This window comes from Lagopus muta, chromosome 3 (assembly GCF_023343835.1).
Source record: "Lagopus muta isolate bLagMut1 chromosome 3, bLagMut1 primary, whole genome shotgun sequence".
Lineage (NCBI taxonomy): Eukaryota > Metazoa > Chordata > Aves > Galliformes > Phasianidae > Lagopus > Lagopus muta.
The window spans coordinates 58,431,772-58,668,116 of NC_064435.1; the positions used below are offsets into that span (position 1 = coordinate 58,431,772).

The 236,345-nt window shown below is 40.6% G+C and overlaps 2 protein-coding genes and 1 long non-coding RNA gene across 10 annotated transcripts; all 3 read left to right on the forward strand.

Moving 5' to 3' along the window:
- Positions 1-6,408: 6,408 nt before the first annotated feature.
- CARMIL1 (capping protein regulator and myosin 1 linker 1) lies at positions 6,409-179,683 on the forward strand. 6 transcript variants are annotated; one of them, XM_048938948.1, is made up of 40 exons: positions 6,409-6,509; positions 6,793-6,933; positions 9,955-10,052; positions 75,534-75,584; positions 79,145-79,204; positions 81,459-81,580; positions 83,998-84,095; positions 84,457-84,527; positions 84,655-84,728; positions 89,525-89,600; positions 92,137-92,225; positions 96,123-96,217; positions 100,272-100,358; positions 103,794-103,897; positions 105,764-105,841; positions 105,943-106,019; positions 106,971-107,075; positions 111,824-111,893; positions 116,317-116,398; positions 117,639-117,738; positions 117,825-117,879; positions 123,575-123,747; positions 126,006-126,074; positions 130,496-130,589; positions 132,713-132,811; positions 135,124-135,252; positions 135,491-135,622; positions 139,141-139,316; positions 141,357-141,444; positions 145,079-145,228; positions 155,362-155,379; positions 160,000-160,066; positions 160,392-160,588; positions 162,907-163,013; positions 164,777-165,209; positions 168,719-168,797; positions 171,198-171,425; positions 173,758-173,892; positions 176,053-176,199; positions 178,636-179,682. In XM_048938948.1, exons 2-40 carry the CDS (start codon positions 6,894-6,896, stop codon positions 178,770-178,772), a joined length of 4,290 nt encoding a protein of 1,429 aa, XP_048794905.1. In that variant the 5' UTR covers positions 6,409-6,509; positions 6,793-6,893; the 3' UTR covers positions 178,773-179,682. The 6 variants fall into 6 exon arrangements, with proteins under 6 accessions (XP_048794905.1, XP_048794907.1, XP_048794904.1 ...); XM_048938950.1 differs by lacking the exon at positions 6,409-6,509 and having other exon boundaries at positions 6,652-6,933; positions 171,219-171,425; positions 178,636-179,683; XM_048938947.1 differs by lacking the exon at positions 6,409-6,509 and having other exon boundaries at positions 6,653-6,933.
- A 4,587-nt stretch (positions 179,684-184,270) lies between these two features.
- On the forward strand, positions 184,271-206,645 carry SCGN (secretagogin, EF-hand calcium binding protein). 3 transcript variants are annotated; one of them, XM_048939418.1, is made up of 12 exons: positions 184,271-184,456; positions 184,749-184,819; positions 192,158-192,250; positions 192,651-192,740; positions 193,464-193,520; positions 194,055-194,132; positions 202,768-202,823; positions 203,489-203,534; positions 203,642-203,701; positions 204,263-204,331; positions 205,960-206,120; positions 206,447-206,645. In XM_048939418.1, exons 1-11 carry the CDS (start codon positions 184,384-184,386, stop codon positions 206,086-206,088), a joined length of 822 nt encoding a protein of 273 aa, XP_048795375.1. In that variant the 5' UTR covers positions 184,271-184,383; the 3' UTR covers positions 206,089-206,120; positions 206,447-206,645. The 3 variants fall into 3 exon arrangements, with proteins under 3 accessions (XP_048795375.1, XP_048795374.1, XP_048795376.1); XM_048939417.1 differs by having other exon boundaries at positions 205,960-206,645; XM_048939419.1 differs by lacking the exons at positions 184,271-184,456; positions 184,749-184,819 and adding an exon at positions 188,880-188,937 and having other exon boundaries at positions 205,960-206,645.
- Positions 206,646-219,735: 13,090 nt separating this feature from the next.
- On the forward strand, positions 219,736-226,380 carry LOC125690764 (uncharacterized). Its single transcript, XR_007375785.1, has 3 exons — positions 219,736-219,846; positions 224,202-224,424; positions 224,713-226,380. It is a non-coding gene; the product is annotated as an uncharacterized LOC125690764 (long non-coding RNA).
- The last annotated feature ends 9,965 nt before the right edge of the window (positions 226,381-236,345 follow it).

The following is a 236,345-nucleotide window of genomic DNA, read 5'->3' on the forward strand; positions in this document are numbered from 1 at the left end:
CAGCCAGAGTTCTGTAGATGGGTTACTGACATAAATGGCAAAACGTTCTCAGAATGTGCTCTGTAGGCTCCTCCACAAAGTAGAAATACCATACAAGACGTTACTTTCACAACCCGTGTCAGAGTTCAGAGAACTTCTGTTTGAAAGGAGGAAACTCTTGCAGTCACACATTCTAGCCATATCCCAGTCTTTCCCTAAATGTAGCTGAAACACAAAAGGTTGTTAGCTCAGTACAGCTAGAAAGCTTTTTGGTACTTAAAATTTAACGTTTTCTGCTCCCAGGGCAATACAGTCCATGGTGACTATTAATCCACACTTCTCAACCTCTCTTTTCCTCTCCCCAGGGCTTGTTGTGAGATGGAAGGTTATTTGTCTACCCAGATAGGCTTAGTGTACTTTCTTTAAGGCTCTTGCTGACGGCTTGCATGGTCAATGACCTCTCCAGAACATACTGCTTAGAGCTGAAGAACACATTTTTTTGCAGCAGAGGTTTTTAGGTTGAATGAAGGATATTGGTAATGATAGAAAAGCTGTTAGTAGTTTCCGTGGGGGAAGGGGTAAGAATAGTAAAGGCAGAGAATGAAGCTCAAACTTTTAAAAGGGAGAGAAGGAATCATGTTCAGTTTGAAATTTAGGTCAGAACTGCTCCAGATTTATTTTTGTACAAGTTCATTTTCATCCACTTCCCTGGCCAGGAAGAAAAACTGCCTTCTCTTTCAGTTATTTTGGGCAATACAAATAATGTGTACAGAGCATGTTTCACCACCTCGATTCCAGGGAACAGTTAATCTCGCAGGGTTGATGGAAACCCAATCAAGGCATTCTGTTTGATTAAGTCGGAGTCAACAGCAAGAAAAAGGGACTTGCTGAGACGTGGAGAGTAATGAAAGTCTGTACAGGGGAGAAATGGGATTTCACAAAAATGGGGCACTTTGCCTTAGTGACAGATGAGACAGTCTGAAGATCTGCAACACTTGCAGACCTGTTTTAAATGATTTTAAATGTTATATTTCCATTCAGTATCTTGCTAAGCATATCCCACATGTCACTAGTAATAACCGGTACAGAACAGCTAGGATCCCAAATTAAGCGCTGTGTTTAAGAGTCATTTGCTTTTGCTCTCCACTTCCACATCTGAAGTCATAGAAATTGTAACAGTTTCTAACTAAATGTGATGGGATATTCAAAGGATTATGCTTTCACGTGAGAGCTAAGTAGCAGAAGCAGATGAGCTCTTAAGAAACAATGATCCTGGTTTTATGCAAATATGCCTGCTAAAAGCAAACGAGGGAAGAGGAATATGGAAATAGATGATAATAATAATACAGTGGAGTAACCAGAATTATTCTGAATAGATTTCTTCTATTAAGATTTTCATGAAGCGTCAGCTGCTCTTTGTAATTCTTTTCTTAACATTACCATCAAAGTATGCCTTATCAAAATATGCATCTTTGCTGCTGCATTTATAGTCATTCCATTTAAAATTGAGACAAAATGTTATTTTGTACAGGGTACTGAAATAATTGTAAGAGCATACAGCAGCCCAGAGTAAAGGGTTTGAAAAGATTCAGTCACAGATAACAAGAGGATACTCACAAGTATGTCATTTCCTTTGCTGAGCTCATGATAGATGAAGGATGTGCATTTTTTCCCTATCAAGTTTGTCACAACTGGTGAAATGAAAAGCAAGTATCCAATCACTCAGCAATCTATGACATATTTATTGTTTTACAATTAGCTAGCTAGTTGTTTTCTGCTTTCATTTATTTATTTATTTATTTATTTATTTATTTATTTATTTACAGGTTTACAGGAAAATTAAAATGAATTATCTGGAGTAATCCTCAAACTGAAAGTGTTACATAGCATTTTTAACCTGAGTGGAAGTTGAAATGGCATGGATGGATAGAATTTCTGAGCTCAGGCATAATTGGAAGTATGTGACTTCACTGCACTGCGCGTACTGCTACAGGTTAGCTGGCCTTTGGTCTTTAAAATGCCCATAATAATTCCAGTGATTAAAAACCAACACTTCCTTAAGCCTGACTAGCTAGTGCAGTGGCATGTGAGAGAGTATGGCCCAAATCTGTCTGCAGTTAATCACTGCAGTAAGTAATATCCATGAAGTTGCAAAGGCATAGATGGGAGAAGAATCCACTCCTTTCAATTTATTCTTATGAATAAAGCCTTGCAACTAGCAAGGCAGGATCATCTATATCTCTAGTTGTTTTCTGTCCTGTCTTTCATTGAGACATTTTAGGCTTTTGCTGCACACTGCACGGCAGCTTTGCAAATCAGATTTGATCATTTGATTTCTCCTACCATGATGCTGCTCTGCAACAGGATGACTCCATGGTGTGACTTGAATGTCAGTCTGACACCTGCTGTCAGCAACAGAAATCTTTCCACCGGCTTCAGCAGGAGTAGGAACGTGCTGTAGATCACATCATCACATTGATTATATTGTGCTATTGCTCCTATGGAAAAGGACAAAGATTCTTTAGTGTTAAAGCCACAGTCCGAGTGGCAGAAAGGTTAGCACGGAGGACATTCACCTGGTGAGACTACACCTTCTGGCAGTGTGTGTGGCTGGCACCAGCTCACATTGACACCTGCCAGATCTGCAGGAGAACCCAGGATTTAGGCTGAGGAGGATGTAGGCAACAGAAAGGCTGAAAAACAGGAGTGTGGAATAGTGTATGGCTATACAGGTTGGGAGGTACAATTGTAATACAGAGACCTGGGAAAGGTACAGTCAGAAGTTCTTGGCAAGCTGCTTTGTGTAATTTATGGTTAATACAATGCATGAATGCCACAGTTCTGAGGACATTCCCCCACACCTTTCTCTGTCTCAAATGTCTCCCTGATCAGTGTCTCCTGAAGTCCTTCGGTTCCCTCCTGCTCTGTTATTGTCAGTTAAGAATGAGCTGTGCATGCTGCTGAGCTCCCTGCAGCAAACAAACTCACACACGATCCAGCCCACTGCTCTCATCAGAATTTTAATCATGCCAGAAGCTACAGTAATCTGAGCAGTCTTTAGAGAAAGAATGTCTGCAACAAAACCACCCATTTCTGTGGCAGGCAAACTGGTTATTCTTTGAATGACTTTTTAAAAAGTCAGGGTGAGGGAGGTGATTATCCCTCTCTACTCTGCCCTCATGAGGCCCCATCTGGAGTGCTGTGTCCACGTCTCAGCATCCAGCACAGGAAGGGTGCAGAGCTGTTGGAGCAGATCTGAAGGAAGCCATAAAGATGATCAGAGGGCTGAAGCACCTCTCTGCTGAAGAAAGGCTGAGTGAGCTGGGCCTGTTCAACCTGGAGAAGAGAGAGCAGTGGGGAGACCCCATTGCAGACTTCCAGGACTTGAGGGGAGCTTATAAACAGGAGAAAGGCTGACTTTTTAGATGGTCTTATAGTGATAGGACAAAGGTGAATGGCTTTAAACTAAAGAGAGGAGATATAGGTTAGATGTCAGGAAGAAATTCTTTACTCAGTGAGGCGCTGGCACAGCTGCCCAGAGAAGCTGTGGTGCCCCATTCCTGGAGGTGCTCAAGGCCACGTTGGATGGGGCCCTGGGCAGCTGAGCTGGTGGGGGGCAGCCCTGCCCACAGCATGGGGTGGGCTTTAAGATCCCTTCCAACCTAAGCCATTCTGTGATTCTGGGAAAATGACTTCCTAGATCTGTTCTGGTAGCAGAAAATGGAACCTCTTCCCCTTTCAGAGGCCTGCTGTATATGTAATATGCAAATGCTACATGACCTCTGTAGTGTGATCCTAGCCAGGGCACCCATGCTGTGATCATTTTCACCATTGTAGGTAACATGAGATCAGGAGGCCCCAATGACAGACGCAGCAGTGACAGCTCAGGAGTACCTTGGAATAGGAATGCTGCTGAGGGTGGACAGAAACCTAGCTCAGCCTGCCTCAGTTTAACTTGGGAATGTGTTTTTCCCAGCTGTGCTGATGTGCCTCTAATGGAGATGGTGGCTGGAAGAAAGATAAGGAAGGATGGAAGATAAAACTGAAATTTAGTTGCTGAAATTGCTGTAGCTGACAAAAATTCCCCTTAGGAAAACCTTCACTGATTGAGGTTGTCACATGGTATTGTGATCTCTCACATTGGCACAACACAGAAAGCGGTAAATAGCCTTGAGGAGCAAGGACGATTTTCTGCAGGGGGGCAGAGCGTGTACAGTGGATTTCTTGCTGGGGAAGATACCTATGGCAACAGCATCCTTACTGAACTGAATAGAGGAGAGTATGGAAAAGTGAGAAAGGGCAAAAAGTACGCCTTCTTACAAAGCCTTCATGGTGTGGCTTTCCCTTTAAGATGTTGAGAAGAACCTCCACTTGGGACTCTCTGGGAGACAAATGTTTGGGATCCCTGGAAAGGTGGTCCAGGCTTCTCTGCTCTGGGAGATGCTGAAGTAGAGCCGATATCTCGGTGTTAGCACAGCTGCAGGAGAAAGAAGCAGCAGCCTGTCTGAACAACTATTTCCTGTCTCCTCTCTGGGGAATAAGGAATAGGAAACAACGCATTCTGCTGATTGCATCTGCCCTTGGGGGCACTGATCCTCCTAAATTTAGTTCTTACTTTCCCTACCTTGAACCAGGTCCAGTCTCCTAGATGCCCAAAAAGGAATTATACAGTAGCTTTGGCAGTGCTTCTTCACTGGCTTGTTACACTGATGATTAAAAAACAAAACAGAACAAAAAACCTCCCTTCATTTTTTATTATTAATATTTTTTTTCCTGTACATATCCTGGCTTTACTATGCTGGCTGGTTTGCATGGTAGGAAGAAGGGGTGGAGAAAAACTTGCAGCACCCAGCAGCATGCTGAAGGCCTGAAGGAACACATTGCTGCTGCAGCTGGTGTATGCTGAGTGCCCTGTGGTTGCCTGGCAGGAGCCAAGGGAAGCAAGGCCTATGCTTCAAATACTGTATCAGATAGAAATGAGACACAGAAACTGCTCGTGCTTTGTTTGTGAGCAGCTGTAGGTCCAAAAATACACATTTCTCTTCCAGCAATGGAAGAGAAAATACCTTTCTGGAAGTTTCAGACAAACACAAGGCTCCATACAGAAGTAATTGCGTGAATGCAGTTTTATACAACCACTGAATCCTTTGAGCTGGAAGGAATCTTTAAAGGTCATTTAGTCAACTCCCCTGCAATAAGCAGGGACACCTATAGTTACATCAGGTTGCTCAGAGCCCCATCCACCCTGACCTCAATTGTCTCCAGGGATGGGGCATTCACCACCTCTCTGGGCAACCTGATCTGTGGGAATGCATGGTCAGCAGAAAGAGGTCAACAAGTATTGTGCAAAGAGAAAAGGATGTGGACACAGTGAGGAAAGGGGAACTGAGGACCACCAGCAGAATATGAGCACAGAGCTTTCTCTCTGTATATCCAGATAAATTTTGATTGGCAGTGCAATATGTTAAAAGCACACAGGCTCTTCACCAGGGAAGTCTTTTTCTCAGATTTTTGCTGTTGCTCTCACTGAATACATTTCAGGTGCCTTAAGCAGACATTAATGACTTTGATCTTCCAGATCTGCTTGTGGAGTGCTGAAAGGTGAGGCTGGTGCAGCCACCCACCTCTCAGGATGCAGGACGACCAGGGGCAGTCATGCTGCATTGAAAGCCGTCCTCTCTGAAACTGTGCAGCACTGCCAGAGCATTCCAAAGCTGTTTCACCTCTTCCCTCCCTCTCCTCCAGTGAGCATCCTCGTCTCCTCATTTTATAGGTGCAATTAGGCAGCCCACGTGCCGCGTTTCTGTAATGCGGCTGTTACGCCAAGTGCAACAAGCAGAACGCTGCGATTGGTGGATATTTCTATGGCCCTGGGAAAGGAGGCATACTTCTGGCTCCCTGCAGTGTAGTATAAGCCCAGGAACTCGCCTTTCCTTTCGCGTCGGGGGTGCCAAGCCACCTGTAACTAGGGCATTGCCTGGAACAGGTGCTTCGGCGGCTGCTGTCCCTATGGAGACGCAGCGGCGGAGTGCGGAAGGGGCAGAGGAGCTCTGGATCAAAGGTTGTCCTCTCGGGGCTTGAAGGGAGCCGGGTGACGAGGGCATACTCGTTGGCGGCCACTCCCCGCGCTGCATCAGTGTTTTTTTAAAGGAACGCATTACAAGGGGGAATTCCTGGGAGGCGAAGCCCGTGAGGGCTGCAGAACAACACAAACGCCGCAGGGGCACCGCAGAGACAAACCCTCCCCCCCCCCGCCCCCGCTCAGTCGGAGACCCCTCGGCTTAAAATCGAGAGTGGGAAACCACCATCAGAACGGGGTCTTGTGGCCGGGAAGGGCAGACCGGTCCCTGGGGACGGTGGGATCTGCCGGGACGGCCGGCAGATGGCCCCCGTGGCCGCCGGGCTCTCCGCAGCGCCGGGGCCGGGGGGAAGGAGGGGCCGGCCCGGATCGCAGTGCCCTGGCGGGGGCGGGCGCCATGGCTCCGTGAGGGCGATGCTCCCGGCGGGCGCGGGCGGGCGGCTCTCGCGAGGTGAGCGGGGAGGGCCGGGGTGAGGGCTCCCGCCCTGCTGCCCGCTCCTCCGCCGCTGGGGCCGGGCGGGGGGAGGCGGGCGGCGCGGAGAGACCGGCAAGGGGGAAGGAGGGAGCCTCGGGGCGGGGGCCGCCCGCTCTCCCGCCCTCCCTCCCGCCTCGGGGCTGGCCGCGGGCGATTCCTCCCCTGGAAATGCCCCTCCCGGCCGCCGGGGCGGTCGTGCGGCGCGGAGGGAGCGGGCGGTGAATTGCCCCCTTCCCTCCGTCGGCGCGCACACACACAGGCGCAGGGCCGGCCCTCCTCCCCCGCCCCGCGGATTTCATGCTTGCCTGGCTCTGCGGAGGGACGGCGCGCCGCTGAACGGCCCCGCCGGGCAGCGCCAGCATGGCCGAGGAGAGCGCCGAGCTCCCCCGCGAGCTCATCGGTAAGGGCCGGGGCCCGGCGGCGGGGCGGGGGGAGAGCCGGGGGCGGCCGGGCTGCGCGGAGGCGGCTGGCGGGGGCTGCGGGGAGGCCGGGCTGCGGCCCTCCAGGGGTCCCCACGGGCGGGGCGGGGGTCCTGCGGGCAGCGACACGCGTGGGAGATCTCAGCCGGGGGGAGCCGCGCTGGCATCGGATCCCGGAGCCTCGCAGCAGCTCTTTACAACGCTATGGAGGCTTTACGTTTCTTGTTTAATTCCCCCTGGGCATTGGCTAGTTCAAAACTCCTTTTTTTTGTATTTTTTTTTCCTGCATATGTGCGCATACGAGAGGCTATTTGTTATTAAAGTTTCATGGCCGCATGCAAACAGCCCTCCCGTGCTCCATGGTGTATGCTGAAGCAACCGTAGCTGCTGATGGGGATCTCCTGGAAATGCTGTCATCGCTGCTGGGAGCTCTCAGCACACGGATGGTTGGCAACCGGTGTCATACGGGGATAACGGGTCTGCTGCGGCTTCAGGACCTGATGTCACCCTGTTCGAGTGTCTTTTGGTTTTAGAAATTGGGTTGCCTCTTGAAGTGCAAACTGAGAGTCTCACCTGGGGGGGGGGGGGATGAATAACTTCAAGTGTTGCCTTTATGGCAGATGGAAACAAATTTATCAGGCAAGGAGGTACATGTTGCATTGAATACAGTTTTTACAAGCATCTCCTCCTTCATTGACTGTGTTGCTTTGACATCCATGGCTTCAGTCAGAGAGTGCTTTTGCTGGGATACAGTTGTAACACTGACAAAACACTGGTGAAAATCCACTTGCAAAGTTACAGTTGTGACATGGTAGTACTCGTGGGTTTGTACTGTGCCCCTGTGCACCACAGGCAGGGTGCAGTGTGTATTACAGAAAAAAGCAAATCGGAAGCATCCTTGAGCATTGTAACACATTCCATCCTCTGATGGCCTTGGGCAGTGGTAAAAAATGCCCCCTCACCTTGATCCTGATGCCCTGTGTTCACCCACCACGTTGTCTGCATGCTATGGGGTGTGTGGATCTGTTTGTGTGAGCAAGTTTGATTTCCTGTAGCATTTTGGTATGCACGTGTTAAAAGGCAACTTTATAAATAGGCTTTTGGAAATAACTCTGCTATGAGAGCAGGACAGAGGCTACACCTTAAGCCTTAGTGATAATGTGTGCAGAGGGGGGGGAAGGACAATGCGTGTTTAACTGGGAGCAGGAATGTCTGAGCTGCAGCTTTTGTTGTTACTCACTTCCTGTGTGACCTTTGTCAAGTAACGTTGGTCATAGTCTTTTAAAAATAAAAGAAAATAATTTAAAAAGAATCCCCCTGTTCCCATTGGCTTGCCCAGATCTGCTCCTGCGAGGTGCTGGAGTCTGAAAGTAGTCACTGGTGTAGAAAATGAGTGAGCACTTGAAACTGAGAGCCTTGACTTTGTATCTCTAGCACCTGATCTGACAAAGTACTTTGCAAGTCCACCTACCTCCAGTGTGTACAAAATAGTTTGCAGCCACATGGGAAAAAAACTGTGAAACTTAAATCTCAGAAACTTCTTCAGCCCTTTCAAACAGGTACAGCCTGGCACCTGGCTGAGCCCCAGACCTTTCCTCTCCCCATCACTGCTTGAAATAACCACAGAACCAGGCGAGAGGAAGTCTCAGAACACAGCTCCCACTGTCGGGAGGGAGGATAGGGTCGGACTTTCCCCTGGCCCTGCTACCTGACTGCCTGGGAAGCTGGCTGCCCAGCTCCCTACCAAGCCTGAGAACGCTGGCAGCCTGCCATGGGCTGCCTTCCTGAGCTGGCTGCTACTGAGGAGCTCTTGTTTCCTGATAGGAAAATTAAAATTCTTGGGGAAAACATTTTGATTTGGCAGAAAAAAAAGTTCCTTCTGGTGGACAGTCACACCGAACAGGCTTATTTCTGACCTGTGCACCCTTCTGCCCTGCAGGCAGGGCTTCTAGACTTGATGTTTGGATGAATGCAGTCAGGCTATCAGAAGGAAATTGTGCAGGAAAGCTGGAATGCTGTAATTAAAAGCCCCAGGAAGAGCCTGCAGTCTTCAATTTTAGCTTTTCAACTTTAGCCTGTCCAAGGGCGAAGTGTGTGCACCTGGGAGGGTGAAGAGTTGCCTTTGAGTATTTTCCTGTGGCAAATAGGTTAATGTGTTTAAAAGATTTCTTGCCTTGTATGAGGGTGCTGGGTAGCAAAACATATGAAAGGTGCCAAATTGGCTCTTCCAGACAAACTCCTCTGTTTATCTGCTACTTATATCAGTGTTAGTCATTTCTGACATGATTCCATGTGTATGAGTTCCCTTCAGACCAGGGTTCAAGTCTTTAGGGGAAAGGCTTGTTCATTTGGTACTTGGCACAAACGGTCTGTGTGTGTGTATGTCTATGCGTGTGAAAAATTATGGCAATTAATGTAAGTTTGTTGGCATCGTTGTCATTAGGAGTTGGGCTGAGACCAGGGCTGCCTTGCACAGCACCCATTGCATAGCTGTCAGATGTTGGTGGCTGGGAATTGAATCTTGAATGTGCAATGCACAGAATGTGCCAACGCTTGGTTTTCCATCAGCTGACCCATTTAGCTCCCTGATAGTAACAATAAAGGGTAGTATTTCAGTAATACAAGAAGTTAATTGGCTTCAGCAAGCTTTTCAGGTATGAATAATAGCAAGTGAGGAATTTGCTGTATTTTCTCTAGGCAGAGCTAAGCAATGCTGGGGCTTGTCTTGGGAATGCTTTTGATGTGTAGAGCTGGAAAGAAATACAGAATTGTGTTTAGAATACTGGCATATGAAATATCAAATCCTTCCATAATAGATGTGAATTACTGTGTGGATGATGTACTTCTTAATAAAAGTTGTACTTGCTTGGTGGTGGTTCATACCGTTGCACAGGCGTAAGTGCAAGAAACATAGCTGTGGGTCTTCCTGAAAATGTGACTATGAAATCAGTTTCCTTCTTACGTTGACATGGAAAATATTTAATTAATGTATTTTCTTTCAGAAAGCATCAGGGATGTTATTGGAAGGAAAATCAAAATTTCAGTCAAGAAGAAAGTAAAGCTGGAAACCAAGGGAGACAAAGTGGATAACAAAATATTGGTGAGTACAGTAGATTGGTTCAACTTGTGGAGTAAAATCCAGCATCTTTCCAGAAGGCATTAATATTTCTCTTGAAAGATTCTTTGATTTTTTTGTGTACTGTTAGATACACAACGTCACTTCTTTTTTACTAGTTTGTGAAGCAAGTTGGTGTGCAGGCTGCATGTTTATCGCTGGTTTATCCTTCATAGTTAGAGCGTGGTGTGGATTTATGTGAAGATTAGGTGTTACTAGAACCTGATCTAAAATCATCTGCTGCCTTTGCTGGTGAGGTTTCTTGTTTACATCAGTAAGAGTTTTGAGTGGACAAGAAATGGGAAAGGAAGTATATGGAATTACTAATCTTGTGAGACTTTCTTGAAGTTGTTATGCAATGAAGAATGACTGTAAAGTTGTTGTGCTTCTAAAACTCAAATGGCTATTTATACTTTTCTAGTATTAAGTCACTATCTGCATTTTAAAAGAAATGCTTACTGTGTGGGATCCTCCATTGTCATTCCTAAAACTAGTGGGGGAAAGTGTCTAATTAATCTCACTTAAGTATGCTTTCCTGTTTCATCAAGAATAGTTTTGCTGTCCTCTTTTGATAAGGAGAAAGCTGCAATAATGAGCTGGTTTGCGTGCATACTGTCTCAGATACTTGGATATGCAAAAGGAGATAGAACTTCATTTCTTCTTTCTTCTGAAACTGCTCTATCAGGAGAATAACAAATGCAAATAACTACAATACTTTTTTTGTTTTGTCATTGGACCTTTGTTAGAGATTTTAGATACCTGCTCCATGTTGATAGTTTGGTTTTTAACAAGAAAACAACATATTAATCAGTTCTAAATTATCTTCGTAAAGTATGAATTTCTTATTCAGGGTTGATAACCGTCTGTATTTCAGTGAGAGTAGCTACTAAAGGAATTTAAAATATTTTCTGCTTGGTGTCTACCCATATTATTTATAGCTCCTGAGTTAAGTTTGCTTCTGTACCGGAAATAGTTGAGGATGTGAATGTTGATTGTTCATCTTTATTTACTTGAAAGCCGTGTTTACAGGGAAGGCTGACAGTTTCACTGAAGCAGTAACACTTGATTGACTTCTTGATTTACACAGAATCATTATTGATATCAATAGTGAAATACATTGTGGCAGTACGGTAGTACTGTTTTGACCTAATGGGACCAAAAGAATGTCAAGCTTTGAATCCTCAGTGTAGCATCTGAGGTATGTGCTATTCAGTGGTGAAATGCCTAAATGTGATGAGTCAGATCATTTTTTTCCCTGTGATCTCCTAAACTCTCAGGTGGGAGACTTTAATCTTTTATGGCTAGAAAGGTACTGAAAGGGAAGGAACCTCTTTAAGGGGTTCTCAGCTTTCTCGAGTAGCTCTTGTGTGCTTGCATGCTACCTTCAGCGCACAGGATAAGCCTTTCAAGGATATGAAAGAGGGTGTTGTCTGGTAGAAACATTTATTCTTTGATGCAGCCATGCAGAGGACTTGTATTGCAAGAAAGGAGAGAATGCTTTCATGGTTAGAGAAACTGACTGTTGACTGCTGGGGGTGGATTTCATTTTCTTCTGCTATGGAGTCCCTGTGTGAAGCAGTACAAATCACTCTTTTTTTTTTTTTTTTTTTTTTTACAACATTTCTTTACCTATGTATGGTTACTTTTATTTTATGTGGTTTTCTTTTCAGAAATGCTGAGTGTCCTCTGCAGTGGCTGAAGCCAGTGGAGACTGTGGTTTCTTTTTAGTACAGAATGTTCTCTGAGATGCAGGGTGATCTGAAAAAACGATACCAGCTACACCTTGAGTGTCTTACATTAGTGGAGACTTTGGTGTTACTGTGTCTAGATATTGTAATTTCTTGTCTGTGACAGAGGAGATGAACCTTCCTCTCCTCAAAAGATTCTGAAAATAAACAACCTTGCTTAAGAAACATGGAGGTGCTTTATGATAAACACCACGGAAAACCACACAACAAAATGAAGAATTCTTGCACTCCAAGCTAGGATTTAATGGTATTTGGCAAAAAATACATATGGCAGCACATTGTCCAATGCAGATGAAAGTGAATACTGAGTAGCTGTGCCTTGAGTGAGCGTGTCAAGCTGAATTAAGTGTTGGTGGCAAAAGCAATTCACTAATTAAACTCTATATCCTTAAGTGCATGCATCAGGCTGCTCAAACATGACTGTGTGGACAACCTTCACGCCAGTGCTTCTTGACTCCTGAAAGCTTAGCTTTGAGATGTTTGTGCTCTTCTTAGCAAGGCCTCTTGAGTTCATGTGTAGCAATTAATTGTTTTGAGATTTAGATTTAAATTTTAATAGTAGTTGAGTGTTTAGAAGCAAATTAACCAGCATGCAATGGATTCCACACTTAATAAGTAGAAAATCCTGTTGCAGTTGGTCTAGTCAACGCCAGCACCGTGGTGGTATGCACTCAAGTCTTTAGAGGAGGTTGATCACAGAGGCTCAGTGATCTCTCATCCTTCCTTCATAAGTAAATCCAGCAACATCAGTGACACTTCAAGAAAAGGAGATTATTTTTAAAAGCCTGTGCTTTGCATGTAGCTGTAAGAACACTTGACCTCTTGCCCTGTTCACGATGTATTCAAGATATAAAGTACTAGAATATGGATATAATCATACACTTCAGTCAAGTAGACCTGCTCTAGCAAATTCCTCTTAATTAAGATGAAAATTGGAATCTGAGACCAAAGAAAAAAAGTGAGAAAAAAAAAAAAAAAAAAGAATGCTGCTAAAGATGAAGACTGTTAAGATGGTGAAATAGGTGAATGAAGTCCATGCCTACCTTAAGATAGCTTTAGAAACTTTAGGATCTCAGATGTAGGTGCCAGAGATTTGAAATTATGACTTGGGTGTTTTGAAACAAGACATATTTCTCACTCTGCATAACCACTTTGCTGCCTCAGTAATCTCATTTTGCACTTATTTGGTTTTTCAGTTAGTCATAATGATACAAACCAGCAAGACTCTGAACTAACTCTGATCTGTGATGTTGTCTGGCCACGGAGATGGAGGCTACAAACTGGTGTCTAACACTGAAAAAACAATAACCAACTTGAAAAACCAATGGCCAGCTTCACTGGGCTTCTGATGAGTCCCCAAGCAAATAGGGTGAAACCACAGCCCTACCCAAGTTGACTTTCTATTACCGGAGCAGCGAGCTCCTGCTCCAGGTCAAGGCTTTAGCCAGCCATTTGCTAGCAGCTAGAGCCTACCTGTGCCACCTCAGGGTATGCACAGCAGCCAAACCCCAGCAGAGCTCCTCGCACACAGCAGTAGTGGGCTCTGTGTTTTTCCTGCCCAAGGAGAATGCTGCTGCAAGACTGGTCTGGTTTAAGCCACAGCTGATGGGTGTGTAGAGGTCTAAGTTGTAATCTGAACACTGTTGGTTCTGTTTTGGCGCCATAAGGAATCATGCATGATGCCCTGTCCATGAGAAAAATGTGTTTATGATGTTGCTTTTTAAGCCTCTGTGATTATCGGATTACTACCTGCAGACAATCTCCAGTAGGAAATTGGGCTTCCTGCTTCCAGTGTGCGTGGTGCTACTCTTTTCCTCTCAAAATCCAAGGTATCTGTAGTGTTTTGATGAATACTTCCCACTGCAGTTTCTTCCTATCAGCAAGTCATTGAAAAGTGGAAATTGTAAGGCAATATAGTATGTCTGATCAGCTTGTTATAAAATACTTCTGTTTTTAGGAGTGATTCGTGATGGACAAATATTCCAAGGTACTTCTTATTTTTATTCTGCCTTATTAAAAATAAAACGGAATAATTATGGCCTAGTTTCTTGTAGATTAGTTGTGCTTTCCCAAATGAATCTCATACATACAGCAAACAGTTACATTCTCTGTATGGCTGCTCTGTTGTGATTTTGTTTTTGTTTTAACGTTTCCCTAACCTTAAGGTCAGGAGAGTGTGATGTGATATAGTAACTGAGAGCACTTTATTAGGAAATCCTGTTGAGGAATCTCAGTTACATTGCTGCCCTCAGGTCATTCATGTTCTCCTTGTTAAAATATTGCGGTGCTACTTCTGGAACCCTGACAGTTGCTTTGGCAGGTGGCTCTCCTTGAAATACTCTGTATGCTCAACATGGGTTTACTGAGAGTAATTCATACGTCCTTGTCACTTTTTTGGGGGACGTATGTTGCCAAAGACTTTGGAAACAAAATTCCTGCTTTACTTTTTCAAACAGGTTTATATTTATTGTGTGCACATGGTGAGATTTCATGGTCTACATTTGAAGATTTGCTGCTAAAGAGTGAAAAATTATTATTATTATTATTTTTAAATATATATATATATATATATATCTGTATTTACTTTTAAAGGATCAGTTATGGCCCTCTTGAGCACTGTCCATGTGGCGGTGCAAAGAACCTGGCTGAATTTATTGAAGCAGCTGAATAAAGCTGAGCTGCTGTGCCTGTTCAACTATAGGGATAGCAGTCTCAGAGTGGAGGCAGTAATATTCTGCAGAGCCAAAACTATTTTGGGATTAAAAGCTCTGGCGCTTGTTTCCCGTTGCTTATCTTTTGTCGTGATCCATCTATAGTTTTCAGTCTGAATAGAGATGAAATTCAGTATCCAAGTAGGAGCAAGAGTAAAAAAATATTCACTTCTATTGAATCACTAAGATGTGAAGCTTACAGGGTAGTCCAAGGTTGGTTTTACATAAAACGTGTGTTATCTTGTGCTTTATGTCATGACAGCTGGTGTGTGAATATGATCTGCTGTATGGACATTCCTGTAGAATAATGAAGTTTCCTCTTCCAAGCCCACAACACTGAGTGTTATGACATATATCTTAAGTGTGTATTTATAAATATGAAAGGAAGTAGGTGTTGGTACATCCCTCATGTCAGGAAATGTAAATAAAGCAAGAGAGAGTAATAAAAAAAAAAAAAGTGAAAATTTATTTTAATTGGTTTATAAGATGAGTCTTAAAACAATTGAACTGTGACTGATTGCTGCAGAAAACTGAAATAATAAGAATGCTACTGGAAAGAGAACGTACGAATCCAGTTGCATTATTATGCAGTTAATTTATTAATGCAGTTGTATATAAATTTGTTATACTTAGTCCCAAAATAAGAATTTTTTAATAAACTTGCCCAGAAATGAATTTTTAAAATAAATCTACATACAAATCGTACACTGATCCATAATGCCTGGGAGGTTTTACACACTTAACATTCTGATGTGCTGATAGAACACGCAAAAGTTAAAATCATCCTTGCTGAGAAGCTTCCACTTCTAGGAACAGAATCCAGAATCAACCAAGTGGAGAGAAATGGTACCCTTCCCTGTGGGTTACTGGGGCTGGCAATTGCAGTTTCTTCTTCGGTTTCTCCTGATGGCTGCTACTTGCAGTTTTCCTTCTCTTCCCCTTCCTTATTTGTAACCTCTCCCCCACTGAAAACACATACTGCAGGAAGAACCGTGTGTCTTGCGTTTAAATCAGTGTTGACACACTTGAATAGGTTTTTAGCATTATAATAGGAATAAACTGTGAGGTAGTGCTTGGGCATTCTGCTCCTTTCCCTCAGGTTTGTCTGCCTTAAGGGTAAGCAGTAATCTACTCTCTAATTAAATTGGCCTTTGACCAAAGCGGAACAGTCCTTTTTCTCTGGCTACCCAAGCAAAAATGCAGATTTTCCACAGCCCTGGCTCTTCTGTGTCCTTTTGAGTGCAGCTCTGCCCCGAGCTGTATGCTTTCTTTGACACTTGATTCAGGCATGGAAGATTTCTTGCACTTTGAGAGTATAGTGCATTCTTATATTCTCTGTAATGTGTGCTTTGGGAAGGTAGAATTATGACTTTATCAGAAGATCAGCTTGCTTGCACTTGACTTCTTTAATTCTGGACAATTGGCACACCTAGAAAAAGGTAAGAAAAGGTGACTCTGCTTCCATTGCCGGGAAAGCAGCTGCCTTTGTTCTGTCTCAGGTACTCAGCACCCACCTACACACAGTGTGTAGTATCCTTATCTGTGCTCTGCAAGGAGGGAATATAAACACTGCCTCAATCTTAGTGGCTTCTGGTTTTCTGTTCACTGCTCTCAGGAAGACAGGACTGGTAGGAAGGACTCCGCTGTGGCTCTGAATGACACACAGGATCTTTCCTTCTATCAATTTTTCATAACCCAATAAAATAATCTATTTTTTTTTTAAACCATCATACTCTTTCTATTTCTTTTGCTGAATATATAATGTACCAAAGTGGTTTGCTAATGTACTTTTGTTTCCAGAGTGCCTGACTCCCTGCCACTGTAATTTATGAAATGCAACCTTCCTAAGTGAGGATTTGCATTGAAATCTATGAATAAAAGTGGCAGAAGAGCGAATATTACGCATAATTTCCAAAAGCTTGAAATGAAAAATATAAAATGAGCATTAGGGTCAAGTTCTTGTCTTTGTCGCTCTTCACCAATGATGGCTGTTTTTTTCAAGAAAGAAGGCTTTGGGGAGCTGGGGGGAAGAAATAGAGTATGTGTTATTTGGTGGACCAGTGTAAATTCAAAAATCTTGTCTATGTTGTTTTTTCTCTCATGGCTTGCTTTGTCTGCCTTGTCTGGAGATTCTTACTCAAAGAAAAGATTTCTTGCCCATGAAATGTGGCTCACTTTATTGTAAGCAATGTGGGGGATGCAGTGAGCTTAAAAAAAAGACCACAAGGTCTGCTAATTGAAAAGCCAGTGCCATGCATGGTGAAAAATGCTGTCTGTTGCTTGAGAGCCCCTCTCTTTGGCCGTTGTTGTGGTGGAGGATTTGGGAACATGCCCAATTTGTCTGATGATTAAAATATTTACTTGGGATCACCTACAGTTCTACTGCTTTTTTTTTTTTTTTTCTCTTTTCTCCTGGCAGAAGTAATTTAAATCCGTGTAAGATAATTACAGGCCAAGTATGTAAAATTATTTGTGAAATGTAATTGCTGCTAAATGTGCTTTGTATTGCTACCGCAGTCCCCAAGCTGATTCTTGCCCTCGTTCGTGTCTAATAGCTCCCTATTTCCAAAACACCCCCTCTGCCACAACTCATGATTGATAGCTTTTTGGTTAATGATGGATTCCTTAATTTGAACATTTAAGATGATGAAGTATAACTATGAAAATTTAATTACAAAAGGCAGGGTCTGATAACTTTGCATTCCTGAAACAGCCTTACTGAAATTAATTGGTTTGCTCAGGTTAGGGGGAGCCAGGGGAGCAGAACAGGGTCCAGCTATGTGCAACTTGGGGCTTTAACGTTAGTGTATTGCAACAAGTTTCTGCTGGTTGCTGTAAAATGAGGAGAAAAGGGCGCAGCTGAAATGCCTGCAAGATAGAAACCGAAAGCAAGTGAGGAGCAGTTTGTACTCGGACAGGTGATGTTCCTGGTTCTTCTTTGCACAGTGACTCTTATAAAAGTTGAAAATCGTGGACGTTTCTTATGGCGGTTGAATGTTCTGCAGCTTATTCCCTGGGCTGATAGATGGCATTTGAATCCCTGCATATTGTAGAAGACCTCTGTGACAGGACAATAGGCTTAAGTGTGTATGAGGGGATGGAAAACAATTGGGTAGAGGCTGGGCCTGGGTCTATTTTCCCTTTAAGAGTTCTCTCCTGCATTGCTTTTTTCATGGGGTGGCTGTAGTTGTTTCTTTGCTTTTTGGATAGGCCAGTGGGTACATTTAACTCTTTCCCCTTTCTTCAGTTAAAGCAATGGTTAGCAAGAAACACGCAGCCTGTAAAGTAGGCAGCAGTGCTTTTGGGCTCATTGAAAGCTCTCTTAATAGCCACTGCTTAGGAAGCTGAGGCCACTTGAAGCAAGCCATTTCTATTTCATGAATGTTTGGAAGAAGCATGCCAGAGACACGTGTTTATGAAATATGCACTTCAGGCAGGTGCCTCTTCCTCTTGACACATCCTCAGTTCTCTGACTGAACTGCATCCTCTGCTTGTACATTAAACTTTGACAATCGATCATATTTGTAACCCTTTGTGAACTTTTGTGGATTTGAGCTAAGCTATCAATATCTACTTAGGGTTGGAGTGGAAAACAAGAGGGTAATGTAGTTGCTACAGAGAGGTTTCTAGGTAGATCTGATTAGGGGAAATGAATGGCTGTTGACCCTGATCTGAATTGGGAGATGGGGCATTGCTATGTTTGTTTAGGGCTGACCTTTGAATAAAATGGCTTCTATCTCTGCCTTCGAGGCTACTAGCAACTATTCATACAAAGGGGAAAGCTTACAAAGGCTCATCTCCAAACAAGAGCTTGAGCCTGGTGCTTAAGAATAGTACTGTCCTTTACCCCGAGATGCAGCTGGAGGAGCCTTAGTGAAGGTAGGCAAAGGTAGGTTGATGTTTGGGCTTGTGGTGCAGCAAGTTTCAGCTGAAGATCTTCTTTTCTGGTTTTTATAGTGTAGCTAGTAAGCATTTGAGGAAATGCTAACTTTGTTAGGCATTACTGCATTAATGAGAAATAATTACTAATATCTCCACAAGGTTATTCATATTGCAAATCTAAACTAGATTTTGTTGAAGCATGTTGCTGTGTGCTGTGTACACTTGTTGCATGCTTTCTGGGTATCTTTATTTTCCCTTTCCCATCTCCCTCCTTGCTGTTCTTCATCTTCTCTTCAGGAGATTCCAGGAAACTTTCCTGTATGTGGATTGCTCGTAGAACTCATGCTTGCTCTTCAGCTTGCCCCTGTTCTTACACTAGCATCCCATTTTCTCAGAAGTGCATTTCTTTTCTTCTACTTCCTTTCCTCACCGAGATAATGCCGATGTATTTGGAGGCATGTGTATTCCCACAAATACAAGAATGATGGACATAAATTAGTGTTACTGTGCTAAAGAAAGATAAATGACTGTTATCAGTTTCTTCTTTGTTTTGTATATGATTGCACATGATACTACTCATATAGAAGGAACATTCTCTGCTTGGTTGTTCCCAGGTTTCATCGATGTTAGATCTATGTTACTTATGTCGTGGGAGCAGTTTGGTTCATACCTGGCATTATGGGCTGTTGATATAATTTGGCTTTAGGCTCTTCCTACATTTGGCAAAGTAGCTTTCTTTGATTTGAAAAGGAATAAACACATTGTTAGCATCTCAACAGGTTATTACATAGAATATGCAAGTCCTGAGGGGACAAAAGGCAGTATGATGGCTACAAGTCATGCTTGGCACTGCTCTTTCCATCTCTCTAGGTAGATGAACTGACGTGTTTAAGAAAAAATAACACCAATAAATAGGGCTGTAGTATAGCATGGCAATTTAAATGCGATTAGCTGATGATGTGGATAGTTCCACAGCAGTCTGATATCTTATAAAAAAAAAAAAAAGCTTTAAAATTATTTTGTCTGTGAATAGAATGCTGAGTTGCCCAATTTTTACAGTTCTCTCTTAGCTTTGGGAAGACATTTTCTAAAATATTTGGTAATGCCAAGTGATTTAACTGCTTGTGCAATCTGTACCATTTCCTTCACAAAGGATTTCACAGCCGCTCTTCTGCCATTTATATGCTTACCCCACGCAGGCAAATACGCAAACTGCAAAGCAAAGCTGAATGCCAAGTGTTTGCAGGTTTCTGTATAGGTATGTCAACTCCAGATTTGAAAAACAGCTTATCTGGAGAAGAGCAGTGGTCAGTCTTTAGCCAAATCCTAAGAGAAGTCTTCAGAAATAGCCTAATCCAATAGGCATATATGTTTCAGTTGGAAACTGCTGCTGGTTTTTGCCTGCTCAATACTGTTAAAAATGCACAGGTCTCAACTCTTCAAATTTACATATTCAGATTAGATTTTAGGTGGCAGTAGGATTAATGCCAGCACTGAAAACACCTTGCTTTTTTGCTGCCTTAACTGTGATCTTTTATCAGTAGACAGATTTATTAAACTTAGTAAATGCTTTTTGTAAGCCTTTGAAATATGTTTTTGCCCCCTTAAATAATGTGAAAACAGCTCCCAACACAAAAGCTGAGGATTGAGTTTGTTTCATGTGCTGTATCTAATGTAATGCTATCCTGTTGAAGTCCTTCCTGTAACACGATTAGATCAATGTGCTGTTGTTTGTATGTGCGTGAAATTGTGTGAAATTAAAATCCTGCAGGTTTTTGTATGGTATTCATTTATCACAAATGTAGCCTTAATGCAATTTCAGTAGGTCTTTGTTCAACCTGAATAGTTAACAAGTTTGCCTAAAATAGATTATTATTCTATTTCCCTGTATTTTTTCTGGTCCTTTTTTGGGGGAGGGATGGGGGAGTGAGGAAGTATGCATCTTATTTTTCCTTCCTGGGGGTCTGTATGCTCTTGCTATACGGAAGAAGTTGCAGACAATTGTTTGAAATCAAGACTGTACTTAAGAATATTTGCATGATTTAAGGAAGCCATTCTGCCTGGTTCCAGCCTTCCACTGCTCCCCAGGACCTGATTTGTATGTTGCTGACAGTGCTTCTCTCTTTAACCATTAGCCAGCAGTAAGCTTGAATGGAGGTTATTGCACTTGTGTTTGATGCAGAACTTTAGGTAGGGACCTCATTTCCTTGCCTTCCCAGGTGCTGCTAGCGTGGATACCAGAGCTGCATGCTGCTGCTGTTCTCTGGCTGAGTAGATAACAGTGTGTCAAGCCAGGTGCATGAATCTGCTTGGTGGTGCTTGACTTCAGGACTGGATGGGAACAAGGCATTTGCTAGCTGTGCTGCTCTCAGAGCACCAAAAAAGTGAAGTTGGAGAGTTCTATCAGAGGGAATGCGTTTTCTTACCATCCAGTTACCATATACACACCCTGTGAGAAGCCAATACTGGAAACATTTTTCCAAGCAATCTTCTGAAATAATTTCTAAATAATTTCTAAAATAAATAATAATAATAAAATATTTCTGATTGTGCAAAAGGGGATATACAGTCTGAGGGAATGGCAAAAAGGAGTAACTTTTTCTGCCTTCCTGTGTCACAGGTTCTGAAGTGGTAATAGCAGCTTTTTCTGGAACATGGAAGAAGTGTTGGCACAGACATCAGACTTTCAGCCTGGCAGGAATTAAGCAAACTGCTTTATTGTTCTTGTGCTTTTGTGTTCTCTTGAAATAAGTTTTTTCCATGGATTGAGCAAAGGGTTTGAGTCCAAGTAACCTACCATTCTCACAGGGCTTTAGTTCTCAGTAATTTCAGACCTGATAAAAGGCTGTAATTTCAATACAGTTTTTTGTTTACACCATTACAGTTAAGTTTTTGTGGGTTTCACAAACTGCATGGGCTTTGTTTCTGTAGGAATACCACTGTGATAAGCTAAGCAAGTTGAGAGAGAATTACAGAAGAATATATAGGACACCTGTGGCAGAGAACAGGCAGTGCTCCTCCCTCTCACAAAACCGTGTTTGAAGCTGTTCTTTACCTTTGAGATCCTGTACTCTGCACTAATCTTAAAATAATGAAGTATGCTGACAAAATCCCTGAAACGTGTGGGATCTAGATGTGTCTTTGGAAGGCTGACTGATTTGGCAGAGCACGGATTTTACCATCTCGTGTCTTGAAGGACACCGAGCTCTGTACCTATTGGTATCAGATGGCACTTCTTGGGGTAGCAGAGAGTTTTCATAATTGACCTTCGGATAATCTGATTGCTTCGTCTAGTAGAACAAAGAAACAAACAAACAAAAGTCATAGAATATCCTGAGTTGGAAGGGAGCTGTAAGAATCATTAAGTACAAGTCCTGGTTCCAAGTTAGGAACATCCAAAATCTAAACTCTATGAGAGCAGTATCCAAACGCTCCTTGAACTCCAGCACTCGGGGCTGTGCCCACCACCCTGTGCTGCAGACCCTTTCCCTGACCCCCAGCTGCCCTCCCCTGACGCAGCTCCATGCCATTCCTGTCGCTGTCACACAGAGCAGAGCTCAGCGCTGCCCCTCTGCTCCCTGTGAGGAGCTGCAGCTGCCATCAGGTTTCCCCTCAGCTCCTCTGCTCTGCTGAACAAACACAGGGACTTCAGCTGCTGCTCATGCATCTTGTCCTCCAGACCATTCGACATCTTTGTAGCCCTACTTTGGACATTCTTCAAAAGTTTTATGTCTTTATGTGGCCACGTTGAATCTGTCCTGCCATCTTTTTAATTTAGCCTGTGGAAATCCATTGAATACGGATCTGCCATGCTTCTGCAGTTTCTGAATAACCCAGCTGCTCTGTTACATTGAACTGTGTCTGCTTAAGGTGTGACCAAAACCCGATTCTGGTTTCTTAGCTCAAAGTCTCTCAGAGTGCTCTCAGGTGACGTCTGGAGCTAGGTGTTGCAAGGTGAGGAGTGGATTGGATTGGACTGGATTGCTCTGTTTAGGGCTTTGTGCCCTGCCTGAAGGTTAGTGGGTCTGCTGCAGTGTGATGGATCCAGGCAGTGAGACTGGACATTTGGTTAATTCTTAAGGCAGTGTGCATGCACTGACATGAGGAAACTTAGTATCTTGGATATGGTAGCCTCTGGCAGTAGCATTAAGCTCCTCTATTTGTTTTTTCTTCTTTTTTAAAATTTGTGTCTAATGGAAAATCTGTTCTGAGCTGATTTTAGTATTACATGGAGGTAAAAATTCCCAGCGGTTTTCAGTTATCAGTATACCACTGTGTGGCAAGATTGCTTTCAAGCATCTGAAATGGGGATATTGATGTTTTCCTCTCCTGTAGGCAGAGTTCATGCGTAAAATTAATGTCGAGCTTCTGAGGGTGTTTAATAACGACCCCTCCCATGAATGTATACCGATGCACATGATGTTATACCTATTGGTGCTTAGATTGTACTGTGTCTTAAAGAGCCACTTTATTACATGTTACTCAATAAATGCACATATATATATATTTCAAAGTTAGTTACAGTCTTATTTTATTTTAAGGTCAGTAGAGTAACCAAAATGAGAGGCAATAAAATCACCTGAGCTCAGCATGTTGTCTCTTGCACTGAGGTGATGTTCAGCTGCTAGGTGGTTTCTGCAGACAGTGTGTCTGCAGGTTCTGCATTGCCTGTTTGTTTCAGCCAGAGAACACCCCTCTGCCAACACATGCTGTGAAAAGCCTGAGCCCTGGCCCATCTTCTGTGCTGCTTGTAGCTTTATCTGCTTCGTTATTCATTATTAAATGCATACTTGACAAGTGCTATAAAATCCCTTTTGCTCTGGTTGAACCCAAGAACTGTCACTGAGAGTCTGAAGAGGTCATTAATTTTTGTTTAATGCAAATGCTGTGTATTTCTGCTTTCCACTAAGTGCTCTTCACAACAGCACACTTAAAAGACTGATAGATTCTCCCTGAACGGTCCTCTAAGCAGTGGATTAATGTAAGAATGAACTCCTAAATTTTTCCAGATTTCTATTTAACACAGAAACATGAATACCTTATGTTTGAAAATGTTCCTGAAGGTCTGGTAATAAATTAGGTCCATGTAAAAATGAGTGTTCGTGCTATGCACTGTGTGTGTTGATATAAGTCCTGCTGTATTAAAACACATTGAAAGCATTCTCCATTAACACAGGCATTGAATAAAACTAAAGGGCATGTTTCACTAACACAAACCACAGGGGTTCAAGTTTTCCAAAATTTTAATCTTGAAGTACTTGGTTTAAACATGTTCTGCAGTTTTTTTGGTTTGTTTTAAACTTTGTGATTAAGTAAACAAACAAATGCAGGCTTTGTTTTTCCTTCTTAAACTCTGTCTTATGTAAGCACTGACTTGTCTTTCTGCTTTTATTAAGCGTGTTCTGACGCATTTTTATTATGTTAGAGAGAGTCCTTTTATTTATTCTTTCTTGTAGCAACATTCAAATATTTTGGAGCTATGACTCTACCTGGTACTAACCCAAGGCACCAGCTTTTCCTCTAAAGGGAGAAGAACAGAGATTACAATTTGATAAGAAAATAACTTTTTAAATGCAGACTTTTTGGTGATGAATTTATCCTGGCTAAAGCTTCCAAGAAAATGTATGTATGTATATATTTGTTTTTAAAACATCAATTTTGAGACTGGTTTTTTTTTTTTTGTAAGAATTTTCTCTTGGGTCAAGAGATGTAGCCTCGGGACTCCTCATGTGATTGGATATAACAGCAGCAGTGGCCTGGAGACATCATTTTTACTGTCAGAATATCTAAGTGGGGGAGAGCTGACCCTTCCTTCTGAAAAGAGCAAAGAAGCAGACAGGAGGCTGCTTGGAGAGTATTTGAAAACAAGGCCAAGGAAAGGGAGATCAAGGCCAGAGGAATTACTCGCTGCACAGGGAGTTGCCCTCTTGTTTTCTGTACTAAACCGACTTCAGCTGTGAGCCATGTCCTTCTCCACACAGCAGAAGGCCTTGGATGGAAAGGCACATCTCCTTTTCTCATCAGGGGTCAACTTGTGTCTCTGTAATTGGGCAAGCAGAAGCTGAACAGAAAGTGATGGAACTCAAGTGACTTTGGAGGACTTGGTTAGGGTACACACTGTGTGTTTTTATGGCCCTTATTAGTGAAGACATCCAAGGAATTAAGTCTACCCATGCCTCAGACCCTTGGGTTTTATCCAGTCTTAACTGTGACCATCTTAGCTGTTTCTTAGTTTCATTTTACTTGGCCGAGTCCTGGTTAAATAGCTGCTGAAATAGCTGTAGGATGGCAGGTGGTGCGCAGATCTCCTTAAAATGCTGTAGACTAGGTGAGGCTCCAGGAAACAATTTATTCTTCTGAGTGATAGACTCTTAGTCCCCTGCCCATCTTGCAGCTGTGGGGCGATTCCTTCTGGGCCGTACTATCTCTTCAAAGAAGAGATGCTTGGTTTCTGGGTAAGCATGTAACTGAGAATCCTGGCTCTTGGTAAGCATGTGGCTGGTGCTGGTTTGGCACAAATGTAAGGAGTACTACCTTTTTATTTCAGTGTGGCAAAACTCACGTGAGTTTTGGGAGATCCAACTGGATCCATGCATGCCATCTGCAAGAAATAACCAATTGGATAAACTTTGTAGTCTTACTTCCTCCAGCTGGCTGAGTGTTTACAAAAATGCCACAGTGTTTTTTTTCTAGGTGGATTTGACACCTCTTCCTTGGAAATCTCAGACACACATGCAGAACCTACTGTTCAGATGCTTGTGTGTGGCTTGATGGATAATTGTTTGAACTTCTTTCCTACACCCAAACTTGCTGTTGCTGGTGTAAATATTAGCGTTTTTCTCCTGCAAAGGTTCACATAGGCAAGGCCCTGCTGTTATTTGTGCCAGTGCTCTTTCAGTAAGTGCTGTCTCTCAAAGATTTCTGGAAGGAGTGTGGGCTTGTGTGAGAATACCAGCCTGTGTTGCTCAGGATGGCATGCAGTTTGTTGGCTTAGCCTTGCTCTCTGAAAATCAGGCTTTGCTGAGATTTTTCTGCTTCCCTTCTGTTCTCCCTGCCATTTTGGTTTCTTTTGTTTGGTTGGTTGTTTTTTTGGGGGGGAGGGAAGGGTTGGGAGAGTTGGGGTGTGGGAAGATGATTGTTAACACATCGAAACTCAAAAATAAAATTTTAGTGTATTTAGTTTAGTGTTTGCTTCAGGTGTTGTTGTATCAGAGTACACGAGGATGGCATTAACTGTTGTTCATGAGTGAAGATTTAGAAATTTGGGACTGTCATGCAATCATTTATAATGGCTGTTTCTAGTGACAGAAAGCCAGAAGGATAATCTGTTACCTCAGGTCATATTGGCAGTCATGTCTGCTGTTGCATTCATTTCTTTGGATTTAGCAGTAATAAAAACGTCTGAACATAAGCTCTGAGAAGTATACTGATAACAGAGTGAATGATAAGTATGATTATTTAATAGCATTAAATACTTATGTGGAGATACATAAAAATCTCTAACGAGCAGCATCCAATAACAAAAAAGAATTGTCAGTTTAAAGTCGCCATCACATAAATCATCTTACACCCATTCACACTGGGCATGGACCTTGAGTCTTCCCCCATACTCTCAAACCAAATAAATGTTTTGTTGTTGGTATGTTGTTTTTTGTTGTTGGGTTTTTTTGTTTTTTTTTTTTTTTTTTTCCTCACCAGTTTCAAAATGTGATTACTTGGATTGAATGAGGAGGATGATTTAGTGACAAGGGGATAAGATCTTGAATCCTGGAGTCATAAATGATAGTGGGAGCTTTCAGCAGCTGTTTATTTTCATAAGAAGGCAGACTCTTTTGGAAAGACTCCACTTACTGTGCAGCTGGGAAAACACATAGCAAGCAAAAACGCAGTTTGAGTTGGGCTTGACAAGCCAACTTTCTTTTTTTTTTTTTTTTTTTTTAATTCTTCTCTTCCAACATGAAGTCTGTGCTTTCATGTAGGTGATTTTGGTGTAGTTCAGTGCCTTCCAGTTTGTGCTTCCCCAGTGAAGCTCTTTCGGTAAGCTCTCCTGCACAAGTGTTCTGTCTTTGAAGGGAAACTCAGTGTCTGTGTGCTGCCCTGATGAGCTGTGATTTCCTGGGGAGTTTAAGGCAGACATGAAGGGAGAGTGCAAATGGGAGGGGGAACAGCTGTTTACAAGGGTGGATAGTGATAGGTCAAGGGGAAATGGCTTTAAACTGAGACAGGGGAGGTTTATGTTAGATATTAGGAGGAAGTTTTTCACACAGAGGTGGTTACACACTGGAACAGGTTGCCCAAGGAGGCTGTGGATGCCCCATCCCTGGAGGCATTCAAGGCCAGGCTGGATGTGGCTCTGCGCAGCCTTGTCTGGTGGTTGGAGACCCTGCACATAGCAGGGGGTTAGAACTAGGTGGTCATTGTGGTCCTTTTCAACACAGGCCATTCTGTGTTTTTGTGATACCCACTGACTAGGACAAATAAAAAGCACTCTGTAGTTAAAATTTTCTCTCTTACACTAATGTAGGATTTTCCTCTTTTTAAAATGCTAATATATCTTAGAAGATCTGTATGATTTGTTTGCACTTAATAGCAAAGTACTTATTTTGCAATGTATTTGTTAAAGAAAGAATGAAGAGAGTTTAACAGATTTTAATAAATAAACGGTATGCAAAGACAAGAGAAAAATATTTGTAGTACTACAGGTCTGCTACTATTTCAAAGGACCTTGAAAATATTGGCGTGTAGCTGTTCTTGTTAAACTAATGTTAGAGGATCTTTCCTTTGAAAAATGTGCAAGTAAAGTCCTGAAAATAATGACTGGAGACGTTAGCATCTGGCTGGACTGAGGTGGAAAGATCTACAGATTCAAGGCAGGCCATAGGAAGATGTTTTATGCTTTGGTAACTGTCTGTGAGTATTTATCCGGTTTTGACTGATCAGTCTGGGATGGGTTTTTAGTGCCAAAAATGCAGCGTGAAAACAACACAGCTTCTGCAGAGGCAGCCCTTGCTCTGTCTTAGTTAAGTAATGGGTGCAAGCTAATGAAACTGTTGTTGGATGAAACTGGAGATTTTCTAACTTGTTAACCACACTATGGTTTGGGGGTTGATTGCTGAAATGGAAGAGGTCTAGGATAAAAGCAACTTTGTGTAATTTAATAGAAGGCAATTTTTATAGAAAGCATATTTATGTGCCCAGGGTGAGCCTTGTCATAGGATGAGAGAAGATGGGCCTTACTGAACGGGCACGAGTGTTGAAGTATTTCATTTCTTTGCGCTTCTTGGTTGTCTGTGTGTGCACTGAATAATCTGACTGACTTTGACTCTTATGAGTGATTATGTAAGAGATTGTTCAGTTATGACTTGTTGAGTACTGGACAGTTTTCCTTGGCCTGGAAACTTTTCCTATATGTGGAGGAATAATAATGTGGTATAATTCTTCACAAAGCTTCCATTTAAAAGGTCACTAATGTTTAAAAATACTTTCAGAAAGTTGTTTGCAACTAACCTTGGGGCTGCTGTCAGAATTATTCTGCTGAGTGACATGAGCAGCACGATCAAGTTCTGTGGGCTCTGTGATAGTTTTCTTTTCAGTGTGATACTGTGCATACACAGCCTCACTTGGTTTGTTCTCTTCTGTAGGGGAATCCATTGATCTCCTGAAAAACTGATGCTTTACTGGGAGGAAAAAACCTATGGTATCTATGATGATGTGGATGTTCTTCTGACTGAGAAAGTGTGACCTAATGTCAAAGTCCTGCCTGGCTTTTGTGGCTTTTCACTTACCTGTTTAAAAAGTAAAAAGTGCTAATGTCTTTGAAATCCCCCCATGTGGGAGAGAAAGGGGGAGAGAGAAGCAACAACCTGTTTATGTTTCTTAAAGAATAAAACCACAGAATAAAACCATAAAAACTTTGAACCATTTCCCTACCCAGGAAGTTCCTTTTTGTTATTTCCAGCCCTATGTGAGAGAGCAGGCTGCTTGCAGTGTGAGGTTTGTCTTTCACTGGTCCTCAGGGGTAAAAGGCTTTGCAGCTAGAAAGTGACTGCACAGTCCTATTGCCTGCTCTGCTTTGCTGAGGTATCACAATGGCAGGAGGGATGGACACTGGAGCAAGCTGAATGGACTGAGGCTGCTGCAGGACACTTTGCCTTGCTAATGTCAACTAAAGCCAGGTATCAAACCACAGTGTGGTGGAATAGCTCTTGGAAGCTGGAACTAATCAGCTTTGTAGTGCCAAGAAGGGAAAAACTGATTGAAATGTCCAGTGCATTTCCTCTCTCTCTCCATCCCTGTCTCTTGGATCTTTTATTTTGTTAGCAGTTGAAGCCTGTGTGCTGAGTATTGAATGAATGGATTATGCTGCACTAGTGTTAGGTGGCTAATGAGCCTCATTTTTAAAAGACTTTGCAGACTGCCTTGGTTAACCCAGCTGCTTTTTTTTTGGAAATTCTTGCCTTGGCAGAAGGTTTTCCACATGTATGAAGAATGAACAAATAAACCATTGCACAATTTGCAATTAAAAAGGAGGATGTAAGGAATGGGAGGTTTTGCAGGAGATCAGAAATTGCAGAGCCAAGGGAAACAATTGCTCAACATCACTGAGGCCCCGGTGATGCTTCCTGACTTTCCTTTGTGTAGAGGTCTTGAACAGAGTATGCTTCTGTTTTAAATATCATTTTTCTTCTAGAAGCATCTGGGATGTCAAAACATAAGGACAGGTTAAAAATGCCAGCCAAAGACCACCCAAATGACTGCCTAAGTTGCAGGAGTTGAGATTTCTAGCATGTTTGCTGCAGCTGGTGTCTGCCTGCAGGCCTGCTCTTACCTCTGGGAAGCCCTGGGCAACTCACCCAGTCCTGTGCAGTGCTGCTGCATGCTTTATAAGCTTCTATTTCAGCTTGCTGAAGAGACCACAGCTCAGCCTTTGCTAGTCCCTTGGACAAGATGAAACCTGTGAGATGTTTAGCTGGCTGAAAGCAAAGGTGTCGTGGGGGATCGCTAAGTCACTGGAGAGCAGTTCTGAGACAGGTGAGAGGAATCATCCTTTGCATACAGAGGGATCAAAGGAGGTACCTAGGCTAAATGCCTGTCTTTTAGGTGACTCAAGTTGAACAAAATGATTTTTTTTTGCTTCAGCTCTCTGTGCTTTGCTTTTATGTTTGTGGAAATGGAAGAACTGCTCTGCATCAGCTCACAGATTGATTCTTCTGCTTCAAATGATGCATCCTGTTTCTCCCAGGACATCTTTGTTGCCAGAGATTTCCATGGCTGTACAATAGTTGGTTGTACTGTTGCTCTCTCTATTTGTCTTGCTGTGGCATGTTGTAATTGTGGCTTCTGGTCTTCCAGTGGAGCCTGTAATGGTGTGCAGGGAGGCCTGCTGTGGTCTGTGTACATGTGCTTAGCAATTCTTTGTGGAGTCTACTGAACACCCCTTCCACTTCATCATGATTTCTGAAGTGTGTCCAGCTCTGCCTTTCTCTCTCTGTACCTTCGAGGCAAGCAGGTGAGGACGAAGTTGGTCACGCAAGTTAAACATGTTCAGAGGTATAGTATAGGTGTAGGATGGTACTAGAGTACTGCAGGACAGATAGCAGCCTGGATAAAGTGAGGGATGCCTCACATACTGGTTGTGAGGGAAACAAATGTGGTTGGAAATATGTTGAGATTGCTGTAGGAGCAACCTTGTAAAACACAGATTTGATAAAGAGTGAGTTCTATGGGTTACAGCTGATGATGCTCTCTGCAGCTGTCTTGATGGAGGTCTTCAGTGCCCTCCTGCCCTGGGTGAGTGGGAAAAGCAGTTAGTGTTGCAGAGTTGTCTTGTCAAAAGGCATTTTAAGAATCTTGTGGAAGAGATGAGTGGCCATGCAGCATGGCTCACGGCAAGAAGCAAGAGGCTGGATGAGAGTTTGTACACAGCCTTTAAGCTGCTTTTAGAAGAGCTAGGATAAATGGTTTTAAATTAAAAATGCACAGAATAAGATGTTGCCTAATTCATCACTAATAAAGAATTTAACTAGATAGCACTGGTTGTGAGGGGAAAACCTCATATGAGCAATTGAGTCAATGCAGGCAACAGCCCAAGTTTGTTGTCTTTCCCTTGTGACGTCGTTTCTTGTGCTGGTGTCGGGCAACACTCTCAAAATGCAGCTTCTGAACTGACAACTTGCTCTGAGTATTATCTTGGCAGTTTTTGAAAGTCCAACTGTGAGCCTACTTTATTCTGTTTACTAGGGGATCCTATTTTGTATTCACAGAATGTTTGCTTAAATGTAATATCCTGGGAAGGCTAATAATCCATTGTGAATATGATACAGCTATTGAATGCCTTGCTTAATGGAGTTCCTAGTCTTTTTCCCTTCCCCCCAAGAACTTTAATTATTTTTCTGGGCTCTTCATGCAGTTACTGTCTGTAAATGTGGATTTATTTCTGTATTCCCTCCTTCCTTTTGCAGTTCCTGCTGTTTGTTGCGCTGTAGCGTCCACTCTGAGATGCTGCAAGCTTTGGGAGGTGGTGCTGATATTCAAGTAGGACAATGGGCTCTCAGCCCTAGAAGGGTTTTATAGGCAGTGTTTAAGTGGAAATAATAAAATGATGTGCTCTTGGCATTATCTTTAGTTTGAGGTATAAAAGAGAAAGAATTTCAATGAATAACTATTAAAAAAAGCCTAACATGCTCTTGCAAAAACTTAAAATGTCTGGAATCCAGAACATTTTTCCTTGCACGTGACGCTTGTGGCTTGTATTTCATCAGCATCCAAAAATGGACCTTAAGCTTCGTTGTTGTATGAGGCAGCTGACAGATGTGGTGGTGCCAACCAGAATGTCACAGCCTTCTGGTGAATGAGCAAATTAGTCATTTGTCACATGGGCAAACACGTCTCAGGGACCAGGCAGTGCTAAGTACATAAGGTACACAATGCTTGGGGTGGTGAAGCAAGCCAGAGAGACTGCAGCGAGAGGCAACTGAGCAAGGGTCCCTCTTGCACAGTTGGATCTGATCTGCAAGGTTGCCACTTATGTAGGGCATTTACATGTTTGATTGCTTCTCCTGAGTGCTTCAGATGTTTTTTCCTCTGGAAGTAGAAAGATAAGTAGATTGCAAATGTTTTGTTGAATGTATGCCTTGCTCACAGAAAAGTTTATTGTTGTATTAATAGGCTAACTAAGAAATGTTTGTTGCTTTTTTTCCTTTGCACTCAGATGACAGGCAGCGCTGTTCCTTTCTCAGCAATTTCATGTATAACTCAAATGTCGTTCCTCATTGAGTGATGTTCCAACACTTCATCTCACTTTTTGGAGGATTTGGGTTAGAATAAGCAGGTATCAAAATGACAACAACAAAACAAAAACCAAAACTCATCCCCAGACCAACTGACCAAAACCTTACAAGCTCCCCTGCAGCTGCCTTGAGGCCTCCCCTTAGCTCTTCTGCTCTGGGCTGAATCAACCCAGGGACAGCCAAAAGGTAAAAGGGAAACCAGGGAATTTGCTCCTTTTGCCCCGAAGTCTTCCATATCACACCTCTCTGCTCTATGTGCCCACCCCTTGTCCTCGTTCCCAGGAGGAAGGGTGGAGCTGCCAGAGGACAGGATCCCCGTAGAAGACCAGCAGCCAGTTGCCAGCTGAGTTGCAGTGTAAGAGCAGAGCTGGAGTGAGATTAACAGAGCTGCCTTGTGCTGTTACACAACAGAATTGCTGATTAATATGGGAGCAAGAGATCAGCCTGGAAGGCTTGTGGGAAATAGAAGTGCTGCTCACTGTAGCAAATGGCAAAGGGAGCTTTCACTAAAGTCTCCGTCAAGCACGTTGAGTGTCCATTGGCTCTATAACAGTTAGACCCAACATGGTCCAAGTAAGCTAGGGTCTGTAGCACAGTATTGGAATCTATGATGAGGATTATTACAAATTGTTATACATATATTTTTAAGTATGTGTGCAGTGTTCAGCCCCATGTCTAGTTTAGCGTAGCACACTGAAATGAATGGCCGCTTCCTGTTGGCTTCACTGATGGAAAACTTCATCTTTCAAAGTTGTATACAAAATTGCTGTTTATAAACTTAGGCTCTAAATGCAGTGCATACCTGCCGTTTTGTTTTAATTCTGGTATATCTCATAGGAAGAAAACTGTCAGGAACAGAATGCGCCTGTGTCCTTGGAAAGGCACAGCTAGGAGCTCAATAATAGAGAAATCATTTAATGATACATCTTCCATTAAATTGTCAATGACTTTACAGTGTTTTTTTTTTGTTTGTCACTTTACCTCAGATTGATACTGAGCTCTACCTTTCTAATTGTTGAGATATTTCCAAGAGGTACATTAGATTTACTATGTACCATGGTGCAGCAAACAAAGATTACTTTCTTTTTTTGTAGAAAACAAAGGGCTGCTAATTAACTGGCATTTGGTAGGTGTGGATATGGCTTGGATAACAATTCCTGTTTCTTTAATTATTTTTGACTACAGGAATGGAATTTTCAGACTTCTAAAGGAAAGCACATTGTAGACCAAACTTACCTAGGCCTTTTGAAAATTTACCTTTGTTCATGGCTGAATTTGTAAGATTCTCAATACCTTTGGGTTCATACTTGATAGTTGATACCTGCCTGATAACTAGAAATTTAGAGAAGAAAAGCCATTTATTGCTATTATTTGTGAGAGACAATAATGTGAAAAGTTTTTTTAAGTGGGAATCATGAAAGTGTGCTTGCAGTTAGTAGTTTTGTAGCCAGTATGGTGGAATGAAGTCCTGATAGCCAAAACTTTTTATCATCAATTAATTGTGTATTGCTTCTTGACTTCTTATGTATACTGAAAACCTCAATACATCTTTCTGAAAATATTGTAAATGCAGAAGCAAAGCTGCTAAAGCCATAACCTGAAGCGTAGTATCCAAAGTGACTGTGATAACCAAAAATGAGAAGAGAAAATTAATGTACTTGCGACAGAAGGCTGGAGCAGAAGGTGTAAATAAAGCCACTTAGCTTTGATCTCTGTTATCATTGTTAAGTGGGTTTCTGCCGACAGTGATGCGGAGGATGCAGATTAAGTTCCCCTTCTCAACCTTGATGTGGAGATTGCTTATCTTTCTGTTGACGATGATTTACTTGTAAATTTAGACACTTAGTTACCTAGATGCTCCTCAGCCACACGATTATCCTCTACTTGTTATGACCTGGAAAGCAGTGACTGGAGAGGGCTGATGTGGCTTGGGAGGGGATATGCCAAATGCACTTTTTTACCACCACAGAGGTTCAGGGTTTCAGTATAGAATAAGCGTGAGGATTAGTGTCAAATGTGGGGCTTTAAACTTGCCTTGGAATGTTTTGCCTTGGGAGTTCCTTAGTTTTATTGCTCCTGGTTTGGCAGGAGCCCAGGCAGTGCAATATCACATCTGTGCGGATAATGAAAACGCCATGTATTACTATTAGAATAAAAAGCTATCAGTGTAATTTAAATGGTGTTACCAGTAAGTGTGGTTCTTGATCTCAGAAACTGCTTGGTGGATCTGCATTAGCTTTTCCATTAAGTCTTTACAGAAGTGCTTCTTTTGCACTTTGTAGAATAGTTGGGCCAGTATATTGCATCACTTGTATGTCCTGCGTGCTACCTTAGCAGTACTGCAAGGCTGAAGGGGAGAGCCCTGCAAAAGCAGTGTCTTGGAAAGAGTTGTATCACAGTCCAGAAGTATGAGAGGGGTTTTCTGGCTGTACTTTAAGACAAAATTTGTTGAAGCACTCTAGGCAGCTCAGCTGTGACAGAGACCAGAGCTGGAACAGGCCCTCAGTTTCCAGAAGCAGTTCTCTACAGTCTCCTTAATCCAGGTGTTTTTACGAAGCTTCACTATAGGATGAAGGGTATTTTTCATCCCTGGGGGTCCCAGGGTTTTCCTGCCTGTACAGCAATGTGAGCGTGGCTTATGGCATGAATTCTGGACTGGGTGGTTTATGTGCTGTTCCATCTTCTTCTCCTGGGGGCTTTGTGCAGGGTAGCGTTATGCTGGGTTCCTACAGTGGATGTTGCAGATAAGCAATCCACTGCTTCCCAGACCTTATTTAAGGGTTGGCAGTGGAGGCAAGAGTATCTTGCTGGAGATCCTTGCCTACCTGAGGCCTTTCAAAGGTAAGTAAATTTTCTTCCTTTGTTTTTGTGTCCACAGCTGCTGCATTTGGGCTCGTTCTCAGTTGCTGCAGCCACTGGTTTTGCCACCCTGCTATTACTGCTATATTTTCCATCACAGTATAGCATTACAGTATCAAGGCCAACACAGATGCTGAATACCTGAAGCTTGCACGCTACTGTCAACCTGCAAAGGGAATGTTTAATGCCCCAGTCATATACTTATAGGACTCATTTGCGTTTTATGGGGTTGCTGGCTTGTATTCAGCAGGAGGTAGGTTGCTCTTGTGCTATGTCATTACTATAAAACATCTGGAGAAGATGTTTGTTCAAAAATTTGCATGTGTTATGTTGGTAGTGCTTGTAAGTTTGGGCTCTAGAGTTGTATGGTGTCAGGTGCCATGTCATTATATGTGTGCAGGGATGTGAAAGATTCCTATTTTGGAAGAGCTGTGCAGGTGTGGATTATACATTTCAACAGGCCTGACTTCTCTGTTGCTGCTAATGAAAACGACTGAATTGGTTACTCTTAAAGCTTTTGTTTTTGAGTGGAAATAATCCCTGAAATCACCCAAAATCATGTCTGCTCTGGTTTGTTTGCCTCTCTCTGTAGAAGAAATGTAGTCTCTGCTGCAGCAAGCTAATGGCCAGGAAGTGACACAGGTCTGTGATCAGTGGCGGGCAGCCAGAACAGGACGTTCAGATCACACAGGAGCACTGACTTGCCCATTTTTATTGCTTTTTTGTTTTTATCTTCTATTGTTGAAACCTGACCTATTACTTTATTAGTTGATGTCATTTTTTTAGAGGAATGGGAATTCTGTGATTGTTCCCTTGCATCAAAGAAATGATTCTAACAGTTTCCTAATGAGGAATCTAAACGTTTTTGTTCAGGTGAGGAATTTTACCCCAACAAGTGTGCAAAAATGTGTCAGTAAGGTGGATGCTACTTTTCTATTCACTGTCAGATGACTCAGTTGAAAGCAAGTCTCTGTGCTGCATGTTGCTGAATTGGCTCCTGATTTCCTACCATTTTCTCATAAGTATGTTAAGTCAGTGAAGCCTACTCTTTCTTTGTCACTTAACATCTCATTTTCCATCCTTGTAGAATATGGATGCCCATAGTGCTCTTTCAAAAAGCCTACTTTAAGGTTATTTGAAGTATTTTGAATTTCTTAATGAACATTGCAGTGAAAATCACTACTTACTTATCTGCAACTGCTATTCAACAGTAGGCACTACTTTCCTCTTAGAAAGTAATGCATATTTTTATGGCTTTTCACTTTGTATGTTTGCAGTTGCCTCATTTCTGCTGGAATACAAATAAAAGTCACAAAGTGAAAAGAATCTTGTGTTTGTTTTGTAATGCTCATTGTCTTTGTATTTAGGATGGGACTCACCCAGCAATTCATTTTTGCTCTGTTTCAGCACTAACAGTATCATTTTCAAGTAGCTAATATAGCTAGACTAAATTGATAGCATTGCTTTAATTCTAAGAAACTGCTGTCATTTGACAATAAATTTATAAAGTGAAAGTGATACGTTTATGAGCTTCTTAAATCACAGTTTGGAGCTGAAACTAAAGGCATAACCTAAAGTAGTGCAGCCTACCCCTTCTTTGCTTTGCACTTCATGATTTCTTTGCCCATTTTAAGTTGTATGGGCATCTAATTCACACAGTGATTTGCCATTTCATGACCAGTCCATGTCTCTGCCACTTGGGGCAGTGAAATGTTGATGGGATGTGGCCAAAAACTGAGAAAAATTCCAAGAAGCTCCTTTTCTCATTATTAACATGATCAACTCTTATTCTGGTGAGAGGCCGTATTGTAATAAACATTTAGAAGACTTCAGCAGAAATGCTGTCAGCTCAAAAGCAATAGGAAGAGCTGATTGCTTATGTGCAATAACTACGTATAATATAAATTATTTACAGAGTGCTTAAATTGTCAGAGCAGTTGAAACAGAATGAGGAGTTACCTGTGTCCTACAGCAGGGGTAGCTTTTGCAGTCTTGCAAGGAGAGAGCTAGAAATAGATGAATGTAGCAAACAAGGTTCATTTGAAATAAATCAGTGTGCGTTTTCACTGCTAATACATAGGGAGTTTCTGCTTTTACACTCTTAAAATTATGTTAAAATAGAAAACACACACTAGAATACAATAGAAAGTGAAAACTATATTTTACTATTACTGCTGGCTTTAGAGCAAACATAGTTACGTATGTGACCTAAGGAATTAGAAGAGGGTCTGAAACGAAACAATGATAGTACAGGAATTCAATACTGGTACTGCCTGCTCTTAATTAGGCTCCACCTAGCAGGCACAATTGTAGCGTTGTGCAGTAGTTTTGTCAGTAAGCATGTTAAGAATGTTAAGAGCAATTTACTAGCCTTAGAGATTGACAAGCAGCTTGAGGAGCTAGAGTGGCATTTGATGGGTGTCATTCTTCTTTTGGAGTCAGTAGGCTGGTGACAGGGTTCCAAGGACATGGTGCTTCCTCTTGGAGATCTTGATGGGCTGCTCATCCTGGCTTCACAGGTTTGTTAGCAGTTTCTGCTGAAGCAGCAATACTCCTAAACTCTTGTGAGCTGCTTTTCAAAGTCATGTGTTTTCAGAGAAAACTGCATGCTTGTAAAGAAGCATGTCTTCTACATGTTTGAGTTGCAGACATATGCACGTGTGAAAGCCTGGACTAGTATACTGAGCGCATTTGCATACTGTGTGCATTTGCCACGTGCTTGTGAAAGTGGTAAAATAATACGTGTAAAATACTACAAATATTTAAATGTCTTTTAGGATTTGATCTGTAAGTTGTTATTCAGTTTTCAAAGTACTTGATAAGTGGACAGGGCACTGTGGTTTTGCAGAATGCTGATTGTCATATGATGTGAGATAATTATGAGGTCATTCCTTGAAGGTCAAGGTGCTTAGCATCCTGTCTGTGTGCTTTATAAGTGATTGGGCTGGAAAGCTTAGAAAATGCTTTGTAAGTCTGTGAAGTGGTTGGAGAAGCTATAGTGCTGATGTATTTTAATTCCATACAGGAGGAATTTGGAAAAAAATGGGGGAAGAGCAATGACAAATGCTTTTTGTTCCACATGTTAACCTTTGAATTGTGTGACCATACTGAATATACTTCTTAAAATAATGCAAAAGATTGTGCAGTGCAGCTAAAGTGAAGGGAGAATGAAGTATTGCTACAGAAGGTGAGGATACGAGAGAGAGTATGTCAGAAGTCACGATAAGGTGGTTATAGGACATAATAGCTCAGTTCCATTCTTGCAGTAAGAGCCCTGATGTCTCAATCTTGCTTCCTCTTTATCCACTGAGAGTCTGAATATTGGTTGGAAAAAATGAGCAAAGCCTAGGAGACTGGTTCTAACAGCCTGGCATTAGCAGGACAAGAGAGAGAAAAACGTGCTTCAGCTGACATGGAGAAATTGGCTCAGGAGCTAGAGAGAATTTTGAGATAGCAACAAAATATGAGGCTGAATCCTTTCAGAGTTTTATCTAATTAATCCACTCTGTCTGTATCTTAATTATTTTTTCCTTGACACAAAATTTAATTTTATGCAGAGTCGCTTGTTAAAGATGCTGGCTTTTTCCTTTTTCTCAGAGAAAATGGTGTGCTTCGTTCTCTGCTTCCTGCAGAAACAAGGCCAAACTGAGAGCTCCAGCAGCGGGCAGAGAATTGCTTTCTTTGTGTCTGCTTGGGCTGCTGGCCCTGTGAGAGCAGAACTGCATTCTCTTTGTTGAGAAATGTTCACCAAAAATACTTCTTATGGAACATAAACAAATGGGGCTTGCAGGCGTGTGGATCTGTTTTTACAGAGTTGACTGTTTGCGCTTGGGTCTTATTTCTATGGCAGTGTTGATTCCACAGACTGGAAGAGCTGCCTGTACAAGTTGGTTCCCCTGTGAAAATGGCAGCTGACTGCAAGGGATGGTGCTCAGGCACAGGGCTGCCTTACCGAAGCCTCTGTGATCAAAGAGTGATGAGGAGATGCCTTTACAGGCCAGTGATAAGCTTACCAAGGTTTGGCTGGGACATAGTGACTGATGCTGTAGCACTGCTGCGTGAGACAGCAGAGTGTGGCACTCTGATGAAGAAACATAGCAATTAACAAACTTGAGAGAGCTGGAGGAGCTTCCCTTGTGTCTCACATTGGAGGTGTGGCTCTTGGGCAAAGCATGCCATCCTGCAGGCCTCCTTATGGCCTCCTCCCTTTGTATATGCCTGCTGCCCTTCCCGTGTGCTGACCAGAGCAGGTTGTGGCCTTTAAGCTGACATTAATTCCTGCTGTTATTTCACTGAGTTGTCATGCTGGCATGGAGGGGAGGAGCAGCACTACATGGGGGCCATCAAGTGTTTTATTGGTGTTGGTAAAGCGTTTGACTGCCTCTCTCAACAAAACCAAGGTAAGCACTCTTGTAATAAAGTGAGCTGAAATTTGCCTGGTACCTCCTTCACTCATCCCTTCTGATTGTGTAAAATAAACTTTGTAAAGATTAACGATGCAGTAAACACCAAAAAACTTATTTCTCAGTTTCTGTGGTAGCAGCCATTTGACGGCAACATACTGAAGACCAGAGATCACCCAGAAATGAGCTTCCAGGTGTTGCTGTGCAAATGGCTCATCTGGAGTACAGCATAACCGCAACTACTGCTGTTCAGAATCTCCTTTTTCTTTCTCCAGCAGTTAATTTTCCAATCTGATATCAGATTGGTTGTGTCGAGAATCGGACATTTCAAATGTTTATAAAACATCCAGGGATGTCTACAATTGCCTTAAAAAGCCAAGCTTATGTATTTCTTTCAATTATCTTTAATTTTTGTGAGAAAAATTAGCTCCACAACTCATGATTAAAAATTATTTTCAATAACCATGTGCTTTGAAGTTATGAGCTCTACTGACCTTTTCATAGTTACTGCTGCATTATTAACCATTAGGTCTTTTAAATATTATATCAGTATTTCTTTGTAGTAGAAAGCTTTTTTTCACAAACTTTCAATGTATTTTTGCCTTACAGAGGACTTAGAATGAGATGAGCAAAACATCTATGCTAGGGTCAACACCTAGCATAAAAGATTTCAAATTTTATTTGCAGTGAAGAACTTGTTTCCATAAACCACAATTAAAGAATTTTTTTTAGTTTATATTAGAATTCACATTAGCCTTGAAATTAATTTGACAAAAACCCAACAAATCAGGTATTAGCAATTAATACGAAATAATAAGATAATAAGAAAAAAACTGGTGAAATGATTTATCAGATGAAGAAGAAATTTTTCCCAAGTTCATCAACTGCACAGTGACTGAGAATTGTTCTGTAATAAAATGTTGCTATTAGTTGTATAAGAGCAATGTTGTGCTGAATGCTGGTAGTGTTTTGTTTGTTTGTTTGTTTGTTTCTGAGGTCCTTCTGCTAGGTGCTTCCTGTCTCTTGGTTGTGAACTAACATTTGTTTTCACTCTGTGATTACTGGGCTATCCTTTCTTCCTTCTGTCATTTACTGTAGTGGTGTTGTTGGTCTCCTTTTAGACCTACCAAGCTGATCACAGTACTATCCATCCTTCTTACGCAATCAGTCACTCTCTTGATCACATGTAATAATGCTTAGTGCCATCAATAATTTAAAAAGAAAAAGCAAAAAAACCACTACCACCAAAAACCACAACCTACCAACCAACCAAACAAAAAACAGAGAAAAAAAGAAATAAGATTCACAGTGATTCTAGATGTCATTTTAAATATAGTCTTTGTGGTATAGCTGTGCTGAACACATTTAATCTGCAATATAGATTTCTATGCAAAGTTGTCAGAGCTATACAGTTTATAAGTGTCAGTGTGCAGCATGTCCCGGGCTTGTGCTGCCCTGCAGCAGTCTCGCCTTCCCCCTGAAGCTGATGTGTCAGCATTGGTATGCTTGAATTCTGAATTAATTAGGCATTCTGCTACCAGGCTTGTATGGTTAGCAGAATTCATGAATTAATAATTTCAAGCTTTCTGTGGAGGAAAGAAGGCGATATGTTGGCTGTCCAGCAGTAGTAGTTTGGGTTTTTTTTAGTTTTCATTTATTGCAAAGATTAAATTACTAAATGGGTGACAATAAGAGCACCGTTATTGGGTCAGTGTTGTACAATTATGATTGTTTTCTGAATTAAATTCTTCCATCCAGCCCTTTTCCCTTTCTGTTGAAGTACTTATTTTAGAGTCAGTTTTTGCTGGCTGTTTTAATGAAGTTTTTTTTACATGTTCTTAAGTTGGGTAAAATTCGATACTAAGAAAAACGCCATCTTTTTCTGCCTCTCCTCCTGTTATTGTTTTTCACACTCTTTACATCAGCATCCAGTGCCTGCTTTATGAAAGCAGCACGAACAGAGAGAAGATAAATAGGGCTTTGGTCATTTTTAGCTTGGCAGGTTCAGCAGAAGCAGGAGAGAGGTGGGCTTGTGGAATGGGAGGACCAACTGCTGGGGCACAGCTTTCCCTTTTTGTTCCTTTGCTATTGGATGTTGTCCTTGGGAGCCACCTCGTTTTCATGTTTTCAGAATGGAGAAATGGCTGTGTCTGTAGGATAACAGACCAGATCACTGCTGTACACCTGGAGACCAGCTGTATGTCTACTTGGAATGTGTAGCACAAAGCTAATACAGTAACAGGAAGCAATTGTGAGGTGATACGGTGTACGATTACTACAGTTTATTTTGGAATGGGAGTTTTTCTTGTATGTTCCTGTAAAATCATCCCAGACTCTTAAATGAAGTTTTTACTTATCTGTTACATGTGCTATATTAATTTAAATCTTTTATTTTCACAATGAGGTGTAAAAAGTGCTGCAAGAAACATAATGAATAGACCTTTGGATAAGTATGTATACATTTATTCCATAATTCCAGTTACTAGTAGATTTTCTGCTGTAGAAATAAGAGAAAATATCTTGCATTAGTGTTCTCCAGTGTAAAATCAGACTTTTCAATGAGTGCAGATAGACACCCTAGTTTCATTTGGTAGGGAGGTCCTTGCCTACAACATAACTGTGTTTCAAACCCCAAAGAGTAAATTATGATTGATCTCTATTTGCTCAAGTTTGGATAATGTCTCTTCTCCTCTGTCACGTAACTGACCTGGGATAAGCTGTCTACATTTATAAGGGAATTCTTTGTGAGGAGGCAGTAGTCTTGGTTTCAAGATTGGGCCTTAATTAGAAACTTTTAACAGGGAGGAGTAAAAACCAGAAGGAACTCTGGGAGATGGATGAGAGGATCATCAGGAAGAAAGTTTTGAAAGGAGAAGGCAGTAGGTGGGCAGGACTTTGAAATAGCCGTGCTTGCCATCCCATATTATTAACAAAAATCCTTACATCTTCGTACATTGAGTGGCAAGCTTTTATAGTGTATTATATATTATATATATATATAATATATACACTATATTATATAGTGTATAGAGCAACCATGCTGGCAGGTAAAAAGTAATCAGGAAATTTATTACTAAATATATGTAATCAGCAATACTTACACTTGCCTTTGTGGCTTCAAAAGCCTCCTCCAAGCGGGAGTCCTACTATTTTGGGGTGGGGCATTGAAATACCAATGTAAACACTGCATTACTGCCACAGCTGTGGCCTTTTGGGAAATGGTGCCATTGGTTTGAAGTGGGTATTTGCTACATTTTTACACGTAGCCCAAGTAATCTCTCCACTTACGGTTTTTAAACCAGCAGTAATGTTGAGGAATGATTTAGGGAAACTTGAAAACCAGTTGAACCTTGAACTGTTTGAATAGAAGATTGGACTGGACCTTTAATGCAATTTTTTATAATGCCTGATGCCTGTTATTGATAGCAATGGTTAACTGACTTTTGGTTGACTTCCATCATTTGTTTGAAGGTTGTCCTGAATATTTTCTGTGCTGCCATAAGAGGTAGTTCCTGAAAAAGTGTATGTGATTTATACTGTGATACATATCCTTCCTTTTTTTTTTTTTTTCTTTTTCCTTTAAACCTCTGACTGAAAGCATGCAACCTTGTGGGGTGCAAATAACTTGCAGACCTTGTAAATCAGAGGCAAGTTAAGCATTTGCTGATGTTTCTTAAACAGATGCAGATATCTCTTTTAAGTCTAAAGACAGTAAAGATTGGGTATTTAATGAAGTACATGACTTTTATGCCAGAGAATTGTTTATATAATAAAGTATAAAGACATAATAAGTTATCTGGGCACCATTTCAGCCAAGTTGGTAAGCATGTGCCTAAATACAGATATTCATATAGAGTTATATGTTCAAGAGAATTTTCAATCAAGATTTAAAGAATTTTGAGTTTTTGTTTCAAAGGATCTGTTTGACCAGAGACTTACATGTGCTGTATGAGTTGCTTTAGGTTTATGCTTGATATCTTAATGTCTGTTTGGAAGCAATTTTTTTCCTGTGCAGCTATTATATAAACTGTTTAAAATCTCATTTAATAATTGGTATTTTAGCACTGAGCAAACTTATTTCTTGGCAGTCAGAAAACACCATTTGTCTTTTTATTGGATAGAAGCCATTTGGACTTGTCTGCTGAATTGCTTTGGGATGAAAAGTGAAGGTGGGTCAAGTGGTACTCTTCTGGAGCCTCTCTCTTGGTTGATGGATATGAGGAAACATTCCAATATTACCTAACGTTTGTTGAAGTGTTGTTTCTCACCAAAGTAGAAACACAGGGCAGAACCAGAGGCTTTCTTTCTGCTTCTGTGTCAGAGGAGCACGTCAGCGTTTTCAGGACAGAGACTTGCAGAGCTTTGGCTTAGAACAAAACTGCTTTGTCTCACTGAAACTATTTCTGAGTTCTGCACAACGTAAACCCAGAGAAAAGGGGCATCCTGCAGCTTCCCAAATAACTTCTAAAGAACTGGGCTCCAGAAGGCTTTGTCTGCTAAGGCTGCTATCTGGCAGGGACCAGGCAACACTGGGTGGCTCTTGGCAGGCCTGGAAAGGAAACGGCGGAAGCAAAGAACCATCTGAGTCTGGGGTGTGCTGATGAATGTTTAAAAGAAATCATCAGGCTACAAAACGTTTGTGTCTAGAGCAGTTTCATAAGTGTGCTAAAGCTTTTCATTAGTTTACAGAACCTGTGTAAGCTAACGTCCCCGTCCCATGTGTTGTGTCAGCGGTATTGGGACTGACAGAACCATGTTGCACCCTTATTGCTGTGTGTGGTGTGGCTGCTTTGCCAGCTGCACTTCTACTCATTCGCTGCCTGTGTGCTCTGCACTTTTTTTCCTGACACGTTAATATCTCCTCATGTAAACAAGCTGTGTGAAGAAGAAAAGCTGTGCTCTGCTGTCAGAAGTATTGATGGGAGCAACCATTTTCAGGAGGCTGACGTTGTCAGAATGACAACTTGCCAGTGATGTCCGCAGGGCAGAGGGGCCACAGGAACTCCTAATGACTCTATCCTGGCAGTGACACGAGCTCTGCACCACTGTCTTTTAGGCACTTCATTAAGGCAACCATTTATGAGGTACACAGCCATGTTCACCCAAATGTTAGCCAGCCAAGGATGGAGGCTGTTAGCAGCTGCTTGATTAACCACTTCACATTCAGCACCGGCTCCCTTCAGCTCTTAGCACGTTGGCTAGGATCTCCTGTGCAGATGTCTATCCCTCGTGCAGCTTGTCCAGCATCCAAGCTTTTGAAAGGCTTACAGATCTAACTAGGAAAGTCGTTGCCCTTTCTGTTCACAAAGTTGTGAGGTATCGAGTGTGATTTTTAGTACTGTCTCGTTCTCAGCTGGGAGATTCTTTTCGGTAGTACTAGTTTCTCAGCAGTCAGGAGTTCTGCAGGGTTTATTAAAATATTCCTTAACAAAGACTCATGTCTGCAGCTATATTTTGGCCGTTTCAAGTCTCTGCTTTGCACATTGAAGTACTCCTTCTAGATGATAAAGCCTACTAGTTAGAAATTTCTTGTTGAAACAATTAGTGTGGTAAAACACGAAGAAAACAAGAATGCACAGCAGTAACTAAATGAAATCAGTATCAATAACTTTCCAGAATTCAAGTTATGGCAGTAAATTTATGCTTGGGGAAAGCTTCTCTTACAGATATGAGGAATAAAACTCTTTTTTCGTGAGGAACGTAAATAATAAATGCTTGCAGGAAGCTACCTGGTTACACTTCAGATACATAGCAAAGCGATCTAATAACAGATGAGGAGCTTTTATCACAGCAATGCTGAAGTTTCTAGGGCTGTAGAGAAAACCGACCTTTATAGTCATTGGAGAATAAAATGAGTAATATCTGTCATAAGTAACTACTTTCATTTTGCTTCATCAAACAGGGAGCTGATTAGATGGATTCTTTAAAAAGCCATTATTCTCTAAGTCCCATGGTAGCTTTTTGTTTCTTGTAACACCAACTGTATACTTGAGTTGATTACAGTAGAGCAAGAACAGCCATGATAATCATGTCTCTCATTATATTTAAATCCCATAGTACTCACGTGGCAGAAATCCTGCATTTATTTTCACTACACAGTGAAGTACAACAACTTAAAATTATTCCCACCTTCTTGCTCTCCTTCATCTCTTCCCGGTTATTCTGTGACTGTTCAGTGATTCCCTCTTAAAATTTTACTTCTGTTGAATTCTGTTTCAAACAGCTGTCATACAAAATCTCAGAGGAGGAGGTGGGCTCACCATAGGTTGTGCAAAATAAGGTATATGTATAGCCTGAAGATTTAGAAGCCCAGTTGTAGGCACAAGACAATCTGATAATTAGATGGAAAAATTACGTATGTAAATCAAAAGTGAAAAAGCAATTCTTTGTATTAAGAACATGAATATAGAATGCTCTTAACTTTACTTGTAGTGTTAGTTGCAGGAAGACTTTGCTGACCCTTCTAGAGAAGATTAGTGAATATGTTATTGTAAACAGAGGACATTTTTTCTCTACTCTCGTCTTTCCAGCAAGCAAGGAATACCCTTTAAGTAAATAAATCATTGCTTTAGCAGGGAGAAGGAAAGGCTCAGGGACATGTATTTTTAAAATACATAAAAATATGGAATGTTTGAAGGGATGTAGGAAGGGCTTACAATTTTGAACTTACTTCAGCCCTCTGAATAGGGCTGACTTTGATGTTTTGAGTTAGCAGTAGTGTCTTTAGTATAAGCAGAAATTTAAAGAGATTAATTTATGTGACGTGCTAATACTGAAGATTGATTCTGTTCTGGGTTTATGCAGTTGGTGATATACTGTTTCTGACAACTATTGAACTGAAAAACTAACCAACTGCAAGGCTTCTCATCCTAATATAAACCACAAAATACTTTCAAGTGGCTTTGTCAGTGAGAGGCTACCAAACATGCAAAGGGAAAAAAGGGATGTGCTAAGAATGGAGGTATTTTTACTACAAACAAGAGAGTCAAATTAAAAACAAAAAAAAATCCAAACTACACAACATGATTAAATTGGCCAAATGTAGGCCTGGCCTCTCAATCACAGCCAAATTTTAAATTCCTTCAGTCACAAAATATTTACAACAAGAGTGCTAATGTACAACAAACTCAACAGCTCTTCTGTACTGAGCGGTGGAGCTCGGTAGAGCCAATGTTACAGAGCTTTCTTTGAGATAGAGCTGAATTAAGCCAAAAAATATTCCATCTCTCTTCTGCAGCATCGGACTGCACAGATCCTTCACTTTTATGTTTTTCAAAATCTGCTATTTTAATGTAAGCATGCATGCATGCTGATATTCAGCTGGTTACAAGCATCTAATTATTGTGATTATATGCATGCATACTTCATCACTTTTTTTTCTAATGAAGCTGGCAGTGCAGGAAAAGCTTGGCATTTTATCTGCTGTATAATTTGCTTGTTTTTATGCTTAGTGTAACAGCTTGCTGAATGAGCACTGAAGTGAGACTGAGATAAATAACAAGGGCTAGGTGGGTGCATAGACATGTGGATCACAAGTGGTCGTTGTACCTATCCAAAAAGACCTATCAAACAGATAGAAGGAAAGCCAGAAACATGAGAGGAAATTCATAACTAACTTCTGTGTCTTGGGCCTGTTGACAGATGAGTCTTTTTTTTTTTTTTTTTTTGTCTTTTTTTTTTTTTTTTTTCCTTTGGGAAGTGATTTCTCTTTGGATGAGTGCAATCTACATTCTGTTATTTTCAAGAGGACTCCTGCAGCTGCATAGGGTGCACCCAGATGCAGAAATTGCCTGTTTGGCACAGCCTGTTGGGCTGGAAAAAAAATATTTTTTATATTTAACACGTCATTACTTTTTAGCGGGTACATGGTGGGGAAGATGTCTGTTTGCACAGTTCATCTGCTGCTCTTGATTTTTGGGGTGGAGGCAGTCAGGACGGAACCTAACCCCCAAGGCACACCACTTCTTTTGTGCTGCTCAGAGCAGTCACCACTGGGGCACTGTCACTGAGTGGAAGCAGCAGAGGAGTGCTGCCCCTTCTGCCCATTACCCTACCTGCCTGCATGAGCTGCCTACCAAGTCCCTGCACACCCTAGTGGGGTGGAGTGGGAGTGCTGAGGAGGGGGGATTTCCTCTCGGGATGTGGTGGTGGCTCCTTGGCTGTCTTGTGATTCCTCTGCAGGAGAGGTCTGTTCTGGGTATGCGGAATGATCTCTTGGAGGCCACCACCATGCTCACTTTAAAAGCTTCTTTCTCCCATAGGTATCAGACTATAGGTAGAGAAGCCAAAGGTTCCAATTTCTGTAATGTTTTACTCGAAGCACTGGAGATTTTTTTGTGTTCTGAGTCCTTAGCCTTTAGAGTGAACTTCAATAGTATATCCAGGTTTCTCTTTTTAAATCTGAAGTCTTGTGTTCATGAGGTTTTAGAGAATTTTCAAAAAAAGCCAGTTGATATTATGTCACTTGGCATTAAAATGGTGAAAGGTAAGTTAATATCCATTCTAAATTCTGCCTGGAGTGAGCCCATGTAAATTCTCAGATACCTGTTAAAGGTCACCGTGTTACAGTATTAGTCATTGGCTTATGATAGTTTACTCATATTTTGTCCTTCTGGAAATTCTAGCATTGCAATAGGAAATCAATGTTTTCTTATCTGAAATTAGAAAAAAAAAACACCTCACCAGTATTTTGGAAAGTATTCTCAAAATGAGGGTTCTGAAATACTGGTACAAGCTGCCCAGAGAAGCTGTAGATGCCCCATCCCTGGAGGCACTCAAGGCCAGATTGGATGGGGTTGGAACTGGGTAGGTTGTAAGGTTGCTTCCAACCTAAGCCATTCTGTAATTCTTTTTTTGGAGAGCCATTGAAATATTAAATTTCAAATGGTATGAATTTATAAATTTTTAAATTGTTTAAAATATTAGCTAGAAATAAGGCATGTGACTACTCTGGTTTTTAAACAAATGGAGGGCAAAACAATTGTCAGAGAAGTGACGTTGTAATTTATTACAGTTAAAAATGTCTGTGCTTCCACACATTCCCATGAAATGCTGAGCTCATTACAAGGTAGGGTTCTTTTTTTTGTGTGTGTGTGTGTGTGTGCGTGTGTAAAGTTTTATGTTTGAAGCATTTGAAGTATTTTGAATTGTCACTCTCTTTTCTCTCCTGTCTCTCCCTCACTCTCCTCTTTTTTTTTCATCTGCCATATGCTGCATGTCTCTTTGCAAAAGCACTGGAGAGAGATCAGATCTAAATATATTTCTTTCTCAGCTTTAGCACAGTGTGGTTGTGATCCTGACTGGGACTTGAAAGTTCTTCGGAATAAAAATATTTAGGAATATGATGCCATGCTTTTGCTAGGTCTTTTATAAAGTCTTTGAGCCTTCAGAAGAATCAGCATTTCTCTAAAATGTTCAGTTGAAATACCTGGTCAGGGCAGTAACCAAACACAAGGGATACTAATTAACATGGATAAAAAAAAAGTTTTTGGTTTTTAATCATGTTTCATATACATGATATATCCTGATGTTCTACTATGAATTGGACATCCCCTGAAATTAGGGTTTCAAGATGGGTATTTATACGTTTGGACTGTGTTTAAAATTAAAGTTCAAATAAGGAAAAGAAAAATTGAAGATTTATGATAAACAAAAATGTATTTGAAACTTTTTTTCATACCAATAAAAGCAGTTCCTGCCTCAGAGCAGGAACATTGCTGGCGTGCTCAAGGATCCATCTCTGTTCCTGTGAGTTCCTGGTTTGTTGGAGGCTGTGCTGTGTGTTTTTTTCCATCTTGAGCAGGATTTGTGGCTGCTGTAGGTTACTCAGAGCAGGTGAGAAGGAGTTGTAAACTGAGGTAGCAGTCAAAGTTGATGGCATAAACCACAGCCATGCCCATGTGTGTTGAGACTGTTTCTTTGGTGGGGGAAGTAAGCAGAGGATTTGACTGAGCTCTGCTCTGTCTTGGTCTGAAAAATCCAAGATATTTCAGTGCAACCTGTTCTTCCATTATTTATAATTGTGTCTACAAATCCAGAATTGGGTTGGGAACTGTTGGGAATTGTATGGGAACTGTTGAACCGTGGTCTGAACCTCTGATTGATCACCTGAGCCAAGCAATGAGTCAGCCCTGCGAGCACAGGCGAAGGCAATTCAGCTGTGTGACCGGAAGAGGTGGAGCCTGGCTCCACCTCTCCTAGACCCCATTTAAGGGCCACCAAGGAAGAATCTCCCTCTGGAGATCGCTCCTCTGGGCATCTTTTTCTGTGATCCCAGGACGCGGATAAGCTTTTCCATTCATTTCCAATTATCCCTCTCCAATGTGATAATCTTTCAAGATGTATGCTCTCTAAAGACCAGCCTAACTTCTCTATATATTTGTTGATTATATATCTGTATATTTGTTGATTATAAAGTAGTTATCCACAGGATTCTATGTGAGGGTAGAGATTCCTTGGCAAGCGTTGACCATACCAGGTTGGATGCTGGAAGCTCCATTGCACAGAAAGGAGAACAGAGAGCTGCCAGCAGTGGCTTCTCTCATGACGTGGCCAGATTGTTTCTAGCAATCTGATCTAGTTCAGGCATAACTGTGTGCTTATTGCCCAAGGCATTATCCCTTCCATAAACTTCAAAATAAGATAAGAAGGAAAGATGGTAAAAGGATACTTTGAAGTACAGGGACTTCCCATCCAGGAATGTGCAGGAGCCTCTATTTAGCAAGATAATAAGAAACAGAAGTCTACTCTGATTTACTGAGCATGATTTTTCCCCTTCCTTACCTTCTTGCTTTTTGTCTTTCACTGTGTGAGCTGCTTTGGATTTGTTCATTTCATTGTGTTAGTTTCCTTGCTTGTTTTATGCAGAAGAAATAGAAATATGTTTGGTTTGTGCTTTAAATATTTACGAATAAATAAATAAAAGCCATTTATTTCTTGTAAGGTATTGATATCTCTGTGTAGAATTGTGAGTTTAGTGTTTATATAAAATAAACAATAACTTCTAATTCAGGAATCATAGAATCATAGAATCATTAAGGCTGGAAAAGACCTCTAAGATCATCCAGTCCAGCCATCCTCCTGCCACCAATATTGCTCACTAAAACATGTTCCTTAGTACCACATCTAAATGGTTCTTGAACTACTCCAGGAACAGTGACTCAACCATCTCCCTGGGCAGCCAGTTCCAATGCCTGGCAAGTCTCCTAGATAAATTTTTCCTAATATCCAACCTGAACCTCCCCTGGCACAACTTGAGGCCATTCCCTATAATCCTTTTGCCAGTTGACCAGGAGAAGAAGCTGATCCCCCACTTCACTATAACCTCCTTTCAGGGAGTTGTTGATGGGCAATAAAATCTCCACTGAGACTCTGCTGTTCCTGTTACTGCAACTTACTGGAAGAAATAAGGTCAGATTTCCTGATTCGTTCTAAGGATATTTTGGTTCTTCTCTCTAATGTAAGTAACTGTTCTGGTGGTTTTCGTTGTTGTTCTTGATTATCTTCTATTACTACTTGCATCTTGGCAGTTAATTGTGTGTGTTCTACGTATCATGATGTTCTCAATCCATTGTTTGTGGGTGGGTTGTTTTTGTTCTCTTGTTATTGTTATTATTATTATTATTATTATTATTTTATTTTTTTAATAGCTTGTATCAAACCTTTTTCTCATTATTACATCTGCATTTCTCCACCTTTCCAGTGAGATGTGTTGGTAGGAACACTGTTGTGTAACCTAATTAGAATATAGAATCTTGCCTTTATAGGTATATGAAATGAATTCTGTAAGCTGAGGGAGGAGGACAGAGTATGATGCCTGGCCTTCCCACCTCAAGCTGAGGCTTCTCCTTGTTTATACTAAACCTGCAGAGTCCCTGATGTCTAGTAGGATTGCGCAGGAATTTAGTAGCCTAAATTCCACCAGACTTCCTCTGACTAGTTATAAGAAAGACAGCTGGATAGTAATAGGAAACACCAGTCAGTAGGGATTAATAACTATGCGTATATAAGTAGAAGAGTTTTTTATTAAATCTTCCTTTTTGTTACATTTCAACAGTATAAAATACTAACTAGACCTATTGCTATCCTTTGTGCTCTGTCCTTTTGAAGGGACTCTGTGCTGGGTGTAGCTGTCCTGAACTCAGTCCCACTTCTTGTTCCCACAGAGAGGCTTAGTGCCTTTGAGACTTGTTCAGAGCAAGGAGGCATAGTATGGCTTAAAACAAACAAAGCTGCTCTCATTCTCCTCTAGAAAGAACAGTTTTAATGTTATCATCACAGTGTGGGAATATTTAACTGAAAATATTATTAGAATAAGTTCTTGTGGAAGAGGATGGAGATACTTGAAAATATTTATGAATGAGGGAAATCCTGGCTAGGGAGGAGTGGTTCATTGAATCCAGTTTCCAGCTTCTGTATCCACCCCCCACCGTATCATAGAATCATAGATTGGCCTGGGTTGAAAAGGACCACAAAGATCATCTAGTTTCAGCCCCCCTACTATGTGCAGGTTCTCCAACCACCAGACCAGGCTGCCCAGAGCCACATCCAGCCTCCAGCGAAGGGGCATCCACAACCTCCTTGGGCAACCTGTTCCAGTGTGTAACCACCACCTTCTGTGTGGAAAAACTTCCTCCTAATATCTAACCTAAACCTCCCCTGTCTCAGTTTAAAGCCATTCCCCCCTGTCCTATCACTGTCTACCCTTGTAAACAGCTGTTCCCCCTCCTATTTATACTCTTCCTTCAAGTACTGGAAGGTCACAGTGAGGTCTCCCTGGAGCCTTCTCCAAGCTAAACAAGCCCAGTTCCCTCAACCCTTCCTCATAGGAGAGGTGCTCCAGCCCTCTGATCATCTTAGTGGCCCTCCTCTGGACCCTCTCCAAGAGCTCCATGTCCTTCCTGAACAGGGGAACCCAGGCCTGGACGCAGTACTGCAGATGGGGCCTCACTGAGCTGAGTAGAGGGGCACAATCACCTCCCTCCCCTTGCTGGCCACCCCTTTTTTAATGCAGCCCAGAACACAGTTGCCCTGCCTCTGCTGATCCCATGCGACATCCTGTTTTCCTTGTGGAAGCCTTCTGATTTTGGACACACATGCACTCACAAACAGTTGAGCCATCCTTGCTTTTGTGCAGGTTTACATCATTGTAAATTCAAATAGCTCTTTTTTTTTTTTTTTTTTCTTTTTTCCCCAAGACTTGCTGAATACATGAAGCACACTTACAGTTGTCTCAGAATGCAAATACATGGAGCTGTCTGTTATCCTAGCACACAAGCGATTGTCTCTCCCCTGAGCCACATAACGATGAGGACTTTAGACTTAATGCTGAGGATATTATGGCAATTCTTAGTGTTCTAGGTGAGAAGTTGACCTGTGTAATAGTCTGATCTATATATGCTCTGAATTTATCCCTCCCCATGGCTGTCCTGCCCATCATGAAGTTCTTTTCTTAATTCTTATTTCTGCTGTAATATGCCCCATGTGCTGCCAGGTGCTTAGCTGTGTCAGGACTGGCCCACTTCCTTTGCCTAGAAAATGAGCTGCTATGTTTAAAAGGAGTGTCATGTTGGTCTGCGTGGGCTTTTTGCTGGTGCTGGCAAACGGGTGTTTTTCTTTAACCTTTTTCTTTAATTATGACTCCTATTATGATAAGTTCCAATGCCATATGCTTTTGCCGAGGTGATTTTTATTAGCAGCAGTTGCTTGGATTAGTTGTTTTTGTTTTCCACTTCCTCTGCTGTTTTTGTTTTCTCATTAAGTTATTGTGTGTGAAGATTTTCCAATCATATACCTCCCGGTACTTAACAGTTTCATTGAAGCCCTTGCATCTACCACTGCTATTTCATTTGCCAGTGGAAATCCATAGATAGTGTTTATTGAGGTGTTTCTAGTTCAGAGTTCATTAATCTCCTTGGGTCTAGATCCCATTTTTGTTCTCTTTGCCTCATAGGCACTTTGGATTTTTCAGGCTGTAGAAGAAGGATAATTCCATTTGGAAACTTTTGGAAGCTGTCTGTAGGACATAGTGATGTCAGATTCTCTGTGAAAATGTTGTGGGATGCCCAGGTGAAATTTTCATTATTAAAAAAAAAAAAACAACAGAGATGCTGTAGAAGAAAATGAACAAATAGTCTTTATTTGCGCCACTCTTTCTCCTGCCTCTGTACTGTGCCATGTGCTGGAAGCTGCTGTTCTTTCCAATGTAGTTTCCCCATGCTGCAGGTGATTCCCTCTAAGCACTGCTTCCTTTTACTCAGGAAAAGGTTGTTTTGCTGAACTTTGTCAATACAAAAGGAAGCAATTTCTCTGCTGTCTCTCAGGATTTGCAAGAATAGAAGAGGCAGAAGCATCTGGCTTGGTTATGAAATATATTGTCCCCATCTTCCACAAACGTGCCTTTGGATTGCATGGAGTAAATCTAGGAATGAGTGAGACACAAGTGATGGAAAGAGCCAGACTGACTCAATTTGTTGAGTTTATGAGGTTTCCACTGCAGGCTTTTGTTCATGGCATGTTGAAGTCCTTTCAGGTTCATAAAAGCATTTCCTGGCTAGTGAGGTGCGAGGACCTGGAGTAGCGTCTGATGTCACTGCAGAACTATGAAGTAGACATAGGCAGGTAAGAGAATGAAGCCACCAGAAAAACTGTATCTGAAGAAGGACTGTGACTTTGCATGGTGATTTTTTCACTGAGTACTGATTTTAAAACAAAAACATTCCGAAAATTGAAGCTTGGCAGATGGCCGCATATGTTGTTGAGACCATAAAGATCTGAGGCTGAAGGGACTCCAAACCACAGGAAGCAGTTAAAATCCCATTAAATTCAGGTTGCTGACTTTAGAGGGAGGTTGGAGGGCTTTGAGCAAGTAAAATTTTTTGAAGTTCATGAATCATCAAATCTCTAGCAATGACATTTTCTTCTTCCCTTTTTCCTCTGAGAGCTAGAAATCATACAGCTTCTACAATTTTAGGATTTGATTTTAAAATACACAATTTTAGAAACACCAAACACTGTCATTCTGAACGTTAAAAGTTATGTAGTGGGAGTGATGCTGTTTCCTGCCCCTGGACTCTTCTCCTTGGATTTCTACTGGAGAGGCTTGTTCCACTCTAATGGTTTTTGTCCTTGCTGAGCCAACCTGTTTTAGCCTTTCACAGAGCAGAAAAGGAAAGCCACGCTCACATTTTAAAGTGTTTGAAACCTATCGTTGCCTCAAGCTGTAGCTTCCCGTGCTGTGTGGTAGAGTGTCTGATAATGAAAGATGAAAGCTTTCTATTTTTGTCCTGTGAATATAGCTCATGTTTCATGGACCAGATTGGTTGATTTTTGTGTGTTCCTTTTCAGTGCATTCTTTTATCTTGTGGAAGGGAGAAGGAGGGAATAGCAACTTCACTGGAATGCTAAATTTAGAGTAGTCAGAATAAATGTGTATGTGCATTCAGTGTCTTCCCAGCATTTGGCTCAGAGCACCTGAAAAGGCTGATCTGTGACTCAGCAGGTGAAGTTGAAAGAGGAGTGTCCACACACTCCAGAAACCCAACCCTAACCCTGTACTCCAATAGTTCTGTCACAGGTGGCAGATCTGTGCATCCTGTGACACATGAAGGCAGCCTTTGTTTGTCATTTGAAGCACACGCTGTAGATGTAGCTGCTGGTGGTGTGTTTTGATCTAGACGCTCTTACAGTACACTTTCAGGATGCACTGAAAATCTTTTTTCTTGTATAGTTCTGCATGCCTCATATAGTATAGAGCTTGATACAGTATAATTATTTTTATTAAAACATTTTCTAAGATGAGGCACAGCAGATTTGTGCTTTTTTTTTTTTCCCCAACTATGCCAAGCACAGAAATTATATTAAATAGAAAGGGACTAATGCATGCATGATATTCTGTCCCTTGGGTGTCACGTTGTTTCTTGCTTAAATTGATGGCAAAACTCAGTGATTTGTTTATAGCTATCCAAGTGCTTCTACTCTGAGTGTAAAAACAGAATGTGGCTGATATTTTCTTTCTGAAGATCTATTTCATAATGGTTGTGTCTGTTGGGTCGTACTGTCACCACACTTTGCTCTCACGTATAAAAATTTCCACATTCCTTTCTAGAAGTTGATTTTCTATATTTTAATAGAAAGAAGTCAACTTCTTTTCTAGAAGTTGACTTTTCTATATTTTAATAAAAGTCATGCTGAGAGGTGTGCTGTGGGAAAAGCCCCATCTCACATGGAAGTGTCTTGGAAGGCCTTATCCAGCTTTGTAGTTGCACCTCACTGCACAGAGAGTAAGATCTGTGCATTGGCACATGCAGGCATTAGGGATTACTCAGTTTTGAGTGAGAAGATTCACAACAGCTTTTCAACTTTTTAACAGTGAACTCCCAGATTAGGAAGGTGAGAACAGAATGCAAATGATAAACAGTCAAGCTTTGTAGGAGAGCTAACTTAGTGTGCACGGTCCAAGATGAACAGTTCATTGCCGTTCCCAGACCTCGGGCTTGCTGCCTTTCTTCCTCTCTTCAGCACTTTAGGAAACCTCTGTAGCCTGGCATTATGCATATTTGAACTAGCATCATAGTAAGTGGAGGAGTTACACTGCAGCCAGCAATGGGAGTCAGAGAGGAAGCATTAAAGCGTGCTGTGGCTTGTGAACGTGGTACAAACCAGGCATCAGCATGCACTGATTGGTGATCATGTGCACACAGGCTGTGCTTTCCCAGCGAGACCAAGTCACGGAAAGATGACTAATATGCCTGGCTAAACATTTATGAAAATGGTTAAGCTGGTTAAACTGTGGCAGATTGATCATTGACAAAAATAACTGACTGTTTTCTAAGAGCTGGTTATGTCTACTGCGCTTGTTTAGCGTGAGATTGGGAACTATTATGTTGCACACTACAGGCTCTTTTTGTTTGGATTGGTACCTGTTACTCTACCACATGCACAGATTTTTAATTTCAATATTGCTGAAACAAAATGTTTTTCCTTTTAAATGAAATCTGTCTGGAATTAAACAACATTACCAAGTAAGCCAGGTATCCTGGTGCCCCAGGGATTGTTGGAGACAAGCCAGTGGGCTCACTGGTGAGAATTGGAAGGAGGCAGCATGACAGCTTAGCAATGGGAAATGTTGTGTCCTGGTGGTACTTGGCTACACACAGACAGAAGCACTTTGTGAGCAGAGTCTAAACTCCGTAAAACAGCTGGTGATACTTCTGCAGTCGAAAGATGGTTTTGGCTTACAATCCATAGCTGCACTCGTTGCATTACAGAACAAATTTGGATTAATTTTTGAATTTTGTTTGGTACATCGATGTTCTTTAATGGTGCTAAGAATAATTTGTGCTCTTTCCTTCTACCTGACTCCATTTCCTCTTCAGGAATCTCGTGCAGCTATTTCTCTGTAGTCTTAATGTTATTCTGTTGGCCTTCTTTCCTTTCTCCTGCTTGGAGCTGAGCTGACATGTGGCATTGCCTTCTTCAGAGCAAAGCAATGAAGGGAGACGATCTAATGGCACCTTAGAAACTCAGGCATCAGCAAAGTCCTACACCACACTGTTGGGATGTTTCTGCTGTTAAAAGGGTGAGGAAGAGCCCTGTCAGAGCTGTGTTTAGATGCAAAAATGATGAGGTAAAATCTCAGAGGAGTTCTTACTAGTCAATTCCTGCTTGTTTTTTTTCCACCTTTATGACAAATTAAATTTGGGGAAGGAGAAATTACTACAGGTCTTGGCTGGGAATTACGTTCAGTGGAAACGCCCAGAATCATTAATGAATTTTCCAAGTAACATCTGTATTAAAGAAAGCATCCTCTTTTTTTTTTTTTTTTTCCTTGTCAGACAATAACAATGAGTAGCAGTGGTTCTAATATTGGTTACAGTGTCTAAATGAAAGAAAAGCTGTGTCTAGCAGAAAATTGTTGCGCTTTTTTTCTTTTTTTCTTTTTTTTTAGAGGTACTGCTAATCCTGTTCCCTATTGCAAATTTCAATTGCTGTCTGTATATGGCCATAAGCCTGCTGAACTGAGGGAGAGATTGCGGCAGTTCAGCAAAAGTGAGCACATGAAAGAATTGAAATATGTATTGAATATAGGGACACTGACACACACACAGGGGAAGAGAGCTGGTGTACTACCTGGGGTACTGGTCATCTCTTTTTAAGAAAGAGATTTCATTGCTGATCTGTTAGGGAATAATATTTTCTGGATGTCTTCAAGTTTTTGAGATAAACTTGCATTCTGTATTGTTAAACGGCAAAGAGCTGACCTTTCTGCTGAGAACTTTTTTAATTCACAGAAGTTCTTGTTGAGTAAATTTAATCATTGCTGATGAAAATTGGTATTTTAATATGTATGTGACCCCAGGCAAACAACTTTGAAACAAGCCCATTCCTGAAGTTTTCCATTACAGCAGATTCCTGGTTTCAGACAGTACTTCAAATACCCATGACTCATGGCCACCAACCAGAACTATTTTGTTGTTCATAAGGGTACAAAGCAATTTCTTTTGTATCTTGAGCAGTGGCTCATGGCTGAAAAGTGTGTCAGTAGTGCTTCTAAATGTAAGTTGGATGGAGTGGTTCTGTGGAAAGCATCTGGAGTTCACGCAATCTAGTTGTTTGTGGGGATGGAGTCTGGTTTGCTTTTGGAGCAGTTGTGGGTTTACTAGTGGAAAAATGACCACCTGGTTTGTAAGGTTTATTCTGCTGATGTCTTTGACGTCCTCTGGAGTCATTGGTGACACAGAATGGTGAGTTGCTGCATTTGATCTGGGTACAGCCAGATAAGGCTGTTGACTGTTGTGATTTAATCAGAGATGAGGGATGGGATTGTTAAATGACCTGATAAGGCCTGGCCTGACTCAGCATGTACTCCAGTTGCTCACCTACCAGATTTGCAGGAAACAAACACAGGATGCAGGAGAAACAAAAGGCCACACACTCTTGTCTTTTGCTTGGGCCTGGAAGAGATTGGGAGAGGAGCTTGGGGGTCACTTTGAGTGCCAGGTTAAAAAATAAACAGCATGCAGACCGCCTGACTCCTCAGCCAGGCTGGTAGCAGCATTTTGTCACCAGATCTTGTGGGTGAAGTTGCTGTTGTGTGAATTGCCCTTGCAGTTGAGAACCTGCTGCCTGTGGGCACTTAGCTGCAGCATCCATTCACTAGAGCTACCTTGCCCATGTGTGCATTTGAAGTTGTTTCTTCACGCCTTGCTTGGAGTTAGTTCTCGGTCTCAGTTAGGTGTTCTGGCTGGACATGTATGACTCTCATACTTCTCTGTGCTACTATGCGCATCAGGAGCCAGCATGGTGTTTTGGATGTTCAAGGTGCTCTTTATGCACTCTTTTGGGAGCACCTAGATTCAAAGGTGTAGGGGCTCTCGCAGTCAGTTCAGAGTAAGTGATGGGAAAGTATAGCAAATAGTTGGAGTATCCTTATCTTTTTCCTTGTGGAGAGTAGTTCTTCTCTGCCCAAGGCAACAAGCATCGAATAAGCAAATGGAGAGAATTTGCCCAGCCTCTGGGGTACAAGTATTTCACTACTCTTGTGGTGGCTGGGCAAATGACTGCATTCCCTCATGTCTCCTTCCTCAAAGGCATGAATTAGATATCGTGAGGGGTGTGGACTGCAGCTGACTTCCCCAGTGACTCTGCTTGTCTGCTGACAGTGTTGTTGATGGAAGATAAATAGCTCATCATTGCAGTCTGACAGCTGCCGAGGGAGCAGAGCAGGATTAATTCCCAAAGTTCTTCTTTAACTATTTCATTTACCCATGTGGATGTTCATTACTGAATTTCTAGCTCCTATAACAATCCGTTCTGTTTGTTGTTAACATCTTAGGTAATACAATTAGTGTAGTTATTTCTGTATCTATTAGGAAAATGTCTGGGTTGTTAAATAAGCTGGTAATGCAGCCCTGTTGTATTTGATAGAGGCTACTGCCTTGGGATATGGCTTGTCTTGTTAACTTGACCTCCAGTGATGAAAGCCTTGCAGTTTTACATCGTTGCTCTTTATTTGGGTACATTACCATCCTTATTACCTACCTCTGGTTTGTTTGGGGCAATATTAGATGTAGGGCTGCGGTGTACTTCTGTTGTATTTATGCAAGGCTCTTATTTGGTGAGGTAACCATCTCTGTAGGTGTTTTCTGTTGGTTGTTTTTTTTTTTTCTTTTTCTTTTTTCTTTCCCTAAGTGCAAGTATTAATGTACAGCTGCTCTGTAATTAATTAAGCAAACTCCTCATTCATCTCATTCATCTGTGGTGTGGTTGGCTGACCTTGCCTTGCTGTGCTTATTTAACTCTTCTTGTGTAGCTGTGTGGATGTGCTATAATGACAGCAGGCTGCAGTACCAAACGAGCCTGAAAGAAGATACTTCCTGGAAGAGCCTTGAGGGTGGTTCATAAACAATTCCTGAGCTTTTAGCTCTTAAAATTCTGTTCTTGGTCCTAGGCAGGTTATAAAACCTGTTTTGTCTGGCAGTGGTGAGGATTGGTGAGCCAAAGCTTTACAGACAGTTAAAAAGATTCATTCTGACAGAGCCTGGGTAGCTGATGGGGAAAGCCTGGAAGAGAAGTAGGTGGGATTCTGCCTCGGTTCCCAACACTGGGTGTTGGTGGCCGTTTAGGTTGATGACTATTTAGGTTGATGGCCATTTAGATAAGCTGGGTTTTCATTGTGCATTTGTTGTTTCAAAGCCACATTTCTTTTCTGCTCACTTTCTGCTGACAGGATCAAATAGGGAATGGTAAAGGTTGCTTAGGGGCCAAGAGGGATGGCTGGGGATTTGGGTTCTGCCCGGGGCGGGGCATATGAGGAAGCTTGCAGGGGCTGTGCAGCTCCCAGGCAGTGCTGGCAAGGCCCAGACCCCTGCCAGAACCCTGGTCTCCCTAAGGGTTAAATCCTCCCTGGAGATCTGCAAATATTTCAAGAAGAGCCCTTGAGAAAGTCCTGTGTTAAAATGTCTAATTTTAGATAGCAGTTTATTACAAGAACTTCCTAAAGAGGAGTGTAAGTTGTGGCTTTGTTGTTGTTTTTTTGGTTTTTTTTTTGTCACGATGCTCTCCTTGGAAAATAGTATTGCTGCAGCAGTGCAAAGTGCTGTGACAAAACTAAGGGTACTCTGTTACACACTGTGTAAGATTTTATGCAGTCAAGCATGTTATCTTTTATTCGCTACAATTCTATTTTAGCAATCTGCCAGGAGTTGCTAAGTATTCATTACAAATGGACAGCTGCCTGTGTTGTTGTGAAGAATATCCCAAGCATTCTTGATGGTGTTTTCAGCTCATTTAGTACTAGACAACTCCTGCAGAAAAATTTCTTTGTATTTCTTTGGCTTATTTTTGCCTTCTGCTGTGTATTTGTATGCAAGTATCTCAACAAGAAAAAAAAATCTGAACAATATCTTGATTTTGTTTTCCTTCTGTTTGTTTACTACTTCAGAAGCAAGAGAGTTTCTAGGTTGTATGTCTTCATGCTTTTTCCTTTTGATTTCACCAGCTGAATATGTAATCTATACTGTGCATAGAAGTTACTTCCTTCTAGTCTTAGTAGATACAATGTCTTCTTCCATGATGCTGTGGAGAGTACCATGTAGGCGATCTTTGCTTTTTAATGTGAAAACAGAACAAACCATGTGAGCATAGTCAAGCACAAGTCCTTTCTGTTATGTCTTCGTATGTGTATTTTTTTTTTTCTTTTAACAGCATGGACCTTTTAGAAAAGTGTCTTGAATGTGAATGTGCTTAACCTGGCTGAAGTGATAGCAAAATGGTAGCTGAAAGGGCACTTCAGGAACCACTTACGCATTGCTAACTGTCAGGAGTGCCAGAATTAAAACCAACTTGACAAAGATGACATGCTTTATATATGTTAGGGTGTAGGAACTAGGCATGCTACCAGGTTAATTAGGTGAAAGTGGAAGCTTATTTTACAGTCAAGTCAGTTTTCTTCAGTTTTCTTCCTAATTCTGTGAATTAGCATCAATACACATGGGAGGACATTTTCTTTGGATCCTGCACTAAATTATTCTGAACAATGTAGAAGATCTGACACAGTGAGGAGTTGAATGCTGTGCTGTTAATGGGCTTTTCAAGATATATTTTTGCACCTATTTGAAGAAGTGGTATTAGTCTTCCAATTAGTGCCCAAGCTCTTTGATTGTGCCGATGAGCAGTTATGCAACATGTCTGAACCACTTCCTTTCTCTGAAGAATGGGCAAAGACTGACAGGACAAGTACTCCTGTCTGCACTCAAGTTAATTCTTTAAATGAAGTTCAGAGCTCAGAATGAATACTATGAATGAATATTATGAATACTCAGATACCTGATAAAGGAGAGCAAGAGGCTGCTTGCTCCTAATGAATGCCACGTGGCAATGGTGTCAGAAGAGCTGGATTTCAGAAGCTGGTGCTTCTGAAGTGTGGAGTGTAAATTCATTTGGCTTTTTCATTCTGGGAAAGAAAAAGATACATGAGTGCATAAAAATACACACATGTATTTTCTAAGATTAATCAGCCCAAATGGTACTGATTGTTCTAGTGTAGGGGTTAAATAAGTACATGAACCTGCCTGTATGGGCTTGTTGCTGTGCTCCTTGGTGCCCTTCTGACCTGTTGTACTTAGCTTCCAGTGTCTGCTACTCCTTCAGGGACCTCCATGGTTCTGCAGCTGCTGTCCTTTGGACATGGAAGAGCTTTGCAAGGCTTAGCAGCACTGGCATCTCCAAATGAGGCATCCATGTCTGTTATGCTCCTTAGCGGTGAACTGTTAGATGGTAATTACCAAAGTGGAGGACTGCCAGGGCTTGGTCTATGTACCTAAATCACTGAATGGCTCAAAGTTATCTGGCTGTGACATATTGCTTGGTTTAATTGCATTGCTCTCCCTTTTCTGCTGTCTTTTACAATAACAATATCCACCTTACATCATTTCCTTCAAAAAAAAACAACAACAACAAAAAAACCCGACAACTGGGCTGGGATTCTCTTACCTCTTTGGGGGTTCTCTTCAGGATGTGCAAAAAAAGCAAAAAGGTGGCATTTAAAATCAAGGAATTTGTCCAGCTCGTTATAGAAAATCCTCTCTCCAGTACAAAATTACAAGTATCTGGCTGATCTGAATGTGCCAATTTTTGGACATTTCAACTTTTGTTTGTCACCTGCCCTTCAGTACAGGTTATTGCTCCCCTGGCAGGGTGAGTGGTGTGGATTTGGGCATGCATGCCTGTTTGTGAACTGCTTTAGCAGTTTAAGCTGAATTGTTACGTCACATTTTTTTGCAGATTAATTGCAGATTAATATCCGCCTCTCTGAGAAAACTGATTTAGTGTGCAGGTGTTTGGTAGCTCACGCTTGGGTGCGTGGACTTGGCTGGATGGTGGTAGAATTGCCAGTATTGGAGCAGTGTGATGGGGTTTGCCCTTTCGGCCCTGTAGATACCATGGATGAGAGCTGTATTATAAAATGGCATGGAAAGACCACATGTTGTGTACTGAGACATTTCCCTTGTGGCTGATCTCCTTTGCTGTCTTTCTTGCTTTCATGCAAGTGTGACCTAGAATACAGATGCTGAGGCTGATTTAGTCCTTCTCGTGCTGCAAGCAATTCTGTGTGGTCATGTGAGGTATGAATTTAGCTGTGTTTCTGCAACTATCTATGTTTGCTACTGAGAAGAAGTGTGTTTGTAACATCAACAGAGTGGGCTGGAAATAAATATTTTCATTAAGTTTTATGTTGCCACTGGTTTTTGTTCATTTTTCCCCCATAGAGATGCTATTTTTTTTTTTTCTTGTTTGTTGATTTCAGAAGCTTCCTGGCTTTTCTGTGAGAGTTATTTAGTGTCCCAGATCTGCCAATTATAAGCTTCTCAACCTATGGGCATAGGAACAGAGGGACCTCCAGGCATAAACCTGGTGCAAATAGCACTGAAGCAGCTGTAGACAAAAGGGCATGCTGTGCATTTGAAAACATAAAAACTGAGTGTGCTGGGATTGAAATGCAGGCATATGAAAGATGACAAATTTAGCCCAGGGTAAACTTGTCTTTGGGAGAGGGCTTAGTCCCTAGGACATGTTGTGTGTTCACTGCTTTTAAATGAGAACAGCCTAACTTGGCACAGATTTAACCCTTTCGTGAACCCACTTTCTCAGTCTGTGCAAAATGTACATGTTTGGACTTCTCTAGTCGTGTTATCTGCTTTGTCCTGATGGGGAAGAAAAAATTCCTGGTGAAATTTTGAGTCTATTCAGGATGTAGATCAACTCAATAGCTGGAGTTGGTCATGAACTTCAGGAGTTGTATGCTTACAGTCAGGAAGCCTAGTGTATCCTGATGATGTTGGCCCTACTTTATATGAGCAGAGCAGCTGTCATTTGCAGGCTGTGTAGCAGCCAAGCTTTCCAGAAAAGATGGTCTTAAACAGTAAGTACGATCTTTCTTGTTTCTTCCTAGAACAAATCATACTGAGCCAGAACTGAAGGTTGGTCAGATTCAGTCTTATTTTTATTCCTCCTTGCAATTTATTCTTCAGTAGGAGGATTGCTTGTCTACTGATTACTCTTTCTGCTATGTTCCAGTTCTCTCTGAAATTGATGCCCAGAACAGTGGGATTTGAGTTTTGTCCCTATGAGGCTGCTGTGCATTACATCACATCACCATCTGATCTTATATTTTTTGAGGCTGCTAAACCTGTTCTTTTAATGTGGAGCCATCAGACAATTGCAGCACTGCTCCTGTGCAGGGTTCCTGGAATCCTGTGACCTTAGGCTTTTACCCTTTTGAAGGAAGTGTTATCAATTACCAGTGCTTCTAGATAGCTTTTATTTGTTCAGCATATATTTATGGTGAGATTGTTACATCAGGGCCATATCATAAATAGTGAACATTGGGAAGGATGTTGTGCTTTCATATCCTAGCTAATTTCTGGCAATTCAGAAGCTTCACAGAATTAAGTGGCTTGTGCTGTGAGGGGTCAGTGACATGCTTTGAGAGCTCTTAGGTGTTTGTGTGGGACTCCAGGAAAACTGAAGCAAACCTTTTGTTACTGTTGCATATTTTAAAGTTTTTCAGACTTTTTGTTAATGACAGACACTCCATTTCCACAACTCCTGCAACAGGCATGGGAGGAGTTGAAGTTACTGCTCTGGTGATAGTGTTCTCAGATGGAGTGCTGCAGTCTTCGTTATGCAAAGTGGATATAGAGGTGGCACTTTAAGTTAAAGTCCCGATATCAGGCATCTTTTCTTCAAAGGGTTGACTTACTTGCTCCTGGCACCTATGTTTTTTAATCTGGACCTCAGTCACATGTATATGTGCTAATTGCTTCTAAGGTGGGAGCAACTTTAATCTACCAAAAAAATGTATACTATATGATCTCTGTCTGAAACAAAAGATCTCTTATTCTTTTTTTTAAATTATGACTGAAGAGGAAAAATGATGATGTAGACAAACAGAGTGATTGCCTGACATAAGGAATAGAAGGTAGAACAAGGTAGTGAGGTTTTTCTTTCAATCTTTCTGTTGTAGTAGAAGCTCCTGGGTTACAGACATCACTGATGGTCTTCTCTGAGTAACCAGTTAATAGTTCTGTAATGGGAATGTTTGTGTGTGAGTTCTAATCTTCATTGTACCTGGTGTTTTGCTGGGGACACTTTCCTGTGAACCTGCTAACAAGACTGTGGATCAACCACTCACAATGTGTTTGGAAGCTTACCTGTGTAATTCAAAGACTTTTACAGTGAATTTTTAATGTACTATTTTTATTTGTACAAAATTTGTCTTGATATAAGAATCAAAGCTCAATAAAAAATAAAACATGTTTAGAATAAGAGGCAACAAGATATCTTGAGAAGAGATTAAAAAAAAGTGATATGAAATGTCATGGCTTACATATATTGATCAGCAATTTAGACAGCTTGATTGCATTGTTTCCTTTCTGACTCATCTGAGAAGATGAGAACATTGACAGAATCAAAGTAAGTTTAAGTAATTGATAGATGGTGTGTTACACCAGCAATAGCTGATCAATGTTATGTGAGCTTTGTTAGGCTAAGGATAATAGTCATATTGGAAGCAAATTTAGCTAAGTTGGTGTGTGCAACTTAGTGCCATTCTTTATAATTAATGTAAACTTAAACCTGCAATTAAAGGTTTTGCTCTTAAAAATGGAGATGAATTATCTGTAATTCAAACTAAAACTTCGCTTGTGAGATCCTGCACTATCTAAACTAAGTATAAACATCCCACCTGGAGATAAAATGTGACAAGGACAATAGTAGCAAGTGAATCTAAAGATTGAATGTTGGCAGTTGTGTGTTTGGGTGGTTTTTTTTTTTTTTTTTTTTTTTTTTTTTTTTTTTTTTTTTTTTTTGTGGCATTTCCACATTGCTGTGAAATACTACCAACATTTGGTTTTGGTTTTGCAGTTAAAAAACCCTCTTCACCAGCACTGAGAATCAAAGAAACCACAACTTGAAGAGGAGGAAAAACAAAAAAGAAAGAAATAACAGCAATGCTTACATAATATGGTTCAAATGTCTCTAAATATATACTTTTTTCCCACTTGTATTGCCTTTAAAGCAGCAGTTTTAATTTTAATTAAAGTTATGTCTAAGGGTCTCTCTCTGTCTCTGTAGTGAGCTGATGGTCTTTGGGGATATTTTTATTTCTCTTTAATACTAATGCCTCAGTGAACAGCTTACCTGAAGAATGAAGGCACAGGTTGTAAGTGTGTAGATCTGTGTAAATGTCCCATGTCAGAGATGAAAAATCAGTGCATGAAAATACAGTATGAAAAATTATATCTGTGAAGTGTTGACTTTGATTTGAACGCTTCCCAACTTTATTAAAAGCGATACATCTCCAGTGGTAGGAGAGACTGTGTTTTTAGCCATCTTATTGAATATGCAGTGAAAACAATCCTAGAGATCCCACCGTTGAAGTTTTAAATATCCTGGCTTCTTAGAGTTTTGTCTGTCTGAATTATCTCTGTTTTCATCATTAGTGGAGCTGTGTCAGTACAATAGTGTGATGCTTGGAAAAACACAAGCCTAGAACAGGCACGCTATGAACTGGGTCAGGATGCATTGGCAGTTATGTTGTCTTCTTCCAGGAAACCGTACGTTTCCTAGCTCGTATCTCAAAAAAACAGGATGACTTCAAGCAGTGCAGAGCTCACTCCTGCCTGGAAGGCCACAGGTGGAAGTTCTCATGTGGTTAGCTCACCTGGAGCACCGTGTTCCTGTGGCTCTACTCCTATTGGAACCCAACGGTTGTTTTTGGGCTGTGTGCAAATGCTATGGAGAGGTCAGCAGAAGAGCTGAAGGAGTTGCAGACTTGATGGAGGAGACTTGGTGAGGAAGAACCAAAGGGCCTGGCTGGCTGGAGAGTAGGGGCAGCAAGTTGCTTGTGAGACTGCTGCCTGAAAAGGGCGCAAGCTGTTATCAGGTTTATCTGCTGTTTTAGCAGTCTGTACTGCCTCCATAGCAAAAATGAAGAGTCTGCAAATTGAAGAGCGTGTAAATCACGATTCTAGATAAAATGATAAAGCCCAGAAGGATTTAATTCTCCTTACACTTTAGTTGCTTGTATTGACAAGTTGAGTCCGTGGCTTAAGGTTGCAGTACTGAACTCTTTTAAAATTGATAGCTCTCTTTGTGTTTGAGACTTTTGTGTGGCAGTTATGAAAGGAACAATGATTGTGAGCCATAAAGAATGTGGCTCGTGGTTTACAAAACCAAGATTGGCCCACAGAAGTGTTCTGAGAGACAGTTTGAACTAGAGGACTTTTGCATAAGAACCTCATGCAGGCTTTTTTTGGAAGTAAGCCAAACTTTTTTCTAATTTTTTCAGATGCAAAGGTAGTTTGCAAATTATTAATGCCCTCTGACTCCTCACTGATTTTTTTTTGAGGGTAACAAGTGCAACATGCTATACTTCTAAGGTCAAAGAGCAGAACTGTTTGTTGCTTTTGTATTTGATGTATAGTGATTTTTAATTTTTAGAGAAATTTTAGATTTCTGCTGGCATTAGAAGTTTGATCCCTATTTACTTTTGGAAATTTACGTTCTTCCTGGATAAATACGGATATTTTTTTGCTACGTGCATTCTATCAGTTTGATATACTCTATAAGGATCTCTATGAATAAAATACTGGTAATATTAGGGTGACATTTCAGAAGGAATCCTCACAAAACTGGAAAGCATTAAAATGTCTTTCATATTAGGAACATATTCATTTTTAACAATAATCAGCTTTAGATAATTGACATCGTGTGGCTTTATGAAGGAGTGCATGTAATAATAACAAGCTAGCAACAGTTACTTGGTGGTTTCTGCCCAGCCTGTGCAACCAGTGCTTCTTAGGCACACAGAACAGTGTGTTAGGACTAGGGTGAAACTGCAAGTACTTTTTACAGAATGTTAAAGGCAAAGTTGCTTTTCTGGAATGTGGTAATTCCTGACCTTTCCAGCTAGCTGGGATGCAGGTGCAATCAGCCGTGTCGCTGTAAGAACTGGCAAAGCTGGCCCAGCCTCCAGGTTTCCTGCTTGTGTATTTCTCAAGAACTGCATGCAGAGCAGAAGCAGGTGGAAGCAGTGTAAACAGGACAATTCATCCGTCTGTTGCAGAATTTCGTAAGAAGTTCTCCTGTCTGACAACATGCCTGATGGGATTGGCCCTATGATGGCAGTGGGGCCATTGCTCATACCTTGTTTTTATGGCTGCAATGGTGAAGTGTCAGACAAGGGAGCTTTTGTGGTTTTTATTTTTTTTTTCCAGGAAAAGCTCGTTACTGACCAGCTTACCTGCTGGGGTGAGTGGTCAGCGCTGGTTAAGCAAGCAGAGAATGTCTCAACCATCTTCAGTTCCCAGTAGATAAAAAATAAGCTGCAAGAGCTGTGGGAAAGAAATTGCATGAGGGGATGGCAATAGGAACCTGGAGAGTACCCTGCTAGTTTTGCCTTCCCTGTGGAACAAAAGGAAGTAGTTCCTTCTCTTCTTCCCATTTTTGGAAGGTATGTTTGAGTTCTGAAATAAACAGTTTCTTCAGCAGAGGGGAAATGTGACACCGTAGGAAAAAAATAGCTATAAAAAAATATTTTCTTATAAAATGTAAAACAGTTTAACAAAAGTCCAGGTTTAGGGATTGGAAGATTGGAAGTGTGGTAGTGGCTTTTAAAGACTTTTCAACAACCATTCGGCTGGTTCTAGCACTAAGTACCATTCCTCCCTTGAAAGTCTGACAGTTTTATGGTACCAATATATAAAAAGACAGATTTGCAGTTCATCTCAGATAATTAAGAATGGAGTGGATGCCAATGCAATGTTAGTACCAGCGTGTACTTTTTTATTTTACAGGTAATAGAGATGGAAAAAGGGTTCTGTGGAGAAGTAAAAGGAGGAAAAGGAAACTGGTATACTAGATTCTTGCACTGGGGCTGCTGAGGTGATAATGAAGTGCTGATCTTCAGCAATCCCCTCTGGAGCTACTTGGGAAGAGGATGTTGTCTTTCACTCATAACATTGGCTACTTAAGGAAAGAGCTGTCTTGGCTTGGAGGTTTTCATAACTCTCCACCCATTGGTTTTGTTTGGTATGACAGTTTGCCTAGGGCATGGAATGCGCGAAGATATGTTCCTGCAGATTTATTAAACAGACGTCTTTCACTGGCTCTTAATCCTTGGTGCTGTCCAAGACTGAGGTTATTGAGACTGTGGTTTGTGGCAGTGAGTATTGTGGAAAATTGTTTTACTGTGCTTGTTTGTTTTCTTTGGGGGAAATGTAGTTTACAATCTAAATAGATCTTAGCTTACAATCTAAAATACATTTTAATATTAAGTAGAGCTAAGTGCACTTCACTAAATGAATCTTCATTTAATTGTTGATAAGTAAAAGCAAGTACCAATGATTGTGGAAGAGTTTCTTCTAAAATACTTGCACTGTGGATCATATTTTTTTCCTGTCCCTGAAGTTTTTTTTTTCTTTTGTTTTCTGATGTTTAAAATTTTGCTTGAAGGTTGTGTCTAGCTTGCTTACGAAGCGCTCAAACCTCTCCCCAAAGAACATGCTGTTTCCAAAATATTTAATCGAGCATTTCTAAATGACGAAGTTAAAGTCTTTAAGATAAGAATAAAAGTGCTAAAGCAGCAAAATCTATTTCCAGTTGATTCTGCATAGAAACAGTGTCATACGCAGCCCACCAAACTGCTTCCAGTTTTATCTGCTGTCCATTAACCCAGAAAGAGGCTCAGGATGGGAAGAGGAAAGGTGTGTAGATCTTTGCATTCTTCAGTCCCTTGTATCTTGCAACCAAAAGTGTTGCTCAAAAGTGCACAGGGAAACTTAGTATTAATGCCAGGAATAGGTATTGTTAGGGTTTTTCTAAAGAGAGTGCCTCACATGCTCTTTTTTAATGGAGAGACGTAGTTCTAGTGCAAGAACAAAAAATTGTTACACAGAGGATGCTGGAGTTTGGAGTCTTTCCAATTACAAGCCAACCAAATGTTTTTGACCTACAGTTTGCTACAATGATTCTTGTACTGTGCTTTGTAACATGAATCTGGCATTTAATCTGTATCGTGTTTGTATACAAAAGTTTGTATAGCAAAAGTGGGAAATATTGTAAGATAAGGATGCAGTCACACAAATGTGCTAATGAGCTATTTATACTTAACTTTGACACAGAGGAGGAAAATCCCTTTTGGATTATATGCCTCATTGATAAGTTAAAAAGTACAGTATGTTATTCCCCTTTCTCCATGCCTGCAGTGAAATGCCACTGCTGTTTCCTATTTTCCTGAGCCATAGTGGACTTAAATAATGTAGTCATTAGGTCTTCAGATGGTTTGTGCTCTGCAGCACTGTTCTTTTTTGGTGTTTGGTTGGGAGTCTTGTAGTGATGAGAAGAATAGTGAGAAAGTTTTGTAGCCTGAAGAGGATCGCCATGGCTTGAGTGCTCTGTTGGGCATCTCCCAGAATACTGAAAGTCCGTGCCACGATGGGTGCAAGCATCTCTTCGGTTAGTGAAAATGAGAGGATAAGATACAACATTTTTGAGCTCTTCAAATTGAGAGTCCAGTCTGCCCCACAAGTGATCACATCCCAAGCTGCTTCAGTGCAGGGGCTGCCCTCAGGGTGCCACAGGTAATCTCTTTCTGAAGATGAGCACCTTGTTGCAGCAGTTACACATTGCATACAGGGTTGTATAGCAAGTGCCTATATTCATTCACACTCCAGGTGTTAAAAAAGCACAGTGTGATTAATGTGATAGTAGTGGAGTTACATCTGTTGGAGGAGGTAATGAACAAAATTTGTAGGTGGGAGATTTTAATTTGCTGACAAACCTCCAAGCTATGTTGTTTCTTCTCTCACTCTTGAATTAGCGGCCATTTACTCCAAGCTTCTTTTTCTAGTTTTGCCAATATCTGTGTTCATGACTTTGTTTCTGTCAGCTTTGAAATAAGGATATATCTTTTTGTTGCCTCTGAAGTAAAAATGTTTCTGAATATTGGAACAGCTCTCCAATTGCAAAGTAAACATCTGTATTAAAAGGTTCTGCTAAATGTAGCCTGAAAGGTCAATTCAAACAAAGCACTCCACTATGCCATCTTGTGGTGTTCCCTGTCCTGTTCGGCAAATCAACTTGAAACTTGCTTCTTCTTTTCTCGAAACACAGTAGATTTATTACCAGCCATTCTGACATCTAACTCCACTTTCTGGTAAAAAGCCCATTCGACTAACAACTGTTTTCCATACCATACTTTGCTGTCCAGAAGTATGGATAGGAGAAAAACTGTTGGGTCATGACAGGTAAGCCTGAGTTGGAAGGGACCCGTAAGTATCATCAATTCAACTCCTAGATGATACTTTGAAAGTAGCCAAGAGCAAATGATCAAAGTCAAATTTGACCTGAGATGCCCCAGATCACTGTGGGTGGGTGATGGTTGTGCTACCTAGAGCCTTGCAGTCAGCTTCCAGACAGTGCTCTGCAGAAAAACACACTGTGCCATTTTGAAGTGGCATACATGTTTGTGATGAGCCTGAACTAATCAGCTCTCCAGAAGGACCTGCAGGGTGTCAGCTAACATCTTCTGACAGGGCTGTTACAGAATGGCAGAATTGTAGGGGTTGGAATGGACCTCTGGAGTTCATTCAGTCCAATCGCCCTCAAAAAAAGTTCATTGCTTTTAGTACAGACTGTCTCACTCGAAACTAGCTCCAGTCTCTTTAGTGGTGGAAAGGGCCTTTTATCTGATCGAACTCCATCACTTCGAGACGGAGGCATGTATAAAAGCAGACATGCAACACAGGAAATGAACCATCTGTCCTAGAGGGACTGAAAGAGACTGGATGGCCTAACACGTATTGATTCATCCGCCTTTTAACAAAACAAAAAGTGTATTAATGCTGCTGATTTACCTCATGCTATTATGCATGCATTAGATATTGAACCAGTAGTAGTAATGGAATGCTTACGACAGAAATCATAGAGCAACTAGTAAGCATGGAGACTGGAAAGAAAAAAAAGTCATATCTGGGATAATAGTAATAATGATTAAAAATAATGATGATATAACTACAAGTTACGTTTAAAAAAAAAAATCCCTTCAGGGAATTCTCTAAACAGTAGCTTTCTAAATAACAAAACCTGTCACAGCTACTTCTTTCCTCAAGTAAATTATGAAGGAAGGGACTGAAGCAGTTTGAGGCTAACAGAAATGGCAATTAGGGGAAAATGGAATGGAAAGGATCAGACAGTGTATTTTAAAAGGTAAAATTGCAACATTTGATCAAAAAAGTATGGATTTTTTTTTTTCAGATATCTCTATCAATCGAATTTTCAGAAAGATAAACACTTTTGACTAACATATATATTTGTTTCTTCAGCAAAGTGCAGTTTCCAAACGTGCTAATGAATGGGGTGAGCATCATGCATCTCCTCTGGCCAGCGAACTGCTGGGGCTGTTTTGTATTGTTTTGTTTCATTGCAAAGGCCTGTGTGTGATCACTGTGTACTTCATCAGTGTGTTTTCCAGAACTCTTTATTCCAAGGCGTTTGGAAAAGGGTAGTGTTTTGTAAAAGACCTGTTTTTGCTTGTGAATTTGAAACCACTTTAAACATAGACGAGGTTGCTACAGTTGCTGTGGCCTGTCTGGCCAAACTGATGCATTAGGGCAACTAACGACCTAACTAAGACTGATGGACTGGTTAACCCACTGCTAACCCAGTGTAGCCCTGGTAGTTAAACATACAGTGATGGGAATGGGTGACAGGCTGGTATTTGACAGTAAATCACAAAAGCATCTGTATATTTGTTTTGTGTACTTACAGAGGATCTGAGTTCAAAGTTTATTTACTGAAGGGAATTACTTATTCTAGTAAATAGAATATGGTCTTCTAGACTATGAATCTCTGCAGGAGTAATTTCCAAGATGTGTTGTTGATGAATACTGCCAAATTATTTTTCAAATTTAAACTTTTTTGCATATACATTGAACAGTGTAGTGAATGTTATGGAATTCAGAGCGCTAAAAATATTAAGAAATCATGAGCTTGTATCTGTGTGTGTGCAGGAGTCATTTAACATTCCAATGATAATATTGCTTTGTGCTTGAAAAAAGGTGGAGTAGGAAGGTAGGCTGAAATGGCTGTGCACTGAATGTACTTCCCCTTTGTTGACCCATTCTCACAGGAGAATATGTGGTGATATGTACATGCTTTGCTCCCTGTCACATCAGTTACTTGTAAGTCTTTCAGCATGCAGGTGTGCTAAGGGGACAATCTCTTTACACCACATGCATTTATTTTCTGGTCATTCATTAATGTTATTAATGATTGAATACCACTTGTAACCTAACAAAATCACAGAATTGTAGGGGTTACAGGGAACCTCTGGTAATCATTTAGACCATCCCCTTGCAGGTTCCCTAGAATGGAATGCACAGGAAAGCTGTTATGGAGGAGCTGAACATGTGGATGCTTTCTTAACTCAAAGCAATGTAGGTTACACACCATGCTTGATCAATGTTTCTGGTGTGTTCTAAGCAAGGACGCACTTTGTACAGAGCTGTTGCTGGAACACTCAGAAAAGAGACTGACTTCACACAGGTACATAGCTGTAGGACCATGGGGGATAGCTTTAATCTAAAAGGAGGGGGATTTAGGTTAGGTATTAGGTGGAAATTCTTTATGTAAGGGTGATGAGGTGCTGGCACAGGTGCCCAGAGAAGCTGTGGTGCCCCATCCTGGAGGCGCTCAAGGCCAGGTTGGATGGGGCCCTGGGCAGCTGAGCTGCTGGGGGGCAGCCCTGCCCACGGCACGGGGTGGAGCTAGGTGGGCTTTGAGGGCCCTTCCAACCCAAACCATTCTTTATTCTGTGATTTGTTCCTTTGGCTGTTGGTATGACTTTGACCAAGACATTCTTTCTTCTATACTTAAGGTGCCACAAGTGTAAAATAAGCATAAGAGAAGCAAAATCCTTAGTAAAAAGCTTGAGAACAGCTAGAGAGTAGTTAGGGGCTACCTTTTGCTTTCTATTTTCTTTATATAGAGAAATTAAAAACTCCAGGAAATCTAGAATCTACCTGTTCATAGAATGCAGCACTTCTGGATATTTCAGAAAGCCCTTGACAATTGTGCAATTAAGCATACATTCATTATTCATGTTACGGAAATGTGCAGAGATATGAGACTTCCTTCACAAAATAACACTGGCTCCTAAATGGGGACTTGAACTGTGAGAGTGAGAACACCTCTGGTCCCTCCGCCTTTGGCGTCAGTGTAGTATTTCACAGGGGAAGGAAAAGGAGGTGATAGGTCCTCTTAAGTAGCCCATGATACGTGTTTTGTTGCCCTTGCAAGTAGTATCAGTGACGCAGAGCATTATCTGCAGCAAAATGGGTTAGCAGGTATCTTGATAGCCATTATTTGTTTATAAGCTGTGCCCGTACCAAGGAGAAAAAGAGGGCCCTGAGCACTGTTACCATTCTCAGCTTATCAAACAAGTCTGCGCTGGTTTTGCAGTAGAGGCTCCCCTGTTTCTGAACACGGACAAAAATGCTGACATTAAAATGCAGATGCTGCATAACATTTTGAAAAGAAGGAAAAAGCAAACAAGCAGTGAGCTAGAGCGGATCCTGTCAGAGGTCAGGATACATATTCATGGATTGTAGCAGCTGAAATTGTGATGAATGCCAAGCTTCCTCTCGGTCAATTCTAGCATTTTTTGAAAGAAAGTCTAGGCTGTTGTCAAGATGGAACATTGACTTTGTGGAGATGGTTGACTTTATCTCTGTCTGACTGTAAAAATCCAACTCCTATTTGCTTGTGACAGTCCCAGCTATGAAAATTGAAGAAAACTGGGTGGGTGGGTGGGTGGGTGTGTGATGGTGGTGGCTGTGGCTTTTTTTCTTTGTATAGCTGTATTGCTCAAGAATCATATATTTACAGGATGAATGTGAAATATCGTCTTACAGCAGCTGTCTGAATGTAAATCCATCTCTGTAAAGCATGTGGATGCTTCAGCTTTTTTAGTGTTGGCAGGATCACTCCAGGAGCACTGGAACATCCAACACATGGGGAGATGCTCTGATATCTCTGCTGCGATGTCCTTTTCTAGTATAACTGTGTTCCAGCCTTCTGGTTACCTGGTTTGCACTTTTCTTACTTGCGGTGCTCACTTTTAGTGTAATCCTGTAAAAGAGACCCTGTGTAAGCAGCACTGTGGGGTGTGGCTGAGAGCTTAATCCTCCACAGAGGATCCCAGGGGAGTTGTGTGCAAATATTATGGGCAGCTATGTTTGAATCTGGATTTGAAAACTAGATTCACTTTTTTTTGTCTTGAAAGATAGGGCCAATGGTAGCCTATTCCCCAGGCAGGTAAATCAGAAGCACTACTGTAGTTCTGCAAAATGATTCATTGCTTTTACAGGGCTTGAGATCTGCGAGCAGATTGTGCTACTGGAAATTTAAGTGGTACTTCTATATATCACTGCATTTGATTTGGCAATAACACTCAAAATCTTTCAGTACCATTGTGCTTTCTCCCTGGGCTCACTGTTCTCACTAATCTAATCACGTTTTCCCATTGTCCTTGCCAGAGAAGAAAAGCATTTGGTGTCACTGCAAAATCTTCGCATTGTTACTCTAGAAACACACCATGTGTATCTAAAGAAATTGTTTACTTGTAGTCTCTTAAATGACTAAGAATATCAAGCTTATATTGCATATTTTAGTTATGTTTAAGTACATGATGTGTTCCCGTTAGGACTTTTCATCCTCGCTTCTTTTTGAAATGTCACTAGGGTTGCTATTAGATGTTCTCAAGAGACTGATGAAATAAATTTCTTCCACTTCGATGCCACACTAAGTAGTTTACAGATGACCAGATTGCAGCAGTCTATTCACCCTGCTGTACTGGATCAGAGCCCAGTTTTGCTGCCTTCAATATATGACAGCAAAGGGAATTGTCAAGCTCACTACTGAAGACTTTTTCACTCTGCTTTCAGGACTTTTGTTGGAGAGCTACTTAGTAGTATTCATGATAATTACTTCTTAATTTTTTTTCTTTTCTCAGGTACTGGCATCATGTCGGGCATTTCTGTTAACATCTCGCATTCCCACCAAGGTAAAGCTTCTGCAGCTATTCTGTATTTTAGATATAAACGTGAGTTCCATAAATTTAGCACATTTTAGTTACACTTGTACATCTGTTTGAAAATGTCACAATGAATGACACACTACATAGTGTTAAGTTTCTTAAAATAGTGCTTCCATTGGTATCTGTCCTAAATGAGTTCAGCACTTTGCATAAACTCTGCCAGAAGAATTTTAACTTCTAGAAATTCAGGTGGGTAAAGAATTAAGCTGGAAATATCAACTTGAAGAACTGCAATATGAGCCCAATGACCTTTATAGTGGGACAATTTATGTCTAAAGAAGTTAACTGACAGTACGTCCTGTAGAGTTTCTAGTCGCAAATAGGAATATAGTTCTGTGGAGAGAGAAATTATAATTTTTATTAAATTCCACTGTTTTCTAATGATTTCTTGTGGGGATTACAGTTCAGTTTGGAAAGCACCTTGACAACCTGACTCGCGAAAGATATTGAATTATTATTATTCCTGGAAAAAAATTGTAATGATTGTAGCAGAGAAAGCTTATTTTCTTATTTTATTAATGTGAATTATAATGGCTGACTTGGAAGATCATCTCTTGTCCTATTTGAAATTAGTGAATATAAATTTGACATGTATACTATTTTGTTGTATATTACATATGTATGCAGATCTGTATTTGTGTATTTGCACACGCATGTGTGCGTAAGTATGTGTGTATGTAGGTATGCTTACTAGAAAAAAAAGTTGGATCAGTAAATGTAAATACTGTTATAAGATTTTCAGTTGTGGTTACTGATAAATGTGACCAGTCCTTGTTTTTAGTTTAAGGAGCAGATCAGGTGTGAAAGCCTGCTGAAATTTATTTCCCTCAGTTGATCACCCCATCCCTGCAGCATAGGTGTCTTCGGTTGTCTCTTGGGTTTTGGATCGCAGTGATTTATGGCCTGGTTTTCAGACAGAGCTTGGTGACTGGTGGCATGGCAACAGGGATATGATGAACAAATGTCAGACAGTTCAAATGTCAGTGCGATGGCAGTATGAGGAGCAGGCTTGTTGGTGACTCTCTTAAATAACCCGTAACAAAGCTATCATAATTCATGAGAAAGCTTGTGAAGGCTCAGTCTATAGTTGCAGAATTACAGACACCTTTTTAAATTTTTCTTTTTTTAATTTACTTTTTAAATTTTTCTTTTTCTTAAATTACTTAGTTGACGAACACGCTGTATTTGTAAAATTGTGACTTTAGTGGTAGTAAGTAGAAGAAAGAAGAAACTGCTCATGATCTATGTCAAAACTAAAGTTAGTATATATCAACAGTTATTAGGATGGTTGAAACTAAATGGTGCAAACTGGAAGACAGGAGGTTCTGTCTAGACATCAGGCAGCACAACTGTACTGTGAGGATGAGCAAGCACTGGCACAGGCTGCCCAGGGGCTGTGGAGTCTCCTCCTCGGAGATCTCCAGATGCTGCCTGGCCATGGGCCTGGGCACCCTGCTCTTCATGGCCCTGATGGGCCCAGTGACTGTGTGAGAATTCTTTTGTAAGAGAACTAACAGAACTTGCTGGACTTTCTGAGGTCTGTAATATTTTCAGAAGCTGTTCATCAGCTTTCCGAGCCCGAGAGCTTCCTCACAACTAGTACACAGCCACTCCTAGCAAGACAGCTGAGAGCATGCAGCAAAGACACCTTGTTACTCCAAAGCACTGCTGCACGACTGAGTGTGTTCAGATGGCTGATACTGAGTGACTTGCTGCTAAATCTGATTGCGAGCTTCACCTTTTCTTAAACACTGCTGGTGAGCCCTATTTAATCTACTAAGCAAGGATGGAAGCTTAAGGGAATGAAGGCTGACTAAGTGTAATATCCACTTAAATGAATATCCTTAGAGCACGGATATTACTATGCTTTGTGCTGTGGCCCAGTTGGTTCATTTCCACTAATCTAGATGGATTAGTAGGAAAGGAAGAGCAACACTTAATGCCTACTAATTCTTGCTACAGAATATGTGAAATATAGTTGCAACATTAATAAAAGTTGGATGTGTCATAGGCCCACAGTATTTCTAAAGCATACTTCTAGTACCAGCTTTTGGTAAGTTTTAATTGAAAAAACTCAAAACTGTGAAATTAGCCATTTCTTTTTAACTTCCCTAAGTGAGCCACACTCAGACTCTTAAAAGGATTTTTAGGATAGAATTTTAGATAATAAGTAAGGGTATGCATTTTAAAAATCTATAAAAAGAAGTATTTCATAATTTCAGATAGGTATTGTGTAGAATTATTCTGTGGTTTTGCTGTAAAACAAGGACTGTAGTTATTGAATGATGACCACGCTGGCATTAATCATTAGTAAATCTGGCATTTACTAATTCTAGTCAAGACTTTTGCAGAATGAATTTGTGAGTGGAGATCTGTGTAAGCTGTTCTCAGAAGCAGAAGCATATTTTTGATTGTGTGTGTGTATACTTAGGTTTGCATATTAGGAAAAGCAGAACTTAACTTTGGCACTTAAATGATTTGCAAATGATGAAGGATTTCAGTCACAGAGACTTTTTTTTAGCATTTCGTTGTGACTTGAGTAAATAAGTGTCAAATATTCTGATATGTTTAATTGTTTCATTTAATTAGCATAGGAGAAAAACTGCCTTTATAGCATGGTGTTTGTTAGTTAGCCTGAAAGGACCCTGACAGTTAAACTAGGATAACATGAATTGCAGGGGACTTAATGTACGCAGTTAAAACAAGCTGTGCAGTTACAATGGTTTTAATGACAAATAAAAGGAAATGACAGTGCTGATGTCTTACCCTATAGTTTTGATTCAGTCAAAGCTGTTTATTGCTTTCTGTGTATCTGAGCTGCCAATTCATCCACATGGTTGTGAAATCAGGTCTTGGCAAAATGCTTATAGCCTTAGATCTGCCCTCAGGGCAGGGACATTCTTGTCTCTACCTCTTCCAAGGTCCATTTGGATTACCTACCTTCACCCTTCTTGCATATCCTGTCTGCTCTCTGGATAACTCAGTCAGGAAAACATGGTGTATTGTTTCCTGTCAAACTTTTAGATGCTCTACAGTGATCTTGAGCATAATGCATATATAAGTTTATGTATATATAGTATGTGCATGTGTCCCTTTAGCTTCTCTGCAGAAAAAAAGTCATACCTGTCATCAGTGTAACTATTGAAAGAATAATATATGATGCTGTAAGTATTTTACTGAATGATCATTCATTCACAAAAATTGTTCAGTAGGATATTATATAAACAGTGTTGCTTTTTATAATAATTTTTTGTGAAAAAATTTGTTAAAAGTTTGTGTGCTTGCAGTGAATGTCCAATGTGATATCCCTTTAACCTCTAGTAGCTGAAGCTATAACAAGCCAACATGACCTCTGAGTGCAAAATGTCAGCAAATATTAACAAATACTGAATGTCAATTACAGAAAACAATGTAGAACAATGGTAGCCCTGCTCAACGTTTTTTTTTTTAACCTCATCTGAAAGTATCAGTGCTTTTTATACAAGATGATATTTGTACTGATGTGGCGTTTTCTTTTTTTACTGCAGTTGGAACTAACTTTCAGCTACTTGGAAATCCAAGGAGTAACTTCCTGTAAGCCAGGTCAGGTGAGTGCTTTCAGAAATCAAGTTGTGACACACTGATACGTGGTACCACCGGCAGTGTTAGAGATAAAAGGTACTTGTGTACTCAGTGCTAAATCTGTTCCAGCCAGGGAGGTTGTACTCTATTGTGTAGGTGTCTCCATCTGGTGAGCACAACGCACATTTGAATTCTTAGGTTCATTCTGATTGTAAAGTCTGTCAACAGTGATAAGAATTTAGAGTCTATTTTCAGAATCTGTTGTGCAGGTGAGGTAAGAAATACTGCTTTTTCATAGCTCAGTTGGAGCAGAACAAGTTTTAATATTTCTTGTGTGTTTTTTTCTCAGAAATGATAGAACAAGTGGTGGCTGGTATTGTAATCATCACTATGCAAGCTTGAATGGCTTTTGTGGTATACACCTTTGTGATGAAACTGAAAGCTACTGCTTACAGTGCAGACAGAAACTACTCTTGATGCCTACTCTATGTATTATTCTGTATATAACTCAAAATATATTTGACAGCTGGTTACGTGCCCAGAAAAAAAGTGAATGTCAAAGAGAAGATAATGGAAAGAACAATGGCTTTAATATATCATTCATTCATAAGATTAATATGTTGATGAGATTTGACAGTCCAATTGTATCAAAGACTGTGTGTGTTTCAGATATATTTGGCTTTTAAAGAGTTTAAAACGTAGGAACATCTAGCACTATATTTGAACTCTGAAAAGCTGTCTTTGTATTTAACATTACATTTTCAATCTGGTTTTTGAAGCTTTCTTTTAAGGGGAAAAAAGTCAAGGGGTTTACTTTTCTAAATGGGAGACATTCAGTAAACTCTGTGTATGGTTTGTGGCCTCATTTATTTCAAATAAAAGGCTACGGTAGCCAAAGATAATTGTTATTGGTCAATTGCTGTAGCAGGTTTTATGAGAAAAGGTCCTGATTCTCAGCAGCTTCATTTTGCATACCGTTTTCCTAAAACATTTTGTAAGGTTTTGCATGTTTACATCCACTTGTATTGTAACACAACTTATAACTGAAGACAGCTGAAATCCATGATGGTTCCTTGCAGGGCAAATGGTGGTGTTACAGCTTTCCTGCAAACATCATGTTATCTTCCCGGTATCTGAAGGTCTTATTCTCATGCTAGGCATCTTTTAGAAAGCCATGAAGTACTTCCAACACTAATATAACATTGGGCAGAGTGATAGAGGAAATGGTGTGGCAGTACTGGTGGTAAGGGAACACATATGGACTTTGTCCACTGGTGCATCTTCAGTGAATGACAACGACCCTCTGAAAGAATTTGCAGTAGTGCCAAAAGGTGTGAAGATTCTGTGAGCTTCTGGGATAATGCAGCCTCTTCTGGAGTTTTCCTGATGACAGCCCTAGATGTGAGCTGGGAACTGGAAGAGAGAATTCCAGGAACTATTTTCAATAAAAAATTAATTTCTCTTGTGTATTGCTCAGTGTCCCCTCCAAAATGAAGACAGAAGTGTATTGAGACGATGATAGTGTTTGGCGCAGGCTTCTTTCTCTATTTATGTTGTATCTAATCTAAAAAAAAAAATTGACACAGACTTTTTGGAGAAGACAGAAGTATTTCATGGCTTCCTGTGATGCAGCCAAGAGCAGCAGCACATTTGATGAGTCATTCATACAATAATCCAGTGTGATTCTGAACACTCATATATAGCAGAGACTAGTAGTAGGTGGCTTTATTTCTCTCCTAGTTGAAGCACGTATTCCCCAGACACTGAGTGGTTACATTAGCTCAGTTACTGCCTCACTTAAAATTAGACATGCATTACCCTAAAGTTTTCTTAAACAGCGTGGATTAAAGCATGAGAGCTTTTCCAGAGAACTGCAGCCCTTAAAAACTTTTACTTTTTACTTGATGAAGCAGGCCCTGTTTGCTCAATAGTTTCCTGTCAGGCTGCACTCGCTTCTGGTGTTCTGGGAAGTGTTTCAAAACAGGACAATAGTGTGAAAAGTTCTTGGTGCTGGAAGTGCTAACTGAGGTCATGATCCTTGGAAGCCTTTATTCCCGTGGGAAGCAAGGCACTGTTAGGAAAAGCAAAGTTTGAGAATGCAGTTCTCATATGTTTAAGAACTTCAGAAACTCTACCAGAAACACTCATATTGTGTATTAAAGATTAGCAAATTCTTGCTGGCATGCAAAGCATTCAGTTGACATTCACAATGCAGACCTTTTTCAATGGATATGAATGAGATGACACCCTGTCCCTGCCCTCATGCCCTCTTGTTTACAGCTGATTATGGAAACTGAGAAATGCAGCATCTCCATGAAGATGGCGTCCTCTGAGGATGTGAATGAGGTGCTGGCGCACATTGGAACCTGCCTCAGGAAGATATTTCCTGGACTCTCTCCAGTGTAAGTGCCTTGTAGAGCAACAGTAGCTTGAGTAGATCTGTGGCAAGCCACTGCTTTTTGTCCTTACATCAGGAAGAGACAACTTGAGCAGGCAAGCACTGAGCCTTTATGTAGGTCTTCTGAGGGATATGGCAGAACCATGAGGCAGTGCAGCTAGGGCATGCCCCATGGGGTCAAAAGAGCCTTTGTTTTTAAGAGTCAATACAGGTAACTGAGGTTTTTGTTCTTCCTTATTTTGCCTCGCCAACCTCAGATACAGATTGTTTTGAAGCTTTTTGTTTTAGTTTATTCCTCTCTCCATAAACAGCAGTGACCTTCAGTATTCTTCAGTAGGTTTTGTTCTGTGGTATTTTGTTTTTTTGTGGAGGGAAAGTTTCTGTTTAATTTGAATTTTTGAATAGTTGAAATGTTTCACACAGCTGGGAGTCTTGCTCTTCAGTGCTGAGTCCTGGGCATTGTCATATGCTTTACATGGAATAACTGCCTCCTTGAATCGTATGTCAGCTTTTCTAGGTTCCTTCCCCTTCCTTCTTCATTGTTTTCACCTTCTGTTTGTTGTTTGTGTGACTGTATTGTGTATTTTTGTGCTATCCTCTGCCTCTGAATTTTATCATCTTGCTGCAATTCTCAGTGGTCTTTTTTTCATTTTTTCTTCTCTTTGCCCTTGCCTTCATCCCTTTCTACAAGACAATGCATCTGTACTACTATTTCTCATCAGCTCCCAGTTGTTAGCAGTGTTATAGGTAATCACAGAATCACAGAATTGTAGGGGTTGGAAGGGACCTCCAGAGATCATCGAGTCCAACCCCCCTGCCAAAGCAGGTTCCCTACAGCAGGTCGCACAGGTAGGCATCCAGGCAGGTCTTGAACATCTCCAGAGAAGGAGACTCCACCACCTCCCTGGGCAGCCTGTTCCAGTGCTCCGTCACCCTCACTGTAAAGAAGTTCTTGTGCATATTTGTGCAGAACTTCCTATGCTGCAGTTTCCGGCCATTTAGATGATCCATCTAAAAGAGTTCTTCAGGACATATTTATTTTTGAGTAAACTTTTTTTAAGAGGCATTAGATGTAAGTGGTGAGCCTAAATTTACATGTGTTGTTCTGGGGGTGTGTCTTTATTATTCAGCTTTCCTGTAGATATAGTAGGAATTTAAGTTTATGTACTCCAGCTGGCAATTTGTTTTTGTTTCCACATTATCTCTCTTTCAGTATTACTAACTGCTCAGTAGAGGTGGAGTTCTTCCTTCAGAAAACATACACACAAGTGAATGCTTGTGAACAAAGTTGCTGTTGAACCTCAGTAGTGATGTGAGAAATACAGACAAGAGAAGCAGAGTGAACAGGGCCTTCAGGCTGTGTGAGTTGTGTGAGTCCGTGGAGGCCTTGAGCCCTGTACAGGTTTTTTCTTGGCTTTGCAGAGAATGCTGCTGGAGCATTTTGTGTAGCGCTATAGATTGCTCTCCTCTCAGATAGAGTAGTTTTCTGGAATTAAGGCACTGGAGTTATGCAGATAATATAGGACCAGAACATGCAAGAATGGGAAAAGAAGTTTCTCCTATTAATATCTCTTATTATTTGTTTTCCTTTGTTTTATGGAATTCTGGAATTTGAGGGTGTTCTCTAATTCAGAACAGCACGTATTTTCTTTTCTTTAAACCAATAAGTGGTAGTGGTTTTACCTAGAGGAGTAAGAACACTATCAAATTGCAAAGATTAGAGCTAGATATCTCATGTGCAGCCTGGAGGTTGCTCAGCAGATTCTGTGGCTCTTAGCAGCACACTGCTTTTACTGATTAAAAGCATATGGGTAGACGACCATAGTTCTGTATGTAGTTAGTAATGCCATGTTTCCTAGCACATCTATATGCAATATAGATCAGATGTCAGGGTGAAGTTTTTTACTGAGAGGGTGGTGAAATGCTGGCACAGGCTGCCCAAAGAAGCTGTGGGTGCTTCATCCCTGGAGGTTCAAGGCCAGGTTGGATGGACCCCTGTGCAACCTGATGGAGAGGGTGGCAGCCCTGTCCATGACAGGAGGTTGGAACTAGATGATCTTTGAGGTCCCTTCCAACCCAAGACATTCTATTGTTCTGTGGTCACTTCCTATTTTGGCAACCTTGTCATAGTTGAGAGTCCAACACCTACTTAGCTTGAGTGACCTTGTCACAGCATTGGGCTTCAGTAGTTGCAGTGTTAATTTATTGGAAGGAAGGAAGAGGCAAGTAAATGCTACTCATGCTAGTCTGTATCATGATATGTTTGACTTCTAGGCAGAGAATTGAGTTGTATTAAAGATACTAACTCTTCCTGTATACTCACTTAAAGTCATGCTTAAAATGAATGATATTGAGTGCATACAGTGGTACGGGTTTAAAATATTTTTAAAATCATGAATACTTCTTCCCCTTTGCATTTAGGAGGATTCTGAAAAAAGTAACAATGGAGCCTTCAGAAAGACTGGTTAATCTCCAGGCCCTGTGGGACAGTCAGACAGTGGCAGAACTTGGACCTTGTGGTGAGAATGAATTTGAATGCTCAAATATAAAAAGCTTGGAATAGCAGTGTCAGGAAGTCTAATTCTATTTCTGGTAGAAGCTTGTAAAGGTGTAATTAGTTTTAAGGTGTAATTAGTATGGAGTAGACTTCTGATTGGTAGGTGAAGGCACTATTTTAAGCTTTCTTGCAACCTGATGGGTATTACAAAGATAGGATAGTCTCAGTTTCTTTTAGTTTCTTTCAGCAGCACAATGGATGCCCTTCTGAGGGAAAAGGAGAGTGAGTTTTGAAAGGCTGGTTATATGTTCCAGTATTCAAGTATGCTTTTGATGTCTGTTTGTTTTACTATTATGTTAAATATTCTCTTGTGTTATTTCTAGGAGGCTTTTCACAGATGTATGCCTGTGTGTGTGATTGGCTTGGATTTCCATATAGAGAAGAAGTACAGTGGGTAAGTACATGTCTTGTACTGGAGCTCATTTCTACTAACTGTACGAATGATGTAGGGGCAGATAAATCATAATACTTCAGGGGAAAAAAGTAGGATAAATATGTATTTGGTTATGTATTTTTAACAGGATGTTGACACAATTTATCTGACACAAGATACCAGAGAGTTGAATTTGCAAGACTTCAGCCATCTTGACCACAGGTAAATAATATGTAATAATCATGCTAATACTTAGCAAACTTTCCTTATCCCTTGAATTGTCCTTCCAGTAGATTTTGCCTGCCCTTGCTGAAGGGGGATAGTCCCATAAAAGCTGTCCCTTAAATATCTGGACATCTGAAATGACCATTTATAGCTTTTATAGTTTTCAGAAAAAAGGTGCTGTTTTTGCACAAAGGCCCCATGAAGAGCACATTTTGTTTTGGAGATAAATATATCTTGCTATTGGAAGCACTCCAAAAAGTTAGCAGATAGTTATTATGATTTTTTTTTTCCTATGATGGTTGATATAAGTGCTCAAATTCAGCAGAGAATACATGCAACTACATCTGGCATGCAAAGCAAAAAAGGAAATTAGGCAGCCTTTACTTTTACAGAATCTTTTTCGTAGTATATGTGCTAAAGGAAATTGCTTTTTTAGCAAGTCTGTAGAAGGTTTAAGTTATTCAGCTGAATCTCAGCCAATAGTTTCTCCACTAACAAAAGATGCAATCAAAAATGTGCACTTCCAGAAAGGAACTAATTGAGGGTAATTTTACTATGAGATGCTGAAACTTAGCTAAGTGTTGTATTTGGCTTACTGGATTGAGAACACTGGATTCTAAGAAGGTTGCATCTGAAGATATTTAAGTAAGAAGAAATGGAAAAGAGTCTTAATTAAAATCCATCATTATACAAGAAAAATGACAAATTAAAGAAACTGTAAATAAGACTGTGTGTTTGTTTCTTCAAAGAGGCCCAAGGGAAGAATTAAGAATCTGTCTGAGATATAATGTTAAAATATTATAACAAAAAGACTGAACTTGGAGGTAAGTAAATGAGGTTATTTTGGCACAGCATTCTTTGTAGTTGTAAGGTTGCTAGTATGTAAAACTTGCAAAAATATGAAGAAAAAACAAATACTCATATACTTAGCTTCTGTGGTGATTTTCACAGTCACCGTGGTTAATTCCATGATGAAGTTACTGCCTGTGTTGGACTATTCAGAGGTAATTCAGGAGAGACTGCAGGGCTGCAACTAGTGCATGACAGCTGTATCCAAAGACTGGTCAGTTAAGGATTGCTGAGAGAAGATAAGGAAAGGATTACTTGTGCGGGAGCCCACAGCGTGAGAAAGATGTGGAGCTATTGGTGTAGGTTCAGAAGAGGGATGCAGAGATGGTCAGAGGACTGGGCACCTCTCCTATGAAGAAAGGTTGAATGAGTTGGAGCTGTTCTGTCTGAAGAAGAGAAGGCTCCAGGGAGACCATATTGTGGTCTTCCAGTGCCTTAAGGGGGCTTATAAACAGGAGGGAGACTGACTTTTTACACAGTTTGATAATGTTAGGATGGGGGGAAAGGTTTTAAATCAAAGAGAAGATGTTTAGATTAGATATTAGGATTAAATTTTTCACGCAGAGGGTGGTGAGGCATTGGCAGAGCTGCCCAGACAAGCTGTGGTGCCTCATTCCTGGAGGCATTCAAGGCCAGCTTGGATGGGGCCCTGAGCAGCTGAGCTGGTGGGGGGCAGCCCTGCCTGTAGCAAGGGATTGGAGCCAGGTGGGCTTTAAGGTCCCTTCCAACCCAAACCATTCTGTGTTTCTATATCACGAGCAATGATGGAGTAAGAAACTAAGAACACTTAGATGTATTGGAAGTTGGAAGAGCTGAGAAGAACATGGGGCATTTTTGAAAAAGTGATTTAGAGCCATTCAACTTCAATAAAAAATAAAAGTTTGAACAAGTTATTAGGAGTGAAAATACTACTTTTTAATGAAAAATAGAAGAAGTGCTTTAAGTATTTAGCTGTTTCAAAAGAGTTGGCTTTGGGAAAATGGAATTGTGAGTTTGTTGGTTCAGTGAATGTTTTAATTGAAGTATGACTTGCAAAACTCACATCACCAAAAAAATAAATTTATTGTTAATAGAATCTTTATTAAGCATTGCATGATTATGTAAGTCCAAAGATTCAAAACAATTTTAGACCCACATATACACAATAAAATTCATCTTGTTGTGGCAATTTCTTAATATTGAGGCTGGAACTGAGAAAAAGGTTTTAGATTGAAATTTTCCAGAAAACAAAATTTTGAAGGAAGTCAAAAACATACATTGTTCAGTAAAAATACAAATTAGGTTCTGAAATCCCAGTAAATTCAACCATGTATTGCAAGTGTTTTGTCAGATACTTAGCAAAGTGATAACGCTTCAAATTAACAACATGCCCATGTTTTGGACTTTGAGAAACTCGTATATCTTGTCCATATGATTTTTGAGTTTACTGAAATTATGTGTTTCACATTATGAAGTAGCTCTGAAGTGAGGTAGGATGAAAACTGGATACACAAGCTATGCATTGCTAAAAATAAACAATTTGTATTTTTCCTAGTAAAGCATTTCTGTTAGAGGTCAGCAGAGGATGGAATGAATTATAGATGAATTTAAATTCCCTGCGTGTCTGACACTGAGAGTGCATAACATGGCTTGCCACATGGGTGCATGACTTCTGAAGTTTTATTTGAAGTTATATTGTGCTTCGAACCATATAATTGTAGAACAACAACAACCCCTCAAAGTAAACAGGGCTTGTTTAACTCTGCAGCACAATTTTCTTCTCTTGGATATGTTTTAGCATTCAAAAATTTGGACATTGAGAATATATTGTCAGAAATGTGTGATTAGTTAGATTTTTTTTTTCTTTGCACCATTTAGATTTCTTGTCATCTTAAATACACAGGGGGACAGAACTGTTGAAAAAATGTGCAGCCACTGGCAAAGCTTGAATGTTGTTAAAGCTTGGAGAGATTTCCTGCATTCCAGAAGAACAGAATCTGTTTTCATTTTAAAATGGCAAAAATTTACATTCTGTAAACCTTACTTTATTCTAGATGATAGTTTCACAGGCAAACAAATAAATGTGAGCTGCTTAACATAACTTGGTGAAGGAAAGTTAGGAGAAGGCCCTGCTTTTGGAAGAGGTCATTAGCATAATTCTTTTTGTATTGCAAATTCTGATCATTGTTAGTAAGATATGTAGGATTTAATAGAAATAGAGTGGAAAAAAGCTGTATACCATTTTGAAAAGATAAGCTCCATGAGAAGTACAATGAAGTTGGCAAGCTCAAAGTGACACAGGGAGTGGAGCTAAGTGCTGCAAGGACTGTCCTTAGTAAGAAGCACCTTCAAAAATTTAAATGAAATGAAAAACTGAACTTTAAACTATATAGTTCCTCAGTAAAATCAGATCATAAAATGTAGTTGTTCTTTGATAGGCCAAAGTATCCAGACAGAATATTACAAACAAGGCTGTTGTTCCACTATCTTCAGGCATGTGGGGTGGAAGGGCGGGAGGTGTGTGATATGTTTTTTTAGCTGTTGGTATTACAGCTATGTCAGTATCTGTGTTTGTCTGAAGCTTGAACAAACAGGCCTTGGATACTGCAGAAGACTAAATTATTCAAAGATGAGAACTTGCAAATCAGCAGGCTTGATTTATTTTAAAAAATTCTCATTCTGCTGTAGCAGTCTCTGTAACTTCTTGAAAATGCAGCAGCTTTTCCCACTAAGTCTAAACATCCCTGGATCCTTCAGCTGTTTTCATCCCTGGCTTTGGGAGCAGAGGAGAGAAAAGGACAGCCTCAGGCACTCTCTACCTGCAGCCTCCTCCTGCCCCCCCAGGATACTTGCTGGTGTCTGGGGTACTTACCAGCTCCGTGGCAGTGTAACCACCTATACCCAGTCATTACTGCTCATTGTCACTCTTTTCCTTTGAAGGAACAGCACCAATGGTGCTATCTGTCCCTTTTAGGGCTTCCTATCATAGCATAAAGAGCACTGTCCCACTGTTGTGATGGTGGAGCCTTCAGCCTGTCTAGCATTTACCTTGATGAGGAAGAAGGAAAAGATGTGAGAAAGGTGCTGCGTATTTGGTGCAGATCCATACCTACCTGCAAATGTCCTGAATGGAGTGCTGGGGTTGGTAGTAGCTTATAAAAGCTAGTATTTTTAATTTTTTCCCCACAGATCTTAGGCTCAGACAACTATTTTTTGCTAGTCAGATACATTTCATGTACACTACATTTCTTTGCTTCATTCTGAAGAGGTTTCTAGGTAACTGTTGAGGCTAACTGATCTGCCTGTGCTAGATGAATGATTCTGCTGGGGGTAGCGTGCAGACATGACATTTATCAGCATCTGTTATTGGTGAAGCTCAACAGAGGAAGAGCAGATCAAATTAAGAGGATTGGAATAAAGAAAATGAGAATAATTTAGAATTTCATTTGCGAAATCCCTTTTACAATTAAGTATGGTTTGTGCTGAAAGTTGCATTATCCTTTTGCAGGTCTCCCTCTTCCTGGGGGAATTTAACTATAGAGATGAGACAAGGAGATGTTCTCTAGAAGCATTCAGTCATGGGATTATATTAAATCATCAGTCTGCCAAAAAGCTTTTTAGCGTCACACTCAATTATAATTAGAGATGATTAAGAAGCTTAAATATGTCTCAGGATGAAGAACAAGTAGGAATGGCAGCCCAGACAAATTTCTGGTTTAAAAATTCATGCTAGAATAGATGTCAGTTGGCCAGTCAAAAATTTTTATTACAATACAGGCAAGACGCACAGCTGCTCATGGTGCTCTTATTGTGAGAATGCAGAGCTTTTTGTAATGGTGACAGCAGTCAATCAGCATTGCAGAAACAGAGGAAATTAGATACAGAAAAGCACTTCAGAGATTGTTTCAAATGACCAAAACTGACAGTTATATGAAATGTGTGTAAAAGTGTTTTTCTTTTTCTAGAGACTTAATACCAATAGTTGCTGCTCTGGAGTATAATCAGTGGTTTACAAAGCTGTCCTCCAAGGATCTGAAATTAGTAAGTAATAAATTGAAATGGTATACCAAGATTTACCAGGCTGTGCTGTGTCTTGGATGATACTACTGCATTTTTCAAGGTGAACTCCTTTGGGTAAATAAGCAGGGCAGTCTTATTTAAAAACTGATAATTGTTTTTCTGTTTATTGTGTGAGGGAAACATAAACAGTTGGATATTTTTTTCATGCTATAGAAACACTACTGTGTGCCAATTTTGCCAGAATTTCACACAAATACATTTGGAAAAGTTTATTTGGCTATAATGGTGGCCCATAAAACTAATCTGTCAGGTGTTGCCAGCTCACGGAAATACTTGCTGACTAAACAGGAAAAATTCTAAAGCAGCTAGAAGTATCTGTTGGTTTTTGGAGGTGGAAGGAAAATACTAGGAGTCTAGGTTATTTTCTTCTCACATTATGAAACAAGTTTTACTCTTAACTTTCATTGCATCTTGATTTTCTCCTGGTTGTCTGACACCAGCTCCTTAAAATAATAAGTATGTAGTGACAGGTTGCAATGGTATTATTCACAGAATCACAGAATCGTAGGGGTTGGACGGGACCTCTGGAGATCATATAGTCCAACCTCCTGCCAAAGCAGGTTCTCTATAGCAGGTTACACAGGTAGGCATCCAGGCAGGTTTTGAATATCTCCAGAGATGGAGACTCCACAACCTGGCTGGGCAGCCTGTGCCAGTGCTCTGCCATCCTCACAGTAAAGAATTTTTTTCCTCATGTTCATATGGAACTCCCCATGTTCCAGTTTGTGCATATTGCCCCTTGTTCTGTTGCTGAGCACCATTGAGAAGAGCCTGGCCCCATCCATCCCCTTGACTCCTGCCTTTAGATATTTATAAGCATTGATAAGTTCCCCACTCAGTCTTTCGCAGCAGCATTGCTTTTGTAAAGAAAAAAGGGAGCAAATCTAAACAAGCTGAACTACTGAAGAAACAGCCAAGAAAATCAGTAGTAAATGTAAAATGTGAATTCAGTACTAAATGTAGTATATTTTCATATGTTTTAATATTTTTACCAAACCTAAAAATTAATATTTAGAGGTAGAATTAGTGGTTTGAGAAATGCCTTCTCTGTTGTTTTAACATTTTGTTTGTTTTAATGTAATATGATCTTTAGGGAGAATTTTTAACAACTTCTAATGTAGAAGACAAACCTTATCAGTCTTGAAAGTGCATCAGTAATAATAAAACAATCTTCCATGTATTCAAATTGGAATAAAAAATGTCAGGATAATATGAACCACTGGACAGTAAATCCATGCCACAGGGACTCTGCTGAGGGTCAGTGTGAGGTCAGACATATCCAGAGGCCATTGAATATGTTGTACTTGGTGAGTTCCCCTCTGACATTGTGTTTGATAGACATGATCTGTAGTGTTTTTACAGTACATGCATGAAATTTTCCACTTGCAGTCACAGTGCTGTAGTAGCACTGTGATAATATCATGAATTACAAAAATATGGAAGGCAAGGATAGAATTGGAGAGAATTGGCTGAACTGGCCATCTTTAGAAAGCACTGTCACCTTTACTGTGTAAGGGATTTCACGTGTGTGCTAGAGCATTCTTTTCTTTTTTAGGAGTTTCAACTAGTTTAAGAGAATCCTAGAAAATGCCAGGCTGCTGTTAGAGATAAAGATATCCCAAGTGTGAATGTCAAGCTGTCATTTTTAGAGTGGGTAACATAGAATAGTTTCAACAGTTCATGATCACGACTGAAGTTCTACTTTGGACTTCATATGAATGTGGGATGGTATATGCTGTGAAAAAAAGGCAAATTAAGAAGCAAACTAAGATATTAGAATAAAAGGTGAATGAAGTTCACTGTATGGCCTTTAAAACATTGAAGTTTCATCCCCGAGCATGGCAAGCAAACTGTTTTGTTACATTTTGTTCATAGTATTTGTGAATGCCTCTGCAAGTTCTAAGATCCAGCAGCAGTAACAGTCATGAGATGTGAGTTATTCTGTGTAGGCCGGGAGAGCTTCTACTGAAATTTACTCACCCTTAAGCATTAGTCCCTGAGCAGTTTTTGGACCTGCAGCTAAAGTGCTCTTACTCTTGATTTTTTTTTTTTTCCCCTCTTCTTTGTCTTATAACATCTTTCTCTGTGTTTAGCTGGCATTTCTTGTCAGGCTTTATTCTTCATTCCATCAGTTGCTATTTTCTTCTGAGGGATTAGTAGCTATATGAAGAAGAGTTCTCTAAAAATTAAATGTGTGTTTTCTCTGCACATAGGGTCTGCGGTTTTTTTGTTTTGTTTTGTTTGTGTATTCTACTATTATTAGACTAATTCTGCCCTCAGGCAGCCAGTTTCATAAATTGGTTGCTTTTGGCCTACCTCTTGTTTCTCTAAGTCTTTTCCAGATGTTGTCATCTGACTCCCTAGGATGTTCCCAGTATTCTTAGTTATTACATAAGTATGAGACAAAGCAGTTCATGACCTGGATCCCGTTATGATGTATAGCTTATAACTAAACAACCATATGTTCCTTAACACTGTTCTGTCTTTTCTGTGGCAGTCCACTGATGTCTGTGAGCAGATTCTGCGAGTAGTGAGTAGGTCCAATCGATTGGAAGAGCTGGTATTAGAGAATGCTGGGCTTAGAACGTAAGTAATTGCTTCAAAATATTGCATTATTTACTGCTTACTCCTAGCAAAAAAAAAAAAAGATGTGTAATGTGTATTAGCCAGAGTGTTAGACAAACATGCTCAGTGTTTAGCTTGTTCTGAGGAGTTGCTAGTCAGAGATTCCTCATAATCCAGAAAATCCTTATAAACTGGTGTTTGTTAGATTCTGCTTGGAGAATTGGGTTAAGTGAAGAAGAATGAATTGGATAAGTGCATAAACCCTGAATTAACTCACGCAGATACGCTCCAAATAGTGTTACCAATAGAATTATGAACAAAAGTGATGGGGATTTTGTTAAAATGCCTATTATTCCATTTTGGATAACAGATACAGCTTCATTCCCAAGGCCTTTTTTTTCTTTTTGTGTACTACGTCTGTGGTCTTGTAGTAGTGTAGTAATACTACATGTTATTAACTTGTTTTTAAAGAAGGAAGAAAGTAGATGATTAATTTTAGTCCTTGTGTGTTCTGTAAGTACAGCGAGTTAAGCCTAGGTATTTTTTTCCTTCAGAGCAAACAGATGCAAAGTTCAAGTTACAAACTAGCCTGGATGAAGTATCTGAGGCTTGTTATAGTGTTAAAGTAGCATCCAAGACCATGTGGACAGGACAAGCTCTAGTTCTAATGAATTTTTATACTAATAAATACAAAGAGGAAAAATCAGAGAAGCTGAGCATTAAACTGAAGAAAAAAATAAGAGAAAAAAGCATGGGGAAGTTATGTGGTATGCTTTTATTTGCCTCTACTTTCTTCTTTTTTCTTTTTTCTTTTTTTTTTGTTTTTTCTCTTTTCTCTGTTTTCTGTTTTTTTTCTTTTTCTTTTCCTTTTTCCTTTTTCCTTTTTCCTTTTTTCTTTTTTCTGAACTGATTTTGATCTTGTTTTTCCTGCACTCTGTGCCGTGAGACATACTGCTAATCACGAATATAAAAAGATACATTGACTACCTTTGTACACTGTCTACATTAACTTCTAACAGTTGGATCTGTTTTCAGTTTTAATAGGATTTGACAGATAATCAACCTATGACTTTGGTTTTGTGCCTCCATCTACGTGTGTGGTATTTGGCATTTTGCCCTGGTGTGCATCTGCTGTGCTCAGCACTGTCTGTCTGTTTTTGTCAAGGATACGTTTGTCAATTTTGCCAGTTATCATATCTGCTTGCTAGGAGGAAATCCTATTGTTACTGGGCATCTTTGCACAGCTTATAGACCAGTCACTTCTAATGAGTTGTGACAGACTGCCAGACAAGTGTTGAGAAAGAGCTACTGAAACACAACAGACCAATTGTTGAGATAGAGCTACCAAGAACAATGCCTCCAGAGGCACCTGAGCAGCTGCATGAGTGTATTTTCTCCTGTAGCAGGGCCACTTTCAGATGATTTCATTTTCTACCTCCAGCCATTATTATGTGTTATGTGGTATGGGATATAGCTCCATATAAAACTGTCATCCTTCCAGCTGATGGGACTACAAACTATCATACACTTACAGCAGTAGTAAGGACCCAGGACCTAGAGAAGTGCAGACTTGATGTTGGGGAAAAGTGTGCTGTCAAAAAAAGCCCCCTGTCTAATAAGATTTCTGACAGTTTAGGTGTTCTTGAAAATTTTATGCGCACTGCTATTTTTTTTACAGACTTAAAGGATGCAGTCTAGATTATTTTGGATGTCTTTGATGGGAAAAAAAAAGAGGATATAAATGTCTTGATAATTGTTAGGATGCTAATTGAGGTAGGTGATATCCAGATTTCAGTGAATGAAGAATAGTTTAAGGTGATCTGAACAAATGAGTGTGAAAAGAGAATTGTATCTGTTTGCTGCTTTAGAGAAATAGAGGACCATGCAATTATCAGAAGATTCATTTCTGTGAAATTGCAAGGTGGAGTCTCCAGTCTGAAAAGGCCTATTTGCAGAAGCTGGTGAAAATTGTTTGTTCGTTGTGCTTCAATATTCTGAAATCTGGCAGGCAGACTGTGCCTATTGCCATCTGCAGTAACTTCTGCCACCGTGTCCCAAGGGGAGTGACTGTGATAACAGAGAGAGAATAGACATGCCTGCTGATGATACAAGGAGGGCCTCTGACAGATTCTGCAGCTCGTCTTCCCCTGCTGGATGGGCTCTGAATGTCCTTGCATGTAATCACGTTAGCTCCTCCTACACACATCCTCTGTTTCTCTATTGTGTTGTCTGGATGTGTTATCTGGACTGATCTTGAGGAATTTTTGTCTGAGATTTCCTGGTTTGTACTATTCTTACCATTGGTGAAATATTCTTCCTCTCTCATACATGTAGTTATATCAGACCTTTTAAAAGCTTTACCTCCAAGCCTGAATGACCCTCAGTATCTAGAATGTTGGAAAACAGGTGCCCTACAGGAGATGTAGTAGTAGTCATCTGCAGGAGCAGCAGCAGATAGCAAAGGAGGGTACCCTGAGGCCTGTCAGGTGGCACAAATTTAAGTCCAAAGTGGTTGACTGTTTGTGTTCACAGTAAGAACATAGGATAAGAATATTTTGTTCTTTAGGATAAGAATATGATATAGTTTCAAAGGGGAACTAAAATTTCCTGGAGCATCTCTACTTGAGTACACCTCGCAACAACAGATAGCCAAAAGCTATTGAGGTTATCCCTATCTTATCTCCGCTCTTTTTCAAAGCGCAGAAAATGTTGCTACCTCCACTGTAATTCTCAGCACACAGGCTGACAGCTCTTGTGATAGGAAGGATCTGTCCCAGGGAAAAGGAACAGTGTTAATTCCATTCTTTTAGTACTCTATCCAGTAGTTCTCTTAGCACTGCCCTCCAGGAGGTAAGATGCTGTACTTTGGAGCAGAGAGAGAAGGATGCTGGGAGGAAGCTCAAGAAATATTATTTGATTTCTACCTCTTTTCCTAACTTAAATAAAGTAAAACCATTGAAAGCATAGTCTGCTCCACAGAACTGCACAGTAGATTTAGTCTCTTAATACATAAGTGCTTTCTAACAGGTACAAGGATGGGTTTATGAAATTGACATAGAGCTGGTATGAACCCACAGCCTTGTGACATGATATGTAGAAAATGATTCAACCAGAGTCTGGTGATGTGATCATGTAAGAAAACCAAAGTTAGCTTTAAACTTTATGCTGTGAGTAGTGATAGTCCAGTGACAGCAGAATGTGCTCAGAGAGGGCAGCATTCCCTTGTCTTTCAAGTGGATTTGGAACATAAGCAGGCCATACTCTCCATCTACATATTTGCACATACAACCCAATACACCATCATCTCCCTCAGCTCACGTTTCTGGGACTGTGGGCAACCTTGATGCTTCTCATTGTAAAAAGAAGCAAGCAGAGAACAGTTTTTCAGTGTTGTTCTGTTCTTTGAGAGAGTTATTCCTGCTATTTTACAAGATCACAATACTAATGCTGTGTTGATTCTATGATATGTTGCAAAGCCCATCTGTTTGAGTGATTATTGATGGAAACTTGCTGCAAGTTAGGGGGTGGTGTCAGAATTTAGCTTTGTGAGTGAGGGAGATAATGCTGTGCAAGTTAATGTATGTATCCCACCTGTGCACGATGAGGAGGAGATGTGGTTGAGTTCTAAATTATTTTAAATTAACCCATATTTTACATGTTTAGATCTTTATCAAAAGTAGCTTGAGCTTTGATTTAATGCTCTTCAGTATCTTAAATCACAGAATAAATAAATAGTAATATAACCTGCTTCGAAAGACAGCAAATCAGCCAGATAAGCATTGTTTAAAAAGACAAAGAATCAATAGTATAAGTTGGCTATTTCTTTCTAGTAATCCCTTGATACTTTTAAGCCTCTGTACGTGCTTTTGACAGAGGAGATAACAGAATTTTTTCTCCCTCTGTATTCTTTTCTTGCAGAGATTTTGCACAGAAACTAGCCAGTGCCCTATCCCATAATCCCAACTCAGGACTTCATACAATCAACCTTGCTAGCAATCCACTTGAAGACCGAGGTACTGTAACGTTAATGTTTTCCTCTTTCTGCAAATGTATTAGGGGGGTTGCCTCTGCTCCATTCAGCTTTGCCCAAATAACAAGATACTGTTCTGTCTGGAATGCTATTGTGAACGTTTGTTGTTCACAAACAACTGAGAATTGCTATTCTTTTTGATTAATACATTTCCATTAGCTTATGAAGAAGCATTTAAATGTCTTAAACCATCCATGGATTTCATTAGATTTCATTACACTATCATTGAAGTATCTTTTACAGGAAGATAGAGCACAATGAATGCTTACAGCTAGAAAGAAAAAATGGTGCATATTTTTAAAGGCAATACAATGAATATAAGATGAAGTGCAAGACAAATTTATTGCTTGAACTGTATTTTCCGGGAGGTTTTGCATTTTATTTCAGCAATAATCTCATAGTTAGATCTGGTTTTGAAGCCATTTCTTTATGAGCTTTGTTCTAGTCTGAAGTGTTGCTAGTTTTTCACAGTGCTCTGTAATACTGGCATCCTTATGTAGCTAAGGATTGTTGACTCTGCAAGATGAAAAATAAAACTGAACAGCCTAGCTTTCCTCCAGCTAGGCGTGATTTCAGTGCATATCAAGTCAAGTCATTCCCTTCCCATCTACTCTCTTTTCACTTGGAGCATTTATTTTTAAAATAAGGTTACATTCTTTCAGTCTGGTGTTGACCCTTCAGTGCTGCCCACATGCGATTTCCATTTGATTCATTTAATACATTCCAAGCACAGTGTTCTTGGGATCAGACTACCTTGCGCTGCTGTTGGGCCAGAAATAAAATAGGAATTTTATGCAGTGAACCTTTTCTTATTTCATTTGGTTTATGTGGGGCAGAATTTCAGTCTTTTGTCTGACACGATTCAAAATGGAAAAGCTGTTCATTTTGGTTACAACCCGATTCACAATGCTGTTAATATAGTATTTTGTAGGTATGTCTCCTTTTACTCCATTTCAACTAAGGGGGAGAAAGATGCGGAGTATTTTTTCCTCTTGTGTATCTTTTCTCCTTTTGGCTCAAAATAAGTTTGAAAACATTTTTACTTTTGACTTATTCAGAATAGTTGTTCATTTAAAACTGTTCACGTGAACTGCTAAACTCTTTTGACTACCCTTTGTGTGGTTCCTGAAAACTCTTTAGCAAAAGCCAATGTTTTGCTGTACAACGTTATTATTACTGTGTGCCATAGGGATAGCTGCATTATTCTGAATTTTCAGTTTTAAGTTGAAAAAAAAATGTCTGCCACATTGTTGAATCTACTTTTGAAGAAGTGTATTTAAAGAAGTGTTGATTGTTAGTTAGATTGTGCTTTATGAAAGGCTTTTTAAAAAACGACTTTTTAAATCAGGCAAGGGTTTTTTTTTTCTATTTTAAGTATATTGGTGTGAGTACTAACTTTGCAGTAAGTCATGCTTTCAAGACCTTTTGGAATAGCTACATACAAGATTAAAACAAAAGAAATGCAGAAGATGCTAATTGGAGAAATTTGTAGAGGTTTATCATCTCAGTGTCTTCTACCAGATGCAATTAAAGTTTGACCTTTTTGTTAGAGAATCAGCTAAGTTATATGGATGCTTGAAAATAAATTAACTATAATTGCAATATGCAAATATTTTAAAGAAGGATTTACCTATTCTGTGATCTGATATCCACTGTATGAAAATGAAATTTGACTTCATTAAACAGATGAGGCAGCAAGCTTTCCTCAGGTAAAAGCTGGTATAATGAAGGTTCATGTTAACATACATATTTTGGAAAAAATCTCTTAACACATTACCTCTCTAGAAACAAGGAATGCAAGCAGATTATAACACAATTCTAAGGGGAACAAGACAGGACAGTGTGAATAATGGGAAAGAACCCATCCTTGTCCCTTGTTTGGACCAATTAGCTGTTGTACACTATTGAATATCAAAAAGTAGAAGCACTGTATTATTAATGCAGTATTCCATAGTCCAGTGATATGAGAAGAGTGTTCTTTTTAGCTGAGATACAGGACCTGGCTTCAGCTGACATATTAGTAAGTGTTTGAATGATATGATTTTACACTGAGATCAGCCTCTTAATTTATGATTGGCAGCTCTTAATGGTACTGTCAGTATTTGTGAGTCTAACACATGGAAAGTTTGTTATTAATTTTGGTTTTAAAATCTAGACATGCTGTAGTGATGGAAGCTCTGCTTTTGGCTTTACTGGCATCAGAATCTCATTTCTTATTTTCTGAAAAATTGTGCAAACCAAATAAGCTCAAGTCTGGGAATACTCAAAATCAAATCTGTGTGCCTGAAAGCAGTGAAGTTTACTTCTGCTATTAGAGCTCAGCTCTGTTGAGATCAGCAAAAAGAGAGTGTCTGAGTTATCAAAAGCAGTTTTGCTTTTCTGCATCTCGTTCCCCTATCTTAAAACTCAGTGGGTATTTCTTCTCCAATGCTAGCGAGATGTTTAAATTATTCAGCTTGGTTGGAGTGATAAATGTTAGCTAAGTGGAAAGATGGAGAGGTAAAATTATTTGCTGGGCCTCTGACCCAAAATACTTTGCAACAAAAATTACTCTGGTGGTGTCCTTAGTGATTCTCTTTGTACTCATTTTTCTTCACCTTTGCCAGCGGAACTCTACCTTGCGTGTGAAAGTATGTATTGTGACGAAGCCAGCTCAACAAAGATGAACACTCATACACAGAATTTAAATTGAGGCAATCTTATGAAAGGCTGATCCTTCTTCAGAGGAGCTAAAAAGTTTTTAGTTTTTTGTTCTTAAGTAGCGGATCTAGGAATGAAAATTCAGTTGATAAGACTTGATGCGTTCTTGCAGAAGGTTGAAGACACCGTTACCGTTATGGTTTGCAGTACATGATGGCAAAGCATTATCAGTCTAATATTTTGGCAGTGTAAATGAAACATAGCATGTTGTTTTAAGCTGTGGGGAAGTTGCACCTCTGACTAGCCTATACAACAGGCTTTTACACAAAGGGTTAAAAAAAACTCCTCCAACTTTTACATCTGTAATGTAGCTGCTCTTCCATTATTTATGCCTGTAAACCATGTTAGAAACAGAGTACACACATCTATGGGTCATAATACTGGATTCTTTGGTGTCCGTTTTTGTGGAGAACGGCATCAGCTTTTTTATTTAATTGTGTTTCGGAGCAAGGAAAAGACTTTGCTCATGTCTCCCTTTTTCTTGCTAAGCAATTTCCTATAGAGGATTGTTTTTCATGCTCACGTTAAGATTTGACTTTTTATGTTGATTTACTCCTATAATAAATATTTCATAAACTGGTTCAGTCATTTTTTAGGATGTGCCCTCTTAATCATATTTCAGTCCTTTTCTTAAACGGGGAATTAAATTTATTGAGTGTGGAACTCGGATACACTGAGAAAGCACTTAAATGAAAAGAACATTGTTTTCTTTTATTGGATTTGTGCTGAGTCAGTCAGTATCCTAAGACATTTTTACCGTTTGGAATTCCAAACAATTCAAGCATTTCCAAGTCTGTGCATTAGTTGGTAACCTACAGGCTGCTGGAATGAAGTGAGATAAGTGGCCATTACAGCCCAGTGGAGATTTCAGGTTTTCAGAACAAATCTGTACCTGTATTGTAGTTTCTTTCATGTGAATTGGATACTCTTCCACAGAAATATTTCAGCTCACTTGTGCATATCTGTGTTTTTTGAACAACATCTGTATTCCTTTATTTAATAAAGAAGGGGTTTAGTTGTGGAAGAGAGGCCGATGTTGGCTACTATGTACATCTCTCCTCCTTTCAAGACAAAAGTTTTGAAGTTTCATGTGAACTGCTGCTGTTGGGTGTTTATTTTATATATATTTTCTGACTGAAGCATAAATCTTTCAGAACGTCTCACATGCTAACTGTTGGGCATGTATAATAAATTCCCTTCAACCCCCTCTCAGATGTGTGTGTGTGTCTCACGCAGTTTCTAAACTACTTAGATGCTTGGAAGGGCTTGGAAAAGCTGGGACCACATTGTTGAACTGACTTCCTGAGAACTTCCACTTTCTCTTTGCTCCCCAACAGGTGTATCATCTCTAAGCATCCAGTTCGCCAAACTTCCAAAGGGACTGAAACATTTAAACTTATCTAAAACCTCCTTGTCACCTAAAGGTATGCTCTATAAATATGCATATTTTCCTGTTGTTAAAGTTTCAGGCTTTCATCTTAATGATACCTTTTGTTACGAGGTTATAAAGTAGTCCATTCTGTTACTGATTCATATATGTATTTTAAACCGTGCAGCTGCTTTTTTACATCCCCAAGTTTACTATTTGGGTGCTGTACCCCATCTGATTTTAGAAAACTCTTATTCTTCATGTGAGCTGGAACCTTTACCGTAAAGTAAGATTTAATTTAAAATTGCAATAGATGTTACATTTTATTTAAGCATCTGAGGCAAGAATGTGTGGAGAATTTTCTAAACAGCATTTGGAAAACTGCTCAAATGTTTTTCATGCAATTATTTCACTTGACTACTTTATGAAATCAAGTGTTACAACAAAAGCTGTTAATTTATTTGCCCTGAGTGGAGACTGCTTTGTTTTATAATTTGCACACATTTGATTTGATGCAGTAATTGAAATAGATGCATATTTTTAGCATAATACTGAAACATACGTCTGAAACTTACAGGTTTTTTTCATTGATGTTTTACATATAGTAGACTCAGTAATCTCTTTAACAGAATGGATTAAACCAGATTCTACAGAGTAGTGTTTAAAAAAAAAAAAAAAAAAAAAAAAAGCATTATCACAGTATTTTTTCAGGTGATGTTGACCTGAAAAAGGTAACTGAAGTGCAGTCAATGAAGGACATCATAACCTAGGATGTAAGAGATGTAATCCATGCTCTTTTATCCTTTTAATTACTGCTCTGTGAAGATTCTGTGTTCTCTCTCCTAAGCTTTAGGAATTGACCTGGAGGAATATGAGTGTGGAGAAGGGTTTTTTGATGTTGTTTTTAGTGAGTGTTCTGTAGCTCTAATATTGTTTAACTGGATAGTAAGCTCTATAGTGAATTTATTCAGTCATCATTTTCAATAGAAACACTTTTGGAAAAAAACACCCTGTTCTTTTCTTCATGTGCTATGAATGATTTCATCAACTCTTGATTGTTTAGTCAAGAGAATATTCTAGCTGCACATTCACCTCTAGAAAGAACAAATGCCAGCTTGATGAAGCTCAGCAACAAAATTCTTGTCAGTAAAAGTGAATTTTGAGGTTATGAAAATAATTGGAAAGATTTTTAACATTCCTTGTAAAGATAATCTTTGAACAAAAGCTGAAAATATATTCCAACATTTCTACTACTGGCCCCATGTGAATCCCTAGTCCAGACGGCATGATCCACCCTAGCCTTCAAATATCTATTCTCTAAAAAGCAGCATGTCACAATGAATATTGTTGGATGGTAGCTTTTCAAAATTCCCTTTTAAAAGTATAGTGAAGTCTTAAATCTGGAATTGTTATAGCTCTCTATACATGAAGATTTTCAGCTTTGCATCTTTGCTTGTCTGCAAAGCTGTTTGTGTTATCCAGTTTTTCTTTAATGTAAGAAGGCAGTTCTGAATTGCTTTTTAACTTGGAAGACCATTTTCTAACTTGGAATATTGAGAGCTTTTTCCTATAGCTGGGAGAAGCCTGGCTTTATCGACTTCAGAAATTCTGTACAATCTCTCACTGGTTTTGACCTTCTTTTAAAAGTGCTTTCTATTCAAAATAAGTTTCTAATAAGTTTTTAGGATTGAGAAGTGAAGTTCAGGTGGTAACTTCCCAACTGATCATTCTTCAAATATTGTATCTCGAGGTTCCTAAGAGCCATTAATACTCTGAGCCTCCTGAGAGCAGTAAAAGAGCATGATAGGTTGTCTGCAAATGAAAGTGAGATTACTGTCAAAGTATAGAATGAGGTAGGTGAAGTTCAAACAAAAGTATATTGATTTGAAGAATCTGGTTAAGTGGAAAAATTTAACATCCTCATTCAAAGACAGGGACAGAGTTGCTGAACCTGAGCCAAAGGCTAATTGAAAAGAATCCATCATTTGCATCATTTGAATGAAGACTTCAATGATGTGGCCAATTTTGAGTAGTTGAACTGTTTTAAATATGATACAAGCATTAACATTTTGGATTGTTTTATAGCTATTTTTCCCCAAGCTCAGTCACAATTTCTGAATTCTCAGAATTGTTGTCCAGTAGTATATTGCTGAGCTGTTCATATTATATTGCATTCATTTCTATTTGTTGCTTATAAACGTTACTGAGAAGACTTATTAAAGGGAATCTAGAATGACAAGTTCTAGTAGTTAAATAGGACTTTCAGATCTTTCAAAGTTTCAAAGTTTTCGTTTGCTCCTTACCTTTATGGATAGTGCATAGATTCAATAATGCAACATTAAGATAAATTACAGTGAACAGAAATGTTTCAAGACTTGGCAAAGATGTCATTGTTCTCCAGTTCTTTTGAGTATCAAAAATTTCCTAAAGCCAACAGCTACTAACAGGAGAGACTCTCTTAATATTTGTATGCTTGGAAAACTAAAGCACTGCCTAGTGTATTTTGGTTTCCAGTGACTTGCTAGCTGCTTCCTCCAATGGTAAACCCATTTTTTAATAGTTTTTAAATGAAGAATGCATGTGTTCTATCTGCTGAATACCAGTTCACTTTGACTGATCAGGAGCTTTGAAAAATTGCACTGTAATGTGTTACAGATGGAAACACCTACCTGCTTCACTCTTTTGCCTAGGCATTTATGAGAAAATCACTGTTTGCTGAAGTTCACAGTGATGCAGGCAGTGATAGTCATCTACAACAAATTAAGAACTTTGTAATAAGCTATAAGGGTCCTCAGGTGAAAATTAGTTTTGTTGGAAATAGCCACATCCTAATTTTTATTTGGAAAAGCTGAAGAACTTTGGAACTTGGCTGACTTGTTCCCAACGTGAGCTTTTTAATTTTAACGTAAAAAATCTGTATTTTTTTTGTCAACAGGAAATGAGTGTCTTTATGCATCTCTTGATACTTTAATTAGCTAACTATTTTTTTCTGAAATTACAGGCAAATGCATAATTGAAGTATTTTTAACTTCTAGGTCTTGTCAGTTGCTTTTGAAGTTCTGGCAAATTATACTTGTTAATGTGCTTGATCTTCCACAGATACTTTTATCTAAATATTATTGTTTGTGAGAGGACATTGTCTGAGCATTATTATGTGAAATCTGTCTTTAAAATCTGTTACAAAATATGGTTGCACAGTTGAAGCCACTGCAGAGATGGCAAAAAGATTTCTTCCTGAAACTCAGGATGTGTCGCTCGCTGAGACCTGTTTTATCAGAGGCAGGGAGCCCGAACTAAACCATGTCTTTTATGACAAAAAGAAGTCTTGTATCTTCCTGGTGATCTGTCTTCCTCCCCTGTAGAACAGTGACAGTTACAGGAGGCCATTAAAAATTCTGTGACTGTGTGACTGTGTTCACTGGAATTGTGCTTTTGCAGGGTCTCTGCTAGTACTGTGCTGGATAAGGTGAATACTGACCTTTTCTTGCAGGGGTGAACAGCCTTTCCCAGTCACTGAGTGCCAACTCGCTGATAGCGAACACGCTCGTCTATCTTGACCTCTCAGGGAATGCTCTCCGTGGGGATGATCTCTCAGTAAGCATGTCACTGTTCTAATTTATTGGTAGAAGAAAGGCAATGCCATTTTATTAACTTTTTTTTTGCCTTTATTTCAGTACAGTTCTAGTAGGGATAAAAAACAATATTTTGATCTAGATTATTTTGCATACGCTTAGAGCTTTAAATTGCCCTACACAACTAAATAGAACCACATAAATGTGTTCATACAAATAGGTCTTGTTTCAGTAGACCTTTCACACTCTCTGAGTTCTGTTTGGAAGTGACCAAAACACTATTAAAAAAACTCTTTTTAATGATAAATGTATTACAAAATTTTCACTGGAAGACTGGAAACAATTTAATTCCTTTGATTTGGAATGATTTGATTTTATTTATGCTTTTGAGTATTTTTGTCTGTATAGAAAAATCTGTTTATCTCCTACTGAAACTCACAATTCTTTGCAAAATCTCTTCTGAAATCTTGTTGTTCAGTTCACCAGTAGCTATTGAGCTGCAGCTGTTTTCTATGTAACAAAATACATTAAGTTTTCAGTTGGTGTGTACTCACCTTTTTGCAATCACATCCTATTTGATCGTAACTGTCAGATTTTGAGTTCTCTGATTATGAAGCATCTAAAACATGCAAATTTGGAGACGCCTAATCTGATCATTTGAATCTGTTGGACTTTACCTACCTGTGACTTTCATGTGACATTTTGCACAAACTTGACTAGTTTCAGGTTTATCAGCATATTCTAAGAACTAGGCTTTTCAGATGTATGGATGTATTTTCAGGAAATGAAAGTTTTAGTGGGACAAGAGGATTTAAAAGGTAGCAAACGCACTGTCTAACGTACAGAAAGACACACAGTTATTTTCAGAGAGAGAATAACAGGAGAAATATATAAAAACAAGAAGTGTGACGTTGACAGGCAGTGGTTAAAGAAGTCTGATGTCTTCCCATAGTATTTTATGGGACAAAAAATAAGTCTTTTCATAGCCTGTCAGAGAGGGAGAGAGAGATGGTTCAAAGAAAAAGGTTCTTAATACTGAGATCTCTTAATCTGTGGAACAGTTTTCCAACAGGAGTAAAGAAATCCTGTTATTTAGCATATAGAATAAACTCTAGCAAAGCACAGGGATTTTTAGGGTAGGAACCTTTCTTTCACTATTAGGTGTATCTGCTAAATGACCTAATTTTAAGAAAGACATATCTATTTTTAAAATGTTAAATGTGCTCAGCTGGGGTAGATTTCAGATGGAGTTGTCTGTTCCATGTTTCTGTGAACTATGTCATCCTTTCTTTTCTTGTTTTTTTTGGTTTTTTTTTTTGTTTTTTTTTGCTGTTCTGAGAGACTAAAAATATAAAAAAGCAAAGTATAATATGCTTTATGTGCACTAGTGTAGTCTGTGTAGTACCAAAGTCATTAATATTAGATTTATTTTCTACTTGTTCTGTATTCTCTCTTCAACTTCTTACACACTGCAAATATTAAGAATTAGCCATAGTCTTCAAATGCAAATGATTCTCATCCTTCATGCTTAGAGGGGCTGTGTTAAACTTTCAAGCCAGTTAGCCTTTTTAGAAAATATGATGTCACTTTGAATATCACAAGGTATTTTTAACAAAATTATCATTTTCTGTGAAAGTGCTTTTACAAAGTAACTCAAGAGTTTTCTGCTTAGCATTTGGTAGATGTGGTCTGAGCACCATTTTTTCCTATTGTTCCTGAAAAATGATAGCCTTTGAAAGTAAAACAGGTTGTTTTGGTTGAGTGAAAGGTTTCAGACACATCTGTAGTGCAGTTTTATACAAACCTAAATGCATCTGAAAAGAAATCTGTCACAGTATCAAAAAATAACATTGATATGTTTGTTTTTTTCTCATTCCATTAATTATAGAGCCTCTACAATTTTTTGGCCCAGCCAAATGCCCTTGTTCATCTGGATTTATCCAACACAGAGTGTGCTCTAGATATGGTAATGCTTTTTTTTTCTTTGTGTGTGTGGAGATTCAAATACCAAGGAAAATTCCCTACTTTGTATACCTACTAAAATCAATCTTCCTTATCTTAAATCAGGTGTGTGGAGCCCTCCTTCGTGGATGTCTTCAGCATCTAGCTGTCCTTAGTCTTTCCAGGACGCTTTTTTCTCACAGGTACAGTTTAAATGTATTTTCCCTCAACTGCTGTATTTTGTGTTATACTTTCTTGATTTTGTGCTGGCATGTTTCTTTTAAAGAAGAAATGCATGAGTTTATAAAAGGTCTCTAAAAAAAAAAAAAGTATCATTATTCCAAGGAAGTTCTTTGCTAGATAGCTGTAATATAAGCTACCTTGTCTAATAAGTTTTTTATGATCCTGATACACCAGGCGGTTTGTATACATCCTCTGTTGTAATATTAGACTTTGAAGTCTAACTTAACTCTTCTTCAAATTTGATTTTAAAGTGCTTATTTTTCATGATTTGTTGATCGTTAAAAATGCACTTTATTATTTTTCTTCTTTTCCTGGGAAGAAGTCCTTCAGAAAGTCTTTGAGATTGAACACTGACTTTATAGAGTACTTCCAGCATAGGAAATAATAGCCTTAGTTTTCCTTTCCTTCAGATCAGTAGATTGAGCACCTGTCAGAGGTGTCAGCTAGTTAGGGATAAGCAATCACAGTGTTCAGTAGTTATGTCTAGTGGTGAAAAGGCAACATCAGTGTTTTGTAGAGCACTGTTTGAACTTTTACTCGTGAAATCTAAGTATACTCATGATCAATCAGAATTGAATGATCATTCCTGGTAGTTCACCAAGCAGAAGCTAGATAATAATGTCTTCTGAGCAGCAGTACAATGGTGAAAATTGTTTTTTGAATCAACATTTTGATAGCGTTGTATTTCCAAGTTAGTGAGAGCTACTGACTACTGAGCTGTTGAAAGTACAGCAAATTAAACAACACATAAATGACTGTTACAATTTTGACAGTCTGCATTCGCTATAGGATGTTCACTATTGAATATTCAATTATTAATATAGTATTAGTACTGTAACTATTACTAATTAATATGCACTGTTGAAATGAGAAGCACCTAGATGTTACTTAATGAATATATTTACTTACAGAAAAGGAAAAGAAGTCCCTCCCTCCTTCAAACAGTTTTTCAGCAGCTCACTTGCATTGATGCAGATTAATCTCTCGGGAACTAAACTGCCTCCTGAGCCTCTGAAGTAAGAATTTCATTTAATCTTCTCCTGTTGCCTAACACCTAGTTCACATTGTTATTATGTGGTGCTATATATATATTAAGGAAAAAAAAAAAAAAAAGAAGAGGGAAGGATTTTATTTCCATTTTTTCCATTTGTGTGTTACTGATATTGGAAGAGTGAGTTTCATAATGACCGCATGTTAAAGAAATACTGCTTCTGTCTCATGTTTGAGGCTATTAATCATAGTTTGGTTTGTGTCACAGCCGTTTTGTTTCCATCAACTTTTTGTGATATATTTCTCACTTTGTGCCTTCCAAACAAAACTATTTGCTTTGCAATAAGATGGGATTATGTATTTGTATTAGCATCATTCCTTTGAGGCTGCACTATTGCAAGAACCATTGTGCATATGAAGCTGTTGCAGTGCTTGATGGGAGAGACCTCTTGCCCAGAACTGCACCCTCCTTTTAGAGAGAGAGATGATGGCATCCAGTTCTACGAGTGCTAAGTGTAATGCTTTGCTTTTCTGTATGTTGCCCATCCCACAGGTAACAGGTTCTTGTTACATGCACTGGGCTGTTCCACTGACCACCCAGTGACAGAGAAAAACTCCTCTTATAGCATAATGCAGGTAGTGGGAAATTCTGTAGTGCTGTGTCACCCCTCTTGAGATGTGTGCATTTTGTGTACTGTGGTGAAGTGGAATTTAAAGGGGTTGCTTTAAAATCAAGATCTATCTACGTAGATAGATATAATCTCAATAGGTCATTCTACAATTCTGGCAGAATCCTTGTCTTTACTGGCTGAATTAGACTCTTTTCAGCTTGCCAGTTACTGTGCATTAAAACATATAAAACCCAGTCCACAGTAGAAATCTAGATGTGATCACTAACCAGTCCTGAGAACTCAATCTCCAAAATCCTGATCTGGATGTAGGTATGTATATACGTATACATGTCAGTGCATGTATATATGTATATCAGTATATTTGTGTGTTCTATCTGTGGGGATAGAAGCCTGTCTCCTGAGGAAGAACAGGGAAGTGAAGCAGGCAAAAACTCAACAAGGAAGTGGCTAATGAGTGGGACTTGGTGGCAAAACCAAACATGTTGGAGCGAGTAGTGGATGGAAAACTTTTATTTTGATCTGGGGGAAACTAAGGCAGATAAAAGTTACAAACACCTTACAGGAAGGAGTAATGTGCATTGTTTTGGGATGCTTTCTCTTAATGCAATTTGACACTGCATAGGGACAGTTCAATATGGTTTTAAGTAAGATGCAGTGGATTGAAATCCCACTGCTTGAGGAATTTCAGAGTAGTTTTAGCTCTGATTTTCAGTGTTCCATATGGTGCTCTTGGCTGCTGTCTTGCTTGGTTAGACTTTGCTGGGGTTAAGAAAGTAAGGTTTTGATGGACTGATGAGCACAGAAAATAATTAGTGAAAAGTACTTTGGTTGATTCAGGTTAACTTAGGGATATTGATCCTGTGGTTGAGGGCAGCTGGAGGCTACATTTAATGAAGTTAGAAGAACAGAAGTTGCATGTGACTAACACCCAGGTCAGTGTTCTCAATAGTGCAGGAAAAAAACGTCATGAGACATTGAATCTTTCCATAGAGGTCAGAAAAGGTGAGACATCTCAGACACTGTGGTTCATATTCAGGTTTTTTTGTTGTTTTGGTTTTTTTTTGGCGTGTTGAATATCTTCAGTGGCGTGAGGAGTTTTGGCAGGTATCTGTGCTCGTGGATGCTGCACAAGTATATCCCAAATACTTGTGACCCCTTGATCTGCCAGCTGTGCATCAAATGGGAGATCTTTCTAGTCCTTTTCAGCCAGTGATCTATATTAGCAAAAATCTACTCTGCTGATAATATTTAAACTGATCTGGCTCAGTCTGATTGAGTTGAGTTAAAGGGAGTTACACACGTGAGTGCTGTTGATAAAAGTAAAGAGAGAGTTATAAGCAGAAAACAGTGAGTTGAGAGCAGTAAACTCCATTGCTGGCACAGACAGCTACAGAAAGCATCTGTCCAAAATCTGCTTGGACATGGATGTTCTGAAAATATCCATTCTTCTCTCACTTAGTTGGCATTTTGCCATGAGCTTCATTTGTTTCACCCCAATAGCAGTGTTTATCACTTCCTGGGGTTTAGCACGGAGCTGTTAATACTGCTTGGTAGCTTCCTTGATGTGCTTTTTCTCCAGCCTTTTCTTCAGTCCAAGCTGAGTGCATCTCTCAACAATGCAGAGAACCATCTCAAAGCAACCCTATATGACTTGGTGTCAAAAGTATCACATGGAAGTTAATTTGGTGTTAAAAAGATGTACTATCACCTGGGAGCAGCTGCTTAGCATTTTTGTCTTAACTGTAAGAAATCATAAAACTGCAGAACAATCAAGGTTATAGGATGTGTTAAAGACAAGGAGATGGAAGCATCTGCTTTCAGACAGACTTATTTGTCATAGTAATGATTGCAATAGCAGATGAAGGCTGATTTCTAGAGGGAAAAGTAATACAGTCTACACTAATCATACAGCTTTAGCATCTTTGATCTGTGCAAGCCAGAAAACCTTTTTTGACAATGTGGGCCTTGAAACTGTCCTCTGATAAAGGAGAAGTTCCTTTTTAGTGTCTGTGAGCCAGACGTGAGAGTTGAGTAAATGATTCAAGATGGAGCTTGCCACTGGGAAACTAAACAAAGCAAGAAAGCAACCCACCAGATAAAAATGTAGATACCTGGCATAGTGAGTTTCCATTTCCCCTTTTAACCAATTCATTACATGATATCTTTGATTCATTTTGTAATACCATTCCTTTCTTATCAACTTCCTTTAGGACTGCAGTTTCAGAGCATTTAGTCACATCTGTTGACTTGGTGTTTCTGAAGATACTGGTTACTCAGGGCACTCAGGCAGGGAGATGAGCTTGTTTGTAAAGCAATGGACCTTTTAATATAAGCCAAGCCTTCCAGGAAAGAAGTTTGTTAATAAAGCTATACTGCTGGAGATACCGTTTAATGGATGGAGAAAAGCTGCTTTTAGTTGTTATGCAGAGGTAATATAGTTAATGATCCATCACAGGGTTTGTTGTTGTTGTTTGCTTTATATTTTTAACTGAGTGACAGTAGTTTTTATGCTCTTTTCCTTGTTGTGGCATATGTTGGCATTTTTGTTCATTTACAACCATTGCCAGAAATGTTATTTTGATCTGTCAGGGCTGTAACAAGACAAGTTGCTGACACGTTTCTCATCCAAATTCTAACTGCAAGGGCAAGACTTTTCCAAATATCACCATGCATGTGATTTAAACAGAGTGACTCAGTACTGATGTATCTGTCTAAAGTGCCTTTGACTACTGGTTATGTTTCAGGAGAAAAGTGGGAAATGATGAGGTTTTCTTAGAAAGGAGTTTATAGGTCAATAGGTTGGAGGGGGGGAAGAAGGAGGCTGACACTTTTTTCTTCCTCTGAAGAGGTTTACATTTGAATTCGCAGCAGTCTCTCTCTAGCTTTTTTTTTTTTAACGTTTCCTTTTTATGAATGCTCTGAGTTTTTTATACTGCCTCAAAATATTAAGGAAGCTACTTGTAAAGTTATCAGACAAACTTTGCATAAAATCATGTTTGGGAAGGACATAGTTGAAGATAATCTAAAAATTTCTAAAAACTTGCAGAGCTTTCATATTTTTCTCTAAGTCTGTATTTGAACGGATTAGGAAGTAAAGAAGTACAAGATATTTGTTTTGTATAACACCAAAGGGCTGATTATTGTTTGTAGCTGCAGAGCAGATACAATAGGCTGAAATGAAAAATATTCTTGTGGCACGTGCATTCTAAGCACAGTTTCTACACACTGCTTGCATAGCAAGTGTTTAGGCAAATAGCTCAGCAAAATGCATTGTTTTTCTTTACCACCATGCATAGGTGATTGGAATTTCGTTAGGCTGAAATGAAGCTTGTGAAGGAAATTCTTCTGTTTCTCAGTTCAATATTCAATTCAAAGCAGTGCCTATTGTAAAGATAGTGGAAGGTATACATTGGTTGAATTTGCTCCTCTCATAAGATAAATACTGTTGTTATTTGGCAGCATTAACGCAAACGTGATGTTAATACCAACTTTTGTATGTGGAAATAAATTTCTCTTAGGCTTTAAAGATGGGCTTTTGAAAATTATAATAGTTCATTGCTACACTTCTTTGCCATTCTGCCATTGTTTGAGAATATCATTTTGAAATTTGTATTTGTTTTTTGAGTTGCAAAAGTAGAGAAAGATGTGATACTTCAATATAATACAGTGCTTGAGTGCTAACAGGCATTATTCCAGGCTGAAATGTCTGACTGCTGTGTCTTACCTTTTTTGTAATCTCCATTTTTTTGTGGAATTTTTGGAAAATTAGAGACCAAGTATGGTTGTACAACACTCAATACAACGCTCCTTTTGTAATGCTTTTGTAATTTGATTGTCTTTTAAAGCAAGTGTTGATGAAAAACTATCTCTGATGAACCTTATTAAATGTTGACGTAGACTTAGTTTTACTGTTTCCTTATTTGCATTTCATTCCTGAAGTTTTTGATGCTGCTGGGGTGTTCTTGGTATGGCACGGCAGGTTTGTACTACATTGTCTTTTAAGAAGTAACTGCTCAGTTGCTGTGGTTTTGTTTTGAAATGGTTCTGTGACTATTAGGTGTATTAACCTGTGATTACTGATTATGCTGTTGTAAAGCTGCCTTTAAAAAAAAAAAAATGGTTCTAATATTGATCTTTTTCAGAGCGCTTTTATTAGGCCTGGCTTGCAATCACAATCTGAAGGAGGTGTCTTTAGATCTCAGTAGCTGTGAGGTAAGGATGATTTTTCAGGATGTATTCAAAAGATGCATAGATATGGAATTAGAGTTCTCATGCAGTCTGCTGGGCTAGGCATTCTGCCTCTCACCAGAAGCTGTGAGAAAGGTAGAAATCAAAGAAATCATGGCAAAATAATTTGCTGTATGTATCTGTGCCATAAATCAGGAACGCAGAGGTTCAGGACACATGCAGCATCATGCTGTCATTATGCTCCTTACAGTAGCAACTGTAGATACTGTTTGCTGCTTGGCAGTTTCTGCTTTCTGGTGCTCTGATTATAGGGCACCCTGTGTGAGATTTTCCAAGGTGTCCGCATTGGAATGGGACCCAGGAAGCTGCAGATCCTGAAGGTGCAGTTTGAATGTCTTCCTTCAAAATGTCTTCACTGGAGGAAGGCATCCACTCCTGCAGGTTTACTTAAATCTTGGGATAAATTCTGCTTTTGTAATCAATTAACCAATGCAGGCCAATAGGGAACTTCAGTAAGAAATGATGGAAGTGCACCATTAACTTGAAAAGTGTTGTGCAAATGGTTGTTTTAATACTGCAACAACAAATTAGAAAAAAAGAAAAAAGGGAGCCTTGATTTGCTGCTTCTTTTTTCTCTGTGCTCTTCTGTGCACTTTGTTTCTGAGTATTGTCCACACTCTTGCAGGATGATACCTGTATGGCTACAGATCCTGACAAGAAATCAGCCAAGATCCTGGGAACTAGGGAGGCAAAGTTACTTAGAGAACTGGGGGCACTTTTATCTAAAACAAATCTCCAGGCCTCCAAAGCTTTCCTTTCTAAACTGGAAAGAAAGCCTTTTACTTGTTAGGAAGATCTTTGTAAGTCCATCACCTGTGTAGCTGTTCCACAAGTGCCCTTCAGGTGTAATGGTTTCCCTTTAAATTGGAAGCATGCAATATGATGAACATGGTGAGGTGCAGTAATTGTTAAGTTCATGGTTGATTGCTTTTGGAATGTGCATCCTTTCCTTAGGAAGAAAAAAAACAAAAAACACCAAATCTTTGTGAATGCATTTTGTAGCTTGTTTTGATATTTTGTACTTTTTTTAAAAGTGGTTTTACTTGGAGGGGCACTACATGTAAATGGCAGGCAGAAAAGCTTTCAAGTCAGGTATTTGTGTGATTATGACTTCTGAGCAGTTATCTCAGAAGGATGGCAATTTTTCTTTTAGAGGGAGACAGGAAAAGGGAGGAGTGATTAAATTAACAAACATGAAGTCCAGTATTCATAACCTTAAATAAATAAAACACATAAATAATGAAAGTATAAACTAGCATGTAACTCAAGCACAGGAGTGCAAGTTCATGGCCTGAAGCTGAATGCCATTCATAGATAACGTCCATGAGTCATTAGCTGCATTGGACACCAAAGCAAAAGCAGTGATAGCAGAAAGGAGAAAGTTATGCTCAGTGGGAGATACTGCATTCCCTTCTGTGGTTTGGTTGCTTCAGCATTTACTAGGGAGAGGCAGCTGTTTCCAGAGATGAATGGGGACATACGCAGAGGAAACAATCTATAGCAGGTCCCTCCAAACTGACAGTGCTTCCTTAGATCCTTCCCTCAACGTTTTTTTCATATCACTGAGCTTTATCCATTATCACATGCTTTGGAAATAAGAAATTCTGCTTCCAGCAGGGGATTGCTATGCCAGGAGCTTGGAAGCACTTGCCCTCTCCTCCAAGGCCTCTGCTCTGCTGGGAGCTACACCCAACCACAGAGCAGCGGGCAGCTCAAAGCTTGTGCCCTGTTTCTATTCCAGCTCCTGCAAGCACATACTGTCAGGAGGGCAGAAAGCTGATGCTCCAGCTTTGCCCACTTTCCTGTGCCAGGAAGGCTGCACTCAACTCTGGAAGGAAAAATCTCAGTTCCTTCCCACTCCCACCGCTTTTAATTTGCTCTCATAATTTTCTGATATCTTAACTCCAAGCTTGATCATTTTATATTGCTTGTTTTATTATTTTTTTACTATGAAAGTTACATTTTTATTTCTACCTGCTCAGCACTGATGTATTTCACTCTTTTCCCTTCTGCTTCCCTTAGCTTGGTCACTGTGTAAGTACCCTCCATCCTTTACCTTAATTTATAAATTGATAGACAGCTTTGTTTCTCCATCCCATATACCTCCTAGTTTTGAACACACTTGGCTTTTTTGACTGCTGAAGTGCTTGTTCTACAATTTCTAAATAAAAGCTTTTATGTGTAGTCTCGTATATCATGCAGATGTTGCAGAGTTTTGTTTTTGCTATCAAATCTGCATTGACATATAGCCCTGCAGTTAGTCTCTGCTTTTATGTATATGACTTTACTATGACTGTAATAAAAACTGATCCTAAAAGTACAGTATTTACCATCACCTTCAGATTAAATAGATATCAACATTTGTGCACAATAAACATCTGCGTATTTAATATTTTTGATACAGTGTTATTGGTACAAGATCCAAAATTGCTTGAAAAAGTTGTCTGCTTAAACACTTCATAATATATATGCACAATTTTTCTGAGTATAGAACATGTATCATACCAAAAACCATACAAATAACCAATCCTTGCCATGTGTTTTACCTTTTTATCTATGAATAAATATTCTTGTCATGGAAACTAATTATTAACATTGGCATTTTAGTACAAATATTAGAATATTTTATTTGAACTAAATCTTCATTTCCTTTATGGTAAACTTTATAATTTCTGTGGCATGCTGGAGTTTTGGCTACAGTGGAAAACAAATTGTAACATTGTGAAAGTAGTTTTTAACTTTGACAAGACCACGTATAATCCGCCAGTTGTGTATATTTTCCAGTAATTGATGTGGCAGCCTGTGTGAAATGGTTGTCTTGTAGTGGGCAACCCTGAGAGAATCAGAGAGCGAAACTGAATGATTTTGACATTCATACAGCCAGCAAGTATTACAGATGTTCTTAGAGAAACAACACTGAGTTCAATGTGCACCAGTTTTAGCACAAATACAGATTTCCACTGTGACCACTTCTAGGGAGAGTAGGACTAATAGGTGCAAGTAGGCTTTTTTTTCATGCAGATGAGGAAGGGCATATTATATTCTGTATCTTACGCTTTCAAATGCGGACTTATCATTTATATGCTGTCTCTAACCACCACTGGTGTTAAAATGCTCAAGTTACTGAACTGTTTGTTAACCAATCACAGATCTCCAAGTTTCTAAAAACTGCCAAATCAAGTCTTTATTGAAAAATACTTCTAGAAAGTATTTGTGGTTGCCTCATTTATAGCGTGATTGAAAAGGCTGTTCGCAGAACTGTCAACAGATTGATTCAGGATGTTTGGACAAGAGAACTAAGTGAAATTTTACTCATTTCTTTATGCACAGGAGGTGAAATGGCTGCTTTATGTTTGAAAAAGCTTGGCTTTTTTTTTTTTTTTTTTCTTTTTTTGATGCAGTGAAATTGGAAACTGTTTTGCAAAAATTTAATTTTAATAAAACTTTTGCTTACTTTGTTTTTCTTGCTGATGGTCATACAGTATATTTTACATAGTTTGTGTAGCTGAAAGAAATAAGAAAATGTGTTTTTTTTTTACTTTTTTGGAGAAAAACAGTTTTGTTATTTAATTCAATAGCATTAGTAAGTAAGTGTTTAGGTTTTCATCTCTTTGATTCTTAACATTGACATTTTCTCTTAGGTGACTTCATTATTTTTCCCACTAAATCTTGACATTTCCTGTATATTCATTTACTATTTCAGATTAATAATGTAAGTATAGTTTCCAGATAGGCATTTTTGTTGTCATTTTTCTCTTTTATTCCTAGTTTAGAGCTACAGAATAAGGTAGATTAATGATTTTTCTTGTTTATGGTTTTGTGACTAATTTACTTTTGCATTATTTTAATGTTCTTTTCTGCAATAGGGAAACATTATTTGATTGATTTTGATTTGGCTTCTTATCTTTTAACTGGAACTACTGTCACTGTGCTTGCTATAACATTAAGCTTGCAAGATGCCAGCTGTAAGACTTGACTGTAATGGAACTCAAGAATTACAGTAGTGCATGCTTGTATACTTGGACAAGCTTTTTTTCTTACTGGAAACTGGAAATATACTGGCCCTTTCCAATGGAAAACCTGAACTAAAGACCTGCAGTCACTGCCCAGCGCAAGTGCTAAAGGATTCATTCTGTTTAAACCACTTACATCATTCCCTGTGTAACTGCAGAGTAGTGAGGAAGTAGAGTCTTTTTCTTATTTACGTGTAAATGGTGAGAGTGAAGGATGGGAGTCAGAATAGTAGGAATGTGTGTGCAGTTGTTTTGATGTCTTTGGCCTCTGTTGTTGTTTTAGCTGCTGGTAGTACCTCCACTTCTATTACTCTTATCTGTGTGATCTCAAAACCATAACTAGTTTGCAAAAATGGTTGATGTTTTGTCTCTAGTTAAGATCGGGAGGTGCACAAGTCTTGGAAGGATGCATAGCAGAAATACGCAATATCACCAGCCTAGATATTTCAGATAATGGTAAGTACACAGCACAGGAATGGAGGACCATGCAGGTCCCAAAAATGAGATGTCTTTTCTTTCAGCTCAAAATGCAATCAAGGATGGTTATGCTTGATTTATGATTATTGACCATATTTGTTATGGAAAAGTCACAGGTCAGGAAGTGGCGTTGCTATAAAGTGTATAAGAAATATTAATAGAATAACTCTACCTTCAGAAATTTATGTTGTTTGAAGTAAGTATGACATGACAGAATAAATTGAAGGAAGCAAGCATCATATTAACAAGATTTTGTTTGAAGTGGGTTTAAATAAGAGAGAATGAAAAGCTAAATGGGAAATGAAAGTGTAGTAAAAGGAGGAGGACCAGAAATGGAGTCAAGCTGTGACACTGAAGAAGTAAGAGAATAAAAGTTGGAGCAAGTGGTCAACCAGCTTCAGATCAGAGCTTGATTCTTTGTAAAAGTCTTAGACTATTGGTGGTTTGTAGACCCTGTGTTTTCTAGCTGGGAATACCAACTGGCTTCTGATCTTGCAAACTCAAATTGTAGATGTGTGGAACAGGAGAACTCACCTAGCTGTGTTGGCTTCTCTGACAGCCAAATACAGAACTAGTTCAGATTCCCACTACAGCTGAAAAGCCAGAAAGGCAAGTGGAAAGCTTTAGGAGGTTACGGAGTCAAATTATGTAAAGAGATCAATTGTTGTAAGTATATAAAGATATTTGACTTCGAAGTTATTCCATGGATCTAGATTCTAGTTGTTAGTAATCTATCCATTGGACTTTTCAAACCTAACATTAGGTTGGGAATACAGTAGTAGAGCAAATTATTTTTCTTACTCAGTAATGGAATAAAGCTTGGCTTGTTGTTTTAAATCATGTTATTCATAGCCTGTTATGTTAACCTCTGCATCTGCAGGCTTTGAGAGCTTATTGGTACAGAGCTCACAGTTTGCCTTAAGGAATTTCTCAAGTGACTGGACTGTGGATAGGGGATTACATTTCTCTTTCTGTCTGAGAGATGCTTTCAATGGCTGATTAGGATAGCGATTTAAAAGGTTTGTTTTAGAAGGATGCATTTATTTTCATGAAAAACAGTGATGAAATATATGAATAGAAGAAGAGAAACTTGTCTAGAACTCTTTGAAATAGTACACTGATGTGATTACTTGAATGAATTTAGTTTTAATAATTGGTCCCTCTCTGGGACTTCTGTGGAAAAGCGTTCTAATTCTTAATCTGATCTGATTCTTTACAGGCCTAGAATCTGACCTCTCAACCCTTGTAGTCTGGCTTAGTAAAAACCGATCAATAAGGCACTTGGCATTAGGCAAAAACTTTAACAACATGAAATCCAAGTAAGGCTTTTTTTCTTTTAAATAATACAGTGAGTAATGAGAAGAAGCTGCTGATTTCATCATCTTCCTAACTTTTCTTCCCTCAGAAATCTCACTCCAGTACTTGATAATTTAGTTCAGATGATTCAAGACGAGGATTCAGTGAGTATCTTTCTGCCTAATACCATCATGTGTAATTTGTACCTTCAGAGCCTATTTCTAATAATTTTCCTTTGTTGTGTTAACTTGCTGTGTAAAATTTGATCAAGATCCTGAACAAACACATCCAACACATCATGGTGACTTTTTTTGCCCTCAATAAATTGAATTATGTGTAGAGGGTAGGTACATGCTTCTTAGGATCTGTGCTTGTTGAAAAGCAACTCATTCCAAACAGCTGGATATATTTAATCTAAATTGCTTTAAGTTGAAATTATACAGCTATGTACATTCAAGTTTTCAAAAGTTCTGTGTCCTGATAGGATATTACAACACTAGTGTTCTCTGGGTGGTGATATTCCCTCAATAGTGGATTTATTTTATTTTATATATTTATTTTAGTTAATAATAAAATGCACTATTTCCTGACCACTGTACACTCTCATGCCTGTCAAACTTTAGTAATCATTTTTAGTCCTTTCTTTCTCCTTCATGCCTCTTGCAAATAATGTGCAAGCTCCTCTGCTTTCCTCATTCTCCAAAAACAGCTGTAGACTCCAGGTCTTAACACCTGATAATCGTGTTGTCTTTATTGTCCCACTTCCAAGTTCACAGTCGACACTGCTTTCATATTTTCTCCTACTATCTGTGTCCATACCCTACAGTTCAGTGGAATGTTTTTCACTAGGATTCCTGAAGTCTTCCATATGAGATCGTTAGACCCATATTCTGTGTTCATCTTTTGTCACTGTTTTGAAGTAATGTGTTGAAACAGCCCTCTCTCCTCCCCACATCCTTATAATTTATATTAGAGGTACTTATTTTTTCTTGATTCTTTGCCTATTTTCTCATTCTTTAAAGGCGGGATGTCTGTGTGTTGCAGTGAAGAGTTGCAATATGAACACCAGGGCTAATTCTGAGTTAGCAGCAGTAATGAAAGCAGTAAGTCCTTGTGTGCACAAGGAGAGTGAAGTATCATTCTTCCTAAGAAGTATGTTGGTAGATCTCTGTATTATTTCTTGTTCCAAACTGTCACCTTTTAATTTTGGATTGTATAGCCACCTCCTTTCATCAGATATCATCTCCTCCTTCTCTTTGGACTTTTCTCTGTTCTGCCTTGTATCTCATGGTAAATCGTTATACAACCATAGAATCGTAGAATCTCCAAGACTGGAAAAGACCTCCAAGAAAAGATCATCCAGTCCAAACCTCCACCTGTCACCAATATTTCCCACTAAACCATGTCCCTCAGTACAACATCTAACTGCTTGTTGAACACCCCTGGGGGTAGTGAGTCCATCACCTCCCTGAGCAGCTGTTTCAGCACTGACCACTCTCTCGTAGGAGTATTTCCTAACATCCAACCTGAATCTCCCCTGGCACAACTTGAGGCCATTCCTCTTGTCCTATTGCTAGATATATGGGTGAAGAGGCCAACCCCTACCTCCCTGCAGGTAGTTGTAGAGAGCTATAAGATCACCTCTGAGCCTCCTCTTCTCCAGACTGAACAATTCTAGCTCCCTCAGCAGCCCCCCGTAAGACTTCTGCTCCAGACCCATCACCAGCTTTGTTGCTCTTCTCTGAACACACTCCAGGGCCTTGATGTCTTTCTTTAGCAGCTACCCTTTAAGACTGTTGTGCCAAATCAGATGAGTTATAAGCAAGTATAAATTTACATTGTTTTTTTTTCAATTTCATCCATTAGCTTTGTTGCAAGTGAATTTCTTCCAACGTATGCTATATTCTAAAATACTCCTTCAACGCACACTGCCTCCTTTCAGCATCCAAACTTTCTTTCAAATGTGCATTTTTTTCGTACTATTTATATGACAATCCTGTTCATAATATGCATGCACAAAAGTAAAACTTCATTCGAATTTTGAAGCCTCCAGGACACATAAAAAGTAATGTTAAATTGTGGATGTATTATTCTCATGGCTCTCCCTCTCTTGCATCATCGGCTTCAGGTTTTTTGTGCTCCTTTTCTTTGTACCTTCTGAGCAATGCAAACCATTGTTTTATTTCCTGCCTTTTCCACAATCAGGCTCCTGTAATTCCTTCTCAGAATGTCTTTGCTGAGCTAACCTAGGCAAACATGCTTTTTATTTTCATCCTGCTTTCACAATGTTAAAGTGAATTAATCCACCAAAAACATATTTTTACATAGATTGCTCTGTAAGTAACACCTTCTATTTATTTGCATGGAAACTACAACAGCAGCAAAGAGCACATTAACACTATTTGATAGACCAAATTCTTAGCAATGAAACACTTTTTCAACACGGTCCACCACCATTAGTTAAGTGTTTTCAATGGCAATAAATAAGAGCCTGCATGCTGTGTTCTAAAAGTCCATGCCAATGGAGGTGACCCACTGTTTCACAGCTGCTATGGCAGTGGTGTTGCTGGGAAAATACTGTCCATGCAGTTCCGCTTTCACTTTGCTCGTATCCACTGTTTGGTCTCCATAAACATTCAGCAAGTGTCAGTGAATGTCAGTGAATGTCATTTTTTCCACAGGGAGGAATTAAATGGCACACCTTTCCTCCATGTGCACTTCCATTCTGTCAGACTTCTCTGCTGCCATCTGCCAACGACAACAAAATGTAACGGAATATTGGTGAGAAGGTTCAGCCTCTACTGGCACACCACCAGCATCCACCTCTGCCATCATGGGGCAACATAATTAAAATATGAGGCATTACTTTCAGAGCAGTCCTCCAATAGTTTTTTTTGTCCTGCATTAACCTTTAGAATATAGCATGTGATCCTATTGCTATTACCCTGTCTTTTGTCTTTCTGCTTTCTTGTCTCTTGTTAATCTTCATCAGTGAAGGCATCTTGTTTCTTTCTATCTCATCTGATACTAAAATCAATCTAAAATATCTCCTAGCAGGCAAATAATTGAGAGCATAGACTGTGTAGCACTGTGGGAAAAGCATATATTGCAGACAGCTGCCTAGTATGTCTCTTGCTCCACGCAGGAATAGTACTTAGAAAATGCTTAGAAAATCATATTAAGTTTCTAGCTATATTGGTTCAGCTTTGAATCCTAAAGGAAGTGGCCCTTGCTCTACCATTACTGTGCATTTACTGCCACAGGACATTAAAAAGTTACAGGGGAACTGAAGAGCGCAGATTATGGTGCTGCCCAAAGCACACGCTGCCTGGCTGCTGCAGTCAGGGAGCCGTGCATTATTCGTGTGGAAAGCTGGAATGAGAGATTGTAATCTGAGTCATACACCAAATGCTTCTTCATATACTTACCCGTGCTTAAAATAGATCCATTGCTGTTTTAATACGAGTAATGATTAAAATGATTTACGTAATCAATAGCTTGGGTTTATGACTGGAAAATACAATTAGACACAAATGTAAATCTAAGCAACTTAAAAACAGTGCTAGTAACCTAAACAGCAAAATTTCCCTGGTGTTTATACGATAATGTAATATCAAAGTTTCTGGGCTTTGGCTTTCTGTTTCATTTTTATTATTGTTTCTTCCCTATTTAATTAGATGCTGTACTATAATTCTATAATAATGCATTCTTATTAAAGAAGCAAGAGATGTGTGAAGCTGTGTCATTACAGTGCACTTTCTTTTTCTCTTGCAAAGATGCTGTTAGGCTGCAGGTACAAGGTGTAGTGTTACTCAGAGTGGGTAGTCAGTTCTGCATAGGTGTGGAGAAGCGTTACAGTGTTGAATATATTCAGTTTTCTCTTCATTGTTGAAGAATTGGCCTCTTAAGGGATTTTATGAATGTTTGTGGGGTATTGGTTTTTTTATGTGTTTCATGTGGCAGTCAGTTAGTTTCATGAGTATTTAGTAGCCTTTGACTTAAATCATAGTTTATGTTCTGTTTGTGGTTTGCATTCTGGGCACTAAATCAGTCTAGTTTTATCCTTGCTCATTCAGTACATGATAAGAGTAGCTATGCAAGAAAATTAGCAACTCACCCACTTAAAGACACTGCCAATATAGCAAGCTTTTTTTTTTTTTTTAATGGTTATTTAAGTGCATTTCTTATGTAGTAATAATGATGTACAAATGACAGTCCTCGCTGAACAGTGAAGAAGTCTTTCCAGACCATATACTGTTTTGTAGGAGCGTTGGAATAAGTAGAGCGAGAAATCTTTTCCTGAGAGAAGGTATTTGAGGTTTAGAAAATCTGATATGTGAGAGTGAGCACTTGCAGCAAAGTTACTGGAATGGCTCTTTCTATAGCAACATAAGAGAAGCAGAAGAAATTTGTCTTTCACAAACTTAACGCGTTTTCTGTGTCTGAGTGCTGTGTGCTACTGCTTTTCTGTGAATCCCTCACAGGAGGTCTTCTCAAATGTGTGCCAAAAACTCTAAAATACCTTTCTAATATGATGTTAATGTTCTTTAGGGTATGTAATGTAGTAAAACAGGGGAACATAGACCGATTAAGGGCATTAACATAGTAATTTAATATTTTCCATATAAAATAAAACCAGCATGTGGCTTGTGTTACTCTTAGACTTTTTAATTATAAACCTGCTGTGCCTTCAAATTTTTATGTATTTCCTCACTTAGAAATGCATTTCTTATTGTTGAAAGCTTTTTGGTTATCACTGTGATCCAACAGTGTCTGGAAGCAAGAGTCTCATTGTATAGCAGGTACCATGCAAGCACCTTGGATCCTGGAAGGTGTGCATCTGTAGTTTAGTTGTATAATTTACATTAATCTATGCCTTAGGCATCTAATTTAGTGCCATAACTCGTCCTCATGAGGTAATGATTTTCTCTTATTAGGCTACTAAAATTCATTCTCTGGTAAATGCCTAAGTAGTGACAATGCACTTCTCCATATGAGCTCATGCTTGAGCAAGGGAAAGTGTTTTGTGGCATTATCATACATCAGCAAAGACAAATTACAATTTTAGCAGATGTAATCATGCACAAGACATAATGGTGGATAGATTGTAGCTCTTAAACTCCAGCTCTTGAGTACTGGACACTAAGATTGGAGGAAAGACTCTACTTACGAATACAGACATTTTTTCTTAAGGCTTATTGTGGAATTTGCAGGAGCCCGGTAATTCGTTTCAGGCAAACAGTGTGTGTTTGTAAATAAAAAGCTGCATAAAGATTTTGCAAGCACAGTTGTCAGAACATCACTGTGAATAATATCCATTGGCCTGCTCATGTTAGTGGACCTTCTTCTCAGTGCTTTTAATTTCAGACCTGTTACACTTTTCTGTGGCATCCTTTCCATATGTCTGTGCCTTTAGTTGAAGACGCACAGATATGCAAAACCAAATCCTAAAGCTGAAGTAATAATAATAAAACAGTTTAAGTGAACTGTTTTTGTTTTAATGATGTCTCAGACCTTAATTGGGCCTTGGTGTAAAGTTCCCAATCTGAGTGAGGTCAGTGATATTGTTCTTTCTCACTGGAAGGGATGCGTGCTGGTTAAGGAAATCTCACCAGAGGACACAGAAAATAAGTCACTATTTCTTAATGCTTTTTTCAGGGTACTGCAGCTTAACCTGTGAGTGTGTCTTTGACACTTGTGCAGTAAGTTGCTAACTTCTACTTCACCATATATTACATGTGCAGCAAACACAGAAATCATTCTTTGCTCAGTGTCATCTCCAAGATTTTGGGGACCTTCTTTTGTGGATATGCATGCTTTATCAGCTGCTGTTATTTGTGCCTTTTCTGTGCTCCACAGCCCCTGCAGTCATTGTCCCTCGCAGATTCCAAGCTGAAGACTGAGGTCACCATCATTATTAATGCTTTGGGCAGCAATACTTCTCTTACAAAAGTGGATATTAGTGGAAATGCCATGGGTGATATGGGAGCAAAGATGCTGGCAAAAGCTCTACAGATAAACACAAAGCTCAGGTAAGGGAAACATATTTGCAGTAAAAGATAAAGTAGTTTAATAATAATGAAGTTGTTGGCTTATTCTTAAGCTGTTTCTCTCTCCAGGGAAAGCCAAGTGATAGAGTCTCCATTTGGAAAACTTCTCAAAAAAAGAAAGAAGAAAAGATGGGGATTCTCTCTATAAAAACATATCCAGAACTGAAACTGGATCAAACTTACATTTGATTGGAAGAATATTTCATGCTTTCATGATATAGTGTTAGGAACAGTATTGGATTTACTCATCCACTTCAAAATCAGGGGAGGGGGCTGTGGTTTTGACAGAAGAACACATAGGTGCAATGAAGAGATGGTATCTTTCAGTTATGACAAGGCAGCTCTAAATTTCCTGTGAGCCTGAGAGAGTTTAAGTTGGTATGGAGCTCTGGATGTCATCTAATCCAGCCTTCTTCTCAAAGCAGGGCCAACTTTAATACTGGGTTGCTTAGAGCCTTCTCCCGGTAGGCTTTGAAGATCTCCAGTGACTTCTCTGGGAAACCTCTTCCAGTGCTTAGCCAATCTGTTCTACAGTCTCTTTACTGTTGGAGGCCTTCCTAGCAGAGAGAATTCTGATACTTGTGAGGGAAATAAAAACAAACAATCCCTTGCCTTCTGTAGTATCTCTGTAGAGAATCAAGAGCATGTGGAATTTAGAATGTGTAGCAACATGGATCAACCCTCCTTTCCCTCTCCTCCCACTTTTAGTGCTGATGGACCTCGGCATCTCTTCTCTGCATATTCATCCACCTGCCAGCTTCACTGTTGTTTAGGACATGACTGGCACTGATGGCTTCAGGGTATCACATTTTTTCTATCCCAAATACAATTAGCAGGCAGTAAACCTTCAACCAACATGAATCTCAATTGAGAACCTCTAAATATGCCACCATCATCAGGAAAATCAGTAATCACTCCTCTTATCAGCCCATGCAAATGAACCTTTCATGGTGTATTGTTTACCTGAAGAGCCAACTTCCTGACCGGCCTCCAAATGTTTGTTACCCCAGAACTGTCCTGGCCGTTCTGCTCAGATACAGAAAGAACTAAAAAAATAAATAAGTGTTTGCTTTGCTATTCCCAGAATGTTAAGAACACAGTGGAGAGGTGACTAAGGTGTCTGGACTGTATTAACCAGAAATGACCACTGGTCTCTGAAGAAATAAAACCTTGGGGGCATTCAGGATTGCAGACAGACAGTACACTGACTGTCATAGCTGTCAGTCTGTGGTGTGATAACAATCTGGATAACATGATGGTAACTGGCTGCTCTTAAAATATTATAAAATCTTGTCCTGATAGAAATATAAATGCTTGTTCCAATGACGAAAATATTAAAAACTTCACCTTAAACATTTTTGATCTTTGGAGAGTAGGTGTAGAATTTACCTTCCTCTTTTCCTTGCCTCCATCTTTCCATCTTCTAAAAAACAAAGGGTTAAAGGAATTATTCTGCAATAGCAGAAGGGTGTTACTACCTGTGAAATCCCACATCTAGAATATTTTTTCTGAACACCAGGAATCTGTTTTGTTCTTTTTTTTTTTAAAGAAGAGCTACAACTAGTGCTCTTGCACAAGCAAGATTTATCTGCATGACTGTCTCTTCTGACTGCTAATGAGATCTTTAAACATGTGTTCACAAATTGCCAGGCAGTCTGCTTGAGTGGTCTAAACTAGGGGAGAAGATGGGGGGGAGGGGAGAGGAACGACTTTATCACTCTTATCACAAATGTTTATTCAAAAGAGCTGCAATTTATGCACCTAATTTAATGGCATATATAGTCAGTTAGTTACGTTGCATGTGGAATTGTAGGAACTGTACAATTGACCGGGCAGAGCATTGAATGTACAATAGACTGAAAATTTTGGCTACCAGTCATCATGAATTTCTTTTGTTGTTGTACTGCAATTTTCTTTTCTTTTTCTTGAAGTCTGTTTGGCCTGCTGATTGATATTCAAATCTTTCTATTAACAGCATTTTAGAACAGTTATACTCAGATATTACTAATAGAAAATATAGCATATAGTCCTCTTGGAAGAAAGGGGATCTCAGTTTTGTAATATCTTTGTCCCTCACGTTAGTTGTTTTAAGCTTCTAGCATAATGACCGAAGACAGTTTTTTAAAATGTTGCAACCATTGCAGCTTTGGACATACAACTGTGTTATTTCAATACACAAAATTTCAGTATAGATTTATTTGGCTTGTGTGTGATACTTCTTGTTTTTTTTTTCCTCTCAGAACTGTAATATGGGACAAGAACAATATCACTGCTCAGGGCTTCCAGGACATAGCTGTGGCACTGGAAAAGTAAGTTCTCAAGCAACTGAATGACCAATGAAGGAGGGCAAGCACTCAGATCCTGATTGTTAGAAGCAGCTGCAGTTCACTGCAGTCAGTATCATTTGAAGATGCTGAATGATCTCAAGTAATGGGGTGCCTAGTTTAAAGGAAAATGTGTGACTTCACATCCTTCAAAAAATAGGGGAAAAAACTCTGGTGCTCTTTCCATGAATCCTCTGCTGTCAGCATTAAGACCATTGAGTTCTGCTCTAGACACTGAATTTCTGCATTCGAGAATATTTTCCTTTTTCTGGTTTGTTTTTTGTTTGTTTGTTTTGATTTTTTGTATAATTTTTCTTGTCCTGGTAGCATGCCAAAATTCCATTCTTCTCAATGAGAGAAGCTGAACAGAAAATTACTAAAGTATGCCTTTGTGGTCTGACTTTATTTTCATTCCCCAAGCAAGTTGAAACTAATGACAATGATCTCAGGACCACACTTGTTCATTTTAGTCTCTGTGGTCTGGGTCCTCTTGCTTCCCTGAGCTCACTCATAGCTGCAGCAGTTACCAATGATAGGTGATCAATGACTTTCATCTCCCTCAATCTCCATCATGTATTTAATATGTGTTTATTAAGAGGGGAAAATTACAGATTTAAATTCAGCAGCAGTTGCAGTTGTTTCACATCATTAATCCCTCAGACAGGAACAAATGGTCTCTTTAGATGGTGATGCTAATATACTATTGCTAATTTCTGGACAATTTCTGGTGTGTTGAAAAACTATATAACTAACATGGGGAATGTCTTCACCCTTAGTCCTAACTGTGTAGAGCTCATAAAGTTACTTGGTTTATGAAACTGCTATTGTTCCTATACTTCATTTCAAAATGAATTTGATTGCACTGATGGGGAAAATTATATAAATTGTGTATAATAAAGATAATAATCTTGGAGTGATTTCACTGATAATAGTGAATAATCATTTGCAAAGATTATTTGTCAGCTTGCAGGCATTTGTCTTTCAGAAAGCAATAGCATGCACATTTGTGAGAAAGTCTAGTAGAAAAGAATGTATGCATACTTTCTTGTTAGCATCAACTTTACTTTTCTGTTCCGATGTGTGGATAAGTAAATGAAAAAGAAAGGAGAAATCCTAAGGCAAAAGCAAGTCATCTAGGCAGGAAAAAAAAAATTCAAAAAAAAAGTTGCATCTAATTCTGTGACATTGCCCTTTGTTGAGGTGACTATTCATTTATTTAGCTTGGAAGCTGAGGTCACTTTACATCTCCTCTGACATTTTAAAATGATTAAAATCATTCATAATAAACCAACCTGAGTCACAAGCAACAAAAGTTTAATCTTGACTGTCAATGCTGGCTGAAGAGGCTTAGCCTTTAAACAATCCATCTTAATGCTAGATTCAGAATACCTTCCACCATATGTTTTATGTATATATAAAACAATAAATATTCCAATAGGAAAGAACTGTTGCTCAGAATACACTGAAATTTATTGAAGATGCCTGGGAATGTGTTGTGTGTGTTGTTTTGGTTTTTGTTCTTATAAAAAATAATCATATACCAATCCACAAAAGAGAAGGAAACTAGGTCCTCATAGTGTGATGAGGCTGAGGAGGAGAATGGATGAGACAGGGAGGGATTGCAAACTTTTAAACAGGCTTAGGTAATCTGAACATTGCTTTTTTGGTTGTTTTGGTGGTTTTTTTTTTTGTTGTTGTTTTTTTTTCCCTCCTCCTCTCAGTTTTTCTTCATATACTTGAAGTTTTGTGGAAATGTTGGTCCTAGCAGGGAATTCCAGGAGCTTGGCCAATAACAATGTTATAACAGGGGTATCCCGGCCAGCTGATGTGAGGTGCTGGAAAAGATTTCTGTAGCCCTCTAAAGGTGTCATTTCAGGAGACATGACATTACTGGATTGTACCTTTAAGAAGGACAAAAAGGGTAAAATCATTCTGCAGCAGTGAGTGTATGTCATGAATGGAGCAGAAGTTACTATAGGAGAAGTAATGGGTTTATGTTGTTGTATGATGTATGTAAAGGAAGAGAGAGAAGTTTGAGAGATTCTCTCTAATCTCTGAGTGCCTCTTTGAAATGTAGATGTTTTGCTGAGAGCATTGGTGTATTATGATGTTGCTGGATTATTGATTTGATAGAGAAATGTATTCCATTATGAGAAAAATGGAATATAAAGAAAAAGAATGGAGGAGTATTTCAGGAAGCAGAAAAATGGTTAAACATTGCTGTAATGATTGAAATGGAAATTAAGCTTTAAATTCTTGATGTTTATCTCTAAGAGGTAGTTAATTTTTAGATGCAGATAGGCTAGCGTTCCAGTATATTGCTGTCTGTCCAAAGGAGCTTTCCTTGGGTAGTGGTCTTTGAATGTTCTACCTCTCTGACTGCGTGTCCATGAAATCTCCTTGTCTTTCATTTCCCCTCTTTCAGTGAGAGAGAGAGATGGACAGAGCACTAAGCCTTTGACAAATTGAATTTAGCATATAATTACTGGCATGAGAGCTAGCAATTATAGATTTCAATTAATGTGATGTATTAAATGTCAAACAGCTGCAGAGATCCTTGGAAATCTACCTTTGTTTCTTTTTAACTAAATAAATACCCCACCTGCCAGGTAGTAATCAGGCAATCAGCAAGTTCTGTAATTACCTCTCTCTGACATTTGCTGTGGGCTAACGTGGGCAGGCAGCAAAGTTCCACACAGCTGCTTTCTTGCTGGCACATGTGGGTGACTACTGCTGATGCCACACACTGTGTTCATGTTAGGAAAGAGAAACGGAAGCCTTGCACAGGCATTCAGTGGAAAATATTAGGTTGTATCAGTGAGGAATCAGTAGGATAGGTGGTTAAAAAGAGCACTGTCCTTCAGACAGTTACATTTCACTTGGAATAGGAAATGAAAGAATACTGGGGTTTCACCGTAATTAAGATATCCACATCATGGGCTATGGGCAGACACCTGCTCTGCTGTAATACCAGGCATGGTCCTGCTGGGGCAGACAGCATGGAGGTCTGGTTTAAACACCACAAATGCTGAAGGTGCGTTTGAATGCACGAGGTTTTACCCCCTGAAATACCCTTGAGGTATTTCAGGGGGCCTGAATGGCAGCTGGAGCTCCTCACAGGGAGCGGAGGGGCAGCGCTGAGCTCTGCTCTGTGTGACAGTGACAGGGCCCTAGGGAACGGCATGGAGCTGCGTCAGGGGAGGGCAGCTGGGGGTCAGGAAAGGGTCTGCAGCATAGGGCAGAACATGCTGCCTGGGGCTGGAGTTCAGGGACATGTTTGGACACCTCTCTCAGACATAGGGTTTGAATTTTGAGTGTTCCTGTGTGGAGCCTATCTGGGCTTGGTGATCCCTGTGAGTCTCTTCCACCAAGGTATATTCTATGATCCTGTTCTGTGATCTGCTGTTTGAATTAGTGCATTTACTGAGGGTTGGTTCTGGTGAAGTCAATGAATTAGGCTCAGCTGAAACTGTCAACTGTAAGGTGCTCGTAAATAGAGGACTCTGAACATATTTATGGAGCTCTGAATGGAATAGAAACAGATGGTTAGCAGGATGTTTGCAGACAGCTGAAGGAGGAGGAAGAGATGTTTGCGGGAAAAGAAGACTAATTGGAAATAGGCAGAATAATTTCTTTGCTGATTTTTAAGAACTTTCTGCTCTTTTTCACCCTTTTATTGAAATCAAAAGGCGCATGGTGATACCACTGCATGTTACATTTTAAATTTTACTGTAATGCTAGCCAAATTATGTTCTTAGAGTTTAAATGCGATTTTGACTTGAGATAAAACTCTATTCTTGTGTTGCAGCAGATGGATGTAGCTATGGAAATATTTTGCAAACAAATAAGCAAAATGCAGGGAGTAATTGTTTGCGTAGATCAGTGTGGAGAAGCCACACTTGTTTTGTCAGTTTTTATTAATAATTCAGCAAGTGTCTTCAAATAGTTATAAACACACGAAGCTGTTAAATACTGAATTTTCAAAACCTATTTGCTTGGTCACTGTCTTATCTGTCACTGAACATTTCCGTTTAGGCTTAGATCTGATAGAATTGCCAGTAGGCACTGAAACTGTTCTGTTTTGATATAGGAAAAAGTAATCCTACCTTGTGAACAAAGGCACAAAGAACAGCATAGTCCTTGGCAGCAACTGGGCATTGGTCATTTAGCTGCATTTTGTGTTCTTTGAAATCTCCACCTCCATTTAGTGTCAAAGAATAAGCAGAAAGAAGAAGCATGTTTGCCCCTCCAATTATTCCACTTAAAAATGTAAAAAATATTGTCTTAGTGCCTTCTACAGACAGACTGGATACATCTTCTCTCTCCCTTCTAATTTATACTCAGTAAAGAGACACAGTAATTAGATTAAGTTTTACTAATATATATGTATATTAATTTTTCTTTAGAAATTATACTTTGAGATTCATGCCTATACCTATGAATGATGCTTCCCAAGCACTGAAAACAAACCCTGAGAAAACGGAAGAGGCACTGCAAAAGGTATTGCCCATACCAACCACTTACAGAAATAAAGACAATTAAACATGGTTGGTTTTTTTGTTTGGTTTTTTTTTAAGTGACAGTGATTTTCTGCATGATTGAATAAGACTTCTTGGATAATTTCACTGAATGTTTGATTTGCATGAGTATATGTGTGATAATCAAGTGCTGCAAGAGCATGTAAAACTTTCTGTTCCAATGTGTGGTGCAATGCATTGGCATGTATTGAAAAGTCATAACCAAACCAGTGTGATCTGGGTTTTTTATTTCTTCTAAGTGTGGAAAGGAGAGTCTGAAACTCGTGTTTTCTGTTTGTTGTTGTTGTTTTTCATATCTGTTTTTTTTCTTTGTATTTCTTTGTGCGCAGAATTAGTGGTAGACATTTTTTTCCTGTCGCATAAAAAGTGCAGTCAGCACCATACAAGACAAAGAATGCTCTTAAATTTGGGGGAGAATAAAAACATTTACTGCATGTGTTTTATATCATGCATATAAAGTTAACACACTGTGTTGCCATAAACTAACAACTGCACTGTGTTCTTTTGGATGTAGATGGTGTTGATAGTATCTGTAGCTGTTCCACTTGCATGGGCTATACAACTCTCAGATGAGTTTTAATACAGTAAATTTTTCAAGCTCCAAGTAAGCCTTCTGCTCTATTGGAAAACACATGCTTCGTGAGTCTTTAATGAGTAGTTTTCCCTCCACCAGAGTAGGATCACAGAATCCATATGAGTAGATATTACAGAGATTTACGATTAAAAAGCAATAGCTATGATCCTTATTAGTAAAGAAATGTTCATTAAAGAGATTCTCAAAGGGAAAAGTGCTGGTAGTTAGGCCCTTTTTTCTTTGATGCATGTAAATGATGTAAGTTTTTCCTTAAAAAGTCTGAATCATTCAGGAGGCTGTATTTTTTACATCTTGTTTAATGTAATTGTAGATAATTTCATATCTGAAATGATAAATGTATCTCTCAAAAAATATCATTAATTCTGTGTGTTAATTAGGCATTATGTTCAAAGAGTACTTTTATTAATTTTGAAGTTGCTAACACTAGCCCTCAGTTTCTTTAAACTTGTGTTGTTCAAGCTTTGTTTATACAGTATCAGGCAATTCTCTTGCAAAGAAAAAAAAAAAGTGAAAGTTTCTGAAGTAGTGCTGTGAAGGCTACTAATCCTGTGCAAGCAGGAACAGCACACAAACTGTGCTATGGAACAGTGAAGGGACATCTCAACTGGCTTGTTGGCATCTCAGGAGGGCCCACAAGCTTCAGTGCACTGCAGCTTGAACATAAGAGTGCTCCTGGACCTGATCCAGCACCAGATGGAACGGTATCTCTACAGTATGCTTTACTTACACTGTGGATGAGCTTGATAAACTCTGCTTTATTATTGAGGGCCTCATTAAGGGACATGGTCAGACTGTTCCAGTTCTTGCCTGTGATGCAGGTTAAGAGGTTTCTTTCTGGACCTTAAGCAGTGTTTACTTGCAGGGTTTTGGACTTGACTAAGTTTGACAGAGCCAAGTTAAGGGCTTATTTCATATTCTATTAAGCTGACTGAGGGTAGGTAGTAACTACTGGTGAAAGTTGCAGTGAGCTGTGACCAGCAGCTGTAGGTAGAAATCAGTTTTTTCTGAACAGCACTTGTGGGCTCGTTAGCTCAGTGTAACTTCTGAACTGAGGCTCCTGCATCACTTACGCGCTTTTAGATAACTTATCTTCTCTGAAATCCACACAGCTGTTTAAATCCACATTTTTACAGTGAGCCAACTGAATCTAAGTCTATTAGCTTTCTTGTCCTGGTCTCTACAATACTTTAAGGATAGATTCCCTTTATATATTTCTAAGACCTGTGTCTACTTTTTTTGTCATTAAAAGTTACTAAATTCTCCAAAGAGATTAATAACTCAGGCAAAACCAGTTTTTAGTGATATTTTGCTGCTGACTGAATGGATACATGCCAATGTGATTATCCAGCACTGAGACATACAGAATAAGGTTTGTAGATAACAAACAAAATTATACTGAAGCAATTTTTACTGTTAGATACAGTGGCAATATTGAAAGCAAATACCGTAGAGAGGCAAATCAGTTTCCTAATCTAGCTTTGTTTTTTTAGATAGAAAACTACTTGCTTCGTAATCATGAGACCAGAAAGTACCTACAGGAGCAAGCATATCGGTTACAGCAAGGCATTGTTACTAGTACCACTCAGCAGGTGAGTTCCTAACTGGTACTTCTCTGATTTTAATGTCTGGATGGAGGCAGAATTCTCTTGCTCTTCCATCAGAATAGCTTGAAGCAGAATGTGTCTTGTGGGAAATAAGCGAGATCAATGGTGCTATTTTTGGAAGAGGTGGGTCTTAAAAACACTAAGAAGTCTCTGTGTAAACTGCTGTTGGAACCAGAAATGGCTTAGTAAATTTGTGCTCTGAAGTCTAACCTTTCCAGCCAGCTCTTATCAATGTGACTGGCATCATTGTAAGGCTATGTCACTTCCGGTGTCTGAGTCTCAATATCTCTACATAACACTGAAGCTAGCATGTAAGCATGCCCTTTGATACCACCAGAGAGCAAGTCATCATCTACCTTAGACATTCAGAATTTCAAGCATCTTGGGAGACTTTACTTAGATGTAGGGAGCAATGGAACGTGGACCTCTGCACTCTAAATTGTGGACTGCTGAAAAGGTGACCTGACACAGTCCAAAATACTGCTGGAAGCTGGGAAGTTTCACTATCTAAGTTTGCTGAAACAGGACATGGTCTTCTTGTAGGGGATTGTGTTTTTTTGTTTTTGTTTGCTCTTCTATTGAAAGAACTACTAGAATTTGAACTACTGAAAGAACTACTTGAAAGAACTACTAGAATTGTGGTTCTCACCATTCTCTCTGTTCTAATACGTTTCTTACCAGTACTTCTCAGGGCTGTTATCAGCTCCAGTACACCACAAAAACAAGGTGATGTAAACAAAATAAAACCTGTCACAGCCTTTGCTTTAAATTTACTTGCACTAGTTGTGTTCTCATTCAAATGGAAGACTCCAGCAAACAGGAGAAGAATACTTATTTTGCTCTTCAGCTGAGTCAGTGATGTTTCTCTGTTGTCTGCATTTTTTTTGGTGAATTTAAATTCCAAGTAGCTTTTTTCTACCTGCATCGTTAAAAGTTAATGGGACAAAATTTTATTTGCAGGCTGAAATTATATTATAACCTCTCGACAGAGAAAATGGTACTTGGAGATGTATGGGCACTAAAAGCTGCAAGAGCAGCATCATTTTACTTTACGCATTTATCTGTTCCAGCCAGCTTTTATCCTGTGTTAATAATTTCACATGCATATCAGGATTCAGTAAATAAAATTTATTTTTATTTCAGAAGTAGAGAAAAATACTCATTTCTATATTAAATTGTGCATTGTGGGGATGGATTTCAAAAACAGTTTTAAAAGAGAGCTGGAAAAGGTCCTGTATCCTAGTATCGTGGAAATACATTATTATTCCCAGAGTGTATATATTTTTTTTCAGTCCAGCTGTCCCAGTGAGAGTTTCTACTACCTGATAATTAATTAGCTTTTTGTCCTTCCACAAAAAAAAAAAAAAAAACCACTCAAAACCCTTTCAAGAGAAAGAGTAATGTGGAATAGAACAGGAGCATGCTGTGAAATTATTTCACTTCTCATCGATAATGATATAAGATGTTAGAACTTGAGGCTTGATATGTTGATAACACATGTGCTCTTTCTTTGAAATGTCAAATAGACAATTCTACTGAATACTGTGCAGGCCAATAAATACTTTTTAGCTATTATATGCCTCTACTATGTCTTTCTTAATCAAAGCTGACAATATGTCAGCCGTTCTGTGGTCCTTGTAAGGATACAGATAAACCATCTGCCTCAGCCTCGCAGCATGTTGAATGAAATGTGATATCAATGCAGATGAAGTTCATTTTATCTCACTGTGAAAGATCTGATGGAAACTTTTGCTTTGGCATTCCTAGTTCCCCTGCAACTAGGAATATCAATATTGTGAAAGAAACCCCCCCAAAGCCTACACAATACTATTTTGCTTAGGTAGGTAAAACCTCTGTTGATGTTTGGATTGTGTCAGAGTTTTCTTTAACTGTGTGAACTTCTTAACAATTTGCAAACCATCAAAGCTAAGGCTTATATGTAGCAAGAATTTCAGCATTAAAGCTGCTCTGAAAAGCAAAACAAAGCCTAAAATGGGTAACTTCTTGTTTATTTGTATTTATCCCACAGGTAACTGTGGGAGAAATACGCTAAGCAATATATTTTTTAATGACAAATGATTTATTTTTCTGGCATCTGGGTGTGTCTTTAAGAGTTACAGTGCTTTCTTTCTGTAGCACTGATAAACCCTCTGAGCATTGATCGTGCATTTCCAGATCTTTATATTTTCACTTCAGATCTCATCATGATAGTATTGATTTGCTACCTGGACTGAATTCAGTTTGCATTTGAGCAGCATCCTGATGTTTTGTCTTTTTTCTTTCCTTTGTTCAAGTAGATGATTGACAGGATATGTGTTAAAGTGCAAGATCATCTCAACTCCTTAAGAAACTGTGGTGTGGATGCTGTACAGGAAGATGTTAAATCTGCAGAAAGGCTTATGCGAGATGCCAAGAACTCCAAAACAGTAAGTCTTTCTCAGCAAACTGATAATACTGAGCGTAGTTCAACATGTGCTTGCAGCCTTCTCCTTTTGGGGGGTTATGATAACACTGTGTCACAAGTTCATGTTTTCTTTATACGATCAGCTTCAGATGATATTTATAAATTCTTTAGTTTAGCAGAGAAGTTTCCTCCTGTGTGTTCAGATTTGAAGACAGGTAGCAAAGAGCCTGCTTTCTGAAGATATTCTTTCTGTCTTACAGCTTTTACCAAACCTGTACCACCTTGGCGGAGCTGCTTGGGCGGGAGCAAATGGTTCACTCCCCAATCCAATCCAAGAGACGCTTGAATCCATGGCTGGAGAAGTCACAAGGGTTGTGGATGAGCAGCTTAAGGTCTGTGGGTGGCTGTTCTACCATCTCTCATGTGCAGGAATAATTAATGTCTGAGGTCTGCTGATATTTAAAAATGCAAATATGCCACCCAGTTATGGTTGTTTTTTAACTTCCCAGTATAATTGTACACAAGTTATCTTTTAGTTATTAGTTTCTTACAACTTTGTGCTTTATTATCTGGCTACTTGCCCAGTTGGAATGAAAAAATGACTTTAGTGCTTGCAGTAGCAGAAGGAGCATATCATGTCTATATCAAATGGAATTTTTCCTGACATAGAAGTTGACCTAGTACTTGATCTAGCAGCTGGCAGACCTGCTTGTGCAGGGATTTGGAACCTGATGATCCTTGAGGTCCTTTCCAACCCAAGCCAGTCCTTGATTCTATGAAAAAACCACAGGCACCATGTGTCTCTTTTGGGAATCTTCTAGGACGGGAAGAGTTATCGATTGTTCCTTAGGCCTTTAATAAAGGTGTCTAAAAAGCACTGTAGAAATTCTTATGCCCTGGAGAGAAGTGCTCTTAATTTAAGGTATTCCACTGGAACGAAAGCTGCTTTTCTGTAGGCTCCATTGCAGAATTTTTATCCCAGTAACTACTTTGAACCTGATGCAGAATTTCCACTTATGCTGTTGGGTTTGGATAACTTGTGTATATTGAAAGTGCCTCAAGAATTTCTACAGGCAGCTTCACAGGAAATCCTTTCACAAGCTTCCATTAAATCTCAATTCTTGAAGTAGACATAATTGATCTGTAAATACTTAAATACTCTTAACTGTAAGTTCAGGCAGCACTTTTGCAGTAATCTCTATGTTCAGTTATGTCTTACTGTGTAATAAATAAAAAAGAGTCATTTATACAGAATGTGCAAAGGCATCTGTCCAACAAGGTAGGTTGGGGCAATTTGAGGAGCTTACAGGATCTTCTGGAAGCTGATGAATCTAAAAACAAGGTTCTGAAACAATTCAAAGCAACTTAGGTTTGACTAAGCTATCTGCCTGTGTTTTGCATTATTCAGATCATGGAAGAATCCAGAAGTGCAGATTGAACTGTTCAGTTGAATCAACATGAAAATGCTTTAGTCAGTGGGAATGTAATAAAGAACACTAATAATACCACATTACTAATTACTTTTTATAAATTAGAAAGTTAATGAAGAAGAAAATGGTGCTGATTTTTCAGCATTTTTTCCCCCTTCCTGCACTGTATTGAAATAAGGCAAAGATTTTCTTTCACATCTTTAATTTCTGTGGGCATGAAAGTGATTTAGCTACAGGATTCTTCCCAGTGTAGCTTCTGGGCTGTTACTGGGACAGATGTTAAGAGGTCACCCTTTGCATACAGCTCGCACACTTAAATAAGTCCTGTGCATTTTGAAGAGTCCTAGAGAAGGAAAATAAATACTTTTTAGTGTTTGGAGTGTTGTATATTGCTCCTGGAATAAGATTGTCTTGATGGGTCTTCTGTTTGTTTTTACGCATTTACAGCAAAAGGCACTTTAGCACTACCATTCTAAGCTTTTTTCATTTATTCTTATGACTTCTACAGCAAAGTTTAAGTGCCTTACAAAAGACTCTTAGGTCATAATGCTCTTTCTATAAAGTAATGCCTGTTTGTATTAATTTTACACTCAGGGCTAAAAGGTTTTCTTTTAAACTATATGGTGATGTGAAGAGCTTTACATGGTGCAGAAAATATTGAATGTGGATTAGGATTTTTTTTTTCTTCCACTTATTTAGGCCAATTCAGAGCATTATGTGGAAGCTAGATAAGGGAGTTCATATAAGTACTTTTACTTCATAATATTGAGGAGTAAAAACATTGTATATGCTGTAATGGAGTTTTAATTTTTTAGCTTCCACATTGAGCAGATAGCTTTGTTCTGGAAAAGTGTGATTGGAAATTGATTAAAGTCAAGAAGAACTTTTCACGTAAATAATAGTTGATTTATCTGTAAGAATGGAAGAGAAGTGAAGGGAGAAGTAGAATAAGGACAAGTGCCATCTTAGAGTGTGTTGAGTTTGGTCAAAGGAGAAATTGTAGCATTACTCTTGCATTTCTGTTCTCCTGCTGGTGTCACTGTTGACATGGAACCCAGAGATGGCTTATTCAGTCAGCAAAAGCCAAAGAGAAACCTGTAGGCAAGACAAGTGGTGCTTAAGCAAGAGAAGATTTTTTTATAAGGACAGAATCGGCGTTTGAACTGTTTGTCCTTATTTCCATTCTGCTGCAGTGTGATTTTCAAGACTGACTAGACACTGCTTTGCAAAAAGAATTAATATATGAGTAATTCTTGTTAGTATTGTACTTAGTTCAATACTAAGTTCTTCATCTTCTGTATGGATATGGCCACAAGGGCTAGAAAGGCTCTTCATTAGTATTGTGGCCCAAAATATGCTTAGGTTATGCTGAGTTTATTGGGCAGTAGCACAGGCTGCCCAGGGAGGTGGTGGAGTTACCATCCCTGGAGGAGTTCAAGGAACATGTGGATGTGGCACTGAGGGACGTGCTTAGCGGGCACAGTGGGGATGAGCTGATGGTTGGATTAGGGATCTTAGAGGTCTTTTCCAATCTTCATGATTTTGTCATTCTGTGCAGTGAGCACTCTTTGTATCTTCCAGTCAGAGCTGGATTTATTCATGGTTTATAAAATTGGATTAAAACCATTATCTCCTTTTCTCACAAGCACAGACAATACACAGAATATTGATAAATCCAATACAGTTGAAAGGTGCTTCATGACACGGTTTCATTGAGGAACATATAAAAGATTTAAAAAAAAAAAAAAAAAAAAGCCTGAGAAGTTGACTTTATCACCAGAGGAGGCCTTCAGAAAAGTTGAGGGGGTTGAAAAGTTACATGATCTTGTTTCCATTGTTCTCTCCTGGTTTGTTTCTTTGATCAGTCATTTAAAAATAAAAATAATTGCTTAGTGCATCACTGTGAACTTCCATGTGTGTAAGTGAGATCCATGCATTAAAAGTTTTACCTTCCTTGCAAATCATACTTCTAGCTACATTTTAGTTTTCGGTTATATGCCTGTGTAGCACACCCAGTTCTTGTGAGTCTCCTTTGTGTACTGGTTTCCCTTTTGAAAAAGAGCAGGCAGGTCTGGAGCACTCTGAAAGCTGCCAGTTCAGGGCAGAGGTTTGTGCAAAGGCTGTTGCTGCAGAGCTGCCTCCACTCCTGCAGTATGTAGGGGTGGGGAGTGTAATGCCAGCTGTGTAAGGGTAATTTCTTGTTATTTTACAATTGAGCACACAGAAATGCGAATGTTTTGGATTTGAAGATGTGAAGAAGTACATTTACAGGCAGTTTTCAAAGCTAGTATGTTGTTTTTCCTAAGCTTTCTTTTTTAAAAAGCTTTTTTATTGCAACTGGATTGCAAAATGGATTTGAGTATAGGAAGAAAAATTGTAAGTCTAAAGGTATCATAGTGTTATGCAACAGAATAATGGTGTGATCTGCAACTAATTTAAGCCTCCATACCTGACATTAGCTTTTACTTACTGTGCTGCAGACTCTCCTTGAATCCATGGTGGATGCAGCAGAAAATCTTTGCCCAAATGTAATGAAGAAAGCTCATATCCGTGAAGACCTGATTGAAGCTAGCACTGAGAAGATTTCCATCCCACGCACTTTTGTGAAAAATGTCCTTCTGGAGCAATCTGGAATTGATATCCTCAATAAAATCAGGTACTTGAAAAGACAAACAAAATCAGTTACAGAGTTTAGAAAGGACTGTTATTTTGTGTGTGTTTGTGTAGTAGAGGATTTTTTGAGTGCTCTGATGACTTACAAGAAACTATATTAAGGCATTCAAGGAGCAGGAAATTGTTCTAAGCCTCCAGTGAACATAGTTCAGGAAATTCAAATATTTGGAATCTACAGGGATATTAACTTGACCATTAATGCATGTGTTTCAGTTTTCTTTAATAAGACTTCTGGTTTATGGTGCACAAATAATATTTTCATGACTGGTATATTTTTTTAACCTACTGATGTCCTCAGGTAGCACTTAATTACTGTAATAGAAGAAAATTGCACTTGTTTACTTTTAGTATTGACAGTGCTTCACCTGTTGCTACATTTGGTCTTGCCCTGTGGCTGTAGCAATCACTTTAAATCTTTCATGTGCAATTTGTGCACAGCAGACAGACATAACTCAAGCTGGAAACTTGGGTATTCAAACCACAAACCTGGAGCAGAAAGAGTTACCTTAAACAACTTCTAATTCCTGAGAGAGAGAAGAAGCTTTTACTTGACTTTCTAATGTATATTTATTTTCACATTAAATATATACCATGTATATTTTTAAGCCATATAGCATGGTTAGCCTGCACTTCAAGCTTTGCCGTTGCCATCACTTGGCTCAGAAATCCTTTCTATCTGATAGAAAAGCATATCAATTTACATTGTGGTGCTGATATACTTGCAGAAGAGAAGGAGATGCTTATTTTTAAAAACAGTAAGACTTTGAGTTTAGTTTCGCTGGTGCAGGAAAATTGGCAGGAACAGGTGTTAAATACTTTAGCTATGCCTTCAGTGTTTAAAATGTCTCAGGGAGTGATTTTTCTTCACTTTAATCCTATCTAACAAATCTGCCCAAAGACAGTCATAGTGCCCTGCTCCTTCTCCCTTTCTACTTCTAGAAGCTGAGACTGTCAGTGAGGCAAGGATGTCACACAGTAACCCTTCCTACTTTATATTATTTTAAAATGATATTAAGATTACAGAGGAAGATCTCCACTCTCATTCTTTGCGCACTGTGGCTTGGTCCCTATTACACCTCTCTTGCATTGCTTCACCTTCTGAAGGACTTTCTTACCTTTCTTCCCCAGGCCTTCTTCAGTAGAAATGTTAGCCCCAGACAGAATTTGCTGTTTTTTGTTCCAAAACAATTCCAACTGTGCATAAAAATCTTGAAATAAATTATGGTACTTGCTGGCAAGGATCAGCTGAAGCAGCTGGCCTAGAAGCCAAAGGGTCGGGGGAGATGGAGCTTCAGGCCGCAGCTCAGCCCTGTGTGCTTGTCACCTGCAAATCAGTCCCCTCCACTACTTCAGCCTGTTGTGTTGTGTTCAGAGAGGACACCCTGAGGGAGCAATTCAAGGTGTACGTTTCCTTGATGGGAAGTTACAAGTGAAACCTCCATCAAGTGTGCTGGTATGCCATGTACATCAGTGTAATAGGGATGACTGACATGAAGCTCATAAGGCAGAAGATGGTTATTTAGAGCAAAAGAGAAAGCAGTGTGTGATGAACCTGTGATGGCAAAGACTGGAGAACCGGCACTGTACAATTGCCCTTCAAGTTACAAGTACAAAGGAGCTGAGGAAATGAGCGAACAGATTGTAATTGTTCAGTGCAGTAGTTCTAAACAGGCAACACTCTCTTAATCCTGTGCATCTGACATTTGTGTTTCTCTGATCAGCGGTGGAGTGTTCCTTACTGCATTTCACATGTGGTTTTTATTCAGCTCTTACCCAGATGTTTTCACGTCAGCTGTTAGAAAAATGTTAGAAGCAGGTTAAATATGGTACAGAGGCTCTTGTGTTTATTGTGTGATTCATAAGTTTATTTCTGAAAGCTGCAGTCATGTATCCTCACACCCTCTGATGTTTTATTTCAAATAAAGTGACGGCATAGGGGATAATCACTGCACTGTTGAATGTGTAATAAAGACAAAATTATCCAGTCTGAATTAAAATTGTCTCATTTCTAATCCTCACACAGCGAAGTAAAGCTGACAGTGGCTTCTTTCCTGTCTGACCGAGTTGTAGATGAAATTCTGGATGCACTTTCGCACTGCCATCACAAACTGGTGAGTATTTTTATGGTTGATAGCTGAATATATCAAGTATCTTAACAGTGCTATTACTTTCATGACTTACTTAGTTTCTCCTTGTCATAGCTGAATTTTGAAATAGATCATATTTTTACTGCTATCACTGACGTAAGTTCAAAAATTATCATGGGATCCCTCTTTAGGAGGGAAACAGCATCAAAAGAGAGTGTGTTACATGCTTGCTATATTACCTTTTGCAATATTATCAGATCTAAAGATAAAAAATGCCTTTGGAATGTAAATTTGACTTTCAGTTAAATGCCATAGCTGTCCTGGCAAGATGATAGGGATTGGTTGCTTGTGAAATGAGAGATGAGATCTCATTCTTTAGAGGGAAATTGCTGAGACCTTATTTCCTAAACAAATGCATCTTGAGATTACTTTAGAAATGTAGGTATCAAGTTTGAAGAGAAAGGAATAGAAACATGGGGAAGGAAACACTCTGAGAGTTACTTGAAGGTATTGAGCTGTCAGGAGGCACTGTTATCTGTGATAAAGGTATTTGCTTCATCAAGAAGAAATAAGCAACTTTATTCACAGAAAACCTTTTTGATTTCTTACTCAGCGGGCTTCTGTAAGGAGAATTCAGTACTGTTTTTTAAGGAAGCCACTGTGTAGTCATTCTCCTGATTGAAATTTCTCTGGCTTCAGATTTCAGTCATGAGTTTTTTAGATGATTTTCTCCACAATATTAGAGAACTGTGTATTCCTTTTTATTTCTTCTTTGCAATGGTCCTCATACGCAGAAATGGAATTGCTCTTTTTCTTAAACCATTTTTTAAACATAAAGTAAAAGACTGAGTTGTTTAAGGGTGTGTCTTCATGATACAGAGCAGCATTGTGAAAAGGCATGGCCTCTGGTCTCAGGAGCTATGTAACTACATCAGCCTGCTGTGCGAGTGGCACGCTCATTAGTTCCAGGTGGTTCTGGAGCAGGCTCAGCTGGCATGAGCTCTGGGCTGAATCTGTCCTGTGGTATTGCACAACTTGGGCATAGCCTGACTCTTGCACAGTAAGTCATTTTCTCCGGCCTTGGAGTCCCTTCAGTAACAACCTTGCAGCTGTTTAACAGCCTCTTATAAAATACAGAATTGGACAGGCTATTTCAGCATGGTATTTAACCAACACTGGAGTGAAATTATTTTTGCCTGAGATTCTTTTCTCCTCATATTTATACAGCCAAAGGCATAGGAATTTCTTCTTTTTGTCTGAATTTCACTAATAGCTCATTTTAAGAATCATAGAATCATTAAGGTTGGAATACACCTCTGAGATGACCGAATCCATCCATCAACCTATCACCACTATGGCCACTAATCTGTGTCCCTCAGTGCATATCTCCACGCTTCTTGAATACCTGCAGGGACAGTGAATCCACCACCTCACTGGGCAGTCTGTTCCACTGTCTCACCTTCTTTTCAGAGAAGTTCTTCCTAATATCCTGAACCTCCTCCAGTGCAACTTAAAGCCATTACCTCTCATCCTATTAAGAACACACCAGCTCTCTTCTCAAGGAGCTGTTGCCATGGTAGCCACATAAGTGCCTCTGCAGTACATGGGAGAGCTTAGGGGCAGATTTTCTACATTGGTTTTATAGATTTCCCCACCAATAATGGCTTCTGATTGCTTGTTGCTGAATGTCATGATTGCGTCCATAGCTAATGGCAGTGCTCTTTGTTCTTTAAGGACATGCACATCTGATTTGAATTGGTGTACTGTGTGATATGTTTTGGCTTGCATTAGTAAGATGTCCGTTCTAGTGTTTAGCATTCTCCCATGTTTCTGCTCTCTGCTGATTGTTTCAGGTAGTTCCTTTGATGGCAACAGTGAAGAGTATGGATCTCAAAAATGCTCTAATGCCTGTGGAAATTGTTAGTGTTAATTAAAGCTGTAATTTGAGAGCTAACAGCTACTTCTTAATAAAGCAAAGATTGAATGAACTGATACAGATCTGTACCATTTCCTTAATTGGAGTACTGTGTAGTTCTAGTTCAGCCACTTGCACACATCTGTGTATGTGGCATTGACAGAGTTGTATTTGAGGTAAATTGGAGGAAGGAGCCTTATTTGACAATACTTCTGTTTGACTAAAGTGATGATGATTAGCATGTTATTATTCCAGACACTTTAGTCTGATTAAAGATAAATTTTTAGCAGCTCTTCAATTATTTTTTCCTAGACAGACACTATACTAAATGTGCTATAATTTACTCAGGTCATCCATTTACCCTTTTTGGTGTTTAAAAGAACTACAGTCCACTGGATGACTGCAGCTCTCCCTGTCTGTTGCATTTAAAGCTTCTATGACTAACTTACTTGGATCAGCTGATCTTCAAATGGTTGCTCTGAGTAGATGTTTTTCAGCAATCTCTTTAGTTACCAATAGAACTGGAAAATATTTCATAATTATTTCACAATCCAGAGTGGCTTATCTAACATTCTCTGTATTCTTAACAATTTTTGCTATCCAGATCTGACAAGGCATTTTACTTTTCTCTCTGGTACTTCATTAAATAAATAAATAAATACAACTTCAAGGTTTGTTAATGATCTCTGGAGCAAGCTGCCCAGAGAAGCTGTGGTGTCCCATCCCTGGAGGTGTTCAACACCAGGTTGGACGGAACCCTGGGCAGCTTAGCTGCCTTTGGCTGTAGCTAGATGGGCTCTAACGTCCCTTCCAATCTAAGTCATTCTGTGATTTCTTTTTTTTTTTAATTTAAATTTTTTTTTTTAATTTTTACTTTTAGCAGAGCTGTCCCACTTTTTGAAGAAGGGAACATAGCAGTTTTGGACATTTAATAACCATCAAAGAATTCCTGCTATTCAGTCTTTTGTTTTCATCTTCTCTTCCACTGTCACTTAGATATTGATCATTTGCCATCAGGCCATTAATAAGTTACCTTGGCATTAGCATTCCATTCAGAGATACTCATTGCTTGGGATAGAAATGTTTATTCCTGTTGGGATTGTCCTCTCCTGCTAATGAAGAGTGTAATTGGGTTGTGGTCACCAGTCTCTTAACAGCTGGCCTTCCTGTCCCATTACAAACTCATCTTTATCTAGTAGGAAATAACTTTGTTTTCCATAATATTATTTATATGCATTATGTGCATTATGTGTAGAGCAAATTACTCTGACCCTTTTTTACAAGTATACTTACAGTTATGATGTTAGCTGAAATTGTACATGTCTTTGTATTATTTAATTTTAAAAAAATTATCCAAGGGAAACCTTCTCTTCCACCTCTTTCTTTATAACTAAAGACAGCAGACAAATTTTGAGGAAACCTTTTAATGCTATTATAAGTCAAAAGTATGATGTAAGCTTGATGTCTTTTTATTTGACTTTTTCCTTTTTTCCATTGAACTTTCTCCCTTCTTTCTCACTTCCTTCTTACAATGTGTAAAGGAAGGGATTTTCCATCCTCCCCAAAAAAACACACAAAACTGTGTGAAGATTAATATACACAATAAAGCTTTGCATTTGTCAGTGGTCTTCAGGGATCTGTGACCTCTTGAATTCCCCAGACTTTCTGATTTGATTTTATTTGTCTTCTTTAAGTTTGATTAATGTGTTCCTGTCTTTATTCTGACTGACTGTTTTGATCCAGGCTGACCATTTGACCAGACGTGGCAAACCACTTCCACAGCAGGAATCACTGGAAATTGAGTTAGCTGAAGAAAAACCAACTAAACGCTCTATCATCACGGTTGAAGAGTTAACAGAGATAGAACGTTTGGAGGACCTGGACACCTGCATGGTAAGACACATTTCCATGGCCCATATGGTTAGGCATACAGATCACTGGAAGAGAAGTATATTTCAGAGTGCCTTTTGGCTATTTCATGGTATTAGGAAGCAGAAGGTAAGAGCTGACTTTTAGGAAAAAAGATAGACTTTAGCTTGTGTACATTTTGTCTGAGCTACGTATTGCTGCCAAGCAAAGGAAAAGCTTTTCCTTTTTTTCCACTGCTGCTTTTCTAGTACCTGTATACAAGAGTCATTGTCTTGCATGCAGCGCTGTAATAACACTAATTTAATAAATGTTTCTCACAGGCCACAGTTTCACAGAGATTCTGTTGCAGGAATAAATTGGACCTTGCTACCCTCTGACAACGCACTTATTTCTGCTCTTGTCTTCCTTCTACTTGAGGTGAATTCCTCTGAGCCATGACAAAAATGGCTTCTGCCTGTAACTTGCATTATTGGCCACGAACAGATGTTAATGTTTCTGAATCTTTTTTTTTTTTTCTATCGATGGAGGAATTCCTAAAACCTTGAGTCCAGTCTGCAAGTGAACTTACAGGGCAAGCTTTTCAAAAGTAATTGAGTTGAAAGTATGGGATTTAGTAAGAATCACAAATATAAATCATTAGAGTGCCTTAGAATCCCACATGTGACCTGTATTATAAAGATGTCTCTTTGTCATTGTTTACAGCGCGCAAACCCAGAGAACCCCAAGTAAATGGTTTATTTACTGTTTTTCAACTTCACATTGCCCTCCACTAGATCAGTCTGTTATGGAGTTCTGTTGTGAGGAACTTGAGGAAAGGAGCATTTCCGTGTTATAACTTAGTCTAGTAGCTGTTACTGCTTCAAGTGATGGTCTTTCTTCTTTCCCCTTCTACCTGCCTCTTTGGCTGTGCGCGTTCACAGGAACATAAAACGGCAGAAGAAAATGGCAATATCTTTTTGTTGGTGAAATTAAGTTCCTTGATTTACCTCTCTGCACAAATTAACTGCAGATTCAGACAACTACAGCTGGAGGGAAGGAGCGGCAAGATCTCTCCTTTTCACAGCAGCTGTCTGTTGAATTGACCTTGCTGTACAACAAAAGCCCACCAACATTGGAGCTAGTTTAAAATAGTTTTCTCTCCCTTCCAAGTCTCCTACCTTATCAAGATCTGATTTGATGCAATATTTGTATGAACATCACAAATCCCCGCGAGGCATGTGTTTCTGACTGCATCATCTGGCTCATCACAGATACTATCAAGTTCCATGAGCTTTCTGCAGCTAACTTTCAGTAATCATTTGGAGTCCTAAATCCTTTGGGAGGGAGACATTCCAGAACAATATGTAGCTTCTGAACCTGTACCTTTAAGTTAGTTTTTGCTTGCTGACTTCGTATATGGAAAAATAAACTAAGCACTCATTTTCATGCTCACCCCCCCTCCCCCCTTTATATTTATTCTTGCAGCATATAAAAAAAAAAATGCTGAAAATTTAAAAAGTAGCTCTTGTCTCTACCTCATATCATCATGGTTATATGAAATGATTATATTGCTATGTTATCTTTCACTTTGACCATATTAAAATAATGGAAATGTGATGATCCCTATACTCAGTAAGATGCGTTTGATGCTGACTGTACTTACCTTGAGATGTGATTATGTATCTTCATCCATTCTCATCTCACACAGAGATTCGAACACCTTTGTTACTCAGATTGTCATCAATCCCTAATATCTGGAGAGAAAGAGGAATCAAATAAACACAAGGCAGTAATCTTAGTCACTGCTAAAAAATCCTTTTATTAAAATCTGCAGTCTGTTTTTGAGGGCTGCTTTTTTTGCATCCTGGATGCAAGTGATATTGGTTGGTGTTGTAAAAACACATAGATAAATAGAGAGCCCAAGGGATTTTTACCAAGCTAGTGCTCTTCTTGGTAGTGGAAGCATCTTAAAAATTCTTGAAATCTTAAGGTTTTTTTTTGCATGAAGTTACTAACTCTACCCAGAAAAATAATACACTTTCAATGTAATGTATTTTAGTTCTGGGAAAATTATATGGATTTCGGATATTGTCTTAGAAAATTTCACCAGGTTTGTGGCAGCCTTCAAGTATCATATAGATGTTTGCATGGAAACGAGCAAGCCTGTGAAACAGTGAATGCTTTGTGAGCAGGTCAGTGCAGGAAACAGATATGCTGCTGAAAAATTTACTTAGAAAGGGAAGCATATGGCTTTATGAAGTAGAATTATGAACCTAATTTCCTTTGATTATTTTTAATCTTAAATGAGAAGTAGCTATTTAAATCCCACATCCAAAATGGCATTAGTCCAGAACACTGCCTTGTTTGGCCACTGGAAATCCCTAAACGCCTCCTTGCTGTGTGAGTAGATGGTGCACCTGGCTGTGTATTCTGCTAACGTCAAATGTGAAGCCTTGAATTGTGGCTTGCTGTTCTGCATGTTTGTGCATATATAGTTCTATTAACAAAAAATTATTGAACGTGCAGTGAACCGATCCTGTCACTGGGATGAAAAGGAAAACTATCCTGTTTTACAGTTTCTTTTCCAGTCTGACAGTTTTCTCCAGTTATTTGTTAAAATGTTCATGCAACAAGAGATTTTGGGCTTGGCAGAGAGGCACTGAACTTGGACCACCATTTTGGGGGAGCTGTTATTTTTCCATTTGCAAAATTGAACTCATGTGCAAACCTAATATTTTCAGCAAGCCTGCTCTTCTTGTTTTCTTCAGCAAAAATATGGAGGAGCAGTTCTCTGGCTAAGGGAACAAATACAACAGCTTGTTTTTATGCAGCAGCCCCTCTTAAAGGTGTATTTGAACAATTTGGGGAAAATCTATTTCTAGGTTCAATTTTTATTCTTGGGTTGTCTGATAGTTACAGAGAAATTGTATAGCACTGAAACTAGGTGAATGATTGTGAGCAAGGTAGATTTGGAATAAAATGCTTATGAGCTATTTGTTCTTATACGCTCATTGGAAGTGGAAGATGGGGAGATGTTTTTTTTTAATAAAAGTTGGACTGCCAGCATTCCAGACTGAAACCTCAAATGATGGAGAGGCAGCAAACAAACCAGTAGTGATCTGTTTTACAGCCTGTCTAGATTTTCTCAAGCAAGGTAGAGACTGGCTGCAGCTGGTGGGGGTTTCCATGCCAGAGCAGAGAGTTGCCATCCACTCACTTGTCAGCTGACAGACATAAACTTCGAAGACTGAATAAAATATTAAAATGTTCCTTCAAAATGCAGTGCTGGGGGATTAAAAAAAAAAAAAAAAAAACTTCTCAACATTATTTCTAGTATTTTTGTTGTGGAATTTAGGACATATTCAATACCATACACTAACTGTGCAATTAAAGCTTATTAGCTTCAGTGTAGGATTTGATTCACATCTAGCCTTTGACTGTGTCCAGAGAGCCCATGATATGAAAAACTTGTTAGTTATACCAGCTAGTTATACCAGCTCATCTGTTAAAGGAGTTGAAAAAAATACATAGAGTGATGAATGATCCACTGTGAGACATGAAAGCTTGAATGTTACTGACCTGAGAGCTCCTGATTTCCCAGCACTGCAATACATTAAACTCCTTCCGTAATCTACAGCCTGTCTTAGTTGTTTACATTTAATTAAAGCTGCATCAATGGTAATAACTCATTAGATAAAAGTTGCATGCAAGTAAAATGGATGTGAAGTCTTTATGCAAAAAATTACTTCCTCTTCTCAGATTAAAGGAAAAACCACAGCCTGCTTTTCAAAGCTTAAACTCAATTGAGAATTAACTTAATAAATGAGAAGTTTTTTTTTTCTTCAGAATATGGCAAGTGACACATTTTAAGTTAATGCATGCATTTCAAAACTAATTTTAAAGAAAACAGCTTTTTTTTTTCTTCTGAAGTTAAAAATCATGTGTCTCAGTACCTGTAACTGTTAGGCTAGATAATAATTGATTTAATTAGATGTAGCACTTCTGTTGTACTTTATTCTTTCATAGCCATTAGTTATTTGCATTATGGTGCATAATTCCTCACGAAAAGGAAGTGGTGCATCTTCATTAGACTGTGTTTAACAGCTGCATTTTAAAGGTGCTTGTTTGCTTGTTTTATTCTCAAGAGTTTGAGAGTATGTAGACAGGCTTTAAAACAGACCAATTCCTGTTTGTTTGCTGTATTTCCATCATTTGAGGTTCCAGATGGATATTTGGCTTCCAGAGTACTAAAAGGAGATCACCACAGCTAAGCAACTATTTAAAGAAAATAGTCAAGGGAAATAGCTTTTTTTACTAGAATTCTGTGTATTTGTTGTCCTTAAAATATTGATTTCAGCAATATGTTGTTATTACTACAGTCAGTAACAAGTATACAGCCAAGCTAGATACCACTTTCAGAGCAAAGCAAAGGTCACTTTTTTGCATTATACAAGACTATGATAGAAAATTGTCTGAAAAATGTAGAGGAATTGTACACTATAAGTCACACATCTGATTATAAATCTTCTTTAAAGCATTCCACTATAAGGTTGATACGATGTAAGATTGAACGGTAAACTGTGTATCTGCAAAAGTGCATGTAGTTAATAGGGAAGGAATGCCTGAGATGAATCTTAGGTATTTCTCATCTATTTCTAATTTTAACTTTAGAGATAGTTCTATGACTTGAATAGAGGAAAGACACCACCACCTCTGCAAAAAAAAAAATCCCTGCACAACATGTCAATGTTTTAGTTTTTACTGAACAGTAGTTTTCTCCTGTATGGTAGAAATGATAATTTGCAGAAATAATAGAACACTTGTAGAGAGGTGGCATCTATTTCTTCCTGGGAATATACTAACTAGCCATTGTCAAAGATGTAGCATGTGAGCTATGAACACATAGATTTTTGAAAGACCAAGTGTTTGTAGCTCATAAGGCTTTTAGAGGAAAGTGAGAGATGTCACTCCTCACACTAAAATTTATTTGTATTTTGGGGTTTTTTTTTTGGTTTGTTCTAAAGAAAACTCCCTGAGCACCACTTGCAAGTTCTCCACCTCCAAAATCCAAAATAAATTGGAAGTGGAGCAAATTAGAACAGCAAAGATCCCTCCAGTTGGTTTCACTGGTGGAAGGAGAAATACTCAGAGAACACACGTGCATATACGTGTGTGTGTGTGTGATGATACTACAGAAACTAAGAACTAAACTTGGTAGTTCTCGACCTGCTACCACATCAGATTCTTGTTCTCTACTTGCCTGCAGCAGAATTGTCTCAGGCACACATGGGCACCTTTTTGAAAGAAGGACTAAATGCTTACTTTGAGAGAATCCCAGCTCCTTTTGGATTCATTATGTTCTCCTGTGACATAAAAACGAAAAAGAAAAAAAAATACAACCCTTCAGCTTTGCAACCAGCTTAATTAAAAAGAAAAAATAAAAATCGTTGTTGCTGAAAAGAGCATTTCCTCCCTTCCAGCCTCCACCTACACACTCGCACTGCAGTTTGTGCAGCCACTCTGCAAACTGGGAGTAGAAGCTGATTCAGCTTAAAATGGTGCTTTTTCGAGAGGATTTCATGCCCAGGTTGATTTACAGGGTGATTAGACCCTTGTCTGAGTGCACAGAACAAACCTGAGTGGCAGGAGAAAGCGAGCAGCAGATGATGGCTATGGCAGCAGCCTGGATGGAATGCTAGATGGAATTGGTGGTGACACATTGGCTTCTCTCTCGTATACATTAGCAGAAAAGAGCCTTTTATTTATAGTGAACACAATACTGTGTGGGAAGCTAGGAGTTGGCATAATGGCATATGAGAGCATTCTCATCTTCTGAAAAGGCTCCATCACAAGCATGTGAGCAAATCTACCTCAGTGGGAGACTAGCAATATTTCTGACTCACCCCAACCTAGAATAATTGGTGAAAACATCACCAAGAGGCACATAGCACAGGCTAAGCACGTTCCCTAACATACAGCGCTATGTAGGAGTGAGCAAGAGACAAAGGAAGCTGGTGTGATTATTCTTCAGAATTTGGGAATGTCTTGTGCAAGTTGTGTGCTTATACGATTGGCTAACCATTAGTATTATGATTACATTAATTGCAAATATTTTTCACCGTTCTTTTCCCAGGCTCATTTATGCATAGTTTTGCTGTGTCCTGACAGCCTTTAGATGTCCCTGTCTGTGGTTACTCAGTGCCTGTTACATGTGTAGACTACAGTTTAGCCTCCTTTCAGGCTCATGAAGGGGTTATGTGTTCCCATCTAAAACAATTTTAAAAATTACTGGCTTTCAGTGTCTTTTCTTGGTATCATTGAGTGGAAGGAGATGGTGGATAATTGCCGTATAGTATGTTTTTTTTAAACCAACTGAGATTTCCGAGTCAGAAACCAAAGCTGTTTCTCTCAATTTAGGGTGCATTATTGCTGCAATATCAATGAAGAATATGATGAGCTGCTTCTATGTGCTTGGTTATAAATAAAAGTAAATTAGAGACTGTTTTCTTCATAGGTTAAAATGAGAATCGTGAAGTGCAGCTGCTGGGGATGCTGTTTGCATTGTGGCACTTTACTGTTAGCTTGTCTTCCCATAATATTGGTGCTATGTTTTGTCTCAGTAGACCCAGATTTGTACTGAGGCTGGAGAGGACGTTGTGCAGTTTTGTCTTTTGTGGAAGCAGCTATCTTGCTGATGATGAATTCCCATCATTTTCTTTCACATGTAATGAAAAAATTGCAATTATAAGAGCATTCCAAGCGCTCACTGAAACCTGAGTTTAATTCTACTGCAGTGGTTTTAAGAGGGACATTCCTACTGAGAAGTTGATCTGTGGCAGACAAAGGTCTCCCACGTTTAGCAGTGCAATCCATAGATGTAGACCCCCCTGGCTGCTCCGTCCCAACATTCACCACTGCTAGCAAAGATTTGGATGCAGGGTCCATAGGCAGGGCCATGTAAGCAACCACCGGCTGCTTCCTGAAGGCTGCACGCACTGGTGGCACTCATGCAGCCCAACTGGACTAGAAAGATGAGGGGACTGTCCCTCACTGGGTCCACTTTCCTGCACTGCCAGCAGCTGGGATCACCTGCTTTGGGGATGGGCTGTGAGGGCAAAGCTCCATCACACAAAGGTGGGTTAGGAGACACCTGAGCAATCACTAAGAGAGCGGTGGGATCCATCTGTGTTCAACACAAATAGATCCAGAGCTCACCTTTCCATGGTCTCTATTTTAGATAACCTGCTCGGTGTTTGCTGTGGCAGGTTAACAAGAGATCTTTTGAAGGATCTCAGTGAAACCTAGACCCTTGGCAAAGGGGCAGTTGCTAACAGCTTGAGAATAAGCTCTGATGGTGCTGCTCCTACAGTTCACATCTGTCTGTGATCTTAATGCTTCTTGATTCGATTAATATCTGGCACATTGGCCTTCCTGGAGGAGTTGAGGAGTGCTCTGTTTAGTTTCTACTTTTTGATTCTTCCAGTGTCTCAGATTATCAGCTTGGTCCAGGTTACTTATCTGTGCTGTATGCAGCAGGCTTGTTTACTCTGAAATCTAGAAAGTCTTCAGAAAAATAGTATATGGACAATTCTGCCTTATCAAGAGTGCTTTGTGGTTCTCATTTCGTCTGAAAGAGGAAGCTTGTGATTTTCTGTTTGGCAAGGTTGATACTTCATACTGTGGGGATAAAGGACCTGCCTCGCAAGAAGAGGATAGAGAGACAGTGCTGAGGAAGGCAGTTAGAGAGTACCTTTAAATCTTGCTACATTTTGTCATCGAAAAGGAGATCGAAATGAACTAGATTTTTGAAATCAGAAATTAGAAAAAAAATAAAAAAAATCAAGTGTACATAATGCCAAAAGGATAGAAGAGAGCTTCTGAGTGATCAAATCTAATCCCTGTTGTCATAGACAATTGTGTCACATAATCCTATTCATGAATTTATCATACTTCCTCTCAAAATATCTCTCTTTCAGACTACAGAAGAATGTAGAGGTAAACAGATTCTTTCTTCTGCTGTTATTTGGGTCAGTTAAAGCCTCATTTCAAAATGGAGGTGCTCTCTGCAGCAAGACCTTACTTCCTGGGAGTAAAGATTAAATTACTGTGAATTTTTGAGGCCAGGAGTGATGACAGGTTTGAAATTCAGATGGAATTTGAAACCAAAAGCATACAAATCTATGAAACAACAAACAGACTTGAAATGTATTTTTTAGAAAAATAAAAATATGAGCAAAATAGGAAGACAAAGTTATTGAAACAACAGGGTCCTTTCATTCAGAGCTGATCTGAACATCTTGTCCAGATTAGTCGTGGGTCATTTCCAATACCGTAGTGTTTATTTATTCCAGTAGTTTGTGCACACATGCTCTGAGTACTTGCAGAATCTTCTCCCTTGTTGCTAGCCAGCTTTTAATTCCTCACACACGGGTAAGCAGTTCTGTTTTGCAGGGCAGATGTCTTCCTTTTCTTTCCTGGTGTTTCTGTCCCTCTTGGGCTTGTGAGCTGCACCAGGACTGTCTGACCAACCAGCATCATTGCAATCATGTATCCCACTTATGTGCTAGCTCTGTGTAGACCAGCCTTTTATTTAGCCATCCTCTCTCTGGTAATTGTGACTGATCCCATCAATCTATTTGTTTCAGAGAAGGAGCTCTAGTTTCAAATACTACCATCTACTCCAACATTTCTGCTTTCCATACAGGGCCTTCTTAGAATATTTGCTAGTTTCAACCTATCAAGATATGTCCCTATTAGAAATAGAGATATCTTGATTCTCTAATCAGTTCTCTCTCCATCTTAATAGGGAGATATTTTGATATAGTCATTTCTGACAAGACTTAAAATTCAGAAGTGGCTTCTGACAGGGAAATAAAGGTGAGAGAGAACGGCATATGAAAATGGGAATCATGAGATTTGCCTGAATCACTGTTAGCTGAGAACTCCTGTGTAGATTTTCTGATGGTAAGAGAAAAAAAAAAAGAAAATAAGACTGAGGATGGTGGGGAGAAAGTTCTTTCACTGGAGCAGTGTGCAAGAATGTTGCTCATGCTATTCAAAGATTGCCATCCAATCTTTAAAACTTTTAACTGCAGTTAAGCTTAGAAGCATGAATTGTGGCAAGTGGATCACTATTGCTGAAAATGTCAAAGCACTGAATAATTGACCTCATAATTGAACTTAGTGCCCCCCAAGCAACTAAATGAGGAATGTTGTGTTATGAGCCGTTTATTCTCAGTGCTGATAATTAAACGCCAGTGCAGTATCCATTTAAAAATGCAATGTGTCTTTGCAGAGTAATTTAAACCATACCACGAATATTCTTCTACCACAACTACTGTACAGATATCTGCAGTTGTTATTCAACTTGAACACAAACCCACACTTCTAATAATTGTTTCATCTTACTCTAAATTGAGATGTGTGACTGGATGAGTAATCTGCTGCCTGAGAGTCACCATATGGGATTGCTTCATTTCATGATTGCTGTGCTTTTTATTCTTTATAAATTTTAAAGTGGGAGGAAAGGTCATGCTTTATTAATGGATAGCATCATTCTGCTGTGCCAAAAATGCTTGAAAGGTCTTCACCTCTAAGCCTTCTTATGGAAAGGAGGAATAGAGTTGCTTTGGATCTCTTTATTAGTAGGATAGTTAAAACCTTAGGAGAACGAATTTACATCTCTTCTCATTCTTTCGAGAAAGATTTTCTTTATCTTCAATGTTCTCCAGCTTTCCACAACAAGCTACATAATTCTGTGATTCAGAAGCCTCCTTGAGACTAGGAAATATCAGTTATTACACTTTTCTCTCACCACTGATGCCAGCAAATTGGAAAAAACCATATTACATTAAAAGAGCAGATTGCCACCATTGGTGAGTGCCACACACTGGAAACAAACATCTGAAAATCTGGATTTGTCCTAGTATAGATGAATTAAGAAAGCCTACATCCTTCTCTAATTACCCACTGGAAACACAAAATGTGTAGCATCTTGAAATGCAAAAGATTTTTTACCTCATTCTTGCATGTCACCTTTCCTGCTGAGACTTCTAAGTGTTTTGGCTTTAGTTTTTCTTTATTTTGGTAATTTCTGGTTTTGCCTCCTTTCCTGAGAACTGCTATTGCTTTGTCTTCCCCATTCATATTCTTTTTTCTTTCTTTTTTGCTGCATGGAGACTCTCTGCTGTACAAGTGTAAGTATTTTTTTAGCTCTGCTGTTTCTGGCCTACCTGTTTGCATTTTTGTGCTCCATTTGTCTCTGTACTGCTGTGCTAGTCTCCTGGGAGATTCTAGTGCCATCCATCTGCACTTACAGAGAGAAATAGACAGCAGTTCAGGGATGAGATTGGATTTCACAGGAAGATTCAGCTAGCACAGTGTCTGAGTTTAAAGCATCCCTTGGCTTTGAGACCAAACCAAGCAGAGATGAGAACCAAGCTGATGAGAACTAAGCACCATTGTTACTGCTCAGAAACAATATCTATTGCTTGGGTTTAATATTCAGACATCACACAGCTTAATGAAATAATGGCTTAAAAATGAGCTTGAGTGAGAGTTTTCTTGACATAGCAAGTTTCAGGTGGAAGAGATGTCATGGGTTATCTCTGAGTTTGGCCAGTTCTGTTTTCTTTGTCTGATTGAATCACTTTGAGCTTTTGAATGCTCTTCTCAGCTGTCACCCTTAATGCATTCTGAGAGCTGAAATTCCATGTGTAGTTTTGCAGGAAGGAGGAATGAGGGGAGACAGGCTGGGGAGCTGAGTATCAAGAGGAAGCGAGAAGTTCATTAATTTGTTTTAATTTGTTCTTTTGAAAAGAAAAGGAGGATTGTGGAGCATCCATGTATCTAAAAGGATTAAATATAAATTATTCTGGAGGGTGAGGGAAGAAAAATGGAAATGAGCACATTCCTGAGCACTGAGAGTAATTTCCACTATCTGTATAGTCAAAGAATGTAGGGTGCTTAAGACCATGCTGCTGCTAAAGGCACATTATTTTCTAGCATTGGAAACAAAGCTTCAAGCATTTAAAATGTGATTTTAGTTGTTTGTAATTCCCAAGACACTGTTTTTCTTCCACATTTTGTAATGTAGCGCTCAGATATTTTTGTGAGGAAGGGAGTGAGAAGAGGCAGTCTGGAGAATTGATCCGACTTAGAAGAGAACCTAGGAGCTGAAATGTAGCTTGGACACATGAGACTGCCTAGCTCTAACCTGGCCTTTATTTGAGATTATGGTGAAGACTTGCTGACTCCTGTGTACAGCTGAAGGGTACTTTCATGGAGCCATCTCCAGAGAGTGCTGTGGCACGAGTGCATGCAGACTTCCACAGGGTCTTCCAACAACCTGAAAATAAGCATCTTTTTAGCTGCTGTGTTAGGCAGCCTACAGCCTGCTTACAGAACAGCAGGCAAAAGAAGGAAAAACAAGATGGTATGCTCTTACAGAAAGTCACTGAAAGGTGTGGATGAATTTGAGGACAGGAGGTTGATGCTACAGTTGCCATGATTGAAATGTGAGGCAGGAAAGCTGAGCTGTGTTTGTGGGGCAGGGTGTATGTAGGGTGAAGGCACAAGGTGTGCAACTGGCAAACCTGAGCTGCTTCCCTCAGTGATGGGAAGAGGGTGGAGATCTTTCCCTGGGAGTTCAGCCATCTCCTCTGGCAGTGATATGTGCTGTGCTGCTGTAGCGTGCTGCACAGCAACTGAGATATTAAGCTGAGATTAAGTCTAGTATTTCGTAGAAAGAGCACAGTGGCCTATTTAAATTAATACTTTGACCCATTTTGCTCTGCGTGCGATCTAGAAAGATCACTTGGCAAGAAGCCTTTCATCTGAGCACTTCCTAAACAGGCTGCAAAACAGAAGGTTTTCCAACAAAATGTCCGTAGAGCTGGTATTCATGCTGTTAAAGCCTGTGGGAGGCATCTCTATCCCTCTGCCTTTATCCCCAGCAACCAAACTGCTGATGGATCATGCCAAGCTGGTAGGAAGTTCTAGCACTAACCAAGAGACTGAGGTATAATCATCAGCTCAAGCTCTGCAGGGTCATCCAGGAGCATTTTCTTATCTGAGAAGATTAAATCATCTATGAAGATGATAAGAGGGCTGGCGCACCTCCCCTAAAAGACAGGCTGACGGAGCTGGGCTTGTTTAACCTGGAGAAGGCTGCAAGGAGACCTCGTTGCAGCCTTCCAGTATTTAAAAGGGGTTTTTAAAAAGGAGGGGAATCAGCTTTTTACTTAGGTAGATATTGATCGGACAGGGAGGAATGATTTTAAGCTCAAGGAGGGAAGGTTTAGACAGGATGTCAGGGAAAGTTCTTTACAGAGGGAGTAGTGGGTGAGATGCTGGAACAGGCTGCCTGGACAGGTTGTGGATGCTCCATTCATGAAGGCATTCAAGACCAGGTTGGATTGGGACCCTGGGCAACCTGATCTAGTACTGGATCTGGAGGTTGTGGCACTGCCAGTGGCAGAAGGGGTTGGAACATGATGATCCTTGGGATCCCTTCCAACCCAAGCCATTCTATGATTCTGTGATCCTAGGATCCTATTCCTGGCTGTCAGGAGTATCTTGGAGTGTTCAAGTCACTGCACAGGAACCTCAAAACTTGCCCTGGGCAAGTTGGTGCCCTGGGCCAGTGCAGGGCTCTCAGCTTTTCTGTGTTCATCTGAGAGCAGTCTGGCCTCTGGCTGTGCAGTTACTGAGCTATAAGAAGCTTCCTATTAGCCTTGTTCCCTGTCTTCTTTTTTGACCTTCTTGAGCTTATGATTTGCTGCATTAAATTGATGTGATTTCCAGTTGCACCACAAGAAAAAGTGGCAAGCAGGCCAAAATGCATGCAAATATACATTAACTGTGAGAAACAGGCTGCAGCTGGAAAAGTAGCTCATAGTGACTGTTAATTGCTGTCCCCTGAATGTTGAGTTACTTAAGCTCATCACTGCATGAAGTGCAAGTGCCTTTGGCTATTCCAGGTTTGGATGACAGCAGCTCATGAGCTTCCCTTGATCTAGAGAAGCACCTGCTGATTTGCACCCTTCAGAGGCCATCCAGCTGCTTAGCCCTTGGACAGTGCACTGCAATTTTGGCTGAAAAAGTTTTGCACATCTCCAGCCATTTAGTACAGAGTCTTGGCATAAACCTTGCTTTTGATTTATTGGTAGCTCACAGAGTAGTACCCAACTCTTTGATGCAACAGCACTTTTCATTCTCATTAAAGTCATGGTAAGTCTGCTCAGATGGCAAACTATTTCCTGTCTGATCATGAAATGGTTTTAATTATTATGCTTGTCAAATATAGACGTGGAAACCAGCTCCAGCTGGTTTTCTCAGTGGTGTTTGTGGCAATAAAAGCACAGCTCTGTTGCTCAGACAGTGCTATCACTGCCCACTCTGTAGTCTGGCAGCCCTTTTCTGACCTTAAGAAGACCAGTAATACCTTTCCTCTTTCTAAAATTTTGTTGTAAATCTGAGCGTGTGAGTAGTGACTTAATCTGCCTAGCTACTTCAGATGGGAATATAAATTCAGTACATGTGAGTGTAGGCACTGAACTTTCCTTAAAGAAAAACTAATAAACACTAAAGCAGTTCATGATGTCTGACATTTTAAAGCCAGCTATTCCTTTTCTGGCTCTCATAAAACTGATCAAGCTAAACTTGATTATCAATTCTGTTTATGAGTTATGAGCCATAACAAAATCCAGCTTCCTGACTGATAACCCAGAAGTGAAACCATTCAGTAGGACTAGAAAATAAGTGGAAGTGAACAGATGTCTCTAAAGACAGCATGTATGACTGACTACCAGAAAGAAAGCCCATCTTTTCAAGAGCCATATCATTTTAAATTAACTCCTTAAAAAACATGCAGCTTAGCTTTTCTTTGCAAACTATTACAATGTTGAGCTGTGTTGAGAGGCTCAAAATGGACACACTCTTTCCTATAGAAAAAAAAAGTCTTGCCTTGCAAGACCTTTTGGAAGAATTCAGGCAAGAAAATAAGGGTGACTTTCTTCAAAAAAAAACAAAAGCAGGTCTGAAGTCTGGGCATTTGTGCTCTGAAGGTAATGCATTCCTTTTGGGGGGGGGGGGGGGGGGTAATGTGAAGGTGAGAAGAGTAACAGCATATAATTTTCAGTAAATACCTTGAATGTACACCAAGATAACTCCATACATTAGTATATCTAAAGTGCAGGGAGTCATATGGTTAGTGGAGATATTGCTAACCCTGGCATGGTATTTCTGGTATTTTGAAGAAGGGCTATGTGCTCCAACACTGTATTTTTCCTGGGGACACTTGGTGAGCTCTATGATTGTGTCCAGAGGCACAGGCACTTTAATGATTCTCAGTAGTACATTGCTAGCTGACCAGGTATGTTTCATATTGAAAACAAAATCCAAAACAAGTCGGAGTACCATCCCTGGTGTTGTCATGAACCATGCAGTAGAGGACACAGTAATTACTTCAGTTGTCCGTGCCTCGTGATCCTGAACTCAAAGGTGAGGTATTAATAATTACCTTATTGTACAGTTGAGGATCAATGAGTTAATGCTTGAACAATTCAGATGATCATCCTGTTTACAATCTGAGATTTTAATGTGAAGAATAATTGCCTCCCTGGTTCACTTTCAATGTCAGCTCAACATAATGCCAATATAGAAGATGTTACAGATGTTTGAGAAGGGGAGGGAAAAACCTTTTCCTTCATGATATTAAACCCAATGAGAAGAGATTTGCTGTGTAGAAGGGAAAAACTGTTCATTGTCATTTCTTCTGTCCACTGAAGTTATTTGCTTTTATTTTATATTGGTAGATGACTCCTAAATCAAAAAGGAAAAGTATTCACAGTAGAATGCTCCGGCCGGTGTCCAGAGCTTTTGGTAAGTGAGAATTTCATAACCCATTTTTACGCCTTTGCTTGCTGAGATTCTTCTAGGTAGTTCTTTATTCAAAAGCACAGAAGACCGTCCCTCGCTCTGGATTGCATTTGAGGCCCACGTTGTTTGCTTTGTTCTGGGAATCTTCTAGTGTGTTTGGTACTAAATGTCTGCACATAATGCTCTGTCTGCTCACAAACGTGTTGTGGCTGAGTACGTTCTGTGTACGTGTTTATAACTGTTATCCACAAAAGAGAGGAATGGCATTGTCTTTTTTATTTTTTTAATAGCATGTTAAGCCTAATTAGAAAGTTTTGATTTCTCTTAGAAATGGAATTTGATCTAGATAAAGCACTGGAAGAAGTACCTATCCATATAGAAGACCCACCATTTCCTTCCAGCAGGCCAGACAAACGAACTTCTGGATTCATTTCAGAGTTGCCATCAGAAGAAGGGAGAAAACTTGAACACTTTACAAAGTTAAGGCCCAAAAGGAATAAAAAACAGCAGCCCAGCCAAGCAGCAGTAAGTCTGTGTTAAAGTATTGCTGATGATATTGTCTGTTGATTGCTTTTTGCCATGAGTCAGTTCTTATGAAGAAATGAGGATGAATGTTAACGTTTTAAAACTATAGCCTTTAAAGGCTATAACAAACTTCTCAATTCTTCTTCTGGTATTCATGTATTTAAGTGTATAATCCCTATTAGAAGCTTTTTGTCTTGTTTGAAACCCAGGATAGCTTTTATCCTTATTTGCTTTTTTTTTTTTAGTGGGAACATTTTCTGATAGCATGTGCACCTTTTGCTGGGAACACACAAAATGCCATGAGACTTTTCAGTTATATTGTAAGGATTTGTTAAGTCTTAATCCTTTCTTTTCTTCCTGCTCTAGGACTCGGTAACTTGGCATGAATTCCTATTTTTATCAGCTCTCAGAGGTGCTACCCTGTGACACCCAGCTTCCCACAGCTCCCTATCTAAAGATGATGTTTGGGCCAGCAAATCTGCATAGTCACAGATCTGCTTTTCATGCTGGAGCTTGCCTTAGAAAAGCAAAACAGGGCACTATCTGTCTATAAAAGGCATTGGTGTGAACCCAAGTGTACATGTGTGGGGTTCCCACAGTTCCATTTCCTTGGCATACCACATCAATGAAGATTTATTTCTCTGATGGTTTATCCTCAGGGAATGTCAGGACAGATCTGAAGGAGTTACAGAGCTATCTCATGGCAACAGAGAAGAGCTGAGGTGATAAAATAACCCTTATCAAGGGGCTGCTGTTGTTTCTCTGAATTATGTTGCCTAGTAATGAATGTCTGCAGCCTCATCTCTGCCTTGGCAGTGTCAGAGGAGAGGATCCTTGAAAATCTCCTTAATGCTGGGAAAGATCTCATCAGGCAAACTCTTTTCCACCACTTGGAAGTGGTGAAGCCTTCAAGCGGGGGGGGGATATCCAAGCCAACTTTGCATTCCCTTGAGCTTCACAAGGAAAGATAGAGGTAACAGGAGGACATACTGGTCTTGACATTGTAGGGAAAACACATCTGTGTTTACATCTTCTGATTCCAACTCTGCAGAACGCACATGTTTTCCGAATAGCTAAACTTGCTTTTCATTTGAACTTACTCAGTGCATCCTGTGCCATTAGCATAGGGGTGGGGAAGGGATAGGGTCATGGGAGAGCAAGTGCTCTGCTGGTAGGCTGATGAGCAGAACATAAAATGTCTTGCTCAATGAAAACAAAAAGCTTACTTCTTGTAACAAGGAAGTGCTACTTTCCATGACAATGCAGTGTTCTCAGAATGCTCCTCTGCATATAGTGAGTTAGGAAGTAGGAGTTTAATTAGTTGCAGAAATTGAAAGGAACTTTTTTAGCTTAAAAATTTTTTGTCTCTGCCTTTTTTATGGACCTTACTAGTTCTTAATAATAAGTCTAAACAAAATTTCAGAAGACTTAAGATGCTTGCTTCATGCTTTCAAACAGCCAAATGTTCAAGACTAGAATCACAAGTAGACTGTCATTGTTTGCAGAATTGATTTGCTGATGTTTTTGCCACTTTGCTGCTATAGAAAGCAGTAGTTTGGAGAAGCATTGGAGATGCAGAAAGCGCAGTCTCAGATCCATACTGATTGACATGTATCAGAAGTTTCAGTCAATTTTGCTTTTCACTTTACAAGTCACGATTTTCTTAGCCAAACTTTCTGACTTCGTGTCCAACCAGAACAAATGGTTGGGGAATTGTTTGTTTCCTGTTCCCATTATTTCAATTTTTTATTGTAGTGGATCTCAGATGATTGCAACTTGTACTTTTCTAGCTTTGCTGAAAAAATGATTTGTTCTTTGTAAGATATCCTACCCAGGAAGCCAAGAGGGAATAAAAGTAAACTTTTAACTTGGGGTGGGTGGCAAAGGAAAGATTTTTTAGTTCTGTCAGGGTTTATACTGAAATGAACATTTAGAGAGAGGGAGAAAACAGGGTAACAAACAGTGGTTGAAAACACTTTTTGTGAAGGTGACCACTGTACATGCACAGATCAGGATATTTTTTTTCTTAGCTGCTTATTTTGTTTCTGTCTAAATGTGTGATCTGTTCTCAAAAGCACAAGGCATTTGATTCCTGACTTCATGCAGTATCCAGCTGTGATCCAGCCTGCCTCTGTTGTTTCGCGTTTACTGGAGTGCCTCAATTGGTCTGAGTAAAGGGAGAATTTTGGAGGTGCTTCTTTTGAACTGAGGTCTGGTTGATAGTGCATGACTTCAATAACGTCTTGATTCTTAGTAATTATCATATAAACAAAAGCATGTCAGTTATTTTATGCTATAGAGAGATTTTCTTTTGTCAGGTATCTGCTGGAGTGCCTCCAGATGGTGAACAGAATGGCCTCATGGGAAGAGTAGATGAAGGTGTGGATGAATTTTTCACAAAGAAAGTCACAAAAATGGATTCAAAGTAAGTTCACTTCATGTGGTTTGTTGTCACTTTTTAATTTATTTATTTTAATCTATACTACTAGCTTATCCATTCTACTCAAAAGTTGTTTTTGAATTCTGTTCTCAATATCCAGGCAAAGTCAGAAAATGCCTTGTTAGTCTAAGATAATACAATGAATTAAATTACCCTGCCTTAGAAATGACTAGTTTGAAATGAATTACCTCAATATACTATTTGGTGTGGACTACTGACTATTGGGTACGTTTATAAATTAGCTGGCTCAATGTTACGTGTCAGTGGAGCCCATTGGATCTAAAGCAAAAGCAAAGCAGTGTATTTCTTGTGGCTCATCCCTCCATTGCCAGTAGTACACACACAAGTGTGTCTGTGTAGATAGTACTGATCAGGCACAAACAGGATTGTGAAAGATTACTCTAGATATATGCTGTTTTAGAAATACATGTTAAATATTTTAAAGCAGTTTAAATATTCCAGATTCTGGTAATAAATTTGTCTGAAAGACATATCTCCTTCAGCTTTGTACAGAGGGATAAAATAGCTTATATCATTCTATGTAGCTGGTGGTATGCAGCTAGAAGTTTGCGCACCAATGTACGTTTGCATTTATACACACACAAAAATACTTACATAAATAAATGAGAAACTCTGGGCAGCTTGAAACTACCTCTTCTGTATTGTCTGTGACATCCATTAAGGGAAATGGTAGGTGTTAACTGATAGGTAACTGTGTCAGGAAAAGCAAATGTTTTAAAATTGGCGTGTTACAAAGATGTGTAGTGACATAGGAAGTCATGTGTGATATTCTGTGTGTATTGGTAAAATCACAGTAGCTTTGAATTAACCAGGATTAACCAGGTTAAATTCAGGGTACTGGCAGACTAACAGCATCCTACAGTGTTTTCCCTGGGCTCCCACTAGCTGTTCATTTCAGATGTCTTCATGATCTCTCGCTATCTTGTGTTCGTATCCCTGGCCATGTGCTTGACTCATGGATCTTTGCTTTTGTGAGCTGTCTCCATTTGCTTTATTGATGAGTCTTTCCAGTTGAGGTGCTCATATGCAGAAATGTAATGCACTCAGCTATCCCTTAAGCATGAATACTCTGCCTGTAAGGTACCTGGGAAAATCTTAACAGCATTGGGGATTTTGGTTTGGTTTGGTTTTGACTGCTTGTTTGTTGTTTTTGTTGTTGCTGCTTTTTGTATGTTTTCTTGGTGTTTTTTTTTTTTTTTTAATTAAGTTTTGTTGGGTTTTGTTTCTAAGGATGAGCATCTGCATTATAAAGATGTTGTCTCTGTGTTCCTTTCTAAGAGAAGACAGCTCTATCAATTAGTTATTTTGTTCCCCCCAAAGCCTCTGCAAGTTCTGTGCTTGGATCAGTTATCCTCCTTATAATTACAGGTAGATAAAAACTAGAGATGACATTCTCTGGAAACAGAACAGTGTGAAATTGTATGTGCATAAACAGATGAGGCAGAGCTGTGCTGAAGCAACACCTCACTGGTGTTGGAAACAGACAGGCACACAGTGCAGATGACATGGCTGCTACTTTTCATTGTTCCATGCACAAGGCTGGTCCAGGAATTCTCAAGACTGTATGAGTAATGTTAGTTGTTCAGGTTTTAATTTAGTCTGAGCCTCGGGCTACTTATAGATCATACAAATGGTTGGCTCTGCCCAGGAGAAGTCATTTTGTACTGTTGAGAACAGATAGGGGAGGGAAGGGAAGAAGAGATTAAAATGTCCGTGTCTTTTATTAGGAGACCATCGACTAAAAGTTCAGAGAGCAGTGAGCCCAGTGAAGCAGGTGATGAGAAGAAGAAAAGGGACTCAAGGAAGAGTGGCTTCCTTAACTTAATCAAATCAAGAGGCTCCAAATCTGAACGTCCTCAGACTGTAATGGTGGCTGAGGAGCCCTCCTCACCCAAGGTTGCTTCAAAAAGTCAAGTGGTGGACTCCAGTAAGAAGGAGCTAAAACCTGCAGAGCAGAATGGTGGTACAGAGCGATCCGAGGAGTTAAAGACGCCGGACTCACTGGAGGAGATGCAGCCAGATGATGCTGCAAAGGCTGAAAGAGGTGACAGCAAAGGAAGCCCGCAAGGAGGCCGGAGGTACGGCGTGCAGGTGATGGGCAGTGGACTTCTTGCAGAAATGAAAGCCAAGCAGGAGAAGAGAGCAGCCTCTGCTCAGAAGGTGAAGGCAATTTGATTTCTTTTGAGTTATAAAAAATGAACAGAAAGTAAGTGGAAGGGATACAGGGACTGGGTTTTGTCATATCATTCCTGTTTTCTGGCAGGGATTGCAGAGTTCTCCTGCAAAGGAATTGCTGTGTGTTGTTGTGGTTGAACATGAATGCCCTGGCCAAGGACCAGGCTGCACATATAGAAAACATGCCCTTAAGCCTGCACTTTTTCTCCTCATGCTGGGGAGGCAGCATCAGCTATTGCACTTGATGTCACACCAACACAAGAGCAGAAGAGGACACAATTGTTTGCATGTATTACAGAGTAATTTGGGGGCAACTAGCACCCAAATTAGCACAGTTTGTCTTCACCCTATGTGATCTGTGATTTGTTCATGTATAATAGGTGCACGTTTTATCTAAAGCTAGGAAAGGCTGTTTACTGTGTATGCCCTTCAATTTATTTTCATGACTTGGACTTCTGTATTTTAAATACTAACTCTCAAAGAAAATAATCATATATTTAAAAATAAATAAATAAAAAGAGCTCCCCATTATCTTCATGTGGGAATATCATCACATTACTCCAAAGCTTTTTGTGCCAAACTATTTTACTTGATGCCCGTTTCCCTTTGAACTTCTCCACTGTCAGCCTGTGCTTCATCCCAGCTGTGATTGGCATGTTCTGAAATTACCAAAGGATCAGTAATTTGTATTCCTCTCATTCTTCAGCATGCACTCGTGTGCTATCCCTTCCCCACCACTGCTCCCCACCATTCCCGCACCATGACTTGGAAGATGTTACTTTACGGCAAAGCTCAAGTGTAAGCTTTGCCCTCATTTTCATCTTTTTAAAATCCTACACTATTGTCTTACCATGTCTGAGTAAGGCATTCAGTTGTCATTTTTGCCTTTCTTCTCACTCTTACAGTACTTGCTGTGATGGCTGAACTATTGCTGCAAGTCCTCTGGTCTTGTAATAAGCAAATTCAAGTTAAAGCAGAGATCTATGGCTTGCTAAAGCGACCCTCAGCATAAAAATTATGTCTCTAAGGAAGTGACCAATTCCCACCTTTCTGATTGTGCTGCATAGTGCCCATGAACAGTCTAATTGATTTCTAAGACACCAGATTTCCAATTAAGATCCTATGATTGTAAATAAAAATGTTACAGTCTGCCGCAACATACAATAGATTTACTCCAGCTAATATAAATTTTTACAATTGGATAAAGTGTATGCTTGGTGCTCTTCAATTCCTTAATACCTGTCATCTGAAGTTGGTCACATCTGGGATGATGCGTTTGTGGTAGTCTATGAGTGTGGGTCTACTTGCATTGATTAGCTTTTCTACCACTGATTGAAAACTCACATTTCGTTCCTCAGAAAGGAAAGCTGTTACTTTTCCCAGTATTACTATGCTTTTCACGTTACGTTTTTTTCCTCAGTTTGGGAGGAAAAAGAAAAAAAAAGCCCCTTTCATGTTTGTCATTGGTTTCTTGCTCTCTTTTTGTTGTTGATGTATAAATGTAGGAAACTTTTAAGAAAATAATTTATTTTGATTTTTTTAAGAGGTTATTGATCTTATTTTTGTTGTGTTTTTTAAAAGTTGATGTGTCTCAGTTTTTTGTTTTTTTTTTTTAATAATGACAAGAAAGCTGAATCTCACAGCAGGGCACTGGCTTGCTTCTTAATGTTGTCCAGACCATACCAAATTGAACTACTGTTCAAAAGAATTTTTTGCATACTTTATCCTAGACTGCAATAGCAAATGGTTCAGTTTTGCACTTTTATTCATGGTATTCATGAAGCTGAAAAATATAAAGTATTTTGATGATTGAGCCACAGATGAAAGCATCCCACTGCTGTTAAATTACTTAGGAGATATATGCTGTTAAATTACTTAGGAGATATATGGCACCAAATTCCCCAGTATCTTCAAATTTATCAGAATTCTAGCATGGTAGAAAATTATATTTTCCTTTAAGGTGCAGATGGCTGCTTATATTCTGAGCTATTTTACGTGAAAACAAAGCCAGAAGGTATTTACTATTTTATTCATACCCTCCTGCAGTCTTGTTACAGATACAAGTGATGAGCAGGTGCACAGTAGATGGAAAGATGGTAAACGCTTTTTTGTTTTCTTTTGCTTAGAATACAATGTGAGAATTGCTAGATAAATATGTGCAGTGAGGGTTACTGCTGTGCATACCTAACAAGGTCTTTTAGCTCCATCTAGTGTTTACAAGACTGAATTTTTAAATACCTCGAGGAAGTCCTAAGAGCAAACCGAGCTCATATGCAATCTGTTTATGTGTGCATCATCAGTATTTCCCAACTCTGCGCACATTCCTTCTGAAAGTAGAGCCTGGCCATTATTTATCTAGATGGTAAATTTGCCTGCATTTGCCTGAAATGATTGACAACTTATCAGAGTAAATTTTAGCAGTAAGTGCTTTGTGTAGTTTCAGGACTGTGAGCAGTTTGCAGTGTGTGTGTGGTAGCTAGCCAGACATGCTGATGTCCCAACTGCACCTGTGAGTACCACACTAAGTGCCAACACTGCTTTTGTACTTGGCCTCAATACACGGTGATATTTCCCTAGCAGTCCCATAACTGGAAGGAGGAAAGAGTTCCAGTGAAATTAGTTTTCATGTTGTCCTAAAGCACTCTAAATATAATACAGTAGATAAATATTAAGAAAGTGTTGGTAATTTATTTCTCAAACAGTATTTTGTTTACCAAGATATGGAAGAAAGAACAAGTAAATGGGGAGTGGCAAATGAGGAGCAGACAGCATGTCAATGACAGACAAGAAAAAGCAATAAAAAAAAAAAAAGGAGCTTTCACTTAGCCTCCCCATAGCTTAATGTTCCTGCAAGCTTTGGATGGGTCATTATTTTGCCTGTAGAGGCAACGTAGCTTACGACTCTTAACTCTTCAAATTATTATTTGAAGATTATGCTTCTAGAATGCTTTTGTTGGGAAAGCAATTTATTATGCTTACACATAGTTTTTAACATACAGATGATTTTATGTGAAAAGTTTGTAGAAGCACAACACCCTAGACTGTGGGGTTTTTTTTTAAGAGAAAGGAATGTCCAGCAGCCCTTGTAATAAGTAACATTTGTTTGTTTTTAAAGGAATCTTGTAAATACATGGGTGCTTCTGCTTCTGGAGCTGTCTTTGGAGAAAAGACTTTCTTAGTTTTAACTGCATTACCTGACCACTTAGTTTTAACTCCTGTATGTTAGCAGACCCATCACATAGGAGGCAGGGTATAATTGCAGCTCTGCCAGACACTTGCATGTATGCTTGATCAACTCAGTTTACTTCCCACCTGAATTTCATGTCCTTTCCAGGACATGAAAGAGAAACAAAGAAGTGCATCCAGTGAAAGATACTAACACTACTTTTTCTGCCTTACAGTTTCTGAATCAACACTTTTTTTCCTAACAGAAGCATAGAGTTATATTGATTAAAGGTCTGTTATTAAGATGAGAGGTTTTCTCACTCTTGCAGAAACTTGGGAATGACACACCTTCCAAGGAGCCTTCTGATGCAGCAGTGAGCTCAGAACGACTGGATGGAAGTGGTACAGGTACAGTCTGGGACTCTTGTTATAAACTTTAGAAAATGCAAAACCTAAACTCAAAATCACATTTTGCTTTCCAAACTGCACACCTAACAATTGCTTAAGCAAAAGATGAAGTTACGGTAAGTGAACAGCATTAGAAACAGGTTCATGTTTGTACTGTGTTTGACAGCACTTCTCGTGAAGCCAGCTTGAGGTCTGTGTTGATAGCTAGTTGCTTTACACTTGTGCTACACATCCCAAAGAAGGGAAAGGACTCAGGATGTTCCTGGGACTCCTTCCAAAGAGTCCCCATTTGCAATAGAGATGCCAAAGCTGAACCCAGGAGCCAGCAAAAATGTCTTCGTGCATTAGATTTGAAGCTTCTGAATACATCTGTAGGCTTCAGCATGACTAGTCTGCAAGGTTAATAGTAGTCAATGTATGTAACTGCTCTTCTAGTCCTGGCTTTGGGCTCTTTGAAGAGACTTCTCATAGCCAATGGACAGTAACTCTTCCCAGGCTTTAGCTGACATGAACAAAGCTAAAGCGGTCTGCAGAGTTGCGGAGGCCCTGGGATGCAGCCCACGTGCACAGAATAAGAAAAGTAAACTCAGTGCTTACAGCAGCATTTCACTTTGTGGCTAGTCCTGCTTTGCACTAGCCAAAGGCCCTTGTCAGGCTGTAGTCTTGAAATGGCAGTGCCTAAATACATATCCTCTTGGTGCAAGAGGAGTGCCTGATTGCTGGGCACACAAACTGGGCTAAAATCTAAATCCAAAAGTGGGCAGCTTGGTTGAGCACTTCAGAAATCAATTATGAGTACTTCTACCTTTCTAAAGCTGGTTTTAAAAGGCAGCTTGTGCACAGCATGTTAAAGCAAGCTATAAATCACTGACCTTAGGTCAGCCTGCTTGTCTTTTGAAAAGCACTGTTCAGACTGTGTGTGTCTCCTGATACTGTCAAACAAATCAGAGGAGCCAGAATCACATATACTTAGGATATTAGCATAGCTGTGGGTATCTGATCCCAATATTTCTCTAGTATATGGCACATTCACCACACCTCACTGCACTGTGCATGCCCCTTCCTTCTGCCTTCCAGCTGTCAGTTCTTTCTTTGTCACTCTTGCTTGAGAGCTCCCTGAGGCTGCTTTTCACTGTTGCAGCTACAGTTTGTCTTTGTTTTGGTTTAATTTATTTTACTGGGTTCTCATAATATTAGCAGGCCTGGGGTTGGGAAGGCAAGAAAGAAAGGAAAAATTGCTGGATGTTGCTACAGGAAAACTATAGATAAGTATGTATGCAAGCGCACAGCTCCTCTGGTTAGCCAGAGTTTAACTCCAGCTGGGCTGAAAAACAGCTTTGTAGACTGGAAAAATTTTTTGGACATTGGCTTGCAACAAACTATATCCAACACTCCTCTCCCATTGCTTTTGAAATGGCTGTGCTCAGCACTCCTGTAAACAAGCAGGATTTCTGAATGGGAATAGCAGGTAGGTAGGTCAAGTCTGAGCAGATTGTTGCTTTGCCAGGTACCAAGGCAACCAGTCTGCATTTCAGTTAGTCTGTCATTTTGTTCCCGAGAATAAAGATGTGGTGACTGTTGAACGTCTCAAACTAGCATACAGATTTCAGGATTATCTATATACCTACTACATACAAGCTTTCATCCTCCTCAAAGTAGAAAAGCAGGCCAAGCATTTTGCTTGGTTGCAATTTAATGTCCAGCAGGCTTTCTACCAACTGGCACAGCTAAACAGAACTGATTTGTGCCTTGGAAATGAATGTAGTTTTATGCATAAATACTTTGATCTTTCTTTGGAATAATAAACTTGCTAATGCATAGAAACCATTGTTCATACGCAGTGTTGTTAAATCAATCAAAATATTAACTAAAGAATATTTTGGTCTCTTCTGAGTTTCAAAATCTTTTCAGAGCTTGCTAAAAGCAACAAATAACAAGATGTAGCCTGCTGACCACAATTTCCAGATCTATTTTATGGGCCAGGATTTCTCTGTTGATTTTGGACAGCCAACCTTTTGTCTATAGAGGCACAAATCAGCCGAAGGCTGCCTTTTCTACTGATCCATAGCTGCTTCCTCAGCAGGTAGGCCATCCCATCTGCTCCCAGGATGATAAAGAGAGAATGAGGTCCAGCCAGCCATCAACCCAAATGTATTAAAAGGACTGGAGATGTCATCACCTATGAGGCAATTGATTTATGTTAGCACATGTAAGAATTGATGGATTTAGGTGCTCTTCTTGTGGTGATTTTAAAACACTAAGAGTTACCTTACCAATGCTGCAAGGCTCTGTGTGCGTATATGTGAACTAGTAAAGGTGTTTTCTATATGAGTGTGCATACATGTATGCTGAACATTCCATGCTGCATGAGACTATAATTTATGTGTCTGTTTATTTTAGTGCCTAAACTCTCCCTTCCAGAGAGCCGGTTTGCCTCCAATAAAGGTGACTCTATCTCAGCATCATCTGAAAAAAATGCGAAAGCTGAACCAAAGGCAGAAGCTGTGGCAAAGGCAAGAAGTTCTTCCAATACACCAACCAGCCCCAAACCCCCGCTGCAGTCAGCGAAGCCCAGCCTGGCAGGACGGCCCACGGTGCCACAGAAACCACGCTCTGCCTCTCGCACTGGTGAGGAGCTGCTGGGTACTTCTGAGTGGAGTTTCTGTGAGCCATGGAGGAGACACCCAGGGCTGCATTCTGAACAGAAGTTAAATGCAGATGGATTGCTCAGGCACTTGCTCTCGACTTGCTTCCTTCTTTTCCATCTCCCTCTTGCCATAATTCAAATGCAGTTATTTAAAACGGTTTAGCCCTGTGACAGTAAAATCTGAGGAGAACCAGTGGAAACACTGACAGAGCTGTTCTGAGTTAGCCTGCTCTCTTAGGAATGCTCAGAGATCTGCTTCAGAATGAAAACTGTTGTAATTGTGTTGGCAATACTATTTTCTCTGAGCACCTGACTCTAAATACTGAAGCCCTTGGGGTTTTTTGGCTCTTAGCTCCCTGAGTGAATGCCTGTTAATAATTAGTCCAAACAACTGTTTCTCACTCTCTTTTCCCTCATTTTGCCTGTGATTCTTTCCTTATTATTTTTGATCAGAATTAACTGTAGCTGTGAATTTACAGCCCTGCTAGACTGCCAGCTAAATGGTTATTTATTAACTTCTGCTCTGTTCCAGCCTCCCACCTAGATATTACCTGAATATTTTCAATATCATGAAACAGATCTTCTATCTTCAGCAGTCTGATGACACAACTCCCTCCTCCCAAAGTATAACCATTGCAGTTTAGAGGAATTAAATGCTAGTTACTGACTCTCCTAGTGGCTGTAGCAAATGGAACTTATTGCTGCTAATTGAAGAACATAAGCATTGCCTCTAGGCTTTTCCCATACTTAGCAATGACCTGAGAAAGATTACATATCTGAGGGGGGACAAGGAGCAAATGGATGTTAAAGCCTCTTCCTTGCCTTAATGTGTGCCTGACACTGTTTAACCTGTCTTTGCACACTAGTGGGTGGAGTGTTGTTCAAGTACAGAATCACCTTCAGGTTGCAGATGGCTTTGTTTTATTGGTCATTTCAAAAATGGTCATAGAATTGTTGGGTGAAATAGATACCTTGTAAAGATAAATACAACAGAAAGGCATTGCTTATTTCATGATGCTTAATCTATAAAATAGGCAGCACGTTATCTCAAAATATCTTGTATCAAACAGACCTAAGCTATCTGTTTCTACCAGTTCATATTTCCTGCAGAGAGGAGCCTACTGCAGACTTACTACAGAAGGCAATTAATATTTGCTAGTAATAAGCCAGCTCCTTGGGTGGCAGCAAAGCAGCATCGTCTCTGCTGCAGTCTGATTTCTTTCCTAGTACTTGTATTGACTTGCTAGCTAAGGTCACATACGTGATGTGATGACGAAGCCAAACAATAATCCTATTTGCATTCTTGCTCCTGCTGTTGTTTACGGTGATGTGACCAGAGTAATGATAGCAAACTTTTGCTAAGTAATCTGAAGGCAACAGAGCACAGCTCAAATGTCTTCAAATCATCGAAGTCTGAAAGTGATTCCTTGGTAAAGCATGAGATACATCAGCTTTATTTCAGAACCATGTAGCTGTGTTTGCCAAGCCCAGCGCTCATGCACAGAGCTTGATGTTGATACCAAGTTTCCCAAAGCACCTGGCCTCACAGGCATGTGGAGGCCTGGAGAATTACTGCATCTGTTCAGACTGAGTTGCATTTGGAAGTTCATTCACTTTTTAAAATTTCCTGAAATTAACAAGATTGAATCCTTTTTGATGACCAATTTGTGTTAACAGTAGGATAGATTCCTGTTAATTTCCAATATGCAGCTAAATTAACTTGTGTTCCAAATTTATACAAGTATTATAGAATAGAATCATAGAATGGTTTGGGTTGGAAGGGACCTTTAAGGTCATCTAGTTTCAGTCCTCTGCTATCGCCAGGTTGCCCAGAGCCCCATCCAGCCTGGCCTTCAATGCTTCCAGGGAGGGGGCATCCACAACCTCTCTGGGCAACCCGTTCCAGTGTCTCACCACCCTCACAGTAAAGAATTTCTTCCTAATATCTACTCTAAATCTACAGAATATTTCCAGAAATCCATCCAAAATTGTTTTCAGCTGTTTTTTTTACAAATTGCATGCTTATGTTTTGCATGAAGTTCAGTTTTCTATTTGTACTACTGTAGTAACACCCGTTAAAAATGCTGGAGTTGATATCTTATGTTTGGCTATAAATATTCTTTTACCTGGCCCGAGGGCCATCATATGTTCTCCTAACATAATGTAAATACCCATTCTTTCTTTTTTCCAATACAGATTCTAGCTGTTTCTTTGTTTCATGTTGTGTTGGACTTTGGTCCCATCATGAAGATGCCTCTTATGTGAGCTACTGAGCAAATATAACCTCTCATCTTTTGTTCATGATTCTCACAGAGGATGCTCCAGAGTCTCCCTCTGGCCCCAGCTCCCCAAAAGTTGCCCTGCTTCCACCCGTGCTGAAGAAAGTTGCCTCTGATAAAGAAAAGGACGGTCAGAGCAGCCCCACAGTCAGATCATTTTCTCAAGAAGGTAGGAGTGTTGGTATAACTGTTGGTCCAGCATGCCTTTTATCTACTGGGAATCAACGTGTCATTGTTCCCTGATCTGATTGTTCTTGGAAGAGAAGAGAATTATTCATTTTAAGGAAAAAAGAGGAAGGAGAGTATATCTAGTCATGTCTTCCCACCCCTTCTCCACCCCTGGGTTGGTGCTGTACATTTTCTTTGTTTCATCAAACCAACTGAAAGATGAATTTCTTGTTACTAATGATGTAGCTGAACAATCAAGGGATGTTTGTGTTATGTATGTTATGTTTTAGTTTGATCTGACTCAAGGTGCCGATTGATGTTGGTCACAGATAACAATGTGAAATGTAGCTCTGTTGATCAGTAAAGTTGCAGGGGAGCAGCCCTGACTCTTCCTTGCAGCTGGCCTTTTGCTCTGTGTGTGTTAATGCATGTAACTAGGCTCACCTCACACTTGGGTAATATATTGTGGTGTGCCCGGGCAATGTTGGGTACTTTTACCACAATGTTCACTCACAATAATAGACTGCTGGCATCTCTTTCCTGCTTTTCACGTGCACTCTGGATTTCTTCTTTTACTGATGCGTTCCCTTGTCCTGCAGTTGGCTTTCAAGAGAGTTAAGGCTTCCTTCGAAAGTATAGGACATGGAGAAATAGTCACAGAACTATTGTTCAGCATGGTCTTAGCTGGCACAAAGACAACATTGAAATCTGAGGGCGAGACCTCCATCCGTTGGACTGTCCTTGAGAAAGATGAGTCACTTTTCCAGCTCAAGGTGATTTCCCATCACATCCGGACTGGAAAAATAGCATAAGCTGTGAGACAAACGGGTGCCCGTTCACACTCTGCCAGCACTTCTCTGCAGGATGGGATGTGGCAGATGAGTCAGGGCAGATACATCACACTGGGCTGTGAAAAAGGAGCAGTTGTGTGGCAGAGTTCACTGTTACCCACTGATGGGAGGAGCCTGGTTTTAATTCTGCCTTTAGTCCCATCAGAGCCTGCACTGAGACAGGTGAACTGAGGCACAGCTTATGGACCAGGCTTACTTAACTGGGGCCATCATGCTGAGAATGGCTGCAATCAGAGGCTCTTGCCACACTTGACTCTTTCAGTTGCTCTCTGATAAATGTGTGTCCTAAAGCCCTTGTTTCCTGGCCAGCTTTTCACCAGAGAGAACTTGCTGCTGCATACCTGGAGATACCCAGTGTAGTGGGACCTGTTGCAGACAAGTTTCGTGTGATGTTGGCTTCACCATTACAGTGCTCTATCTCTTGTAAGTCTTTGTCATGAGAGGAGACACTGGAGAAGGAGGAAATACAGGATTGAAACTACAATCCTTTTGAATTACAGCAACTTCCAACACAGCACAGATTTTAAAAGCTTCTGTATTCCGTGACCATTATAAACGAAATGGGCGTCACTTTATTCTTAAAATTTGTTGGCTCACTATACAAATCCTTGTAGAAAAAGGGTTGGATGCTGCCTTCCTTCCTCTTTGCTCACTTACGCTTTGCCTACGCAGAAGACTGATCCAAGCTGAGACAGTATCCTAGTTGCTGCTGCTGCACTGTAAGAATTTTATTAACAATAGCTTGAAATGACTAACATTGTGTTTCTGGATCCTTATGTAGCTGCTATGCTTTGCGTAGAGATGCTTGGAAAAGACTGAATTCTGTCTCTTTTGGTTCTCATTTTTTGTCAGGATAACTTTTCTCTTTATGACTGTTCTACTTTTGGTCATTCCTCCTTCCTTGCATTCTGCTTCCTTTCAGACTAGCATGCGCAATTTATTTCTGCAACTGGTAAATCACTGCAAATCCACCTAAGTCCATAAACAAAATTACAGCTGCTGCAAAAGAAAGCAGCAAATTACATGATACTTAATTATAAAAATGCTTTATGTGAATGAGTTTAATTGTACTGCATGGGGCAATTCCCAAATGCACTTCTTTGCACAGACTATCTGTAAGGTCAGGCTGCAGTTACCAACATACACAAATATCCAGGCTAGATTTAAGCCAGCATCTGGCGTATCGATTGCTGCTCTTTGAGTGATTGATTAGATGGGATGACAAATTGAAATTATTTATGCTACTTAATACTTTCTGTATATGGGTCTCTGTACACTATGGGGTATAAACGGATCCGTTTCCCTGCTAGAGAGAACAGGAGAAGGTCAAAAAAGAGCTGCAGACCATGACTGTGCCAAGCCGCCCGGAGGAGGGGGAGCCACTTTGGGGCAGTGCTCTGCCAGTGTGGAAGAGGAAGGCAGTGTGCTTGGGCTGAGGAAAGCTCAGCCAGCTCCTGGTTAGCAGTTTCCAATTTCATTTTTCATCTGGATGGTGCTTGACAGCTGGCACTAACAATCGCTAAGATGCTGTGGTAGCAGAGAAGCCTTGAAAGGGTGCTGCTCTGTCACTGAAGTGTGAGAAGGGTGAAAGTCCCATGAGACGTTCATCATCTTTCTGCACCACTGGGCAACCTGATCTACTGGGCAGCAACCCTGCCCACAGCAGGGAGCTGGAACTGGGTGAGCTTTAAGGTCCCTTCCAACCAATCCGAGCCAGTCTGTGATTCTATGATGCGTGCACTAAAGAATTTCAAAACATATTTCATCCTGAGTATTGTTAGTGCCAGCTTCTGCACTGTCTCACAACCATTTGAGAACAGGGAACAGCATGTTGTTTTCAGCTGGCATAAACAAAAATACAACCCACAAGAACCCAAGCCCATGACATGTGCTGCACCTCTTGAAAAGCACCTTGGACTTAAAGTGAGCTCATTCAGTAAAATATAAAAACACATTGAACAATGTGTTTTTAAAATGTAAAAGCTCCTGTTCCCAAATGGTTTGTGTTTCCATGCTTCTCTCTACCTTGTAACTAGCTTGTTTAAACAGTGATTCAAAATTACTTTTTTCTGCAGCCTTTTAATGAGTTGAGTATCTTATGCAATTGCATTTACTCACAGTTCTTCTATTTATAAGACATCGTGTATTCCTTCTGTGTATTTCCCATCATTCATTCTATTCTGTTGTGAGGAATAGGAAAGAACTGTCCCATCTGCCCCTCTCTATCCTCAGTCCAGATCTTCTAATTTGCTGAGCACGTTGTGGAATCAAATTTAGCCAGTCAGATTTGGAACCTCTTTTCACCATCACAACCAAATTATTTTAGTTAGTTCTTAAGTAGCTCTCCAATAAAATAAGTTTCAAAAGCTGAGGTGCTGCTTCAGATCTCTGCAAGTCGCCTTGATGTGGTTTCATGAGGGCTGTACCTGAGGTCCACTCTGATGGCATCAGCCTGCTTACTGTATATGGACTTAAGTGCCTGACATATTTTTCAGGCATTTTGGGGGCAAACTCCCCACCTTGTTTTATTAAGCCATAAATACAAACAGCTGCTGCAGCATGTGTTCTGGGTTTCATTTGAAGAGCAAATGGAAGCTCAAACAACAGCCACGTAATTACTCGCAGGTACAATTATCAAGAATGATTCAGAGCCACAGGGCACCTATTTTTCTGTGAAAAGCAGTGGTGTTTGGGAAGGTGGAAAGACCTAACTTGTTATTTTATATGTTATTTTGCTTTATTTTTAAATAGACTTTAGGCATCTTTGAAAAGTTAAATAGCTTTAAGAGAATTTTCTCAAAATCCTCTTCTCTCCTGGTTTGCAAAGTAGGGATAAGAAAGCAATGATTGTATAATTGCTAGCTCTTATTTCACCCCATGTTTTGGCTAGCACGCATGAGGAAAAAGGTATTTTGGAGTTGGTAGGACTGCTTGGGTCAGAAATGCACCATGTATGCAAGGTGTGGGTCCCATAGGATGAGTGCTGGATGTGTCCCTTCTGCTCTCACATTGGCAGAGATGCAGAACTGGATGCCAGATAAAGCCAGATGGAGCTTTGTGGCATACCTGGGTGGCTCCATGGCCTAATCCAGGGGAAAAGGTGCAGTAAAGGCACGCTAGAGGTTTGCCATCTGTGTAAAGGTTCGTTTTGACGGGAAGCGTGAGGGTTCTATAGACATCAGCCCTTGCATAACCTTGCTCCCGTTGCTGTGCATAATAAAACTCTTGTTTCCATAGAAATTTTAGACCACTTACCCGACCAGAGGCCTTAACGATGGTTTAAAACCTTTTCTTTCCATTCCATTTCAAAGTTCATAGATTTAGGGGAAAACGCTGGCCTTCCTCAGATTTATTGTGCTAGGCAAACAGAACAAGTGCTGCCTGCTTTTAGACAAACACAAACAGGGCCGTCCTGCTTTCTGCCCTGCTGAGACACAGCTGTGCTCCCAGCTGAGAGAGCTGCAGGTCAGGCTTTTGAGGAGAAGGGTCCAGGCTGTGCACTGCTGCTTTAAGGAGGGTCCTGCCAAGGCACCCATGCAGTCGGGAGGGCACTGTCTGCAATCCAGGCCCTCTGTTTGCTCACGATGTGATGAGAAGGAAGCCTCCAGGCCTTTTCTAACTGTAATGTCTGTCTGTGTCACACTGAGGTGCACTGAGTTTCATATTTCAGGTTTGTCTGCTCATCAGCCACCATTGGGGTAGAGTTTGCTCCTTTTCTTTCCTTCTCTCCCTGTCTCTCACCTTCTTTTGGGTTGAATTTGTGGATCTGTGCTACTCCCACTGGTTCAAGTGAATACTGCGGGAGTGGGTGCAGGTGCCTTATGCAGGAATTACCTTTTTCCTCTCCTCCTTTCTGCAGTCATTACTAAGACCCGTTTCTGTGTTTTGCACAGCTGCCAAAAGAAGCCCTGGGCACCAGTCCCACGAGTTCCAGGAGCTGAAGCAGAGGTCCTTAAGTAAAGATGGCCATCAGGGAAGCAAGTCCAGCGACTCTGGCGAAGAGGCAGATAAAGATTTTATTTTTGTTTAGCAATCAGTCCAACTGCTTTGTAGTGTGAGAGCTTTGATAACAGTCAGGGTACAGCAATCAACAGCCCTTCCAGCCAGCTGCTCTATCACCACAGGTACATCCCCACACAGAGAAGGTGATCTTCCAAACGCGATTCCCACTACAATCAGTCGCTGTTGATTTGGTCCTTAATTTCTGTTCTGTCCCATTCAGACATTCCTTCCCATGCCTTTGCTGAAGCCAGCAATCCTTTCATGTATTCTACTTGAATTTCCTCCAAAGCAGCTACAAAGAATGCCCTGCATTAGGGCGCTGGGGAAGCAAAGCAAATTAACTGGACACTGTCTTACGCTCGTACACTGTACAGCAGGTAATGTGTTGTACTGCTGAATGTAAATGTGTCAAATCTGCACGTGACTTACCTATAAATATATTCTTGCGGTATGCAATTGCACATTGTAATTATATTAAGAGCACACTAATAAAATAATTTGTATAGATTATATATATTAAATGCTTGGGTATGGTTTTTACATTCTCCCATAGGGAGCTTCTTTCTTCCTGTTCTTGTACTGTACATAAAGCTCCAGCGCTTACATTTGTGTACTGTCAAAAAGCACAACGGAGAAGGATCTGAATGACATATAAGCTTGTTATGCTTCCACGTTCATGTATTAATGTATATAGTTGGTTGGAATGAGGGCAATGGAAATTTTATTAATATTGGTGTTTTCTAGAGACTTTCGGTTCTGTCTGCATATTAGCTTCCTTTCAATGTGTAATTCTACGAGAACTATAGTTGGACATCTGTAAAAACATTTCTGCTTTTGGGGAAGGGGTGCAGGTTTCACAGGTATCCACTTACATTGCAGGTTGAAGGGATTTTATTCATATGTATATTTGTAACAATAAAAATGATTTTACAACTGAAATTGAGCTCCTTGTTTTTACAGCACTGGTTTTGGTCTGACAGCTTCTGCTCATTGAATAATAGCATAGTGTCAGATAGAGCAAGCGTGCAGTTCAGACAAAAACAGTGTCCTCCTTTTCTCCTTGTGGTGAAAAGTCTGCTCCTCTGGATTGGCTCCACACAGCATCACCCAAAAATCATACTGCACATCTGAGAGCATTGCCCAGATGCTTTTCTTATGCCAGAGCATCTCTAAAGTAAGGCAGGAGGCTGTAGAAAACAGGTCCTAAAGCCTGGGTTTTCAAACCCACATGCCATGGGTTTCACATCGGTTTGAAATTCTGCATCTAAAACCATTTAGACAAAAGTAGTCATTTAGACACACGTACATTCTTTGTTTATTAAACATCAATGAGGAAAAAACACAAATGGCAGAGGAGAACTTGAGATTATATTCGAAAAGGCAAACAACCGAGCCTGCTTCAGTTTTTACTCACAAAGTGAATGAGACTATTTTGCAAGAGTACTCAAGAAGGGTTGCCTGATCTGCTGGCTTTGTGAATTTAAGAAAACTTACTGAACAGCAAGGTTTGTGGTGTTAATAAAAATCATAATGAGAGTCTCACTTCCAGCTGCTGAGTACTTCTCCCATTGGAACTCGCTGTCTTGCTCATCAGCCATGCAGACCACCTGCCCTATGCTGAGGGCAAAGCCCTGGCAGCCCCCAGCTCACCCACCTGGCTGGGATGCAAGGCCTGGAAGGAGACTGGCAACAGCACCTGCACTGGGATCTGCATCTCCTCCATCCCTTCTTGGGCAAAGAGCAGGAAGAAGCTCTCTCAGATAGGGCTGCCATGGTCTCTCCTGCTCCTCAGGGTGGTTTTCATGCCTTGCCACTGAATACTGCCAGTGCCATATGCAGCTGGGGAAGGACTGTGGCTGTGTGAACTCAAACAGCCTTACGTGTTGCCATTAGGACTGTTTCCCCCTCCCTGCTAAAGCAGTCTAGATGATGGTCCTTGAGTGTTTTGAAGTATTCCCTGACAAGCAGTAACAACAGTAAATATCTGCTTCTTGCCATGAAAACAGCAATCATGTTTCATTCCTCCCCTCTCCAGCAGCAGCTGAGCCAGTCTGAGACAATCAGGGATTAATGCGGCCCATCCACCATAGCCTTGTCCTGCTTTGCACTGGAATTCACCATCGGTACTGACTGCTGCTGCATATGGTACACTGCTTAACAGATGGATGCGGGGATGGATATGCTCTGTTGCACTGTCTCATGCTCCAATCCATGCTCCGAGGCTAGAGGTGCACAGTTTGCCCTCATGGGGCTGTGAAAGGGGATGGGAGCAGTGCCAGCTTTGGCTGGGGCTCTTGGGTTGACATCTGCTGGTACCTGACACCCGCTGGGAATTCCCCAGTGTTGTTTGTGCACTGAAGGGCCCAAAACCAGCATCTAAACTGGGTGAAGAAATGCAAAAGGGAGGTCTCATGGTGATCTGCAAGGCAGTGCTGGTGAAGGGGCCCAGAAGGAAGGTGGGCAAGAAATTCCTGTAGATACAGTGATTCTTCAGGTTGAATATTAGGAAATATTTCCTCTCTGACAGAGCGGCAAGGCAGTGGCACAGGCTGCCCAAGGAGGTGGTGGGATCACCATCCATGGAGATGTTCTGTGTGGATGTGGCACTGAAAGATGTGGGCAGTGGGCATGGTGGGGTGTGTTGGTGGTTGGACTAGATGGTCTGAGAGGTCTCTTCCAGCCTTAATGATTCTGTTCTACTGGGAGGCCTTTCCTTTGGGAAATCTCTTCTTAGGTTCTCTTTCCTGAGCTCAGGGACTTGAAAATCCCATGGGGAGGGCTGTCTCCCGAACTTCCTTTTTGGCAGTGAGAAATGGTGGCTTTCCTTCATATATTAACCACTCTCCATAGTGGAAAGTGGTCAGAGTGGTGATGCCTCTCAGCCCAGGGGGCCACACAGACAAGGCTGGGGGGGGAAAAAAAGCATAGTCTCGATGGGAATCCTCATGGCAGCACCCAGCATGACACATCAACATGGGATCCACAGACAAAGGTGAGGATGGAAGGTGGCATTAGTGCTGGAAGATGGGGTTTGGGATCTGCCCTAATAAGCAGCTTGTAGTCAGCTGAGGATGTGGCTGGAAGAGATAAGTGCCTGCTTCTTTTCTTCATGAGACAGCGTTATCTCTGCACTGATTTCCATGCAAATGGGGGGGGGGATTCACCGACTCTGTCATTTCAGCTTTGTCTCCCCTTCAGCCTGTCTTTCATCTGCTCCTCCGCATCCCCCCTCGCTGTGATGCTCACAAACCCCTCGCTGACTGCAGTGCTCAGTGCCCACCCCACTCACCACACAGCTCATTGGCACTGTCCCCTCCCTGTTCCCAGAATTTGCCTATAGCTGAAGTGCTGGGATCGATGCTTGCGTTCTTCAGGAGCCTCGTGAATTCACGAAGGAAATGATTTTACTGGGAAATAGCATTTATACTATTTTAAGCCTGTTTTATACACCCAGGTTCACACGGAAAACAAAACGGGACATTTCTTATTCTTTGATGTGTAATTGCCGTAATCTGAAAATAAACCAATAAAAGAAACATCTGAACTAATGGTCTGCCATCTGCGAGGCTTAATGGAAAACATCATCCTGTCAAATATTATTAGATTAAAGCCGTTTCTGAACTTAAAAAAAAAAAAAAAAAAAATAGTAATAATGGAATAGTGATGTGTTTTTCAAAATACAAAACTTTAAAACTCTATAATGCTATGAACAAAAAGAATTCAATTGTCTTTTTTGTTTTCTTTCCATTTTCAGCTTTCCAAAACAAGGGCTTGAGATCTCCTACCTCACGCATTCCTGCACAGTGCAAAGCCATGGCTGAAGCTCATCGGGGCATTCCCCACTACTGAAAATACCACCTTCCTTTAATCCCTATCTATCTCCATACAGCAGAGCGATGCCTGCATTGGCCATGAGCTGCACACATGGAGGTCACGTTCCTCTTGCTCTCTGATACTCATAGCAATGGATCCAGAGTTCAGTGAGCTCCCCAAGTTCACTGTACCCCACACAGTGCACTGTCAAGCCAGTATAGCTCACTTTGAGCTCTGTTTTCTAATTCCTGTTTTGCTGAGTAACTTAAGGCATCTGGAGGAGCCTAAAGCCATGTTTGCCATGCATTTCATCTTTAATGGAGTGTAACTAATATTGCTTTGTTAAACTGATAATGCTGTGGAACGTTTCTGTGCTGTCTGTATTGAGAAGGACCCAACGATGTGTCAGAAGGACATTTGAGTACTTGCTCATGCTATTAAGGGAACAAAATTTATATTTCTCATGCTTAGTTGTCATCTAAGCCCATTGCAGTGTCCCTCCAGTATCTATGGGGTATGCTGGGGGTAGGCTTTGGGGGGAGCAAACGCATGTGGAGCCAATGCATGTGGAGCAGGAGATCATGACCTCTGCTTCTTTTTTCCCCTTTGTATCTGACAGACCTCCCAGTGTCTTTCCAGCAGAGGTGAAGATGGTTGCACTGAAGCTCATCAGCCATCAAGTCCAGCTCCCGACTCCACACAGGACCACCCAAAACTCAAACCCTATGTGTGATAGCAGTGTCCAAACACTCCTTGAAACTCCATCCCTTGGGACCGTGCCCACTGCCCTGGGCAGCCTGTTCCATGCCCACTGCCCTCTGGTGAAGGAGTTAAGGAGGTCCCAGTGCTTTTGTACTCTCAAAGATTGGACTGTGCAGCCTTGACCCTGACCTGCTCTCAGCAAAATGCAACTTTTAGTTGATTTGTGTTGTTTGTTTGTTTGTTTGTTTTCAGATCAAATAGAAGCCTGCTTGGTGTGAACACTGAATGCTCATTTAGTACCTTTTCTACTCTGCTTCTGAGAGCCTTTTGAAAAGCAAGGAGCATTTGCATAAAATCAAGATCTATATATTGAACTAAAATCAGCCTGGAAAAATCTCTCTAACCACGTCTCTCAGGGCCACTTCTACCTGTTTCCTGAATTGCTCCAGGGACGGTGCCACCTCCTGAACAGTCTGTGCCAGTGCCTCACCACTACCTCCCCTTCTCCAGAATGAAAAGCCCCAGCTCCCTCAGCTGTTCCCCATAGAACCTGTGACCCAGTCCCCTCACAACTTTGCCGCCTTTCTCTGGACACACTCTGGGGCCTCAGTGTCCTTCTAGTAGAAAGGAGCCCAAGCAGGCAGTGCAGCCCCAAGTGTGCCCATGCAGGGTACGAACACCAACTTTGCTGTATTGGCACTCAGACCCCTGGCGTCACCATTCTTTTTGCTTTGTACTGCGGTGAGGTTGTAGTGCTCCGTCCCAGCACGGAAACCCTCTCCGTAGTAGGCATGGAGGAGCGGGAGGGTCACAAATTTTACCAAACTTTTTTTCCCCCTAAACAGCACTCGTCTGAATTTTCAAGTCTATCCCAAGCGCTGCCCCCCTCCTTGGGCAGCCCCTCCTGCCGACGCCCACGCACCGACGCTGTGGCGCGGCAGCAGGGGGTGAGAAGGGGCCACTCGGGGCCCTCGGCCTCCCCCCGCGCCCCACGGGGCCGCCCCCGGGGCGGGGCCGCCGTTCTCAAAGCCGCCGGCGGCGCGGCGGGCAGGCGGCAGTGCTTGCGCGGGGTTTGCGCGGCTTTTGCGCGGGGCAGCGCGGGCCGTGCCGGCGGCTGCAGGACCATGGAGAGCGGCGCGGCGCGGCGTCTGGACGCGGCCGCCTTCCTGGGCGCCTGGCGCCGCTTCGACGCCGACGGCAAGTGGGAGCGGGGGGCGGGGGGCGAGGGGAGAGCGCTGCCCGGTGGGAGCACGTGCGGGTGGGTTCTCCGTGAGTGCGGACGGGGTCCTGCGGGTGTTTCGGCACTTTCTTCTTTCTCCCCGTCGTTCCCAAACTTTGAGTCTGAAATGCCTTTCCCATTCCTTGAGTTCCCCCTGCCCACCGCCCTACATAGCAAATAGCAGTAAGGGTGTTTGCATTATGGGCTGCCAGAGCAGGCGGGCAGGGCCCCTGCAGTAACGCCCATCCTTGATGTCCTGCTTGCGTTTAGACAACGGCTACATCGAAGGGAAGGAGCTTGACAACTTTTTCCATCATCTGCTGGAGAAACTGAGGCCAGACGTAAGTACATCTGTACACAGAGTCCTACTTAAAAGGTTGTTATGGTGGAAATATTTGTATTTATTGCTTCCCTATCAGTGCCTGATGGCAGAGCTCTTAGCAACCAGGTGCGTGAGGCAGGTGTGGCAACAAGTGTGATTGCACCAGCTGCTCCAGCATTTGGTGCCAATCTGACATCTGCTGTTGCTTGTGAGATCATTAATTTGAAATAATGCTTGGGAGAATATTTCTTGGGAGAATGTTACTGAAAGTGGCCCTATAAGAGTTGATGGTGTTGTTCATAAGGTCAACACACAGCTCTTGAGTTTCTAGTTTTCTCCCCTCGTTTTCACTCTGCGGCCCACAGCCAGCTGGTGAAGAGGAAAGGAATGAGCATCTTCCATAGGGAAAGAAAGGATGTGCCAAAAAAAAAAAAACCAAAAAGCAAACAGGTGAAACAGTTCCCTTAACCAAAGAGTGATCAGTAAAAGGGGAAGGATGGTTAATAAAAAGCATAAATGCATGAGCATCACGTGCAAAATCAAAGTTGCAGTCATGAAGTGATTAGGATCCTTGGATCTCTGGGAGAACCATAAAAAACATTCTGTAAATCACTTTTTCAAGTAAGTTTTTGATTATTTTGCAAGTAAATTTGAAATGAAATATTGGCAATTTCTGTCAAAATGTTTCCCTGGAGCATGGATGGCTACATGAAGAGCTAAGCACATAAGAGCAGTTTAAAGAAAATCAAGTAAGATTCCAACATAAGCATCAAGAATCACTAGGGACACAGAAATGCTGCTCTGGAGAGAAATGGGCAAATAATGGTAGGGAAGTGGGGTATAGTTTTAAAGCAAAATGAGAGATTTAGGTTAGATGTTAGGCAGCAATTCTTTACTCAGAGTGCAGTGAGGTGCTGGCACAGCTGCCCAGAGAAGCTGTGGTGCCACATCCCTGGAGGCGCTCAAGGCCAGGTTGGATGGGCAGCTGAGCTGCTGGGGGGCAGTTCCAACCTGCCCTGCCCATGGCGGGGGGGTTGGAACTGGGTGATATTCAAGGTCCCTTCCAACCCATGCCATTCTGTGATTCTATGAAAAGCAGAAAGCTTGTACTGCATTTGGACAGGAATGTCAGACTGTGGGCAGAGACGCAGAGAAATCTCCATCCCTGCTCAATTCCACAGCCACTCTTCTCTTGCCCATCCCATGTGGGATTCTGCAGCAGCCTCACCCCATCTGGATGCAAAGACGGTACCTTAGAGCAGTTTTTGTAGCCCTGTTACTATCAGCATGAACTTGTTATACTGTGCTAGGTGTCGGTGCATGGATATCCACAGCATGGGGCTACACTCTTAACAACATGTCCTGAACTTATATACACAGTTCTTAATAAAACTGTGCCACCAACTTCCAATATAAGCCACGCTCAGATAACTCCAGCCCAAACCAGCACACTCAAACCTTGCACCTTGCTTGTTTCTTCTGTCTGGGTTTGCCCATAAAGGGTAAAATCTTAACACAACAGGACTCAAGAAACAATCAGCCCTTGGAGACTGGCAGCACTGGAGCAGCCTGCTCCCTGTGTGTGAGACCACCTGCAGTGCTGGGCAGAGCAAAATTCCCTGTCCTATTTATACAGAGCGTCCGTGCAACAGTGCAGGTGGGGTGAAGGTACTCTTTGCAGTGCTTTTCATCCTGCACAGCAGGATAATGGCATTTGTGATGCAAGAAGGGAGCTGGCATTGAGCACCGCTGGCTCCAGTTCTCCCTTTGACACTTGTTTCTTCTCTGGGCTCCTGACATGTCTGTACAACAATGTGTGCTGGCGGGACTTCCAGATGTGTCTCAAGGATTAATTAGTGGCTGCGTCTGAAGTGCTCGACGAGTGATAAATAATGCTATCAGCCCTGGAAGTTGTCTCTGAATAGCAAATGGTCTCATAATTACATTTTTCCAGCCTGCACTCCCTAAGCTGTTATTTCAGTTAATGACCACTGTAGTCCTTCAGCTCTGTTTTTCTTTCCAGCAGCTCAGCAGCATCCCCAGCTGACTCTGAATGCCAGGGGATGGGATGGGAGCAGCTGGGCAAACAAAGCACAGCGGGGCTACTGCAAACTGGGAGTCAGATTTCATAGGGATGGAAACGTGGAACGCCATTCAGTGGGGGACGCTGAGGCAATGCCTCTGCAGGGAAACGGCAGGAGAAGGGATAACGTTGAGTAGATCTGAGTTGTGCCAGTGCTTTTCAACTTTATAATAAACAGGCCCAGATCCCAGGTGCTGCTTTCTGACTCTCGTCCCCCAGCAAAGGGCAGTTCTAAGAAAACGAGTTTGTTTTCCAGGGATGCCTTGCATATACAGAAGGCTTCAGTGAAATACAGTGGATTTATGATGCTGGTGGGCTGCGGTTGCTGTCACTTCCCCATCAGCTGCAGGGGCTTCTGTGAAGAAATGGGCTGATAGTATGGTGTATATGGGGCAGCACCAGGGTAATTCAGCCCAACACCACACAATGTTGTGAGTTGCTGCCATCCTACATCTTCAGTGGTTATCAATGCCATGACTTCTCTCCGACCACTGTGCTCCTATTTGTTCATAAACTTCTTTCTTTTACATTATGAACATCTTTCCATCTGTAAACCTGTTACGCTGCAGTGAAAATTTAGGTTTCTTTCAACACTGAATTTGTTTTCTTGGAGCAGAAAATACTGCCTCTCTATTCCTCTCTTGCATCACTATATATCTTTCTTCAGACAGGCTATTTGGGATCTTCCTTGCTCGCTCTTTACTTTTAGCGAAGCTCTATCTATATTCGGGTAGTAATTAAACAAGAAGAGGTTTCTAAATGAAAAGCTGTAAAGTCTGGATTGGTTTTTCACTGAAAATTCCTGCAAAATCAGTGATATCTGTGCAGAGACGAAAGGAATTGTACATTACCATTGCTCTTGCAGCATTCTTTTACAGAAAGACATTTCACTTAGTTTAAATTCAAGTAAAAATAGGCAGAGATTTGGGAACAGCAGCCATTCTGACAAAAGTTTGTTGCCCTCCCCCAGCTGTATGTGTGTCAGAGGCCATGTGTGAAAATCTTTGAAGTGCAAATGTGTTTGGGTAAGACAGGTATTAGCTTCGCTGCAATCCCCCCTCCCTCAAACCACCTGGGTGGTTATGGCTGGAGGGACTGCAGTTAATCTCCAGGAGCTCAGCTGAAAAGCCGTAAAGGATTTGCCTTTGATTTCTGCTTCCAAGGAAGATGAGCTACCTCTCTCTTGCATTCCAGCCTTGCCTCACGCAGTGTACTGTCTGTCTAAATTATGTCTTTAGCTTAACGGTCAGACAATATGGTCAGGAATGCAACAGGTAGGTGCTCAAAGTTCAGTCACCAAAGTGTTGGCCAAAGCAGGCTGCCGCTGTGCTGTACCACTGTGCTGCACCACCCACCCAAGAGAGCCAGGGCTGCAGGCCAGGTCCCTGGTGACCAGTGGGAGCAGAAAGACTCCTAGCAAAAAGCATTTGTCTTTCATCCTGCTCCAGGCTACATCAGAAATCTCAACCCTGAGTCAATTCTGCTAATTGCCCAAATGCATTCATTTCTGTAGGTGTGTGGCTTTTGTCAGCCCTGGTTCTCCTGACCCACTCCCTTTCCAGTAGCTGATCGTTAAGGCAGAGCACTGCAAGTGCTGGTAGTACCTATAATGGGAAGCTCAACACACCTACAGGCAAAAGTGGCATGTTTTCATTGCCCAAAGGCATGTCAAAAACCACTCAGCCTTGTGGAAGGGCAGAACAAAGAAGGCACCCAAAGCCTAACCACAGTAACGTGATGGCAGGGGGAAGGGCTACAATGGCCTTAGTTCAGCACTGGTGTCCTCTGTGTGAAAAAATATTTCCCACATATGTGCTGGTGAGAGCTAAAACAAACTAAATGATTTTAAAAGCAAGGGATGACTGTATAGGGGTTTGTTTACTGTAGTGTACAAGACTGTGGTAAACCCAAACCAAAGCACAGAGCCAAACCCTCCAGCAGCAGCTCTGCAGTTCAGTGGGCAGGGCTGGCCAAGGAGCTGCTGGGAAAGCCCATGTCTGTGTGGGCACAGTGGCCCCATGGGCAGCATGGATGGAAGGGAAGTATTCTTTGAGGTACATTTTAATGCTACCAGATTTAAAGAACAAATATTTGGCCAAAAAAAAAGTTCACCTTCTGAAATTGAAGTGTGTGTTTCTGGTGTCTCATCTGGTCTTTGGTGCTCTCCCTTTGTCACTGTCTGGCTTTTGGCATGGTACTAATTGTCAGGCATTCTTGGCAGATGTAATTTGTTTTCATTGATCTTGTAGGAACTCAATATCTCTAAGACCTTTCTCACTTCTATCAAACTGGGCTGAAACACTGTTAAGAGAAAAGTGTGTTCAAGCTGGCATTTTCAGATACGCTTCATTTTGTTTTCAAGAAACAGGCTATAACAGTCACATTTCTTCTTGCTCATTACACCATTATCAATATGGTGTCTGGATCCCAAAAATCACATCAAGGAGGAGAAAATAATCAATGTATGGCAAGGCTGCTTTGCTCAGCAGGGATGAAATGAGACTTTCACTTTCATCAGGTGGTGAAGTCTCTGCAGTGCTCCATACATTTGCTTTTTTTTCCCCTGAAACAGATGACTCCTAGCTGTATTTCCATCAAGAAAAGCTGCTGCCTAGCACATGGATCCCCGAAGGAGCAAAAATTTAATCAGAAATCGTGGGGCAAGATTACAGCAGTGTGTAAGGAATAGGTTAATGAAGAAGGCAGATTACAGCCGGGTTTCCAAGAACTCATAACCAACCATGACCAAGACATTAAATACTGCATAGATTAGAAAAACCAAACATGCTCTTTCCTTTATTACAATCAGGATTAAAAACCAAATTACCTTTGTGATGGAAAATATTTCTAACGGGTTTCCACAAAAGCAAAGATGAATACTGGACTTGGAAAGGAGAAAGCAGAAAATTCATTCGTTACAGCAACTTGAATTACAGAAGCTTTTCTCTGCAAAACTCTGCGGAAGAGCATCCATAGTAAGAAATTTACTGCTTGACCCTGAGATACCTATGAGCAAAGTCACAGCACCTCCAGAAACTTATGGGGGTGTATGCAGAGGGAAAATCAGGAACTACAGCTTGCATCCTGTGAAAAGTCTCTCCACAAATGCAACAGCATTTGCTTGAATTTTCACATTTTATCTTACTGCTAAAAAGTTTACAAGATCTTAGTCCAAGCAGTGAACACTTCTGAAGGAGGGAGGGAGGCTTAAAATGGAGTTGCTGCTTGAGACACACAGTGTGGTCCAGGAAAGGTCCGTGCTCAGTGACAGCACAGCTGCTTCTCAGAGCAGAATGGTGTGCTCATGGCTGGATTCTTTCCTTATACATAACCTTATAATCCTTAGAGGACTGAATAAATAGAGTATGAGCCTGAAGCATGTGCAACTAGACTGTGTTTGGCTGGCTGGCTGGCTGACAGGCAGGCAGGCAGGAAGGAAGGAAGGAAGGAAGGAAGGAAGGAAGGGGGATAATTTTGCCTTGAATGTGTATCTTGGGAAAACTAGTTTGTGCAGCATCTTTTACGACACTTTCTCTCTTTGAAGGTAAAATTTCTTAGCAGTTGTCACTAGCTTTTGTGTTTCATAAGTGATATGTTTATGTACAGAGATAGACTGTCCAATAAGAAAACTCTAGTGTGACCCCTTGGAGCTGCTTTTATACATTCCAGCTTTATGGATTTCACTTACTATATCCCATAGCTTGAATCAGTTAAAGAATCACAGAATCACAGAATGGCCAGGGTTGGAAGGGACCTCAAGGATCATGAATCTCCAACCCCAATGCCACATGCAGGGCAAGAAGAAAAGAAAACAAGGCAGTCTTATTCTCTTGCAGAGTACTATGTTTCTGACAATGCAAGGTCAAATGAAGTAGTGGTTAAAAGCTGACACAAAGTTGAGCATTTAATAAATGACTAGTTGGACCTCTGCAGCACATTTTTCCAAATATTAGCTCTGATTATAGTTTCAGAAATAACTTGACCTAATAGGCCTGGAGGAGGATAATTTCAGAGTACTTTGCAAGCCTATTGAAGTCAGCAACTGGTAGGTTTGCCTAATGCCTGCGAGGCATCTGGTAGTGTCAAGGTACAGTCAGAAGGCAATTTAACTGGCATAAGAGCAAGTGATAATGTTGAGAGGATGGTCCTGGGGGGGGGGGGGGGGCACCTGCCCTGCTGTGCTGCACCTCAAGGATGCACCCAGGGGATGCAGCCAACAAAGAGCCTCCTGGGTGCCCCTGTCCTCCCATTCTCACACCTAGATCCCCATCGTCCCATCATCTGGCACATCCTGTAGAGGGTGACAGGGGTTCACTTGCTCTAAGCAAAGCCCACTCACAGTCACTCAGACTTGACACTTATAAATCAAACTCTTTCTCCCCTAATTTCAGCATAGGATCCTCTGCTTGGACCGTGCTATTTATGGTTTGTATTATACCGCGCTACGAAAGATTTTTGTGTAAGCCCATAATAACTGCAAGCAGGCAAGTGCTCACAAGTTCTGAATCTGCTCTGAAGTAAGGTGAAGGCAAATAAAACTATAATGCTATCTGACTCTCCTTTTATCTGTAAATAACTTTTTTTTTTTTTCCTGTTACTACTAGCAGCAAATTAAGGCTTTTGGAAAATATCAGTCACTTCTAAACTTGTGGGAGAATCTGGCGACAAAGTTCAGACAAAAACAGGCTTTAGTTTAATGACATTAATCAGAAGATGTGATGTCTCACTTCCTTTTTGATTACCTCATCTATGACATCCTGGTGTGTTCTTAGAGCCCAGTGTGTGAATGCTCTGCAGCCAGAATGTTCAGGAGCAGCTGGGAATAGTGTTTGCACCTGGCTTCTATTGAATATGGGCATGGTCAGGAAGTTTCTGGGGCATGAGGAACACCCAGATCTCATGTTTTTCAAACACCATTGAGCAATGACAATGGGCAGCATCAGAACTGCTATGATACAAACTCAAGCAAAACTCGACTCCAGTGATGCAGTACCCAGTGTGAACAGTCAGTTAAAGAAGGAGGCATCACTGAAATATTTTAGTCTCCAGACACTGCTCTTTCAACCAATAGCTCAGCTGCCACAAAGTTATGCATAGACATTACTTACTATCACAAGTTCATCTAAGACAATGCATCTGTGGTCCTTTAGAAGCATTAGCCCTTGGCTATAAGGATGCTGTTTTTCTGGTGGTTATCTGTGAGGCAAACTTCCTCTGGGCACTCTCCTACTGCCCTTAGCAATGTTCTTGCATGTGCTATTTTCCCACTGGCAGGACCCCATCACAGAAGAAAAAGTTCAGAGGATGAAGGAGCAGTTCATGTCTGCCTATGATGTCACCACAGATGGCCGCTTGCAAATCCAAGAGGTATCTTCCCCCAACCCAGTTGTTGTTTGTTTGTTTGTTTGTTTTTTCAGATAGAAGGAGGATGGGGACCTAAAGCAGACTTGGCAGATATGGGAGATATGAGAATCTGAGGGGGGAGGAGGTGTAGTCATGGAGTACTGCATTCACCAGATCTCTTGGTCTGGTCTTCATTCCATAGCAACTACATGACAAGCTGGTATTTCCCATGTGTGTCTGCAGCCATCCAAGCTTCCCTTCCCTTCCCTTCCCTTCCCTTCCCTTCCCTTCCCTTCCCTTCCCTTCCCTTCCCTTCCCTTCCCTTCCCTTCCCTTCCCTTCCCTTCCCTTCCCTTCCCTTCCCTTCCCTTCCCTTCCCTTCAGCTTACAGATATGATTTTGGGGTTGGTATGTGTGTTTTTCAGCTTGCAAATATGATCTTGCCAGATGATGAAAACTTCCTGCTGCTTTTCCGACGGGAGACTCCCTTGGACAACAGTGTGGAGTTCATGCGGGTCTGTTTTTCTGCCTTCCTCATTCCCTTGAACACCAATTGCCCCAACCTTTTCTGTAGCACCTGTTCTGTATCACTGATAAATCCAGTCCTGATAAATCCAAAGCTCTGCACCCAGTACAGTGCAGACCAGGAGGGCCACCATTTAAGCACAGTCCTGAGCTGATGAGTTAGCCTGGGCTGTGAAGGCACACAGACACATCCCTGCCCCATTCAGGGACACTGAGAAATTCACCTTTGGCAGGATGGGCACAGGGACAGTTATAAAATGTAAAACTCCTTTCTTTCTCTTCAAGTTGCTTCAGATGAAAGTTTTGGCTTTTTGTAAGACTATTTGCAGTTCTTATTTCACATCCAAGCTCAGGGCTTCTGCAGATCAATGGCCAGCTGCATACTGGCCTGGACTCAGGGCAGTAACCACTTTGAGAAACTGCATGTACAAATTAGGTAAGAAATGTGGCCCAGTTTCTCAGTCTTTTCTTCCTTTTATAGAATGCATGTCTACATTAAATATGCGATCGCAGCATGTCACGCATACAGCACCCAAATTAGAGTAATTGCTATTGTGTGGAAAGTTTATTTTATTTTGTCCACAATTAATCGAATGCTGGGTAACAGAACAGCTAGCTCATTAGGGAGGTTCTGATTCAGATCTTTATGATTTATCTCCTGTGTGAGTGATTACTGGCAACATGTAAGGTCATATCAATCTATCCCCATCCAGATCTGGCGCAGTTACGATGCTGATAGCAGTGGATTTATTTCAGCTGGAGAACTCAAAGTAAGTTGCTCTAACCAGTGTCTTTGAGTTTGATCTACAGCTCACAGATGTCAACAGGAGCCTATTCATCGACTTTAACAATTTGCTGCCTTTTTGTGTGATGACAAATGGCACATCAAGCTCATTCACAGCCAGTTTAAGGGCTGGGCACCCTCCAGCCTTCTGGCATAGCTGCAGGGACCACAGTGGGTGAGAGGAAGATCTGCCATCCCTCCTGCTGTTTCACTGCCCCATTGCCCTGCCTATTTTGATCTGAGATCACTTAGCAGACGCTGTGGGACTTAGCTCTTGTGTATTTTGTGGCTGAACTATTCCATTACAACTGATTCCAGTATGCTCACTTAGGGACAGTTTGATTATTTTCTGATTTATTTGCAAAAATATTTTGCAGTATGAACTTCAGGGGAAATTGAAGGCCTGAGTACTAATTGGGAATGTGAAATTAGATTCATGTGACTGCTGAATTTGAGTCTATTTTCTTACTGTTTCTTCTTGAATTTCTCTAAGTAATATTTGACTCTTTCCTGGTTACAGGATTTCTTGAGAGATCTCTTCTTGCAGCATAACAAGGTGGTTACTGATGCAAAGTTGGAAGAGTATACTGATACAATGGTAAGCAAAGAGAGCAATAATATTGTTTAGGTTATAATACTGCCTAAAAGCATCCCTCAGGGTCTCAGTATTTGATGCCATAGGGGTCCTCTCAAAAGGTGTTTCTTTTCCCAGAGTTCCCAGTGGGAAGCTAGACAGCACACAGCTTCTACTTTGCACTGTACTGGATCAGCTGTGAACAACATTTCAGGTTTGAGTTGAAGTGTTTATTATGAGAAAGCAACCTGACTTTGTGCCACAGCAAACTGAGCCCTAAACCTATTCAAATCAATAGGTGAGGTGTATTCTTCTTCAGCCTCAGCCAGGGCTCCATCCAGCTTCCTCCCTTGTTCCTTCCAAGCAAATCCTTTTGCTCCTCAGAAATGCTGGCATCTTTCACTTTTTCTCTGCAAAATATGGAGAGCCCTGCTAGCTCCCTGAAGGGCTGGAAATCTCAATGCTCACAGGCTTTGATTCTTCCCCTGCCTTCTTACAATGAAGCTTTTATCCTGCAATCATCAGCAACATAATATTTGGCATAAGTTTAGCATCAGTCAGTCACCTGGGTTTCAGAACAACTTATTGTGACTAACCATCTGAAAACAAGAAAGGAAAAAAAAAAATCATCAGCCCATTTCTGATGTTGTTATCAAGGCTATCATTTCACTTCCACCAGGAGACATCTATCGTTGCAATTTTCTAAATGATTTTCAGATGGAACTGTCTTGCTTCTTGGCACAAAATCTGTGTTTTCACCTATAGTAGAGCTTGGTATGCAAACAAATGAGGAGCTGCCCATGTATTTTGCAATATGATGTTATGTATGCATGTAGCATCTGTGACTAAAAATGTCACTCTTTAGAGCAAAGCAAGAAGCTGTACCTAATGGTGTACAAAAGCGTGTGCATCTTTTCATGTTTATAGGACAGTTAAGGGAGAGGAAAGCTTTCTACAGAAGTTATTTTCCATCTGGAAGAGCTTGAAAAACAATAAAAACCCAGAAGCTGCAGCCAGAACAAAACCTTTCCAGCAGAGTTTGCAGGTAGCAAACAGCTTTTAGGCTGCTCCATTAAGATTCCCTTAGCCAGTAGCTCTTCTCTGACCTGGTGCTGCTGGGGAACACGCAGTCTGAAGCTTGTAGATATTATGCAGATAATTTCATCCAATTTCTTCCCTTTCCGATAATTTCTCAAAAAGGATCTATGATTTCTGCCACCCCAGTGCAGCTAGATAAAATGTGGTTGGAAAGAAATGTGGTGTGGTAATGCAGCACAGGGCTGACAGCCAGGAGGTCTGGTTTCTATTCTCCTGGTTTTTACTGATGGGCTTAGTGTTTTTGAAGAGGCAGTTGTACAGTTATCCTGTACTAAAATGGAGGATATGCATTCTGTGCATCACGGCGAAGAGCTCCCACATGGACAGCACCTATATAGAAGTGGACACAGATTGCATGGGAATTTGCCTGAAGCAGTAGTGCAAAATTGCAAGGAGGAAAGAAAAATGCACTCTTCTGTTTTATCTGCCCATTAAAAAGGGGAAAAACAGAAAAAAAGGAAAAAGTGACTTGAGCTACCAAGATTAAAGGTGTGATGCCAAGGTCCAGAGCAGTGGGAGACCCCTGCTTTCTCTTCCTGCTTTCCATATGGAGCAAGGAAGTCCTGGTGGGTCTCTGCCACCATCCCAACTGCCTGGGAAAACAGGGTGAGTGCAACCATGAGATACTTTGATGCAAAGCAGGGGCTTTATATTTTTACAGGCTTTTACAGGCTCTCTATTGCTTTTTTAGCAACCAGCAACACTCACTCCTTTACTGCAGAATGGAAATAGTTCTATTTCTTTCTCCCATATCTTTGTTTCCACCCTTATTTAGAGCGCAAGGTCTTCTGAACATGGACCTTTTTCTGCTTTGCGCTGCTTCAGGGTCTCTGATAGTGGCCCAGCCATCCTGCTCAGGGCTTTCACATGCCTCTGTAATAACATTTGGTCCAAAGAAGCTGTGTCCCAAGGAGCTGTAATCCCATCTGTCTCCACAGGCATTTACAGATCTCTGCCCTCTTCTTTGTGCACTCCACAGCTGACTGCATACTTCTTAAGTAGATACTGATACACCAAGTGGGCCCTAGAGCTTTTTGGAGACAGGGATAAAGGGGAAAAGACAGAAACTATCATCTTAAAGAAGATAGCCCAGGCATGAAAGAATGAAATTTTACAATTCTTTGCTGGATATTTGCAGCTTTAGCTTGTGGGAGGTAAATGGCCAGGGAATGTCAACTACATCCAGTTTGCTTATGCTGTTATGAATGATCATATAGTATATAAAATAAATCAATCAACTTATAAATAACAGCTGAGATATCTGGAAAGAGGGATGCAGCTTTCCTTTGGAAGTATTGCTTCTTTCTTTGAAGAGCCACAATCACCAAGAACGCCTCAAAGAAGTGCCCTCCTTTCCCTGATCTGGGTTAAACACAGCACAGCAAATACCTGAACAGGTGTGACATACACACACTCTCTCATACATATTTATAATTTTATATAATCTTAAATATATATTTTATATATATTTACATATTCCTATGGATAAATACATCTCTCAACCCTTCATTTTCAGCTGTTTCAAGTGAGACAGAGAGAAACCAGAAAAACTGAGATAGTTTTCTGCTCTGCTTTACTATTACTTGAGGCCCTTTCACACTTTTAACATACGTATATTGGTTGACTGCAGAAAGGAACATCATTTTATTGAGTTGCTTAGAAGCTATTTGTATGCAGGCTATTCTGTTTCCTTATGACCTTTACATCCTTTTTTCAGAGAACACTGATTTAGATTAAGGATGGATGAGTCATGAACCATTGGGAAGAAATGAGGTAGGGAATGTGTTGGAATTGCACAGTCCCCATGAGTTTGTTAAATCAAATCTGTAGCATCCTTCAAGTCCCTGGGGAAAGTTGTGAGAAAAGAACATTTGAGTGCTCAAGACTCTTGATGAGGGAATTAAAGCAGCAGTTCTGTGCTGTGGAAGCCCCTTTGCAGGATTTGTGTTAGCTTTTGTGCCTATATGTACATATGTTTGTATTAGCAGTAATAAAGAGTGCACTAATATTTACACTCATGTGCTTGCATGAGAAGATAGCGATGTGATGTTCTGAATTCTTGAAAGTAGTTTGTGTGTGTTTGTCTTCTTCTAGAAGAGAAAAACCATAGGCTTCTAGACTGAGAGCTGTGGGCAGGGAGCAGATGCTCAGGGGCAGAAACAGATCTTTATACTGCTCTAAGCTTCTCTGAGCAATGAGAAGATGTCCCAGAGGTACAGTACTGGTACAGACAAACTGGGCATAGTTGAAAGCGGGGTGTAGTTTTTAAGAGCCTGATGAGAACGTACTTCCTTCTTAAAGCAACACAAAATGGAGAAATGAAAAGTTGTCCCATTATTGCTTCATCACAAAAAGAAAAAAAGTGGATGGAGGGATTACAGTAGCACTAACAACCTTTCCCATGATCCTGGGGAAGTTTCTGTCGATGAATATCCAGCTCATCCTTGCATTTGCCAGGCTTTTGTCATGAGTGACAGCTTCTATACATGTGCATGCACACAGCTGTGTACTTCAGCACGGTGTTGTATATGCCTGAGTCTGAAAAAGATGTCACCGTAATTTCTGATGAAGTTTAGTATTGATCTCTTGTCTTCTGCAGTAACAAAATTCTCACTCAGCTCTTGCATTTATTATTGCCTTGTTCACAGAACCACTGATGGTTCATAGCTTCTCATATAGCAGCATGCTACTTCTGGCTTGTAATCTCAATATCTGCAAGATACCTGCAGGGAAAGCTCAATTCTGAGGCACTCTTCAGCAAATTATGTTGTATATACCACTGTAACTGTCACTCATAGAACATCAATACTCTCTTTTTGTATTGGTAATATCGGACTGGGCAAAATAAGCTCCTTTAATTTGAGAATTATTATATTTTAGCAAAATGCATAAGATAAAAAACATAAAGTAGAATACTCTCCCCACCACAAACTGAATTTCTGGGGAAACAGTCATGTAAGTGTGGTGAATAGTAATACAGTAAACGTTGGTCATGAAATACAGCCTTTGATGGAAATCAGTATATGAATACAGCTGAAGATGAATCTTTTCCCCAGGGAAGCCAATAGAGCAGTCTTCCCAGCTGTAACACTGTCATGGTTTAACTGTGCATATCAGCAAAATTTCTGGGCATGGAGCTGCATATCTTGAGCAGTTACTGACCTCACACATGAACTGCAGCTGGCTATGTGAGGGCTCTTGGTCTTCTCAGTATGAAGGGAACAGGCTTACTTCTCCCTGAAAGGTGATCTGCATCCATAGGAATTAATAGTGCTCTACCTTTGTTTTGTATTGGATGAAGAGGGGAGGTTTATATTGGATGTAAGGAAGACTTTTTTTACAATAATGGTGGTGAGGCACTGGTACATGTTGCACAGAAAAGTGGTGGAAGCCCCATCCCTGGAGATACTCAAGGTCAGGCTGGATGGGACTCTGAGTAACCTCATCTACATTACAGGGGAGTTGGACTAGATGACCCCTAAGGGTCCCTTCCAACTGAAATAACTGTATAATTCTATGACTATTGCTGCTTTTGTGACTGCAGGCTGTCCTCTCTGCAAGGACAATGCTAGAGGCTCAGAGTGGGTACTTCTTTGGCTGTGAATTTCTGTCTGTCTCTGCTCTTTGCCAATGCATGTGTACTTACATAGAGAAAATCCAGATGATCTAGCTCCTTATCACCATATTGGCAAAGTGTATCCATATTAACAAATTTTTTTACAACCACCAAAGGAATAGTACAATAGAAAGAAATCTTTGTTACAGTGATAGCCTAAACTGAGCATGTTGTGCTTCTGAACATGCTCTGATCAAACTTTCTGAAGCTGTATAAATACGATAGCGGAGTGTGGCCCAAGACGGGTAGTTTACAGGTGAGTTCTTTGTACATCCCTTCTCCTGGTAGTGGTCAAGGCAGGCCTCTCTCCCAGGCAGATACTTGAGGATGCCATGCCTCTAGGAGACCACATCTACAGTTCTGCATGGGCACTGCAACCATCAGCCCTCCTAAACCCATCCACCACCATGAGAGCCACCCTCTCTGAGAGCTTTCTCATGGCCCTGGATCACTGTGATTCCACTCACTGATGAAAGGCTGCCTTATTGTGTGTGGCAGGAGGGCTCACACACAGTTCATTTATGCCATGGAGGGAAATCTGGCCCCACATCACTTCTAGACTTAATCCCAGTTGTTCTGTTGTCTTCGGTTTTGCACTGCTCTTGCTGTGACATAAGCCAGCAGAAGCAGAAAATTGCATTTCAGCTCAAACTTCACTTCTAAAGAACAGAACTCATGGAACGCAGGTTCTGGCTTTCAAAAATCCCTGCAAATAACAGTTTGTTCTTTTAGGCACCAAAGGACCCTTAGAAATCCCGCACTAAATGACTTGCCTAGGTTACACAGGCGCTATAACCTGGGGGGCAGAGAACAGAGCTTCTGTACCGAGGGTAAATTGCTGGCCACAGAGCCTTCAGGGCTCTGCAAGAGCCTGCTGGCCCCAGCAAAAGGGGACACATGCAATCTTCCACTTGGCCTGTGTCACTGTTATATCCCCTGAGTACCTGCTGTACTCCTCAGCTATATTAGTTATAGCTGACATCATATAGGTAGTCAAGATATGTTGTGAGAGCAGCTGGGTAGGCAGGAAACAACTCTACGTTCCCTCCAGGGATGACACACTTCATTACACATCAGAGAAGGGACAGGAAAGCATTTAGAAGCAGGCCCTAGTAATTCTGCTGATCACAGACCTATTTATTTTGCTTATTTACTTTTCTCCTTATCTCTGTCACAGAAAATAATTTCAATTTATAATCTTACAGGGCTCTTCAAAGCATGTTTGTCATATCTTGGTGTTTCAGTGGCCTTCTTTACAACACCTGATTGAGAAAGCAGAGATATTTCCTTTGCTTAATTCAAAGCCTATGGCAGTTTTGAGTTTGCACTTTTAGTGCACACTGTAACAACTCTTGTTTTGCAAAAACAGCTCTCAGTTATGCTCTGTCTGCCTCAGAGTACACACATTAAATTCAGACAAACAGAAGTAAGACTTCCCTGGTGTGCTTCCATTAAAATGTCAGTGAGTTAATTTGTGCAAACACTTTAAAACATTGGCTAGCTTGACAGTAAGACAAATGCATCATTTTATAAAGCATACTGCTGGATGCAACAAAGCTTTTAATAAAATTGTGTGCTATTTAAACATGCCAGACCTTATCCTTAACCACATTGAGATGTTTCCTATCAGCCTGGCAGCATAAATATACCTTCCAAGAGAGTAAACTGAAAATCCATCAAGTTTAACATATCAAGATGGTGTGTAAAGGCAAAAGTTTAAATTAGAAACAATCTCATAACAATTTCAAATGTCTTCTTCTCCCATTATGTATGTCTCATCATATGGGATGGGAACCCTCTGTCATTCTTTGATCACTTATGTACACAATTAGCAGATCAGATCAAACAATTGTGTGCTTGAAATTTGAAAGCTTAATTAATATACATTTCCCCAGGCTTTTCTATCCCGAGATTGCCAAGTAGTGTGTATGCATGAGCTACAGTTGTCCAAATAATAGGATTAGGTCTATCTTATTAGCTGTGGTACCTGAACTAATTCAGAGAACAGTATTCCATCTTTGCTAGACATTTTCCATCTTTTGTGTGGAATTCAAGATGCAAGAATTAACCAAGCATAGCGCTTCCTGCAAGACTTTCTTTTCTCTCTGTTGATTGGGATGAGAAATCAAAAAATCACAGAGGTTTGAATTTGTTTCTTCCAGGATACTTTTTGCAGGAAAAAAAAACAAAAAAAAAACAAAAAAAAAAAAACAAACAGAATTTGAAAATGCAAAGATTTTGTCTTGGTATTGCAAAAGCAGAGCTGAGTGACAGAGGTCAGAGAGGGGAGTTGATATAAGTGGATGTAGTAAACCACTGAAAGTAAAATGTTAAGCTCAAAGATAGACCAAAATTGCCTGTGGATGTTTCTTTTCATTAATCATTCCACTGAAGAACGTATTACTTTTACAGTTAAATTTGTTTTAATGAGATCTGCACTGCTGCTGGAAAACAGTGAAGGGTTCAGAAATTAAAGCTATCATTGCAAGGACATTTCTCCCCTTTGTGGCACAGCATGAGCAGCTCCAGCTCCTAACCCTGCCTTCAGTCTTGTCCTGTTGTGGCCAACATCTGTGTTGACTTCAGGGCATTAGTTTTCCAGTGATGTCAGTATGGAACTTCTGTCATCCATATAAGCTTTACACTTTCTCTCAATGGGAGGAAAAGTGGGCCCATACAGAGTGCTCTTCAAAATTCCCTTCCAGATCTCAGTAGTACAAGTTACAGAAGAATTAATGCAATAAGATCCAGTTGCAGAATCTTATCTACAGCCAGTACAGCAAAGAGCTACTGCAGGCTCAGCACATGTGCCAGAGTACAGGAGAGGGAGAAAAAAGGCATCGTGTATAGATGTGGGCATCCCAAGGTACAGCAGCTCCCAGCCCTTACCTCTACTTATGCAGAGTGTCAGGCCCCTGTTTCACTGCTGGGCAGTGCTCAAGACATGCTATGGGTTCATTCATCCTGGAGATCATGCCAGGTCAGGATGTGTCACAGCGTGTTGCTCAGGGACATGATTTAGCAGAGGGTTGTTAGGGTAGTATGGTTAAGTTGTGGCTGGATTTGATGATCTTTAAGGTCCTTTCCAACCTGAGCGATTCTATGATTCTATGTCCACTCCTTATGAGCCTACAGGGTTGGGGACTGGCATCTGCAGTTACATGAATAAGCAAATGAGGTTCATGCAAGCACAATTAATGCATGTTCTTCTACAGAGGATGTGACGAAGAGTGGTAATCCATCTTAGTAAAAAAAATTTTTTTTTCCCCAACTACACTATAGAATACATTTTTTCAAGAACTTTGATCCTGAAGACATTAGTTTTTGCAACCCATTAAACTCTTCCCCTGTAACTGACTCTTATTTGTGCATTGCAGAGAAACAACGTACTAAATCTATTAAATGAATAGATAATACCTGGTGTTGAATCACCAAAAAGATCACATTAAGAAAAGGATACAATTCAGGAAAAGATAGCTTTAGCATTCACACAGATCAACCTCTCGATGCCTGAGGCCTGAATCTTCCCAGTCCTGTCACTTTCTTGAGGCAGGCTTTGAGCCAGACATGCAAGCCCACCAGCTCTAGCAGCACCCAGACGTGGTCTGAGTGTCTGTCAGGAGGTGAAACTTGCACCTCAGCCACTCGGCAGCCACACTGACAGTCAATGATAACAACAGAGCTGGGCTGGAAGTGTTTAGAAGCTTCAGTGTTTTTTCCAGGGACAGTGTTTAGGTGCTTAAGTTGTCTGTCAGAGACCTGTCTTCATTGGAACGGTGTCTGGCTGCTTTGCTTCTCAATGCCAGAAAGCCAACACAGAGAGGACGTTGCTGTACACTTGCTTACCAGGTCACAGGGCACAGCAAAATATCTGCCAACTTCTTTTATATATCTTCTCCTCATCTGCCTATCTATTTCATAGCAACCCTATCTTTTATCTTTTAGATGAAAATCTTTGACAAAAACAAGGATGGACGTCTGGACCTGAATGACCTGGCAAGGTAGGCTTCAATGACACTGATGCAGTTTTTCAGCTAGCAATGACACATCCAGGCAAAGTGATGACTTTCAGCAATAATATCTCTCTGGAGACATGCATCTGAATCCTAAAACAAGTCAGGCTCTCTGATGTAGGCATCCTGGGTTTCTAATGCATGGTTAACACTGTGATATTCTGTGAGGATGTGGCTGAGGAGTCAAGGTGGCACTGCCAGTGTGCTTGGCCATGTCGGCAGGGGAGAATTTGGAGACACAGGAGGAAGATGCTTATAGATGAAAATGGTAGTTTAGTCTCTGCCCCTTTTCTGTCTTTGACAGCTGAAGGCTTTTGGTTTTTTTTTTTGTTTTTTTTTTTTTGGCAATTGGCACTGTATACAGATAGAGTATGCCTGTATATGTAATGTATGTGCAGTCAGGTATGACTTTAATCGCATGGGTTAAACAACTTAAAATACCAGTTTGGGGGATGAGAAGCAGAGGCACTGCCCTCAGTACTCAGGTCAGCGTTACTTCGTCCTTTCCTTTTCCAATGCTTCATGAAGAAAACAGTGGCAGATTACTATTTCCTGTAACGCAGCACAGCAGCCTTTACAAACTGGGATAGTTCAGAGCAGTACGTATGTAGTTGACGAAGTGGCAAGATCTTAATTTAAATCTCTCTCTTCAGGATTCTGGCCCTCCAGGAAAATTTCCTTCTTCAGTTTAAAATGGATGTAAGTATTTCTTGATGCATTCCTCCCATTCCTCTCAGATAAGATAACTTACGCTAGAACCTGACTCTATTTTTTTTTCCTTTTTCACTCGCTCTCTCTGCACGCAGGCTTGCAGCACAGAGGAAAGGAGGAGAGATTTTGAGAAAATCTTTGCACACTACGATGTTGTGAGTCCAAGCAACATTCCTTTGTGGTCTCTACATGATTAAATATATGACAGTGCCAGAGCTCATGGCCAGAAGTGCTCATGTGAAGGTGGGGACAGAGGTGGGCAATGCTCAGGGACCTCATAACAAAGGATACATTTTCACTTTTTCCACTGCCTTGGCCAGTACTGCTGCATCAGCAATATCTCTGTACAGGAGACACATGGGCTGTAGAGAGCATGGTGCCTCTAGCTGCAGTTCTCCAGCAATTTGGGACTCGCATCATCACCCTGAGAAATGAAACCCCTTTCAGAGCTTAACCAAGAGTTATTTTAAATCTGGCCCAGGATGGCCAGGACTGCCCTAGCATTGGTTAGAAAACAGCAGTCTGGTGCCACTTCTGTCACTCCCACAGTGGAGTGGTATGGTGACTAGCAAGCCTCACAAAATAGTGGGAGATATTACTGCCACTTAAGGGGAAGAGACGGTCTGGGATAAGGGATGACAGTGCTATTGGGCTCAGTGAATAGGTGGATGGGTTTTGACTTACTGGAAGGTTTCGATGTTTCTTTCATCTGTCAGAGTAAAACGGGAGCACTTGAAGGCCCAGAAGTGGATGGATTTGTCAAAGACATGATGGAACTGGTCAAGGTATCTGCATGTTTTTTTTCTTTTTATTAATACCCTTTATGTCCAAGAGGAAAGTCCTTATTCTGATAAAAATATGTAAGCAGAGCAAGAGTGGGAACATAGAGTCAAATTTAATTTCAATCAGACAGAAACAAATGTCATTGCCTCAGAATATTCAGCATAGAGCATTTCACCACATCACAGAAATTCTATCTGACAAATTAATACAACTTGACTCAGCAACTGTATTTAAATCCATTCTGTTTCATACTCCGAGCTGGGCAGATGTTATAGCATCACAAACCACCTGGTCTACCCACACACATACATTTTTTTCCCTAACAATGTAATATTTAGGCTAAAATAGCTAAAAGGTGTTGAGTAAGCTGGAAAAGAGATATATGCCTTTGCCTTTTCATATATTTGAGTGAAAAGCCATGATCAGAGCTGAGAGTCTTCAGCTCCAGCTGACAACAGCATAGACCAACGTTTCTCAGAGTATCACCATGCCTGAACATCAGGAAGTTCATGCGTGGGATCCTTAACGGTTGTGATTTTATAAGGCCACAAAGTCAGCTTTAGAGGGAGACACTCCTCAGCATGCCTTGGAGTTCATGGGCCAGGAGGTTGAATGGCTGAAACTTCAGCATGGGACTATTCAGTGCTGCCTATGCTACAGAAATCCTCTTCAGCTCACTTCAACCATCTTTCCCTATGATCTTGCCTTCAGGTTGAAAGAACAGCTGTGCAAAGAGTAAAGGGCAACTCATATCTAGGAGGTGGCTCACATGTCAAAGAACTGTTGCTTAAATCCTTAAATTCTGCCTCCTCACTGATGCTATGATTGTAACTTTACTGACATGGATTGGTCATCAGAGATTCTTCTTTATTCTGTTTTGGCTGTGCCAGCATGATCTCATAGTTTATTATGTCATCAAAGAGCTACACAGAAAAATCACTTGATCTCTCTCTGTAGTCAAGAGTACTGTGCCAGTGTGTCACTTACAACAGCAGAGTCCACTTGTTTTGAATTACCTTGAGTTTTCAGATACAGTCCAAGATGCTAATAGTCCAGTTTTTGGCTTCACCCAAGCCTGAGTCATTGTATTTCCCTGTGAAGTGACCCTATGCAAGGCTGCTTATGCTCTCACATCCATTTTGCAGAGTAGACAGAGGCAAAGAGGCCTGTAAAACTTGCCTTTAACATTCATTTGATACACTGAAGGTATTTTAAAGTTGCTGACTAGCTTGCTGACTAGAAAGTTGTAGCTTGTGATGGAAATGGCATATACTCCTTTGTGCAGCAGGTTTGAGAGAGGAAACTGGATGAAGGTGCAGACCCAGAACTAACTGCCGACTATTGTTTGACACGGATCAGAAACTGAGCAACCTGATTAAGGGAACAAACTATCATGCATTTCCTTATAAGACTCACCTAACCATCCCATCCACCTAACCATAACCTTTCTGTTTTTATGGGGCCTCATTTCCACCTTCCTTGTTGCCCTCTTGTGTGAGCTGATGTGGGGTTGAGCCCCTTGGTTGCTCACCCTTTGGGGCATCTCTCTGCCACTCTGTCTGCTGCTTTACAGAGCTGCTGAAACCCAGAGGCGTTTTCCTTTCAGCAATGCATTCTCTTTCTCTTGCAGCCCAGCATCAGTGGGGTGGACCTGGACAAATTCCGTCAGATTCTGCTCAACCACTGCGATGTGAACAGAGATGGGAAAATTCAAAAATCAGAACTGGCCTTGTGTCTAGGGCTTAAAATGAACCCATAGCTGTTGGTGGTGCTCGTGGCTGTGTTTCCCATGTGAGGTTTGCCTGCTGCTCCTGGTAGAAGTGTGTCCGTGCTGTGCAAGCAGATGGGTGGTGGGCAGGGGGGGCATTTGTACGAAGGGGCAGACAGCCTTACCAATGTTTATGAATCTCTTGGATATCTCCAGAAGCCACCTGGCCATGGACCTGGGCACCCTGCTCTGGGTGGTCCTGCTGGAGCAGGAGTGGGGTCTGTAGAGGTCCCTGCCTGCCTCAGTTATTCTGTGATTCTGTGACTGTGAATCTGTGACAAGTGTTGATGGGTGGTGTTCAATAGGTGCCACTGCTTGTGGGTCTCTCCAGCATGGTCTTTGCCCACAGGCACACTATTTGCTCAGAAAGAGGGCTGCTCACCTTCTCCTACCCCTGTGAAACAGTGCCCTGCCCATCTCCTAGAGTAGAGACAAGCATCTCCCAGCGTTGATGCTCCTGGGCTGCTGCTGCTCTGTGATTCTGATGGTTGCCTTCTGTGTGAAGTCATTACTTTGGTGAATGTTGAGCTTTGTTTGTGCAGTTGAAATATTGGATGGGTGTATTTCTGCAGAAATAAAAAAAATGGCAGTTACAGCAAATCTGTAAGATTGGAGTTTATGTGTTACTCGTGGAAAGCCATCTGCTGCAGACAGATGACCATATACGGTAGCCATTTTATATAAAAGCCATCAAATTGCAAGAGCCTTTATGATGCCTATCAGCTGTGGTTTTTAGTTCTGTCAGCAAATGAAACATAGTAAGTTCTTTCCATGGAGAAACCACATGTAACATAAATTAATATTGCCTGGAGGATGAAGCCACAGAGTAACGTCACTTCTGGAGGAAGCCCTTCTTTTAAATCAAACCAAAGTCATAAACAAAGTTTCCATAAATTGAAAACTTGGAAGGACAGAAACCTAATTAAGGAAAAGCTCACAAGCACATGTGTATTTTTTAAAATCCATACGAGTTAGTGAATTGTTGCAAACTTTATTGAACTTAAAGCCTCCCATCATTCCCAGGCCATTAACGTAGTCTTGAAACTCAACGGCATCACCATCATTTGTCTCCATGTATTTTACTGCACATTCGGCAAGTGCAAAGTTCCAAAGAGAGATTAGGGCGAATGGTTGTCAGCAAAGCTCCCACATTTCAGCATTTATGTCTCCCGTAGTTGAGAGTCCCATTCTTGACACTACAAGTTTCTTTCCAATTGTTCCCTGCATACAAGGGCATAATGAAGCACTTCCCTTACAGTCTGCTTTATAAAAACCTATCAGAAATTGCCTTCACTGAACACATATAGACATGCTGATTCAATACAGCACTATAGAACATTCACAACTTCTGGGTGATGCTCATTTCCCATTTACGCTGATGATAAGCTCGGAGGCAATGTGCTAAGTGCATTTAAACACAGCACTGAAATAGGGCTTTAAGCTCCTAACTGATTTTCTTATGGCAGCAACTCAAATCGCAGCTGCAATAACAGAGGTTCACAGTGGTTCAGAAAAACTTTAAGCAAGAGCTCCACGAGCCATCAGGGGTGTGCCTTTACTCCCTGACATTGCATTCCTCCGAGGGAAGAGCAATATGGAGCACGCAGCAGCAGAGAGGAATCTAAAAGGAGAAAGTTCCATGCACCACTGCTTATCAGACATGCATTATCAGCATACTCAGCAACTTGCTACAAATTTGGTGGGGCACATTACCAAACGTCTTTCCATCATACCTCAAGAGGAATATGTCTTACCAGGCTAAATCATACCTATAAGTACATTCTTCATTTTCTCTCTCTCCTCTTGTCCCTTACATAATAAAGGAATAAAGGATCAGGACTGTATGCTACCCTGTTTGCAAGGACCATGGGGAGAGCCGCATCCCAGTGAGCCACAGGTACCCCATAAACCACATATCATGTCAGCAGTGCTGTGGGTTAGCAAGGCAATCATTGACAAGTCACAGCCTTGTAACCCCCCAGCCCCTAAAAGTCAGTATTATCACAGCAGGCATTTGGAGCCTCCCATGGAGAAAAAGAAGCATTTCTTTATTTTCACTTCAATAATGAATGATGTATATGACCCTCCTGTCTCAGGCTTGGCTGTGGTAACCAGTGATTGATCCTTTCAGAAGTAATACAGACACATGGGCAGGTAATACATTTTGATGAAACATAGCTAGTGGCGATTTTGTAAATTCAAAAAATACTTCTATGTTCTGTCTGGATTTGCTTGTGCACCAAAATATGATATACTGTTTCACATTTGAATAGTTACATTCACATTAATTATATTAAAACATATTGCCTACAAAACCAAAACCATCTACAGGCCATGATGCCTGCAGTGCTGTAAATGTATTGAAGATACGCAAGGAAGGTTTTGTGCTGTTTAATCTGTACCTCCTCTGCCAACAAAATTCTGCCATATCATACTATTTAGGAGCTTGCATATTGGCAAGTAGAATTTAATAAATGAAAGTGAGTGCAAGTGCTTGCCAAGATTGTTTCCCTTCATGTTTTTCTCTTGAAAGCTGGGCAGTTTTCTATTTGTTCATAGTATGCAAATTCACTGAAATGAATTTCAACTGGCTTACACCACCATATTCAATGGGTATATTTCCAGGAGACAATTAGCTGAGACAAGCATAGCGGTCAGTGCACACAGAATTCCCAAATCTGTCATTTCAATACTTTTTTTTCTCCACTTGCTTGTTTAATTGGCAAACAGCTGAACCTGGAAATCAAAGCGTGAATTTCTTCGGTGTTGCTGGCTGCTCCCTTGCCTCCTTTCAGCTCAGTGAGATATTGGAGGTTGTGCCCTGGTCTCCTGTCACACTCTCTGCTCTCCTCAACCCTTCTCATTTTCAGCACCTGATACAGTTTCGTTCTGGATGACTTGCCATGACAACTTAATCAGGAGATGCCATCTCTGACAGCTTCAGCTGACTGTGTAGAACTCGTACAGGGGAAAATGACCATTTACTGGGCTTTTAAATTCAAATCCATCCCTCACTTAATTCCATTTATTTCCCTGGAAATTATGTTATAGAGACACTTTTCTTATGTCACTGAACCTCAACAAACTGCCTGCCAAGCCAAAGCCATCCCCATGGAGCTCTGCCATTGGAGATGCACAGTTTTGCAGACCAGACTCAGTCACAGATTAATCACATCCCATCTTGTCCCACAATCTGTGCATTTTTTCCCCAGAATAGCAAACCCCAACATAAACGCTCGCCTCATTCCCCAGCCTGAACACACTTCAGCAGTCTTACATCACTGACACTGTAGCTGAAACCAGATCAGGTGTTTATAAAGCTTAATGCTTTCATTGGTGCTCTATTTTCCACTTTTCAATGAATGAATTCTCTACCTTTGTTCTCACCACATGGGTTTAAATATTGTAGATGATTCCATAACGCTGCCTGCATGCCTTATGGAAACTGCATTTTGTCCCTGTTCAAAGCTAAGAATTAAGAACAGGCTCAAAATAAGGGCTCGGAACAGAGGAAAACAGCACAATATTTTGATCAGTCTGCTTTTCTGTTGGTATGGCAAGATAAAAGTGCCAATATTAATGAAAATAATTGTGACTAATGCAGCCAAAAAGACGACCGTGAAATCATCTGCCATGTTACAATGGCAACCCATCATGAGAAACACCTTAATTGCAGCTATTATCTCTTTGAATGGCTGGGTAACCCTTACATTAATCTGATTTGAAACAGAACGTTGCCATTATGTAGTGAAACATTAAACCGGGCATTGCTGGGTAATTACATGGGGTAGGACAACTATGACTGTCATTTTTGCATGATGGCTATCCTGACTGACAAGGAAAAGACCCCAGTTTTTGGCTGTTAGTTGCACTTACATTTTCATTAATCCCACAGGGAACTGCCTCCTATGTCAAGAACACTTGCACTTGGGAAAAGGAGGAAAAAAACAGTGCCAATTACAACCATTACAAGAGAAAATGAAGGAATCTTATGTCTAGCAAAAAGGGATGCTTGCTGAGAGCTTCTGCTCAGTTCCAGAGGTAGAAGCCAAATCTGATATTCTCTCAAAAAGCTTTTCTTTGCTCTGTTGCAGTACGGGAGAGATTGCATGGGCAATGGGAGAAACAGAGCAGATGTCTCTCCCCAAGAAAACTGGTTGGCACCATGGCACACTCAACACTGGTAAACAGCAGCACCTTGTAGCCCCAGCCTGCTGACAAGGAAGTTTCCCTGCTAACTGATCTCAGATATATCAATCTTTGGTGCCAAATGTAATCTGGCACCAAACCTTCAATCCTTTGGCAGGGGTGTGCTCCCCAGGGGATGCAACTGACGTACTAGCTGGCTGCCAGAGGATTCTGTGCCAACGGTGGCCAGAGGAAAGGAAAAACATAACAGAATTAAGATTTGCTTTCTTTTTTTTTCTTTGTTTTTCTTTTTTTTTCTTTTCTTTTTTTTTTTTCTTTTTTTTTTTTTTTTTTCCATCTGGCATCTCTTTATATGATTTGTTCAAGGAAAAAATGAATTCGTTTGGATTTGGTGGAGTCACCACATACCTCATTTTGGCCCATAAAACCTATTATTATCAGGTAACACAGCCTGGATCATCAACATCTGCCCCAGACTTGGTTTGGTGTCCCTGCTCTGCCCTGCACTGCGACTGTCTTGGTTTGGAAATGTACTTTCAAGGAGTATATTTAAAATAATGGTCATCAAGTTTCCAAATAAAGGAGAGATGAAGCTGCTCTCTCCAGGGCTATTTCCCATGCTCAGAGTGAGAGCCGCCTGCTGCAGAGCACACCCCAGCCTGCCTCTTTGAGATCCTTCTGCAGCAAAAGAGGAAAACAAAGCCAGGGAAAGGAACACAAGGCAGCTACGGGTGGGCAGCGATAAATTAATGCTATTAAGGGATGCACAGGACTGAAGCCCTAAAATAATTTTCAAGCCAGAAAAGGTCTCTATCAGTATTTGTACCAACTCTACATGTTTCTGTCTATGTAAAACTATCAACACCATAGCTTAAAGTGAGAAAAATGGATCACAGCTAATGGAATCTGAAAGAACCAAAGTTTTAACGTGGCTGTGGAGACAGAAAATGCATGAGGCTGCCAAAGCAGTCCAGTCACTGCTCTCAACTGGAGCAAGCTGGCAGGTTCCAAGTGAGCTGGGCCAATGTAGGATAGCCATGTTCATGCAAATAAACCATCAAAGGGTTTCTTGCAGTTGCTAAAGATAAGGAAAGCATGTTGACATATTTCCTCCCCTGCATATCCTTGTTTGAGACATTATTCCTGGTTCCCTGTAAAGGAGAAGACAAAGAGAAATATGCTGAAAAAATCCCATTAAGGTTGCTGTTTAAACAGATTGCTGTCATCTGTCAGTTTGGCTAGTGCATGTCTAACTTTGATAGTGTAGCCACAGTTTTTATTTACTGTTGTCAATCCTTAGGAAATGGATTCATTCCTCTGGAGAATGAAAACTAGGAGCTAGCAGCCTAACAGGGCTTTTCACACCAGCAGGAGTGAGGATGAATCTGGAGAAGCCCAGTCCCTGCTGCCCCAGGGATGCCCTCCTGTGAGCATCTGCAGAGCCATGAGGACATGTGAGGCCTGGGCTGACCCTTCATCAAATATCTTCCTGCACGCAGAGAACACAAACGCAATGGTTCCGATGATCTGCAGTGCTTGCCAGGTTCTCCACAACAACTTGATTGCCTAAGACTTAATTAACGAGGTATTCTAAGGCAACTGTTTCCTCTTTCCTGATAAATAAATGTGCACAGGAAAATGGGTATGAGTCCAGGACATTTCCTGGTCATTAAGGTTGAGTTTGGGCTGCATGGAAAATTACGAACAAATCGGTGGATACTTGCATTTTTATTACAAGGCATAAACAACTACTAAGCATGTCATCCTACAAGGACCTTAAGTGACGGGCACAATGGCAGGATAGTTTTTAGATCTTTTAGAATTTCTTTAACCATCTCCACATAATACAGCCACGGTATCTTTTCAGAGAACACTTCTTTTTACTTCTAAACAATGTGAAAGATCCAACTGACTCACCATTAATGACATTCAGATGGCTGTGTTTTGAGTTTTAAAAGCCAGAAATCGCCTATTTTATAAGTCCCTGAAAGTGTTATTTTTAGGTTCCAGTAAATGACAGCATGTGCTCCGCCTCCTCCCCACTTGCTGCCTGTGCAATTTAGCTTGTTCTGTCCCAGCCATCATTTCCGCTCTCCTGCTGGTGGGATCCAAAAGTGCTACAGCCAGCACCCGGTAAACAGCTATGAATGAGGCCACACAAGATCAAGAAGCTGTCTTTAAAACTCATGCAACCTCTGTTTATTCCTCTCCTCTCCTCTCCTCTCCTCTCCTCTCCTCTCCTCTCCTCTCCTCTCCTCTCCTCTCCTCTCCTCTCCTCTCCTCTCCTCTCCTCTCCTCTCCTCTCCTCTCCTCTCCTCTCCTCTCCTCTCCTCTCCTCTCCTCTCCTCTCCTCTCCTCTCCTCTCCTCTCCTCTCCTCTCCTCTCCTCTCCTCTCTCCTCCTCTCCCCTCCCCTCTCCTTGGCTCCTTTCATAAAGAGGCCGTGCTCTTCCTTTTTATGGATACCTGTGAGATTGTTTCTCACGTGCCTTCTGGGTCTGCAGCATCTAGACAGCCACATCTGCAAGCCATGCTTTGAAATGAAAAGTACTAGATTTGCTTATTGCTGCTTTTATTGTTTTTCCAGGAAGCTGAGACTCTCTTCCAGTCTCCCTCTTTCAGTCCATGAAGGGCTATTCCCCACCTGAACCTGGTGAAAATAAGAAGAGCTAGCAACACACAGTGTAGCAGCCAGCTGACTGCCAGAAGAAACCAAGTCCAGCTGGTTCACGCTGGTCCAAGCTTTCCTTGACATCCTTCTGTCCCTCTCTGGGGACAGAAATACAGACAGATGGGTGAAAGGAAGAAGGAAAGGCAAGCAGCATGCCAACTCAAGACAACACTAGGCACCATGTCATAGTGGGACGTCGTAGGTTAGGGGCTGTAAATAAGGTTTTGTGGTGAGGTGTTAAGAAACCCCACAGACTGTACAGGTTAACAGCTGCTTTGTTTTGGGGACTTTTTGTCCCTTCGCTCATTCTGCTTCTGTCTGGCAACAACTTCAGTTGCCTTAGTTCCTCCTGCCTCAGCAATCTGATGCCTCTCTTCAGCTTTGCAGACACACTTCCCTCAGCTTTCCTGATTTCCTGCTGTTCTGCTTAAAGAGCCTGAAGTCTCCCCATGTCTAATGCTATCTCCACGAAATTGGGATTCAGTCTGGGCTGTGCGTGCTGAATGTTGCTCGTGCCAGCTGCAGCTGACCAACAGAAGCATCACAGCAAATGCAGATTGGTTCAGGAAATAAGTTGGGAAATGGACATAATGATGTTTTTAGACGTCGGTTCTGCACAGAGTGTTTTGTCCAGGATGATATTCTGTGCGTGACTGCTCCATACAAAGTGACACAGATGATCCCTGCCAGTTCCCAGACGCCACTAAGGTCATCTGCGGGCAGTGCTAGCAGCAAGCTGGTTAATTTACCCTTCACTCTTCAGACTGCCCAGTCAGACACAACAGATAAATTTCCCAGGTCATACTCCATCACCATTTCCACCCATGCATATTTATTAATGTTAATTGAGGGGAAATCCAGCCTCAAATCCATAACTGGCAGCACAAATCTATTAGCTTGGGCTATAAACCCCTTTTCTAAACATGTTGAAGAACGATAGGTGCAACAGTTGGTTTTGGGGAGTTTTGAAGACCTCCTTTCCCATATTAAGGTAGTTACTGCTCTTCTTGAGCTGTGATTAAAGGTTTGTCAAAATCAAAGAAAAATAGGAGTCCCCCAAACCCTCTCATATCTGTGAAAGGACTGATGGATCAGTCAGTGGCTGTTTCATGCCCTGCTGAGAGAGTGGAAAAAAGAAATGTATCCTCTATGCGTATGTGTAATCTTCCACTGGATAATGACATACTAGTATGATTAAAGTATCTCAGGAGCTCATCTTCTTCAGGAGATTATCTAGTTTCCCTTCTTTTAAATCGAAGGCCAGTGGCTTCCTACCAGACTGTTTATTTCTTCTGAGCATTGGTAGGGAAGGACCACACAGCAGCCATCAGCTCCAAGCCTAGGGAGGCTCATCCACCTGCACTTTTGATGCATCATCATTGCAAACTCATCATTTGTAGAAAAATAATAGGAATGTCTGCTTATTTTAATAGGCATAGATAGGCTTCTCAATCTCCAGGACATAAAAGACTTCTTACAAATAACTGGTGGTGAATAATTTATGAGATTCAAATAGACACTTTTTCCACCCATGGGATCAGATCATTTGTTCTGATTGCTTCAGTACTTCCCTTGGGATCTTTGGTCAGCTTTGTAAAGCATATTGTACATTTCCATTTTCTGCTTCAGATAAGTTTTGTCATTAGGCAGAGGGTCTAAGGAATTAATTTAGCCCACGGGCCTGACAGGGTTCAATTTCAGTTTAGGAAGAAATGGAAATTTTTTAAATGTCAAAAGCCTTTTCTCCAAGGGCTGTGCAAGCCTGCCATGGACACCCACATTTAGAAAAATGTGTGTGATATAAAATGCAGTGCATGGGAGCAGAGCTAACATTTCATTCCCTCCTGTCAAATTCACACAGCTACCAGAGATCATCATAGCTATCACTGCACCATTCATTAGTTCCTTCCTAGCTTAATCTCTTCTTTGAGACTTTTGAACCCAATCACGAAATAAAAAGTGTTGCATGTATGTGTTCTTAGGAAGGATTGTTACAGTCAATCGAGTTCTTTGAAAGAAGGAAATTTGTGAGTTGTCTTAAATTACTGCACCTTTCATTTTACAGTTGTGTCAAGAGTACTTGGAGCATCCAGATCTCAGTTCTGCTGACAATGTAAATGACAACATTACACGCATGTAAAGGCCTTTCCAATGTATAGTACCAGTTTTGAAAAACCTGACTTTACATCTTTACATGATTTATTTGAGTCCTTTGGGCAGTTTTCCAGGGTGGACTATTTCACAGTCCCAACACTCACCTCAAGCAAGTGTTAAAAGTAGGCTTCAGCCAGCTGTAACTGCAACATGAAAAGAAACAGCTGAGACCTGTGGCTGAAGCTCTTCTGTATTTCAGCCAGTACTCGTGGAAATATTTTCACATGTTCATTTCTGCATAAAATTGTACATGGGCCAATGTTAGAGGAAATTACAGCTTTGCCTGATATATGTAGACACTGTTTCCTTCTTGTCAGCAGAGAACCTACATGTCTTGCAACTGTACATTGAGCCACAGTGCAGCCAACGTCTGCTACAGCTCATCCCCTCACTAAGCCCTTCTCCTGGGAACAATTAGCTCTGCTGTGGTGTGGGGTGATGGGGTTTGGTAATTGAGATAATTGACTGCCGGGAAAAGCAGCTAAAGTTCACAGGTTACATTTCTGCAACAGATGGGAGCTAATTAAAATTAACATTAAATGAAATGATCTACGTTATATCTGAGAATCAACAAAATTAAATGACTCCCTATTTCCTTCCCTTTATGCTTTCTACCAGTTGTGCTATCACTTAATGATCATGCTGTTTCTCTCAAGCTTCATGTTCTCTCAGAATGCTTTCTGTAGTTGTTGCTTTCCCAGTGCCTTCCAGTTCTGGGTTCCACAGCAGCCTCTCCCTGCTTGTCTGAGCTCCCTCGCCTCCTCGATTCTTCATGCAAGCAAGTTTTAGAAGCCACAGATCAGGAAACTGGATGTGATTGTCTCACAGCAGTCAAGGAAATGTACATTTCATGCACAAATGGGAGATTTTGCACAGGTGCCAAATGAAGTTTGTGTTAGCCTCTGCCTCACCAGCAATGCACTTGCTGCTAAGAGCAGACTGGGAAGATTTCTCTGCAGTGTGGCATTGCCAGGAGTGAAGTTTGCATGAGTCTGACTACAGTATAATCTGCCAGTTGTGCTTTCATCTGCAAGCAGAAGAGTGACACCTCATGTGGGTCAGCCACATGACATGCAGGTGGGGATTGACACACTCTGTCCTAAGCCTTATTTGGCCGAAGGTGACTGGTCCCTGTGTATCCCTTTTATTTTTGCTCTGTGCTCCTCTCCTGTAAGAACAGGCAGTTAGGTTCCTTTCTTAGTCGTAAATTATACTGAGGGGTAATAAAGCACAGCTTGCATTTATGACAGCTTTGCTGGGCAGCCATAAAAAAGAAGCTGCTTTTGTTGCAAGTGGAGACACAGGAGCAGTGAATGCCAGGAGACTAGTTTGGGTAATTACAATGGGTGAGGAAGGCATTTGGTTCTCAATAAACAGCACTTTCATTGCTTGCCTCTCACCCTCGCAGGAGCACTGTGAGCTGGTGCTGAGCTGCAGGAGAGCTTGTGCAGAGCTAGCGAGGCTTATCTGGGTACTCAGATGTCCAGCCTTTCTCCAAGCACTCCCAAATGCTGATGACAGAGCAGGGAACACAGAGGGCTCAGGGAGGTAGTGAGTGACAAGGACACAGCTCAGCACTATGGCAGTGTTCCTGCTGCTTGGTCACCATTTGGCAGAACAGAAGTAATAATCCTTTTAATATTGCAGGCCAGGGAGCACAGCTCAGTGGCACTGGCTTGAAGTTATTTTATTGGATGGGAGCTATGTTCACTTCATGATATAGATGTTGCATTAATAACTTCCAGTTTTTCAGAACTGATCAAACTAGAGCAACTGTTTTGCTGAAGACATTTGAGGGTGACTGCAAGTGAGCTGCTGTAGTCTAGAATTGTACCTGGAAAAGTCAGCACAGAGATACTTAAAGGCCGATGCTTAGGAGGAATGAAACGTATATTTTACTCCCACCCTGACACCAAAATACATTTTATTCCTGATTTTCTTCTGTTTTCTGATCTATCTTATTTAGCCCGTTTTGCTAATAAGTATTCATCCTTCTGCTCACATTTGCTTGAGGAGGGAGCCATATTCTGCAGGCCTGGAGTGAGTGCAGTCTAGGCTACAAAACATGCCTCTGGCCCTTGAAGTCCCACATATGAGTAAGTCAATAGGGATGCTCACTCTGTTGGTGTGCAGCAGGGCTTCGTGGGTAGGAATCAAAAGTTCACCTTAATGTGAAGTAGGTAGCTCCAGGGGCTACTTTACTTTAGCCCCACGTTGCTGCATATATGCACTTAGTGTGTCTGTGGCTATGCCACTATATATATCCATAGTATGTGGATATTAACAAATGCACAGGTTAAAAACCAAAATTTGTGTGTGTGTACTGTATACAAGCATGTGCATATTTAATTTCTTTTGAGGTTGTGTGTACCCTTCAATTAAACTGAAAACAAGAGGGATGGGGAGAACTATTACAGCTGCATGCCCAGAATGCCAGAGACACAGTAAAATTACTCCCTAAGCAATTCAAGTCCCACAGAGGTTTGTTCAACACTGTAATTTAGCATTCCTGGTGTAAGCAGCTCAGTCAGACCAACATTTAATACCAATGGTTTAGAGCTGCTGTGGGGTTGGGAAAAGCTGGCTGCCAGCACGTCTGGCCAGCCTGGCTCTCTGACATCGCTTCCCAGCTGTAGGATGGGCAGCACACAGATGTCCACGTGGCTGGGAGCTTTCAGCTGGATTTTGGAAGAGGGGAAGAGTCCTCTGGCAAACAGTGCCTGGCATTCACTGCATCTTTTGGGCTGGACGGCAGTTGAAGATATTGCACTTATTAGTGCACAGGTGATAAATATTAGTAGCAAGTAATTATGAAATTAGGCTTGAGAACCTCATTGTTCTATCTCCTGAGCAAACACAGAGGAGGAAGGGTATCCTAGCCCCAGGTTCCTCTGGCCTCACTGAGTGACTGCTCACAAAGTGCAGTGTAGCTCCCACAGGTGAGCTAGTGGAGGGGGAAATGAGCAAAAAGCTTTGTGAACAGATTCAGGGAGAGCATTGTGCCCAGAGGACTTCATTTCATCCCAGTGAGCAGGTTGCTTTACTGTCCCTGGAGAAGAATGAGCACATCCAGTGTTTTGAAATAAAGCAGTAAATAATGGCAAAACACAGTGAGGATATGTGATGATGTATAAGTGAAAAACATCCTCTTTGGACAGACTGGAATCCTTTCTGAGAAAGTGGATTAAGGACAGACCCTTAGAGTGTGAACCCACGGCACCTTTTCTGGATATCATAGCATGGTGGTCCCAGGGGACTACTTGCTCAAAGCTATCTCCTCATAGTCATCAAGTGTTCACTGTAAAACAAACAAACAAAAAAAACAACTGTGATCTGCTTCTGCCTAGAAATGCTTTCTAATTGCAGGAACCACAATTAGAACTGGTGCTCAGAAGACAGCCCTGACCTTAACAGGTCCTCTCCATGGCTGGCACAAGGGACACCAGCAGAGGCCCCTTCCCTTGGGGATCAGCATCTGCTTTGGCTTTGAGTCTCATATCTCCCTGTAGCTGCTTTTTGTGGATATCACAAAAACGAAGATCCTCATCACGTGCATTGTTTGCTGGTCAGCTGTGACAGTGCTCCTGAGCAGAAGCCAACCAGATGTGTGGCATCCCCACGTGAATCCTGGAAATGTGTCACTGTGGGGTCATTTTTCAGGGCTGCTTGGAAGAAAATCCATTTACTCTCTGCTCTGACCCTCTGCTTGGAACAGTTGTTTCTGCCTTGTTTCTTTAAAGCTTTGGCTTATGAAACCTACTGTGTGATTTCACCTGGGATTATTTGTCCATTAAACATCAGCATCATTATTCTCATAGTAATGGCATTTAAAAGGCATTGCCATAGGGATGCCAAATTAGATCGTGATGACTGCAGTTTCAGGCACTGTATATGCACAGAAACATTCTGCCTGTTGGGGGTGATTTCAGGCTCTTTTTCCCTTAACCTCTTTCTACTACACCTCCAGACCGTTGGTGTGGTGGCTGTGGCAGGTATTATCAGCAAGTGCACACAGGGGGAAAAATCATGAGCAGCTGTGAGGAGGTAGAAGCTCCTTCACAGCCATCAACAGCCCTCACCCACCCTCAGCCAGACCAGACAGCAGCTGAGATCAAGCAAGCTAGGGCAGAAATGCAGAGGTTTCTCGAACACTATGAGGTAAGGGGACAGTGCCAGGGTAAAATGCTAAAGCCGTGTTTCCCAGCTACTCCAGATATAGCATAAACACAGAGGAAACAATGGGTGGAAATGCCGTGCCTGGAAGGCAGTGGGGTGGGCCTGTATGACTGCGCTGCGCAGAACGAAACACCAGATGCTGGAGCAGGCCCAGCCCAGCTGTATCATACCACTGCCCACAAGGTTCAAATGGCATATGCTTCTTGTACTTCTCATTTCTCAAGTTGTGGCATTTGCCTGAAATCTGACTTGCTCAGATACAGCTGTGCTGAGTAAAATATCAGAGAGACGTAACCAGCAAAGAATACAAAAGCCAACAATGCAAAATGTGTCACTTTGTCTGAGACCTCCTGTGTTTAGAGGTTTCTCAAGACCACAGACTGACCACCGGCTTTGCATATCCTTTGGCTGTCATTAGGGTAGCAGTAGGGAACCATTACTGATGGCACACAGCTGTGAAGTTAAATCCCTACAGAGGGAGGTCTGGAGGAGCAGCCACAATGCCCCACCTCCTGCAGACCATAAAGAGCCAGGCTAGCAAAGCTGCTGTACCTCAATATGGTCCCTAGAAGGTGCCTCAGGCTGAGATGTATCATAGGAGGTGAGTTAGAGCTCTGAGGGATGAAGTTTAATTGACAAAATATGTTTTATCCCTTCAAATAAATGGTACTGAGCAGAAAGCTCAGAAGAGGAATGTGTGTCAGATGTTAATGGTAATTACAATTTTTCCAGTTTACAGTTCTTGCTTTTCCCCTGGTCCTAAGCCAGGCTTTTAGATGATGTGAGCTAGTCTTGCATAGCATTTGATTATACTAGTACTTTATCTTAAATACCAAATTCTGGTAATTCTATGGAGTAATTAATTACTTGTTTCCATTCTGTTACTTTTAATTAATTTAGAGATTTGTGAATGTATATTTTCTACACCCTTAAGAGAAGCTGAGGTGTTCTTGCTGATACATGGTGTTGTCTGAGATCTACATATCGTTGTGTTGTGAAATTGTGCTATCGGTAACTTCAGGTGCACACAAGCAGAGATGAGGGTGCATGGAGAAACTTGGGCTCCCTCAAATTTCTTGCCTTTCCCAGTTGGGTCAGTACCAGGCACTCTGCTATAGCTAAGGGAGAGATAAGCTGTGCAGAGGTCTGCTCTCTGGCTACTATGCCAAGGCTACTTCTAGTGTTGACAGCAAGAAGTTGGCATGCTGATGAGAACCTGAGTAGAGGGTGTTAGTACTGCCCATAGCTTCACGGTGAAGTGCTCACATTTACATGGACCTCTGCAGGGCAGAGTAAAAGTCGCTGCACATTCATTGGCTCTGAATGCATACTAGTCTATGCAAGCACTGTTATTCTAGTTGTACTCTTTGCCTCAGTGAACAGATACTTAAGGTAAATGTCTCTTAGCTGCAGTATCACAAACCAAATGTGCTAGTTCAGTTAGTTGAATACTCTTAACTCAGGGCAACAAGAATGACTTTTAAATGCCATGATTTGCCTTTGGAGCTGTTTAGGTGCTTCTCCACCAGATAGACATCAAGAACAGCATTCACACAGCTAAGATTACTCAGCAAAGGAGAAAAGATTATTATAGCAAATGATGTAGATGCGTTATGCAAGGCCTTTGCTTTCCCTGAGCTGTTCTCTTTGGCACTTAAGCAGAAGTGCATGTTTGCTAGTAATGTAGGCTTGCTGTGTAACCTAATTACTCTGCCCAGACTCAGTGTGTTTTCTAGACACCTCTTGTCCCTGCCCCATGTGAGCTCTAGCTGGTAGCATTAGTAATCTTCTATGTAAATAACAGAATATGCTCTTGGAAATAATTATTTGTTCACTTTTAATGAAGCATACCAATGAATAAGCAGATGCTAATGTTGTTAATAAAATGTGAATAAGCAGATGCTAATGTTGTTAATAAAATGTTGATGTGAATGTTTAACTAACACTCTTTAAGTGTAATTAACTGGTGACACTGGGTGAAGGAACTTCCAGAACCCCTTTCAGAGACCTAGTTATGGGAATAAAGGCAGAAATAATCTAGACTTGCTTGGCTGATTACCCATGTGCAGTTTGGTTGTCTTCCCCTTGCATGTCTGAGAGCAGCCAAGGCACAATAGCAGTCCAGATCAGTCTACCTCTGCCGCTTTGATTTGGGTGTGATGGTCCTGACTGCAACTTATGTGTGCTTGAGAGGTGAAAGATAAGGTTCCTCCTGTAACAAATGCATATGAAACATATAATTAGGCTTCAAATGGCACATGAACAGTTTTGCTTGGCTGACTGAACTCAGCCTTTGCTACCTAGTATGCTAGGCTTGGGTTATCCTTTTATTGTGTCTTAGATGCCCTATTCCAACTTCAGCCTGTGTCTTTTTGCTGTTTTATTCTGATGTTCTTGTGTTGTGCATGCTAAATAAAGGCATTTCACACCAGAAAGAACACTTGATGTGAGTAAGAAAACCCAGTTGCTACCAGGAGACAGTAAGAAAACCCAGTTGCTACCAGGAGACAGTAAAACATTGCACAGAAGTACCTGGAGAACAGAATAAAGCCAAACTATCATAAACGGATAACAGGATCCGTGCACAGGCATAAAGGACTTGAGGAACCAGAAAATGCTCCATAGATTGAAAAAATGGTTACAGATAAGAGCTTATTCTACAAAAGCAGTGTTTCTAATGCCTTAGAAGGAATGTATTCAAATTGGGTTGGCTAGACAACACAGACCTGTCAGGGAGTTAGGATATCTGCTATCAGAACAAGTCTAGATGCAGCTGATGATACTAAAGGCTGATGAACTTCAAAGCAGCAGGAGGCCATCAGGTGCTCTGAGCTATATAGCATGAAAAGTTTAGGAAGAGTTAGTGGCTATCCTCACTTGAAGCACTGATTAGATGGCAAAGTTGGGGTCAATGCCATTTGTGGGTATTCTCTTCTGTTCATGATTTGATACCATCTGGAGAACAACAATTCTACCTCTTGATTATAGTAAATGTGATCGTGTTCTGTTGTCTTATAAAAGGTGCTTCTCAACTTCAGCAGAACTCTCTCAAGGTTTGATGAACAAAGCTGGAAGTTGTGCTGTTCATCTTTGTTTGAATTGTCTGCCATTGTTTGAAGAGTTTGTCCTTAATTTCTGATGTTACCTACTTAGCATTACTTGTATTCACTGCAGTGCTGAGAAGAAATAATTTTGTTGCAGACTACTTCCCTTTCCTTTGCTGTTAATCTTCACTAGTTTAATTGAGGTGCCTGTCATACGGTATACTTCTATAATCTTTAATACTTATGCACTGCCTAATAAAGTACTTAAGGAATCATTAGACCACAGTTCTAGAGCAGAAGAAAAAAAAAAAACACCTTCTAAAAGGAAAGGGGTTGTAGTAGTTTATAGTACTAGCTACAGAAACTGTATTTGCCCCAGAGCCTGTGCCAATCTGACAAATCCCAAATTCAGGAAATGTCCCAAGGCAAAGTGAATCTATTTTATTTTTTTTTCCCTGTAAGTTTTCTCATGGTCCTTCTGCCTATCTTTTAGGTTGTTTATACTGGGAAAGTGTTCTGATCAAACAGTGCTTGTGACAGTTCCTTCTGCCCTCACATGCAATACCTTCTGCAGGGACTTGGACAGATACAGGCAGTGGAGGAGGAGAATATGGAGGTCAGAACAAATCCAAATCACAATGAAAGGTCTAACAGGATCTCTGCACCTGACACACAGAAAATGATCCAAAGGGGAAATAATGATTTCCACTTTTTGGAAGGAAGATGTCTTCGCTTTACCAATATTCTCTTGTTTGCACAGGGCACCCTCACTCTAACTGAGCTGTCAATGGGCTTGCTGTACAAGGTGACTAGAAATGCAGTTGATCCCAATCTGATAAGATCACTGCGGTCTTTATTGCTTTCCTAGTTGGTTCTGTGCTGATAATGGCTTGTCTCACTGTGCAAAAATTTCATCTTGCATTGAACTGTTGCTCAATTCTGTCTGGCTTTCACCTCTCTTCCTCTAAGTGCACAGCTGTGAACTACTGATGACTTTGCCTTTACAGCCTGCAGCATCATGGGGGGCACACAGATGCTTCAGTCCCAGCTGCTGGTGGGAGAAGATCCAAGACCTTGCTTATGGCTTAGAGTCTTTCAGAATGATTGCTTGCAGAAGAGCAAGGAGGCAAAGGCCACCAAAATGGCTTTCTGGCATGATTTGCTTGCTGCAATGCCTGTGACAATATGCACTAATTTCAGTGGGGGTGAAGATGAACAGAAATGCACAGAGGATATTGACAGTTGGGTTTTCTCTACGCATGTCTGAATTGAATTGTGAAGGACACGACCTGGCCTTGGTATCTGCAGAGTGTTGGAGGTTGAGGTTCTGGGATAAACCTGGCGCCAGCTTTAATTCCTCAAGGGAGGCTGGCAGGTTCCTCTGGGAAAACACCCAGCCAGAATATGGGCTCCCAGGTTGTAAGGATCCTTCATAAAAGACAGAAGTTTCTTCAAGAAAATCCCCAACACAACCAACCTTAATATGTTTTTTAACCATTTAAAGAGCAGCTAGTTCATAATCTTAGCATTTTTAAAAAATAAGTTGTTGTTTTGTCATGAAGACATTAATAAAACACTTTCTTCCGTAGCGTATTTTAAGCAAGTGACTTACTCATAGCTGTCTGCCACAGTCTAGTAGATTTCATTTTTGTTTTCCTCAGAGCAAAGATGGAATTAGGAGGTGGAATGACAAGCTAATTTATGAGGTTTTGTGACAATGGCCTGACAGACCCAAACTCTACACTTCTAATTTCATTTACAATAGCTGTTTTTTCTGCTCATTTAAAGAGATGCAGTCTGCTACTAGAAAAGTGTAGGAGTATCTGGTACCAAGTGTGTGCAAATGAAAAAATTTGAGATCAATAAAAATTATTGGCACGGCCCATCTATTTGGTTTGGCCTTTCTGTGCAGGTTTACTCCACTTCATCCAACAGTGTTGTATCATCAAAATCCAAGCACAGAGACAGTAAACTGCCCCAAGTCCATTTATGCTTGAAGTAAAGTCCCAGGATGCTACGGCAAGGGCATGGTGGGCACTGCCAGCTGACGTAAATGCATGGTGTGCTTGAGGAGCTCCTATCTGATCTTGCATCCAGAGCTGTGAGGGGAGAGCAACTAGCTGCTGAGCTCCAAGGTGAGTGCAGGGTCTGGCTTCAGAAATTTTCTTCTGCATTTCAGCTCACTTTAATCTCTTTAATCCTTTACTCTTCTGCCTGTTGAGGAGGAATAAAACACCAGAGAACAAAGCACTTCTTATTTTTGTGAGGAGCTGTTAAGGAATGGTGTCTTAATTGCAAACATCCTCCTGAGAGGGAGACAGCTCACCTACTTAGCCTCAGCAGTGATGTACCAGCTCTCCTCCAATCGCTTTGCTCCCAACATAACTGCATTCAGCTGTGTTGTCTTCTGTTTTTCTTTTAAGGTGAAGAAGACACAAAGATTCATTTCAATGCTGAGAGTTAAGGCTGTTTCTTCTGGAGAAGAGAAGACTCTGGAGAGGCTTCATAGTAAAGCACCTTGATACCTCCATAGACTTAAGAATGGGATCTGCTATCTTATCAAAGGGGGAGATGTGTACAAAGGCATTGCAGGCATCAGATCCAAGTTTCATCGTAACAGTTTAAAGTGTAATGCTGTTGGTTTTTTTTTTTTTTTTTAGTTTTAAAAAATTAGATTGACCTAACAAGAAAATCCAAATTTTGAAATAAAATTAAATAGGACAAAATATTCCTAGTGCTAAATCTTTTAAAAGGCAACTATGGCTCCTAGCTTACCTTCTTGTTTAAGACTACATATATGCTGTTGGCTGTTGAGTCTTTTATGCCTCTGCTGAAAGCACAGGTGCCCTTCCCAGTATTCTCCATAAATGTTTCTGGATCTTTGTGCCTCTGCTATTGTGTCTTGTTCATGGAGGATTTGTTTACTCCTTTCTGAAAGCAATTTTAAAACATCTGGCTGCAATTACCTTGCTTTCAGGGCTCTTTATGCCTAATTTTTTTTTTTCTTTCGTGTTTAGTTTCATTCAGACACTGGCACCTCTGAAGTACTCCTTGCTGCATATATTCCAACATGGTTGAGATAAAACACTGAACTTGCTGCCATAAAGCAGGCTTTATTTCAGCTCAATCAAGCTCCACAGTTGTAGCCCTTCTCATAACTCCCTGCCATTGTCTGTGTCCTTCTTCAATCTTTTTCTAGTGTGAGCCCAGACTGGCCACAAGAAATGGCCTGAAAGGGATGGTCCTTTGCAATTCCTTGAAATACCAGGACTGGAGAGGTAGCAACACGTTATGCTTGAGCCCCAAGTGCTTCAGGGAACATTTGGACATCTGTATGTGTAGGGTCTGGCTTCAGAAATTTTTGTAACTACTCTCATGTTTCTTTGCCTTTATTTAATCAGTTTACTGGATGAATTAATATAAAAAAATGCAGATAGGCAAGAGGTTAACACAGAAGAATGTCCTTTATTCATATTGAACAGACCAGGCCAGAGAAATGGAAGAGTATTCTCATTTAAAATACTATGAATATTTCTAAATTTCAACATACAAATGGTAGAAAGTGACCGTATAGTACATAGTTTAATCTCTGAAAGATCCAGAATGACACCCTACATTTCTGCACAAATTTAATGGCAATGCTGACATCACAGGCTTTCCAGTGTGGGTATCCAGTGCTGGCACCAAGCAATCTGTACCACCCTGTCCCTTTTTGAACACTTCCCTGACTTAATGGCTTGGAAGGATCATCTCTGTTATTAGAAATAAATATCTGAACTAATACTGTTAATTGACACTGCTGGTGTCTTTGTCTTGCATCTGCTGCCATTGCAGTGTATCAAAAATAGATAATTTTCTGATTTGCTTGTCATGTTAATTGGACACTTTCATACAACATATTTAATATTTCTAAGTGGCAGAGCAAAAATCCCCAGACTGAGGGTAACATGGGGTGCTTTAGGAAGTGTGTAAGTTCAAGAGTAATGTAGAAAAGTAATACTGTGTACCCAAGAGTGTAATTGTAGCTCTGGCTGCTTTTTTCTCCTTTTCTCAGATGGGGAAAGTTTTGGAGGGGGCTGTTTGAAACAGTTTTGCTGCACATCTTAATTCCTGAGAGGGTTCTGTGTGAAAGCTAATGGGATACAGGAGATTTTTTTCCCTCCTTGCTGTTTTCTGAGAGGCCTCAGCACTGTGCCTGAGGAATGCAGGGTACATCTGCTCCACATCAAAGCTGATTAGGCATTTCTCTACCCTTTGTCATTCTGTATTTTCAGTACATTCCCTGCTCTTTCCATAATTTTCCTTTCTTCCCATTCTTGGCAAGCTTGAAGGACACTGAAAAATTCACTGTTGCACGCAAAAACAAAGAAGTATAAGGCTTTGTTCTTTAAGCATCATCAGAATGATTTCTGGTGAATTCTCAGCACCCCTGCATGTGGCCTGCTTTACTAATGCTGTTACTGGTATAATTTCCAATATAAATTCTCTTCATCTACTGTTTGTTTTATTAGCTTTTGGTGAGTTTTGCTGCAGATCTCCAGATGGATAGCAGTTTAGATTACGAAGGTACCTTTAACCCTGTGACAGCAAACTTTGGCCTGAAAAAAGCAATTTTTCTTTTGTTTACAGTGCAGAAGATGCCAAAATCCACAAAAAAAGTGTGATAATCCTCAATGAAAGTTGACTCATCGGCATACCACAAGGTTACTAAAATGGCATACTGTTGAGTTCTCCTCTAATGTGGCATCTTGGAAGCGTATAGGCTGATTTCTACTGTTTTTCCTTCAAGGATGGAGCCAAAGGGTTATTCAGACTCTATGCTAACTGGCCTATAAAGCAGTAAGTACACAGTACATTTAAAATGTTGGATATGTTTATCTCTTCATCTGCTCCTGGGTGGCAGCCCTTTTACCATCTGCCCTCTGTGCCTCTTTGTCTAGGCACAAAGGATAGGATCCTGCTGTAGATGATGCTGGGATGTGCACAGGTCTACCTAGGAAAGCTGAAAACTGTCCCGCCAGAAATGCCAACCAGCATTAGTTCTCCCTACGGCACAGAAAAATAGATAACAGCTTTGGGCATAGATTTTGCTGAGCTCAGAGTGATTTTTGGCTTCTGCATCTGGCACATAAGCAATCAGAAAAGCTGTGAGCATACTCCCTTATATGTCATCCCTGCTGAAGGCTGCAGTGTGTTGGCTTATTTTGTTCCTTGTGTTTTTTCCATGAGCCTTTCAGTACCAGAATGCAGCACTGAAGCTTCAGCAGATCCATAGTTTGATCTGCTTATAAACTGTTCTGAGAGCATAAGGTCATCTTCATGCAACCAACTTGCTCATCCTTAAAGTCTTAAAGGACTTTGCTACTTTCCCCAGATCCCTTACCTTGGATTCTGACTTCCCCTGCTGGTTTATGCAGTTCTGAACAGTTTCTATTGATCAAGGGGCAGATCTTGCATGCATTGTTATTTTGCTGTGCTCAGAAGATGAGAGTCGAAGGTGATGACATCAGCAAATATCTGGAAGAAGTGGGAGAGGAAAATACAAATTTAGTTTTTTTCAACATCTTGAATTGGACTTTGGCACAGGAAGACAAAATGCCCAGAAGGCTTTGTCTCTCCTATCCAGGCCTCCTGACTGGTACTTCTTTCATGAAACAGACTTAACCCCATTTCCTGTCTATTGCCTTTCTTGTCTGGGGAGGCCACTCACCAGCATAACAGAGGATCAGCCTTCAAAAACTGAACCATCATATGTACAATTGCAGCATTGTACAGCTATCATGGAAGAGTATTTTGTGTTTCTTCCAGGATTCGTCTGCAGTGTGCTTTTTGGTAATTCTCATCTGTATTATGTTTTGTTTCATTTTCCAGACTGCTTTTGTTTTCAATAAAATATAAATACTTTGTGCCATCACATCTCCTTTCTCAGCAGTACTGGTGGGATTCCACCATGGGCATCTACCACGTCTCTTCTGTACTCCTCATTGCTCTCCTCTGACCTTGGAGAAAGTAAGCCTTCCTGGTAATTCTCTGCCAATGAAAAAAATCATTTCAGTTTTAATTTGCCTTTTAGGCTGTTCTGCTCTCCCTCCCAGTGCTGGCTTTACAGAGCACAAATAGTTAGAATGTGCCATCTATGGGCCTGAGAAAGGCTTGCAAGCTTTAATGATTGATAATATAAGGTAGTTCTGCTATTTAAAGAGGGAGTCGAGCTATATATTTCATCAAAGGAGTAATGGTAACTATTCGAAGGCAACTCCCAGCCCTCAGCTCAAAACACTCCCATACTAAACTGCATCACCCCACAACTGCCTCCTGATAAGAAGCAGGTGTTGATTGTGTCCTATTCAATAGCACTTTATAGGAGGAAAAGAATGGTTGAACAGGAGGAAATAAGGAAATAAAACTCACCTGAAGCTTTTTTTTTTTTTTTTGTCAACCTCAGTTTGTCATCCATAGGGAGTTGTAGCTGACTTCACACAGCTGCCACTGATGTCCTGGCTGCCAGGCAGGCCTAGGTTAATCTCACACCAGAGCTCCCTCATTTTGCTGGTAGAACTCTTTAAGCTGAAGAGCAATTTGTTTGGTAACAGGGGGAGGAAGTTAGATTCAGCTAGAAGCTGGTCTGCACAAGCAGAACTTTTCCCAAAAGTGTCCTGCAGTGAGAAATCTCAGTAACAATATTTATCCAAATCTGGGTGGCAGTGAAAGATTTAGGAGGAGATGTGACCAGATTCATGGTGTTTCGTGCTGGTGATTCCCAAGAATCAGGAGAGCAGGATCTGGCCTGGAGTCAAGATACATGCTAGGCTCAAGGCAATCTGTGAGCCAGAGAAGTGCAGAGGCTTCAGGCATGTCAGCAAATCAGTGCTCCACGTGGTTCATGGTTTGCTATCCATATGTGTGCTCTTAGCTCAAGGGGACTGGAGTTAGCCCTCCATGAGGAATGGTTAGCTCATCAACTCAAATTACTTGAAATTCGTCTTGGCTTCAACAGGCAGGGGAAGGCTGGCTCTGCAGGAGCAGGAGCTGTGGTGAGCTGGTATTGCCCTCAGGCTGGCCATTTCCCACATGGCCTGGTGGCAAAGCCCTGCTCTCAGGCACAAGCATCCATCAGCAGGGACATCACATGGACCAACAGAAAGTGGATTGTGTCCCCGTTTGTGTAATGACCACCAGGAACGGACCCTGTGAGACAGCAATTCTATCAGCCAAAATGGAGCTCTCGGTGTCACCTGAGATTTATATTTAGTGTCTTCTGATAAACAAAGGGACATTTTCTGTCCAGCACCTCTCAGTGGAAACAACTTACTTAGGTTTTTAAGCATCCCAGGCGTTTAAATCAAAGGGAACGACTGTTGTGGCCTTCTCAGAGGTTGTCTATCAATAGCATGTCAAACAAAGCATTTCCAAGAACAGGCTCATTTCTTTGCTTTACAGCTTGCCCTAAGCCTTGCAGTTTTGTTCACCAATGCCAGAAAAGTCATTCCCAGAATAAAAACAGGCATAGAAGTCTCCAGACCCTCATGTAGAGCAATAATGCTGAAAATACGTATCCTAAAGAGTTTTACGCAGCCACACAGTAGAAAATGCAACCAAGTCATGAAATAATACAGGCAGGCACTTCATAGTGGATACAAGACACCCAGAATAAGCAAGAGAATAGGCAACAGACCAGAGGTGCTCAATCTGTCCGCTCCACAGGCTTGAGTGCCCTCTGAATTAAATCTGCTGCCACCACCTTGACTAAGGCTCATTCTCTGTGACCTGCTGGTGTAGCTCACTGGGTGCTTTCTCAGAGCAGAAGCAGTGCAAAGCCCAGATGTCCTTTGGGATGTTCTTAGTGATCCTTCTTAGTCATACTCTCTTTGGGTTAGTGGCCCAGAGAAATACTAAGTCAGTTACAGACACTAAGGAGAACAACAAGGCTGAAAGGAGGATGCTTTAATGTATGCAAGAGGTTTCTATAAAGAACAAGCTAATCTGCAGGGTGCAGCCACTCTATACTCTAATTTAATCATTTCTGAATAAATATGCTCCTCAGCAAAGCATGATATTGATTCTCCTGAAATCACGCCTGGTACTTGCTCCCTAGTTTGCCATGGATGCAGATGTCATTCAGCTCATCCAGTATGCTTATAGTTTATTTGTCATCTTTTGACTTGCTGCTCCCTCTCTTCACATCCCCAGGTGCTGGCTGTGTCTAAATTGTACTGCCTTTTTGCACCGCCTTTCACTCAGCTCATATGCATACCAAATAGTCAGCTTGCTTTAATCTCCTGGACAACTAGAAGTTATCATGTTGGCTCATACTACTGTCATTTCATCCCCACCATGGCTTCCACTTCTCAATATTGTCAAATACGTACATTTTCAAAGCCATTTCATAAATAAATGAAGGAGTTAATCTCCCTCCCTGGTTATTGATAGGACTCTTGAAGAGCCTCAGTGCTGGGCTCTGCAGCCTTTTGCAGAGCCACTGAGAGGAATACAGGCGTCCACTGCTTGCAAATAAAAAAGACTAAAATGATAGTAGCCATACTAAAATCAGCGCCAGCGCTGGCCCACCAGCCTCTTCCTTATAGCACTCCTGCAAAGGCTGTTAGCATCACACCAAAGTGTGAGCACTTTGAGCACACTACAGCACCTTGAAGACCTTGAAGAGCTGGGATAACCACAGGAGCTGTACGTGTTCTGCCCTCTTCTCTTTTCCCAGTGTTAAATTACAAAAGGAGGAAAGGTGATCCAAGGAAGATCTCAGGATTTATCACAGCAGTTGCTAGTGACTGTTTTCTAAGACCTGTGACTAACAAGCCATGCATTTGGCTTGAAACAACACTGAAACTCCCTAAGTAGAAGAACTGTGAGGGATGTATATCATGCTGATGCTGTGCTACTTGATTTGTGCTCCAGCTTAGAACCAGCCTGTGTTCCTGCAGATGTCAGAAGCTAACTAGCTAAAAGGGTTCCCACATACTATCTCCAACTTCCCCTTTTTTGTTTCACATTTGTTAGGTTGCTGCAGAGTTCTGCTTTTTAAATCTGTGCAGTTGCATGAAGTGATAGCTGCAATATTCCTATTCTTTTCTATTATTCTAGGTGCACAGGGGTTTAGAATCATAGAATCTTTTGAGTTGGAACGAGTATTTAAAGGTCGTCCAGTCTAACTCCTCTGCAAATGTTAGTACTTGGATTTTATTCACAGAGAAACTTATTTCTGGCACACACATCTGAAATAACATCCCAGAATTAAGGTTTCATTATGCTTAATTCCAGTATTTTTCCTGCAGGTTGTTTTAAGAACACCAAGGAGATCTGGGTGATAGTTAACTAGTAACTGTAATCTTTGCAGAGGCAGAAATTAGATACGATGCTACACATGTGCTTTTAAATGGGGTACAGAAAGGGAAAAAAAAAAGCTAAGGTTTGAAACATAAAGATTTTTTTTCCAGTGGTCCACCTGCATTCATTCTACATGCATCCTTCCCAATGTATGCCCTAAGTCTGATATGTGTAAAACATAAATCGAAACCATATGCTGCAAGCCGTTAGACTTGACAGCCTAAAATATCCAAGAGACCACAGGATAGAAATCTCATTACAGCCTCACGGCTGTTGTGCAAATGTTTCAAGTTCATATTTTATCCCGACTCTAATGATCAGGGACGTCAGACTGGGAGCAGAGTGCTCGTGTTTCATCCACTTGGCAAAAGATGGCTGTGCATAGTGGTGCATTCAGTGCTCACGTGTTTTGCTGCTTGATTTGTGGCTCACTCTGTTCTCCCATAGCACTGTGGCAAATGCAAGAGGATTCCAGCATTTCCAGCTGGCCAAGTACACAGCTGATGAAACTGCAGTTGATTAAAAGAGCAGTCCTTGGGTGTGCAAAGCAATTAGCACATTTTGTGAAAGTGATGGAAGGAATAACAGTGACTGAGATGGAGTCCCCAAGGCGATGATGGCTGGGCAGGGCAATACTGCCCATGACTCCTCCCCTCCTGCACTGGCTCTGTCTGGGACATGGAAAGGAAAATGTGAAATGGGGTGTATGGGAACTGCTGAGTCACAGCCTGAACCTCTGATTGATCACCTGAGGTGAGCAATGAGTCAGCCAGAGGAGCACAGGTGAAGGCAATTCACCTGTGCTGCCAGAAGGGGTGGAGCCTGGCTCCTAGACCTATCTAAGAGCTGGCTACCAGTGGGGAAGGATCTCTTCTGGGGATCTGCTCTGCTGGAGTTTTGTAAGTGAGCCCAGAATAGGGGTAAGCTTTCTATCTATTCTTTTTGTTGTCATTATCTGCTTTGCCAAGCTCTCTTATTTTGTAATTATAACATCTTAATATCCATTGATTATACATGGGGCTTTAGGAACACTATCACAAATGATGTTTTATTTTAATCTGACACGTGACCTGTCTTAGTTTACAGTTAAGAAATGTGGTCAGATGGTACTTGCCGTCTAACTCCAGGCAACCTCTGACACTTTTTGTTATTTCTAAATGAATACAACAGTGGAAATACTGGCATGTGTGAAGGGATTATGCATAACTTGAGACTTCAGAAGAGCTATGTCTTCATTTGTTCTTTAATGAGGAGGAGGTTGCTGTTGTGGAACCCTTTAGATAAGTTTTTCTTAGAGATCAGTGGATACAGGTGGTACTCAGGGTCTCCCTCTACCTCTGTGCTGGATTTTCCATCTGCTAAGTAAGTTTTACCAGTGCTATAAGCTCCAAAGCTGTCATGTACTCTTAATCATGAGGATAGGCATTGCCTACAGCAAGTACACCTCCTCCTGAGTAGAAAACACTCAGTTTTGCCAGGTTTCTGCCCACCCTTTCTTCCTCTGCTGCCCAGCAGAGCCCAGTTTAGGAGCTTACACTGCACTCAGTGATGGATGCCTTGAAGCTCCTTCGCCATATTGCTTCAAGTCCGTCTTAGAGCAAAAGATGAAGGTGTGTGATTAAAGCTTTACTTAGCAGAGGCTGTATGTCCTAATGAAGTCAATGAGAGACACACTAAGAGTTATTTAAGTACTTGCATTTGTTTACAGAGGAAAACACCAGTCTTAACCAACAGGTAACAAAGCGCAGTAGGTATTTCACAGACAGGGCTTCAGTGAGAACATGGATAGAAAGTACCAGAATGAGTAAAATAGTGTAACGTCAGTCTTGGAGGAAAAATACTATGCTTAAGTGCTTACTTGAAATTGATAATTTTGGATGAAAAGTCTCTTTAAGTCCCCTGAAGTCAACAGAAAAGAGGGTCTGGCATTGAAATGTCTGCCAGATCAGATTTCACCTCTGAATAAGAAGATTGTTTGGGATTTAAAAAGATGGCCCATACCAAAACAGGGCAACTCAAATACGCTTTTGAAACATAAAACTATTTTTTGCCTTTGCTCTGACTCTTGTCGAGACTGGCAGCTGGGGAAACTTTGTGCAACACATGCCTGGTGCTCTCTTCCCTTAAGCGTGGATGTGCAGGGTTGGTGGAGGCAGGAATTCCTCTGGCACATCTGCTGACGTGAGGCTCCTGGAATCTGCATCCTCCCTGAGCCTGCTTTAGCTCACTGTCCTGGTGTCTCGGCACCCGCCTCCAGTTCAAGAGATAAGAGTGCCTTCACAGAACCAGTCTTGCAATTACCCACCTTCTAGGTTTTCTTTCCCTGACCTTTAAAGGGATGAACTGCTTACATGCCTTTGTGCAAGAGCCAGGCTTTTGGAGAGGTGGCTGTTTCAAAGGAGCAAGTATGGTCTTTTCGTAAATATCATGTCAGGCCTACGTAACTCAATCTTATTTATAGCAGTCTTAATGCACACCGTGGAGACCAGGGCTGCTGTTGCACAAGAATATTAATCTGAAGCATTTCAGAACTGTAAGTGAGGTAGATAGCTGCATTTTTTGAGCGAGCTGCATAGCAATTGTTGACTTTAACTTTGTCTCAAGTTTCATGAAGCATTTTAAACTATTCAGTGCTCTGAAGAAAATGATAAACTATTACAGATGAGCAGCCAGCCTGTGAATTATTTGTTAAGCATTTGGTTTTGACACTCAAAACCCAAACTGGATACCTAGGAATGAGGACAGAAAACTGTTCTGTGATGTTAAGCATATAGTTTTGTCTCTGAATGCACTTACTAAACATTTGAAGCCTCCTTCAAAGCCTCTTCAGCTCACGTCCCCACAGAACTCACCTGAATTGAACAGAAAGCAATTTCTGTAAGGAAATCTTAAGACAGAGCTTGCATTATTAGATTAGGGCTGTATATTTTGTGCTTGGTAGAAGCAAAGAAAACAGCTGAATTTTTATCAATCTCAAGGGCATTTTTACAGGCTTAAATGCTTCTTGAAAATCTGGACCTAAGACTCTTGGCGAAAGAAACAGATATTCCTGCTTTATGTGCTTAGGACAAGAAAATGATCAGGGTCCTTCTGTCTGCAGTAGACTGAAAATAAAATTGATAATATTTGCTATATCCTGAGGCAAAAACTGGTATACTGATACCAAATGCAGGAGGAAAAAACAGCATACTGCATAGTACTTGCTTCACTGTGCTTTATGGAGAAGTGCACATAGCCGGGCTTTAGTCCAAAAAGCTCTGGTGTAGTACACACTGCTCTTAGAAACACAGAACATCACACTTGGAAGGGGTGCATAAGGATCACCAAGTCCAACTCCTGGCTCCACACAGGACCACCCAAAAATCAGACCACATGACTGAGGGCATTACCCAGATGCTCCATGAGCTCCAGCACTCGGGGCTGTGCCCACCACCCTGTGCTGCAGACCCTTTCCATGACCCCCAGCTGCCCTCATCTGACGCAGCTCCATGCCGTTCCCCCGGCCCTGTCGCTGTCACGCAGAGCTCAGCGCTGCTCCTCTGCTCCCTGTGAGGAGCTGCAGCCGCCATCAAGTCTCCCCTCAGCTCCTCTGCTGTGCACTGAACCAACACAGGGACCTCAGCTGCTGCAATGCTGTATCGACCCTCACACAGATGATCAAGAAAGCTTCGCTATCTGCTGAGCCTGGGGTTAGCTAGTACTCACCACATCTTAGTTGAATTATGCATACGGCTGGGTGTGTAAATTACAGGAAGACTCCGTGTTTAAGAGTTTCCGCATCATGCCGAGGCTTGGGTGGGAAAAAAAAGCAAGGTTTGACACATAATAAGGATTGATGTGCTACTTCAAATGGTAGTGTTACTGGAAAGGAAGGAACTTCCACAGGAAGAGCAAGGGAAATAATACAGGAATCAATAAAGGTTGCTAAAAATAGTATTTGACCTATCTTCCATATGAGCTAAAATGCCCTATGTAAGACATGCACATGCTATACCTTGGCTGGCACATCCAGACTGCTCCTACTGGTGTACAGGTTGTCAGGATTTCCTCAAAGGTCGCTGGGTAAAGGGAAGCACCTCTAGAGGATGAGTGAGGTTCATCCCACCTACCTAAGGAGCAGCTAGCAAAGAAAAGGAGCGTGCTGTAAAGCCTGCTGTTTTCCTAATTACTGTTAGCTTCACGTGCTTAAAGTCAAGCATGTGCTTAATTACTTTCCTGGAGAGAGCATAGAGAGCTGAGCACCCAGGGAGACTGAACTACTAGCTGGGAGGAAAGCAAAGAACTGAGCAAACCTGGCAAGCAAAACTGGGAAATGGGGAGAGCTTGCCTGCAAGGATGACTAAGTTGTAAGCTCAGAAGCGTAATAGGTCTAAGGTGAGAGAACATGATTAGTCAGGCAATTTACAGGTAACGTGTTTTCATCATTTTCTATTTAGCATTTATTTTCTGCAACATTGGGCAGGAGTTTGCTCACAGGGGAGGAAAAAGGCAGAGGCAACATGGGGCAGGGAGCTGCGACCCCCAGGTCCCTCTTGCTCCAGCATCATTACGGTTGGTGAAGGCACTAACAAGTGGAACGAATGTCAAGGACAGTGATGGCTGCTGTCTGGAGGGGGAAGGCTGTCATTCCACTTTCTTCATGTTTGGGAGGTTCTTAGAATTTGAGCACCGTGGCTGCTGTTCTATGTCTTTTGTTCTATGCAAACTCCAGCTA

What these genes read in the sequence shown, in the direction of transcription:
- CARMIL1 (XM_048938948.1), top strand. Translation starts at nt 6,894, where the DNA reads ATGGCCGAGGAGAGCGCCGAGCTCCCCCGCGAGCTCATCG. An exon ending in CCTCCAAGGATCTGAAATTA is followed by an intron (nt 89,601 to 92,136) that starts GTAAGTAATAAA and finishes TTTCTGTGGCAG; the next exon opens with TCCACTGATGTCTGTGAGCA. An exon ending in ACTGGATGGAAGTGGTACAG is followed by an intron (nt 168,798 to 171,197) that starts GTACAGTCTGGG and finishes TGTTTATTTTAG; the next exon opens with TGCCTAAACTCTCCCTTCCA.
- SCGN (XM_048939417.1), top strand. Translation starts at nt 184,384, where the DNA reads ATGGAGAGCGGCGCGGCGCGGCGTCTGGACGCGGCCGCCTTCCTGGGC. An exon ending in TTCTTCAGTTTAAAATGGAT is followed by an intron (nt 203,535 to 203,641) that starts GTAAGTATTTCT and finishes CTCTGCACGCAG; the next exon opens with GCTTGCAGCACAGAGGAAAG. An exon ending in TCTTTGCACACTACGATGTT is followed by an intron (nt 203,702 to 204,262) that starts GTGAGTCCAAGC and finishes TTCATCTGTCAG; the next exon opens with AGTAAAACGGGAGCACTTGA.